The 288358-nt window shown below is 38.6% G+C and overlaps 5 protein-coding genes, 3 long non-coding RNA genes and 3 pseudogenes across 17 annotated transcripts in view; 8 read left to right on the top strand and 3 right to left on the bottom strand.

Moving 5' to 3' along the window:
* LOC100405506 (guanylate-binding protein 4) overlaps positions 1-8578 on the top strand; it is a 22214-nt gene extending 13636 nt beyond the window's left edge. Inside the window, exons 8-12 of one of the 2 annotated variants that reach the window (XM_078332379.1) lie at positions 152-364; positions 3675-3777; positions 4246-4439; positions 5292-5527; positions 7237-8578. In XM_078332379.1, coding sequence (XP_078188505.1) covers positions 152-364; positions 3675-3777; positions 4246-4439; positions 5292-5510 — 729 coding nt within the window. In that variant the 3' untranslated portion in view covers positions 5511-5527; positions 7237-8578. Of the gene's footprint in view, positions 1-151; positions 365-3674; positions 3778-4245; positions 4440-5291 lie in introns of both variants that reach the window. The other variant, XM_054236500.2, reaches the window with a different exon arrangement.
* On the top strand, positions 5463-56950 carry LOC108592654 (guanylate-binding protein 7-like; annotated as a pseudogene). Its single transcript, XR_013520241.1, has 10 exons — positions 5463-5527; positions 25723-25911; positions 37905-37982; positions 38183-38378; positions 40366-40611; positions 41350-41626; positions 45237-45446; positions 48129-48231; positions 55248-55441; positions 56297-56950. The product of XR_013520241.1 is annotated as a guanylate-binding protein 7-like (transcript).
* On the bottom strand, positions 8783-31560 carry LOC118143017 (uncharacterized). The gene is made up of 3 exons (XR_013520249.1): positions 30338-31560; positions 28131-28189; positions 8783-9122 (listed from the first exon to the last, which is right to left on the bottom strand). It is a non-coding gene; the product is annotated as an uncharacterized LOC118143017 (long non-coding RNA).
* A 3482-nt stretch (positions 56951-60432) lies between the features above and the next one.
* LOC100405150 (guanylate-binding protein 2) lies at positions 60433-88727 on the top strand. Its single transcript, XM_035252076.3, has 11 exons — positions 60433-60672; positions 66691-66900; positions 67418-67545; positions 68373-68482; positions 70906-71102; positions 71440-71682; positions 74330-74610; positions 75841-76053; positions 86440-86542; positions 86833-87026; positions 88453-88727. Exons 2-11 carry the CDS (start codon positions 66711-66713, stop codon positions 88567-88569), a joined length of 1776 nt encoding a protein of 591 aa, XP_035107967.3. The 5' UTR covers positions 60433-60672; positions 66691-66710; the 3' UTR covers positions 88570-88727.
* A 24941-nt stretch (positions 88728-113668) lies between these two features.
* Positions 113669-133313, top strand: GBP4 (guanylate binding protein 4). Of its 3 annotated transcripts, none has more exons than XM_009001650.5 (12): positions 113669-113821; positions 115296-115490; positions 117950-118077; positions 120333-120442; positions 120643-120839; positions 122194-122439; positions 123361-123641; positions 124882-125094; positions 128407-128509; positions 128978-129171; positions 130027-130262; positions 131972-133313. In XM_009001650.5, the coding sequence occupies exons 1-11, from the start codon at positions 113692-113694 to the stop codon at positions 130243-130245; spliced, it is 2016 nt and encodes a 671-aa protein (XP_008999898.3). In that variant the 5' UTR covers positions 113669-113691; the 3' UTR covers positions 130246-130262; positions 131972-133313. The 3 variants fall into 3 exon arrangements, with proteins under 3 accessions (XP_008999898.3, XP_078188506.1, XP_054092478.2); XM_078332380.1 differs by having other exon boundaries at positions 117950-118694; XM_054236503.2 differs by having other exon boundaries at positions 130027-133313.
* On the top strand, positions 130171-187058 carry LOC103794561 (guanylate-binding protein 7-like; annotated as a pseudogene). Its single transcript, XR_013520604.1, has 10 exons — positions 130171-130262; positions 154269-154477; positions 164131-164258; positions 169630-169739; positions 169940-170135; positions 172123-172368; positions 173107-173383; positions 176991-177225; positions 185357-185550; positions 186406-187058. The product of XR_013520604.1 is annotated as a guanylate-binding protein 7-like (transcript).
* Positions 187059-190553: 3495 nt separating this feature from the next.
* Positions 190554-217099, top strand: LOC144577040 (guanylate-binding protein 2-like). The gene is made up of 11 exons (XM_078332381.1): positions 190554-190792; positions 196494-196703; positions 197221-197348; positions 198174-198283; positions 199908-200104; positions 200442-200684; positions 203328-203608; positions 204920-205132; positions 214556-214658; positions 214952-215145; positions 216571-217099. The coding sequence occupies exons 2-11, from the start codon at positions 196514-196516 to the stop codon at positions 216700-216702; spliced, it is 1791 nt and encodes a 596-aa protein (XP_078188507.1). The 5' UTR covers positions 190554-190792; positions 196494-196513; the 3' UTR covers positions 216703-217099.
* LOC118143016 (uncharacterized) lies at positions 196492-245624 on the bottom strand. Of its 5 annotated transcripts, XR_013520245.1 has the most exons (8): positions 245449-245624; positions 230888-231070; positions 227318-227413; positions 215803-215905; positions 215620-215715; positions 198692-198768; positions 198172-198318; positions 196492-197330 (listed from the first exon to the last, which is right to left on the bottom strand). It is a non-coding gene; the product is annotated as an uncharacterized LOC118143016 (long non-coding RNA). The 5 variants fall into 5 exon arrangements; XR_013520243.1 differs by having other exon boundaries at positions 198692-215715; XR_013520244.1 differs by having other exon boundaries at positions 198172-198768; positions 215620-215905.
* LOC144577042 (uncharacterized) lies at positions 244640-249528 on the top strand. The gene is made up of 3 exons (XR_013520248.1): positions 244640-245584; positions 247709-247827; positions 248986-249528. It is a non-coding gene; the product is annotated as an uncharacterized LOC144577042 (long non-coding RNA).
* On the top strand, positions 245827-246861 carry LOC118143257 (heterogeneous nuclear ribonucleoprotein A1 pseudogene; annotated as a pseudogene).
* Positions 249529-261218: 11690 nt separating the features above from the next.
* GBP1 (guanylate binding protein 1) lies at positions 261219-287470 on the bottom strand. The gene is made up of 11 exons (XM_078332378.1): positions 287299-287470; positions 278908-279116; positions 269579-269706; positions 268716-268825; positions 268246-268448; positions 267382-267624; positions 266237-266517; positions 265396-265608; positions 264499-264601; positions 264068-264261; positions 261219-262381 (listed from the first exon to the last, which is right to left on the bottom strand). Exons 2-11 carry the CDS (start codon positions 279095-279097, stop codon positions 262253-262255), a joined length of 1794 nt encoding a protein of 597 aa, XP_078188504.1. The 5' UTR covers positions 279098-279116; positions 287299-287470; the 3' UTR covers positions 261219-262252.
* Between the last annotated feature and the right edge of the window lie 888 nt (positions 287471-288358).

Genomic DNA, 288358 nt, shown 5'->3' with positions numbered 1-288358 from the left:
GTTGGGAACAACACAAATCGTCTGACTCTTGGTCTACACCATACTCCAGTTCACTCTGAGGCCTTCAGACTACTCCTTCCAAGAGGATCACATTTGGACCTTCCCTTCTAACACCTTCTTTCTCCTGTTGTTCCCTACCTTTCTCTGGCAGGACACCATAGAGAAAAAGAAGGAAGACTTTGTGCTGCAGAATGAAGAGGCATCTGTCAAATATTGCCAGGCTGAGCTTAAGCGGCTTTCAGAGCACCTGACGGAAAGCATTTTGAGAGGAATTTTCTCTGTTCCTGGAGGGCACAATCTCTACTTAGAAGAAAAGAAACAGGTTGAGCAGAACTATAAGCTAGTGCCCTGCAAAGGAGTTAAGGTGAGGAATAAGGGGAGTGGGCGATGAATAACAGAGGCTAATCAGAGGGTCTTTGTTGCCCCTCCTGAAAATCTAAGAACATAGCACTGCATGTGGAGAGGAAGCAGAACATGATGCTATCTTGGCATTTTTAGTATTCAAATCTGCAATTAGTTAGATACTCTTATAGAAACATTTCTTCTCCAAGAGGATTTAACATCAGGAATCCAGATGAAACAACTCACTTCTTATATTTATTAAGGGGATAGTTTTTGTGCTAAGTACAGAGGATACCTTATGAAGCAAACAACTTTGTTTTCTGAAGCATATTGTCTTACCTGAGATGAACAAATTAATACTCGACTGGCTATGGTACCATTATGGTTATCATATTGGTATGTACTAATATGATGATGATGATGATCAACAGAATGGTTCACACACACTGAGCATTCACTTCCTATGTCACAGGAAGTGATTTTGTTGGATTATCGGTTTGATTCTCAGAATAATGTAAATTAGGTACCACTGTCTTCCACAGAGCCAGTTGAGAAATGAACTGCACAGAGAGGTTAATAAGGTGCCTAAGACAATGCGGCCAGCAAGAGATGGAGCTGACAGGGCTGACCTATGTACTTGACAGCCATTGGAAATTTTGAGGAAATTTTTGTCCTATGTTCCATGAGGACTATACCAACTTACGTTCCTACCAACAGTTTCTAAGAATTCCCTTTTCTCCATATCTTTGCCAACATTTGGTATCTTTTGACTTTTGGATAATGATCATTCTAAAATGTGTGAGATAAAATGTCACTGTGGTTTTGATTTGCATTTCCCTGATGATTAGTGATGCTGCCTATGCTTTCGCATACCTATTGTCCAGGTCTTCTTTTCACAAATGTCTATTTAGGTTCCTTGCTCATTTTTAATAGGTTTATTGGTTTATTTTGCTATTTAGGTATATGACTTCCTATTGCATTTTAGATATTAACCCCTTATCATATTTGCAAGTGTTTTCTTTCATTCTGTATGGAAGAAAATTCTTTTACATTTTATTGTTTTCTTTGCTCTGCAGAAATTTTTAATTTCATGTAGTCCTACTTATTTTTGCACTTGTTGTCTGTGCTTTTGATGTCAGATTCAAAAAACTGCTGCCAAGCTAATATCAAGAAGCATTTTGCCTCTGTTTTCTTCTTGGAGTTTTATGGAATCTGGTCTTAGGGTTAAATCTTTAATCTGTTTTTAGTTGATTTTTCTGTAAAGTGTAAGATAAGGCTCCAGTTTTATTATTTTGAATATCCAGATTTCCATGCACCATTTGTCAAAGAGACTATCCTTTCTTTATGTGTACTCGTGTCACATTTGCTGAAAATTATTTGATCGTATATATGTAAATTTCCTCCCTGGCTGTCTGTTCTGATCGCTTGGTTTGTTTATCTGTTTTTATGCCAATACTATGCTAGTTGATTACTGTAGCTTTGTAACAGATTATGAAATAAGGTAATTCAATACCTCCAACTTTGTTTTGGTCACTCAAGATGGCTGTAACTATTCAGGATATTTTTTGTTTCTATATAAATTTGAGAATTGGTTTTCTTATTTCTTTGAAAAATTCACTGGAAATTTGATAGAGGTTGCATTAAATCTATAGATGATTTGGGGTAGTATGGACATCTCAACAATATTATATTTCTTCCAATTAATGAACATGGGATATCTATTTATTTTATATTTTCTTTAACTTCTTAAACATTTTATAGTTTGCAGTATACACATCTTTCACCTCGTTGGTTAAATTTATTTATAAGTATTTTATATCTTATGTTGTTATAAATGTAATTTTCTTAATTTTCATATAATATTTTATTAGTATATGGAAATGCAACTGATTTTGTATGTTAAATTTGCATCCTGCAACTTTAGTCAACTTAGTTTTAACAGCTTTTGGTGGACTTGTGGTATATTTCCAAAAGAAATAAAATCACAATCCTGAAGAGAGATTTGTACTTCTATTCATTCCAGCATTATTCATAATAGCAAGATATAAAACACCTTTATATTTATATATGTATATATATATTATACATATATATAGATATAATTGCACTTTAGGTTCTGGGGCACATTCGCAGAACATGCAGGATTGTTGCATAGGTACATTCATGGCAATGTGGTTTGCTGCCTCCATCCCCCCGTTGTCTATATCTTGCATTTCTCCCCATGTTATCCCTCCCTAACTTCCCTACCCCCCATTTTCCCTCACCTATTTCTCCATAAAAACAACTTTTGTTTATCCACAGATAAATACATGTAAAACTGTGGCACACACAAACACACATATATAATAAAATATTATTCAGCCTTAAAAAGAAGGAAATCCTGACACTTGTGGAAACATCAATGAACCTGCAGGAATTTAGACTTAGTGAAAGAAGCCAGACTCAGAAAGACAATTATGAAGTGACTCATGTTTATGTGAATGATAAAAAAATGCTGAACTCATGTTAACAGAGAGCTGAATGGAGGTTATCAAGGTCAGAGAGGTGGGGGAAAGAGGACATAATGATTGCAAGTAACGAATACTCGGTTATAATAAACACTTTCTGGATACCTAAGTACAGCATAGTGACTATAGCTAAAAAAAGAATTATACTTGGAATTTGCTAAGAGAGTAGATCTCAAGTGTTCTCAACAAAAGAAAACTCTATGAGATGTTAGATAGGTTAATTGGCTTGGCTGCAGTAATCATTTCACATATATCAAAACATCATGCTGTACAACTTAAATATACACAGTTTCCATTTGTAAATCATTCCTCAATAAAGTAAGAAACAAAACTCAGAATGCACCCTGAAAAAGCTTCCAGGAAGAGTGACTGGGAATGGTAGTTGACGTATCCATAAAGGTTATCCTAGTCATGAAAATGTAGCACAGCTTCCAAACAGAAGAAAAAGATTGTGCAATACTGCAAACAACTGAGAATGTGTGTTTGCAGAACTGCCCATTTATGTTGTCAGGAATTTATGTCTAAATTCCTGCAGGTTCATTGATGTTTCCACAAGTGTCTGTATCCTAGGGTGAGTGGTTAGCAGCATCCCTGGGAAAGGAAGCTGGACAGGTAGGAGGGAGGCTGCTGCACATGGTTTTTATATCTTAAGAAAGAGCTTGGACTTTTTGTTGTGGCTGTGGAAGAAAAGAAATAACTGTGGGATCTTAAGAATTATGTAAAGTTTACAAAGTTAGATTTTTGACTTTATTGAACAATAATTTTGTCATTATAAGTTGAGATCTTTGCTGCCTGACAAGTCTTTGTTTTTTCTTGGCTCCTCAGGCAGACAAGGTCCTCTGGGATTTCCTGCAGTCACAGGTGGTTATAGAGGAATCCATCCTGAAGTCAGACAGAGCCCTCACTGCTGGAGAGAAGGCCATAGCAGGTACAGGGGCAGGGCTCTCAGAGGGGTTGGTAGTTTCCTCCAGTGTCTTCTTGCTGATCATGCTGAAAGATATTCCGGATACAAGGAGCTTCAAAAGTCATAAACACTCAGTTAAAATATTAATAACTTCTGCATACCAAATGTATAGCATAGTTGCTATAGTTAAAAAATTATTGTATACTTGGAATTTGCTTTCTCTTACTATAGTTGAAGGAGCTTCTTCCTACTATGGAACATATACTCTGCTAAATTCCAAAATATCAAGGAGATTGGGGTTGAACCTCCAGGCAGTGTCTTCACATCACATTATTCAACATTCTCTTCCAGACATAGCTAGTGTGGAGAATTCAGAGATTCCCAATCCCTCACTTTTGTGCTTTTCTCTAAGTCAGTTTGATCTGAGCTCGGGAGGGTAAAACTCAGGCATAACTGTTACTTTTTTCCCTCTCTAAAACCTTTGTGGAATAGCGGAGCGGTCCATGAGGGAGGCAGCTGAGAAGGAACAGGAGTTGTTAAGACAAAAACAGGAGGAGCAGCAGCAAATAATGGAGGCTCAACAGAGAAGCTTCCAGGAAAACATAGCCCAACTAGAGAAGAAGATGGAGAGGGAAAGGGAAAACCTCCGCAGAGAGCACGAAAGGATGCTGGAACACAAGCTGAAGGTGAGTCTCAATGAAGCATGGCAGTGCTTGAGGGACAATGCTCTGCTTCTTTAAGAAAGGAAGGACCAAAATTTTAGGCACAGTGATGATCCCAGAAGGAAACACAAAAGTTGCATGTTTTACTAAAATCTCAAATACATCTGAATTGTACTGAAGCCTGAAAGTCTACAAGACTCCAGCATCTTCATGTTAGACTTTGGAGAGTATTCATGACATCCCCCAGGGTATCAGGCTGCTGTATGTGGTGATTATAGGATGGTCTCACTGTCCCCCAATTAAATAGGACCTGAGTCCAACAGTCTTTGGGATTTGGGGCACAACCATCAAATACCTGAAATAGATCAATCTGGATGAAAGTTTCAGATCTGGCTTGATAAGACATGATATTGAAAGATCAGTAATTGCTCCATTTGTTTCTGTATCTGCCTGATTCATCCTATACAACTAGAGTAAAATACATTCCTTGTCCCAACCTGGAGCTTGACAACCAATATATACAGGGTCAGCAGTCCCTATTATTTGCTAGATGAGCATGGCCATGCTACATCAGTGGAAATTAGAATTAATGAGAGTTAAACCTGCATTCCCTCTCAAAGGGCATTCTTTGTGCTGGAACAAAATTTCTTCCCACCTCCAGTGAGATGTTGCTTAAGGAATGTCACAAAGGTATAAACCATGTAGACTCCCACTATTACAGTCCAACCACGTGGAAATGTTAAACTCATCAAAAAGTTTTCTAAGATAACAGAGAAATAGACACATATGCTTAACTGTTGAATTTGTTAAACACAAAACTCTCACTCCCTGCAGAAAATTGGGGATTTTCAAACGTGGACTATTCCCCTTTTATAGGAACAAGAAGAAATGTTAATTGAAGGATTTGAAAAGAAATCTGAGGAGTTAAATAACGAGATTAATCGACTGAAAGAAAAGATTGAAACAGCCAAAAATGAAGAACCCTCAGTGTTTTCAAAGATCTTTGACACAGTTGGCAATGTGATGATTGCAGCTCTACCTGGGGCTGCTAAGCTATTGGGAGTAGGGATGAAATACCTTGGCTCACAGTTTTAAGAGCCTGAATATTCCTGGTAAGAAAATATAACATGAGGTTTATTTTATTTTAATAACATAACACTATTGATCATTTTGTAAGTATATGTGTTATAGAAGTTTCATGCAAGAAAAGTTTAAAATTAAAAAGTGATTATCAAAGAATATCAGGGTCTAACATCCACAAAAACAAACTTAATTTTGATTGAACTAACAATTTTTAAAACTGGGAAACAAAGGCCGAGCGCTGTGGCTCATGCCTGTAATCCCAGCACTTTGGGAGGCCGAGGCGGGTGGATCACGAGGTCAAGAGATCGAGACCATCCTGGTCAACATGGTGAAACCCCGTCTCTACTAAAAATACAAAAAAAATTAGCTGGGCATGGTGGCGCAAGCCTTAATCCCAGCTGCTCAGGGCTGAGGCGGGAGAATTGCCTGAACCCAGGAGGTGGAAGTTGCTGTGAGCCGAGATCGCGCCATTGCACTCCAGCCTGGGTGACAAGAGCAAAACTCCATCTCAAAACAAAAAACAAAAACAAACAAACAAACAAACAAAAAAACAACTGAAAAACAAGTCAGAAGTAGTGGCATTATTGCTAGAAAAGGTTTAAGTAAAGCAAAAAGGCAACCGGTAAGATTAAGAAGCCATTAATAACTTGCAATTTATATTATATTTACAGAAATAATTTCAGTTATAATTAACTCTTGCAAATTAATGAGAAGGGAGCAACAAACACCACAATTTTTAAATTTTGTTTTAACTTTTAGATTCAGGGATACATGTGCAGGTTTGTTACAAAGGTAAACTGCATGTCATAGAGGTTTGGTGTGCAGACAATTTTAAAACACAAGTATTAAGCATAGTACCCAACAGGGTTTTTTTCTGATTCTCTCTCTCCTCCCAACCTTCACCCTCATGTAGATACCGGCGTCTCCTATTCTTCTCTTAGAATTTATGTGTTCTCTTTGTTTGGCTTCCATTTAGGAGTGAGAACATGCAGTATTTGGGATTCTGTTACTGTGTTAGTTCACTTATGATAATGACTTCCATGTTGCTACAAAGGGCATGATCTCATTTTTTATGGCTGCATAGTATTCAATGGTGTTTGTATATACCACATTTTTGTTATCCAGCCTACTGTTAATGGGCATTTAGGTTGATTCCATATCTTTGCTATTGTGAATAGTGCTGGAATGAACATACATATGCATGTGCCTTTACGGTCCAATAATTTATATTTCCATGGGAGTATACATTCCTATGGGAGTAATGGGATTGCTGAGTCAAATGGTAATTATAAGTTCTTTGAGGAATCACCAAGCTGCTTTCCATAGTGGCTGAACTAATTTACACTCCCACCAACAGTGTATATGTTCCATTTTCTCTGCAATCTTACCATCATCTGTTATTTTTTGACTTTTTAATAATAGCCATTCTGACTGGTGTAAGATGGTATCACATTGTGGTTTTTGATTTGCATTTCTATAGAGATTAGTGATGTTGAGCATTTTTATATGCTTCTTAAATGCATATATGTCTTATTTTGAAATCTGTCTGTTCATGTTCTTTGCCCACTTTCTTTTTAATGGGGTTGTTTTTGCTTGTAAATTTGTTGAAATTTCTCATAGACTCTGGGTATTAGATCTTAGTTGGGTGCACAGTTAGGAAGTATTTTCTCCCCTTTTATAGGTTGTTTGTTACTTTGTTGATAGTTTTGTTTTACTTTCTTTTTGTTTTTTGAAATAGGGTTGCACTTTACCACCCAGGCTGGAGTACAGTGGCACAAACATGGTGCATTGCAGTCTTAATCTCCCAGGCTCAAGCAGTTCTCTCACCTCAGCCCCCCAAGTTACTAGGTCAACTACAGGTGCTTACCATCACACAGAGTTAATTTTTTGTACTTTTTTGTAGAAATGTGTTTTGCCATCTTGCCCAAACTGGTCTTGAACTACTGAACTCAAGCAATCTGCTTGCTTCAGCCTCCAAAAGTACTGGAATTTAGGCATGAAGCCACATGTAGCCAATAGTTTCTTTTGATGTGCAGAAGCTCTTTCATTTAATTAGATATCATTTGTCAATTTTTGTTTTTGTTGTAATTGCTTTTGTTGTCTTCCTCATGAAATCTTAGCTAAGTCATATGTCCAGAAGGGTATTTCTTAGGTTATTTTCCAGAATTTTTATAGTTTAATGTTGTATATTTAAGTCTTTAATGCATCTTAAGTTGATTTTTGTATGTGATATAAGCTGGGGGTCCAGTTTCAAATTCTGCATATAGCTAGCCAGTAATCCCAGCACTATCTATTAAATGGGGAGTTCTTTCCCCATTGCTTGTTTTTGTCAGCTTTGTCTACGAATAGATGGTTGTAGCTTTACAACATTATTTCTGGACTTTTGTGTTCCATTTACCTATGTGTCTGTTTTTATACTAATACCATGCTGTTTTGGTTACTGTAGCCATGTAGTATAGTTTGAGGTTTGGTAACTTGATGCTTCCCCCTTCGTTCTTTTTAGTTAGGATTGCTTTGGCTATTAGGGCTCTTTTATGGTTCCATATGAATTTTAAGATAGTTTTTCTCTAATTATGTGAAGAATGTCATTGGTAGTTTGATAGGAATAGCATTGAACTTTTGTTCAACTCAACATTTTAGGAATTTGTTTCAGCTATCTAGTGCTCAAGACTTGCAGCTCGAATGAATTCCTTGTAATTCTACAAGATAGGCATATTCTCTTGACTATAGGCCTTTTCACAAGGGACACAGACTTCTTTAAACAGTTCTGCTTCCTCATTCTGTGTCCTTTATTTACCAAGCTGTGCTCCTATTCATGAGCATGGAATGTGTTTCTATTTGCTAGTGACATCTCTGATTTCTTTCAGGAGTATTTTATAATTCGCATTTAGATAAATTTCACCTACCTGGTTAGCTGTATTTTTAGGTATTTTATTCTTTTTGTGGCAATTGTGAATGGGATTGCATTCCTGATTTGGCTCTTGGCTTGAATGTTATTAATACCATATTTCTTAAATAGACAAAAATATGAGAATAAAAATGTTTAATTTTGCTGACAATAAAAATGTTTCAAAGGAAAACTGTGAGGTTCTTATTTCAACTCTATCATGGGCATGGAAGAACAGGACACTGAGCTGGCACAGATTTGGGAAAACTGTCTCATATTAGCTAGTGAGAGTGCAAACTGTTGGTATTATATATCAAAAGTTTAAATTCATGTACATTTTTCTAGCAGTTCTACATTGGGTATTTGTATTGTACATATCCTCTAGAGGTTTCCACTGTTTACTTTGTGTAAGTCCTGTCATACATAATATTTCCTGTCATAGCTGAATTGTGACTTGGCCTCATGTTTCATTCCTCCAGATCATGTTTTCCTGCCTCATGTTCTCCCTGAGAGATGTAATCCTTATAAATATTTATGGGAGGTGGAGGGACCGAGGATCTTTCTTCTGTAACTGCTTCATGCTGGCTTGGGGCATAGTCCCTACCTATTGGGGATACAGAACTCTTGCCTTTTTCTGTCTAGTGGAGGCAGGGTAGTTTCCTGATGGCCAAGGGTGGTGTCTTCACCAGGAACTGGCTGGAATGTTTGTTACATGATCATCTGAAGCTTGATGGTCTCTAGGTGAGAGGAAGTGAATATGGTTAAAAGATTTAACTTAACCTTCAGGAGGTGGACACCTATGCTGTTAAGAATGTTTGTGACAGAAATTTTCAAGAGGAAAAACAAAACCTGGTTATTCAATTAATTTTTTGTTCCACTTAGGTTAGTAGTTTTATACAAGGAAATTTGCTTATTTCTGTGGTCTACCATAACTTAACATAATAACCACAATTGTAATTGATAGCATACACTTAGACATTTGAATATTATAAATCTCAGATAATTTTGGGACATATATTAGCATTATTCACAAAAGTATAACCTAAGGAAGATCGAACATAATTCTGGCAATCCTATGTACCTAAATATCTTAAATAATGCTGTTTGCCTCTTTTCTGGACGATTCAGGGGTCTCCTGATTCATCCAAAAAGTGAGCCATCAGGAAAGACAATGTTGAAACTGAAGTTTGATTTCGGAAGGCTGTTAAATGTTCGATTTACACAAAAAACATATCTAGCCAATATGTTTACACAGATAATTTTTTTTGAAAGATTAATTTTTAGAGACCTCCCACCACTTGTTTGAACCTTTAGTTTTTCTTATCTAATTTAAAACAATTCTTAACCGTAGGCAAGAATTTACCTTTCCATGCCTCCTTAAAACCTTTAAAACACACACACACACACACACACACACACACACTCTCTCTCTCTCTCTCTCTCTCTCTCTCTCTCTATTTTCTTACACACCTTGCATGTAAAACTATTTTAGTAGTCTCAAGTATGCCTTATAATGGTGACTCTTAGTCATTTTAATTTTAATGTAAAACATGGTAAGTTATGTTAATTATGTACTAGGTGCTGATGAGGTTTGAATATTTCCAGCATAGTTAGGAGCAGCCAACTCCACATGTCCTCAGTCCTTACCTAGTTGCTAAGCAGACAAGTCAGGCAATTTTCAAAAGCCAAAGAAGCAGTTTATGACCTTAAAGCATTTAGCAAACCTAATATTTGAACATAATTTAAAGCACATGTTTACATTTTGGAGACATTTTTATTTTACCAATAATCTTTAAAATCATCTTTCTTTCTCAAAGATTACTCAGGTCACATAAAGTAAATAAAAGGCATTGCACTATTTACTTTTTTGACAAAATATTTGATTTAAGCTTTTATTATTATTAAATCAATTAATTAAAGCTCTTTTTTATTAATCATTACTTAACAGGGGAGATGAACAGTGACTTTTACCTTTCATTTAACCAGTTTGCACAGACAGAAAGAGGCTAGAGTCTGACTGGTAAGAAATTCTTGCCCTTTTGCCAGCATGTCAGGTTTCTGAGTTCTCTCTCCTTGAGCAGCCCTAGCAACCCTGTTCAACTGTATGCAGACAAACACATTGCCATGAATTAAGAATATTCACAAATAGTTTACAAAGTTTGGAGAAATTAGGCAGAGAGAAACAATATGACTCAAATTCTATTTATGAGAATATACTCAGCACACTTAAAAGTATCAGGAAGCCTAAAATGCAAAAAGTTAGTTTAAGGTTAGAAGGCTGGTGTGTTCCATCAATTCCTGTGGGCCCAACAGAGGTAGCCTGGGAATTCCAGATAAATGGAACAAATGGTGACTTGCTAGAAATTCATAGGAAACACAATAAGTATTCACAGAAACAAATAAGAAATTTAACTGTATCTTCAAAAAAGTACCAAACCACTGATACATTTGTTTACAATACTTCTTACTTTAACTTAATCAAGGCTAAGAGCTTTAACTATGAAAATGTTAATTAGCCAAATGTCTACAATTCTCTATCAGGTTTTAAAGAATATTTTATTATTTAAACTTTTCCACATCTTTTTGCCCTACTTAGTGGTGCCTCACTACATTGTTTCATACATAACCTTTTTAAATCCATAATTTGAACTAACGTTTGGATAACTTTTGAATTAGACAAAATAATTTTTTTTTCTCACTAATAGGATAACCTTTTCTGGCACATTTTGTTTAAATAATTATGAGTTAACTAGAATTCTTTTCCTTAGTAACCTAAAACTTTAGTGAAATCCTAAAAAGCAAGAAATGCTGAACTATCATATACAGGCATTTATAGGTGAGAACAATTCCACAATTTTAGAAACAGATTTCCCCATATCACAACCTTAATTGAAAATTACCCATATACTGAATGAGCATCAAAAATAACTTTTAAGATTTTAATTTGCACAAAAAGTTTACCTAAAACATTTATCCTATTCATTGTACTCAATTCTTTCACTTTTAACAAGCCAGACATGAGACATCAATCAACATGTAAAATGAACATTGGTTCAGTCCAGAAAAGTGGGACAACTGAAAGTGGGGAGGAGGCGTAGGGGCTTCCAGATGACAGGTAGGTAGAAGACAAAGAGTTTATTCTTTAGAGTTTCTGATTAGCCTTTCCAAAGAAAGCAATCAGATGTGCATTTATCTTAGTGAGCAGAGGAATGACTTTAAATAGAATAGGAGGAACATTTGTCCCAAGCATTCCCAGCATGAATTTTCCCTTCAGCTTGGTGATTTTGGGGGTCCAAGATATTTTCCTTTCATAAATTACTCTAATTCATCAAAAGAAAGTATACAAACCAAGATCTTCTTGTATTAGCTGTGCTTATAGTTTTATAAGCTTCTATGCCAGACCCTGACATCTCAAAATATTGAGCAAAGACAAACATAAAATCCAGAGAATATGTATGCTGACAATTCTGAAGACATTTCTATTTTTATTCTACAAATAATTTAAAAGCCAGCTTGTTTAGTAAAGTAATATTTAAATCACATGAACTTGAAAATTGCTTAGACTGACTTACTTAATTTATGTTTGCTTTTTTACTCATAAGCCAATTTGCTAGACACAACATACAACAATAAATATACATACAAATAAACATATCTAGACATGTATACGCACACATAAATGAAGATCCAATAGTTGTGAACCTTAGCAATACAAACTTGCTGGTTTCACTTTGTTTTCCCGAATAGATAATCCAATGAAGGCTGTTGTTAAATACACTGAGTTCTAAATTTTTTTCAAAAATCAGTATGTCCACATTTTCAGTTTCCCTGTTCTTTGTTCTTCATTTTAAAGTTTAACTTACTTGTCTCCTTGCCCCTAGTTTCAATCAAAAATCTTCCTGCCAGCTCTAATCAGTAGTTCACAGCTGTTCCCCTGGTTACCAGCACCTATTCCTCTTGCCAAAACTGCACTTTCCCCTCACACATCCCCCTCCTAACCCACATATTTAGAGTTCTCACTCATCCTGGTCACCTGCTCCATCCTGAGTCACCCTTGGTCATCTGACCTGACCTGAGTCACCTTTAGTCACTTGTTCCATAACTGTCTTTCCTGCTGAAACTGCTTTTTCCAGGGGTACTCTAGCTCGTACCCTGCTCTCTTTTAAATAGCCAATCACAATTAGCTTAGACTGTCTAGTCCAAATCTAGCCAATAGGGGAACAACATAGCAGTACAGCTACCGCATCAGAGATAAGAAACCCTTCCCCTCCTTTGTTCAGGTGTGCTCTCATCATTGCTCCATCAATGAGATGCATCCTTCTATAGAAATAAATTCCCTTGCTGAGAAAATTTATATTTGAGTGCTATTTCTTTTACAGCACCGAAAGTTTATTTCTAACAGCTATGAACCAAAATTTTGGGTACAGCAGTTTCCATGGCAGTTTGATTTCTAAAGGCCAAACCTCCCTAGACTCCAAAGATCACTGGGGCCAAACAGCACCAAAAGAGAGTGTCACAGGTTAATCAGATCCCCTGCTTAGAACAGCAGCACAAAGGTTCGGATACATCCAACACCATCTCACTTACCCATTAAACAGTAAATTCCAGACTCCAAACAGTATTGCAAATCCAATAGAAAATTCTAAAGATGTCTTAGTACTAGACCTCAGAACTTCCGTATAGTGCATCCCCTTTGGAGAGGTTGAGGTCTGGGGGAATCCCCAGGGTGTTCCCTGTGGGGTCCAACTTTAGAGTGTCAGATGTCTCTGACCTTAGGCAGGCACCATTGCCATGTACATGTTTTCCCTCCAGATGCAGTGGCCTACTATGAGCTTTATAAGGATAGCCATAGTAATGATAGGAATTAGGGGTTGGGTGGGCTTTTTTTCTTTTTTTTTTTTTTCTTTTTTGTCCTTAGCCAGTAGAGAAGGGGAAGGGAAGAATTTAGCATAAGAAAAAGAGGTTTAAGTCACCTGAAACATGTGCATTTTCTCCAGGCTCTACCACCTGTAGGGATAAGGGACCACAACTGGAAAAGATTAAAAAAAAAAAAGGAGTCCTCCCCCTTCCAGGCAAAGAAATTATCCCCATTGACTCCTTGGCCTTCAGGTAACACTGGGGAGTAACCCCCAGTCAGTTGCCCTCAACATCCAAGGAGCTGCTAGGAAGTAGCCACTGAAAGACTGAAAAAGAAAGACAGGAGAAAAAAAAAAATGGAAGACTCTGGTTCCTTAAGTGAACCCAGCAGTGGTGGTTAAGTGCTTCCACATGGAAACTCCTTAGTTTCACTGGCCACAGCCAGAAACCTGGAGTTGCCTTTGTGTTTGGGTGCTGCCCACCAAGTGTTCTGAGTTGGAAAACAAAAGACATGAAGAGAGAGAGAGAGAGAGAGAGAGAGAGAGAGAGAGAGAGAGAGAGAGAGAGAGAGAGAGAGACCCTTGTATGGAGCAGAAAGAAAAAGGAGAAAATGAATTCCAAACTTTGGGCTTACCTCCTCCTGGGTGACTTGCCAAATGTGTTACTGGTGGAGGGTGTCCAGATTATTGGCATCTCAAGCAAAGAATTGGAAAATCCGGAAAGCCCCATGACTTTGGAGAGGTAAGGTAAAAGTCCAAAGTTCCAGCAAGAAAAAAATGAAGAAAGCAGTGCAGCCAAATTCAGAACTAAAGAGAAGAGAATAGACTTGTAACGTACTCATTGAAGCACTCTCCTTCCCAACTCTAGAAGATCTCTACTCTGGGTAAGACTAGGACTTATAAAGATTTATGAGCATTCATTAGTTTTCTCTAAGTTGTCCATTCCCAAGATAGGCTCCAGTTGAGCCAGCTGCAGGATACAAGTCCTGATGAAATCCTGGCCTTAGGTGGCTGCATGTCATGTCCCTTTGTGCACTCTAATTCCTCCTGGGTTGAGTTAGGCTTCAGTAGAGGTGGAACAGATGCTCAGAGAAACTAATGTTCTAGGATTGTTATTTCTTTTCTGACACCATCTTAAATTACCGTTGTCTTTAAATATCTGCCTAATAGACTCTGTCACTTTCTTTATTGTCAACTTTTATAGCTCTAGGTAAATGAAGGTAGGCAACTTGGGATCTGCAAAAAGAGGCAACACATTATTGTAACTGAGGAGCTTGTAACATCTTTGTGCCACCACATTTTCTGGTTGACTTCTATTTTATGGTAGCATAGTGCATGCTACAGAATTGGACAGACCCTTCCTCTATTCTCACTCAACTTCCATAGTACTCAATCTTTTTAGTTTCTAGTTTACACTTCTTATTTGCCAGCAGATCCTGTAGAGCACTGCTCTAGGAGGAAATGGGTCATGATCACAGAAAAATAAAAGGTGTTTTTGCCATCTTCTGCTGAAGCAATAAGAAGCCAAATAATCAATATAAGCTTCCAGTGGAACAAGTAAGAAGTAACCAACTCTATAGTGGAAGCCAGCCACTCTTTATTATAGGGTGAGAATGAAAACTGAAGTATTTATCATATGCATTTACTAGTATCTTAAAGAGATTATATATTTTGTATCATGATCACATAAGTTACAGGGATTTAGATATTCAACTTGAAAACACAAAATTAAGGCATTACTACAGGAAGGCTTTTCACTCCTTTTAACTTTGCAAAAATTATCAAAATATTCAAAGTATCAAGCTTTGGATAAAGATAGTATGATTACAGTTGTGCATAGGCTACTCTCAATACAGCAGAGATCAGACAAAATACAAGCCATGGTTTTTCAAAGAATGTTTCCTGGTGTGACTTCATTACATGGAATAATTAAAAACAATATGCAGGCTGATATACGTGGAGGTAATGATGAATCAATCTTAAAATGCAGATAGTTCAAAATCTGGTAATATAATTGAGTAAAAAATCAACAGAGTACATTTCAGGTGTGAGCTATTAGGCTTGCATGAATAACATGTGAATGCTGAGGCACAGTGAGAAGAAGCCATTGGGTAACCTGAGTCCCACAGTCTGACCAGACCCTGTCCACAGAGGGTCTTGCAAGAAATCAGGACCAAGAATGGATTAGAGTAATATCTATGTTTCAAAGTATAGAGATGTGTATGACACAATATTCCTCCAGTGAAAATTGCTATTACTGTATACATGAGCTCAGCAGGCTCAGCTTTGCTCAGTCCAAAGATCTAAATGTGAACATGAAAAGCTTCCAAAGAAAATTTTGTAATTAATTCAAAAGAGCAAGAGTGGGACACCTAGAAAAAATTCCATTTTCTGGAAAATGACATAAAAGATGAACTGGTGGGAATGCTAGCTTCTACAACTTTCTGTAGAAGAAATTGGCAATAGCCAAAAAATTATATGCCCTCATCTTTTGACCAAGCAATTCCACTGGTAGGAATCTATCCTAAAATTACTCCTATAACTATATAAAAATACACAAGCACAAAGTTAACAGAATTATTCATTATAGCATTGTTTGTAATTGCAAAATATTTGAAACAATCTAAATGCTCATACATTAAAGAGTGATTGAATAAACTGGGGTATAATCCACATAAAGTAGTCGATACATGTTAAAAGGATTTTAAAAGGTTTCTATGAAGAGATTTGGAGGGATTTCCAAATTTCTGTATGATGTGATCTTCATGTTAGAAAATATGAATAAGAAAATATGTATATTCTCATTTGTGAAAAGAAAATCCAAGGGGTAAACCAGAAACTAACAAGATTGGGTATCTACGGAGGACAGGTGGGAATGTGATAGAGAGAACAGAAGACCAACGCAATGGGAGAAGAGTGCTAAGATGAAGGAAAAGTGACACTTCTCTGACTATAACTTTTTGAAAACCTTTGAATTTCAGAACCATGATATTTCACAAACTCAAAAAATAAATCATACTTAAAATCAACCAAGATACCAAGATGTGAGGGAGGCCACAATGAAACACAAGCAGTAACAAAGGTGACCGTTTTACAAATGAATAACCATACTGAAGAGGGTGGAGAAGTCAAAAAACTAACCCAAACAACTTTGGTATGCAGTGCTTTGAGTGCGTATATAAGGCTAAAGACAAACAGAATGGTACACTAATAATTTTCTGTAGTAAGTAAATTTATTTTTCCACAGACTTAATAACAATTTTGAAACTATCATATGAAAATACTAGGATTGAGCAGGGAAGCAAATGTATTATGTATTAGGAGACCAAAGTCTAGCTTATTTAGAGAAAATAGTTTAAAAGGGAAAGCCAAAAGCTTGAAATAAGCTCACATGTGTTGGATTGGAATTAGAAATAACAACAGAATCTCAAGCTTTATTATAGAAATGTTCAGATAAAAAATAAATATAGATGTGTGTATATATGTGTTAGCATTCATACATATATTTCTTAACTTTGCCCCTGAGTGGGTCTAGAAATAATGAGCACTCCTAGAGTGATATCTTGGTGTCGAGGCACCATTATCCAATGAAAGAAACCAAAAATATTGGGAGAAATGGTGAATTTATTCTAGGGATAAAGCAGGAAAAATACAGATATTTTGCCTAGAATATGTTGTGTGGCCAAAAAGGAAAGAAGCACTAAAAATATAATGGAAGCATTAAAGAAAAAAACAAACCTAGGATCCAGCTTGAAGAAGCTCTCAATGGTGAAATCTAGGACAAGTTGAGTAACAAAATAAATATTGACAGTAAAGTATTGAAACCCTCAGAATAAAACTAATATCTCTGAGTCTGCACTGATACAAACAAATGATTAAATCAGCAAAAATAAAAATAAAGAAGTAACAGCCCTTGCTAATTGTACAACTGCAGTTAAAAAATATAGAAATAATGACTATAGTAGAAAATCCTTTTTAGTCAAACACCACAAAAAGAATCATAAATAAAAACTAAAAGTAGTGGCTGAAAAAAAAAGTATGATAAGATTATATCTGCAGTCTCCAAAGTGCTTCTCAAAGTGGAAACTTTTTCTGTTTTTTTTTTTTTTTGTTGTTGTTCTTTAAGCTCTGGGGTACATGTGCACATCCCACAGGGTTGCTGCATAGGTACAAACATGCCATGGTGGTTTGCAGTCTCCAACACCCTGTCGCCTATATCAGGCATTTCTCCCAGTGTTTTTCTTCTCCAGCCTCCCCAACCCCTCTGGTCCCTCCCCTAGCCTCCAACTCCCCAACCAAACCCAGTGTGTGATGTTTCCCTCCCTGTGCCCACCTGTTCACATTGTTCAGCAACCACCTATGAGTGAGAATATGTGGTGTTTGGTTTTCTGTTTTTGGGTCAGTTTGCTGAGAATGATTGTTTCCAGATTTATCCATGTCCTACAAAGGACACGAGCTCATCATTTTTTATGGCCACATAGTATTCTATGGTGTATATGTGCCACATTTTATTTGTCCAGTCTATCATTGATGGGCATTTGGGTTGGTCAGGTCTTTGCTATTGTAAACAGTGCTGCAATGAACATATGTGTGCATGTGTCTTTATAACAGAACAATTAATAATCTTTTGGGTATATACGCAGTAATGGGATTGCTTTTTCTAAATATTTGAGGAATCGCCACACTGTCTTCCACAATGGTTGAAATAATTTACACTCCCAGCAACAGTGTAAAAGTGTTCCTATTTCTCCACATCCTCTCCAGCATTTGTCTCAAGATTTTTTAATGATCGTCGTTCTAACTGGTGTAAAATGGTATCCCAATGTGGTTTTGATTTGTGTTTCTCTAAGGACCAGAGATGATGATCATTTTTTCATGTTTATTGGCCATATAAATGTCTTCTTTTGAAAAGTCTCTGTTCATATCATTTGCCCACTTTTTGATGGGTTTGTTTGTTTTTTCCTTGTAAATCTGCTTTAGTTTTTTTTTAGAGTCTAGATATTAGCCTTTTGTCAGATGGGTAGATTGTAAAAACTTTTTCCCATTCTGTTGGTTACTGGTTCACTATAATGCTTGTTTCTTTTGATATACAGAAACGTTCAAGTATAATTAGATTTCATTCATCTATTTTGGCTTTTGTTGCCATTGCTTTTGGTGTTTTAGTCATGAAGTCCTTGCCTATGCCTATGTCCTGATTGGTATTTTCTAGGGTTCCTTCTAGGTTTTTTTTTTTTAATTTTTTATTGGATTTTAGGTTTTGGGGTACATGAGCAGAGCATGCAAGACAGTTGCATAGGTACACACATGGCAGTGTGCTTTGCTTTTCTTTTCCCCTTCACCCACGTTTGGCATTTTTCCCCAGGTTATCCCTCCCCACCTCCCCCTCCCACTGGCCCTCCCCTTTTCCCCCAATAGACCCTAGTGTTTAGTACTCCCCTTTCTGTGTCCATGTGTTCTCATTTTTCATCACCCGCCTATGAGTGAGAATATGCGGTGTTTCAATTTCTGTTCTTATGTCAGTTTGCTGAGGATGATGTTCTCCAGATTCATCCATGTCCCTACAAACGACACAAACTCATCATTGCTGATTGCTGCATAACATTCCATGGTGCATATGTGCCACATTTTTCCAATCCAGTCTATTATCAGTGGGCATTTGGGTTGATTCCAGGTCTTTGCTATTGTAAATAGTGCTGCAATGAACATTCGTGTACATGTGTTCTTATAGTAGAACGATTTATAGTCTTTTGGATATATACCCAGTAATGGGATTGCTGGGTCTAATGGAATTTCTATTTCTAAGGCCTTGAGGAATCGCCACACTGTCTTCCACAATGGTTGAACTAATTTACACTCCCACCAACAGTGTAAAAGCGTTCCTATTTCTCCACATCCTCTCCAGCATCTGTTGTCTCCAGATTTTTTAATAATCGCCATTCTAACTGGCGTGAGATGGTATCTCAATGTGGTTTTGATTTGCATCTCTCTGATGACCAGTGACGATGAGCATTTTTTCATATGATTGTTGGCCTCATATATGTCTTCTTTCTTAAAGTGTCTGTTTATATCCTTTGCCCATTTTTGAATGGGCTTGTTTGTTTTTTTCTTGTAAATCTGCTTGAGTTCTTTGTAAATTCTGGATATCAGCCCTTTGTCAGATGGGTAAACTGCAAAAATTTTTTCCCATTCTGTTGGTTGCCGATCCACTCTAGTGACTGTTTCTTTTGCCGTGCAGAAGCTGTGGAGTTTAATTAGGTCCCATTTGTCTATTTTGGCTTTTGTTGCCATTGCTTTTGGTGTTTTGTTCATGAAGCCCTTGCCTACTCCTATGTCCTGGATAGTTTTGCCTAGATTTCCTTCTAGGGTTTTTATGGTGCCAGGTCTTATGTTTAAGTCTTTAATCCATCTGGAGTTAATTTTAGTGTAAGGTGTCAGGAAGGGGTCCAGTTTCTGCTTTCTGCACATGGCTAGCCAGTTTTCCCAACACCATTTGTTAAACATGGAATCCTTTCCCCATTGCTTGTTTTTGTCAGGTTTATCAAAGATTGTATGGTTGTAGATATGTTGTGTTGCCTCCGGTGCCTCTGTTCTGTTCCATTGGTCTATACCTCTGTTTTGGTACCAGTACCATGCTGTTTTGATTACTGTAGCCTTGTAGTATAGTTTGAAATCCGGTAGTGTGATGCCCCCTGCTGTGTTCTTTTTGCTTAGAATTGACTTGGCTATGCGGGCTCTCTTTTGGTTCCATATGAAGTTCATGGTGGTTTTTTCCAGTTCTGTGAAGAAAGTCAATGGTAGCTTGATGGGGATAGTGTTGATTCTGTAAATTACTTTGGGCAGTATAGCCATTTTCACAATATTAATTCTTCCTAACCATGAACATGGAATGTTTCTCCATCTGTTTGTGTCCTCTCTGATTTCGTTGAGCAGTGGTTGGTAGTTCTCCTTGAAGAGGTCCCTTACGTTCCTTGTGAGTTGTATTCCAAGGTATTTTATTCTTTTTGTAGCAATTGTGAATGGCAGTTCGTTCTTGATTTGGCTTTCTTTAAGTCTGTTATTGGTGTAGACGAATGCTTGTGATTTTTGCACATTGATTTTATATCCTGAGACTTTGCTGAAGTTGCTTATCAGTTTCAGGAGTTTTTGGGCTGAGGCGATGGGGTCTTCTAGGTATACTATCATGTCATCTGCAAATAGAGACAGTTTGGCTTCCTCCTTTCCTATTTGAATACCCTTTATTTCTTTTTCTTGCCTGATTGCTCTGGCTAGGACTTCCAGTACTATATTGAATAGGAGTGGTGAAAGAAGGCATCCTTGTCTAGTGCCAGATTTCAAAGGGAATGCTTCCAGTTTTTGCCCATTCAGTATGATATTGGCTGTTGGTTTGTCATAAATAGCTTTTATTACTTTGAGATACGTTCCATCGATACCGAGTTTATTGAGGGTTTTTAGCATAAAGGGCTGTTGAATTTTGTCAAATGCCTTCTCTGCGTCAATTGAGATAATCATGTAGTTTTTGTTTTTGGTTCTGTTTATGTGGTTATTTACATTGATAGACTTGCATATGTTGAACCAGCCTTGCATCCCCGGGATGAATCCTACTTGATCATGATGAATAAGTTTTTTGATTTGCTGTTGCAATCGGCTTGCCAATATTTTATTGAAGATTTTTGCATCTATGTTCATCATGGATATTGGCCTGAAGTTTTCTTTTCTTGTTGGGTCTCTGCCGGGTTTTGGTATCAGGATGATGTTGGTCTCGTAAAATGATTTGGGAAGGCTTCCCTCTTTTTGGATTGTTTGAAATAGTTTTAGAAGGAATGGTACCAGCTCCTCTTTGTGTGTCTGGTAGAGTTCGGCTGTGAACCCGTCTGGACCTGGGCTTTTATTGAGTGGTAGGCTCTTAATTGCTGCCTCGACTTCTGACCTTGTTATTGGTCTATTTATAGTTTCAGCTTCCTCCTGGTTTAGGGTTGGGAGGACACAGGAGTCCAGGAATTTATCCATTTCTTCCAGGTTTACTAGTTTATGTGCATAGAGTTGTTTGTAATATTCTCTGATGATGGTTTGAATTTCTGTGGAATCTGTGGTGATTTCCCCTTTATCATTTTTTATTGCATCTATTTGGTTGTTCTGTCTTATTTTTAATCAATCTGGCTAGTGGTCTGTCTATTTTGTTGATCTTTTCAAATAACCAGCTCTTGGATTTATTGATTTTTTGAAGGGTTTTTCATGCCTCAATCTCCTTCAGTTCAGCTCTGATCTTAGTTATTTCTTGTCTTCTGCTGGCTTTTGAGTTTTTTTGATCTTGCTCCTCTAGCTCTTTCAGTTTTGACGATAGGGTGTCAATTTTGGATCTCTCCATTCTCCTCATATGGGCACTTATTGCTATATACTTTCCTCTAGAGACTGCTTTAAATGTGTCCCAGAGGTTCTGGCACATTGTGTCTTCGTTCTCATTGGTTTCGAAGAACTTCTTTATTTCTGCCTTCATTTCATTGTTTACCCAGTCAACATTCAAGAGCCAGTTGTTCAGTTTCCATGAAGCTGTGCGGTTCTGGCTTGATTTCTGTATTCTGAGTTCTAACTTGATTGCACTATGGTCTGAGAGGCTGTTTGTTATGATTTCAGTTGTTTTGCATTTGTTGAGCAGTACTTTACTTCCACTTATGTGGTCAATTTTAGAGTAGGTGTGATGTGGTGCTGAGAAGAATGTGTATTCTGTGGATTTGGGGTGGAGAGTTCTGTAAATGTCTATCAGGTTTGCTTGCTCCAGGTCTGAGTTCAAGCCCTGGATATCCTTGTTGATTTTCTGTCCGGTTGATCTGTCTAATATTGACAGTGGAGTGTTAAAGTCTCCCACTATTATTGTGTGGGAGTCTAAGTCTCTTTGTAAGTCATTAAGAACTTGCCTTATGTATCTGGGTGCTCCTGCATTGGGTCCATATATGTTCAGGATCGTTATCTCTTCTTGTTGTATCGATCCTTTTACCATTATGTAATGGCCTTCTTTGTCTCTTTTGATCTTTGTTTCTTTAAAGTCTATTTCATCAGAGATGAAAATTGCAACTCCTGCTTTTTTTTTTTTTTGCTCTCCATTTGCTTGGTAAATCTTCCTCCATCCCTTTATTTTGAGCCTTTGTGTATCCTTGCATGTGAGATGGGTTTTCTGGATACAGCACACTGAAGGGTTTTGGATTTTTATCCAATTTGCCAGTCTGTGTCTTTTGATTGGTGCATTTAGTCCATTTACATTTAGGGTTAATATTGTTATGTGTTAATTTAATACTGCCATTTTGATGCTAGCTGGCTGTTTTGCCTGTTAGTTGTTGTAGATTCTTCATTATATTGATGCTCTTTAGCATTTAGTGTGATTTTGGAATGGCTGGTACTGGTTGTTCCTTTCCTTGTGTAGTGCCTCTTTTAGGAGCTCTTGTAAAGCAGGCCTGGTGGTGACAAAATCTCTGAGTACTTGCTTGTTTGCAAAGGATTTTATTTTTCCTTCACTTCTGAAGCTCAGTTTGGCTGGATATGAAATTCTGGGTTGAAAGTTCTTTTCTTTAAGAATGTTGAATATTGGCCCCCCCTCTCTTCTGGCTTGTAGTGTTTCTGCCGAGAGATCTGCTGTGAGTCTGATGGGCTTCCCTTTGTGGGTAACTCGACCTTACTCTCTGGCTGCCCTTAGTATTTTCTCCTTTATTTCAACCTTGTTGAATCTGATGATTATGTGCCTTGGGGTTTCTCTTCTTGTGGAATATCTTTGTGGTGTTCTCTGTATTTCCTGCATTTGAGTGTTGGCCTGTCTTGCTAGGTGGGAGAAATTTTCCTGGATGATGTCCTGAAGAGTATTTTCCAGCTGAGAGTCATTCTCTTCGTCCCCTTCTGGTACACCTATCAAACGTATGTTAGGTCTTTTCACATAGTCCCACATTTCTTGGAGACTTTGTTCATTCCTTTTTGAGCTTTTTTCTCTAATCTTGGTTTCTCGTTTTATTTCATTGAGTTGGTCTTCGACTTCAGATATTCTTTCTTCTGCTTGGTCAATTCGGCTATTGAAACTTGTGCATGCTTTGCGAAGTTCTTGTATTGTGTTTTTCAGCTCCTTTAATTCATTCATATTCCTCTCTAAGTTATCCATTCTTGTTATCATTTCTTCATATCTATTTTCAAGTTCCTTAATTTCTTTGCATTGATTTAATACATGTTCTTTTAGCTCACAAAAGTTTCTCATTATCCACCTTCTGAAGTCTAATTCCGTCATTTTTGTCACAGTCATTCTCCGTCCAGCTTTGTTCCCTTGCTGGTGAGGAGTTTTGGTTTTTTCTAGGAGATGAGGTGTTCTGGTTTAGGGTGTTTTCCTCCTTTTTTCGCTGGTTTCCTCCCATCTTTGTCGATTTATACACTTGTCGTCTGTGTAGTTGCTGACTTTTCGATTGGATCTCTGAGTGGACACCCAGATTGTTGATGATGAAGTATTTCTGTTACATGGTTTTCCTTCTACCAGTCTAGCTCCTTCGCTGTACGACTGCTGAGGTCCACTCCAGGCCCTGCTTGTCTGTGGTGAACCTCTAGCAGCTGTGGCACAGCGAGGGATGGTACCAGTTTCTTTTTCTGCTATCTTTGTCCCAGGATGATGCCTGCCAAATGTCAGTCTTTTGGATATAGAGGGGTCAGGGAGCTGCTTGAGGAGACAGTCTGTACTTTATAGGAGCTCAATTGCTGAGCTGTCAGCTCTGTTGTTCATTCAGGGCTGTTAGGCTGCTATGTTTGATTCTGCTGCAACAGAGCTCATTACAAAAACCCTTTTTTTCTCAAATGCTCTGTGTTGGGGGGTTTGGGCTTTATATTTGGATGTCCGTTGAGGTGTCCTGCCCAGCTAGGAGGTAGACTAGCCACTGTTTGCCTGCCGAGGCTCTGCCCTGCTGTTGTGAGGTTCGACCTATTGCTGCAGGCTCTGCTGTTCTGCTGTGGTCTCTGCCATGCCCTGCGGCGGAGTCTCTCTGTTGTAGTGGGTTGCCTCAGCAACGGCAGGCTGTGGGCGTGTATCTCAGTAGGGACGGGTTGCCTCAGCAACGGCTGGCTGCGTCAGCAGTGGGCGTGTATCTCAGTTGGGGCGGGTTGCCTCGGTAATGGTGGACGACCCCCCCCACAGAGCGTCTTGGACCGTCTGCTCGGGATTGTTTGAAATCGCAGTTTTGTTCGTCCCACTGGGCTATCCCAAACTCTCTGTCCCTGCAATCCCCTGGGCTGGCCCACTGTCGAAGTCCCGTTCAGTCTCAAGTCCAGCCCTCTCAAGTCTCAGGTTGCCAGTTTAACAGGGCACCCGGACAAGCGCGCCCTGTGAAGAGTGCTGGGTAGGGCCGGCCACCGCCACCCCGGCTGCCGGCTTCGCCAGGCAGACCTGGCGTCCTGCGTCTCCTTTATACTTGGGAATTTCCCCATTCTGTGGGCAACAGAGATCAGTCTGGAAATGCAGCTCCGACTTATCTCTTTGCGAATTCAACGAGAGCTCCAATCCTCGTCTGCATTGCTGCATTTCTAAACGTTTCCTCTTTCTGCCATATTTTGGTGCTGGTCCCTTCTAGGGTTTTTATGGTGTTAGGTCTTATGTTTAAGTCTTTAATCCATTTGGAGTTAATTTTACTGTAAGGCATAAGGAAGGGGTCCAGCTTCTGCTTTCTGTGCATGACTAGCCAGGTTTCCCAGCACCATTTATTGAACAGGGAATCCTTTCCCCTTGCTTGTTTTTGTCAGGTTTATCAAAGACTGTATGGTTGTAGATATGTTGTGTTGCCTCCGAGGCCTGCGTTCTGTTTCATTGGTCTATATCTCTGTTTTGGTACCAGTATCATGCTGTTTTGATTATTATAGCCTTGTAGAATAATTTAAAGTCTGGTAGCGTGATGACTCCAGCTTTGTTCTCTTTGCTTAGGATTGTCTTGGCTATGCAGGCTCTCTTTTGGTTCCATATAAAGTTTAAAGTGGTTTTTTATTTCCAGTTCTGTGAAGAGAGTTGATGGTAGCCTGATGGGGGTAGCATTGAATCTGCAAATTACTCTGGGGAGTATGGCCATTTTCATAATGCTGATTCTTGCTAATGATGAGCATGGAATGTTTTTCCATCTGTTTGTGTTCTGTCTTATTTCCTTGATCAGTGGTTTGTAGTTCTCCTTGAAGAGGTGTTTTACATCTTTTGTTAGTTGTATTCCTAGGTATTTTGTTCTCTTTGTAGCTACTGTGAATGGGAGTTTGCTCATTTTTCATGGCTGCATAGTATTTCATGGTGTATATGTGCTCTGAATTTCAGAACCATGTTTGGCTCTCTGTCTGTTATTGTTGTATAGGAAAGCTGTATAGGTCTTCTTAGAAATGCACAAGAAAGAATGTTCAAGAACAGAAAATAAAAATGTATGCCCTATTGTTGAATTCAGCTTAACTAACTGACCAGACATTACTTTCCATTTAATTTTTTTCCTTGCAGACAAGGGGACGCCATGAACATGGCATCAGAGAGCCACATGCCAGGCCCAGTGTGCCTCATTGAGAACACTAAAGGGCATCTGGTGGTGAATCCAGAAGCTCTGGAGAACCTGTCTGCCATCACACAGCCTGTAGTAGTGGTGGCAATTGTGGGCCTCTACCGCACAGGCAAGTTTTACCTGATGAACAAGCTGGCTGGGAAGAACAAAGGTTAGTGACACCAGGAAAGCTTGGATGAGCCCCATCTGTCTAGTTACACAGTCAATATCCAGTAAGAAGATGAGATGAGGCTGGGTGTGATGGCTCAAGCTTGTAATCCCAGCACTTTGAGAGGCTGAGGCGGGTGGATCACGGGGTCAAGAAATAGAGACCATCCTGGTCAACATGGTGAAGCTCCGTCTCTACTAAAAATACAAAAATCAGCTGGGCATGGTGGCACGTGCCTATAATCCCAGCTACTCAAAAGACTGAGGCAGAAGAGTTGCCTGAACCCAGGAGGCAGAGGTTGTAGTGCGCCAAGATCACGCCATTGCACTCCAGCCTGGGTAACAAGAGCGAAACTCCAACTCAAGAAAAAAAAAAAAAAAAAGAGAGAGATGAGAGAAAGTTGGTCTTGGGGATAAATGTTTAAAGCTAACTTTGAATTCATCATTGAACACATTACATTCACTATGGAGGATTTAAGTCAACTGACTCTTTCCACTTTGGCTTTATTTTCACATTTCATATATAAATAAGGTATTAATAAAAATTAACTTAAATAATAATGCATTATTAAATATTTGCTAAAATATTCATGTAGTTATAGCAAGTTCCCACAGATCTTTAAGATAAAATGAATGTTTCAATCCATGTTGGATATTCTAATTTCTGTTTTTCCATTTTTTGTAATTAAGGTCACTATTAGTTATAATTCCTCTTATCTCTTATGCATGAGACTTTTGTTCAGTGTCACACAATCAATGTGGCTTATAAAGCACAAGGCTACCAGTCAGAAGGCTGATGTTAAAGTGTAGTCTGTATGTCTTTCCAACTAAGTCAATCAGTTACTATTTCTACTTTTCAGTGTCATCATTCAGAAAATGAGTGATTTGACTACCATACCTTGAGTTCTTCTGCCAACTCAAAATAACAACAGATAGTCACTCTCCAAAGAAATGAATATATTCAGGAATAAGCAGGGGATTTATAAACTCTGGAAATGCATGCTATAACAAATCATGAGCTCATCCAGAAAGGTTAAGGGAGTGAGAAACTTTTACAGGCAAAAAGGAGAAGTATATGCCAGTTGATGCAAAATAAAAGTTCATTGGTTTACAGGATCATATTGCACACGGTGACATGCACATTCGATCTTGCTCGAGAGAGTTTTATGGATATAACCCTAACTGAAGTTTTATGGTTATAAACCTAACTGATATAACCCTAACTAAAGTTTCATGGATATAAACCTAATTGCAGCAAGTAAGGCTTTTTGCAAGGTTGTGGTTAGGACTGGCTATTACTGGAATTACAGAAGTAGCCTTTATTGTAAGGCTGTAGTTTGTAAATGCTTTTGATGGCAGTTTCCACTACAAAAAGGATACATAAAAGTCCTTCCTTCATGAACTCCTGACTCCATTTTGTTAGCATTTGGCAAAAGTGACTCCATTTTGCTTCTGACAACCTTTGCATTTCTCCCTTTGATCAAGATCTTTCTCTGAAACATCTCTGATCAGTCATCCTGTAGTTATGTAGTTTGTGTTCCTTAGTGCCAGATGCACTTGATTTCGTTGGTTTGGTCCCAATCAGTGGAAAGTGATTGGTGACTGGGAGTCAGTTTCAGAACCCTTTTAGCCACATTTGAGCAACAAGGAGGTTTTGAAGGAGTGAGTTTCAGGCTACTTCTACCTGGAATTCATTATTAAGTCAATTTTGTCGATTACACATTTATGGCATATTCTTTCAGTGCTGAGCCATCATTATTCTGTTAGGAGTCTCATTTCTGCACAAGTTGGACAGATAACAGGTACATAGCTTCAAGAAAATAATACAAAGCAAAACCAACAGGAGCATAAAGAATTCATTTTGGACAATGGTTCTCAACCAAGAGCTCAATTAAACAAATTAAAAACCATGTGGAACTGGGTAAGATTTGTTAGAGGCATTGAGTCTTTTATGAAGTTTGGTTCATGCTTCTATTATTTAGTATCTCAATACAGGGTTAAATCAAAGCTGAGAGTGTTAACTCTATAAAAAAGAGATCACTTGTACAATTTGAACAAAATGTTGTCTCAGGAATATTGCCAAAGTTATTCACTACATGGAAGAATGCACCTCTTAGGTCATGTAAAGATTTGGGATACATGCAGACCAAATAAAATATTAAACCAGGCATGCAGAAGTAGACAAAAACAAAAGAGTACTCACCAGAAGGACAATGTTCTTATCTCATGAAGGGCTTGTCAGAAAAGATAGTCTTTTTTAGGCTAAGAAAAAAAAGGCATTTTATTCAACGCATTTATTGAGGTGACCTTATCCAAATAAGATCCTGAACTAGACAAAAAGAAGAAATTTTAACCCAAGAGGTGAGTCTACATGGCAGAAAGGCTCATCTGTGGAAACGAAGAGATTGAAAGGTTCAACACATGAGTACCACATATGACTTCAGGGGCTGCTGATCATTCTAAGATGAGCTCACTTTGGGTCCTACTTCTGATGTTAGATTACAACCAGATAAATAACAACAGAGAAGTAGATCTCTAAAGAGATGACTTTATTTAAGAATGAGCAGGGAACCATATGCATACTGAATTCAGACTTTGGGTAAGTGGACCTTGATTGGCTACTGGGGAAACAAAGAGAAGGCATTTCTATTGGCGGTTGAGGAGCAGGAAGTACATGGAGTTAAAGTAGAAAGTATATGAAACTAGCTGCCATTGGTAGGTGGGCAGGACCTTGGGTATGGGGGCCTACTGTGGGCGTATGGGGCAGACTGTTGCTGGGCAGGGGACGGTGGGGCTTCTTTTAAAAAAACTTTCTCTGCAGCGTTTTTAACAGTAGGCTGGAGGTTGGATGTATAATTTAGTGCTGAGTGTGGGCTTGGGCACGGTATGCAGAGGCGGGTGCGGGGAAGCTTTGTGGGGAAGCCAGATAATGAGCTTTGGTGATGATGCAGTTATCAGGTGTGGAAAGTGATGAATGTGTCCGTTTGACTCCTGGAAAGGCAACTGGCCTTACATTCCGACCTTTTTGATGATATAGAATGCCGCTTCTCTCTGACTACTTCCTGCTGAATGGGGCAGAGTGGGGGGTCAGTTGGTTGGGGTCTCGGTTGTGAGTCAGACGGAGGGGTGAAGCAGCATTTGATTTACGGCTACTCTGGAAACTTTCTTTATGTGAGTTTGTAAAAACCTGAGAAAGAAAGGGGCTAACATTAAGTAAAAGACAAATAATGATAAGAGGGATGATTTTTTTTGCATTAAGAGGGAGGCCACCGTGTCTGCAGTTTTCCTGGAGAAGGGAAAGGCTTTAATCTATCTAGAAAAGTATTTATAAATGGTAGGAGGTAGTGAATTTTTTTGTGGGTGGGCATATGAGTAAAATTAATTTGCCAGTCTTGAGCCAGCAGGTTGCCATGCATTTGGTGATTAGGACACTGTGGCTTAAGGTTCTTTACTGAGTCCTTGAGAGTGTACTTTAAACAGGGGGATGTCTGTTGAGGGGGGGTTAGGCTGCCCTGTAGGTGATTGTGACAGGTTGAACCTGGTCTGGAGGGGAACTGAGGCAAAGGGGGGTTTGTTGAGGGTGGCACATAAAAAGCAGTTGGTGAAATTTGTGTATTTGTCTAAATTTAACACGTTGATACCTTGTCGGTTTAGGTGAAGGCAAAGAGAAAGTAAGACTCTGGGTGAAGGGGAATAGTAAAGAAGGTGTCTTTGAGGTCCAGACTGTAAAATGAGAGGTAGTGGAAGGAATATTAGATAGTAGGGTGTAAGGGTTGGGGACTGCTGGGTGGAGAGGTACTACTGCCTCATTGATTTGACAGAGGTCTTGAACTAGGTGGTAGTTGCTGGATGGCTGTAAGTTAGGAGTATTACAAGGGGAACTGGTGGGGATAAGGAGTCCCTGGGCTAAAAGTTGAGTGATGATTGGTTTTAGGCCTTGGCGGTGGTTTTTGAGATGGGAAACTGAGGATGGGAGGGAAAGTGGGTAGGGTTTTTGAGAAATATTTTAACTGGTGTGTGATGTGTGGCTACAACAGGCTTGGAGATATCCTATGCTGAGTGGCTAATTATCTCAGGAGGAAGAGGGTGTTGAGGGGAAGGGTTATGACTAGGTGCATTGCCAGTTAGGGTTAGTATTAGAAGATGGGTGGGGGATGAGGTTGGCTGTGAGGGGCTAGTGAGTTGGAGGGTGGACCCTAGAGTTTGGAGGATGTTCTGCCCTAGTAGGGGAACTGGGCATGAAGGCATCATTAGGAAGGAGTAAGAGAATGGGTGCCCCTCAATGTTACAGGCTAGGGGAGGAGTCTGGTTGGGTCAGGAGGGCTTTTCATCAATTTTCATAACTGACACCTGGGAAGGTGTGCTAGAAATAGGTAGCTCCCATGTTTACTAAAAAGGAAATGGACTTACCCACTCCCTGTAGCATTATTCTGGGCTCTGCAAGGGTGACAGGGGTCTCTGAGTCTGGGCCACATCAGTTGTCAAGGAGGCTGAGGAGTTCAAACGAAGGGACTGTATCCTTTGGACCAGCCTGCCCCTCAAATAGAGGTGCGGGGAGTGAGCCTGTAGTCCGGGATGTGCAGTCTACCTTCCAGTGTCCAGTTTATTTGCAGGTATGACAGGGTCCAGGGGCCAGACGCGGATGGGGCACTATTGAGCCCAGTGTCCTCCCTGGCTGCATTTGAAACAGGGCCCGTGTGGGACCTTTGAAGCAGTCTGGGTGTGTCCAGAGGGTTCTGAAGGACCCTTTTGGAGGGGCTTTGATAGGCCCCTTACACCAGATGCTTGGTGAGTTGCCAGCCTTAGAGCGGCTACAAGAGCTTGGGTTTGGAGGCTTACCTGTTGCTGTAGCTGGGCTTGGCGGGCAGCCTCAGCCTTTTCCTCTCAGCCATTAAAAACTTTAAATGCCATATTTACCAGGTCTTGTATGGGAGTTTAGGGGCCCTCCTCAGCCTTCTTTAGTTTTTATCTAATATCTGGTGTTGACTGGGAAATAAAATGGGCCACTAGGAGGGTAGCCCAAGCTAAAGAGTCTGGATCTACTGGGGTATGGAGGACCATACCGTTAGTTAGCCGGTCTAGGAAGGCAGCTATATTTTCAGTAGGACTTTGAGTTATTTCTCACAGTTTGTCATAATTAACTACTTTTGGGGCTGTGTTTTGCATGCCTGCTAAAAGGCACTATAGCATTTGGTCTCAGCAGCGGTGGTCATTTTGGCTAGTTTGATAGTCCTAGTTAGGATCGGCCTCAGGGACCACCACTGCTTCCACTGGCATCTGATCATTAGTGAGATGTACTTGATCAGTGTGTGCTCTAGCTGCCATGAGAATGCCATTACGCTCGTCAGGAGTAAGGGTAGAAGACAGGATTACATAAGTGTCATGCCAGGTTAAGTCATATGCCTGAGTGAGATAACGAAATTCTTTAATGTAAGCAGTAGTGTTGGCAGAGAATGACCCTAAGCGTTTCTCAATAGTGGACAGGTCAGTAAGGGAGAAGGGAACGTGCACTCGGACAACACTTTCTGCCCCGGCCACCTTGCAGAGAGGACAAAGGAGGGAGTTTTTGTCACGGGGAGCACTGCGAGAGCGAGTGTGAGCACTAACAGGAGAGTCTACATCCGAACTTGGAAGAGAAGCAGGAGGAGGAGTTTGGGGCTCCACATATGGCAGGGGATTAGTGGATCGGGTGGGGGTTATGGAGAGTTCTTCAGGCAGATTGGGGTCAGAAAAAGAAGAGGAGGAGGTTGGAAAAGGGGCTGAGGGCAGGGGGGGGACTTTTTTGCCAGGAGTACTTGGGCAGTACTGAAGATGAGCAGAGGCTGGGGTGGGAATGGAGGTGCCAGAAAGCCTGAATATAGGGAACTTCTGCCCACTTGCCATTTCTTTGGCAGAAGTTGTCTAAATCTGTTAGAATGTTAAAGTTGAGGGTGACCCCAGGAGGCCACTTGGACTGGTTGTCTAGAGGATACTGTGGCCAGGCCACAGAGGAGAGGAAGAGTAACCTTTTCTGTTTTATAGAAAGACTCATTTTAGGTAGATTTTCGACTAGGCATCCTAGTGGTGACTTGGGGTCTGGGCAGGAGGTCTGATTACCTGTATTTTATCTTCTTCTGTTTCTTAAGGGCAAGAAATGGACATGAAAAGCAATTATACTTAACATGGGCAGAAAAGCTCCTTTCCTGGAGGGGGAGGCCAAGAGAACTTACAGGCTACAATGATAACAATGAGGAAGAAAATAAATAGGGACAGGGCTAGAGCTATTTGCCACATGGTAGAGTTAGAGGAAGTGAAACTAGTGGAAGTGGGAAGTGGGGTTTCAGTGGTAGAAGGAGAATAGAAGGAAAAAAGAGAACAGAGTTATTTGTAGAGGCAGGAACTCAATGAAGGTCCCCTGAAGCTAGTGGTCTGTTACTCACTGTAGAATATCCCATACCTCCAGGGAGGCAGGCCTGAACCAGTGTATATCAGCAAGTAAGAGCTTAACAAAGCTGGCAAACCTACAATAAAGACAGGACCACATATAAAATTGACGAACAAAGGGTGGGTGCCCCCCCAGATGGGAGAACAGTCTGATGGTCACTTCAGAACTGTTAGTCCTGAGGTGAATTACTGTTATGCCTTATGATGTCCCCGTGGAACCACAGGAGGAGGCTTACAGAAGACCCATAGCCGTTAAGCTGTGGGACTATGTGTAGTCACACATAGACTTACTCACTCACACACTCGCTCAGGAAGAGAGAGAGAGAGAGAGAGAGAGAGAGAGAGAGAGAGAGAGAGAGAGAGAGAGAGAGAAACTAAAAGTTCCTGAGAGAGAGAGAGAGAAAGTAAAAGTGCGTGAGCAGGAGCTAACCTGCCAAAGGGCAAGTTTGAGATTGAGAGCCAGAGGTCTGATTCAGTCCCGGGCAGATCCCGGGCTTGTGAACAGGGCTTCTTATCACCCAAACCTTAGCCGCTGCTGCGGAGATGATCGGAAAGGCTGCTCAGCCCTCTGAGCTGTCCCCCAAACATCGGAGATTGTGAGAGGGTTCAGGAAGGTGGGGACGTTTCCTTCAGATTCCTGGCCCTGAGAGACCCATTACAGGGAGAAGACAAGAGTATAGGGACATCTCCACTATGCTCAGGTCCTCGGGACGAGGCTGGTGCCCTGGGCCCATGGCGAGTAACAAGAAGGAGTCCCTGATGTGGCTGCGTTTATGAGCAGGGAGTCCAGAGAGCAGGCAGCAAAAAAGTTATGGGTAACAGAAGTCTTACCTCGTGGCAGAGTGGCTCCTGGTCCTGCCTCAAGTGGAGGAGTCGGTTTCCCTCCCCAGGAGGGGGATCTTACAACTTGTCCCAGGTTTCGGCACCAAATGTAAGATTTATTGCTGAGGTAAAATAGAAAAACTGAGGCAAGTATAAAAAAAGTGAGAAGCCAATTTATTCAGCGCCCGGGCAACCTCAGTGGTCCAAGAGGGAGGAAAAGTGCCAGATACACCAGGAACATTCATAAAAGTTTTTGCTCAATTTATTGGGCTTGGATATGTAGTCATCACCGACTTTCAGAACAGCGTGAGCTAGACCCACAAAAAATTTGTAAATTGAATAATTCTAGATAATTTTTCTTTATAGTATTAGGTGCAGTCCTTTCCTTTATTTATATTAGTCTGAGTAGAAATTGAAAATAGGCTTGGTCAGAAACGACGAGAGGGATGTTACCACTGACCCAACACAAATACAACATTATGAAAACCTCCATGCACATCAACTAGAAAATCTATGAGAAATGGACAAATTTGTTGAAACATAAACTCTCAAGACTTAAAAAGGAAGAAATTCAATCGCTGAACAGAAAAATAACAAGCTCTGAAATTGAGGAAGTAAAAAATAGCCTACCACCAACAACAAAAAAGCCCAGAATCAGATATATTCATAGCTGAATTTAACACATGTACAGAGAAGTGCTGATATCTACTGTAACTCTTCCAAAAAATTGAGGAGGAGGAACTCTTCCCTAACTCATTCTGTGGAGCCAGCATCATCCTGATACCAAAACCTGGAAGACATACAACAGCAAAAGAAGAAAACTCCAGGCCAATATCCTGGATGAATATCAATGCAAAAAACCTCAACAAAATACAGGCAAACTAACTCCAGCAACACATCAGAAACTTATTCAACATGATAGGTAGGCTTTATCCCTGCAATTCAAGAATGGGTCAAGATATGCAAATCAATAAATGTGATTCATCACATAAACAAAACTAAAGACAAAAACAACACGATTATCTCAATAGATGCAGAAAATGCTTTCAATGAAATTCAAAAACCACCTGTGGTAAAAACGCTCGATAAACTAGGTATTGAAGGAACATAGCTCAAAATGATAAGAGCCATATATGACAGACCCACAGCCAACATCATACTAAATGGGCAAAAGCTGGAAGCATTCCTCTTGAAAACTGGCACAAGACAAGGATGCCCTCTCTCACCATTCCTATTCAACATGCTATTGGAAGTCCTGGCTAGGGCAATCAGAAAAGAGAAAGAAATAAAGAGCATTCGGATAGGAAGAGGGGACGTCAAACTCTCTCTGTTTGCAGACAACATGATTATATGTCTAGAACAGCCCATAGTCTCAGCCGAAAGCCTTCTTAAGCTTATTTTTAAAACTTCAGTAAAATCTCAGGATACAAAATCAATATGCAAAAATCACTAACATTCCTATGCACCAACCACAGAAAAGCTGAGAGCCAAGTAAGGAACAAACTCCCCTTCATAATTGCTACTAAGGAATACAGCTAACTAAGAAAGTGAAAGATCTCTCCAACGAGAACTAAAAGCAACTGCTCAAATAAATCAGAGATGACACAAATAAATGGAAAAACATTCCTTCCTCATGGATAGAAAGAATCAATATTGTTAAAATTACCATACTGCCCAAAGCAATTTATAGATTCAATGCTATTTCTATTAAACTACCATTGAGATTCTTCACAGAATTAGAAAAAAACATTAAAAAAAAATTCATATGGAACCGTAAAAGAGCTCAGGCAAAAAATAGCCAAGACAATTCTAAGCAAAAAGAACAAAGCTGAAGGCATCATGCTACCTGAAGTCAAACTATACCACAGTGCTACAGTAACCAAAACCCATGGAAATGGTACAAAAACAGGCACATAGACCAACAAAACAGAACAGATAACCCAGAATTTAAGACTGCACACCTACAACTATCTGATCTTTGACAAACCCGAAAAAAAAAAAAGGAGTGGGGAAAGGATTCCCTATTCAATAAATGGTGCTGGGATAACAGGCTAGCCATATGCAGAAGATTGAAATTGGACCCCTTCCTTAGACCATATACAAAAATTAACTCAAGATGGATTTAAGACTTAAATGTGCAACCCAAACTATAAAAACCTTAAAAAACAACCTTGGCCATACCATTCAGGACACAGGCACAAGCAAAGATGTCATGATGAAGATGTCAAAAAGCAATTGTAACAAAAGCAAAAATTGACAAATGGGATCTAACTAAACTAAAGAGCTTCTGGACAGCAAAAGAAACCATCAGCAGAGTAAACAGACAACCTACGAATGGGAGAAAATATTTGCAAACAATGCTTCTGACAAAGATCTAATATCCAACATCTACTAAGAACTTAAATTCACACAAGCAAAAAAACATTAAAAAGTGGCCAAAGGACATGAATGAGTGTAAATTAGATTAACCATTGTGGAAGACAGTGTGGCAACTAATCAAAGACCTAAAGACAGAACTACCATTCAACCCAGTAATCCCATTATTGGGTATGTACCCAAAGGGCTCTAAATTGTTCTATTATAAAGACACATGCACACATATGTTCATTATGGCACAATAGCAAAGACATGGAATACACCATGGAATACTATGCAGCCATAAAAGAAGAACAAGATTGTTTGCAGGGCATGGATGGAGCTGGAGGCCATATCCTTAGCAAATTAACATAAGAACAGAAAACTAAATACTGCATGTTCTCACTTACAAATGCAAACTAAATGATGAGAACACATGGACAAATAGAGGGGAACAACACACACTGGAGCCTATTGAAGAGTGGGTGATGGGAGGAGGGAAAAGATCAGGAAAAATAGCTAATGGGGACTTGGCTAAATACCTGGGTGATAAAATAATCTGTATAACAAACCCCCATGACACAAGTTTAGGTATGTAACAAAGCCCGGTGTTGCAGTATAAAAGCCAAAACATACTAATTGTATTTTCTTTTTTTTAACTTTTATTAAGTTTCACGGTATTTCATTAAGTTCAGAGACACCACTAAACTTAAAATATTTCTTAACTTCTTTATTTTATTTTATTAAGTTCTGGGATAAGCCTGAACTTAAAATAAAAGTTTAAAAATATATAATTAGTGTGTAGAGGCTTTCATACTGCAAAAATCATAAATGTGTATGGGGGTCTCATTTAGAAACAGAGAATTTAAAGATACAGTACTAACATTATCAATCATCATTTCAGTATACAACAAAGATGAAATATTGACTTAAAATAGATTGTAACTTGCATAAAATTTTTTATTTGCAAGAGAATAATTGTTCAAGGGACCAGAATATACAAATATATACGTGCTTGATGGAAGCAAAATTACTTGTTGGCCTTGGAATTTGTAGATTTGGTTAAAATTTAATTCTATTTAAGGGATCTTCATGTCTTGCCCTAAATATTATTCTTAGCCTTATCTTCTCCACATACCTATTCACTCACTCAGTTGAATTAAATAACTCTGTAATACCATTATATGATCACACCTTAACAATTGTGACTTGGGTCCTGTTGGGTCTTCCACCTTTTTAATTCTTTCATTTCCACAAGTCCTCATTTTATGTACTCCTTAACGTCCAGCTCTTTTCACCTACTGCCATCTTATTCTAGTTAGACATGGTAACTTCTTGCTTTGAACTCAGAGAGCATTTGTTCCTCTTTATTTCTCTTCCTTCCCACTTCTCATTTTATGGATTTTTTTTAATGTTATGACTTTGGTTCCACTCCTGGCAGAAATTATCATCTTGGTTGTATTTTTATGTTGACAACCCTATCTGCCACTCCTGAAAGTCATCTTGTTGTCATTATGGAACTTTGCATCCACGAAACCAAAGGCGGGGTTTGCATTTTGTACATAGCCAAACAATTTTTGGTAAATTTGATTAACATTTGCATTCCTCACATAGCCATGAATAAGAAAACCTGCAAAGGGATTATTGTTCACTAGTTACTGCATACTTACTATGCTGTAGTCACTGTATTAAATATTTTACACATTGACAGTGTCGATTGCTACTTTTAATACCTAAAGAAAGTGAAGCCCTGAGAAGATCAATATAAGTGGCAAAAATACCGCTTGACATTAACATCATCTTCAAAATTCATATTATATGCCCTACTATTTAGCTTTATATCCTACAGACAAAATAGTGAATGAAAAACCAAATGAATGAATTAATAAGTGAATAAGTTAAAAGACTCCTAAGTCCTAACTGTAATGTGTTTTCTAATGGAAGGAATAATATCAGATCAAGTTTGGAAGAATTTAAGTTTGTCCCAAACAAAAAGTAGAGACTATCATTCAGGAGACTTCAAACCAAGATGCTCTCCTTATAATAGTTAAAGCACAATTTATAAAGCATAAGAGAAGAAAAGTTTTCACTTATCTTATGATTGGCCATTATGCATTAACAATAATTTTAGGGCAAACAGAGATGTTTAGACTGCTTTTCTATAGCTAATTTATTTAATGTGACTGAATCAAGGTGACAAGCATATAAAGCTTACATTTGTGTTTCCTTTAGACAGCAATTTGGGAAATCTGAAATGACTTAAGTTTTAGCTACATGGATACTAGTAGTTGACCTTCAGGTGTATCTAAACTTTCGCCTCCATTTTTATTTTTCTGTAACACTAGAGTGACTCTAAGAATGGCTCGTGGATCTTTACCCTGGCTGTGCTTCTAAGCAGCTGCTTTGTCTACAACAGCATGAGCACCATCAACCACCAGGCTCTGGAACAGCTGCAGTATCCTTCCAGGAAGTGAAGAGCCAGGTTTTATGGAGTTTAGGGAAATGGAAACTGAAACTGTGTCTTCTTTGCTGTGACCCAGTTGTCCTGGTTGAGTAAGAAGAGACACAGTGCAAAAGGGAATGTTTATCAAACTTGTTTCTAAGTGAGATGTTGAAATAATGGTGTAGGGTGTTACTCCTTAGCTAAGATCCCAGCTATGTGATTGAACTAACAGAGTTAATCAGGGCAAAATCCTGCCCCAGGACTGATGAAGTTGAGGACCCAGTGAGTTTGTGAGTTTCTTTCCAGACTTTATTTGGACTGTTCGAGATTTTACCCTGGAGCTGAAGTTAGATGGACACCCCATCACAGAAGACGAGTACCTGGAGAATGCCTTGAAGCTGATTCCAGGTATCGGAGCACGGCCTGGATAAGGAAAGGTTCAGTAGTGGGTGGGTTCAACTAAGACCTGCCATTCAGCACCTGACACAAATTTTTATATTAGACTGGATAGAGGCCCATGCTCATGGTATTCGGTGATCACCAATGTGATTCTTGTGGTTATTTTTACTTGAAATTTCCCAGAGGTTGAAGTTTCAATTCATTGAAGAAGTTCAAAACTCAAAGTTCAATCAAATGATTTTAGACCAATAAGTACCATAAAAAATATATTGAGGATTACAATTAATATTATCACATCCTAAGACTCATATATTTGTGTTACTTATTAACTTCAAGGGTTCTTCCTATTCTATTTGGAGAAAATTAACTAATAATTTGGAAGTTCACAAACACAGAATCACAAGAAGTCAAATGATCTAATTTTGGAAATACATTTCACTCTGTCTATTTTATTAGCCTGGATGGTTATATCCTTTACAGAAAAATAAAAAAGATTTATACAGTAAATGATTCAGGCAATTTAAAAATACACTGACATATGCTTCCAGTAAGACTGTCAAATCCTTCATTTCACTGTTTTCATAACATCACCTACTTCATTCTACAGACTCTTACAATATATTGTCAATCTATTATACATTTGTTAAATGGATTGTATTTAGCAGAGTGGATACCTGTTGGTACCTACAATATCCATCTTTGTTCATTTATTCATCCTTTCAACAAAAGTTTGTTTTGAGTAATCTGTATATGCCCCAGAATCCCTCTGCAAGACAATGTCAGACCTAATATAATCTGACCTGCATATTTTTTGTCTCTATCCAACATTTTCCCCAGCCACATCTTGTCCTCGTTTTTAGCAGTTACTTTATTTTTAAGCCCAACATTTCGTTTCTGACATGGGAAGAGTAAGATTGAGAAAGTGTGTGATGCTACGTAAAATTAGCCAGAAGCAGGAAGAAGAATACTACAATATCTCATTTATATATGGATTCTATTTTAAAATGTGAAATACATAGAAACAGAGAGAAAACAGTGGTTACCAGGGCATGGTGAGGGAGGAAATGAGGACATGTGGGTGAAGGGTACAAACTTGAAGTTATACAGCATGTAAAAGTCTAGGGATCTAATATACTGCATGAGAACTATCATTATCAATATTGTATTTTACATTTAAAATTTATGGAGATTGGATTTTAGGTACTCTTACCAAAAAAAAGAGGTGGGGGATAAAGGAAAGTAAGTTTGGAAAATGTTAGATATATAATTTATAATTTGCTTACTTAATAATAATTTCACTATGTACATGTATATTGAAACATCATATTATAACACTACAAATATATACAATTTTAAAAGAAAAAAAGTACCTTTTTTTTTTCTGATGCAGTTTTGCTCTTGTTACCTTAGCTGGAGTGCAATGGCGTGATCTCAGCTCACCGCAACCTCTGCTTCCTGAGCTCAGGCAATTCTCCTGCCTTAGCCTCCTGAGTAGCTGGGATTACAGGCACATGCCACCATACCCAGCTAATTTTTTGTATTTTTAGTATTGACGGTGTTTCACCATGTTGACCAGGATGGTCGTGATCTCTTGACCTCTTGACCCACTCACCTCGGCCTCCCAAAGTGCTGGGATTACAGGCTTGAGCCACCACGTTCAGCCAAGAAAGTACTTCTTATCATAGTTTAGTTAGTCACAATTCAGCAAACATTTAAAAACCTGTCATTCTACCATATATCATACAGTGGCTGAAAAAACTAACCATAAATTCCTTCACTTAAAGTGGATGCCTTCCCTTCCTTTTGACTGTGCTCTGTGCAGAAATGGACATCCCGTACCTTAAGTAGATTAGCCTAAGTTTGGTTGCATGAGAGGATAAAGTAGATTTGGAGACACAAGAGACTGTAGTGATTAATGCAAGGAACTCTGGATATGAAAATATCAGCCTTGCCTAAAAGCTGTTCTTCAGTAGTCACTTTTTCACTAATTCTGCAGGCAAGAATCCCCAAATCCAAAATTCTAACAAGCCCAGGGAGTGGATCAGGCATTTCTTTCCAAAACGGAAGTGCTTTGTCTTTGACCAGCCAACAAATGACAAAAAGCTCTTACTCCATGTTGAAGAAGTACCGGAAGACCAACTGGATAGTGATTTCCAGGTGCAATCAGAAAACTTCTGTTCTTATATCCTCACGCATGCAAAGACCGAGACCCTGAGAGAGGGAATCCTTGTCACTGGAAACCGTGAGTCTATTTCTCTATATGGGTCTTTATTGAGACCTACTGTATCTCAAAAACTAGTCAACTAAGCTTATGAGCACAAACAACTGGTAAGGAGATAACATCTGTGTTATGAAGTGTGGGATACATGAAGGGTATTTTTCTCAGTGAGGATATAAAAGATGTATTGTGAATTTAGACAAAACAGAAAATAAGTAGCATGTCGTGAGTTTTTGCAAGGCTATTGAGATTTAGAGCTACAAAATTCAGTGTAATCTCATATAGAAAATTGACTTCATGAACATGTTACCTGTGCAGTCTTTTAGTGCTCTGTGCAGAAAAGAGCTTCTCAACGGGTTTAATGTTCTGTCACTGTCTTAAGAGTCTTTATAAAGGCACCTGCATTTACATTCAGAACTATGATCCACAAATGATATAATTTACGTTGCTTAATAGTTGCTTTTAAATTTTTACTTAAGCAGAAAAGTATTATTTCAAGAAACGCTTGAACATACTGTTTGTGATTAATAATTAACTTTGCAATGTGATGAGTTGGAGAGAAAAGAAAGAATAAACAGGAACAGCAGTGATGTTATTGTAAGAAAGTGGATTCATAAAAAGTAGTAGTAGTAAGAGTAGAATTAAAAGAAGGAGAAGGAGGGAAAATTCATGTTAGGTAAAATTTTTTGTGATTTTTAGAATGCTGATGCATACCGCTTGTAAAACAATAAGTGAAAATGTTCTATCCATTCTCTAAATTAGGGCTGGGGATGCTGGTGGAGACCTACCTGGATGCCGTCAACAGTGGAGTGGTTCCTTGTTTGGAGAATGCAGTGACAACTCTGGCCCAGCGAGAAAACTCAGCAGCTGTGCAGAGGGCAGCTGACCATTACAGCAGATGACCCAGCAAGTGAGGTTCCCCATAGACACACTCCAGGAGCTGCTGGATGTGCATGCGGCCTGTGGGAGGGAAGCCATTGCAGTCTTCATGGAGCACTCCTTCAAGGATAAAAACCAGGAATTTCAGAAGAAGCTCGTGGTGATGTGTGTTTGTATTTTTTTCTTGACTCCTGCCTTTCTGGAATGATACTTAGAGTCCAATTTTTTATTGCCATGGTTCGTCTCCTTCTTGTGGCAAAAGGAGCTTGGAGTATTTTACGTGACTCAGTTTAATGGGAAACAGTTTTCTATTTTTCTAAAATATAGGAAATTGATTATTTTCTATCATGCATAAGAAATTATGATTTTAGCCCATTTAACAACACATTTATACAACATACTAACTACAGTTAGTAACAATGGAGTCATTCTTAAAAATTACTAATACTATTTAAGCACTCTTGCCACGAAAGAAGAAAAGTATTTGAGATGATATACATGTCAATTAGCTTGATTTAGTAGTTTCATAATCTGCACAAGTTTAACAGAACTTTTAACTTGTACACACTGTTACATTTCATGCTACATTTCAAAATAACATGATGCAAGCATTATACATATACCATTTTTATTATTTTATTTTAAAAAGGTAAAATAAAGAAACACTTGCCTGACTCTGAGTGTCAAAAGAATGCATAAGCTCACAGCTCTGTAAGTCAGAAGTTCATTTCAGGGCATCTGTGTGCTCTGCTCAGTGTATCACAAGCTGAAAACAAGGTGTTGATTGAGCTTACTTCTCACCCGTATGCTCAGGGGACCCTCTCTCCATCTTCAAGTCAGCAAAGATGCATCAAATGTTTCTCTTATTTCTAATCTCTTTGGCTTCCTCTTCTGCCTCAAGGTAAACAAAAAAGCTCTGCTTCCAAAGAGCTCATGTGATTTGGTAATTCTTTTTTTCTTTTTTTTGTTTTGGTCATTTGACTAGGTAGGTATGCAAGGTATGTAGTGATGCCTTATTGTGGTTTTCATTTTCATTTCTTTCTTTTTTATTATGATACTTTAATTTCTGGAATACATGTGCAGAATATTCAGGTTTGCTACATAAGTATACACATGCCATGGTGGTTTGTTGCATCCAACAACTCATCACCTACATTAGGTATTTCTCCTAATGCTATCCTTCCCCTCGACCCCCATCCCCTGACAGGCCCCGGTGTGTGATGTTTCCCTCCCTGTGTCCATGCGTTCTCATTGTTCAACTCCTACTTTTGAGTGAGAACATGCAGTGTTTGCTTTTCTGTTCCTGTGTCAATTTGCTGAGAATGATAGTTTCCAGCTCCACCCATATCCCTGAAAAGGACATGAACTCATCCTTTTTTATAGCTGCATAGTATTCCATGGGGTATATGTGGCACATTTTCTTTATCCAGTCTATCATTGATGAGTATTTGGGTTGGTTCCAAGTCTTTGCTACTTTGAACAGTGCCACAATAAACATATTTGTATATGTGTCTTTATAGTAGGATGATTTATAATCTTTTGGGTATTTACCCAGTAATAGGATTGCTGGCTCAAATGATATTTCTGGTTCTAGATCCTTGAGGAATCACCACACTGTCTTCCACAATGCTTGAACTAAGTTACACTCCCACCAACGTGTAAAAGCATTCCTATTTCTCCACATCCTCTCCAGCATCTGTTGTTTCCTGACTTTTTAATGATCACCACTCTAACTGGTGTGAGATGGTATCTCATTGTGGTTTTGACTTGCATTCCTTTAATGCCCAGTCACGATGAGCTTTTTTAAATGTTTGTTGGCTGTGTAAATGTCTTCTTTTGAGAAGTGTCTTTTTATGTCATTTGCTCTTTTTTAGATGGGTTATTTTTTTCTTGCAAATTTGCTTAAGTTGCTTATAGACTCTGGATGTCAGCCCTTTGTGAAATAGATAAATCACAAGAATTTTTTCCAATTCTGTAGATTACCTGTTCACTCTAATGACAGTTTCTTTAGCTGTGCAGAAGCTCCTTAGTTTAATTAAATCCCATTCATCAATTTTGGCTTTTGTTACCATTACTCTTGGTATTTTAGTCATGAAGTCTTCACCCATGCCTATGTCCTGAATGGTATTGCCTAGGTTTTCTTCTAAAGTTTTTGTGGTTTTAGACATTCCATTTAAGTCTTTAATCCATCTTGAGTTAATTTTTGTATAAAGTGTAAGGAAGGCATCCAGTTTCAGTTTTCTGCATATGACTAGCCAGTTTTTCCAACACCATTTATTAAATAGGAAATTTTCCACCATCGTTTGTTTTTGTCAAGTTGTCAAGATCAGATGGTTGTAGATGTGTGGCATTATTTCTGATAGGGTTTTCTAAATAGATAATCATGTCATCAGCAAACAGAGACAATTGGACTTCCTCTCTTCCTATTGGAATATCCTTCACTTCTTTCTCTTGCCTGATTGCCCTGCCCAAAACTTCCAATACTATTTTGAATACAAGTGGTAAGAGTGGGCATCCTTGTGTTGTGCTGGTTTTTAAAGGGAATGCTTCCAGCTTTTGCCCATTCAATATGATATTGGATGTGGGTTTGTCATAAATAGCTCTTTTATTTTGAGATATGTTCCATCAATACATAGTTTATTGAGAGTTTTTAGCATGAAGCAGTGTTGAATTTTATCAAAGCCTTTTTCTGCATCTATTGAGATAAATCATGTGGGTTTTGTTATTGGTTCTGTTTATGTAATGGATTATGTTTATTGATTTGCATATGTTGAACCAGCCTTGCATCCCAAGGATGAAGCCAACTTGATTGTGGTGGATAAGCTTTTTGATGTGCTGCCATATATTGAGGATTTTCACATCGATGCTCATCAGGAATATTGGCCTGAAATTTTCTCTTTTTTTGTTGTGTCTCTGGGTAATTCTTAAATACTTTCTTGAGTATACTCAGTACTACTTGAATACTATCCATTTCTGAAAGCCAACAGATATCATATAATGCTACCTAAACACTAGAGTACACTCCATTGTATTAATAAGCCCAGGGACTATGGAAACCTGGGGGCAGGGAGGGGGAATTTTGGGGGATATCTTAAATCTGCAGTTGGCACTGTTAATGAATATTCTTTCAGTCTGTCTTTTACCAGTCCACATGTGACAGAAATCTCTCTAGTACCTACTGAGAAAACCCAGATGCAATCATAATTTACAAATGTAAGCAAAAAAATAATTATGTTCCCATATCTTCTCATGTTAAGATTCTTTTTAGAAGAATTTCAAGAGTTACAAGCTCTGTTCAGAGTAAAATCAAGTCATTAGCGGAAAACGATTGTAATGGAGGGGTTGATTTTCTCTGTACACATTTTATCCATAGCAATCCATGTTCTCTTGTACTGGAGGGGTTGATTTTCTATGTACACATTTTATCCATAGCAATCCATGTTCTCTAAGGACACTACTGCTGCCACAACTGAGCTATCCTTTGCTTATCGTTCATAGTTAGATCACTGTTAATCATCCTTTCCCTTTCTGATCAATTCTCTGCATGACCTGTGTAAAGTTTATGAACTCAAAGATAGAGTTCATAAACTTTACACAGGTCATGCAGAGAATTGATCAGAACTGGGACTAAAACAAGTCTTCTGACTCTTGGTCTACACCAAATCTCAGTCCACTCTGAAGCCATCAGACTACTTCTTCAAAGAGGATCATAGTTGGACCTTTCCTTCTAACAGCTTCTTTTACTGCTGTTCCCTACATTTCTCTGGCAGGACTCCACAGAGAGAAAAAAGGAAGACTTTGTGTTGCAGAATGAAGAGGCATCTGCCAAATATTGCCAGGCTGAGCTTAAGCGGCTTTCAGAACACTTGGTGGAAAGTATTTCAAGAGGAACTTTCTTTGTTCCTGGAGGGCACAATCTCTACTTAGAAGCAAAGAAGATTGAACAGGACTATACACTAGTGCCTGGAAAAGGAGTTAAGGTGAGAAATAAGGGGAGAAGAGGATGAATGGCAGAGGATGGTCAGAGGGTCTTCATTGCTCCTTCTGAAAAATCTAAGAGCACAGTACCATTTATGGACAAAAAGTGAAGCATGGTAATATCTTGATATTTTACATCTTAAAATCCATAATTATTTAGCTACTCTTATAAAACAAAACTATTTTTTTTTTTACCAAAGAAGATTTAGAATCAGAAGTCCAGGTGGTCATTTAAAAGCGTGTGGCACCTCCCCCCACCGCTCTCTTTCTCTGACTTGCTCCTTCTGTTTTTGTCATGTGACAGGCAAGCTACCCCTTCACCTTCCACCAGGAGTAAAAGCTTCCTGAAGCCTTAGCAAAAGCCGTGTTTCCTGTAAAGCCTGAGAACTGTGAGCCTGTCAAACCTCTTTGCTTTATGAATTACCCCTGAACTTAAAAGTTAAATTTAAAAAAATTTAAATGTAGCTTCTAACTCTATACCTAAATCATTATTGTTCACTCATGCTGAAACAGCAGTGTCCAAAAAATTATTTTAAATGCAGATCAGACAAAAATAAATAGCTACTTGTAATCCTTCCTGGAAAGATACATATATCAAATCAGAATTTTTTTTACTTCATAAGTCCCTGACAGTTAAAGAGAAAAAAGTGCTTAATTCTGGACTGCAAAGTCTTTTGCATTCTCAGAACCAAGCCTAGTACTGGTCAGGTGATTTCAACTCTCGGAGTTTCAATTTCCTCACAAAATGAAAAGAAGGTGACTGTCTAATATGTAAAAAGCCAAAATTCTGAGTATTGACAAGAATATGAAGCAATTGGAATTCTCACACATTGCTAATGAGGTATAAATCAGTACATCAATTTGGAAAACTGTTTAGTTTTCATTGCTAAAGTTGAAAAACAAATACCCAGTGACTCAGCAAATCCATTTCTAGATGTGTACATTCACTTAAAACACAGGGACAGAAATGTTCATAACAGCATCATTCACAATAACACCAAACTGAAATTTTACCCTAATGTCCATCAACAATAGAACAAATCAACAAACTAGTATATTCACATAATGGAGTCCTGTATCACAATGAAAATGAATAAGCTCAAATGCCATAATAAGAAAAATAAATACATTACCCAGTCTTAGGTATTTGTAGCAATGCAAGAATGGCCTAACACACCCATGAATCTAAATTTTTTTTGAAAGAAAGGATCAAGGAAAATAACCACCAAAAAATGCCTAGGTCCTTCCTTCTGTGATGTGCCCCACCCGCCCAAATTTCAGTCACTCATCACATATTGTCTAAGGTATTTATGCCTCTTTTTCCTTCCCATGTGTGACTATTAAGTCTATGTGGTGTTGTATTTTCCTTCATTGGTAATTTCCCATATTTGATAGCCATGTTACTCTTTTAAAGTTTGGAATTCTTATAGTTTCTCAGGCCAGGTATAGTGGCTCACACCTGTAATCCCAGTGTTTTGAGAGGCCAAGGCAGGAGGATTGCTTAAGACCAGGAGATTGAAACCATCCTGAGCAACATCATAAGACTTCCATCTCTACAAAAAATAAAAATAAAATTAGCCGGGTGTGGCAGCACACATCTGTGGTCCCAGCTACAAGGGAGGTTGAGGCAGGAGCACTGCTTCCCAGCAGGAGTTCAAGGTTGAAGTGATAGTAACACTGAACTTACACTTGGGTGACGGAGTGAGACTGTCTCAAAGAAGAAAAAAAGTTTCTCAACTGTTTAATTTTCAATTATATTCCCCACTACTCTTGTAAATAGGCTAGTTACCTGTTCAGTCTTTAAGTTTTAACTTTTTAAATTAAATTTGAATACACTGTTTACTTTTAATGAACTATTATCAGCATTCTTAAAAGTTATCAAAGGTTAATAAATAAATAGCCTAGAAAAGCTTTCAGCAAGGTAAGAGCTATTAATAGATGTTATCCTAATTTAAAAATTAAATTAAAATTAAAATTAAATTCTAAATTAAAAAGGGTAGACAGGCATTCAGGCAGAAGGAAAAGAAAGCAAATAATGCAAACTATAGAGGATGTGTGTTTGTAGAACTGCATAGAAATCTGGTTGTCTGTACCCTGGGGTGGGTGGTGAGCAGCATCGCTGTGAGAGGAGGCTGGACAGGCACAAGGGAGGCTGCTGCGCAGGGTTTTCATGTCTAGCAAAGAGCTGGACTTTTTGTTGTGGCTGTGGGAGAAAAGAAATCACAGTGGAATCTTAAGAATAATGTGAAGCTGGGCGGGGCGCGGTGGCTCACGCCTGAAATCCCAGCACTTTGGAAGGCAGAGGCGGGTGGATCACGAGGTCAAGAGATCAAGATCATCCTGGTCAACATGGTGAAACCCCGTCTCTACTAAAAATACAAAAATTAGCTGGGCATGGTGGCACGTGCCTGTAATCCCAGCTACTCAGGAGGCTGAGGCAGGAGAATTGCGTGAACCCAGGAGGCGGAGGTTTCTGTGAGCCTAGATCCCGCCATTGCACTCCAGCCTGGGTAACAAGAGCGAAACTACATCACAAAAAAAAAAAAAAAAGAAAAAAAGAAAAGAAAAAAGAATAATGTGAAGTTTACAACATTAGATTTGTGGCTTTATTGAACAATAATTTCCTCATCACAAGGCAAGATTTCTGCTGCCTGACCGGTCTTTGCTCGTTCTTGGTTCCTCAGGCAAACGAAGTCCTCCAGAGCTTCCTGCAGTCACAGGTGGTTATAGAGGAATCCATCCTGCAGTCAGACAAAGCCCTTACTGCTGGAGAGAAGGCCATAGCAGGTACAGGGGCAGGGCTCAGCTCTCAGAGAAAAGGGTAGGTTTTGGCAACACCCGCTTGATGTTCAGAAAAAAAACCGTTTTTCTTATACCAGGAGCTTTCTTCTCATAGAGGACACATGCTCTGCTAAAACTGAAAATAAGGGGAGTTGGGATTGAACATCCAGCCACTCAGTTCCTTCCCACAACATTCTTAAACATGCTCTAGCTGACATGAATAGTGGGAGAATTCAGAGGTCCCAGTTCCCCACCTTCGTGCTTTTCTTAAAGTCAGTTTGGCCTCTGAACTCAGGAGAGTAGATCTCAGACCAGACTGTTACTTTCTTTTTCTTTTTCTTTCCAACTTTTATTTTAGGTCCAGAGGGTACACAAGTAGGTTTGCTGTATGGGTAAACTGGGCATCATGGGGATTTGTTGTACCGATTATTTCATCACTCAGGTAATGAGCATAGTATTCAATAGGCAGTTTTTCAATCCTCGCCCTCTTCCCATCCTCCACCCTCAAAAAGGTCCTGGTGTCTATTGGTTCCTTTGTGTCCATGTGTACTCAACATTTAGCTCCCATTCATAAATGAGAATATGCAGGATTTGGTTTTCTATTCCTGCATTAGTTTGCTCAGGATACTGGCCTCCAGATGCATCCACAGTGCTGCAAAGGATATGATTTCATTCATTATTGTCTGTGTAATATTCTAAGGCATATATGTACCACATTTTCATTATCCAGTCCACCATTGATAAACATTTAGGTTGATTCCATGTCTTTGCTTGTACAAATAGTAAGCAATGAACAGGTGCATGCATGTGTTTTAATGATATAATGATTTGTTTTCCTTTGGGTATATACCCAGTAATGGGATTGTTGGGTCAAATGGTAGTTCTGTTTTAAGTTCTTTTAGAACTCCAAACTACTTTCCTTAGCAGCTGGACTAATTTACAATCCCAACAGCAATGTATAAGAATTCCCAGGCCAGGCGCAGTTGCTCACGCCTGTAATCCAAACACTTTGCGACCCCAAGGCAGGCTGATCACAAGGTCAGGAGATTGAGACCATCCTGGCCAACATGGTGAAACCTCGTCTCTACTAAAAATAGAAAAATTAGCTGGACATGGTGGTGCAGGCCTGTAGTCCCAGCTACAGGGAGGCTGAGGCAGAAAAATCACTTGAACCAGAAGGCGGAGATTCTGTGAGCCTAGATCACACCACTGCACTGTAGCCTAGGTGTGACTCTCTCTCAAAAAAAAAAAAAAAAAATCCCTTTTCTTGGCAATCTTGCCAGCATCTGTTATTTTTTGACTGTTTAATAACAGCTATTCTGACTGGTGTGAGATGGTATCTCACATGATTTTCTATTTGCGTTTTCCTAATGATTTGTGCTGTTTAGCATTTTTTGATATGCTTGCTGGCCATGTGTATGTCTTCTTTTGATAAATGTCTGTTAATGTCCGTTTCTCATTTTTTTTAATGGGGTGATTTGCTTTTTCTTAATTTCTTTAACTTCCTCATAGATTCTGGATATTAGACTATTGTCAGATGCATAGTTTGCAGATATTTTCTCCTATAATGTAGGTCGTCTGTTTACTCTGTCAATAGTTTCCTTTGTTGTGCATGAGCTCTTTAGTTGAATTAGGTTCCACTTGTTAATTTTTTGTTTGGTTGCAGTGGCATTCAAAGTCCTCATCATGAAATCTTTGCCATTGCCTCTGTCCAGAATGGTATTTACTAGGTTTTCTTTTGGGGGTTTTATAGTTTTAAGTTTTACCTTTACATCTTTAATTCATCTTGAGTTTATTTTTGTACATAGTGAAAAGAAGGGATCCAGTTTAAATCTTCTGCATATGGCTACCCAGTTAACACAGCACCATTTATTGAATAGGGCATCCTTTCTTCATTGCTTACTTTTATCAGCTTTACCAAAGATGAGACAGTTGTAGTTGTGTGGAATTATTTCTTCTCTCTCTAACCTTTTTCATTGGTTTATGTGTCTGTTCTGTTTTGTTTTGCTTTTTGACCAGCACCATGCTATTTTGGTTATTGTAGTCTTGTAATATAGTTTGAAGTCAGGTCATATGGTGTCTCTGGCTTTGTTCTTTTTGGTTAGGAGTGCCTTGGCTACTTGGGTTCTTTTTTGGCTCCATATGGATATCAGAATAGCTTTTACTAATTCTATTTTTTTAAAAGTTATTGACAGTTTGATAGGAATAGCATTAAATATTTAAATTAGTTTGGGCAGTATAGCTCTTTTAATGACATTGATTCTTCCTATCCATATGCATGGAATGTTTTTCCATATGTTTGTATGGTCTCAGATTTCTTTCAGAAGTGTTTTATAATTCTCATTGTAGAGATGGTTCACCTCCCTGATTGGCTATAAACCTGGGTATTTTATTCTTTTTGTGGCTATTGTGAATAGGATTGCGTTCTTGATTTGACTTTCAGCTTGGACATTATTGGCGTGTAGAAATGCTACTGATTTTTGTATGTCGATTTTTTTTTTGTGAATTCTGAAGCTTTGCTGAAGTTTATCAGCTGGAAGAGGCTTTGGGCAGAGACTATGGAGTTTTCTAAGTACAGAACTCTATTGTCTATGATGAGAGATAGTTTAACTTCCTCTCTTTGTATTGGATAACTTTTCTTCCCCCTTGCCTGAGTTCTCTGGCTAAAACTTCTAGTATTATGTTGAATAGGAGTTGTGAATGTGGGCATCCTTGTCCCATTTTGGTTTGAGAGTGAAATGCTTCCAGCTTTTCACATTCAATATGATGTTGGCTGTGGAGTTTTCATAAATACCTCTTATTATTTTGAGGTATATTCCATTGATGCCAGTTTGTTGAGATATTTTAACATGAAAGTTGCTGAATTTTATCAAAGGCCTTTTCTGTGTCCATTGAGATGATCATGTGGTTTTTGTTCTGAGTCCATTTATGTGAGGGATCAATTTATTGATTAGCATATGCTGTATCAACCTTGGATTTCAGGAATAAAGCCTAATTGACAGTGGTGGAGTCACTTTTTAACATGCTGTTGGATTTGGGTTTGCTAGTATTTTGTTGAAGATTTTTTCATCCATGTTCGTCAGGAATATTGTCCTGTAGTTTTGTTGTTGTTATTATGTCTGTACTGAGTTTTTAAAATCAGAATGATGCTGGCCTTATAGGATGTATTAGGGAAGATTCCCTCCTCCTCAGTTTTTGCAATCGTTAAGTAGAATTGGTACCAGCTCTTCTTTACATGTCTGGTGGAATTGGCTATGAATCTGTCTGGTCCAGGGCTTTTTCTGCTTGGTAGGCTTTTTATTACTGACTCAGTTTCAGAACTCGATATTAGTCTGTTTCAGATTTCAGTTTCTCCTGGTTCACTTTTGGGAAGTTGTATGTTTCCAGGAATTGATCCATTTCTTCTAGGTTTTTTAGTTAGCATGCATGGTGGTGCTAATTATAGTTTCTGAGGATTTGTATTTCTGTGGAGTTCGTGGTAATGTTCCTTTTGTTGTTTTTTATTATGTTTATTTGGATCTTGTCTTTTATTGTTCTTTTTTTTAGTCTTACTAGAAATATATCCATCTCATTTATTCTTCCAAAGAACTATTGGTTTCATTGATCTTTTGTATGGTTTTTCTTGTCTCCATTTTGTTCAGTTCAAGTCGATTTTGGTTATTTTTTGTCTTCTGCTACCTTTGTGCTTGGTTCACTCTTGTTTTTCTAGTTCCTTTAGGTGTGATGTTAGGTTGTTAATTTGAAATATTTCTAACTTTTCTGCTGTACTCATTTAGTGCTATTAACATTACTCTTAACACTACTCTAGCTGTGTCTCAGAGATTCTGGTATGTTGTATCCTTGTTTTTATTAATTTCAAATAATTTATTTCTGTCTTAAATTCACTGTTTACCCCAAAATCATTCAGGAGCTTGTTTAATTTCCATGGAGTTGTGTGGTTTCGAGAGATATTCTTTGTATTGATTTCTGTTTTTATTGCACTGTGGTCTGAGAACCTTGGTATGATTTTGGGTTTTTTTAATTTGTTGAATATTTCTTTATGATGGAGCATGGGGTCATATATGTGCCACGTGCAGATGAGATCAATGTATATTCTGTTATTGCTGGGTGGAGTGTTCTGTAGATTTCTGTTAGGCCCATTTTATTCAAGTGTCAAGTTGTGTCCTGAATATCTTTGTTAGTTTTTTCACTCAATTATCTGTCTAATATTGTCAATGGGGTGTTGAAGACTCACACTATTATTGTGTGGTTATCTAAATCTCATCATAGGGCTCTTTGAACTTATTTTATGAATTTAGGATTCTCTAGTATTGGGTGAATATATATTTTGCATAGTTATGTCTTCTCATTGAATTGAAACTTTTATCATTCTGTAATGCCTATTTTTATCCTTTTTGATTATTATTGGTTTGGAGTCTGTTTTGTCTGAAATAAGAATAGCAACCTCTGCTCTTTTTGTTTTCCATTTGCTTGATAGATTTTTCTTCATCCCTTTACTCTGAACCTGTTGGTATAATTGCTTATGAGATTGGTCTCTTGAACATAGAAGACAGTTGGGTCTTATTTCTTTATGCAACTTGCCACTCTATGCCTTTTAATTGGGGTTGTTAGCCCTTTTACATTCAAAGTTAATATTGATGTGTGTGGATCTGATCCACACATATGCTCATGACACGACACGACAACATGTCATCATGTTGACAGCTGATTGCTATGTTGATTTAATTGTGTTGTTGCTTTGTAGTGCCAATGATCCGTGTACTGAAGTGTGCTTTTGTGGTGGCTGATAATGGTTTTTCATTTTCATGTTTAGCACTCTTTTCAGCACCTGGTGTAAGGCAGGTCTGTCTGTTGATGACAAATTCCCTTGGCATTTGCATGTCTAAAAAGAATTTGTTTTTCCATTGAAGCTTAGTTTGTCTGGATAGGAAATTCTTGCTTGGAATTTCTTTTCTTTATGAATGCTGACTATAGGTTTCCAGTCTCTTTTGGCTTGCAGGGTTTCTTCTGAAAGTTCTATTGTTAGCTTGATGGGATTCCCTTTGCAGAACACCTGCCCTATTCTCAAGCTGCCTTTAATATCTTTTTCTTTCACATTGACCTTGGAAAATCTGATAACCATCTCATATGTGTTGGGGTTAGTCATCTTATATAGGATCTCACAGGGGTTCTCTAATTTCCTGAATTTGAATTTCAGCCTCTCTAGTGAGGTTGGGAAAATGTTCATGGACACTATCCTCAAATATTCCAAGTTGCTTGCTATCTCTGCCTCTCTTTCACAGGCGCCAGTGAGTCATAGGTTTGGTCTCTACATAATCTGATATTTCTTTCAGATTTTATTCATTCTTTTTTCTTCATTTTTGTCTGATTAAGTTGTTTTTAAAAATGAGTTTTCAACCTCTGAGATTGTTTTCTCATCTTGGTCTATTCTACATTTAATATTTTTGATTGTATTATGAAATTCTTACAGCGTGTTTTTCAGCTCTATCAAATCAGTTTGGCTCTTCTTTAAAATGGCGATTTCATCTTTTAGTTCTTGAGTCATTTTACTGAATTCCTTCAGTTCCTTGGATTGTATCTCAACTATCTCCTGTGTATTGATAATCTTCATTGCCATCCAGATTCTGAATTCCATGTCTGCTACTTCAACCATTTCAGTTTAACCAAGAACCATTGCTGGGGAGCTAGTGGACTCATTTGGAGGTAAGGAGCACTCTAGATTTTTGAGTTGCCGGAGTTCTTTCTCAATGGTATAGGCTAATATTCCTTTAGTCTTTGAAGTTGCTGTTTCTTTCATGAAGTTTTTGGCTTTTATATTACTTTCTTCCCTTGAAGATTCAACTGGTATAAGTTGTGTTCAGTTGACCAGGCTTTTTTCCCAGATGAATTCAAGGGGCCAAGGCTCAGCTCAGCACCCCTGGGCTGTGGGCTTGAACCTTAGTAGGCTGGGACCAGGCTCAAGGCTTTGTTGTCTGGCCCTTCTAGGTTAAGCACCTGCTGTGTTGCAAAGGCCAACCTCTTCCTGGTTAATTGGCAACAGCATTCTGATGGGGGGTGCTGGCAAAAGCGCTTTCTTAGGGCAGTGGCAGTGTGGTCCATGGTCATGGGTGATTGGCAGCAGCAGGGCAGCAGTGCTGCAGGTTCTGTGCATGCACATTGGTGGTCGCACGTTGACAGAGTCTGCACACTTGTGTGCACCAGGAAAGCAGTGGTGAGAGGCTGCAAGCAACTGTGCACCAGCTAAAGAGTGGGGAGAGGGTGCATTGAGTGCACACTGGTGCGATCCCACCTGCTGAAGCTCTATGATGGTTACATAGGGTATGTCAGCAAAGAAGATATGGTGGTAGCTGCTGGGAAGTTCTTCAGTTTGGAAATTGAAGTTGTACTTGACGTAGATGCAGCCAGGCAAGAACCATGAGAGAGGCTGACAGACTGGGAAGTGCTCAGATCATAGTGGACCCATTCCACAGGCAGGATAGCCCAGTTCTATCCAGGACCAACAGTTGACAAAAGCCAAAGCCACATATTTGGGTGTGGCAAGCTGGGACTTCCTGGTTGTGCTCCACTGGAGCCATTCCTGTGCCAAATATCTAGGCTCCACCCTGGCCAGGGTCCTGTCCCTATCAACTCTCCAAGCAGTTCTCTTTGCCAGCTCAAATATCTATGGTAGTTATGGGGTATCCTAAAGCTGGGATTCCAGAGGCCCATGGTGAGAGTGGGCCACTTTGCACCAATTTCCCTCACCCATTCCCCAGGAGCTGCTCAGGATTAGGGCTGAGTCTTGGTACTTGGCAACCTGTGCAAGTTTCCCAGCTTTCTTTCCCTTCAGCCTCAGGTCTGCATTCTTCTTTCATCTTCTCTCAATACCTTCCTTCTGAAGTCCTGCTTGGAGTGTATCAGTCTTTTTTATGGTCCGATCTCTCAATGGGAGAAGCTCTTCCTGACTGCATCTGCTTAGCCATCATAGTTCTTCTCTCACCTGACTGTTATTTTCTTCCCTCTGTAAAACCTCTGTGAAACAGCTAAGCAGGCTAAGAAGCAGGCAGCTGAGAAGGAACAGGAGCTGCTAAGACAAAAACAGAAGGAACAGCAGCAAATGATGGAGGCTCAAGAGAGAAGCTTCCAGGAAAACATGGCCCAACTCAAGAAGAAGATGGAGTGGGAAAGGGAAAACTATATGAGAGAGCTGAGAAAGATGCTGAGTCACAAGCTGAAGGTGAGTCTGAATGAAGCTTGGCAGTGCTTGAGGCACAATGCCAGTTCCTCAGTTAGGGAAGGGCCAAAATTTTAAGCCCAGTCAAGATTCCAGAAGGAAGCATAAAATGCATATATTTCACTTAAATTTCAAATACATATGAATTCTACCGAAGCCTGTAAGTCTACAAGACTTCAGCATTTTCTGTCATGTTAGACTTTGGAGAGTACACATGACATCCCCCATGGTGCCAGGCTGCTGTTTGTGGTGATTATAGGATGGTCTCACTGTGCCCCAATTAATTAGGACCTTAGTCCACCCGTCCTTAGGATTCTCGGCACAACCATCAAAAGCCCCGAAATAGATCCATCTGGATGAAAGTATCAGATTTGGCTTGATATGAAATGATACTGAATGATCTCAAATTGCTCCATTTGTTTCTGTATCTGCCTGACGCATCCGGTACAACCTGAGTAAAATATATTCCTTGTCCCAACCTGGAGCTTGACAATAAGCCTTTTCTACAGAGTCAGTGGTCCCTATTATTTGCTAGATGAGCATGGCCATGCTACATCAGTGGAAAGGGGAATCCATTAGAATTAAACCTGCATTCCTTCTTAAAGGGGATTCATTGTGCTGAAACGAAATTCCTCCCCACATCCAGTGAGATGGTGCTGAGGAAATATCACAATGGTATAAATTATGGATACTCCCACCATTCAGATCCAGTCATCTGGAAATGTCTAACAAACTCATCAAAGAGTTTCTAAGATGCTAGAAACATGTAAATGTGTTTAACTAATGAAATTGTTAAATACAAAACTCTGACTCTTAAAAATTGGGGATTTTCAAAAGTAGGCTCTTTTACTTTCATAGGTCCGAGAAGAACCACTTTCTGAAGGATTTAAAGAGATATTTGAGTTGTTAAATGAAGAGATTAATCGACTGAAAGAAGAGATTGAAACAGCTGAAAATGAAGAGCCCTCAGTGTTTTCACAGGTGCTGGATGTGGCTGGCAATATATTTATGGCAGTACTACCTGGGGCTGCTAAGCTGGTTGATTTAGGGATGGAAATTCTTAGCTCATTTATGTAATAGGCTAAGAATTCCTGCTAAGAAAATTATAAAATAAGGTTTCTTTTGTTAAAATGGCATAACACTGTTGCTCCTTTTAAAAGTATATGTGTTGCTGCATTTTCATTTAAGAAAAGTTTAAAATTAAAAAGCAAATTTCAAAGAATATGGCCTGAAGTCTATAAAAAAAACCTTAAATTTGACTAAATTAATAATTTATGGAAATGGGAGACAAGTTGGAAGATAAAATTATTCCTAGAAAAGATTTAAGTAAAGCAAAAAGGCAAACAGTAAGATGAAGAAATCATTTTCAATTTTTATTATAGTCATGGAGATAATTTGTTATAATTAGTTCTTGTAAATCAGTGAGAAGAGAGTAACACCACATATCTTAAACAGGCAAAAATGTGATAATAATGTTAATTTCACTGACAATAAAAGTTGTGCAAAGAAAAACTATGAGGTTCTCGCTTCAATTTATGATGGGCAAGAAAGAACAGTTTGACAGGGCACTGAGCTGGCAAGGGTTTGGGGATATTGTCAGTGTCTCATATTTGCTAGTGAGAGTGTGAACTGTTGGAATCATATATGAATTGTTTAAGTTCACATACATTTGATCTAGCATTTCCACATTTAGAAATCTATCAAAGAGATTGATTTACTCAAACTGAAAATGGTGTATATAATAGTATATATGTTGCACCATTGTCGTAATGCCAAAAGACTGAAAAAAACATTAAAATCCCTCTTTCAGGTACTGATAAGGGAAATTTTGGGAAATTCTTGGAATACTCTACAGCCACTAAAATGAAGGGAGAGGCTCTATTTGATCTAAGATGAAAAGTCTACAAAATGCATTATAAGTAAAAAAAAATGATTCAGGAAGCATGTATAATTACTACCACTGAATTTAGAAAATAATGAACTTGTGCGTATATTATTATCTCCTTCTGGAAAAACAGAAAACAATCTAGTATACATGGTCATAGCAGGAATGAACTTGAATAGTTGAGGCAACAAATGAGAAGATAACTGATTTCACATCATATATTCTTCTGTGCCTTTATTTTTTTATAAAAATTTATTGCATTAATGTTATATTTATTGCCTTTGTTGAGTGCTTTAGGTCAAGAAATATGGATTTCATTTGTTTTTTACTACAACCTTGAAGGACAAATGTTATTATCTTCAGTTTGTGGATAATAAAAGCAAGATAGTGAAATTAATCTGTTTGTCCAAGGTCATTGGTTAGGCTACCAAGTTATGACCTCAGCTAGGATTTCATAACTCCAATTCTACTACTTAGACTTTAATATCAAGGAATGGAAGAATAACTCTTAAACTGAGTTGCAAGACATATCAAAAGCAAAACAAACATATAGTTGTCAAGATGAAGACAAATATAATATACCTAATTGAAAAAATAGGATTTATTAAAAAATTTTATACTATTTACAAAGTCTTATTTTCCTGTATTCCAAATAGGGAGCCCTATTTAGTTACAAAGAATTACTGCCACAGCATGGATTTGATCTTTGATCTAGTTTTTTCAACATTTTGTGATCAAGCAAACTCTTATGAAAATCTCTTGTTCTTTCCTCTTCCAAGGCATTATGAAGCCAGAAAAAAAAGCTCCTCTGATTAGTGTACTCCAGAAGTCTTTCACTCTTTTGTCAATATGGTTTTGTCCCTCTCTGAGTCTTCCTATACATTTGTCCTCTTCATGCAGGCAGCATTAACTAGGGTGACTTTAGCACCATAATAAAGTACATTCTATTGTAGCACCTCTACCAACACCACAAGCGCATAGCCTCCACATCCATCCAGTCTCTCAGGGAGCCGAAAACACTTTCATATGCTAACCCACCAAAAAAAAAAAAATTATACTTTGTGATCTTCTGTGTCTTTAATATCTTATATGAACTTATTATTATGTCCTTAAACATGGATAAAACAATGATTAAAATTAAAAAGGAAACAGTAATAAATGAATGGGAGAGTTCCCATGATAGGAAGAAAGTTATTTATACTACTAAAAAGGGCACAAGACATGCATCCTAATTTGTTTTTATTATGACCTTTCAATAAAGATTTCAAAGTTTATTCCAAAGTATATTTTCAGATACAAAGTTCCCTGGGCTGTTGCTTGGAAAGGTCTCTAAATGATGTCTCGTCTCGCATTTATAAAGACGATGAAGTAGAAAGAAATTTTTCATTCAACTCAGCATTTTAGGAATTTGTATTGGCTCTCTAGTGCCCAGTGCTTGAAGAACTTGAATGAACTCCTTGTAGTTCCATAAGCTAGGCCTATTCCTTTGACTGAGAGCCTGTGCACACGGGACACAGGCTTCTTAAAACCTTGTTTCCTCACCCTTTATCTGTTATCTCTCAACCCCTATTCATCCTTAAAGTGTCCTACTTCCTGACTTTCCAAGGCTAAATGAGATGCCCTTCTCAGTGTTGCCATGGCACCATCTTGTCACTCCTACCATTGAAGATGCTATCTAGATGTAATATTAAAAGTGCCTATTTACTTCTGTCTACCACCTTTGGTCTCAGATGCCAGGTCTTCTTCAACTTGTCTTTAGTTCCCAGCACAAAACTCACCACATAAGCTGAGGTGTGGGCCAAATACATAAGCTACCCTCCAATACATCCCCAGTTTGCCATATGTTAACTGTATTCCCAATTTCTAGAGCTCTCAAATAAAGGACACAATCTTAGAACCGGTGCAGAAGGGAGTCACTGAATTAGAAAGAACATGCACACTTGTCTGGATCTACTCTGTTCTCTCTGAGGGACTGGACACCTCATGGCCCTGTGTTCCTCAAGCTTCTCACCTATGATAATCACCCCAGAATGAAGTTACTGCCTTTGGCTCACAGGGCAGTTACAATGTTTAACATAGTGAAGGAAGTACCAGAAACTTAGAAAAAATGGGCTCTTTCAGCTAATAAACAAGTATTCATCTGCATTTACTCTTTTTTTATTATTTTACTTTAGGTGCATACAATATCTGGCATTTCTCCCCATGTTATCCCTCCCCACCCCACCCTCCCTCTCCACCCTCCTCATTTACTCTTAAACTATACATAGTTCACAAAGATTCAGTTGTCCCTGGAGCTATTTTTTGGTTCCCTGATACAAAAGACAGATTTTATTGTTAAGAAGAAAAGAAGCAGCTGATTTCCTAGCATTGCTTCTATTTTGAAGTAACCCTCCTCTACTTTCACTTTCCACACACACACACTGCTCTACTTTCACTTTCCACACACACACACACACACACACACACACACACACACACACACGCTGGCATAATGCCTCACTTGTAGTTTCACCTACTCGGAGCCCGAGGAAAAAGAATCACTGAAGCCCAGAAGTTTGACGTTACAGTGAACGGTGATTATGCCATTGCATTCCAGCTTGGGCAACGGAGCAAGAACTTGTCTCTAAAGAAGATATAAATACAAAATAAAAATACAATGGTATGATCTACATAAAGATGCTAGCACTGTGTCTGTATCAAGTGTGTAATAAATGAGTTACCTTCATCATTATTTATTATTCATTAAATGTTAAGCATCAGGACCTGGGTTAGGTGCTAATAATCCAAAAGTATATAAGACATAGATATTCCCTCAGGGCACTTACAGTGCTCAAGCTAATATCCAAGGTAATTGGACCTAAAAAAAATATGAGGCTTTCTCATCCACATGCTTCTCAAACTGGCCCACAAACATGAGATAAATGGCACTGTTTTAAATGACCCAATGAAGGAATTTAAAAAAATTAATACTGCAAGCAGTCTCTAAGATCTTTTCCAATAACTAAATGGCAACTTCCCAGTTGAGAAATCATGACAAACCCTCTTACTAGCACAGCTGCCAGGAATTCCTTTTACGGCTAATGAGTCACTGCTTTAGTTAATACTTTCTGTTTCATATTAGTTCATTCCTTTGCAGAGGTTGCCTCTTTTTCTTGTCTTCCACCAGGTCTCTGAAGAAAATCTGGGAAGCCCCAGACATTGGAGGAGCAAAGTAAAAGTTCACAGTTACTGAGAGAAAGAAAGACGGAGAAAACAGTGCCACCACACTCAGAAGAAAAGAGAGGAGGATAAGAATCAACTTTCACATTGAAACAACCTTCTTTCCAACTCTAAAGGATTTCTGATTTAGGTAAGACTGGGACGGGTTGGGAATCTATTTACCAGGATTTATCAGTTTTATCCAAACTGACCATTCCCACCATAGGAATGGTCAGACTACTTATGGAGGGAATGGTCCCTCCGTAGATGGGAATGTTTCCAAATTGTTATTTCTTTTTTGACATCATCTTAAGTTGACTTTATCATTATCAGTATCTGCTGAATAAAGTTAGGACTCCATCACATTCACTTTGCCACTTTTATGGCTCTAGGTAAAAGAAGGTAGGCAACTTGGGATCTGCAAAGAGTGGGAACAAGTTTTTGTTACTGTTTTTGTAGGAGACAGAGTAGATGTTACTGTTATTCCTCTTAAATGGTTGAAAGAACATAATGCTTACAAAGCGCTGCATTTTCTACCAGCCAGTTCATCAGCCCTTTATTTCTTTTTTTTTTAATTGTATTTGGGATCTGGGGTACATGTGCACATCCTGCATTCTGCAGGATTGTTGCATAAGTACACACATGCCATGGTGGTTTGCTGTCTCCATCCCTGACCCACCCCCCACTCGTTGCCTACATCAGGCATTTCTCCTTGTATTATCCCTTTTTCTCTTCCCTTCCCACCACCCCGTCTGTCCCCCCACCCCTCCCCTTCACCCCCACCAGCTAGCCCTGTAAGTATTGTTCCTTTCCCTGTCTCCAAGTGTTCTCATTGTTCATCACCTGCCTATGAGTGAAAACATGTGATGTTTGGTTTTCTGTTCTTGTGTCAGTTTGCTGAGAATTACAGTTTCTAGGTTCATCCACGTCTCTACAAAGGACACCAAATCATCGTTTTTTATGGCTGCATAGTATTCCATGGTGTATATGTGCCACATTTTTTTTTGTCCAGTCTATCATCGATGGGCATTTGGGTTGGGTCCAGGCCTTTGCTATCTTAAACAGCGCCTCAATGAACATACGTGTGCATGTGTCTTTATGACAAAATGATTTAGAATCGTTTGGTTATGTACCCAGTAATAGGATTGCTGAGTCAAATGGAATTTCTATTTCTAGATCCTTGAGGAATTGCCAAACTGTCTTCCACAATGGTTGAACTAATTTACACTCCCACCAACAGTGTAAAAGTGGGGAACAAGTTATTATAATTATGGAACTTATACAATCTTTGTACACCTACATTTCTGAGTCAGTCATTGATTTTAAGGTAGTATACATCATGCTACAAAATAAAACAGAAGTCTTTCCAGAGGTCTCTGTGGGCCATTGCTGTAAGAGAAAAGGGGTCCGGATCACAGAAAAATAAATGGCTTTTTTGCCATTGCCCCCTGAAGAGATGGGAAGTAGATAATTAGATATAAGACTTCAGTAGAGCAAGTCAGAAGTAATCAACTCCATATTATAAACAAAGCACTCTTTATTATAGGATAAAAAGGAAAACTGTAATGCTTATAGTCTATGACTATATGTTATAGAAATTAGGCATTTTATATCACGATCTTTTTTTTTTTTTTTTTTTGAGATGGAGTTTCGCTTTTGTTAACCAGGCTGGAGTGCAATGGCACGATCTCGGCTCACTGCAACCTCCGCCTCGTGGGTTCAGACAATTCTCCTGCCTCAGCCTCCTGAGTAGCTGGGACTACAGGCATGTGCCACCATGCCCAGCTAATTTTTGTATTTTTAGTAGAGACGGGGTTTCACCATGTTGACCAGGATGGTCTCGATCCCTTGAGCTCGTGATCCACCCGCCTCGGCCTCCCAAAGTGCTGGGATTACAGGCATGAGCCACCGCGCCCAGCCTATCATGATCATTTTAAATTACAGGAATTGAGATATTCAAGGTAAAAACAAAAATTAAGATGTTACTACAGGAAGGCTTTTCACTCGTTTTTTTTTTTATTTACTTATTTAATTTGTATTGTCAACTCTTGTTTTTATTTTCTTCAAAATTAGATTTTCACATAATTTATAGAATCAAACAATTCTGATACTTATTCCAAAAAGAAATTCTCCTAGTAAACCCCCCACCTTTACCTCTTCTCTTTTTCAATAGCAACCACTTTTAATTATTTTAGCTGTTTCTTTATTTACCTCCACACATAAAAATAACAACCTTGTGTTTCCTACCTTTTGAATTTCCAATTTGAGGTACCATACAGTGAAAATAAGGATTTAAGTCACACTCATCATCTCCAATTCCTTTATCATACACCACCTCACCACTATTACTACCATCCACATTCACACAAACTCTGTCCCATGATCCCCTCGATAGAATTATGTCATACTTCTATTTAGATTAATACTGTCTTTGCATCGGTATGACAATTCCAATGTTATTTAGAGCACTGACACTATAGATATGAATGATATAGATATACTGTCTTTACTTTTCCTTTCTTGAATGATTTTGTTTTTCCTAAAGTAATGCTTTTCTCCTTTTTGTTTAGTTTCTGTTTGTTATTAATTCAGCCTATATTTTCCCCCTAGAAACTTCCATTCTTCTCTGGAATTCATATTATTCAAATGTAGAATCTATTAAGGGAAAAGTAACATAATTATATTGTATTTTCTCTCATTTATTTCATCTTCATTTTAAGGTTTTTTTTGTTTGTTTTGTTTTTGCCTTAAGAAGGATTTCGTTAACTTTATCTTATGAGCTTTCTATTGAATTTTAGTTACATACTGTACTTTCAATTTTCAAAAAATATGTCATGATTTGGATATTCTTGTCCCCTCCAAAATTCATGTTGAAAGTTAATTCCCAACAGTGTAACAGGGTTGGATTATGGGGCCAAGTGGGCAGAGCACTCGTAAATGGATTAATGACTATAAAAAGAGTTTCTGAGAGCGAGTCAGTCTGGAGGATGAAGGCTTCAAGGCACCATCTTGGAAGTAGAGACCAGGCTCTCCCAAGACACCAAACCTGTTAGCACTTTGAGATTCGACTTCCCAGCCACCAGAACTATGAGAGAATATATTTCTATTCCTTAGTAAATTATCAAATTATCAAGGCCTGGTTAAACAGGATATGCCTACAATTGTGTACATACTGCTCTACGTGAAGCAGAAGTCACACAAAAAACAAGCCCTGGTTCATCAGGGAATGTTTCCTGATGCTGGCTTCATTACCTGAAATAATTGAAAGCAATATGCAAACTGATATACATGCAAGTAATAGAGAATCAATCATAAAGCACAGAAAGGTCAAACTCTGGTAACAAAATCTGTTGATTTTCTATATGTCAGATGCCAGATATGAAGCTTGAGTGAGTAACAGGTAAATGCTGATTCACAGCAAATATTAAGAACCAGTGATGGGCTATGGTGACTCAAGGGGCTTTCTGCATAGTGAGAGGAAGAAGCCATTGGGTAACCTGAGTCCCACAGTCTGACTAGAACGGCTGGAAGAAATCCAGACCAAGGCTAGGTGAGAATGGTATCTGTGTTTCAAAGTATGAACATACATACAATACAAGATTCCTCAGGTGAAGGTTCCTATTACTCTATGCAAGAGCTCAGAGAGCTCAGTCCAAAGATCTAAATGTGAATGTGAAAAGTTACCAAAGGAAATTTTGTAATTAAGTCAGAAAATGTGACATACCTAAAAAAAAAATCCATTTTATGAACAATGAGATACAAGAAGATCTGGTGGGAATTCAACCAGATACCTCCCTCTGGAGAAGAGCTTGGCAATATTTAACAGAATAAAATGTGCTTACCTTTTGACCCAGCAATCTCACTTATAGGACACTATCCTAAAGTAGCTCCTATAACAATATAAAAATACGCCCTCACAAGGTTAGAAGAGGTTTTCATTGCAGCATTGTTTGTAATTGCTAAATATCTGAAATGATCTAAATGTCTATACATAAAAGAATGGTTGAATAAACTGTTGTATGTTCACATAAATGGAATAGATGCCTGTAAAAGGAACTGAGAGATCTTCCTATGAACTGGTATGGAGAGATTTCCATATTTCCACATGATGTGATCTTTATGATAGAAAATGTGAATAAGAAAACATACATGTATATGCTCATTAATGAAAAGAATGCCCATGAAAGGTAAACTATAAACTAACAAGACTGAATATCTGTGGAGGATGAGTGGGCATGAGGTGGAAAGAATAGAAAGACAGCTGGAATGGGAATGCAGTGCTAAGATGAAGGAGAAGTGACACTTCTCTGACTACAGCTTGTTGTAAAGCTCTGACTTTCATAACTGTGATATTTCACATACCCAAAATAAATGCATACATACTTAAAATCAACCAACAAACAAACCTAATTATATTACAAATAAATGATTTAACCATGCCAAAGAGAATAGAGAAGGAAAAGGTAGTCTAAGCAACTTTGGAATACAGTATTTTGACTGTATGTGTAAGACCAAAGACAAACAGAACTGTTAAGTAATTGTGCACTCTAGTTAGCAAATTTATGTTACAAAGACTTATGAGTTAGTAACTTTAATTGTATGTAGTAGAATTGAGCAAATAATTTATTATATGTAATGACATACTCAGAGAAAAGTTTTAAAAACAAGGAGGGAAAGTATAAATAAATTTTGTTTTGTTGAATTGCAATTAGAAGTATCAAAAGAAACTTAAGCTTATATATAGAAATGGACAGATAAGAAATAAACGTAGATGTTTGTGTTCATGTGCTAGTATACAAACACAGATTCCTTGATTTTCCCTGTGAGAAAGTAATGACTGGAAGTAATGACTACACCTAGTGTGACATCTTGGTGTCTATGTACCAGTATCCAATGAAAGCAACCAGAGCCTTTAGGAGAAATGGTCGATTCTAAGGCTGAAGCAGATATTAGATAAGCCTGCCACAAGGAAAGAAGCAGTGAAAATATGATGGGAGCATGTCCAAAGAATTTGGGCTCCAGCTTGAAGCAGCTGTCAGTGAACTAATCTGGGGAGTTGAGCAATGAGATAAATAATGATAATACAGTGTTACCCGGATGATAAGATAAATATCTGTAGGTCTACACTGATACAACTAAATGATTAAATAAGTAAATAAAACAAATGAAGGGGAAAGGGCAGTTCTTGCTCACATTAAAACTCTAATAAATGTAGAAGGAATGATGAGAATAGAAAATTACCTTCAGTCCAACACAACACTAAGTTATAAGCAACAATTATCAATGGATGCTAAAAACAGTGACTGAAAAATTAGGAAAGTATGATGAAACTTGATTTGCATGGTCTTCAAAGTGTCTCTCCAAATGGTGTTTTTTAGTGACAAAATGGTACATCACACTTTGTGGTGGAGAAATCTGGCAGAGACTACCTTAACCAAATGATCAAAGTTAAGGTCACAGCATTAGAAAAAGTCATGTGAACATCGTGAATCCCTTAAAGGAGACTCTGAAAATGGCAGAACATCACTTCAGTGACATTTGCAAAATAAAATGCATAACTTCAATCTAGTAATAAAGAAACATCAAAAAAATTGAGGGATGAATATTCTACAAAATCACAGGCTGGTCAACTTCTAAACTGTCAAAGACATGAAAGACAAAGAAAGAATGAGAAACTATCAAAGATGCAAAGAAAATACAGAAACATAAGGACCAAATGCAATGAACAATCCTGGACTGATCATGGAGTGGAAGGACATTAGTTGGAAACAGGTGAAATGACAATAAGGAGTGTAGGTTAGTCATCATTGTTTTAATGTTAAAATCCTAGTTCTATGGTTATGTAAACTTTTAACATTAGAGGAAATGATATATGGGAACTTTTCATACCCATTGTACATCTTTTCTGTAAGTCTATTTCAAACTATCTTGCATGTTCTGCACATGTACCCCAAAACCTAAAATGCAATAAAAATATAAATTAATTAATTCATTAAAAAGAAAGCCAGTGTACCAATTTGTAGGACAGACTTAAAGAGAAACAGGGCTTTAAAAAATGTATATGAAAAAAAGTTCATGCATAGAAATCAAAAATGTAATCCATATTGGTAAGCTCAGCATGGCTAGCTACCTAGAAATTGCTTTCCATTTCATCTTTTTCCTTGCACAGAAGGGAACAACACCCTGGACATGGCTGCAGAGATTCACATGACAGGCCCAGTGAGCCTCATTGACAACACCGAAGGGCAACTGGTGGTGAATCCAGAAGCTCTGAAGATCCTGTCTGCAGTTACGCAGCCTGTGGTGGTGGTGGCGATTGTGGGCCTCTACCGCACAGGCAAATCCTACCTGATGAACAGGCTGGCTGGGAAGAACAAGGGTGAGTGACACCAGCAAAGCTCTGCCAAGTCCCTCCTGTCTGTACACACTGTGAGCATCCAGCCTTGGAATGTGAGAACAGAAAGTTAGAGATGAGAATGAATATTGAAAGCTAACTTTTAATCCATGAATGGGCTCTTTACATTGACTTTGGAGGATTTCAGTCAGCTGACCCTTTCGTCCCACTTTACTTTTATTTTCCCATCTGAGAGTGTAAATGTGCCTTTCTGGAAGGAATATGTTAATAAATAAAGTTAACTTCCATAATAATACTTATACAACATTTTTTAAAATGTTTTTGTAGTGACAGCAAGCTTCCAATGAACTTTAAGGAAAAATGAATGTTTCACTGTGGATTAGATATACAACTTTCCTATTTACTGGTTTATCATTAAGATTTATGCCAGTTGTATTTTCTTTTATCTCTTTTACCTTTGATTATGTTAACTTTTATCTCAATTTCCAGAAACACCTACTAATTAATCTCTTCTCCCTTTTATCCTCTCCTCCTTTTGCAGGCTTCTCTCTGGGATCTACAGTGAAATCCCACACCAAAGGAATCTGGATGTGGTGCGTGCCTCATCCCAAGAAGCCAGGACACACCCTAGTTCTGCTCGACACTGAGGGCCTTGGAGATATAGAGAAGGTAAAAAGATAAATATTTTTAACATTTCACTTAAGTAGATTAAAATCTACATAAACAAGGTCAGATCAATAACCTCGTTGCACTATCACTCCTCCTCCTTGATTTAGGACTCTAGTTAATTGTATTAATATATTCTTTTTTTAATTGATGTGGTATAAGCATTCAGAGTATACAGTAAGTTTGATTAATTAATTTTGGTAAACCTATAAAATCATAGCTAATTTTCAGTCATATTTCTCTCATATTATACGGAAATATTTTGGTAAGGCTGCTGAAGGTGCTTAAAAGCTTCAGTAGACATTTTAAAAACATGTCTGACTTTTTACAGTGGAAACCCATAAAGATGGTAAAAATTTTCACATCTACAGTGGCACCAGTAGAAAGAGAAGCAAAGTGTAAAATCTAATGATAACATCTTTGTTCATTAATGATAATATATTACTACTCATAAATCTTAGACATAGAAAGCTGTTATTGAAGAAGCCTATTTTAACTACTGTGTAAAAAATTTCTTACCATGATGTTCCATGGAAGTAGAATAGAGTCATAAACTAAGTTTAGGAAACCAGTTTGAATTTTAGTATCTGATCAAAATAGCTTCTACTAACAAGTGCTCATGTGTTTTCCACTAACAAATACATTTATATATAATACCTTAAAGTATACATTTGCTCTACAAATGGAAAAATACTGCATAACGAAGTGAGTTACCTAGGTTTTCACAACTAGTAAGAGACAGAGTTGGAGTTCAGTCAGTCTTCAGCTATCTGAATTGATTGTACCTTCTGCTAGTCACTCTTCGGTGTGGCTTCTACCATAACTTACAGGGTGACAATGAGAATGACTCCTGGATCTTCTCCCTGGCCATCCTCCTGAGCAGCACCTTCGTGTACAATAGCATGGGAACCATCAACCAGCAGGCCATGGACCAATTGCAGTATCTTTTTTTGTGGTCCAGAACAGCATTAAACCTAGAAAATAACAGCTTCATTATTATTTCACCAGGTACACAGGCAAACAGGTACTGAAGAATTCATAAGTCCCCTCATTAGTAAATCTCATTATGCTGAAAATCTCATTCTATCTCAATCTCTACCAGAAGTTCAAATCTAATTGAAGGCTGGTTACATATATCCTGGTTACATATATCCTTAGACACTCAGCCACCCAAGACTCTATATATCATCTATCTGACTTTCTCCTATCCCTGTCCAAACCCTCCATGTCCTCAAGAACCCATGGTCTTACTTTTGCAATTCTCTACATTCTTATCATCTGCTCTAAGTTTTGCCTTCTAACTGATACCTAGCTATACATTATAGATACTCTTTCTTCTACAGACCTCTCCAGTGGTCTTATGTGATAATTATTTTTTATACCATACCTTGCATATCATAAGTGTAAGGGATGAGTTAGGTATCCTTCTTTTTCCATGTTAGAGTTATGGACACCTTCTCATTCCTTTACCATTAAAAAGAGAACCTTTTTAAATACATATACGCTTTGACTATGCCACATTCTTTGTTGCAATTATCTAGCAACGTTACAGTAAATACATTCTTCATTTACTAAAGATTTTAGCTCCTAGTGTCCTTTTAGAGAATAGCAACCAATAGACAATTATCTAACACCCTGGTGTCTCAGTTCCATCACCTTATTGGAACTCTCCACCCTTATCGTTATTCTCCCCTCTCATACATTACCTAACCTAGTTCATTATCAATGACCTCACCATTTCCATTAGCTTAGTTTCAAGCATTACACTGAATTACATTTCATCAAAGTCACCATCGTATTTGTATATGTAATGCACAGTTCTCACCTCATTTGATCTTCCAGTCTTCCAGAAGCCTTTTTTCTTCCCTCTAGGAGCATTTGATAAATTCAGTCCCTTCCACCTTTCTGAAATGCTTGTTTCTTTTGGAATTGGTTCCTATTAGAATACCATAGTTTCCTAATTTTTCACCTTTCTTATTGGTGGACTTTTTCAGATTACTTTGCTGCATCCACTTTCTACTTTTACCCTCTAAATATTATAAATCTTAATTTCTTGTGCCTCTTTTCTCTTTCTACTCCCAGTCCCCAGATAATCACATCCAGCCTCAAGGCTTTCAGTAGCACCAATGTGTCAATCACCATCAAATTTATATTTCCAAGTATGAACAAATTCAAACTTTTTTATCTAGCTCCTGATGCAACATCTCCATTCAGATGTGTAAGACATATCTTAAGCCTAAAATGTACAGAACAAAACTTAATTTTTCTGTCCAAAATCATTCCTTCCAAGTCTTTCCAATCACAATAAATTCCCACATGATTCATAGAAGTGCTCAGATCAAAAACTTAGGAATCATCTTGGATGATTCCTTTCCTTATGTCCTGGAAATTATTAATCATCAAATTCTTTCAGCTTCACTATCAAAATTATTTTCCTAGACTGGCTAATTCTCACTACTTCTTCCGTGATAACTCTAAGTTTTCATTGCCTCTCATCTTGGTTATCTTTTCAACTACCTAATTTTTTTTTGTTTTTTTTTTTTTTTTTTTTTTTTTTGCATATGCTTTTGATTCACAGAGGCAATGCCAGCCAGTATGGTTTTTGTCAAAAAATATCATACTATGTCCTCTCTTCACTTAAAACCCACCAGTGACTTTCTATTAATTTTTTATTCAATTTCAAATTTCTTACTTTGGTTTACAGAGCTTACATATCCCAACCTCTATTTATGTTAAGACTTCTGACCTCCCACACTGGACTCAGTGATTTCCTATCTAGGGGATTGCAGGTTCTGTGATCTCTGTCTGCAATGCTCCTCCAGTGGATTTGTATATGACTGGCTCCTTCAATTCATTCAGATCACTGCTTAACTACAATGTCAGAGGTAATTTACCTGGAAGACTACATAAATCAGCACCACATGCAGATACACATGGTTATTCTCTACTTTCCCTATTGGTAGATTTGGGAGGTACCAGAGTGTTAGATAAGTGTCTATTGGTTGCTAGTTTCTAAAAATACACTAGGAGTGAGTTGCCCACTTTATTTTCCTTCAAGACAATTGTTATCAATACCTGATAATTATTATACTTTTATTTACTTGTTCATTGTTTGTTTTCATGATTAGAATGTAAGCTCTCTAATTGTAGAATTGTCTCATTCATTACAGTATTCTTAGTCCCTAGGACAGTGCTTTTTTCATAGTAGGTGCTCAGCAAGTGTTTGTGAGTGAATGAATTCTGTAAATAAATGTTTGTGAATGAATGAGCTAATCAAAAGAAACTGAATTATTTTAGATAAGCATTAGGATAAAATGTATAAAAAGTGGCATTTTCTGTAATTTTCTTAACTTAGCGTCTCAGTTATGTGACAGAGCTGACAGATCGAATCAAGGCAAACTCCTCACCTGATAACAATTATGTAGAAGACTCAGCTGACTTTGTGAGCTTTTTTCCAGCATTTGTGTGGACTCTTAGGGATTTCTCCCTGGAGCTGAAAACAGATGGAGAACCCATCACTCCCGATGACTACCTGGAGCTTTCGCTGAAGCTAAGAAAAGGTTTCTGGGTCTAATGGTTGGTGGGTTAATATGTAGAGAGCAGATAATATCAAAATGACCATTTCTGCATATACAAATTATAATTTTTAACTGTGTTTTCCTGACTGTTCTGCTAAAGGAAATGGAAATACTGCTTGACTATATCAGTTGGAACCAACTTTAAATGTATTGCCTATCCCTTCTTGGAGACTTTCCTTTCTCTACCTTTTTAATTGTATATTCTTCCTTCCTCATTAATTTCCTCCTTACCTGGGCTTTGTGAAAATTACAAAATTGAAAGATTATATTCAAAGTAATTCATCTGAAGTTTTATTACCTCTAATTTTCTCTCCTGTAGGTACTGATAAAAAAAGTAAAAGCTTTAATGATCCTCGTTTGTGCATTCGAAAGTTCTTCCCCAAGAGGAAGTGCTTCGTCTTCGATCGGCCCGCTCGGGGGAAGTACCTTCCCCACTTGGAGCAGTTGAAGGAAGAAGATCTAAACCCTGATTTCATAGAACAAGTTGCAGAATTTTGTTCCTACATCCTCAGCCATTCCAGTGTCAAGAGTCTCTCAGGTGGCATCACAGTCAATGGGCCTCGTGAGTCACTCTCTCTACCGACTTCCTACCACTCATTGTAGAGGATAAAATGGAATGCATAAGGGTCACTTCTGACAAATTCATAGTCTATCAATGGCAAGGAAAACACAACACGAAGGTCATATCATAAATTTTACCTGAAAACGAAAACTATAGTATCATCTCATATTCCTTGCAAGGAGAATAAAGAAAAGAACTAGAATCTAATTCTGCTATGGTCAACTTCTCCAGCAACTTCTCAGCTCCCTCTTAATAAAATAAACTCAGAATATATATACTGAGCAACAAAGAAAAAAAGCAAATACTATATGCAAGTTAGATTTTGCCGCTGACTGCAGTACAATTCTCTTGTTCAGCAATTCAGAAATATTTAGGGAATGCCTGTAATGTAATGTACCAATGTACAATGATGGATAAAAGAAATGTGACTTTCATCCTCATTCTGGCATAATAGGAGCAAAAGAAACTTCTGTAAAAAGTAAAACAAAACTTATAATGATAAATAGTGATTAACATAATGCATAAAATAGTAGACTGCTATGAAAGACTAAAGGGAGGGGCAGGGAGATATAATTTAGACTGTGAGAGAATGCTTGTCTGTGAACATCATATGTAAGATGAGAACTTAAAAATGATTGATTTGGCTGGCTGTGGTGGCCAATGCCTATAATCCCAGCACTTTGGGAGACTGAGGTGAGTGAATCACTTTGAGCTCAGGAATTTGAGACCAGCTGGGCAACTTGATGAAACCCTGTCTCTATTAAAAATACAAAAACTAACCCAGCATTGTGGCTCACACCTGTAATCCCAGCTACTCAGGAGGCTGAGTAGGAAGGATCACTTGAGCCTGGGAGACAGAAGTTGCAGTGAACCGAGACTACACCACTGCACTCCAGCCTGGGAGACAGAGTGAAACCCTGTCTCAAATACATGCATACATATATAAATATATATAAAATAAATGATTAAGAGCTAACCAAAACACATAGAGAAATAGCTTTACAGCAAAAATAATGTCATGTAGAAATGTCCAGGGCAGGAAAGAATTTTGCAGCTTCAAGAAAATAGAAGACAGGGGCTTGACACGGTGATTCAAGCCTGTAATCCCAGCACTTTGGGAGGCCAAAGTGGGAGAATTTCTTGATCTTTGGAACTTAAGACCAGCCTGACCAAAATAGCAAGACACTATTATTATGAAAAAATTAAAAATCAGCCAAATGCATGGTGCATGCGTGGAGTCCTAGCTACTCAGGATGCTGAGGCAGGAGGACCCAGCATGAGCCCAGGAGTTCAAGGCTATGGTGAGCTATGATTATGCCCTGCACTTCAGCTTGGGTGACAGAGCAGAATTTCATTTCAATTTCTTTTAATGAAAATAGAAAAAAGACAGGTGATTGGAACAAGAGTAGATTGAATAAGAGACGTGTCATAATTAGAGAAGTATACAGGGGTTAGGTCCTGAAAGGACTGGCAAAGGATTTTGAGGAGATTAGAGTTTGTCTAAGTTCCAGGGAAGAGTTTTTGGCAGTTAGGTAAAGTTATCTAACTTATGTTTATACATATCTTTCTGAATATTTTGTAGATAATTTGTTGGAGTGGTGAATGGAGAGAATGAGAGGATGGATGCTATTTTCAGTGGCTAAGCGATAAATGGGCATTGAGTTAGTCTCAGATTATGGCAGTAAAATGGTGAAAATGGACAAGATCCAAACATATTTTGGATATTAAATCTAAAAGGCCTGTTGATGGAGGGAATATGAATTTGTGAAAGGAATAAGAAGAAAATGCCAAGCCTATCTGCAGAGTTTTGAGTTTAGCAATTGCTTTAATGGCTGTGTTATTTAATGAGATCAGGAGGAGAAATAGTTTTTCAGAGTGGATGAAGTTTTGATATTTAGATTATTTAATATTGAGTTTCTTCTGCTTTACACAGTAAGGAATATAAAAAGTGCATTAAAAATAAGGTGCAAAACTTATTTTTAATCCAAAGCTCAAAAGAAATGTCAATGCAGGAAGCAAAATATACCAGCCATCCATACAGATGGTACTTAAAACTACAGAGAGATGACAAGGTCCAGGATTTAGTCACAAATAATCACCTCTTGTTCATGACCAACCACTCCAGTTCACCTGAGATGAGGTCTTCCTGGCATGGGAGACTTACGGTGCTACACGTAGCAAAGCCCTGACAAACGCAATGAGTTTATACCCTGCATGTAGCTCTGATGAGAGAATATGTAAGAAGACATGTTTACGTAAGCCAGACACAGGACTAGTGGCCTGCACCACTCAAATTAATGAAAATTAAAAAGGCTAAGTTTTCTCATTGACCTCTTTCCTAAATTAGGAGTGAAGAGAAAAAGGGAATAGAGGGAGAGATGAGAGAAAAGAAAGTTAAGATAACACCTTGACCTAGTATCTCAGCCACAAAATATCCTATTCATTTCAGTATCTTCCTTTTGGGTGAAGGAATTAGGAAAGAGTAACTTTAATTTCCTCTGTGACTAGAGATTAACAAATAATTCCATGACTATTCTTTATCCAAAAATTCTTTAAAACTATTCTTTGTGACACTCACTTGAAAAGCACACAAAATACTCGGTCCCACCAAGTGATAGTCACATTTTTAAAAATTTCCCTTTTGCAGGTCTAGAGAGCCTGGTGCTGACCTATGTCAGTGCCATCAGCAGTGGGGATCTGCCCTGCATGGAGAACGCAGTCCTGGCCTTGGCCCAGTTAGAGAACTCAGCTGCAGTGGAAAAGGCTGTTGCCCACTACAACCAGCAGATGAGCCAGAAGGTGCAGCTGCCCACAGAAACCCTCCAGGAGCTGCTGGACCTACACAGGGACAGTGAGAGAGAGGCCATTGAAGTCTTCATGAAGAACTCTTTCAAGGACGTGGATCACAAGTTCCAGAGGAAATTAGGGGTATATTTGGTGTTGTACGTCATGAGAGGCAGAATAACATGGGCCCTTCGTGGGAGAATAATTCTTTTTAGACCCCAAAATAGTTGCACTCAGTTATGTGTACGTATTTGAAATAATTATTAAAAGACTAGAATATGCATAGCCTTAGACCTTTAAAAATGGCACATAAGTTTTACAGAAACTCAGTTTCATTAGTTTATCCTCTGTGGGTGCCATATTTTAAGAAAGTAAGTAGATTGTACAACAGCATTATTAAATACTATGTTATTTTTTTCTTTTAAATTAAAAAAACGTTGTTTTTATATTCCCTGGTAATTATGAGTGGGGGCTAAATTATTTTTAAATAACTCTAATAATGTGTTGTTTTTTAAATGGAAGCCAATGGCAAAATAAGTATTTTTGCGTGAAGAATGACCACTTGACAAGTGCGAGTTCTCTCTCTAGCTAGGAAGACGGGACCTTATAAGTGATACATTGCTACATTCAGAGGTTCTGGTGAAGCTAGATAGCTGATGTCAGCAATTGCCACCCTCCCGACCTAAGGAGGAAAAAGAAAGTTTCTTAGTTATGTTATCTGAAGTGATTTAATGTAAATAAATGTGTTTTATGAAACTTTCTAAATACTGACAATACCTATGGTGCAATCTTCATTACTTTTATTAGTCGTATGTTGAGAAAATATTCTCATATTGAAGAATGTAGTAAATAATCCTGTACTCCTTACTGAGCACTTCTAAAAAAGTCCGTGGGCCAAACACCTTATATCACCGCATATAACCCTGCAGGGAAATTGATAAGATGGGTATTGCTCCTCTGCTGTACAGACAAGAAATCCTCAGTTCACAAAGGTTGTGTGTCACAAGCCACAGTATAGTGGATCTGGGAACTCTAGGCAGGTTGCCTGACTCCAGTGTTTCTGCTCAGAACTATTCCTCAAATGAGAGACTTGAAAAGATAAGTTTCATATGAAATAGTGTGTGCTTTGAGACTCATTCTCTGAAGCAGGAAAACTGGAAGAAAGGAGCTTTAGGAAATCACAAACGGAGAAGGAGATAAATTTCTGCAATAAGCACAACTTAGGGATATTCTAGGATCTAACAGCAAGGTGAGGAGCACGGCCCTATTTGGAGGCCACAGTTTCTTCAAGGAGAAGCATTTCCCAGTCTCTACATAGTTAACATCCTCCTCATGGCTTCACTGAAACATCTGTGCTGTTTTGCCACTTCACAGGCCCAGCTGGAAGCAAGGCGAGATGACTTTTGTGAGCAGAATTCAAAAGCATCATCAGATTGTTGCATGGCTTTACTTCAGGATATATTTAGCCCTTTAGAAGAAGATGTCAAGCAGGGAACATTTTCTAAACCAGGAGGTTACCGTCTTTTTATTCAGAAGCAGCAGGAGCTGAAGAATAAGTACTACCAGGTGCCAAGGAAGGGGATACAGGTACGACACGGTGGGTACCATTTCTTGGGACGTGCTGAGGGGATACTTTCAAAGCCCACCGGCAAGAAGGTAAATGGCACTGCAACTGGTGCCTAGGGCCTCTGCCTTTCATTTTTCCGTTTACTGATTCAATAAGAGAGCCCACCATGAGAGAGATAGCAACTTCCTCCTCAGAAGCGCAGATGTAGCCCTCGAAAAAGGTTTATCAAATTGACTCATTTATTTATTCATCCAGTCATTCAACAATTATTTGTTTTGGCCTAACTGTATGCCAGGCACTTGTCAAGTTGCTGGGGATACAGCAGTTAAAAAAAAAAGAGAGGAAAAAAAAAGTATCATTTGTTGCAGACATGCTGCTTTAAGTTCAGTAAGCTATATGTTTACTTAGATTGTACATAAGCGAAATATTTAGCTCTCTCAAAATACACACAGGCAATTAGCAAATTATAGCTTATGAACAAATGGTAATAACAGTTAACATTTATGTTGCACTTCCTGTGTTCCAGGAACTGGGCTGAGAGCCTAGTTCATTAATACTAAGAACAATTATATAAAATATGTATTTACTAATAACCCAAATTTGTAGCTTTTTACTTTTTTGCTTTTGTGAGTACATGGTAGATATATATATTTATGGAGTGCATGAGATGTTTTGGTACAACTATGAAATGCATAGTAATCATGTCATGTAAAATGGGGTATTTGGTCACTCAGGCATTTATCCTTTGTGTTACATACAATCCAATTATAATTTTTCAGTTATCCTAACATGTACAATTTAATTATTATTGACTATAGACACCCTTCTGTGTTGTGAACTTTTATGCTATCAAGTATGTTGTGCTATACTTATTTTATTCATTCTTTCTACTCTATCCTGGGAAGGTAGAGCTTTATTTATAAGTCTCTGAGGGGCTACTGCCTTTTTTCAGAGATGCCCTGCCCAACAAGAAGGGAGTCTATTCACAGTCTGCCTACAGAGGACTTGCTGAACTGCCGCAGGCTCCACCCAGCTGCTGTGTAGACTTCCCAGTGACTGTTTACACAGGCAAGGTTAAACCACCTCAGTAATGGTGGACACCCCTCTTCCTACCAAGCTCAACTGGTCCAGGTCAAACTCAGACTGCTGTGCTGGCTGCAAGAATTTCAAGCCAGTGGGTCTTAGCTTCCTGGCCTTTGTAGGGGTGGGACCTGCTGAGCCAGATGACTTGGCTCCCTGGCTCTGGCCCCCTTTTTTTCAGGGTAATGAGCAGTTCTGTGTCACTGGCCCTTCAGGTAGAAGCTAAAATGGCCACCCAGTCTTGTGCTGAAAACCAGGGCACTGGTGTTATAAGCACCATCAAGAATCTCCTGGTCTGCAGGTTGTAAAGACCATGGGAAAAGTGCAGTATCTGAGCCAGAGTGCCAGAGTGTCCAGAAAAGTCCCTAATGGCTTCCCTTGGCTAAGAGGGGAGTTCTCCAGCCCCTTGCAGTGCCCTGTCCTGCTTCAGTTTGTTCTCCTTGGACTATGTCCACCGTCTAACCAATCCCATTGAGATTAACCTGGTGCCTCAGTTGGAAATGCAGAGATCACTCTCATTCTGCATTGCATTTGCTGGAAGCTGCAGTCCAGATCTGTTGCTATTCAGCCATTGTGGTGGAAGTCCCCGGGTCTTGGTTTATTTATTTATTTATTTATTTTTTAATTGCATTTTAGGTTTTGAGGTACATGTGAAGAACATGCAAGATTGTTGCATAGGTATACACATGGCAACTTGATTTGTTCCCTTCCTCCCCTTCACCTATACCTGGAATTTCTCCCCATGCTCTCTCTCCCCTACTCCCCACCACCCGCTGTCCCTCCCCTTTATCCCCCAAACAGACCCCAGTATGTGATACCCCCGGTCCTTGTCCATGGGTTCTCATTGTTCAACACCCACCTACGAGCAAGAACATGTGGTGTCTGATTTTCTGCTCTTGTGTCAGTTTGCTGAGAATGATGGTTTCCAGGTTCATCTATGTCCCTACAAAGGACACAAACTCATCATTTTTGATGGCTGCAAAATATTCCATGGTGTATATGTGCCACATTTTCCCTGTCCAGTCTATCATAAATGAGCATTTGGGTTGGTTCCAGGTTTTTGCTACTGTGAACAGTGCTGCAATGAACATTTGTGTGCATGTGTCCTTATAGTAGAATGATTTATAATCCTTTGGATATATACCCAGTCATGGGATTGCTGGGTCAAATGGAATTTCTATTTCTAGGTCCTTGAAGAATTGCCACACTGTCTTCTGCAATGGTTAAACTAAATTACACTCCCACCAACAGTGCAAAAGTGTTCCTATTTCTCCACATCCTCTCCAGCATCTGTTGTCTCCAGATTTTTCATGATCGCCATTCTAACTGGCGTGAAATGGTATCTCAATGTAGTTTCGATTTGCATTTCTCTAATGACTAGTGATGATGAGCATTTTTTCATATGTTTGTTGGCCTCATGTATGCCTTCTTTTGTAAAGTGTCTGTTCATATCTTTTGCCCACTTTTAGATGGGCTTGTTTGTTTTTTTTTTGTAAATCTGTTTCAGTTCTTTGTAAATTCTGGATATCAGCCATTTGACAGATGGGTAGACTGCAAAAATTTTTTCCCATTCTATTGGTTGCCAATTCATTCTAATGACTGTTTTTTTGTGCTTTACAGAAGCTGTGCAGTTTGATTAGGTCCCATCTGTCTATTTTGGCTTTTGTTGCCAATACTTTTGGTGTTTGGGTCATGAAGTTCTTGCCTATGCCTATGTCCTGAATGGTTTTCCTTAGATTTCTTCTAGGGTCTTTATGATGTTAGGTCTTATGTTTACGTCTTTAATCTGTCTGGAGTTCATTTTAGTGTAAGGTGTCAGGAAGGGGTCCAGTTTCTGCTTTCTGCACATGACTAGCCAGTTTTCCCAACATCATTTATTAAACAGGGAATCCTTTCCCCATTGCTTGTTTTTGTCAGGTTTGTCAAAGATCAGGTGGTTGTAGATATGTTGTGTTGCCTCCAATTCCTCTGTTCTGTTCCATTGGTCTATATCTCTGTTTTGGTACCAGTACCATGCTGTTTTGATTACTGTAGACTTGTAGTATAGTTTGAAGTCCGGGAGTGTGATGTCTCCCGCTTTCTGGTTTTTGCTTAGAATTGACCTGGCTATGTCAGCTCTCTTTTGGTTCCATATGAAGTTTAAGGTGTTTTTTTTCCAGTTCTGTGAAGAAGATCATTGGTAGCTTGATGGGGATAGCATTGAATCTGTAAATTACTTTGGGCAGTATGGCCTTTTTCACGATATTGATTCTTCCTAACCATGAACATGGAATGTTTCTCCATCTGTTTGTGTCCTCTCTTATTTCCTTGAGCAGTGGCTTGTAGTTCTCCTTGAAGTCCTTTACGTTCCTTGTTAGTTGTATTCCTAGGTATTTTATTCTCTTTGTAGCAATTGTGAATGGCAGTTGCTTTTGACTTGGCTGTCTTTAAGTCTGTTCTTGGTGTAGAGGAATGCTTGTGATTATTGCACATTGATTTTGTATCCCAAGACTTTGCTGAAGTTGCTTATCAGTTTCAGGAGATTTTGGGCTGAGACAATGGGATCTTCTAGATGTACTATCATGTCATCTGCAAATAGAGACCATTTGACTTCCTCCTTTCCTATTTGAATACTCTTTATTTCTTTTTCTTGCCTGATTGCTCTGGCTAGAACTTCCAGTACTATATTGAATAGGAGTGGTGAGAAGGGGCATCCTTGTCTAGTGCAAGATTTCAAAGGGATTGCTTCCAGTTTTTGCCCATTCAGTATGATATTGGCTGTTGGTTTGTCATAAATAGCTTTTATTATTTTGAGGTATGTTTCATCAATACCTAGTTTATTGAAGATTTTTTGCATAAAGTGCTGTTGAATTTTGTTAAAAGCTTTCTCTGCATCAATTGAGATAATCATGTGGTTTTTGGTTTTGGTTCTGTTTATGTGGTGAATTATGTTTCTAGACTTGCATATGTTGAACCAGCCTTGCATCCCCGGGATGAATCTTACTTGATCACAGTGGATCAGCTTTTTGATGTGCTGTTGCAATTGGCTTGCCAGTATTTTATTGAATATTTTTGCATCTATGTACATCCTGAATATTGGCCTGAACTTTTCTTTTCTTGCTGAGTCTCTGCGGGGTTTCAGTATCAGGATGATGTTGGTCACATAAGATGATTTGGGAAAAATTCCCTCTTTTTGGATTATTTGGAATAGTTTCAGAAGGAATGGTACCAGTTCTTCTTTGTGTGTCTCGTAGAATTTGGCTGTATACCCATCTAGACCTGGGCTTTTTTTGTGTGGTAGGCTCTTAATTGCTGCCTCAACTTAAGACCTTATTATTGGTCTATTCAGGGTTTTGACTTCTTCCTGGTTTAGGCTTGAAAGGATGGAAGTGTCAAGGAATTTATCAATTTCTTCCAGGTTTTCTAGTTTATATGCATAGAGTTGTTTGTTATAATCTCTGATGATGGTTTGAATTTCTGTGAAATCCGTGGTGATATCCCCTTTATCATTTTTTATTGCATCAATTTGGTTATTCTCTCTTTTCTTTTTTATTAATCTGGCTAGTGGTCTATTTTGTTGATCTTCTGAAAAAACCAGCTCCCGAATTTACTGATTTTTTGAAGGGTTTTTTGTGTCTCTATCTCCTTCAGTCCTGCTCTGATCTTAGTTATTTCTTGTCTTCTGCTAGGTTTTGAGTTTTTTTTATCTTGCTCCTCTAGCTCTTTCAATTTTGTTGATAGGGTTTCAATTTTGGATCTCTCCTTTCTTCTGATGGGGGCATTTATTGTTATATATTTTCCTCTAGAGACTGCTTTAAATGTGTCCCAGAGATTCTGGTATGTTGTGTCTGCATTCTCATTTTTTTTGAAGAACAGCTATATTTCTGCCTTCATTTCACAGTTTATCCAGTCAAAATTCAAGAGCCAGTTGTTCAGTTTTCGTGAAGCTCTGTGGTTCTGAGTTAATTTCTGAATTCTGAGTTCTAGTCTTATTGTGCTGTGGTCTGATAGATTGTTTTTTATGATTTCCATTCTTTTGCGTTTGCTGAGGAGTGATTTACTTCCAATTATGTGGTCAATTTTAGAGTAGGTGTGATGTGGTGCTGAGAAGAATGTATATTCTGCGGATTTGGGGTGGAGAGTTCTGTAAATGCCTATTCAGTTTGTTCGGTCCAGGTCTGAGTTCAAGTCCTGGATATCCTTGTTAATTTTCTGTCTGGTTGATCTGTCTAATATTGACAATGGGGTGTCAAAGTCTTCCACTCTTATTGTGTGGGAGTCAAAGTCTCTTTGTAAGTCATTAAGAACTTGTCTCTTTGTAAGTCATTAAGAACTTGTATCTGGATGCTCCCTTATTGGGTGAGTATATATTTAGGATCATTAGCTCTTCTTGTTGCATTGATCCTTTGGCCATTATATAATATCCTTCATCTCTTTTGATATTTGTTGGTTTAAAGTCTATTTTATCAGAGATGAGAATTGGAACTCCTGCTTTTTTTTTTGCTCTCCATTTGCTTGGTAAATCTTCCTCCATTCCTTTATTTTGAGCCTTTGTGTATACTTGCATGTGAGATGGGTTTTCTGGATACAGCGCAACAATGGGTTTTGGCTTTTTATCCAATTTGGCAGTCTGTGTCCTTTGATTGGGGCATTTAGCCCATTTACATTTAGGGTTAATATTGTTATGTGTAAATACCACCCTGCCATTTTGATGCTAGCTGGCTGTTTTGCCCATTAGTTGATGCAGTTTCTTCATCATCTCAATGCTCTTTACCATTTGGTGTGTTTTTGGAGTGGCTGGTCCTGGTTGTTCCTTTCTATGTATAGTGTCTCTTTCAGCAGCTCTTGTAAAGCAGTCCTGGTGGTGATGAAATCACTGAGTACTTGCTTGTTCAAAAAGGATTTTATTTTTCCTTCACTTATGAAGCTTAGTTTGGCTGGATATGAAATTCTGGGTTGAAAGTTCCTTTCTTTAAGGATGTTGAATATTGGCACCCACTCGCTTCTGGCTTGTAGGGTTTCTGCTGAGAGATCTGCTGTGAGTCTGATAGGCTTCCCTTTGTGGGTAACCCAATCTTTCTCTCTGGCTGCCCTTAACATTTTCTCCTTCATTTCAACCCTGGTGAATCTAATGATTATATGCCTTGGGGTTGCTCTTGTGGAGGGATATCTTTGTGGGGTTCTTTGTATTTCCTGGACTTGAATATTGGCCTGTCTTACAAGGTTGGGGAAGTTTTTCTGGATGATATCCTGAAGAGCATTTTCCAGCTTGGATTCATTCTCTCCATTACATTCAGGTACACCTATCAAACGTAGATTAGGTCTTTTCACAAAGTCCCATATTTCTTGGAGACTTTGTTCATTCCTTTTTACCCTTTTTTCTCTAATCTTGCCTTCTCGTTTTATTTCATTGAGATGATCTTTGACCTCTGATATCCTTTCTTCTGCTTGGGAAATTCGGCTGTTGAAACTTGTGCATGCTTCACGAAGTTCTCATGTTGTGTTTTCAGCTCCATCAATTCACTTATATTCCCCTCTAAGTTGTCTATTCTTGTTAGCATTTCATCAAATCGTTTATCAAGGTTCTTAGTTTCTTTGCATTGGGTTAGAATATGTTCTTTTAGCTCACGGAAGTTTCTTATTACCCACCTTCTGAAGCCTGATTCTGTCAATTCACCACACTCATTCTCCATTCAGCCTTGTTTCCTTGCTGGGGAGGAGTTGTGATCCCCTGTAGGAGGAGAGGCGTTCTGGTTTTGGGTGCTTTCATCCTTTTTGGGCTGGTTTCTTCCCATCTTTGTGGATTTATCCACCTGTCATCTTTGTAGTTGTTGACTTTCAGATTGGGTCTCTGAGTGGACGTCCAGTTTGTTGAGGATGAAGTTATTTCCTTCTGTTTCTTAGCTTTCCTTCTAACGTTCTGGCCCATTTGCTGTTGGACTGCTGAGGTCCACCCCAGGCCCTGCTTGCCTGGGGATAACCTGCAGTGGCTGCAGAACAGTAAGGGTTGCTGCTAGTTTCTTCTTCTGCTACTTTTGTCCCAGATGGATACCCACAAAATGTCAGTCTGATGTCTCCTTTATGAGGTGACTCTGGATGTATGGGGGTCAGAGAGCTGCTTGAGGAGAAAGTCTGTCCTTTATAGGAGCTCAAGTGCTGAGCTCTGATCTCCATTGTTCATTTAGAGCTACTGGGCAGGTAGGTTTAAGTCTGCTGCAACAGAACTCATACCCCCACCCCTTTTTTTCCCCAGGTGCTCCATCCTGGGTAGTTAGGGCTTTATTTATGAGTTTCCTTTGTGCTGCTGCCTTTTTATCAGGGCTGCCCTGCCCAGCGATGAGCCAGCCTAGTCACTGTCTGTCTGCAGAGGCTTTTCTGAGCTGCTGTGGGCTCCGTCCAGCTGCCATGTGAACTTCCCTGCATTTCTGTTTATACTGGCGTAGTTAGAACTGCCTCTGTAATGGTGGACTCTCTCTGTAATGGTGGGTTGCCTCAGCAATGGTGGGCTGCCTCAGCGATGGCAAACTACCTCTGTAGTGCTGGACTGCCTCAGTAATGGCCAACACCCCTCCCCCACGAAGATGGACCTTCCCAGGTTCAGCTGTACTTGCTGTGAAACTCTCAACCCAGAGCATTTCCAATTTCTGTTTTTTTGTGGGGTTGGGACCAGCTGAGCCTGAATAGTAGATTCTTTCCCAGGTGTTCCAGTTTCCTGTTGAAAAGGTGCCAAGATCTGTGTGATTTCCCATGTGGCAACCCGCTGCACAACCTAAAACAGCAGCACTGAGATTCGCGGCATTTTTTTGTCTAGTTAAAAAAACTGGCTCCCTGTTTAAGTCCCCTTTTTAATGAGATGAATGGGTGACTCTGCCTTCCCAGAGCCCCAGTCAACAGCTAAAATGGTGCCCAGACCCGTGTATTTTGTATGGAGAACTGCTGCCCCAGGGCGCCAGCAAAGCAGCCATGCTGGCCAAACCAGCAGCACTGGTGACCTATGGGGCTCCTCCACCTGGGAATCTCCTGGCCTGTGGGCAATAAAAATCCATCTGGAAATGCGGCTTCCACTCACCCTCTGTGCTTTCACTGGGAGCTGCAATCCTGAGCTGCTCCTAATTGGCCATCTTGGATCCAACCTTGAAAATAGTTTTAACTGAATCTGGATCTTGGTATTTTCAATCCATTCAGCCAGTCTGTGTAAGGACTTACTTTTGCCATTTTGTTATTTGTTTTCTGGTTGTTTTGAGGTCTTCTGTTGTTTTTTCTTCCCTGTCTTCCTTTTTGTGAAATTAACTTTCTCTGCTCTGCTGATATGACTTAGTTTCTTGTTTTCATTTTTTATGTGTCTGTTGTATGTGTTTCAGTTTGAGGTCACCAGGAGGCTTGAAAATACCATCTTGTAGCCCAAATAACAATATTTGTATAAACAAACAAGCAAAAAAAGAATAAAAATTCTACACCTTAACTTCATCCCCCCACTTTTTTAACTTTGTTGTTTTTATTTATATTTTATTGCACTGTGCATGTTTTAAAATGTGTTTTAATTACTATTTTTGACAGGTTTATCACTTAGTCTTTTTACTTAGGATAAAAGGAGTTTACATACCAGAGTTACAATGTCATATTATTCTCTTTTTCTGTGTACTTACTATTACCAGTGAGTCTTCACATTCAAGTGTTTTCTTACTGCTCATTAATGTCCTTTTCTTATGACCGAAGCACTCTCTTTAGCATTTCTTGTAGGAGAGGTCTAGTGTCAATGTAATCACTCAGCTTTTCTTTCTATGGAAAAGCCTTTATTCCTCCTTGATGTGTGAAGGATATTTTCACCTGCTATACCATTCTAGAGTAAAAGGATTTTTCCTTCAGCACTTGAAATATGTCAGGCCACTCTGTCCTGGCCTATAAATTTCCCACTGTAAAGCCTGTTGCCAAACATATTAGGGCTCTATTGCATGTGATTTCCACTTTACGTTTCTTTATCCTTGATCTTTGGGTGTTTAATTATTAAATGCCTTGAGGTTAGTCCTTTCTTTGGGTTAAATCTTCTTTGGTTTTATATCCTACTTGGACTTAGATATTGATATCTTTCTCTGTTATTATTTCTTTTAATATCTTTCTACTTCTATCTCTTTCTCCACCTTCTCTTCAAGGCCAATAACTTAGATTAGTCCTTTTGAGGCTGTTTTCTAGATCTTATAGGTGTGCTTCATCATTTATTATTATTTTTCTTTTGTCTCCTCTGTGTATTTTCAAATAGCCTGTCTTCAAGTTCACTGATTCTTTCTTCTGCCCGATGAATTCTGCTATTAAATGACTGATGCATTCTTCACTATGCCAACTGCACTTTTCAGTTCTAAAATTTCTGCTTGATTCTTTCAAAGTATTTTAAGCTCGTTGTTAAATTTATCTGATAGAATCCTAAATTCCTTCTCTGCATTATTTTGAATTTCTTTTAGTTTTTTCAAAACAACTGATATGGTTTGGATGTGTCCCCACCAAATCTCATCTTGAGCCCAATTTTATGTGTATGTTCTTACAAAAGGCCTCTCAGATGAGGTCAAGTTTCAGCAGAATCTTCAAAGAAGTAAAAGAGTGAGGTAAATAGATTCTAGGAAAAGAAAATTTTAAATAACAGAAATGACCATGATACATAAATTTGCTTGTGTGCTAGGAATAGCAAGAAAGCTAATATGCTGGCAGGTGGTGAATCAAGGAGTGATTGGTGAGAGATACATTCAGAGGAGTGGTCAGAGACCAGAGGCCAGACTGGGGAGTATGTTGAAATCCAGTTAAAGAAGTTTGAATTTTATTATTGATGAATTAGAAAGTCAATAGAGGGCTTTGAGTATAAGAGTGGTATGATTTTTCTTTAAATAATATAGTGAAACTCTGGCTGCTCTGAGGAGAATGGACTGTAGGGAAAAAAGAGTGGAAGCAGACCAATTCTGAAGCTTTAACAATGATCCAGCCTAGAGGTCATGCTGTCTTGGACCAGGGTGTTTGTATGAAGCAGGTGACAAGGGGTGGGTTCTGACTTTATTTTGAAGCAAAGTCTAACACAATTTGCAGATGATTGCTTACTGGGTATGTGAGAAAACAAAGATAACCAAGATATAGTTAGATGAACAGAGTTATTAATTACTAAAATTGGGGTGATTGGAAAGGAACAGGTTTGAAGGGAGATCCAGAGTTGCATTTCAGAACTACTAAATTTTCAACACTATTTGAATTATAAAGTGAATTGTTACATGAGTGGTAAAATTAAATTGAATTAGCAGATGTATTGCAGGGTTTTGTGCTAAACCATAATCACCCTTTCTTCATTCTATCTTTCTCTGTATAACCAGGCTGAAGAAGTGCTGAAAAAATACTTGGAGTCCAAGGAGGATGTGGCTGATTCACTTCTACAAACTGATCAGTCACTCTCAGAAAAGGAAAAAGCGATTGAAGGTGAGAACAGCTGAAAACACTGTAGATGGTTGGAAAGTCCTCAAACTGTCAGTTAGCAATATTGCTCCACTTAGAAGTATTATTGTAGAGAAAGAATGGCAAGTATCATTCATAGTTCTACAAGAGTTTTCTTAACTAATGTGTATGATCAGTGGTTTTCTGGTTACGCAGGCAAAATTACAAGAAGTTTTCTCAGTAATGTGAGGATAAGACAAACAAAAAAGAGTGAAAGGAAAAGGGAACACCTGCAATTGAATATTCATTTTTTTCTGCTTATTTTTCTTCCCCAGTGGAACGTATAAAGGCTGAATCTGCAGAAGCTGCAATGAAAATGTTGGAGGAAATACAAAAGAAGAATGAGAAGATGATGGAAGAGAAAGAGAAGAGTTATCAGGAACATGTGAAACAATTGACTGAGAAGATGGAGCGTGATAAGGCCCAGTTAATGGCGGAGCAAGAGAAGACCATCACATGTAAACTTAAGGTATTCAATTGCATCATCTCAATTTTCTTTTCTGGCGCCTCAAATCGAAAACAAAGTGTAAGGGTGAGAACCTAATGCCTCCCAAAAAACTTTCTAGCCCAGACACTACTACATTTTTCATTCCCCGTTTTTATGCTAGTCATCTCTAGTTAGCAAAGATTGTTTACTTTCAGGACAATATCACATGGAATACGTTATTATGCTGTCACTAATAAACAGTACTAGGCACTGCACACGTGTTTTACATTATGTGATCAAATTTTCCTCTAATGGCAGAGGAACTATTATTTTCTCATTTGCTAAATGAAGAAATTATAATTTCATGAGCAATAAGTAACTTTTCTGCATCGGACTACCCGGAGAAATATCTAGTCAGACTTTCCTACTCAGAGAGATCCACAGGGATTTTGTTTCTGTCATGCCTGCTATAACTTTATGTCTAGAAGCACTGTTATAAGTAGAAAGATTTTCTAACTGTGATAGGTATGATGGCTCACATCTGTAATCCCAGCGCTTTGGGAGACTGGGGGTGGGGGGCAAATTGCCTGAGGTCGGGAGTTCAAGACCAGCCTGACCAACATGGAGAAAATGCATCTCTACTTAAAATACAAAATTAGCTGGGTTTGGTGGTGCATGCCTGTAATCCCAGCTACTCAGGAAGCTGAGGCAGAAGAATCACTTGAACCTGGGAGGTGGAGGTTGCACTGAGCCAAGATCACATCATTGCATTCCAGCCTGGGCAACAAAAGTGAAACTGCATCTAAAAAAAAAAAAAGAAAACAAAAGAAAAAAGGAAGAAAGATTTTCTAACCATCTACCCACTTAAACGCACTCGTTAAGTGCCCATGGTGCCAATACTTTCTTGTTCTCTGGGCTCTTTTCCACATTTATGTTTGCCCAGAAATACCCTATGGGCCACTGTAGTCTCTGATCTCCTCAGTTTATTTCTGTTACCTCTGAATTTTGGAGATTCGTACTAAATTCTCCAATCAAACACTTACCTTAGTCTTGAGTTATGTAGTAACCTATCAATTAAAAATGACCTATCTTTCATATCTTCCTAGATATATATTTAAGTCCATACTATACAGATCAGAAATGAACACAAAGAAAAGAACAAAAGTTTTTCCAGAAAGACTGTGTTGCATGTGTGTGAAGGGTAAAGGGACTGAAGAATAAAATGTTGGGTCACTAATATTTTAGAACCTGTAGGACAAGAACATTTTTGAAGCTAAAGAAATCACAGAAAAATTATTGGCAGGTACTGGAGACTCAGAAGAGAGTGCTAGAATGGAAAGTAAGGGAAGAAGCATTTCAAAAACGAGTGTCAAAAATTGTTGAAGGATCAATATAAGTATCAAATGGGGAACTAATGTGGTGAAAGTGTATTAAACTGGATGGGTTTATTCTCCACTTTTGCTTTTAGGAACAGGAACTCCTTCTCAAAGAGGGATTCCAGAATGAGAGCAAGAGACTTCAGAAGGAGATACAAGATATCCAGATGAGAGAAAGATCATCGAACTCAACATGTAACATACTTTAAAAGTCCAAGGAGAAAAGTTTGCCTACCTAGCTCCCTCTCTCCAAGGAACAAGGTGAATGAGCAACTCCAGTGTGTCGAACAACTGCCATTAAACTTAACTCAAAATCATGATGTGAGCATTTTTGTTGAACAATAAAGTTTGCAAAGTGAAGGTTCAATATGAGGTCTATGTTTTACTGACAGAGCAATTAAATTCATGTGTATTTATAGACTAATTTTTAATATGATCTTTAAATCCTATATTTGAAATTATGCAGAAGGACTCAAGAGAGATATTGACAACTGGAATGCATTTTACAATGAGATATTATGCAGTTTCTGTTCAGGGTAGATTTTTTTTTCTCATATAAAACACAGTTCTGTGTTTCTGCCCCGTGCTCTTATTCAGGGATTTACTATAATCCTAGGATAGGGCTGGAGTGTTGTGAGTATGATGAAAATCTGATGAGACCAAACAAACCATGGGGCACAGTCGAGCATCTCTCCTGCCAAGTGGCCTTTGTATGGCACCCTGGCTGCAAATGAAGGACATCTGGGACACTTAGCTAGGCTTTGAAGTACAGACAGTGAACAGTTCTCATTGGGGTGAAGGCTGCATGATCTATGGGCACTGGCAGAGAATGTGGTTGCCTCTGTGCAGAATGCATATATGAGAAGAGGCTCCACATTCTCTGTCCATATAAACCCTCTAGGTAATTACTGCCCAATTCCCAGGCCACCTGGAATTCTCTCCTCTAATCTCCTTTTCTTAGTCTTTTCCATTTCCTGAATTTTAGAGAATGACTTCTAGAACCACAGAAAGGAGAGCTTTAACTCAAACTCTAATTACTTTCCATTTGAGGACCATGGCTGTAACTCTATAAAGCCTAAAACTCAACTGCGTTTTTCTCTCTGCCCCTCTGCTATGACATTATATACTCAAAGCTACTCAGAATAAATGCCTTTCTAGGGAAAAAACAGATGACAGATCAAAAATATCAAGAATAATTCATTAATACAGAACATCCTACTCCAATTGTTTCAGGGTGTGTATTATTCAGAGTTCTTCATGGCAAATAACAATCTGCTCAGCAATTTAATTAAAAAGTGATTTAATTTTTAAGACCATTAAGGTGCACACAGATACTCCAGAATTGTAAGGGAGTCATACTCTGCAGCTAGTCTACCCAGAATAATACTACAATTGTAAAGGCATCTTATGGGAAAACCACAGAGCTACCATGACCCGGCACCATGATCTCTAGATGAAATGCTAGAAGCTTCTCCAGTGTCACCTATGAGTAAATGGATGCCACCACTTTCACATTTGCAGTAAACAAACACACCCCTACCTCATGAAAAGTTGCATCTTGAGTTGCTTACACCTCCAGCTAAGCCTCAGAAAAGTCAGTGTGCAGGGAAGAATCTAAATCAAATGCCTACCCACGGGCAACTCTGAGAATTCGAATTATTTGTCTTCTACTTTTGAAGGTAGAAACTAACATCATGGGAAATTTTCCTCTGGGTTTAAGTCAACCGATTTTTCCAGGTAGATGTCGGGAGATTAATCTTACAGCAGGAATAAAATAAGACTTGTGCTAGTATTTTTGTGTATATCAGATACAATACTCTTCTCATCTTTTACTCTTTGTCATGATTTTTAGATGTTTTCTTTTATTTTTTCCACTGTTGTTTTATGTCATGCACTTTGCTAACATTCTTTAAGTTCTTCTTAGCTTTTAAAAATGATACTTAAGAAAGCCTTAATAGGACTATAGAACAGGTACTCCCTACTCCCCAACCCTCCAACACAATATAACACATTAGTTCATTTGTATTTAAGATTTATCTTGTTTATGCCTCAATTTAGGTATCATTCTTATTTTTTAAACAGCTAATATTTTGTATCTAGTTCTGTGCAAGCAAAAAGCAATCTTATTCTTTCTTATAATTCCCCTTTTACTTAATCAGAACATTTTTTCTGGTTTGTTCATTAGTCACGCTCAAATAAATGAATAGTCTCTCTTTCTAAAGAAAAACAAAATGCCATTTGACCTAAATTTGTAGATGTCTCTCTGAGTTTTGACTTAAAGCTTCTCTCGTTGTATCCTGCATCCCCTCAGGTCCCACTCATTCACACAGCCCAGGCCTGATTCAGCCTTACAGGCGCACAGTGAGAAAGGAGCTGGGCTTTTTTTTTTTTCATTTCCAGCTCTACCTCCCACAGGGTATACTAGCTCATGCTTATGATACCTTCAAGTTGTAACACTAGAGGGCAGGGAATTAAGGAAAAGAAACCTTACATGATACATAAGTGATCTGGTGTTGTCACCTTCTGGTGGTGGCTTAAGTCCTTAAGGATGATTTGGATTCTTTGCTGATTTCCTCTGCCTGGACCTCCCAGTAGCACATCCCTATTGTAGTCCACTTCTGATTCTTTTCCTCAAATTTTCTCTTCTAAGGATCCACTTATTCCATATATGCTTGCTGTTGAGATCAATGAACCTTGACATGTTGACATTTGGTGCAAGATTCCTTCAAGATGATTCAAGTCCAGAACACCCCAGTGATTCTAACCAGGAGAAAAGCTCATGCGCACCTACCTGCCACACACAGCAGGGACAGGAGGCCCCCAAGTCTCTTTTCTTTCCTACTTGGCCACAAACCATTCCACCCTAGACTATCACTTTTAAAAGCTTTTAGGCATGAGTCAGGCACCAGGGCTAGTGTCCCCAGATCCCAAAGAGCACATATCAGCTTTTCAAGAGAATCTTTAAGTGCCCATTGCTACTTCATTTGTACAGGTAGTAAGAAAGCAACGCCTCTCATTGCCGTATGAGTAAAATGAGCAAAAATACAAAGAGGGTGGGGATCAATGCACACCAATAACTCTCTCAAAAGAACTCTCTGCTGCTAATCTACTCTGATCAGTGTCTTCACTTCATCTTATATTCCCTGGATGCAACTTGGTGTAAGACCTACACAATCTCTCAGTACTATTCTTTTAGAAAATGAATAATCGAACTTTCACACTTGGAGGGGAAAGGTAGAGCTAAATACTGCCAGATTGTTCTAGTCCACTTTCATTTTCAGTCTACTTTCAGGAATAAGGAGCAATGACTAAACATAATTTAGCCATTTTTTTAACAAACCAAATTATTTGAACCAAATGCCAGAATCTTGTGGCATTGTGAACTGGCATAAAATGTAGTTTAAAATCTTTGTAGTATATTTGCTGTAAAATGAGGATGATAGTACTTGCATCACAATCTAGTATTGAGGAATAAATTAAATTTAATAAATAATATTTATAAAGAAGTTAACACAAAGTCTGCAATATAATAGGCACTAAATGTAATATGCTGCTGCTGCTTCTTCTTCTTCTTCTTCTTCTTCTTCTTCTTCTTCTTCTTCTTCTTCTTCTTCTTCTTCTTCTTGACAGAGTCTTGCTGTCTCACTCTTATCATCCAGGCTGGAATGGAGTGGAGTGGTGCTATCTCAGCTCACTGCAATCTTTGCCTCGCTGGTTGAAGCGATTCTCCTTCCTCAGCCTCCTGAGTGGCTAGGATTACAGACACACACCACCATGCCTAACTAATTTTTGTATTTTTAGTAGAGATGGCATTTTGCCATGTTGGCCAGCCTGGTCTGGAACTCCTGACCTCAAGTGATCCGCCTGCCTTGGCCTCCCAAATCACTGGGATTACAGGCATGAGCCACTGTACCCAGCTGAATGCAATATACTTTTTATCATAACACTAACCCAGACTTCAATGCTGCAAATATATTTCATTTTGGTAATATTTAAAGACTTCTTATTAAAACAGTATGCCATTTTCCACCTCTCAATTTAGTTAATATTAAAAAGCCTTATTCCACCTCTGAGGGGGTAAGCATGAAGGATTGACAGCAAATTTATTAATATATCTCAAAAAGCCTTTAATAAAAACACGATCTCTGACCTTCATGCTCCACTCCCAGTTTCATTCTTTCAAGCAAAATACATATAAAAGGCTACATCCTTAGTTTGGTGCTAGATACTCGCCAGTATATAAGAAATGTCCTTTACTTCACCTGCTGCATCTCTGAGTGACTAACCTGTTCTGATGTGAGTGTGTCAAATATTTGAAGAAGTTGGACTTTAAAACAATATGATACCTCCTCAACCTTCGCTTTTCAAAATGTCACCCAAACCTGAAATAAGTAAGATGATATTTCACATGATATGATGGGCTTTTAAAAACAACAAGAAATGATATCTAAGATTTCTTCCAAAAATAAAATTTGAAGATGTTAATGCAACCACTAGCACAGCTCCCAGAAAATTATTTACAGTTTTAATCCACTGCTTTGCACTTAGGACTTTGAGGTTCAGTGTGTCTACACTGTTACAGAGGTTGCTTTTTTTCTTTCCTTCTAATTATCTGTTCTCAGAAGGTAACTTGGAAAGCTCCAGGACATTGTAGGGGTGAGATAAAAACACAAAGATCAAGCAACCTCAGCAAAGTCTAAGGATACAAAATCAAAGTGCAAAAATCACAAGCATTCCTATACACCAAGAACAGACTTAAAGAGGGCCAAATCAAGAACAAACTGCCATTCACAATTGCCACAAAGAGAATAAAATACCTAGGAATACAACTTACAAGGAACGTAAGGGACCTGTTCAAGGAGAACTACAAACCACTGCTCAACGAAATAAGAGAGGACCCAAACAGATGGAGAACCATTCCATGATAATGGTTGGGAAGAAACAATATCGTGAAAATGGTCATACTGCCCACATTAGGAATTTTTGTATCTTTATTTGTCTCTTGTAAGATGGCACAATCTTCTTTCCTGTGTCCTGTTAACAATATCCAAACATGACCTTGCATTTCTCTAATGACCAGTGATGATGAGCATTTTTTCATATGTTTGTGGGCCTCATATATGTCTGCTTTTGAAAAGTGTCTGTTCATATCTTTGCCCACTTTTGAATGGGTTTTTTTTTTCTTGTATATGTGTTTTAGTTCTTTGTAGATTCTGGATATTAGCCATTTGTCAGATGGGTAGATTGCAAACTTTTTTCCCGTTCTCTTGGCTACCGGTTCTCTCTAAAGATGGTTTCTTTTGCTGCACAGAGGCTCTGATTTTTAATTACATCGCATTTGTCTATCTTGGCTTTTATTGCCATTACTTTTGGTGTTTTAGTCATGAAGTCCTTGCCTATGCCTATGTCCTAGATGGTTTTTCCTAAGTTTTCTTCTAGTGTTTTCATGGTGTTAGGTTTTATGTTTACATCTTTAATCCATCTGGAGTTAATTTTAGTGAAAGGTGACAAGAAGGGGTCCAGTTTCTGCTTTCTGCACATTACTAGCCAGTTTTCCCAACACCATTTATTAAACATGGAGTCCTTTCCCCATTCTTGTTTTGTCAGGTTTGTAAAAGATCACATGGTTGCGGATGTGTGATGTTGCTTCTGGGACCTCTGTTCTGTTCCATTGGTCTCTGTCTCTGTTTTGGTACCAGCACCATGCTGTTTTGATTACTGTAGCCTTATAGTATAGTTTGAAGTCTGGCAGTGTGATGCCTCTGGCTTTGTTCTTATTGCTTAGGATTGTCTTGGCTATGCAGGCTCTCTTGTGACTGCATATGAAGTTTAAAGTGGTTTTTTCCAGTTCTGTGAAGAAGGTCATTGGTCGTTTGATGGGGATAGTGTTGAATCTATAGATTACTTTGGCCAGTATGCCCATTTTCATGATATTAATTCTTTTTTATCATGAGCACGAAATGTTTTTTCATCTGTTTGTGTCCTCTCTTATTTCGTTGAGCAGCATTTTGTAGTTCTCCTGGAAGAGGTCCTATGTATCCTTTGTTAGTTGTTCCCCTGGGTGTTTTATCCTCTTTGTAGCAATTGTGAATGGGAGTTCACTCTTGATTTGGCTGTCTGTTTGTCTGTTATTGGTATATAGGAATGCTTCCGATTTCTGCATATTGATTTTGTATCCTGAGACTTTGCTGAAGTGGCTTATAAGTTTGAGAAGATTTTGGGCTGAGACAATGGGGTCTTCTAGCTATACAATCATGTCATCTGCAAATAGAGACAATTGGACTTACTCCTTTCCTGATTGAATAGCCTCTATTTTCTTTTCTTGCCTGATTGCTCTGGCTAGAATTTCCAATACTATATTGAATACTAGTGGTGAGAGAGGGCATCCTTGTCTACTGCCTGATTTCAAAGGGAATTCTTCCAGCTTTTGCCTGTTCAGTATGATATTGGCTTCAGGGTTTTCATATATAGCTTTTATCATTTTATGATACTTTCCGTTGATCCCTAGTTTATTGAGAGTTTTTAGCATGAAGTGCTGTTGAATTTTGTCAAAGGCCTTCTCTGCATCTATTGAGATAATCACGTGGTTTTGTCTTTGGCTCCGTTTATGTGATGGATTACGTTTATGGATTTGTATATGTTGAAATAGCCTTGCATCCCAGAATGAAACCTACTTGATCATGATGGATAAGTTTTTCATGTGCTGTTGCAAACTGTTTGCCAGTATTTTATTGAAGATTTTTGCCCTGATGTTCATCATGGATATTGGCCTGAAGTTTTCTTTTTCAGTTGAGTCTCTGCCTCGTTTGGGTATCAGGATGATGTTGGAATCATAAAATGGGTTAGGGAGGATTCTCTCCTTTTGTATTGTTTGGAATAGTTGCAGAAGGAATGGAACCAGCTTCTTTTTGTACATCTGGTATAATTTGGCTGTGAGCCCATCTGGACCTGGACTTTTTTTGGTCAGTAGGCTATTAATGGCTGCCTCTACTTCAGCCCTTGTTATTGGTCTACTCAGAGTTTCAAATTCTTCCTGGTTTAGTCTTCTTAGAGTACAGGTGTCTAGGAATTTATTGATTTCTTCCTGGTTTACTGGTTTACGTGCATAGAGCTGCTTGTAGTAATCTCTGATGGTGGTTTTTATTTCTGTGAAATCAGTGGTGATATCCCCTTTATCACTTTTTGTTGCAGCTATTTGATTCTTATCCCTTTTCTTTTTTATTAATCTGGCTAGAAGTCTGTCTATTTTGTTGATCTTTTCAAAAAAACAACTCCTGGATTTAATGATTTTTTGGAGAGTTTTTTGTGTCTCTATTTCCTTCAGTTCTGCTCTGATCTAAGTTATTTCTTGTCTTCTGTAGCTTTTGAGTTTTGTTGATCTTCCTCCTCCAGCTCTTTCAATTTTGATGATAGGGTGTCAATTTTAGATCTTTCCTTGTTTCTCATGTGGGCATTTATTGCTGTAAATTTCCCTCTAGACACTGCTTTAAAGGTGTCCCAGAGATTCTGGTAAATTTTGTCTTCATTCTGATTGGTTTCAAAGAACATCTTTATTTCTGCCTTCATTTCATTGTTTATCCAGTCGACACCCAGAAGCAAATTGTTCAGTTTCCAAGTGGTTATGCGGGTTTGAGTGTGTTTCTTAATCCTGAGTTCTAGTATGATTGTGCTGTCTGATAGACTGTTTGCTAAGATTTCCTTTCTTTGGCATTTGCTGAGGAGTGATTTGCTTCCCAAGGATGTGGTCAATTTTAGAGTAAGTGCAGTGTGGTGCTGAGAAAAATGTATATTCTGTGGATTTGGGGTGGAGTGTTCTGTATATGTCTATTAGGTCCACTTGGTCCAGCTCTGCATTCAAGTCCTGGATGTCCTTGTTAATTTTCTGTCTCGTTGATCTGTCTAATATTGACAGTGGAGTGTTGAAGTCTCCAACTATTATTGTAGGGAAGTCTAAATCTCCTTTTAGGATGTTAAGAGCTTGCTTTATATATCTGGGTGCTCCTGCATTGGATGCATGTATATTTAGGATAGTTAGCTCTTCTTGTTGGATTGATCCTTTTACCATTATGTAGTGTCCTTCTTTGTCTCTTTTGATCTTTGTTGATTTGAAGTCCATTTTATCAGAGATCAGGATTGCAATCCCTGCTTTTATTTCTTCTCCATTTGCTTGGTAAACCTTCTTCCATCCCTTTATTTTGAGTCTGTGTGTGTCTTTGTATATGAGATGGGATTCCTGAATACAGCACACAAATGGGTCTGGACTTCTTATCCCATTTGCCAGTCTGTGTCTTTTGATTGGGGCAGTTAGGCTGTTTACATTCAATGTTAATATTGTTGTGTGAATTTGATCCTGCCATTTGGTTACTGACTGGTTTTCTTTCCTGTTAGTTGATTCATTTTCTTCATTGCATTTTTGGTCTTTGCAAACTGGTTCTTTTTCTTTCCTGTTAGTTGACTCATTTTCTTCATTGCATTTTGATCTTTGCAAGCTGGTTCTTTTGCTTTGCAGTGACTGGTACTTGTTCCTTTCTGTGCTTAGTGTTTCTTTCAGGAGCTCTTGCAGGGTAGGTCTGGCAGTGATGAAATCTCTCAGGAATTGCTTGTCCATAAAGGATTTAATTTCTCCTTCACTTACAAACCTTAGTTTAGCTGGTATGAGATTCTGGGTTGAAAGTTCTTCTGTTTAAGGATGTTGAACATTGGCCCCCACTCTATTCTGGTTTGTAGGGTTTCTGCCAAGAGATCCGCTGTGAATCTAATTGGTTTCCCTCTGTGGGTGACCTGACCTTTCTCTCTTGCTGCCCTTAGCATTATTTCTTTCATTTCATCCCTGGTGAATCTGATGATTACGTGCCTTGGGGTTGCTCTTCTTGAGGAATATCTTTGTGGAGTTCTCTGTATTTCTTTAATTTGAATGTTAGACTGCAGGCTTGGCAGGTTCTCCTGGATAATATCCTGCAGCATGTTTTCCAGCTTGGATTCATTCTCCCTGTCATATTCAGGTACACCATTCAGGCATAGATTAGGCCTTTTCACATAATCCCATATTTCTTGGAGATTTTGTTCATTTCTTTCACTCTTTTTTCTCTTATCTTGCCTTCTCTTTTTATTTCATTAAGTTGATCTCTAATCTCTGATACCCTTTCTTCTGCTTGATCAATTTGTCTCTTAAAACTTGTTTATGCTTCACATAGTTCTCATGCTGTGTTTTTCAACTCCATCAAGTCGTTTATATTTTTTCTAAGCTGGTTATTCTAGTTAGCATTTCGTCTAATCCTTTTTCAAGGTTTTTGGTTTCATTGAGCAGTGTTTTGTAGTTCTCCTTGAAGAGGTCCTTTACATTCTATGTTAGTTGTAATCCTAGGTATTTTATTCTCTTTGTAGCAATTGTGAATGGCAGTTCATTCTTGATTTTGCTCTCTGTTTGTCTGTTGTTGGTGTATAGAAATGCTTGTGATTTCTGCACATTGATTTTGTATCCTGAGACTTTGCTGAAGTTGCTCATCAGTTTCAGGAGATTTGGAGCTGAGATGATAGGGTCTTCTAAATATACAATCATGTCATCTGCAAATAGAGACAAATTGACTACCTTTTTTCTCATTGAATATGCTTTATTATTTTTTTTTCTTGCCTAATTGCTCTAGCTAGAACTTCCAATACTATATTGAATAGGAGTGGTGAGAGAGGGCATCCTTGTCTAGGGCCCAATTTCAAAGGTAATGCATCCAGATTTTGCCAAATCAGTATAATATTGGCTGTAGATTTTTCATAAATAGCTCTTATTGTATTGAGATATGTTCTTTCAATACCTAGTTTATTGAGAGTTTTTAGCATGAAGCACTGTTGAATTTTATCAAAGGCCTTTTTTGCATCTATTGAGATAATCATGTGGTTTTGTCATTGGTTCTGTTTATGTGATGGATTATGTTTATTGATGATTTGCATATGTTGAACCAGCCTTGCATCCCACAGATGAAGCCAACTTGATCATTGTGGATAAGCTTTTTGATGTGCTGCTGGATTGGTTTTTCAGTATCTTATTGAAGATTTTCACATCTATGTTCATCAGGGGTGTTGGCTTGAATTTTTCATTTTTTTGCTGTGACTCTGTCAAGTGTTGAAATCAGGATGATGCTGGATCTGTAAAATAAGTTAGGGAGGTGTCCCTCTTATTCTATTGTTTGGAATAGTTTCAGAAAAAATGGAATCAGCTCATAACACCATAAAAACTCATGAAGAAAACCTAGGCAACACCATTCAGAACATAGGTGTGGGCAAGGACTTCATGACTAAAACACCAAAACTAATGGCAACAAAAGCCAAAATAGGCAAATGGAATCTAATTAAACTTAAGAGCTTCTGCACAGCAAAAGAAGCTATCAGTAGAGTGAACCAGCAACCAAGAGAATGGGAAAAAATTTTGCGATCTGTCCATCTTGACAAAGGGCTAATATCCAGACTCTACAGAGAACTTCAACAAATTTAAACAAACAAACAAAAAAAAATCAAAAAGTGGGCAAAGGTGTTTTTTTCCAGTTCTGTAAAGAAGGTCAATGGTAGCTTTATGGAGATAGCATTGAATCTATAATTTACTTTGGGCAATATGGCCATTGTCCTGATACTGATTTTTCCTAACCATGAGCATTGAATGTTTTTCCATCTGTTTGTGTCCTCTCTTATTTCCTTGAGCAGTGGTCTGTAGTTCTCCTTGAAGAGGTCTCTCATATCCATTGTTAGTTTTATTCCTAGGTATTTTATTCTCTTTGTAGCAATTTTATGGAAGACCATGTGGCGATTCCCTAAGGATCTAGAAAAAGAAAACACATGGACCATTTGATCCATCAATCCCATTATTTGGTATATACTCAAAGGATTATAAATTGTTCTATTATAAAGACATATACAAATGTATTTTCGTTGTGGCACTGTTTACAATACCAAAGACTTGGAACCAACACAAATGCCATTCAATAATAGACAGGATAAAGAAAATATGGCACATATAAACCGTGGAATACTATGCAGCCATAAAAAAGGATGAGTTCATGTCCTTTGCAGGGACATGGATGAAGCTCAGGAAACTGACACGAGAACAGAAAATCAAACACTGCATGTTCTTCACTAATAAGTGGGTGTTGAACAAGAAAACACATGGACACAGGGAGGGGAATGTGACACACTGGAGCCTCTCAGTGTGAGGGGGATAGAGGAGGGACAGCAGGGCGTACGGGGATTGGGGAGGGATAACAGGAGAAATATCTGATGTAGATGATGAGAGGGATAATTGCAGCAAACAACCATGGCATATATACACCTATGTAACAATCCTGCATGATCTGCACATGTACCCCAGAACTTAAAGTATAATAATAAAAGTAATAAGAATAAATTTTTTGAAAGTGGGCAAAGGGTATAAACAGACACTTTTCAAAAGAAGACATTTATGCAGCCAACAAACATATGAAAGAAAAAGCTCATCATCACTGGTCATTACAAAATGCAAATTAAAACCACAGTGAGATACCATCTCACATCAGTTAGAATGGCCATCATTAAAAAAATCAGGAGACAACAGATGCTGGAGAGGATGTGGAGAAATAGGAAGACTTTTACAGTGTTGGTAGGAGGGCAAATTAATTTAACCATTTTGAAAGACAGTGTGGAGATTCCTCAAGGATCTAGAACCAGAAATACCACTTGACCCAGCTGTATTAATTACTGGGTATATATCCAGTAATGGGTATATACTCAAAGGATTATAAATCATTCTAAATAAAGACACATGCACACATATGTTTATGGCATCACTGTTTACAATAGCAAAGACTTGGAACCAACCCAAATGCCCAACAATGATAGACTGTAAATGTGACACTTATACACTATAGAATACTATGCAGCCATAAAACAGGATGACTTCATGTCCTTTGCAGAGACATGGATGAAATGGGAAACCATCATTCGCAGCAAACTAACACAGGAACAGAAAACCAAACACCATATGTTCTCACTCATAAGTGCGTGTTAATGAGAACACATGGACACAGAGAGGGGAACATCACACACAGGGGTCTGGGGGTAGGGGAGGAATAGCAGGGGGTGGGGAGATTGGGGAGGGATAACATTAGAAGAAATTCCTAACGTAGATGATGAGGCGAGGGAGGTAGCAAACCACCTCCATGGCACATGTATACCTATGTAACAAACCTGCACGATCTGCACATGTACCCCAGAACTTAAAGTATAATAAATAAATTTTTTAAAAAAATAAAAGAAAAGAAAAAGAAATCCATTTACATAACAAAAAATGTTTTCTTTCTTGTTGATTTGTCTAATATTGACAGTGGGTTATTAAAGACTCCCACTATTATTGTGTGGGAGTCTAAGTCTCTTTGTAGGTCTCTAAGAACTTGTTTTATGAATCTGGGTGCTCCTGCATTGGGTGCATATATATTTAGGATAGTTAGCTCTTCTCATTGCATTGATTTCTTTACCATTATATAATGCCCTTCTTTGTCATTTCTGATTTTGTTGGTTTTCTGTTTGTTTTATCAAAGACTAGGATTGCAATCCCTGCTTTTTCTTTGGCTTTCCATTTGCTTGGTAAATATTCCTGCATCCCTTTATTTTGAGCCTATGTATGTCTTTGCATGTGTGATGGGTCTCCTGAATATAGCCCACCAATGGGTCTTGACTCTTATCCAGTTTGCCAGTCTGTATCTTAATTGGGGCATTTACCCCATTTACTCTTCAGATTAATATTGTTATGTGTGAATTTGATCCTCTCATTATGATGATAGCTGGTTATCTTGCACATTTTATGCTTTGAATGCAAATCAGTTTTACCCACTAAAGTAAGTCCAGTTTAGGGCAGTGGCTGTATCTAATTAATATTCATACACTTCTGAGCACCTAGTACAGCACAGTGCATACAGTATATTTGCTCTCTATACACACATGTGCATATGGTTGATTGTTTTTCTGACTTGCAGGTCTTGCTTCCATTTGGTATGAGACTCAGTGACCCCAGCTGAATCACTGAACCCTCCTTGCTATGCACTCTATGGCAGGCTCCATAAAGCCCTTTATGTGAAAATAAACTTATTATCAAAACATTCCACACCTGAAATTCAGTCTGTTCATTGGATGCTAATATTGAGACAGTCTTTGAAACCACTAGGCATATATACATTGATTATTGTATCATGTAATAATACTAAATTCTGAATTGATTTGATCTGTGACTACTAGAAGGGTTCCACAAACTGCAAACCAAGTGAACTGAAAAGTGAGGAAATGATGTCTCCTTATCCCCCTCCATCTAAATGAAAAATTCTCTAGCAAATTTTTCCAGCAGTCTGACAAAAGGCACAGAAACTGTTCCCAACACGTTGCACTAAACAGAAAGGAACTGATTTTTTAACATCTAGTCTATTTCCCAGAAATGAAGAGCTTGTCCTTGCTTTCACTTTCAATGTGATTGTGTCCAAAATAAAAATAGTTTCAAGTTGTCCTGAATTGACATTAGAAATCCTACACTCAAAACAAAAAATGGAGGTGCCTGGGACTTTTCACTTACTAGAGGACTGATTAGTATTCAGAGTTAGGGAAAGTAACAGGAGAGGCATACAGCACCAGAATGTTTCCATCTGCTTTGGCAGAATAAAGAGCCATAGACAAACTCAATCTGATATTCTTTTAACATGATGCTTCATCATTAGAAGACACCTCAAATCAACCAACTGTCAGGGTGCTGTGGCCTGACAAGCTGTTATTAAAAAGCAATTAAACATCTTTAAACTATATTTACTGCTCTGTGAAATGAAGAAAATAATGCTTGCATCATAATATATGCTGAAGAATAAATTCGATAACATCTGTAAAGAATCCAGCACCATGTCTGCCAGCCTGTCATACAGAAGACACCAAAAACATTTTACTTTTTTAAAGATGCTTTTCTTTTTCTTAGAGACAGTACCTCACTCTGGTGCCCAGGCTGAAGTACAGTGGCATGATCAGAGCCTTGAACTCCTGAGCTCAAGCAATCTTTTCACCTAGCCTCCCAAGTAGGACTTTTTATACAAATTAGGTCTTGACGTGTTGCCCAGGCTACATTTTACTTCTTATAACAACATTAACTCAGACTTCCTAACCATGAACATGGAATGTTTCTACATCTGTTTGTGTCCTCTCTTATTTCGCTGAGCAGTGGTTTGTAGTTCTCCTTGAAGAGGTCCTTTACATTCCTTGTTAGTTATATTCCTAGGTATTTTATTTTCTTTGCAGCAATTGTGAATGGTAGTTCGTTCTTGATTTGGCTCTCTTTAAGTCTGTTATTGGTGTATACAAATGCTTGTGATTTTTGCACATTGATTTTGTATCCCGAGACTTTGCTAAAGTTGCTTATCAGTTTCAGGAGACTTTTGGGCTGAGATAATGGAATCTTCTAGATATACAATAATGTTATCTGCAAATAGAGACACTTTGGCTTTCTCCTTTTCTATATGAATACCCGTTATTTCTTTTTCTTGCCTGATCACTCTGGCTAGAACTTCTGGTACTATATTGAATAGGAGTGGTGAGAGAGGGCATCCTTGTCTAGTTCCAGATTTCAAAGGGAATGCTTCCAGTTTTTGCCCATTCAGTATGATATTAGCTGGTTTTTTGTCATAAATAGCTTTTATTATTTTGAGGTACGTTCCATCAACACCTAGTTTATTGAGGGTTTTTAGCATAATGCACTGTTGAATTTTGTCAATGGCCTTATCTGCGTCAATTGAGATAATCATGTGGTTTATGTATTTGGTTCTGTTTATGTGGTGAATTACGTTTATAGACTTGTGTATGTTGAACCAGCCTTGCATCCCTGGGATGAATCCTACTTGATCACAGTGGATAAGCTTTTTAATATGCTGTTGCAATCAGCTTGCCAGTATTTTATTGAAGATTTTCGAGTCTATGTTCATCATGGATATTGGCCTGAAGTTTTCTTTTCTTGTTGAGTCTATGCCGGGTTTTGGGATCAGGATGATGTTGGTCTCATAAAATGATTTGAGAAGAATTCCTTCTTTTTGGATTATTTGAAATAGTTTCAGAAGGAATGGTAACAGTTCCTCTTTGTGTGTCTGGTAGAATTCGGCTGTGAACCCATCTGGACCTGGGCTTTTTTGTGTGTGGTAGACTCTTAATTGCAGCCTCAACTTCAGATCTTCTTATTGGTCTATTCATAGTTTCAACTTCTTCCTGGTTTAGGCTTGGGAGGACACAAGTTTCCAAGAATTTATCCATTTCTTCCTGGTTTACTAGTTTATGTGCATAGAATTTTTTGTAATATTCTCTGGTGATGGTTTGAATTTCTGTGGAATCTGTGGTGATTTCCCCTTTGTCATTTTAATTGCATCTATTTGGTTATTCTCTCTTTTCTTTTTTATTAATCTGGCTAGTGGTCTGTCTATTTTATTGATCTCTTCAAAAAACCAGCTCTTGTATTTATTGATTGTTTGAAGGGCTTTTCGTGTCTCTATCTCCTTCAGTTCTGCTCTGATCTTAGTTATTTCTTGTCTTCTGCTAGGTTTTGAGTTTTTTATCTTGCTTCTCTAGCTCTTTCAATTTTGACAATAGGATGTCAATTTCGGATCTCTCCACTCTTCTCATGTGTGCACTTATTGCTATATATTTTCCTCTGGAGACTGCTTTAAATGTGTCCCAGAGATTCTGGTATGTTGTGTCTGCATTCTCATTTTTTTCAAAGAACAGCTTTATTTCTGCCTTCATTTCACAGTTTATCCAGTCAACATTCAAGAGCCAGTTGTTCAGTTTCCATGAAGCTGTGTGGTTCTGAGTTAGTTTCTGAATTCTGAGTTCTAGTCTGATTATGCTGTGGTCTGATAGATTGTTTGTTATGATTTACATTCTTTTGCATTTGCTGAGGAGTGATTTACTTCCAATTATGTGGTCAATTTTAGAGTAGGTGTGATGTGGTGCTGAATAGAATGTATATTCTGTGGATTTGTGGTGGAGAGTCTGTAAATGTCTATCAGGTTTGCTTGTTCCAGGTGTGAGTTCAAGTCCTGGATATCCTTGTTAATTTTCTGTCTGGTTGATCTGTCCAATATTGACAGTGGAGTGTTAAAGTCTCCCACTATTATTGTGTGGGAGTCTAAGTCTCTTTCTAGGTAAATAAGAAGTGGCCCTATATATCTGGGTGCTCCTGTATTGGGTCCATATATATTTAGGATCGTTAGCTCTTCTTGTTGTATCGATCCTTTTACCATTATGTAATGTACTTCTTTGTCTCTATTGATCTTTGTTGCTTTAAAGTCTATTTTATCAGAGATGAGAATTGCAACTCCTGCTTTTCTTTGCTCTCCATTTGCTTGGTAAATCTTCCTCCATCCCTTTATTTTGAGCCTTTGTGTATCCTTGCCTGTGAGATAGATTTTCTGGATACAGCACACCAATGGGTTTTGGCTTTTTATCCAATTTGCCAGTCTGTGTCTTTTGATTGGTGCATTTAGCCCATTTACAGTTAGGGGTAATATTGTTATGTGTGAGATTGATATGGCCATTTTGATTCTAGTTGGCTGTTTTGCTCGTTAGTTGATGCAGATTTTTCATTTTCTTGATGCTCTTTAGCATTTGGTATGTTTTTGGAATGGCTGGTACTGGTTGTTCTTTTCTATGTGTAGTGTCTCTTTCAGGAGCTCTTTTAAAGCAGGCCTGGTGGTGATAAATTCTTTGAGTACTTGCTTGTTCACAAAAGATTTTATTTTTCCTTCACTTATGAAGCTCAGTTTAGCTGAATATGAAATTCTGGGTTGAAAGTTCTTTTCTTTAAGGATATTGAATATTGGCCCCCAATGTCTTCTGACTTGTAGGGTTTCTGCCAAGTGATCTGCTGTGAGTCTGCTGGGCTTCCCTTTGTGGGTAACCCGACCTTTCTCTCTGGCTGCCTGTAGCATTTTTCTCCTTCATTTCAACCCTGGTGAATCTGACGATTATGTGCCTTGGGATTGCTTTTGTTGAGGAATATCTTCGTGGGGTTCTCTGTATTTCATGGCTTTGAATATTGGCCTGCCTTGCTAGGTTGGGGAAGTTTTCCTGGATAATATCCTGAAGAGTATTTTCCAGCTTGGATTCATTCTCTTTGTCACATTCAGGTACACCTATCAAATGTAGATTAGATCTCTTCACATAGTCCCACATTTCTTGGAGACTTTGTTCATTTCTTTTTGTGCTTTTTTCTCTAATCTTGCCTTCTCATTTTATTTCATTGAGTTGATCTTTGCCCTCTGATATCCTTTGTTCTGCTTGGTCAATTTGGCTGTTGAAGCTTGTGCATGCTTAATGAAGTTCTCATGTTGTGTTTTTCAGCTCCATCAATTCACTCATACTCCTCTCTAAGTTGTCCATTCTTGTTATCATTTCATCCATCTTTTGTTCTAGGTTCTTAGTTTCTTTGCATTGATTTAGAACATGTTCTGTTATCTCATGAAATTTTTTTATTACCCATTTTCTAAAGTCTGATTCCATCATTTCATCACACTCATTCTCCATCCAGCTTTGTTCCCTTGCTGGTTAGGGGTTATGATACCTTGTAGGAGGTGAGGTGTTCTGGTTTCGGTTGTTTTCCTCCTTTTTGCGCTGGTTTCTTCCCATCTTTGTGGATTTATCCACTTGTCGTCTGTGTAGTTGACGATTTTCAGATTGGGTCTCTCAGTGGACGTCCAGATTTTTGATGATGAAGTTATTTCTGTTTCTTAGTTTACCTTCTAACAGTCTGGCCTCTCTGCTTTAGGCCTGCTGAGGTCCACTCCAGGCCCTGCTTGCCTGGGGGTCACCTGCAGCAGCTGCAGAACAGTAAGGGTTGCTACCAGTTTCTTCTTCTGCTATCTTTGTCCCAGAATGATGCCAACCAAATGTCAGTCTGATCAGTCTCTTTGAGGTGACTCTTTGGAAATATGGGGGTCAGGGAGCTGCTTGAGGAGACAGTCTGTTCTTTATAGGAGCTCAAGTGTTGAGCTGTGAGCTCTGTTGTTCATTCAGAGCTGCTGGGCAGGTATGTTTAAGTCTGCTGCAGCAGAACTTATAAACCCCTTTTTATCCCCCCCAGGTGCTCTGTCCCGGGGAGTTAGGGCTTTATTTATGAGTATCCATTGCATTGCTACCTTTTTTTGTTTTTGTTTTTGTTTTGCTTTTCAGGGCTGCCCTGCCCAGCAAGGAGACAGCCTAGTCACTGCCTGCAGAGGCTTTGCTTAGCTGCTGTGAGTTCCGCTCTGCTGCTGGCTCCACCCTGCTGCACTGTGTATTTCCCTGTAGTCCTGTGTATATGGGTGTGGTCAGAACTGCCTGGGCAATGTTGGCCCGCCTCTGAAATGGTGGACTCTCTTTTTGTTATGGTGGGTTGCCTCGGCAATGGCAGGCTGTGTCAGCAATGGCAGACTACCTCTGTAGGGGTGGAGTGCCTCAGTAATGGCGGATGCCCCTCCCCCACAGAGGTGGGCCATCCCCATTTTGGCTGTGCTTCCCGTGAAACTCTCAAACCCGAGCGTTTCCAATTGCTGTTTTGTTTAATTTTGTGTGTGTGGGACCTGCTGAGCCTGATCACCTTGCTCCCTGCCTCAGAGCCCCTTTATTTTAAATTGAACGGTTGACTCTCTCCCAGGTGTACCAGTCACCTGCTGAAAGGGCGTCGAGATCTGTGTGATTTCCCATGTGGTGACCCACTGCGCCAGCTGAAACAACATGGCTGCCTGGGAATCTCCTGGCCTGGCTTAATGTTTCAGTCCCATTTAAACAGATGAATGGGCTAATCTGCCTTCTTGGATCTCCAATTGCCAGTTTAACAGGGCAACCAGACTAGTGTATCTTGTACGGCGACCCATGGGGCTCCTCCACCTGGGAATCTCTTGGTCTGTGGGCAATAAAGATCCATCTGGAAATGTGGCATCCACTCACCCTCTGCCCTTTCACTGGTAGCTGCAATCCTGAGCTGCTCCTACAGCGCCATCTTGAATCAACCTCCACCGTAAGTTCTTCAGATATTATTTGCTACTGTGGAAAAAGGTGACATTGATTTTCCAATATCCATCGTTTTATTGTTCTATTGTGATGAAAAACCTGATTTTTACATGGGTATATGGCAATGCATTAGAGAAAAAAATGCTTCGGACTTCTTTGCATTAGGGTAGCCATCAGATGTATCTCTATGATCAGTATTCAGGATAAGCCCTTTTAAGGGAACTAGCCTCTTCCTTCCATTCTTCTTCCACTGAAAAGAAGGTTTACGTGATGGCAAGCCACCTTGGACCATGAGGTGGCACGTTAAAGGATGGCTGAAGCAGGAAATAGAGGGAAATAGTATTCTAATAACTTTGTGAAACAGAACCTAAGACTCTTCATCTGAGTACTTATATAAGAAAGGGCAATAACTTTTAGCTTTTAAACCACCATTTGCTTAAGTTTTTCTGTTACTCATAGATGAAATAAATCCAGCTGATACAGATTCTAAGGCATTTGAAGGTTGTAACTCTGTGTCATTAGTTCATATTGCCAACAGTGGGCATGGCATTGGGCTCATAAAATATATAATGATCTCTAGGGCAACAGCAAAATAGCACCAGTCCCTTTGTTAAAGCATACCAAGAGTGACTTTTAGTTTAGTTTCCAATAAGTTCCTCATCTCCATCTGAGACCATATTGCCTGGACTTTATTGTTGATATCATTATGAGCATTTTGGTCAAAACCATTCAGTAAGGCTCTAGGAAGTTTCAGTCTTTCCCACATCTTCCTGTCTTCCTCGTCGTCCTCCAAACTCTTCCAACCTCTGCCTGTTACCCAGTTCCAAAGTCACTTCCACATTTTCAGGTATACCCGTGCACCTGTCGGTACCAATTTTCTGTATTAGTCCATTCTCACACTGTTATAAAGAATTACTTGAGAATAGGTAATTTATGAACAAAACAGATTTAATTGACTCATAGTTCCACAGCTTAACAGGAAGCATGACTGGGAGGTCTCAGGAAACTTAAAATCACAGTGGAAGGCAAAGAGGAAGCAAGCACCTTCTTCACGTGGTGGCAAGAGAGAGGGCGAGAGGAAAGGGGGAAGTGCCACACACTTTTAACCCTTCAGATCTCATAATAACTCAAAGACTATCATGAGAATAGCAAGGGGGAAATCTGCCCCTATGATCTAATCACCTCCCGCCAGGCCCCTCTTCCAATTCGACATGAGATTTGGATGAGGACACAATCCAAACCATATCACTTACTATATATGTAAAAGTGTTTATTTTAGAAAGTTGATTCTGACAGGTTCGTTTCTAGCAAGTAATATAATGAGAAAAATAGATCACTGTTCAATTCTTGCTTCAACCACTGACTATGAAGTATGTAACCAATCATTTTGCCTATATCTTTACTGCCATCATTTCATCTACTAGAACAGATGAAATACTTTATGTTTCTTTTAAGGATTAATGCATAATGTACATAAAGCATCTGCAGCAGGCATAGATAAAGAGAGGAATTCATTAGCTAGAATATTATTTATAAAAGAATGAGACTTTAGACACCAATTATGCCCTATTATCATCATCAATTATACCCACAGTAATGAACATAATGGAGAAAGAGCTCTATAATCTGCCAGTGCAAGTCTACATACTTTTCCCTTGGAGGTTGATACATAGACTTTACAAGCAGGAAGCTGATATGCTCATGCCTTGACAACCATTTGAAATGACTTTGGAATCTTATGTTCATTCCACTGAGATACTCTTCTGGATTTGCAGCTTACCATGGCACCTGAACTCATCACGATAACCCTTACTTGTTTAGTGGAAAACCAGAAAAAGCAGCTGATAGTGAATCTGAAACAGTAAAGATCATTTACAGGATATCTCAGCCTGTGGTGATGGCGATTATTGTAGGGCTACAATGCATAGGGAAATCCTACTTGATGAATCATCTTGCAAGTCAGAACTATGGTCAGTGTGGTCTTGACACAGAGACCATTAGTTTGGAATCACAATAATGCACCTAATTACACCAACTCTATGGTGATCATAAGAAAGAGACCAACTCTTCCCTATAAAAAAATTTCGAATTCCTACAACTAAATTTACACCTGGGGCTGCCTGTCTTATCTGCTATCACTGTTTTGTTGCTTTGTCTTCTTCCTTAGCAGGCTTCTGTGTGGGTTCTGCTATGAAGTCTGAATCCCAGGATTCTGGATGTGGGGCTCTCTCCGAGCAGAACCACACTGGGGGTCTGGGTTATGCAAGATGGTTAAGGCAGAGTCATGAAGACCTTTACTCTTGATTCTCAACATTTAATTAACTACCTTGATTCAACTTATCTGATGTATTTCTGCAAAATGAAAATACGGATCATGAAGAATGAGTTTTAGTTCTGTCTCCCTGAACTTTTCTCCTTGGCATGATCAAATACTTTGGAATATTAAAGGTAAGATCTTATTTTAACACTGGGGTGAACAATAGAATTGAGAAATACTTATGAGCAGCTGAATTTCCAGGCTTTGTGCTAAGTACTATAGAAAGGCATTAAACAGTGTAAAAGCCTAAAGCCTAGTTAGGGAGACCACACATACACAGTGTGATCAGTGCAGGGTGCCATAGATGCACAGAAGTAGAGATATAGCTCAGTTGTACAGACCAAATAAAACTTCTTAGAGGAAATAACATCTCGACCATAACTAGGGGAATCACTGGTAGCTATCAGTTAAAGCACAGGGGAGTGATTGATTTGGAAACATAAGCGTTGGAAGTAGGGTTTCAGTAAAGTTATCCTTTAAATAACCTCCAAGAACTTCAGCTACATCAGGAACATCATAAGGGTTTTACTCCAAGTCTAAGGGCTTTGGAAATTAACTCTTCACTGACTTCTCTAAAAGCATGAACTTAGCCTATGTAAAATAGTGTGAGATAATTTTAGATATTCTGTCTTCACAGTATGAAGGGCAATGTCTAATTTTTCCTAATTTTACATTACTCTGAGTCTAAATCAAAATTAGCAACAGATCTTTGACATCTATTATTGTAAATGAAAGAAGGAAAAAAAGGAAGAGAGAAAGGGAAGGAGAGAAAAAAGAAAAAAGTGTTTTTCAGAAAAAAAAAATCTTATGTATAAGTCTATCTGTGTGGATAAGCAAATAATGCAGCCATGTAGTGCAATAGCCTCAGAAAGGTCAGTACTTGATTTGAAATTATTGTATTGAATTTCTTGACGATTTTTTTAATGATCAGCCTCACATTCTCATTTGAATGTTTCAGTTCACCTTTCCAATATACTCTTTTATTTAATTTCAATGAAAATGTGGTGTTCCTGGGCACTACTGAGTACATTGGCTTTGATCAGTAATTAAATAGTAACTTGAAGTGTTACAGAATCATTTTTAAAAGTGTGAACTGCCCCTTGTGGTTAGAACTCAGAGAAGTCATAAGTCCCCATCCTCCAAAACTTGATGCCAGGTTTTTCAGTTACATGACACCAAAAAAGGCCTGGATTAAACTGTGTCAAGCATTTAATAGCAAGTAGCTGCAAATAGTCATGTAATGTGTTTTTAGCCTGTGGATGCTGCTCCTTTGAAGCCAGAGTTCATTCCAAGTTGAATGTGGTGAGGCTCTATGGCCTTGAAGTTAGAACAAGTGGCAAAATTCTCTGTGGAGAGTGAAAGGCAGAGTTATTGAACTGGAACATTGCACAGATGGCATAGGCCTGGAGGCTTGTCTGATTTTATGTATTCTTACTGTCATCTGAATGTTTGCACTTCCCCGCCACCCCAAAGTATATGTTGACATTTAATCACCAATGTAATAGTATTAGACAGTGGGTCATTTAGGAGGTGAGAATAAACTTAGGTCATGAGAATGGAACTGGTGACACTAGTGCCCTTATAAAAGAGGTTCCCGAAAGATGCCTTGCCCTTCACCATGTGAGTACACATCAAGAGGCCACCAACTATGAACCAGAAATCATACCCTTATCAGACCCCCAATCTGCCCATGCTTGTGTTTCTCAGCCTCCAGAAAGGTGAGAAGTAAATTTCTGTTGTGTATGACCAATCCAGCTTATTGTGTTTTATAGAAGACCAGACACTTCTTCATGCTTATTTTTCTAACCAATCACCTCTGTTAAACAACATTGATGTTATTACTTTTACCATCCTTTGTGCCAGTTGACAAGAATTTGGTTTTGACACAGAAGAGAGTACCTCTTCTTGAGGAGATCATTCCAGATTAGGTCATTCATATGCTTATCACTATCTTCAGAATGTATATTGAAGTCAATTTGCAAACACACACACACACACACACACACACACACGCATGCACGACATTGACTATTCTGAACTATACTGAAGTAAGTACATAAAGAAAACATAATCACTTGCCCTGTATGACCTACTAATGTCATAACTTCCTGTCTCCTTGACTGGCTCACTGGGATTAAAAGCATCTGCAACTCTATTATTTCCTTTAGTTTCCTTCTAAAATCAATGAGCCAGTAAAACACCCTCATTTCAAAAAACTATTATTTGATATGTCCTGTAAATGAATTAAAAGTTAAACCACAAAATACAAAAACATGTAGACATTGCACTTTAATTTTTCAAAAAACGTATAAATAAGAAGCTCAAAATCTGATATGGAAAATATTCAAAAAATCTTCAACTAAGATGCTTTGTATCAAAATAAAAGTTATTTCCTTCTTAAGAGTATGTGTGTGCATTTCTGTTATTATTTTAAAAAGTCTTTGAAAATTCATATAATTCAGAAAGACATTTTTTAAAATCACCTGAGCTACAATTACTAATTTTGGGGAGGTAGTGGTTGGTGAATACTTCTAGACGTTTATCTGTGCAACATAGACATATTGCTACATCCATTTTCTATGTGCATAGACATATTGCTATGTGCAATCATTGCTATGTACGCTTGTGAATTAATAACCTTTTTTCGGGGCAGGGGACAGTGTCTCACTCTGTTACCCAGGTTGGAGTGCAGTGGCATCACCAGGGCTCATTGCAGCCTTGACCTCCTGGGCTCAGACTCCCATCTCGGACTCCCGGCTAACTGGGACTATTGTAACAGGCACATGCCATCACACCCAGCTAATTTATTATTATTACTAATTGTAGAGATGGGGTTTCCCCATGTTTCCTGGGCTGGTTTCTAATTCCTGAACTCAAGTGACCTGTTCACCTTGGCCTCCCAAAATGCTTGGATTGCAGGAGTGAGCTACCACACCTAGCCTAAATTTCTTCTTGATTGACATTTCCATAATTATCTGATGTTAGTAACGTTGGATTATCTGGAAAGCAGTGCCACTGGTGAAATTCAGGCATTTCAAACACATTTACCGGGATTTAATCACCTCTGTATTTTTTATTTTCTTTTTTTTTTTTAAAGAGAGGCTTCCTAATATTAAAAAATAATATTAACAAAGGGTCAGAGAAAAAAGTACCTGATTTCGTACTACTGGTCCTATTTAAAACTAGATTTAGCTTTATTTTCACCTTCAATATTGCTTATAGGAAGTAAATGTCAAGTTTTGAATCAAAATCATCACCAGTAATTTTACCTGATTAAGTGCCTAAGATTTTGGACTTAATAATTTGCAAATATTTAATCAGACAGCATTAAACAAATAGGAAGATCTAAGGGATAGGCACAACTGGGAAATCATTACCCATTTATTCCAGATAGTAGATTTCCGAAATTCTGTTGACAAACTGCCTAGTCATTTCAGAAACTGAGTCATTTTTCTGCTAGCCTGGGTAAGACTCTTAATTATAAATTATGCTTTGTATGGTCCAATCATCCTGCTGTCCTTCACAAAAAGTCGAGTTTCAATGAAATGTTTGTGCTTTGAAAGAGAAGTATTTGCTTGCCACCACTGCATCTGGGCAATAATATTGGGCGACACACACACACACACACTCTTTTTATGGTTAACGAAAAAATAACTTTAAAAAGAGACGAGAAACAAAACCAGATGAGCATGTAAAAAAAAGTAAAAGCAAACAAAAACTCAACCTTCTTCCCTGAGAAAATTACCCCTGAAAGACAGGGAGTAGATGAAACAACATTCATGTCTGCTGCTCTATATTCATTTTGGAGGCGAAAGATACCTAAGCCAAACCTGGGTGGAAGAGGGACAAACCCGGTTTTAGGACCCTTGTATGGAGGTACCAGCACTTTCAAGCTTCTTTAGTTTCCTGTCTTGACAAAACAGGAAATACCTCAATGAATGGTTAACTCCCCGCCAAACTCAAGTCCTTTCGATTTTGGTTCTCCTAAACCCTTATGTGGATGTCTGTAAACCCGGCTATACTTTCGGCTTGTAAAAACAGTCCGTTTCCCGAGGAGCCAGACGCAGGACGACAGAGCAAGGGGCGAGCAAGGGCAACTCTTCACGTTGCAGCGTCCGCGCCACGTAAGTTCGCTCCTAAGCTTTACCTTTCAAATATATTGGGCTAAAGAGCAATCGACAACGAATTCCCAAGCGCAGACTCCACACGGGGAGGGTTGAGACTTCACACTGGCGGGGGAACCTCTCGGGGAAGTCGGTTGCTGCTTGAACCCCTGAGTGCTTTGCTCCGGTGGGTGGGGGGGGGGGCGCTCAGCGTCTTCACGTGGTCCTCAGGCGGCGACTGGGCGACGGCGTCTCCAGAATGCCCTGCTCCTCCTCGGGCTTCCTCCCAGAGCTGCGGCGAAGATCCTTACTTGGGTCACGGAGGAGTGGGGTCTGAAGTCCTTGCTCCCCGAATCATGGGGTCGCTTCCTCTCTCTTCCGTTCTGCAGCATTTCCCGGCTGCCCTCTGCCGGGACACTGGGGAAACAGAAGATCCTTGCCACTGACTATTTAAATCCTTAATAGTGATGACTCTATTTTTGTATGAGCCACAGTTAGCATTCCAGCGATGCTACAGAGCATTATGTGGAATTTCAGACTCACTCTCACTCATCAACTGTTTAAAATAAGTTTAAGATTTAATCATGTTTGATTATCATGCTGTTTTTAATACGTAGCCCAGGCAAGAAGTACATCAGAATAACATGAGGTACTGCTTGAAACAGGGTCCCAGGCATTTTTAATCATCACTCCAGATAACTGTCCTGTATTTTGAGAGAGAGCTGCATTCTTTATCTTTCGTTTCTTCTTTCATGATTGTTCCCCTATCCAGCCTGCTTCTGCTTTTACCAATTCACTAAATCTATCTTCATCAATATCAATCAATGATCAGTTTCATTTTGTGTCTTTTCGCAGGCCTTCCCCGACTACCCTTCATATACATTCAAATCTCAAAACACCATATCCCTATTCCTTGCTCATTTTCTCCTGAGAAATACCATCATCTAGGATATATACACATTTTTTTGCTTGTTTTATTAATTCTCTGTCCCCCACTACAATAGAGCTCAAAGAGGCAGGATTCTGTATCAATTCTGTTCCTTGCTTGATACTGAGAACTTAAAATGGTGTTTATTAGCACATGGTAGGTACTCAATACTATTTATTAAATTAATGAGACAGCAAATTCTTCTGGCATGCCTGGAATCTTTTCTAACCACTCATCTCCGTTATGTAACATGCTGCCCCCACTTATTCCAAGAGTTTACTTTACCTGGGGCTCTGTCATCAGTGCCTTGATTTTCCTATTCTATTTTATGCATCACCTTGACAGGGCATTTTTAGCGTTCTTGTAAGAATCATAAATAATGTACATAAAGCATCTGTACTAGTCCTTGACATGCTAAACCAAATATTTTTCCATTAGAAACATACAAAATGTAGAAATTTGATATACCATCCCAAAGCAGAAAACTGATTTGTATGTGCCTTGGGTAGCCCTTAGAGATGACTTCAAGATCTTGTATTTCACTGACTGTTTTTTTCTCGGTTACAGGTTACCCAGAATCTGAATCCATCATGATGGCCCCCATTTGTCTAGTGGAAAACCAGAAAGAGCAGCTGACAGTAAATTCAAAGGCATTACAGATTCTTGACAAGATTTCACAGCCCGTGGTGGTGGTGGCCATTGCAGGGATATACCGTACAGGAAAATCCTATCTCATGAATCGTCTTGCAGGAAAGAACCACGGTGAGTGTGGCCCTGGGACAGGAGCCATTTACTTGGAACCAGTGATAACATAGCTGATCACCTCCTCTAGGGTCATCCTAAAGAAGGGCATGACTTCTCCCAGTGAAGAAAACTTCTAATTCTCTCACCACTAAATTTACAATCTCAACCGTGTGTGTGTGTGTGTGTGTGTGTGTGTATCACTCTTTTGTCCAATAGTAAAGAACCATCTGAACCCTATCAAAAGATCCATTCCATGGCTCTTCTTGATCCCATCTACGCTCACCTCTTCGGGGGCTCAGCTCCAGCAATTATTTCCTTTCTTTCTCATTCATCACTTTTGGGTAGGGTACCTGGCCACTTCAAATAGCACACAAATATAGTGTAATAGACCCTGTTTTAAAAATAAATAAGAAGGACAGGCAGTATAATTCTTGCATATCCTCTATTTAAATTGGGCTACCATCCAATTTCTTGCTTCATTTCATAGCAGAACTTTGATAAATTATACTCCCTTCTATTTAGTCTTTCTAATATGTGAACTATGACACACAGAGAAGAGTATGCACAGCATACTTGTACAGCGAAGTTAATAAAGTGAATACGTGGGTAATCACTCTTCAGATCAAGATGTAAAACGTTCGTAAACATCCAAAAATCACACACTGTCATCCCTTCTTTAGAGCTCACCAATACTTTTGTTTTCAGGGCACATTTCTTTGACTCTTGGTTTTAAAAAACGTTTCTGTGTAATATATATGCATTCTGAAAAATAGTTTAGTTTGGTCTGCTTTTAAACTTTACATAAAGAAATTTATATTGTGTGTATTCTTGGATGTCTTGTTCCTTTGCTCAATAAGAAGTGCATAAGGTTTCTCCAGTTACCATGTGTACCCATTTTTTATACCCTCAGACAGTATGCCACTACCTAAGGACAATATATCTATTTGTTGTTGAACATTGATATTTTTCCAGTTTTTATCTTTAAGACTGTCATTTATACTCTATTATTTATATCCATTAATACTCTGTTACTTATGTTTATATCCTGTTGAACATTGGTATTTTTCCAGTTTTTATCTTTAATGAATAAGGTTGTCGTTAATACTCTATTATTTATATCCTCTATTAATAATAATATTAATAATAGAAGATATATATTATATATATTGTATATTATTAATAATAGAGGATATAAATAATAGAGTATTAATGACAACCATATTCATTGCCATTAATGAATATTAATAGAATATTAATGAATATTGTCATTAATGAATATATAAATAATAGAGTATTATTAATATTATATGTATATTTATTTATCTATATCTATATATCTATATCTCTATATATTTAATATATAGATATAAATATATAATTATATAAATAACAGAATATTATTATAAATACTCTATATAATATAATAATGTAATATAGAAATAATAGAGTATTATTAATACTCTATTTATATATTTATACATTTATATTTATATATTAAAACTTCCCTTGTGTAATATGCTCAGAAGTGGAATTTCTGAATCAAAGAGTAGGTAAAATTTCTAGATAAAGTCAAATAGCTTTAAAAAAAAATTTTTTTTTGAGACAGTCTCGCTCTGTCACCAGGCACTAGGCTGGAGTGCAGTGGCACAATCTTGACTCACTGCAACCTCTGCTCCCAGGTTCAAGCAAGGGAGTGTCCTGCCTCAGCCTTCCGAGTAGCTGGGGTGGGTGCCACCATGCCCAGCTAATTTTTGTATTTTTTAGTAGAGACAGGGTTTCACCATGTTGGCCAGGATGTTCTCGATCTCTTGACCTCGTGATGCACCCGCCTCGGCCTCCCAAAGTGCTGGGATTACAGGCGTAAGCCACTATGCCTGGCCAGCTTTTCAAAATATAAATGCAATTTAGATGCTTATTGGCAGTGATTGAGAATTTTACATCCTGCAAGAAATTCCATAACATAAAGCCTTTTAATTTGTACTGACATGTTGAATGTATTGTTACATGTTATTTATTTCACATGTTATTTCTTTCACTGTGAATAAGGACCTTTTCACATATTAGTTGCAATTTTCATTTCTAATTTTTTGAAGGCTTTAAAAAAATTTTTTTGATACCAGTTTTCTCTTTTGGTTCTTACTGACTTTTAACACCAACTGCCTATGACTCTGTTAGGTGCTCCTGTTTTTAAAGACCATGCAGCTATTTCTTCCCCCTAATGTCCTACTTCCTCTTTGGCTCAGCAGCTCGGCACCATTGGGGACTGAACCTCTGTCTACTAAACAAGTTTAAGAAAGAAAACAAGTTTGAGAAAATTCTTAATACATGTAAAGGTTGGATTAGTTGTCCTGGCTGAGATGGAAACAGCTGTTCCCCCTGCCAGCAACTTAAACATTCCTACAAGTTTAACCAATGTAAGCTTGGGACATCCTGGTCTATCCACTGTTACTGTTTGTTATTTTTCCTCTTCCCCACAGGCTTCCCTCTGGGATCCACTGTGCGGTCTGAAACCAAGGGCATCTGGATGTGGTGTGTGCCCCACCCTTCCAAGCCAGACCACACCCTGGTCCTTCTGGACACTGAGGGCCTGGGCGATGTGGAAAAGGTAAGGTGGAGAATCACTGCTCATGGTTGTTCTCTCGTCTTTTAATTTTTCATCTCCATTCAACTTCTGTACATATTTCTGTAAACTCGAATCTAATCGAATAATGAAGCTAAATTCTGTTTTCTAAAACTTCCTTATTAATTTCAAATACTGAGGCATATATAAGAATAGATCTTATTTAACACTGGGTTGAAAGATATAATTTAAGAAATATATAGTAAAGAGATGAATTCTAGGGCTCTGTACTGAGTTCTACAGGTATGACATTAAACAAGGTAAAGGCCAAGAGCCTAGTTGTGAAGACGAGAAATATGGGGTGTGATCAGTACAGAGTTTCACAGATGCAAAAAGTGAGAAACTAGTTCAGTCATTCAACTAAGAGAGAGCTTCTTGGAGAAAGCTATAACCCATGGGACTGATGGGATCTACTATTTAAGACATGCGGAGTTGGAGGAGGGGACCATGTAAAAATAGGGTTTTACTGAAGGAGTCTATTTCAGTAATTTTCAGAAAAGCATTAATTTTATCCTTAACATTTTGGTCCAACTCCCTGAACTTTGGAGATGAATTCTGCACGGACTTCTTTAACAGCATGAATTAGACCCACAAAGAATATTGTAAGTGAGATAATCTGAATTACTCTCTTAGTATAATACCAAAGTGAAACATTTATTCTTAATATACTGTAGTTTTCATGAACTCCTTTTTATCTAATTGCATTTGTCAAAAGATCAGAACATATCGAAATGTTAACTGATGGCAGCAGCAGAACTACTCACTGACCTTGGAACTTGTGATGTGATTTGGGTACCATCTAATCTAGTTCAACCATTGTGGAAGACACTGTGGCGATTCCTCAAGGATCTAGAAATAGAAATATCATTTGACCCAGCAATCCCATTACTGGGTATACACCCAAAGGGTTATAAATCGTTCTACTATAAAAACACATGCACACATATCTTTATTGTGGCACTGTTCACAATAGCAAAGACTTGGACCCAACCCAAATGCCCATCAATGATAGACTGGATAAAGAAAATGTGGCACATATACACCATGGAATACTATGCAGCCATAAAAAAGGATGAGTTCATGTCCTTTGCAAGGACATGATCATTCTCAGCAAACTGACACAAGAACAGAAAACCAAACACCACATGTTTGAGAACACATGGACACAGGGATGTGAACATCATATACTGGGGTCTGTTGGGTGGTGGGGAGCTAGGGGAGAAATAGCAGGGGGTGGGGATATAGGGGAGGGATAACATTAAGAGAAATAGCTAATGTAGATGAGGGAGTAGTGGGTGCAGCAAATCACCATGGCACCCGTATACCCATCTAACAAACCTGCATGTTCTGTGCATGTACTCCAGAACTTAAAGTGTAATACAAAAAAGAAGTTCACACACACACAAAGTCCTTTCGTGTCTTACCATGAATCTTGTTTCCAGCCCCCTCTTCCACTCCAGCATGCATACTTACTGCTTCAAGCAAGAGAAATAACGTGTAATACCTTTTTATGACCATGCTCTGACAATTCTGACTTGGCTTCTATTGATCTTTCCATCTGTGTTATTCCTTCTTCTTCATAAGTCCACACTCTATCAACTCTTGAAGTGCAGCTATTTTCAAACTGCTGCAAGCATGTGCCTGTCACACATGATCACTTCTCGCTCCTGAATCCACAGAGTAACTTCACATTTATGTACCTCCTCCTCCTTTCTTTCTTTCTTATACTTTATAACTTTGGGTTTTACTCCCCTAGCAGCGATTATTCTTCTGATTGAATTTGTATATTGACACGTATATCTGTTGCTCCAGAAAGTCATCTTCTTGAGGGCAGGGACTGTCATGTTTTATAGCCACAAAACCAAATACGGGTCTGCATTTTGTCAGAAGCACAATGAATAGTTTTTTAACTTAACTGAATAGCATTTGAGACCTTAATATGCCATGAGTGAGAACAAAATGCACTGGAATAATTGCTTGCTGATTGCTTGACGCCTATTATATTCTAGGCACTTTATTGAAATTTTAATCACAATGTCATTCCTTTCTGTTAGTAGCTAAATGAACTTCCAGCTTGAGAAGGATTAATGTAAAATCTAAATATGAAGTTTGAATTTAACATTGCCTTCAAAATTTATTCATCCTAGTTTTCAACTGTTGTACAGCTGAAATAGCTAATGAACAACCAAATGAATGAATGAAGAGAATACTCCAAGTCCTTTGCGCTATATTCTTTCTAGGGTAACCCAAAGAATGACTCGTGGATCTTTACCCTGGCTGTGCTTCTAAGCAGCTGCTTTGTCTACAACAGCATGAGCACCATCAACCACCAGGCTCTGGAGCAGCTGCAGTATCCTTCCGGGAAGTGAAGAGCCAGGTTTTATGGAGTTTAGGGAAATGGAAACTGAAACTGTGTCTTCTTTGCTGTGACCCAGTTGTCCTGGTTGAGTAAGAAGAGACACAGTACAAAAGGGAATGTTTATCAAACTTGTTTCTAAGTGAGATGTTGAAATAATGATGTAGGGTGTTACTCCTTAGCTAAGATCCCAGCTACGTGACTGAATTAACAGAGTTAATCAGGGCAAAATCCTGCCCCAGGACTGATGAAGTTGAGGACTCCAGCGAGTTTGTGAGTTTCTTTCCAGACTTTATTTGGACTGTTCGAGATTTTACCCTGGAGCTGAAGTTAGATGGACACCCCATCACAGAAGACGAGTACCTGGAGAATGCCTTGAAGCTGATTCCAGGTATCAGAGCATGGCCTGGATGGGGGAAGGTCCAGTAGTGGGTGGGATCAACTAAGACCTGCCATTCAGCACCTGACGCAAATGTTCATATTAGACTGGATTGAGGCCCATGCTCATGGTGGTTGGTGATTGACAAGTGATTATGATTCTTGTGGTTATTTTTACTTGAAATTTCCCAGAGGCTGAAGTTTAAATTCATTAAAGAAATTTAAAACTTAAAATTCTGTCAAACGATTTTAGACCAATAAGTACCATGAAAAATACATTGAGGATTATAATTAATATTATCACATCCCAAGACTCATATATTTGTGTTATTTATTAACTTTAAGTGCTCCTTTTATTCTATTTGGAAAAAATTAATAATTTGGAAGTTGTTAAACACAGAATCACAAGAAGTCTAATGATCTAATTTTGGAAATATGTTTCACTCTGTCTATTTTATTAGCCTGAGTAGTTACATACTTTAGAGAAAAATGAGATTTATACAGTAAATGATTCAGGCAATTAGAAAAATACACTGACATATGCTTCCAGTACCGCTTCATTTCACTGTTTTCATAACATCACCTACTTCATTCTACAGACTCACACAATAGATCGTCTATTATACACTTGTTAAACAGGTGGTATTTAGCAGAGTGGATGCCGGTTGGCACCTACAATCAATATCCATCTTTGTTCAGTATTCATCCTTTCATCAAAAGTTTATTTTGAATAATCTATAAATGCCCCAGAATCCCTCTGCAAGACAATGTCAGACCTAATATAATCTGACATTGAAAAGTGCGAGGTCTCCAAGTTACATCTGGCTTAACTTTAGACTGTTCAGATAAAGAAGTGTCTAAACATATTTACGGTGTTTATAATTTGGGGTTCTGATTTTCAAATATTTTTTACTTTTATTACTGTCTTGGTGATCATTCACCTTCTTCATGATGTTTTTCTTAGCAACATCTTATCCTTTTTTCTACCGTTACTTCAATTTAGGGCCCATGTTTCACTTCTGACACAGGACTGCAATATCAGTAAAATATTTCTGAGAGATCTTTTCTTTAGTTAATCATTCAAAAACATTTAATAAATAGTCTACCAGCTACCATACAAAGGCCAAGGAAACCAGTCATAAGTTTCTTCATCTTGCGATAGATGTCTTCCCTTCCTCTCCAGTTCTTTCCTGACTCTCAGTCCTGTACAAAAATGGATTTTCCATGCCTTGGTTGGATTAGCACAAGGCTGTTTTGTGTGATTCCATACAACAAAATTTACAAGGCAGAGGAGCTGTGGGGATGCAGACAGGCCCCTCGACTGCAGGCTGTCTCTTCAATGAGCATTCTTCTTTATAATTCCACAGGCACTAATCCCAAACTTCAAAATTCTAACATGTCTAGAGAGTGTATCAGGCATTTCTTTCCAAAACGGAAGTGCTTTGTCTTTGACCGGCCTACAAATGACAAACGATATTTAATTCATATGGACAAGTTGCCAGAAGAAAATCTGGAACGGCTTTTCCTGAGGCAATCAGAAAACTTCTGTTCTTATATCTTCACCCATGCAAAGCCCAAGACTCTGAGAGAGGGAATCATTGTCACTGGAAACCGTGAGTCTTCTTTGTGGCAAAGCATGTCTGTGGTCCAGGGTGTGTTGAAGCTGTCGTGATTCTGCAAGTTTGTCAATAATATTGTTTACTTCTGTATAGGAATGCAGGCAGACCATGCCACACATAGAAATGAATGTTTCTTAATTAAGGTTTACTCATACAGAATTTCTTGAGGCCTAATATATCTCACAAAATTAATACATTAATGGCATAAACACAAACTTCTGAGGAGAGAAATCTACATGATGAGGAGAAGTCCTATAGGGTTAGTGTTTCTCAGTGAGGATATATAATATATTTTATAAATTTACATTAGTCAGGAAACCAACGTCAGGCCATGAGTTCCATGGAAGCTCATTGAGAGTTAGAGAAACAAATTTAAATGTTATATGAAGTATGGGGCTGGCTTAATGGCATGAAACCTGTGGAGTCATCCACTCCTCATGGTGAGATGGGTCCATGCTTGATTCAATAGTCTATGTTGCTGTCTCCAAATAAAAATGCAAGTTCCCTTGTAAAGAATATCTAATGAAATGAGGGGACTTGCATTTTTATTTGGAAGTAAGACTCACAAATTATATAACTTAGCTTCCCTGCCTAACAAACTCATTTATATGGCATTTAAATAGAAATGTACTTTTCCATAAAACACGAAGACATGTTGCTTGCAATAAGTAATTTAATTTTGTAATGTGAATCCAAGAGCCATATAAAACAGAAAATAGGAAAAATAGGGATGTTATTATGAATTCCTCAAGAAACTCCTAGAGGAAGATGAAAAAGAAGGAGAGAAAGAATAAAGAGGGGGGGAAGAAACAACAAGATAATTAGAATTTTAATAATTTTTAGAATGCTGATTTTTAACACTTGTATAAATGATGAGTGAGAACTATAAATTTTCCTTAAATATATGTGATTCAGGGCTGGGGACTCTGGTGGTGACCTATGTAGACACCATCCACAGTGGAGCAGTGCCTTGTCTGGAGAACGCAGTGACAACTCTGGCCCAGCTTGAGAACTCAGCTGCTGTGCAGAGGGCAGCCGACCACTACAGCCAGCAGATGGCCCAGAGAGTGAGGTTCCCCACAGACACACTCCAGGAGCTGCTGGATGTGCACGCGGCCTGTGAGAGGGAAGCAATTGCAGTATTCCTGGAGCACTCCTTCAAGGATGAAAACCAGGAATTCCAGGGGAAGCTTGTGGTACTTTTAGCATTTATCCTTTCTGATTTCAGCTCTTCTGAAATAATGCGTAAAGTCCACCTTTTTGACCCCATGGTTCATCTCCTTACCATTGTGGAAAGAATATGGTTTCTTGTGAATAATAGGGCTCTATGGGCTAGAGGCCACACTTCTAGAGGATGGTCACTTTATTTTTCTATTCCTGCAAAATAAATTATCATGAGTTTAGCAGTATAAAACAACACACGTTATTAGATCATAGTTCTGTAGGTCAGAAGTCCTTGTCAGGGTGTCTGGGTACTCTGTTCAGTGTGCCACAGGCTGAACACAGTGTTAAATGGGCTTAGATTTCATCTAGCGGCTCTGGGTAAGCCCATCCATCTTCAAGTCCGCAATGATGCATCAAATCCTTCTGTTTCTAATTGCCCTGAATTCCTCTTCTCACACCAGCTAGAGAAAACCACTTTTAAGGGGCTTATGTGATTAGGTCATGCCCAACAGGGCACACTCCATTTCTTAACGTCATCTTTTCCTACATAACATAATCTAATCACAGGGTTATTCACATTTATAGGCCCAGGAACTATGCAGGTGTGGATACCGAGGAGTGAGGAATCTTATGGGACATCTTAAATCTATTTACCATAGTCATGTGTACTGGAAGTTTGTCTTTCGGTCTGTCTCAGACTAACCTAAAAGAAACAATAATCTCTTAATTCATAATGATAAAATCCAACTGGACTGTACCTTACAAATATAAGCAAAAGAAAATTCTCTTCCTGTATCCTCACATATTCAAACTCTTATTGAAGGAAGACACAGCTGGTTCATTTTTCTCATCAGAATATACTTAATTCATTACTGGGGAGTTGATTTGCCATGCCAATATTTTTATATATAGCAACCTATGTTTTCTGGGGAAATTTTTCTTCCAGCCAAAATTCAACTTTTTATTGCTCATGGTCGGGAGGTTTGGTCCCTGTTAATCATACTATAACTGAAAGAACTATAGAGTTTGTGACCTCTAACTACACAAATTTGCAGATATTGTGCCTGAGCCCTGGGGAGTTAAGGGGCTTTCCATAGGTCACACAGATAAATGATCAGATAGTTGGGAACAAAACAAATCGTCTGACTCTTGGTCTACACCATACTCCAGTTCACTCTGAGGCCTTCAGACTACTCCTTCCAAGAGGATCACATTTGGACCTTCCCTTCTAACACCTTCTTTCTCCTGTTGTTCCCTACCTTTCTCTGGCAGGACACCATAGAGAAAAAGAAGGAAGACTTTGTGCTGCAGAATGAAGAGGCATCTGTCAAATATTGCCAGGCTGAGCTTAAGCGGCTTTCAGAGCACCTGACGGAAAGCATTTTGAGAGGAATTTTCTCTGTTCCTGGAGGGCACAATCTCTACTTAGAAGAAAAGAAACAGGTTGAGCAGAACTATAAGCTAGTGCCCTGCAAAGGAGTTAAGGTGAGGAATAAGGGGAGTGGGCGATGAATAACAGAGGCTAATCAGAGGGTCTTTGTTGCCCCTCCTGAAAATCTAAGAACATAGCACTGCATGTGGAGAGGAAGCAGAACATGATGCTATCTTGGCATTTTTAGTATTTAAATCTGCAATTAGTTAGATACTCTTAAAGAAACATTTCTTCTCCAAAAGGATTTAACATCAGGAATCCAGATGAAACAACTCACTTCTTATATTTATTAAGGGGATAGTTTTTGTGCTAAGTACAGAGGATACCTTATGAAGCAAACAACTTTGTTTTCTGAAGCATATTGTCTTACCTGAGATGAACAAATTAATACTCGACTGGCTATGGTACCATTATGGTTATCATATTGGTATGTACTAATATGATGATGATGATGATCAACAGAATGGTTCACACACACTGAGCATTTACTTCCTATGTCAGAGGAAGTGATTTTGTTGGATTATCTGTTTGATTCTCAGAATAATGTAAATTAGGTACCACTGTCTTCCGCAGAGCCAGTTGAGAAATGTACTGCACAGAGAGGTTAATAAGGTGCCTAAGACAATGCGGCCAGCAAGAGATGGAGCTGACAGGGCTGACCTATGTACTTGACAGCCATTGGAAATTTTGAGGAAATTTTTGTCCTATGTTCCATGAGGACTATACCAACTTACGTTCCTACCAACAGTTTCTAAGAATTCCCTTTTCTCCATATCTTTGCCAACATTTGGTATCTTTTGACTTTTGGATAATGATCATTCTAAAATGTGTGAGATAAAATGTCACTGTGGTTTCGATTTGCATTTCCCTGATGATTAGTGATGCTGCCCATGCTTTCGCATACCTATTGTCCAGGTCTTCTTTTCACAAATGTCTATTTAGGTTCCTTGCTCATTTTTAACAGGTTTATTGGTTTATTTTGCTATTTAGTTATATGACTTCCTATTGCATTTTAGATATTAACCCCTTATCAGATTTGCAAGTGTTTTCTTTCATTCTGTATGGAAGAAAATTCTTTTACATTTTATTGTTTTCTTTGCTCTGCAGAAATTTTTAATTTCATGTAGTCCTACTTATTTTTGCACTTGTTGTCTGTGCTTTTGATGTCAGATTCAAAAAGCTGCTGCCAAGCTAATATCAAGAAGCATTTTGCCTCTGTTTTCTTCTTGGAGTTTTATGGAATCTGGTCTTAGGGTTAAATCTTTAATCTGTTTTTAGTTGATTTTTCTGTAAAGTGTAAGATAAGGCTCCAGTTTTATTATTTTGAATATCCAGATTTCCATGCACCATTTGTCAAAGAGATTATCCTTCCTTTATGTGTACTCGTGTCACATTTGCTGAAAATTATTTGATCATATATATGTAAATTTCCTCCCTGGCTGTCTGTTCTGATCACTTGGTTTGTTTATCTGTTTTTATGCCAATTCTATGCTAGTTGATTACTGTAGCTTTGTAGCAGATTATGAAATAAGGTAATTCAATACCTCCAACTTTGTTTTGGTCACTCAAGATGGCTGTAACTATTCAGGATATTTTTTGTTTCTATATAAATTTAAGAATTGGTTTTCTTATTTCTTTGAAAAATTCACTGGAAATTTGATAGAGGTTGCATTAAATCTATAGATAATTTGGGGTAGTATGGACATCTCAACAATATTATATTTCTTCCAATTAATGAACATGGGATATCTATTTATTTTATATTTTATTTAACTTCTTAAACATTTTATAGTTTGCAGTGTACACATCTTTCACCTCGTTGGTTAAATTTATTTATAAGTATTTTATGTCTTACGTTGTTATAAATGTAATTTTCTTAATTTTCATATAATATTTTATTAGTATATGGAAATGCAACTGATTTTGTATGTTAAATTTGCATCCTGCAACTTTAGTCAACTTAGTTTTAACAGCTTTTGGCGGACTTGTGGTATATTTCCAAAAGAAATAAAATCACAATCCTGAAGAGAGATTTGTACTTCTATTCATTCCAGCATTATTCATAATAGCAAGATATAAAACACCTTTATATTTATATGTATATATATATATTATACATATATATATAGATATAATTGCACTTTAGGTTCTGGGGCACATTCGCAGAACATGCAGGATTGTTGCATAGGTACATTCATGGCAATGTGGTTTGCTGCCTCCATCCCCCCGTTGTCTATATCTGGCATTTCTCCCCATGTTATCCCTCCCTAACTTCCCTACCCCACATTTTCCCTCACCTATTTCTCCATAAAAACAACTTTTGTTTATCCACAGATAAATACATGTAAAACTGTGGCACACACAAACACACATATATAATAAAATATTATTCAGCCTTAAAAAGAAGGAAATCCTGACACTTGTGGAAACATCAATGAACCTGCAGGAATTTAGACTTAGTGAAAGAAACCAGACTCAGAAAGACAATTATGAAGTGACTCATGTTTATGTGAATGAGAAAAAAATGCTGAACTCATGTTAACAGAGAGCTGAATGGAGGTTATCAAGGTCAGAGAGGTGGGGGAAAGAGGACATAATGATTGAAAGTAACTAATACTTGGTTATAATAAACACTTTCTGGATACCTAAGTACAGCATAGTGACTATAGCTAAAAAAAGAATTATACTTGGAATTTGCTAAGAGAGTAGATCTCAAGTGTTCTCAACAAAAGAAAACTCTATGAGATGTTAGATAGGTTAATTGGCTTGGCTGCAGTAATCATTTCACATATATCAAAACATCATGCTGTACAACTTAAATATACACAGTTTCCATTTGTAAATCATTCCTCAATAAAGTAAGAAACAAAACTCAGAATGCACCCTGAAAAAGCTTCCAGGAAGAGTGACTGGGAATGGTAGTTGACGTATCCATAAAGGTTATCCTAGTCATGAAAATGTAGCACAGCTTCCAAACAGAAGAAAAAGATTGTGCAATACTGCAAACAACTGAGAATGTGTGTTTGCAGAACTGCCCATTTATGTTGTCAGGAATTTATGTCTAAATTCCTGCAGGTTCATTGATGTTTCCACAAGTGTCTGTATCCTAGGGTGAGTGGTTAGCAGCATCCCTGGGAAAGGAAGCTGGACAGGTAGGAGGGAGGCTGCTGCACATGGTTTTTATGTCTTAAGAAAGAGCTTGGACTTTTTGTTGTGGCTGTGGAAGAAAAGAAATAACTGTGGGATCTTAAGAATTATGTAAAGTTTACAAAGTTAGATTTTTGACTTTATTGAACAATAATTTTGTCATTATAAGTTGAGATCTTTGCTGCCTGACAAGTCTTTGTTTTTTCTTGGCTCCTCAGGCAAACAAGGTCCTCTGGGATTTCCTGCAGTCACAGGTGGTTATAGAGGAATCCATCCTGAAGTCAGACAGAGCCCTCACTGCTGGAGAGAAGGCCATAGCAGGTACAGGGGCAGGGCTCTCAGAGGGGTTGGTAGTTTCCTGCAGTGTCTTCTTGCTGATCATGCTGAAAGATATTCCAGATACAAGGAGCTTCAAAAGTCATAAACATTCAGTTAAAATATTAATAACTTCTGCATACCAAATGTATAGCATAGTTGCTATAGTTAAAAAATTATTGTATACTTGGAATTTGCTTTCTCTTACTATAGTTGAAGGAGCTTCTTCCTACTATGGAACATATACTATGCTAAATTCCAAAATATCAAGGAGATTGGGGTTGAACCTCCAGGCAGTGTCTTCACATCACATTATTCAACATTCTCTTCCAGACATAGCTAGTGTGGAGAATTCAGAGATTCCCAATCCCTCACTTTTGTGCTTTTCTCTAAGTCAGTTTGATCTGAGCTCGGGAGGGTAAAACTCAGGCATAACTGTTACTTTTTTCCCTCTCTAAAACCTTTGTGGAATAGCGGAGCGGTCCATGAGGGAGGCAGCTGAGAAGGAACAGGAGTTGTTAAGACAAAAACAGGAGGAGCAGCAGCAAATAATGGAGGCTCAACAGAGAAGCTTCCAGGAAAACATAGCCCAACTAGAGAAGAAGATGGAGAGGGAAAGGGAAAACCTCCGCAGAGAGCATGAAAGGATGCTGGAACACAAGCTGAAGGTGAGTCTCAATGAAGCATGGCAGTGCTTGAGGGACAATGCTCTGCTTCTTTAAGAAAGGAAGGACCAAAATTTTAGGCACAGTGATGATCCCAGAAGGAAACACAAAAGTTGTATGTTTCACCAAAATCTCAAATACATCTGAATTGTACTGAAGCCTGAAAGTCTACAAGATTCCAGCATCTTCATGTTAGACTTTGGAGAGTATTCATGACATCCCCCAGGGTATCAGGCTGCTGTATGTGGTGATTATAGGATGGTCTCACTGTCCCCCAATTAAATAGGACCTGAGTCCAACAGTCTTTGGGGTTTGGGGCACAACCATCAAATACCTGAAATAGATCAATCTGGATGAAAGTTTCTGATTTGGCTTGATAAGACATGATATTGAAAGATCAGTAATTGCTCCATTTGTTTCTGTATCTGCCTGATTCATCCTATACAGCTAGAGTAAAATACATTCCTTGTCCCAACCTGGAGCTTGACAACCAATACATACAGGGTCAGCAGTCCCTATTATTTGCTAGATGAGCATGGCCATGCTACATCAGTGGAAATTAGAATTAATGAGAGTTAAACCTGCATTCCCTCTCAAAGGGCATTCTTCGTGCTGGAACAAAATTTCTTCCCACCTCCAGCGAGATACTGCTTAAGGAATGTCACAAAGGTATAAACCATGTAGACTCCCACTATTATATATAGTCAACCACGTGGAAATGTTAAACTCATCAAAAAGTTTTCTAAGATAACAGAGAAATAGACACATATGCTTAACTGTTGAATTTGTTAAACACAAAACTCTCACTCCCTGCAGAAAATTGGGGATTTTCAAACGTGGACTATTCCCCTTTTATAGGAACAAGAAGAAATGTTAATTGAAGGATTTGAAAAGAAATCTGAGGAGTTAAATAAAGAGATTAATCGACTGAAAGAAAAGATTGAAACAGCCAAAAATGAAGAACCCTCAGTGTTTTCAAAGATTTTTGACACAGTTGGCAATGTGATGATTGCAGCTCTACCTGGGGCTGCTAAGCTATTGGGAGTAGGGATGAAATACCTTGGCTCACAGTTTTAAGAGCCTGAATATTCCTGGTAAGAAAATATAACATGAGGTTTATTTTATTTTAATAACATAACACTATTGATCATTTTGTAAGTATATGTGTTATAGAAGTTTCATGCAAGAAAAGTTTAAAATTAAAAAGTGATTATCAAAGAATATCAGGGTCTAACATCCACAAAAACAAACTTAATTTTGATTGAACTAACAATTTTTAAAACTGGGAAACAAAGGCCGAGCGCTGTGGCTCATGCCTGTAATCCCAGCACTTTGGGAGGCCGAGGCGGGTGGATCACGAGGTCAAGAGATCGAGACCATCCTGGTCAACATGGTGAAACCCCGTCTCTACTAAAAATACAAAAAAAATTAGCTGGGCATGGTGGCGCAAGCCTTAATCCCAGCTGCTCAGGGCTGAGGCGGGAGAATTGCCTGAACCCAGGAGGTGGAAGTTGCTGTGAGCCGAGATCGCGCCATTGCACTCCAGCCTGGGTGACAAGAGCAAAACTCCATCTCAAAACAAAAAACAAAAACAAACAAACAAACAAACAAAAAAACAACTGAAAAACAAGTCAGAAGTAGTGGCATTATTGCTAGAAAAGGTTTAAGTAAAGCAAAAAGGCAACCGGTAAGATTAAGAAGCCATTAATAACTTGCAATTTATATTATATTTACAGAAATAATTTCAGTTATAATTAACTCTTGCAAATTAATGAGAAGGGAGCAACAAACGCCACAATTTTTAAATTTTGTTTTAACTTTTAGATTCAGGGATACATGTGCAGGTTTGTTACAAAGGTAAACTGCATGTCATAGAGGTTTGGTGTGCAGACAATTTTAAAACACAAGTATTAAGCATAGTACCCAACAGGGTTTTTTTCTGATTCTCTCTCTCCTCCCAACCTTCACCCTCATGTAGATACCGGTGTCTCCTATTCTTCTCTTAGAATTTATGTGTTCTCTTTGTTTGGCTTCCATTTAGGAGTGAGAACATGCAGTATTTGGGATTCTGTTACTGTGTTAGTTCACTTATGATAATGACTTCCATGTTGCTACAAAGGGCATGATCTCATTTTTTATGGCTGCATAGTATTCAATGGTGTTTGTATATACCACATTTTTGTTATCCAGCCTACTGTTAATGGGCATTTAGGTTGATTCCATATCTTTGCTATTGTGAATAGTGCTGGAATGAACATACACATGCATGTGCCTTTACGGTCCAATAATTTATATTTCCATGGGAGTATACATTCCTATGGGAGTAATGGGATTGCTGAGTCAAATGGTAATTATAAGTTCTTTGAGGAATCACCAAGCTGCTTTCCATAGTGGCTGAACTAATTTACACTCCCACCAACAGTGTATATGTTCCATTTTCTCTGCAATCTTACCATCATCTGTTATTTTTTGACTTTTTAATAATAGCCATTCTGACTGGTGTAAGATGGTATCACATTGTGGTTTTTGATTTGCATTTCTATAGAGATTAGTGATGTTGAGCATTTTTATATGCTTCTTAAATGCATATATGTCTTATTTTGAAATCTGTCTGTTCATGTTCTTTGCCCACTTTCTTTATAATGGGGTTGTTTTTGCTTGTAAATTTGTTGAAATTTCTCATAGACTCTGGGTATTAGATCTTAGTTGGATGCACAGTTAGCAAGTATTTTCTCCCCTTTTATAGGTTGTTTGTTACTTTGTTGATAGTTTTGTTTTACTTTCTTTTTGTTTTTTGAAATAGGGTCGCACTTTACCACCCAGGCTGGAGTACAGTGGCACAAACATGGTGCATTGCAGTCTTAATCTCCCAGGCTCAAGCAGTTCTCTCACCTCAGCCCCCCAAGTTACTAGGTCAACTACAGGTGCTTACCATCACACAGAGTTAATTTTTTGTACTTTTTTGTAGAAATGTGTTTTGCCATCTTGCCCAAACTGGTCTTGAACTACTGAACTCAAGCAATCTGCTTGCTTCAGCCTCCAAAAGTACTGGAATTTAGGCATGAAGCCACATGTAGCCAATAGTTTCTTTTGATGTGCAGAAGCTCTTTCATTTAATTAGATATCATTTGTCAATTTTTGTTTTTGTTGTAATTGCTTTTGTTGTCTTCCTCATGAAATCTTAGCTAAGTCATATGTCCAGAAGGGTATTTCTTAGGTTATTTTCCAGAATTTTTATAGTTTAATGTTGTATATTTAAGTCTTTAATGCATATTAAGTTGATTTTTGTATGTGATATAAGCTGGGGATCCAGTTTCAAATTCTGCATATAGCTAGCCAGTAATCCCAGCACTATCTATTAAATGGGGAGTTCTTTCCCCATTGCTTGTTTTTGTCAGCTTTGTCTACGAATAGATGGTTGTAGCTTTACAACATTATTTCTGGACTTTTGTGTTCCATTTACCTATGTGTCTGTTTTTATACTAATACCATGCTGTTTTGGTTACTGTAGCCATGTAGTATAGTTTGAGGTTTGGTAACTTGATGCTTCCCCCTTCGTTCTTTTTAGTTAGGATTGCTTTGGCTATTAGGGCTCTTTTATGGTTCCATATGAATATTAAGATAGTTTTTCTCTAATTATGTGAAGAATGTCATTGGTAGTTTGATAGGAATAGCATTGAACTTTTGTTCAACTCAACATTTTAGGAATTTGTTTCAGCTATCTAGTGCTCAAGACTTGCAGCTCGAATGAACTCCTTGTAATTCTACAAGATAGGCATATTCTCTTGACTATAGGCCTTTTCACAAGGGACACAGACTTCTTTAAACAGTTCTGCTTCCTCATTCTGTGTCCTTTATTTACCAAGCTGTGCTCCTATTCATGAGCATGGAATGTGTTTCTATTTGCTAGTGACATCTCTGATTTCTTTCAGGAGTATTTTATAATTCGCATTTAGATAAATTTCACCTACCTGGTTAGCTGTATTTTTAGGTATTTTATTCTTTTTGTGGCAATTGTGAATGGGATTGCATTCCTGATTTGGCTCTTGGCTTGAATGTTATTAATACCATATTTCTTAAATAGACAAAAATATGAGAATAAAAATGTTTAATTTTACTGACAATAAAAATGTTTCAAAGGAAAACTGTGAGGTTCTTATTTCAACTCTATCATGGGCATGGAAGAACAGGACACTGAGCTGGCACAGATTTGGGAAAACTGTCTCATATTAGCTAGTGAGAGTGCAAACTGTTGGTACTATATATCAAAAGTTTAAATTCATGTACATTTTTCTAGCAGTTCTACATTGGGTATTTGTATTGTACATATAAATATAAATAAATATTTAAATATATATGTACATTTATATATAATATTTGAATATCTATTTATTAGTAAATAAATATTTATATTTAGTAAATATATATTTATATTTGGTAAATACATATATATATATAAATCTGTCACTTACCGATGAGGCAAATTTTGGGACATACTTTCAAAGGAATATTCTATAGTCACTAAAATGAAAAAGGTCTATTTGTACTAGTATGAGAAAATATCCAAGATATACCATTAGTAAAAAAAAAAAAGATGCAGAAAGTATGCTGCTATCACTTACTTTAGGAATTAATGAATATGTATGTACCTTCTTAGCTCCCTCGGAAAAAATAAAAAATATACTAGTTTCCTGGTCATATCAGGAATGAACTTGAATAGTTAAGGTGAGAAATGAGAGGATAACTCTGTATCATATGTCTTTAACATTTTATGTAAATTCATCATGTATTCAAACATGGATAAATACAGGTATAAAAACTGAAATAATAATACATGGATGTGAGAGGTCCCACAACAGGATGAAAGTAATTAATATTACTAGAAATAGCATAAGTTTGCTCAACAGGAAACATCTTCTCACTGGAAAGACAGCTAGAAAGGGCACAAGACATGCCTCCTAATTTTGTTTTTATTATGGCCTTTCAACAAGATTTCAAAGTTTATCCCTAAATATATGGTTAAATACAAAGTTCCCTGGGTTGTCAACTAGTCTCTGAATTCTCCACATTTATAAAAGTGAGTATTTAGAAGAAAACTTTTTCTTCAACTCAACATTTTAGGAATATCTTAAGGCTGTCTAGTGATCAAGACTTGTAGCTTGAATGAACTCCTTATAATTCTATAAGCTGGGCATATTCTGTTGACCAAGGGCCTTTTTGCAAGGGACACAGGCATCTTAAAACAACCCTGCTTCTTTACCTCCTCTCCTTTGTCTACCAAGCCCTGTTCCTCCTTAGGGTGCCCTACTTCCTGACTTTCTGAGGCTAGGTGAGATGCTCTTCTTTGTGTTGACATGGCACCAACTTGTTACTCCTGTCATTGAACTTTTTATATAATTGTGAAATTGAAAATGTTTATTTACTTCTCTCTACCACCTCTTGATCTCAGGTGCTTCATCTTCTTCATCAATTTATCTTTAGTTCCAATTACAAAAGCCAGCACAGAGGCTCAAGTGTGGGTTAAGTACATAGTCCACCCTCCAGTAGGTCCCCAATATATCATATCTTTAAGTGCATTCGCAATCTCTAGAGTTCTCAGTATAAAATACATAATCTTAGGAAGTCATGCAGAAAAGATTCACTGAATCAGAAAGAGCATGCACACTTGTCTGAATCTGCCACCCTGTTCTCTCTGAGGGACTGGACTGCTTTGTGTTCTTCAACCTAGTGGAGGGTGTCCAGGTTCTTGGCATCTTGAACAAAGATTTGGACAAAATGCACAGATAAAGCAAGAAAAATAGGAAGCAACACAGCAAAAATTTACTGAAACTGAAATATATTCCACAGCGTGGGAGTGGGCCCAAGCATAGGGGCTCAGGGTTCTGTTACAGAGTTTTGGGGGTTTAAATATCCTCTAGAGGTTTCCACTGTTTACTTTGTGTAAGTCCTGTCATACATAATATTTCCTGTCATAGCTGAATTGTGACTTGGCCTCATGTTTCATTCCTCCAGATCATGTTTTCCTGCCTCATTTTCTCCCTGAGAGATGTAATCCTTATAAATATTTATGGGAGGTGGAGGGACCGAGGATCTTTCTTCTGTAACTGCTTCATGCTGGCTTGGGGCATAGTCCCTACCTATTGGGGATACAGAACTCTTGCCTTTTTCTGTCTAGTGGAGGCAGGGTAGTTTCCTGATGGCCAAGGGTGGTGTCTTCACCAGGAACTGGCTGGAATGTTTGTTGCATGATCATCTGAAGCTTGATGGTCTCTAGGTGAGAGGAGGTGAATATGGTTAAAAGATTTAACTTAACCTTCAGGAGGTGGACACCTATGCTGTTAAGAATGTTTGTGACAGAAATTTTCAAGAGGAAAAACAAAACCTGGTTATTCAATTAATTTTTTGTTCCACTTAGGTTAGTAGTTTTATACAAGGAAATTTGCTTATTTCTGTGGTCTACCATAACTTAACATAACCACAATTGTAATTGATAGCATACACTTAGACATTTGAATATTATAAATCTCAGATAATTTTGGGACATATATTAGCATTATTCACAAAAGTATAACCTAAGGAAGATCGAACATAATTCTGGCAATCCTATGTACCTAAATATCTTAAATAATGCTGTTTGCCTCTTTTCTGGATGATTCAGGGGTCTCCTGATTCATCCAAAAAGCGAGTCATCAGGAAAGACAATGTTGAAACTGAAGTTTGATTTCGGGAAGGCTGTTAAATGTTCGATTTACACAAAAAACATATCTAGTCAATATGTTTACACGGATAATTTTTTTGAAAGATTAATTTTTAGAGACCTCCCACCACTTGTTTGAACCTTTAGTTTGTCTTATCTAATTTAAAACAATTCTTAACCGTAGGCAAGAATTTACCTTTCCATGCCTCCTTAAAACCTTTAAAACACACACACACACACACACACACACACACACTCTCTCTCTCTCTCTCTCTTGTTCTATTTTCTTACACACCTTGCATGTAAAACTATTTTAGTAGTCTCAAGTATGCCTTATAATGGTGACTCTTAGTCATTTTAATTTTAATGTAAAACATGGTAAGTTATGTTAATTATGTACTAGGTGCTGATAAGGTTTGAATATTTCCAGCATAGTTAGGAGCAGCCAACTCCACATGTCCTCAGTCCTTACCTAGTTGCTAAGCAGACAAGTCAGGCAATTTTCAAAAGCCAAAGAAGCAGTTTATGACCTTAAAGCATTTAGCAAACCTAATATTTGAACATAATTTAAAGCACATGTTTACATTTTGAAGACATTTGTATTTTACCAATAATCTTTAAAATCATCTTTCTTTCTCAAAGATTACTCAGGTCACATAAAGTAAATAAAAGGCATTGCACTATTTACTTTTTTGACAAAATATTTGATTTAAGCTTTTATTATTATTAAATCAATTAATTAAAGCTCTTTTTTATTAATCATTACTTAACAGGGGAGATGAACAGTGACTTTTACCTTTCATTTAACCAGTTTGCACAGACAGAAAGAGGCTAGAGTCTGACTGGTAAGAAATTCTTGCCCTTTTGCCAGCATGTCAGGTTTCTGAGTTCTCTCTCCTTGAGCAGCCCTAGCAACCCTGTTCAACTGTATGCAGACAAACACATTGCCGTGAATTAAGAATATTCACAAATAGTTTACAAAGTTTGGAGAAATTAGGCAGAGAGAAACAATATGACTCAAATTCTATTTATGAGAATATACTCAGCACACTTAAAAGTATCAGGAAGCCTAAAATCCAAAAAGTTAGTTTAAGGTTAGAAGGCTGGTGTGTTCCATCAATTCCTGTGGGCCCAACAGAGGTAGCCTGGGAATTCCAGATAAATGGAACAAATGGTGACTTGCTAGAAATTCATAGGAAACACAATAACTATTCACAGAAACAAATAAGAAATTTAACTGTATCTTCAAAAAAGTACCAAACCACTGATACATTTGTTTATAATACTTCTTACTTTAACTTAATCAAGGCTAAGAGCTTTAACTATGAAAATGTTAATTAGCCAAATGTCTACAATTCTCTATCAGGTTTTAAAGAATATTTTATTATTTAAACTTTTCCACATCTTTTTGCCCTACTTAGTGGTGCCTCACTACATCGTTTCATACATAACCTTTTTAAATCCATAATTTGAACTAACGTTTGGATAACTTTTGAATTAGACAAAATAATTTTTTTTTCTCACTAATAGGATAACCTTTTCTGGCACATTTTGTTTAAAGAATTATGAGTTAACTAGAATTCTTTTCCTTAGTAACCTAAAACTTTAGTGAAATCCTAAAAGCAAGAAATGCTGAACTATCATATACAGGCATTTATAGGTGAGAACAATTCCACAATTTTAGAAACAGATTTCCCCATATCACAACCTTAATTGAAAATTACCCATATACTAAATGAGCATCAAAAATAACTTTTAAGATTTTAATTTGCACAAAAAGTTTACCTAAAACATTTATCCTATTCATTGTACTCAATTCTTTCACTTTTAATAAGCGAGACATGAGACATCAATCAACATGTAAAATGAACATTGGTTCAGTCCAGAAAAGTGGGACAACTGAAAGTGGGGAGGAGGCGTAGGGGCTTCCAGATGACAGGGAGGTAGAAAACAAAGAGTTTATTCTTTAGAGTTTCTGATTAGCCTTTCCAAAGAAAGCAATCAGATGTGCATTTATCTTAGTGAGCAGAGGAATGACTTTAAATAGAATAGGAGGAACATTTGTCCCAAGCATTCCCAGCATGAATTTTCCCTTCAGCTTGGTGATTTTGGGGGCCCAAGATATTTTCCTTTCATAAATTACTCTAATTCATCAAAAGAAAGTATACAAACCAAGATCTTCTTGTATTAGCTGTGCTTATAGTTTTATAAGCTTCTATGCCAGACCCTGACATCTCAAAATATTGAGCAAAGACAAACATAAAATCCAGAGAATATGTATGCTGACAATTCTGAAGATATTTCTATTTTTATTCTACAAATAATTTTAAAGCCAGCTTGTTTAGTAAAGTAATATTTAAATCACATGAACTTGAAAATTGCTTAGACTGACTTACTTAATTTATGTTTGCTTTTTTACTCATAAGCCAATTTGCTAGACACAACATACAACAATAAATATACATACAAATAAACATATCTAGACATGTATACGCACACATAAATGAAGATCCAATAGTTGTGAACCTTAGCAATACAAACTTGCTGGTTTCACTTTGTTTTCCCGAATAGATAATCCAATGAAGGCTGTTGTTAAATACACTGAGTTCTAAATTTTTTTTCAAAAATCAGTATGTCCACATGTCAGTTTCCCTGTTCTTTGTTCTTCATTTTAAAGTTTAACTTACTTGTCTCCTTGCCCCTAGTTTCAATCAACAATCTTCCTGCCAGCTCTAATCAGTAGTTCACAGCTGTTCCCCTGGTTACCTGCACCTATTCCTCTTGCCAAAACCGCACTTCCCCTCACACATCCCCCTCCTAACCCACATATTTAGAGTTCTCACTCATCCTGGTCACCTGCTCCATCCTGAGTCACCCTTGGTCATCTGACCTGACCTGAGTCACCTTTAGTCACTTGTTCCATAACTGTCTTTCCTGCTGAAACTGCTTTTTCCAGGGGTACTCTAGCTCGTACCCTGCTCTCTTTTAAATAGCCAATCACAATTAGCTTAGACTGTCTAGTCCAAATCTAGCCAATAGGGGAACAACATAGCAGTACAGCTACCGCATCAGAGATAAGAAACCCTTCCCCTCCTTTGTTCAGGTGTGCTCTCATCATTGCTCCATCAATGAGATGCATCCTTCTATAGAAATAAATTGCCTTGCTGAGAAAATTTATATTTGAGTGCTATTTCTTTTACAGCACCGAAAGTTTATTTCTAACAGCTATGAACCAAAATTTTGGGTACAGCAGTTTCCATGGCAGTTTGATTTCTAAAGGCCAAACCTCCCTAGACTCCAAAGATCACTGGGGCCAAACAGCACCAAAAGAGAGTGTCACAGGTTAATCAGATCCCCTGCTTAGAACAGCAGCACAAAGGTTCGGATACATCCAACGCCATCTCACTTACCCATTAAACAGTAAAATCCAGACTCCAAACAGTATTGCAAATCCAAGAGAAAATTCTAAAGATGTCTTAGTACTAGACCTCAGAACTTCCGTATAGTGCATCCCCTTTGGAGAGGTTGAGGTCTGGGGGAATCCCCAGGGTGTTCCCTGTGGGGTCCAACTTTAGAGTGTCAGATGTCTCTGACCTTAGGCAGGCACCATTGCCATGTACATGTTTTCCCTCCAGATGCAGTGGCCTACTATGAGCTTTATAAGGATAGCCATAGTAATCATAGGAATTAGAGGTTGGGTGGGCTTTTTTTCTTTCTTTTTTTTTTTTTTTTTTTTTTTTTTTGTCCTTAGCCAGTAGAGAAGGGGAAGGGAAGAATTTAGCATAAGAAAAAGAGGTTTAAGTCACCTGAAACATGTGCATTTTCTCCAGGCTCTACCACCTGTAGGGATAAGGGACCACAACTGGAAAAGATTAAAAAAAAAAAGGAGTCCTCCCCCTTCCAGGCAAAGAAATTATCCCATTGACTCCTTGGCCTTCAGGTAACACTGGGGAGTAACCCCCAGTCAGTTGCCCTCAACATCCAAGGAGCTGCTAGGAAGCAGCCAATGAAAGACTGAAAAAAAAAGACAGGAGAAAAAAAAAAGGAAGACTCTGGTTCCTTAAGTGAACCCAGCAGTGGTGGTTAAGTGCTTCCACATGGAAACTCCTTAGTTTCACTGGCCACAGCCAGAAACCTGGAGTTGCCTTTGTGTTTGGGTGCTGCCCACCAAGTGTTCTGAGTTGGAAAACAAAAGACATGAAGAGAGAGAGAGAGAGAGAGAGAGAGAGAGAGAGAGAGAGAGAGAGAGAGAGAGAGAGAGAGAGAGACCCTTGTACGGAGCAGAAAGAAAAAGGAGAAAATGAATTCCAAACTTTGGGCTTACCTCCTCCTGGGTGACTTGCCAAATGTGTTACTGGTGGAGGGTGTCCAGATTATTGGCATCTCAAGCAAAGAATTGGAAAATCTGGAAAGCCCCATGACTTTGGAGAGGTAAGGTAAAAGTCCAAAGTTCCAGCATAAAAAAATGAAGAAAGCAGTGCAGCCAAATTCAGGACTAAAGAGAAGAGAATAGACTTGTAAATTTCTCATTGAAGCACTCTCCTTCCCAACTTTAGAAGATCTCTACTCTGGGTAAGACTAGGACTTATAAAGATTTATGAGCATTCATTAGTTTTCTCTAAGTTGTCCATTCCCAAGATAGGCTCCAGTTGAGCCAGCTGCAGGATACAAGTCCTGATGAAATCCTGGCCTTAGGTGGCTGCATGTCATGTCCCTTTGTGCACTCTAATTCCTCCTGGGTTGAGTTAGGCTTCAGTAGAGGTGGAACAGATGCTCAGAGAAACTAATGTTCTAGGATTGTTATTTCTTTTCTGACACCATCTTAAATTACCGTTGTCTTTAAATATCTGCCTAATAGACTCTGTCACTTTCTTTATTGTCAACTTTTATAGCTCTAGGTAAATGAAGGTAGGCAACTTGGGATCTGCAAAAAGAGGCAACACATTATTGTAACTGAGGAGCTTGTAACATCTTTGTGCCACCACATTTTCTGGTTGACTTCTATTTTATGGTAGCATAGTGCATGCTACAGAATTGGACAGACCCTTCCTCTATTCTCACTCAACTTCCATAGTACTCAATCTTTTTAGTTTCTAGTTTACACTTCTTATTTGCCAGCAGATCCTGTAGAGCACTGCTCTAGGAGGAAATGGGTCATGATCACAGAAAAATAAAAGGTGTTTTTGCCATCTTCTGCTGAAGCAATAAGAAGCCAAATAATCAATATAAGCTTCCAGTGGAACAAGTAAGAAGTAACCAACTCTATAGTGGAAGCCAGCCACTCTTTATTAAAGGTGAGAATGAAAATGAAGTATTTATCATATGCATTTACTAGTATCTTAAAGAGATTATATATTTTGTATCATGATCACATAAGTTACAGTGATTTAGATATTCAACTTGAAAACACAAAATTAAGGCATTACTACAGGAAGGCTTTTCACTCCTTTTAACTTTGCAAAAATTATCAAAATATTCAAAGTATCAAGCTTTGGATAAAGATAGTATGATTACAGTTGTGCATAGGCTACTCTCAATACAGCAGAGATCAGACAAAATACAAGCCATGGTTTTTCAAAGAATGTTTCCTGGTGTGACTTCATTACATGGAATAATTAAAAACAATATGCAGGCTGATATACATGGAGGTAATGATGAATCAATCTTAAAATGCAGATAGTTCAAAATCTGGTAATATAATTGAGTAAAAAATCAACAGAGTACATTTCAGGTGTGAGCTATTAGGCTTGCATGAATAACGTGTGAATGCTGAGACACAGTGAGAAGAAGCCATTGGGTAACCTGAGTCCCACAGTCTGACGAGACCCTGTCCACAGAGGGTCTTGCAAGAAATCAGGACCAAGAATGGATTAGAGTAATATCTATGTTTCAAAGTATAGAGATGTGTATGACACAATATTCCCCCAGTGAAAATTGCTATTACTGTATACATGAGCTCAGCAGGCTCAGCTTTGCTCAGTCCAAAGATATAAATGTGAACATGAAAAGCTTCCAAAGAAAATTTTGTAATTAATTCAAAAGAGCAAGAGTGGGACACCTAGAAAATTCCATTTTCTGGAAAATGACATACAAGATGAACTGGTGGGAATGCTAGCTTCTACAACTTTCTGTAGAAGCAATTTGCAATAGCCAAAAAATTATATGCTCTCATCTTTTGACCAAGCAATTCCACTGGTAGGAATCTATCCTAAAATTACTCCTATAACTATATAAAAATACACAACCACAAAGTTAACAGAATTATTCATTATAGCATTGTTTGTAATTGCAAAATATTTGAAACAATCTAAATGCTCATACATTAAAGAGTGATTGAATAAACTGGGGTATAATCCACATAAAGTAGTCGATACATGTTAAAAGGATTTTAAAAGGTTTCTATGAACAGATGTGGAGGGATTTCCAAATTTCTGTATGATGTGATCTTCATGTTAGAAAATATGAATAAGAAAATATGTATATTCTCATTTGTGAAAAGAAAATCCAAGGGGTAAACCAGAAACTAACAAGATTGGGTATCTACGGAGGACAGGTGGGAATGTGATAGAGAGAACAGAAGACCAACGCAATGGGAGAAGACTGCTAAGATGAAGGAAAAGTGACACTTCTCTGACTATAACTTTTTGAAAACCTTTGAATTTCAGAACCATGATGTTTCACAAACTCAAAAAATAAATCATACTTAAAATCAACCGAGATACCAAGATGTGAGGGAGGCCACAATGAAACACAAGCAGTAACAAAGGTGACCGTTTTACAAATGAATAACCATACCGAAGAGGGTGGAGAAGTCAAAAAACTAACCCAAACAACTTTGGTATGCAGTGTTTTGAGTGTGTATATAAGGCTAAAGACAAACAGAATGGTACACTAATAATTTTCTGTAGTAAGTAAATTTATTTTGCCACAGACTTAATAACAATTTTGAAACTATCATATGAAAATACTAGGATTGAGCAGGGAAGCAAATGTATTATGTATTAGGAGACCAAAGTCTAGCTTATTTAGAGAAAATAGTTTAAAAGGGAAAGCCAAAAGCTTGAAATAAGCTCACATGTGTTGGATTGGAATTAGAAATAACAACAGAATCTCAAGCTTTATTATAGAAATGTTCAGATAAGATGATCCAAGATGGCCGATCGCTAACATCCCGGGATTGCAGCTCTCAGGGAAGGTGTGGAGAACTAGAGGACGCCACACTTTCAGACAAATTCTGGTCGCTCACTGAGCAGGAGATCCCGCAGTGGAGGAAACACACAGGTGGCCAGCGCGACTCTCATGGCCGGTGCAGCGGTTCCGCCGGCACCTTGGCGCGGCAGCTCTCGGAGCAAGGAGCAAAGTAAACAGGTTCGGAGGACCTGCACGGGTCCCCAGCAGGACACCAGAGCCCGGCAGTGGCTGTGACGGCACCTGGGCGCGGGAGTACTCGGCGCAGAGTAAACAGGACCGGTTTCCCTTCTGACTGAGGTTTGGAGCCCCAGGAAGGCAGAGTCGCCTACTACCGACACAAGAAGGAAGCCAGACAGGAGAATCCTGGGCAGAAAAGCACCATCAGTTTTAATGCCGCTGCTCTGGCCCTGGGAACTAACAACCTGGACGTCCACTCAAGAGACCTAATCTGAAAGTTGGTAATTTCAAAGAGACAGGAGGATAAATTTACAATGACAGGAAGAAACCAGCATAAAAAAGCTGAGAATACTCAAAATCAGAACGCCTCTCCCTCTAAAGATGATCACAGTTACACATCAACAATGGAACAAGGCTTGATGGAGAATGAGCGCATCCCAATGACAGAATCACTCTTCAAGGAATGGATAATAACAAACTTCGGTGAGTTAAAAGAACATGTTGTAGCCCAACGTAAAGAAACTAGGAACTTTGAAAAAAGGTTTGATGAAATCCTATTGAGAATAGACAACTTAGAGCGGAGTATGAGTGAATTAATGGAACTGAAGAATACAATACAGGAACTCCGAGAAGTATGCACAGGTTTAAACACTCGAATTGTTCAAGCAGAAGAAAGAATATCAGAGGTCAAAGTCCAACTTAATGAAATAAAACGTGAAGAAAAGATTAGAGAAAAAAGGATAAAAAGGAATGAGCAAAGTCTCCAAGAAATGTGGGACTATGTGAAAAGACCAAATTTACGTTTGATAGGTGTACCTGAATGCGACGGAGAGAATGAATCCAAGCTGGAAAATACCCTTCAGGATATTATTCAGGAAAATTTTCCTAAACTAGCAAAGCAGGTCAAAATTCAACCCCAGGTAATACAGAGAACACCACAAAGATATTCCTCAAGAAGAGCAACCCCAAGGCACATAATCGTTAGATTCACCAGGGTTGAAACGAAGGAGAAAATACTAAGGGCAGCCAGAGAGAAAGGTCATGTTTCCCACAAAGGCAAGCTTATCAGACTTACAGCAGATCTCTCAGCAGAAACTCTACAAGCCAGAAGAGAGTGGGGGCCAATATTCAACATTCTCAAAGAACAGAACCTTCAGCCCAGAATTTCATATCCAGCCAAACTAAGCTTCACAACTGAAGGAAAAATAAAATCTTTTATGAACAAGCAAGAACTCGGAGATTTTATTACCACCAGGCCTGCTTTACAAGAGCTTCTGAAAGAAGCATTACACACATAAAGAAACAACCAGTATTAGCCTTTCTAAAAATACACCAAAAAGTAAAGAGCACCAACATAAAAAAGAATTTACACCAACGAATGGATAAAACAGCCAGTCAACATCAAATGGCAGTAACCCTAAATTTAAATTGACTAAATCCCCCAATCAAAAGACACAGCCAAAACCCAATGGCATTTTACATCCAGACCTGTTTCACATGCAAGGATACACAAAGACTCAAAACAAAGGGATGGAGAAAGATTTACCAACCAAATGGAGAGCAAAAATAAATAATAAATAAATAAAAAGCAGGAGTTGCAATTCTCGTATCGGATAAAATAGATTTTAAAGCAACAAAGATATAGTGGTAAAAGGATCAATGCAACAACAAGATCTAACAATCCTAACACCCAGATACGAGACTTAGATTCAATGAGGCAGAAAATTTATAAGGATATCAAGGACCCGAACTCAGATCCGGAACAAGTAAACTTAATAAATATTTATAGAGCTCTCCACTTCAAATACACAAAATATACATTCTTGTCAATACCACATCACACCTACCCATAAGTTTAAATGAAACATTCATTGGCCATTATTAATACTCATTTTTTTTTTCAAAATAAAGCAATATTTCCATTTACTCTCCCTCTTTCTCTTCCTCTTTCTTCCTCTCCTTTACTCATTTTTTTCTTCTCTCAAAAAAAAAAAAAGAAATGTTCAGATAAAAAATAAATATAGATGTGTGTATATATGTGTTAGCATTCATACATATATTTCTTAACTTTGCCCCTGAGTGGGTCTAGAAATAATGAGCACTCCTAGAATGATATCTTGGTGTCGAGGCACCATTATCCAATGAAAGAAACCAAAGATATTGGGAGAAATGGTGAATTTATTCTAGGGATAAAGCAGGAAAAATACAGATATTTTGCCTAGAATATGTTGTGTGGCCAAAAAGGAAAGAAGCAATAAAAATATAATGGAAGCATTAAAGAAAAAAACAAACCTAGGATCCAGCTTGAAGAAGCTCTCAATGGTGAAATCTAGGACAAGTTGAGTAACAAAATAAATATTGACAGTAAAGTATTGAAACCCTCAGAATAAAACTAATATCTCTGACTCTGCACTGATACAAACAAATGATTAAATCAGCAAAAAAATAAAAATAAAAATAAAGAAGTAACAGCCCTTGCTAATGGTACAACTGCAGTTAAAAAATATAGAAATAATGACTATAGTAGAAAATCCTTTTTAGTCAAACACCACAAAAAGAATCATAAATAAAAACTAAAAGTAGTGGCTGAAAAAAAAAAGTATCATAAGATTATATCTGCAGTCTCCAAAGTGTTTCTCAAAGTGGAAACTTTTTCTGTTTTTTTTTTGTTGTTGTTGTTCTTTAAGCTCTGGGGTACATGTGCACATCCCACAGGGTTGCTGCATAGGTACAAACATGCCATGGTGGTTTGCAGTCTCCAACACCCTGTCGCCTATATCAGGCATTTCTCCCAGTGTTTTTCTTCTCCAGCCTCCCCAACCCCTCTGGTCCCTCCCCTAGCCTCCAACTCCCCAACCAACCCCAGGGTGTGATGTTTCCCTCCCTGTGCCCACCTGTTCACATTGTTCAGCATCCACCTATGAGTGAGAATATGTGGTGTTTGGTTTTCTGTTTTTGGGTCAGTTTGCTGAGAATGATTGTTTCCAGATTTATCCATGTCCTACAAAGGACACGAGCTCATCATTTTTTATGACCACATAGTATTCCATGGTGTATATGTGCCACATTTTATTTGTCCAGTCTATCATTGATGGGCATTTGGGTTGGTCAGGTCTTTGCTATTGTAAACAGTGCTGCAATGAACATATGTGTGCATGTGTCTTTATAACAGAACAATTAATAATCTTTTGGGTATATACCCAGTAATGGGATTGCTTTTTCTAAATATTTGAGGAATCGCCACACTGTCTTCCACAATGGTTGAACTAACAGTGTAAAAATGTTCCTATTTCTCCACATCCTCTCCAGCATATGTCTCAAGATTTTTTAATGATCGTTATTCTAACTGGTGTAAAATGGTATCCCAATGTGGTTTTGATTTGTGTTTCTCTAACGACCAGAGATGATGATCATTTTTTCATATGTTTCTTGGCCATAAAAATGTCTTCTTTTGAAAAGTCTCTGTTCATATCATTTGCCCACTTTCTGATGGGTTTGTTTGTTTTTTCCTTGTAAATCTGCCTTACTTTATTTTTAGAGTCTAGATATTAGCCTTTTGTCAGATGGGTAGATTGTAAAAACTTTTTCCCATTCTGTTGGTTACTGGTTCACTATAATGCTTGTTTCCTTTGATGTACAGAAACATTCAAGTATAATTAGATTTCATTCACCTATTTTGGCTTTTGTTGCCATTGCTTTTGGTGTTTTAGCCATGAAGTCCTTGCCTATGCCTATGTCCTGATGGGTATTTTCTAGGGTTCCTTCTAGGTTTTTTTTTTTTTAATTTTTTATTGGATTTTAGGTTTTGGGGTACATGAGCAGAGCATGCAAGACAGTTGCGCAGGTACACACATGGCAGTGTGCTTTGCTTTTCTTCTCCCCTTCACCCACGTTTGGCATTTCTCCCCAGGCTATCCCTCCCCACCTCCCCCTCCCACTGGCCCTCCCTTTTTCCCCCCAATAGACCCCAGTGTTTAGTACTCCCCTTTCTGTGTCCATGTGTTCTCATTTTTCATCACCCGCCTATGAGTGAGAATATGCGGTGTTTCATTTTCTGTTCTTGTGTCAGTTTGCTGAGGATGACGTTCTCCAGATTCATCCATGTCCCTACAAACGACACAAACTCATTATTTCTGATTGCTGCATAATATTCCATGGTGTATATGTGCCACATTTTTCCAATCCAGTCTATTATCAGTGGGCATTTGGGTTGATTCCAGGTCTTTGCTATTGTAAACAGTGCTGCAATGAACATTCGTGTACATGTGTCCTTATAGTAGAACGATTTATAGTCTTTTGGATATATACCCAGTAATGGGATTGCTGGGTCAAATGGAATTTCTATTTCTAAGGCCTTGAGGAATCGCCACACTGTCTTCCACAATGGTTGAACTAATTTACACTCCCACCAACAGTGTAAAAGTGTTCCTTTTTCTCCACATCCTCTCCAGCATCTGTTGTCTCCAGATTTTTTAATGATCGCCATTCTAATTGGCGTGAGATAGTATCTCAATGTGGCTTTGATTTGCATCTCTCTGATGATCAGTGACGATGAGCATTTTTTCATATGATTGTTGGCCTCATATATGTCTTCTTTCGTAAAGTGTCTGTTCATATCCTTTGCCCACTTTTGAATGGGCTTGTTTGTTTTTTTCCTGTAAATCCGTTTGAGTTCTTTGTAAATTCTGGATATCAGCCCTTTGTCAGATGGGTAAACTGCAAAAATTTTTTCCCATTCTGTTGGTTGCCGATCCACTCTAGTGACTGTTTCTTTTGCCGTGCAGAAGCTGTGGAGTTTCATTAGGTCCCATTTGTCTATTTTGGCTTTTGTTGCCAATGCTTTTGGTGTTTTGTTCATGAAGTCCTTGCCTACTCCTAGGTCCTGGATAGTTTTGCCTAGATTTCCTTCTAGGGTTTTTATTGTGCCGGGTCTTCTGTTTAAGTCTTTAATCCATCTGGAGTTAATTTTAGTGTAAGGTGTCAGGAAGGGGTCCAGTTTCTGCTTTCTGCACATGGCAAGCCAGTTTTCCCAACACCGTTTGTTAAACAGGGAATCCTTTCCCCATTGCTTGTTTTTGTCAGATTTATCAAAGATTGTATAGTTGTAGATATGTTGTGTTGCCTCCGGTGCCTCTGTTCTGTTCCATTTGTCTATATCTCTGTTTTGGTACCAGTACCATGCTATTTTGATTACTGTAGCCTTGTAGTATAGTTTGAAATCCAGTAGTGTGATGCCCCCTGCTGTGTTCTTTTTGCTTAGAATTGACTTGGCTATGTGGGCTCTCTTTTGGTTCCATATGAAGTTCATGGTGGTTTTTTCCAGTTCTGTGAAGAAAGTCAATGGTAGCTTGATGGGGATAGTGTTGATTCTGTAAATTACTTTGGGCAGTATAGCCATTTTCACAATATTAATTCTTCCTAACCATGAACATGGAATGTTTCTCCATCTGTTTGTGTCCTCTCTGATTTCGTTGAGCAGTGGTTTGTAGTTCTCCTTGAAGAGGTCCCTTACGTTCCTTGTGAGTTGTATTCCAAGGTATTTTATTCCTTTTGTAGCAATTGTAAATGGCAGTTCGTTCTTGATTTGGCTCTCTTTAAGTCTGTTATTGGTGTAGACCAATGCTTGTGATTTTTGCACATTGATTTTATATCCTGAGACTTTGCTGAACTTGCTTATCAGTTTCAGGAGTTTTTGGGCTGAGGCAATGGGGTCTTCTAGGTATACTATCATGTCGTCTGCAAATAGAGACAGTTTGGCTTCCACCTTTCCTATTTGAATACACTTTATTTCTTTTTCTTGCCTGATTGCTCTGGCTAGGACTTCCAGTACTATAGTGAATAGGAGTGGTGAAAGAGGTCATCCTTGTCTAGTGCCAGATTTCAAAGGGAATGCTTCCAGTTTTTGCCCATTCAGTATGATATTGGCTGTTGGTTTGTCATAAATAGCTTTTATTACTTTGAGATACGTTCCATCGATACCGAGTTTATTGAGGGTTTTTAGCATAAAGGGCTGTTGAATTTTATCAAATGCCTTCTCTGCATCAATTGAGATAATCATGTGGTTTTTGTTTTTTGTTCTGTTTATGTGGTGATTTACACTGATAGACTTGCGTATGTTGAACCAGCCTTGCATCCCCGGGATGAATCCTACTTGATCATGATAAATAAGTTTTTTGATTTGCTGTTGCAATCGGCTTGCCAATATTTTATTGAAGATTTTTGCATCTATGTTCATCATGGATATTGGCCTGAAGTTTTCTTTTCTCGTTGGGTCTCTGCCGGGTTTTGGTATCAGAATGATGTTGGTCTTTTAAAATGATTTGGGAAGGATTCCCTCTTTTTGGATTGTTTGAAATAGTTTTAGAAGGAATGGTACCAGCTCCTCTTTGTGTGTCTGGTAGAAATCGGCTGTGAACACGTCTGGACCTGCGCTTTTTTTGTGTGGTAGGCTCTTAATTGCTGCCTCGACTTCTGACCTTGTTAATGGTCTATTCATAGTTTCAGCTTCCTCCTGGTTTAGGCTTGGGAGGACACAGGAGTCCAGGAATTTATCCATTTCTTCCAGGTTTACTAGTTTATGTGCATAGAGTTGTTTGTAATATTCTCTGATGATGGTTTGAATTTCTGTGGAATCTGTGGTGATTTCCCCTTTATCATTTTTTATTGCATCTATTTGGTTGTTCTCTCTTTTCTTTTTAATCAATCTGGCTAGTGGTCTGTCTATTTTGTTGATCTTTTCAAATAACCAGCTCTTGGATTTATTGATTTTTTGAAGGGTTTTTCATGTCTCAATCTCCTTCAGTTCAGCTCTGATCTTAGTTATTTCTTGTCTTCTGCTGGGTTTTGAGTTTTTTTGATCTTGCTCCTCTAGCTCTTTCAGTTTTGACGATAGGGTGTCAATTTTGGATCTCTCCATTCTCCTCATATGGGCACTTATTGCTATATACTTTCCTCTAGAGACTGCTTTAAATGTGTCCCAGATGTCCTGGCATGTTGTGTCTTCGTTCTCATTGGTTTCGAAGAACTTCTTTATTTCTGTCATCATTTCGTTGTTTACCCAGTCAACATTCAAGAGCCAGTTGTTTAGTTTTCATGAAGCTGTGCGGTTCTGGGTTGGTTTCTGTATTCTGAGTTCTAACTTGATTGCACTATGGTCTGAGAGGCTGTTTGTTATGATTTCAATTGTTTTGCATTAGTTGAGCAGTGCTTTACTTCCAATTATGTGGTCAATTTTAGAGTTGGTGTGATGTGGTGCTGAGAAGAATGTGTATTTTGTGGATCTGGGGTGGAGAGTTCTGTAAATGTCTATCAGGTTTGCTTGCTCCAGGTCTGAGTTCAAGCCCTGTATATCCTTGTTGATTTTCTATCTGGTTGATCTGTCTAATATTGACAGTGGAGTGTTAAAGTCTCCCACTATTATTGTGTGGGAGTCTAAGTCTCTTTGTAAGTCATTAAGAACTTGCCTTATATATCTGGGTGCTCCTGCATTGGGTCCATGTATGTTCAGGATCGTTAGCTCTTCTTGTTGTATCGATCTTTTTACCATTATGTAATGGCCTTCTTTGTCTCTTTTGATCTTTGTTGCTTTAAAGTCTATTTTATCAGAGACGAGAATTGCAACTCCTGCTTTTTTTTGGCTCTCCATTTGCTTGGTAAATCTTCCTCCATCCCTTTATTTTGAGCCTTTGTGTATCCTTGCATGTGAGATGGGTTTCCTGGATACAGCACACTGAAGGGTTTTGGATTTTTATCCAATTCGCTAGTCTGTGTCTTTAGATTGGTGCATTTAGTCTATTTACATTTAGGGTTAATATTGTTATGTGTTAATTTGATACTGCCATTTTGGTGCTAGCTGGCTGTTTTGCCTGTTGGTTGTTGTAGATTCTTCATTATGTTGATGCTCTTTAGCAATTAGTGTGATTCTGGAATGGCTGGTACTGGTTGTTCCTTTCTATATGTAGTGCCTCTTTTAGGAGCTCTTGTAAAGCAGGCCTGGTGGTGACAAAATCTCTGAGTACTTGCTTGTTCGCAAAGGATTTTATTTTTTCTTCACTTCTGAAGCTCAGTTTGGCTGGATATGAAATTCTGGGTTGAAAGTTCTTTTCTTTAAGAATGTTGAATATTGGCCCCCACTCTCTTCTGGCTTGTAGTGTTTCTGCCGAGAGATCTGCTGTGAGTCTGATGGGCTTCCCTTTGTGGGTGACCCTACCTTTCTCTCTGGCTGCCCTTAGTATTTTCTCCTTTATTTCAACCTTGTTGAATCTGACGATTATGTGTCTTGGGGTTGCTCTTCTTGTGGAATATCTTTGTGGTGTTCTCTGTATTTCCTGCATTTGAGTGTTGGCCTGTCTTGCTAGGTGGGGGAAATTTTCCTGGATGATGTCCTGAAGAGTATTTTCCAGCTGAGATTCATTCTCTTCTTCCCCTTCTGGTACACCTATCAAACGTAGGTTAGATCTTTTCACATAGTCCCACATTTCTTGGAGACTTTGTTCATTCCTTTTTGTTCTTTTTTCTCTAATCTTGGTTTCTCATTTTATTTCATTGAGTTGGTCTTCGACTTCAGATATTCTTTCTTCTGCTTGGTCAATTCGGCTATTGAAACTTGTGCATGCTTCGGGAAGTTTTCATATTGTGTTTTTCAGCTTTTTTAATTCATTCATATTCCTCTCTAAGTTATCCATTCTTGTTATCATTTCCTCATATCTTTTTTCAAGTTCCTTAGTTTCTTTGCATTGATTTAATACATGTTCTTTTAGCTCACAAAAGTTTCTCATTATCCACCTTCTGAAGTCTAATTCCATCATTTTGTCACAGTCATTCTCTGTCCAGCTTTGTTCCCTTGCTGGTGAGGAGTTTTGCTCCTTTCTAGGAGACAAGGTGTTCTGGTTTAGGGTGTTTTCCTCTTTTCTTCGCTGGTTTCTTCCCATCTTTGTGGATTTATCCGCTTGTCGTCTGCGTAGTTGCTGACTCTTCGATTGGGTCTCTGAGTGGACACCCAGATTGTTGATGATGAAGTATTTCTGTTACTTGGTTTTCCTTCTACCAGTCTAGCTCCTTCGCTGTACAACTGCTGAGGTCCACTCCAGGCCCTGCTTGTCTGGGGTGAACCTCTAGCAGCTGTGGCACAGCGAGGGATGCTACCAGTTTCTTTTTCTGCTATCTTTGTCCCAGGATGATGCCTGCCAAATGTCAGTCTTTTGGATATAGAGGGATCAGGGAGCTGCTTGAGGAGACAGTCTGTACTTTATAGGAGTTCAATTGCTGAGCTGTGAGCTCTGTTGTTCATTCAGGGCTGTTAGGCTGCTATGTTTGATTCTACTGCAACAGAGCTCATTAAAAAAACCCTTTTTTTCTCAAATGCTCTGTGTTGGGGGGTTCGGGCTTTATATTTGGATGTCCGTTGAGGTGTCCTGCCCAGCTAGGAGGTAGACTAGCCACTGTTTGCCTGCCGAGGCTCTGCCCTGCTGTTGTGAGGTTCGCCCTATTGCTGCAGGCTCTGCTGTTCTGCTGTGGTCTCCGCCATGCCCTGCAGCAGAGTCTCTCTGTTGTAGTGGGTTGCCTCGGCAACGGCAGGCTGTGGGCGTGTATCTCAGTAGGGACAGGTTGCCTCAGCAACGGCTGGCTGTGTCAGCAGTGGGCGTGTATCTCAGTTGGGGCCGGTTGCCTCGGTAATAGTGGACGCCCCTCCCCCACCGAGTGTCTCGGACCATCTGCTTGGGATCGTTTGAAATCGCGGTTTTGTTCGTCCCACTGGGCTATCCCAAACGCTCTGTCCCTGCAATCCCCTGGGCTGACCCACTGTCCAAGTCTCGTTCAGTCTCAAGTCCAGCCCTCTCAAATCTCAGGTTGCCGGTTCAACAGGGCACATGGACAAGCGCGCCCTGTGGGGAGTGCTGGGTAGGGCTGGCTGCCGCCACCCTGGCTGCCGGCTTCGCCAGGCAGAGGTACTGCCTGGCGTCCCACGTCTCCTTTATACTTGGAAATTTCCCCATTCTGTGGGCAACAAAGATCAGTCTGGAAATTCAGCTCCGACTTACCTCTTTGCGGATTCAACGAGAGCTCCAATCCTCGTCTGCACTGCTACCTTTCTAAACGTTTCCTCTTTCTGCCATATTTTGGTGCTGGTCCCTTCTAGGGTTTTTATGGTGTTAGGTCTTATGTTTAAGTCTTTAATCCATTTGGAGTTAATTTTACTGTAAGGCATAAGGAAGGGGTCCAGCTTCAGCTTTCTGTGCATGACTAGCCAGGTTTCCCAGCACCATTTATTGAACAGGGAATCCTTTCCCCTTGCTTGTTTTTGTCAGGTTTATCAAAGACTGTATGGTTGTAGATATGTTGTGTTGCCTCCGAGGCCTCTGTTCTGTTTCATTGGTCTATATCTCTGTTTTGGTACCAGTATCATGCTGTTTTGATTATTATAGCCTTGTAGAATAATTTAAAGCCTGGTAGCGTGATGCCTCCAGCTTTGTTCTCTTTGCTTAGGATTGTCTTGGCTATGCAGGCTCTCTTTTGGTTCCATATGAAGTTTAAAGTGTTTTTTTTTTTTCCAGTTCTGTGAAGAGAGTTGATGGTAGCCTGATGGGGGTAGCATTGAATCTGCAAATTACTCTGGGGAGTATGGCCATTTTCACAATGCTGATTCTTGCTAACAATGAGCATGGAATGTTTTTCCATCTGTTTGTGTTCTGTCTTATTTCCTTGATCAGTGGTTTGTAGTTCTCCTTGAAGAGGTGTTTTACATCTTTTGTTAGTTGTATTCCTAGGTATTTTGTTCTCTTTGTAGCTACTGTGAATGGGAGTTTGCTCATTTTTCATGGCTGCATAGTATTTCATGGTGTATATGTGCTCTGAATTTCAGAACCATGTTTGGCTCTCTGTCTGTTATTGTTGTATAGGAAAGCTGTATAGGTCTTCTTAGAAATGCACAAGAAAGAATGTTCAAGAACAGAAAATAAAAATGTATGCCCTATTGTTGAATTCAGCTTAACTAACTGACCAGACATTACTTTCCATTTCATTTTTTTCCTGGCAGACAAGGGGACGCCATGAACATGGCATCAGAGAGCCACATGCCAGGCCCAGTGTGCCTCACTGAGAACACTAAAGGGCATCTGGTGGTGAATCCAGAAGCTCTGGAGAACCTGTCTGCCATCACACAGCCTGTAGTAGTGGTGGCAATTGTGGGCCTCTACCGCACAGGCAAGTTTTACCTGATGAACAAGCTGGCTGGGAAGAACAAAGGTGAGTGACACCAGGAAAGCTTGGATGAGCCCCATCTGTCTAGTTACACAGTCAATATCCAGTAAGAAGATGAGATGAGGCTGGGTGTGATGGCTCAAGCTTGTAATCCCAGCACTTTGGGAGGCTGAGGCGGGTGGATCACGAGGTCAAGAAATAGAGACCATCCTGATCAACATGGTGAAGCTCCGTCTCTACTAAAAATACAAAAAATCAGCTGGGCATGGTGGCACGTGCCTGTAATCCCAGCTACTCAAAAGACTGAGGCAGGAGAGTTGCCTGAACCCAGGAGGCGGAGGTTGTAGTGAGCCAAGATCACGCCATTGCACTCCAGCCTGGGTAACAAGAGCGAAACTCCAACTCAAGAAAAAAAAAAAAGAGAGATGAGAGAAATTTGGTCTTGGGGATAAATGTTTAAAGCTAACTTTGAATTCATCATTGAACACTTTACATTCACTATGGAGGATTTAAGTCAACTGACTCTTTCCACTTTGTCTTTATTTTCACATTTCATATATAAATAAGGTATTAATAAAAATTAACTTAAATAATAATGCATCATTAAATATTTGCTAAAATATTCATGTAGTTATAGAAAGTTCCCACAGATCTTTAAGATAAAAATGAATGTTTCAATCCATGTTGGATATTCTAATTTCTGTATTTCAATTTTTTGTAATTAAGGTCACTATTAGTTATAATTTCTCATATCTCTTATACATGAGACTTTTGTTCAGTGTCACACAATCAATGTGGCTTATAAAGCACCAGGCTACCAGTCAGAAGGCTGATGTTAAAGTGTAGTCTGTGTGTCTTTCCAACTAAGTCAATCAGTTACTATTTCTACTTTTCAGTGTCATCATTCAGAAAATGAGTGATTTGACTACCATACCTTGAGTTCTTCTGCCAACTCAAAATAACAACAGATAGTCACTCTCCAAAGAAATGAATACATTCAGGAATAAGCAGGGGATTTATAAACTCTGGAAATGCATGCTATAACAAATCATGAGCTCATCCAGAAAGGTTAAGGGAGTGAGAAACTTTTACAGGCAAAAAGGAGAAGTATATGCCAGTTGATGCAAAATAAAAGTTCATTGGTTTGCAGGATCATATTGCACACGGTGACATGCACATTGGATCTTGCTTGAGAGAGTTTTATGGATATAACCCTAACTGAAGTTTTACAATTATAAACCTAACTGATATAACCCTAACTAAAGTTTCATGGATATAACCCTAATTGCAGCAAGTAAGGCTTCTTGCAAGGTTGTGGTTAGGACTGGCTATTACTGGAATTACAGAAGTAGCCTTTATTGTAAGGCTGTAGTTTGTAAATGCTTTTGATGGCAGTTTCCACTACAAAAAGGATACATGAAAGTCTTTCCTTCATGAACTCCTGACTCTATTTTATTAGTGTTTGGCAAAAGTGACTCCATTTTGCTTCTGACAACCTTTGCATTTCTCCCTTTGATCAAGATTTTTCTCTGAAACATCTCTGATCAGTCATCCTGTAGTTATGTAGTTTGTGTTCCTTAGTGCCAGATGCACTTGATTTCGTTGGTTTGGTCCCAATCAGTGGAAAGTGATTGGTGACTGGGAGTCAGTTTCAGAACCCTTTTAGCCACATTTGAGCAACAAGGAGGTTTGGAAGGAGTGAGTTTCAGGCTACTTCTACCTGGAATTCATTATTAAGTCAATTTGGTCGATTCCACATTTTTGGCATATTCTTTCAGTGCTGAGCCATCATTATTCTGTTAGGAGTCTCATTTCTGCACAAGTTGGACAGATAACAGGTACATAGCTTCAAGAAAATAATACAAAGCAAAACCAACAGGAGCATAAAGAATTCATTTTGGACAATGGTTCTCAACCAAGAGCTCAATTAAACAAATTAAAAACCATGTGGAACTGGGTAAGATTTGTTAGAGGCATTGAGTCTTTTATGAAGTTTGGTTCATGCTTCTATTATTTAGTATCTCAATACAGGGTTAAATCAAAGCTGAGAGTGTTAACTCTATAAAAAAGAGATCACTTGTACAATTTGAACAAAATGTTGTCTCAGCAATATTGCCAAAGTTATTCACTACATGGAAGAATGCACCTCTTAGGTCATGTAAAGATTTGGGATACATGCAGACCAAATAAAATATTAAACCAGGCATGCAGAAGTAAACAAAAACAAAAGAGTACTCACCAGAAGGACAATGTTCTTATCTCATGAAGGGCTTGCCAGAAAAGATAGTCTTTTTTAGGCTAAGAAAAAAAAGGCATTTTATTCAACGCATTTATTGAGGTGACCTTATCCAAATAAGATCCTGAACTAGACAAAAAGAAGGAATTTTAACCCAAGAGGTGACTCTACATGGCAGAAAAGGTCAGCTGTGGAAACGAAGAGATTGAAAGGCTCAACACATGAGTACCACGTATGGCTTCAGGGGCTGCTGATCATTCTAAGATGAGCTCACTTTGGGTCCTACTTCTGATGTTAGATTACAACCAGATAAATAACAACAGAGAAGTAGATCTCTAAAGAGATGACTTTATTTAAGAATGAGCAGGAAACCATATGCATACTGAATTCAGGTATGAATGCTATAATAAATAACAGGTGCATCCACAGTGGTTGAGACAGTGGGAAACTTTGAAGACAAAAAAGAGAAGTACATGCAGGTTGTTCTGAAACAAAAGTTTATTCATTTACAAGAGCTTACTCACAGGAGTTAACGTGTGTACTAGCTGTTGCTGAAAGAGCCAGTACAGAAGGGACCCTGATTTTAGGACCCTAATTACAAGTTATACCACTTCCAACTTCACAGTTAGGACTGGATGTTATTGGAAAGATGTCCTCATAACATTAGCCTTTGTTGCAAGGTGGTGGAGTGGCAACATCCTCAATGGCAGTTCCCATCACAGGAAAGTGTGCATGAGAGCTTTTCCTTCATGATCTGCCGACTTCATTAAAGTCACTTTGGCATAAGTGACTCCATTTTAATGCTGACAACTTTCACACCTTCTGCCTTTAAAATTCTAGAACCCTTTTACTAGTCCAAGGTATAACTTTTTGATTCTGCTGCATTCTAATACCTCACAGATTTTCTTAAATTTTTGGCTGATTTTTGTCATTGTCCATCTGAAACACTTAAGTGAGTTCTGTTACTAAATCTGGTCTACTTGGCTACATATTCTGGGGTTAAAATCACAGACTCCTCCACTACATTTCAAGATGTTGCTCTCACTACTCCACTCCTGGAAACCATTTCGATAGACTGCACTACAGTGGATGCTTTACAGTGTCCTTTCCATGTCAGACTCTCCTCCATTTGGATGTCTTTCTGTTAACGTGACACCCATCTAAGGAAAAAGAGTCACTACATAAAGATTGTAAGATTTATTGCTGAGGTAAAATAAGGAAACTGAGGCAGGTATAAAAAAAGTGAGAAGCCAATTTATTCAGCTCCCTGGCAACCTCAGTGGTCCAAGAGGAGTTAGAGAAGTTGTACCCGGCTGTTCAGGGTGTCGAGTTTTATGGAGTGTGCAGGCAATTGATTGGTTACTTGGGAAACAAAGAGAAGGCATTTCTATTAGCTGTTGAGGAGTAGGAAGTACATGTAGTTAAAGTAGGAAGTATATGAAACTAGCTGCCATTGGTAGGCGGGCAAGACTTTGGGTAAGTGGACCTTGATTGGCTACTAAGGAAACAAAGAGAAGGCATTTCTATTGGCGGTTGAGGAGCAGGAAGTACATGGAGTTAAAGTAGGAAGTACATTAAACTAGCTGCCATTGGTAAGTGGGCAGGACCTTGGGTATGGGGGCCTACCGGGGGTGTATGGGGCAGACTGTTGCTGGGCAGGGGACAGTGGGGCTTCTTTTAAAAAAACTTTCTCTGCAGGGTTTTTTAACAGCAGGCTGGAGGTTGGATGTATAATTTAGTGCTGAGTGTGGGCTTGGGCACCGTATGCAGAGGCGGGTGTGGGGAAGCTTTGTGGGGAAGCCAGATAATGAGCTTTGGTGATGATGCAGTTATCAGGTGTGGAAAGTGATGAATGTGTCCGTTTGACTCCCGGCAAGGCAACTGGCCTTACATTCCGACCTTTTTGATGATATAGAATGCCGCTTCTCTCTGACTACTTCCTGCTGAATGGGGCAGAGTGGGGGGTCAGTTGGTTGGTGTCTCGGTTGTGAGTCAGACGGAGGGGTGAAGCAGCATTTGATTTACGGCTACTCTGGAAACTTTCTTTATGCGAGTTTGTAAAAACCTGAGAAAGGAAGGGGCTAACATTAAGTAAAAGACAAATAATGATAAGAGGGATGATTTTTTTGCATTAAGAGGGAGGCCACCGTGTCTGCAGTTTTTCTGGAGGTGAAAAAGGCTTTAATCCATCTAGAAAAGTATTTATAGATGTTCGGAGGTAGTGAATTTTTTTGTGGGTGGGCATATGAGTAAAATTAATTTGCCAGTCTTGGGCCAGCAGGTTGCCATGAATTTGGTGATTAGGACACTGTGGCTTAAGGTTCTTTAATGAGTCCTTGAGAGTGTACTTTAAACAGGGGGATGTCTGTTGAGGGGGGGTTAGGCTGCCCTGTAGGTGATTGTGACAGGTTGAACCTGGTCTGGAGGGGAACTGAGGCAAAGGGGGGTTTGTTGAGGTAGGCACATAAAAAGCAGTTGGTGAAATTTGTGTATTTGTCTAAATTTAACACGTTGATACCTTGTCGGTTTAGGTGAAGGCAAAGAGAAAGTAAGACTCTGGGTGAAGGGGAATAGTAAAGAAGGTGTCTTTGAGGTCCAGAAATGTAAAATGAGAGGTAGTGGAAGGAATATTAGATAGTAGGGTGTAAGGGTTGGGGACTACTGGGTGGAGAGGTACTACTGCCTCATTGATTTGACGGAGGTCTTGAACTAGGTGGTAGTTGCTGGATGGCTGTAATTTAGGAGTATTACAAGGGAAACTGGTGGGGATAAGGAGTCCCTGGGCTAAAAGTTGAGTGATGATTCGTTTTAGGTCTTGGCGGTGGTTTTTGAGATGGGAAACTGAGGATGGGAGGGAAAGTGGGTAGGGTTTTTGAGAAATATTTTAACTGGTGTGTGATGTGTGGCTACAACAGGCTTGGAGATATCCTATGCTGAGTGGCTAATTATCTCAGGAGGAAGAGGGTGTTGAGGGGAAGGGTTATGACTAGGTGCATTGCCAGTTAGGGTTAGTATTAGAAGATGGGTGGGGGATGAGGTTGGCTGTGAGGGGCTAGTGAGTTGGAGGGTGGACCTTAGAGTTTGGAGGATGTTCTGCCCTAGTAGGGGAACTGGGCATGAAGGCATCATTAGGAAGGAGTGAGAGAATGGGTGCCCCTCAAGGTTACAGGCTAGGGGAGGAGTCTGGTTGGGTCAGGAGGGCTTTTCATCAATTTTCATAACTGACACCTGGGAAGGTGTGCTAGATCTGGAGTAAAAAGGAAATACAGAATAGGTAGCTCCCATGTTTACTAAAAAGGAAATGGACTTACCCACTCCCTGTAGCATTATTCTGGGCTCGGCAAGGGTGACAGGGGTCTCTGAGTCTGGGCCACATCAGTTGTTCAGGAGGCTGAGGAGTTCAAATGAAGGGACTGTATCCTTTGGACCAGCTTGCCCCTGAAATAGAGGTGCGGGAGGTGAGCCTGTAGTCCGGGATGTGCAGTCTACCTTCCAGTGTCCAGTTTATTTGCAGGTATGACAGGGTCCAGGGGCCGGATGCGGATGGGGCACTGTTGAGCCCAGTGTCCTCCCTGGCTGCATTTGAAACAGGGCCCGGGTGGGACCTTTGAAGCAGTCTGGGTGGGTCCAGAGGGTTCTGAAGGACCCTTTTGGAGGGGCTTTGATAGGCCCCTTACAGCAGATGCTTGGTGAGTTGCCAGCCTTAGAGCTGCTACAAGAGCTTGGGTTTGGAGGCTTACCTGTTGCTGTAGCTGGGCTTGGCGGGCAGCCTCAGCCTTTTCCTCTCAGCCATTAAAAACTTTAAATGCCATATTTACCAGATCTTGTATGGGAGTTTAGGGGCCCTCCTCAGCCTTCTTTAGTTTTTATCTAATATCTGGTGTTGACTGGGAAATAAAATGGGCCGCTAGGAGGGTAGCCCAAGCTAAAGAGTCTGGATCTACTGGGGTATGGAGGACCATACCGTTAGTTAGCTGGTCTAGGAAGGCAGCTATATTTTCAGTAGGAGTTATTTCTCGCTGTTTGTCATAATTAACTACTTTTTGGGCTGTGTTTTGCATGCCCGCTAGGAGGCACTGTAGCATTTGGTCTCAGCAGCGGTGGTCATTTTGGCTAGTTTGATAGTCCTAGTTAGGATCGGCCTCAGGGACTGCCACTGCTCCCACTGGCATCTGATCATTAGTGAGATGTACTTGATCAGTGTGTGCTCTAATTGCCATGAGAATGCCATTACGCTCGTCAGGAGTAAGGGTAGAAGACAGGATTACATAAGTGTCATGCCAGGTTAAGTCATATGCCTGAGTGAGATAACGAAATTCTTTAATGTAAGCAGTAGTGTTGGCAGAGAATGACACTAAGCGTTTCTCAATAGCGGACAGGTCAGTAAGGGAGAAGGGAACGTGCACTCGGACAACACTTTCTGCCCTGGCCACCTTGCAGAGAGGACAAAGGAGGGAGTTTTTCTCGTGGGGAGCGCTGCGAGAGTGAGTGTGAGCACTAACAGGAGAGTCTACATCCAAACTTGGAAGAGAAGCAGGAGGAGGAGTTTGGGGGTCCACGTATGGCAGGAAATTAGTGGATCAGGTGGGGGTTATGGAGAGTTCTTCAGGCAGATTGGGGTCAGAAAAAGAAGAGGAGGAGGTTGGAAAAGGGGCTGAGGGCAGTGGGGGGACTTTTTTGCCAGGAGTACTTGGGCAGAATTGAGGATGAGCAGAGGCTGGGGTGGGAACAGAGGTGCCAGAAAGCCTGAATATAGGGAACCTCTGCCCACTTGCCATTTCTTTGGCAGAAGTTGTCTAAATCTGTTAGAATGTTAAAGTTGAGGGTGCCCCCAGGAGGCCACTTGGACTGGTTGTCTACAGGATACTGTGGCCAGGCCACAGAGGAGAGGAAGAGTAACCTTTTCTGTTTTATAGAAAGACTCAGTTTAGGTATATTTTCGACTAGGCATCCTCGTGGTGACTTGGGGTCTGGGCAGGAGTTCTGATTACCTGTATTTTATCTTTTTCTGTTTCTTAAGGGCAAGAAATGGACATGAAAAGCAATTATACTTAACATGGGCAGAAAAGCTCCTTTCCTGGAGGGGGAGGCCGAGAGAACTTACAGGCTACAATGATAACAATGAGGAAGAAAATAAATAGGGACAGGGCTAGAGCTATTTGCCACATGGTAGAGTTAGAGGAAGTGAAACTAGTGGAAGTGGGAAGTGGGGTTTCAGTGGTAGAAGAAGAATAGAAGGAAAAAAGAGAACAGAGTTATTTGTAGAGGCAGGAACTCAATGAAGGTCCCCTGAAGCTAGTGGTCTGTTACTCACTGTAGAATATCCAGTACCTCCAGGGAGGCAGGCCTGAACCAGTGTATATCAGCAAGTAAGAGCTTAACAAAGCTGGCAAACCTACAATAAAGACAGGGCCACATATAGAATTGATGAACAAAGGGTGGGTGCCCCCCCAGATGGGAGAACAGTCTGATGGTCACTTCACAACTGTTAGTCCTGAGGTGAATTACTGTTATGCCTTATGATGCCCCCGTGGAACCACAGGAGGAGGCTTACAGAAACCCTGTAGCCGTTAAGCTGTGGGACTATGTGTAGTCACGCATAGACTCACTCACTCACACACTCGCTCAGAGAGAGAGAGAGAGAGAAACTAAAAGTGCCCGAGAGAGAGAGAGAGAAAGTAAAAGTGCGTGAGCAGGAGCTAACCTGCCAAAGGGCAAGTTTGAGATTGAGAGCCAGAGGTCTGATTCAGTCCCGGGCAGATCCCGGGCTTGTGAACAGGGCTTCTTATCACCCAAACCTTAGCTGCTGCTGCGGAGATGATCGGAAGGGCGGCTCAGCCCTCTGAGCTGTCCCCCAAACATCGGAGATTGTGAGAGGGTTCAGGAAGGTGGGGACGTTTCCTTCAGATTCCTGGCCCTGAGAGACCCCTTACAGGGAGAAGACAAGAGTATAGGGACATCTCCACTATGCTCAGGTCCTCGGGACGAGGTTGGTGCCCTGGGCCCATGGCGAGTAACAAGAAGGAGTCCCTGATGTGGCTGCGTTTATGAGCAGGGAGTCCAGAGAGCAGGCAGCAAAAAAGTTATGGGTAACAGAAGTCTTACCTCGTGGCAGAGTGGCTACTGGTCCGGCCTCAAGTGGAAGAGTCGGTTTCCCTCCCCAGGAGGGGGATCTTACAACTTGTCCCAGGTTTCGGCACCAAATGTAAGATTTATTGCTGAGGTAAAATAGAAAAACTGAGGCAGCTATAAAAAAAGTGAGAAGCCAATTTATTCAGCGCCCGGGCAACCTCAGTGGTCCAAGAGGGGCCAGAGAAGTCATACCTGGCTGTTCAGGATGTGGGGTTTTATGGTGTGCAGGCAATTGATTGGTTATTGGGAAAACAAAGAGAAGGCATTTCTATTGGCTGTTGAGCAGTAGGAAGTACATGGAGTTAAAGTAGAAAGTACATGAAACTAGCTGCCATTGGTAGGTGGGCAGGACCTTGGGTATGGGGGCCTGCCGGGGCATAAGGGGCAGGCTGTTGCTGGGCAGGGGACGGTGGGGCTTCTTTTAAAAAAACTTTCTCTGCAGGGTTTTTTAACAGTGGGCTGGAGGTTGGATGCAGAATTTAGTGCTGAGTGTGGGCTTGGGCATCGTATGCAGAGGCATGTGTGGGGAAGGTTTGTGGGGAAGCCAGATAATGAACACGGGTGATGATACAGTTATCAGGCGTGGAGAGTGATTAATGTGTTCGTTTGACTCCCGGCAAGGCAACCGGCCTTACAAAGATGAACCCTTGTCTCAGCCCCCTCTCTAATTTCACTTTTGCATGCATGTTTGTACTTCCTTTTCAGTGTCGCATAAAATATGCACAGGTATTTCAGTCTTTGTCTGCCACTATGAAAAAATAATTAGACAGGGTAATTTATAAGTACTAAAAACATATTTCTCACAGATCTGGAGGTTGAGAACTCCAATATTAAAGCACAGGGCGATTCAATGTCTAGTGAGGGCTTGTTACTCACAGAGGTGGTTTCCCACTGTCCCCAAATGGCAGAAGGGGGAGGAGGAACAGTGAACCTCCCTTAAGGTCTTGGATAAGAGTATTAGTTTTTTAACTGAGGGCATGACCCTTTCCGATTTAATTGCTTCTGACTTCTTAATATTATCATTTTGGGATTAAGTTCTAACATATGAATGGGGTATTGGAGGGACTAACAATCAGACCATGGCAACAGGTTAGTAGAGTTTACATTAATTCTGCAATATTTGAGCTTATATAGATATGAGGTGAATAGGGGACCCAAATACTTCTTGAGAAAGTCATTCATATAAATAAAGATTGGATTGGTTCTTTGCTAAAATGGAAGCAACCACTTCCCCTGCCATGCACTTACATTCCTATACATTTAACAATTATAAACTTGGTCTGCCTGGATTCTCCTGTCACTGTATGTTGTTTCTCCTCTTCCCTTGAAGGCTTCCCTCTGGGCTGCACAGTGAAGTCTAAAACCAAAGGCATCTGGATGTGGTGTTTGCCTCACCCCTACAAGCCAAACCTCACCCTGGTCCTTCTGGACACTGAGGGTCTGGGTGATATTGAAAAGGTAAGACAGAGCCATAGAGAAATCTCCTTTACCTTTAATTCTCTGCTTATGTTTTTACACATACCATAAATCCAACTCCTGTGGCCTATTCCTAAATCACAAATCTGACTACGGGGAACAAAGTTAATTTCATTTCCTAGAACTTACTTTCTTGGTAAGCTCAAATATTTTGGACTATTGGTGATAGATCTTCTTATTTTTAACACTTGGATGAATTATAACATTTAATAAATACCTTCTGCATTGCAAGAGTCTAGGGCTGTTTGCTAAATACATTGTCCTGAATTTCAAAGCTATATGCTAATCAGTGCAGCAGGTAAATGCTCAGAACCTAGTGGCGAAGACAACATTGTGATCAGAGTGCTCAGATGCTGGAAGTGAGGGCCTAACCCAATGATACAATTTAGGAGACAGCTTCCTGGAAGAAGCTGTAACCTTCTTCCAGGGAGTGGGATCAATGGGTGCTACTAGTTAAGGTGTGTGGGGTTCATAAAATTGGAGGTAGAAATTAGGAAAATGGAGTTTCACTGAAATAATCTATTTTGAAATGCATAGAAAAGCACCAGCTAGCCAGGCATGGTGGCTCACGGCTCCAATCCCAGCACTTTGGGAGGCCGAGGCAGGTGGATCACCTGAGGTCAGGAGTTTGAGACCACCCTAGCCAACATAATGAAACCCCATCTCTACTAAAAATGCAAAATTAGTCAGGCATGGTGATGGGTGCCTGTAATCCCAGCTACTTGGAGGCTGAGACCGGAGAATTGCTTGAACCTGGGAGATGGAGGTTGCAGTGAGCTGAGATTGTGCTATTGCACTCCAACCTGGTGACACAGTGAGACTCTATCTCAAAAAAAAAAAAAAAAAAAGCACCAGAAAAAGAAAGGAAAAGTGCCAGATACACCAGGAACATTCATAAAAGTTTTTGCTCAATTTATTGGGCTTGGATATGTAGTCATCACCGACTTTCAGAACAGCGTGAGCTAGACCCACAAAAAATTTGTAAATTGAATAATTCTAGATAATTTTGCTTTATAGTATTAGGTGCAGTCTTTTCCTTTACTTATATTAGTCTGAGTAGAAATTGAAAATAGGCTTGGTCAGAAACGACGAGGGGGATGTTACCACTGACCCAACACAAATACAACATTATGAAAACCTCCATGCACATCAACTAGAAAATCTATGAGAAATGGACAAATTTGTTGAAACATAGACTCTCAAGACTTAAACAGGAAGAAATTCAATCACTGAACAGAAAAATAACAAGCTCTGAAATTGAGGAAGTAATAAATAGCCTACCACCAACAACAAAAAAGCCCAGAATCAGATAGATTCATAGCTGAATTTAACACATGTACAGAGAAGAGCTGATAGCTACTGAAACTCTTCCAAAAAATTGAGGAGGAGGAACTCTTCCCTAACTCATTCTGTGGAGCCAGCATCATCCTGACACCAAAACCTGGAAGACATACAACAGCAAAAGAAGAAAACTCCAGGCCAATATCCTGGATGAATATCAATGCCAAACCCTCAACAAAATACAGGCAAACTAAATCCAGCAACACATCAGAAGCTTATTCAACATGATAGGTAGGCTTTATCCCTGCAATCCAAGAATGGGTCAAGATATGCAAATCAATAAATGTGATTCATCACATAAACAAAACTAAAGACAAAAACAACACGATTATCTCAATAGATGCAGAAAATGCTTTCAATGAAATTCAAAAACCACCTGTGGTAAAAACGCTCGATAAACTGGGTATTGAAGGAACATAGCTCAAAATGATAAGAGCCATATATGACAGACCCACAGCCAACATCATACTAAATGGGCAAAAACTGGAAGCATTCCTCTTGAAAACTGGCACGAGACAAGGATGCCCTCTCTCACCATTCCTATTCAACATGCTATTGGAAGTCCTGGCTAGGGCAATCAGAAAAGAGAAAGAAATAAAGAGCATTCGGATAGGAAGAGGGGACGTCAAACTCTCTCTGTTTGCAGACAACATGATTATATGTCTAGAACAGCCCATAGTCTCAGCCGAAAGCCTTCTTAAGCTTATTTTAAAAACTTCAGTAAAATCTCAGGATACAAAATCAATATGCAAAAATCACTAACATTCCTATGCACCAACCACAGAAAAGCTGAGAGCCAAGTAAGGAACAAACTCCCCTTCATAATTGCTACTAAGGAATACAGCTAACTAAGAAAGTGAAAGATCTCTCCAACGAGAACTAAAAGCAACTGCTCAAATAAATCAGAGATGACACAAATAAATGGAAAAACATTCCTTCCTCATGGATAGAAAGAATCAATATTGTTAAAATTACCATACTGCCCAAAGCAATTTATAGATTCAATGCTATTTCTATTAAACTACCATTGAGATTCTTCACAGAATTAGAAAAAAACATTAAAAAAAAATTCATATGGAACCGTAAAAGAGCTCAGGCAAAAAATAGCCAAGACAATTCTAAGCAAAAAGAACAAAGCTGGAGGCATCATGCTACCTGAAGTCAAACTATACCACAGTGCTACAGTAACCAAAACCCATGGAACTGGTACAAAAACAGGCACATAGACCAACAAAACAGAACAGATAACCCAGAATTTAAGACTGCACACCTACAACTATCTGATCTTTGACAAACCCGAAAAAAAAAAAGGAGTGGGGAAAGGATTCCCTATTCAATAAATGGTGCTGGGATAACAGGCTAGCCATATGCAGAAGATTGAAATTGGACCCCTTCCTTAGACCATATACAAAAATTAACTCAAGATGGATTTAAGACTTAAATGTGCAACCCAAACTATAAAAACCTTAAAAAACAACCTTGGCCATACCATTCAGGACACAGGCACAAGCAAAGATGTCATGATGAAGATGTCAAAAAGCAATTGTAACAAAAGCAAAAATTGACAAATGGGATCTAACTAAACTAAAGAGCTTCTGGACAGCAAAAGAAACCATCAGCAGAGTAAACAGACAACCTACGAATGGGAGAAAATATTTGCAAACAATGCTTCTGACAAAGATCTAATATCCAACATCTACTAAGAACTTAAATTCACACAAGCAAAAAAACATTAAAAAGTGGCCAAAGGACATGAATGAGTGTAAATTAGATTAACCATTGTGGAAGACACTGTGGCAACTAATCAAAGACCTAAAGACAGAACTACCATTCAACCCAGTAATCCCATTATTGGGTATGTACCCAAAGGGCTCTAAATTGTTCTATTATAAAGACACATGCACACATATGTTCATTATGGCACAATAGCAAAGACATGGAATACACCATGGAATACTATGCAGCCATAAAAGAAGAACAAGATTGTTTGCAGGGCATGGATGGAGCTAGAGGCCATATCCTTAGCAAATTAAGGTAAGAACAGAAAACTAAATACCACATGTTCTCATTTACAAATGCCAGCTAAATGATGAGAACACATGGACAAATAGAGGGGAACAACACACACTGGAGCCTATTGAAGAGTGGATGATGGGAGGAGGGAAAAGATCAGGAAAAATAGCTAATGGGGACTTGGCTAAATACCTGGGTGATAAAATAATCTGTATAACAAACCCCCATGACACAAGTTTACCTATGTAACAAAGCCCCGTGTTGCAGTATAAAAGCCAAAACATACTAATTGTATTTTCTTTTTTTTTAACTTTTATTAAGTTTTATGGTACTTCATTAAGTTCAGAGACACCACTAAACTTAAAATATTTCTTAACTTCTTTATTTTATTTTATTAAGTTCTGGGATAAGGCTGAACTTAAAATAAAAGTTTAAAAATATATAATTAGTGTGTAGAGGCTTTCATACTGCAAAAATCATAAATGTGTATGGGGGTCTCATTTAGAAACAGTGAATTTAAAGATACAGTACTAACATTATCAATCATCATTTCAGTATACAACAAAGATGAAATATTGACTTAAAATAGATTGTAACTTGCATAAAATTTTTTATTTGCAAGAGAATAATTGTTCAAGGGACCAGAATATACAAATATATACGTGCTTGATGGAAGCAAAATTACTTGTTGGCCTTGGAATTTGTAGATTTGGTTAAAATTTAATTCTATTTAAGGAATCTTCATGTCTTGCCCTAAATATTATTCTTAGCCTTATCTTCTCCACATACCTATTCACTCACTCAGTTGAATTAAATAACTCTGTAATACCATTATATGATCACACCCTAACAATTGTGACTTGAGTCCTGTTGGGTCTTCCACCTTTTTAATTCTTTCATTTCCACAAGTCCTCATTTTATGTACTCCTTAACGTCCAGCTCTTTTCACCTACTGCCATCTTATTCTAGTTAGACATGGTAACTTCTTGCTTTGAACTCAGAGAGCGTTTGTTCCTCTTTATTTCTCTTCCTTCCCACTTCCCATTTTATGGATTTTTTTTAACGTTATGACTTTGGTTCCACGCCTGGCAGAAATTATCATCTTGGTTGTATTTTTATGTTGACAACCCTATCTGCCACTCCTGAAAGTCATCTTGTTGTCATTATGGAACTTTGCATCCGCGAAACCAAAGGCGCGGTTTGCATTTTGTACATAGCCAAACAATTTTTGGTAAATTTGATTAACATTTGCATTCCTCACATAGCCATGAATAAGAAAACCTGCAAAGGGATTATTGTTCACTAGTTACTGCATACTTACTATGCTGTAGTCACTGTATTAAATATTTTACACATTGACAGTGTCGATTGCTACTTTTAATACCTAAAGAAAGCGAAGCCCTGAGAAGATCAATATAAGTGGCAAAAATACCGCTTGACATTAACATCATCTTCAAAATTCATATTATATGCCCTACTATTTAGCTTTATATCCTACAGATAAAATAGTGAATGAAAAACCAAATGAATGAATTAATAAGTGAATAAGTTAAAAGAAGACTCCTAAGTCCGAACTGTAATGTGTTTTCTAATGTAAGGAATAATATCAGATCAAGTTTGGAAGAATTTAAGTTTGTCCCAAACAAAAAGTAGAGACTATCATTCAGGAGACTTCAAACCAAGATGCTCCCCTTATAATAGTTAAAGCACAATTTATAAAGCATAAGAGAAGAAAAGTTTTCACTTATCTTGTGATTGGCCATTATGCATTAACAATAATTTTAGGGCAAATAGAGATGTTTAGACTGCTTTTCTATAGCTAATTTATTTAATGTGACTGAATCAAGGTGACAAGCATATAAAGCTTACATTTGTGTTTCCTTTAGACAGCAATTTGGGAAATCTGAAATGACTTAAGTTTTAGCTACATGGATACTAGTAGTTGACCTTCAGGTGTATCTAAACTTTCGCCTCCATTTTTATTTTTCTGTAACACTAGAGTGACTCTAAGAATGGCTCGTGGATCTTTACCCTGGCTGTGCTTCTAAGCAGCTGCTTTGTCTACAACAGCATGAGCACCATCAACCACCAGGCTCTGGAACAGCTGCAGTATCCTTCCAGGAAGTGAAGAGCCAGGTTTTATGGAGTTTAGGGAAATGGAAACTGAAACTGTGTCTTCTTTGCTGTGACCCAGTTGTCCTGGTTGAGTAAGAAGAGACACAGTGCAAAAGGGAATGTTTATCAAACTTGTTTCTAAGTGAGATGTTGAAATAATGGTGTAGGGTGTTACTCCTTAGCTAAGATCCCAGCTATGTGATTGAACTAACAGAGTTAATCAGGGCAAAATCCTGCCCCAGGACTGATGAAGTTGAGGACCCAGTGAGTTTGTGAGTTTCTTTCCAGACTTTATTTGGACTGTTCGAGATTTTACCCTGGAGCTGAAGTTAGATGGACACCCCATCACAGAAGACGAGTACCTGGAGAATGCCTTGAAGCTGATTCCAGGTATCGGAGCACGGCCTGGATAAGGAAAGGTTCAGTAGTGGGTGGGATCAACTAAGACCTGCCATTCAGCACCTGACACACATTTTTATATTAGACTGGATAGAGGCCCATGCTCATGGTATTCGGTGATCACCAATGTGATTCTTGTGGTTATTTTTACTTGAAATTTCCCAGAGGTTGAAGTTTCAATTCACTGAAGAAGTTCAAAACTCAAAGTTCAATCAAATGATTTTAGACCAATAAGTACCATAAAAAATATATTGAGGATTACAATTAATATTATCACATCCTAAGACTCATATATTTGTGTTACTTATTAACTTCAAGGGTTCTTCCTATTCTATTTGGAGAAAATTAACTAATAATTTGGAAGTTCACAAACACAGAATCACAAGAAGTCAAATGATCTAATTTTGGAAATACATTTCACTCTGTCTATTTTATTAGCCTGGATGGTTATATCCTTTACAGAAAAATAAAAAAGATTTATACAGTAAATGATTCAGGCAATTTAAAAATACACTGACATATGCTTCCAGTAAGACTGTCAAATCCTTCATTTCACTGTTTTCATAACATCACCTACTTCATTCTACAGACTCTTACAATATATTGTCAATCTATTATACATTTGTTAAATGGATTGTATTTAGCAGAGTGGATACCTGTTGGTACCTACAATATCCATCTTTGTTCATTTATTCATCCTTTCAACAAAAGTTTGTTTTGAGTAATCTGTATATGCCCCAGAATCCCTCTGCAAGACAATGTCAGACCTAATATAATCTGACCTGCATATTTTTTGTCTCTATCCAACATTTTCCCCAGCCACATCTTGTCCTCGTTTTTAGCAGTTACTTTATTTTTAAGCCCAACATTTCATTTCTGACATGGGAAGAGTAAGATTGAGAAAGTGTGTGATGCTATGTAAAATTAGCCAGAAGCAGGAAGAAGAATACTACAATATCTCATTTATATATGGATTCTATTTTAAAATGTGAAATACATAGAAACAGAGAGAGAACAGTGGTTACCAGGGCATGGTGAGGGAGGAAATGAGGACATGTGGGTGAAGGGTACAAACTTGAAGTTATACAGCATGTAAAAGTCTAGGGATCTAATATACTGCATGAGAACTATCATTATCAATATTGTATTTTACATTTAAAATTTATGGAGATTGGATTTTAGGTACTCTTACCAAAAAAAAGAGGTGGGGGATAAAGGAAAGTAAGTTTGGAAAATGTTAGATATATAATTTATAATTTGCTTACTTAATAATAATTTCACTATGTACATGTATATTGAAACATCATATTATAACACTACAAATATATACAATTTTAAAAGAAAAAAAGTACCTTTTTTTTTTCTGTTGCAGTTTTGCTCTTGTTACCTTAGCTGGAGTGCAATGGCGTGATCTCAGCTCACCGCAACCTCTGCTTCCTGAGCTCAGGCAATTCTCCTGCCTTAGCCTCCTGAGTAGCTGGGATTACAGGCACATGCCACCATACCCAGCTAATTTTTTGTATTTTTAGTATTGACGGTGTTTCACCATGTTGACCAGGATGGTCGTGATCTCTTGACCTCTTGACCCACTCACCTCGGCCTCCCAAAGTGCTGGGATTACAGGCTTGAGCCACCACGTTCAGCCAAGAAAGTACTTCTTATCATAGTTTAGTTAGTCACAATTCAGCAAACATTTAAAAACCTGTCATTCTACCATATATCATACAGTGGCTGAAAAAACTAACCATAAATTCCTTCACTTAAAGTGGATGCCTTCCCTTCCTTTTGACTGTGCTCTGTGCAGAAATGGACATCCCGTACCTTAAGTAGATTAGCCTAAGTTTGGTTGCATGAGAGGATAAAGTAGATTTGGAGACACAAGAGACTGTAGTGATTAATGCAAGGAACTCTGGATATGAAAATATCAGGCTTGCCTAAAAGCTGTTCTTCAGTAGTCACTTTTTCACTAATTCTGCAGGCAAGAATCCCCAAATCCAAAATTCTAACAAGCCCAGGGAGTGGATCAGGCATTTCTTTCCAAAACGGAAGTGCTTTGTCTGTGACCAGCCAACAAATGACAAAAAGCTCTTACTCCATGTTGAAGAAGTACCGGAAGACCAACTGGATAGTGATTTCCAGGTGCAATCAGAAAACTTCTGTTCTTATATCCTCACGCATGCAAAGACCGAGACCCTGAGAGAGGGAATCCTTGTCACTGGAAACCGTGAGTCTATTTCTCTATATGGGTCTTTATTGAGACCTACTGTATCTCAAAAACTAGTCAACTAAGCTTATGAGCACAAACAACTGGTAAGGAGATAACATCTGTGTTATGAAGTGTGGGATACATGAAGGGTATTTTTCTCAGTGAGGATATAAAAGATGTATTGTGAATTTAGACAAAACAGAAAATAAGTAGCATGTCGTGAGTTTTTGCAAGGCTATTGAGATTTAGAGCTACAAAATTCAGTGTAATCTCATATAGAAAATTGACTTCATGAACATGTTACCTGTGCAGTCTTTTAGTGCTCTGTGCAGAAAAGAGCTTCTCAACGGGTTTAATGTTCTGTCACTGTCTTAAGAGTCTTTATAAAGGCACCTGCATTTACATTCAGAACTATGATCCACAAATGATATAATTTACGTTGCTTAATAGTTGCTTTTAAATTTTTACTTAAGCAGAAAAGTATTATTTCAAGAAACGCTTGAACATACTGTTTGTGATTAATAATTAACTTTGCAATGTGATGAGTTGGAGAGAAAAGAAAGAATAAACAGGAACAGCAGTGATGTTATTGTAAGAAAGTGGATTCATAAAAAGTAGTAGTAGTAAGAGTAGAATTAAAAGAAGGAGAAGGAGGGAAAATTCATGTTAGGTAAAATTTTTTGTGATTTTTAGAATGCTGATGCATACTGCTTGTAAAACAATAAGTGAAAATGTTCTATCCATTCTCTAAATTAGGGCTGGGGATGCTGGTGGAGACCTACCTGGATGCCGTCAACAGTGGAGTGGTTCCTTGTTTGGAGAATGCAGTGACAACTCTGGCCCAGCGAGAAAACTCAGCAGCTGTGCAGAGGGCAGCTGACCATTACAGCAGATGACCCAGCAAGTGAGGTTCCCCATAGACACACTCCAGGAGCTGCTGGATGTGCATGCGGCCTGTGGGAGGGAAGCCATTGCAGTCTTCATGGAGCACTCCTTCAAGGATAAAAACCAGGAATTTCAGAAGAAGCTCGTGGTGATGTGTGTTTGTATTTTTTTCTTGACTCCTGCCTTTCTGGAATGATACTTAGAGTCCAATTTTTTATTGCCATGGTTCGTCTCCTTCTTGTGGCAAAAGGAGCTTGAAGTATTTTACGTGACTCAGTTTAATGGGAAACAGTTTTCTATTTTTCTAAAATATAGGAAATTGATTATTTTCTATCATGCATAAGAAATTATGATTTTAGCCCATTTAACAACACATTTATACAACATACTAACTACAGTTAGTAACAATGGAGTCATTCTTAAAAATTACTAATACTATTTAAGCACTCTTGCCACAAAAGAAGAAAAGTATTTGAGATGATATACATGTTAATTAGCTTGTTTAGTAGTTTCATAATCTGCACAAGTTTAACAGAACTTTTAACTTGTACACACTGTTACATTTCATGCTACATTTCAAAATAACATGATGCAAGCATTATACATATACCATTTTTATTATTTTATTTTAAAAAGGTAAAATAAAGAAACACTTGCCTGACTCTGAGTGTCAAAAGAATGCATAAGCTCACAGCTCTGTAAGTCAGAAGTTCATTTCAGGGCATCTGTGTGCTCTGCTCAGTGTATCACAAGCTGAAAACAAGGTGTTGATTGAGCTTACTTCTCACCCGTATGCTCAGGGGACCCTCTCTCCATCTTCAAGTCAGCAAAGATGCATCAAATGTTTCTCTTATTTCTAATCTCTTTGGCTTCCTCTTCTGCCTCAAGGTAAACAAAAAAGCTCTGCTTCCAAAGAGCTCATGTGATTTGGTAATTCTTTTTTTCTTTTTTTTGTTTTGGTCATTTGACTAGGTAGGTATGCAAGGTATGTAGTGATGCCTTATTGTGGTTTTCATTTTCATTTCTTTCTTTTTTATTATGATACTTTAATTTCTGGAATACATGTGCAGAATATTCAGGTTTGCTACATAAGTATACACATGCCATGGTGGTTTGTTGCATCCAACAACTCATCACCTACATTAGGTATTTCTCCTAATGCTATCCTTCCCCTCGACCCCCATCCCCTGACAGGCCCCGGTGTGTGATGTTTCCCTCCCTGTGTCCATGCGTTCTCATTGTTCAACTCCTACTTTTGAGTGAGAACATGCAGTGTTTGCTTTTCTGTTCCTGTGTCAATTTGCTGAGAATGATAGTTTCCAGCTCCACCCATATCCCTGAAAAGGACATGAACTCATCCTTTTTTATAGCTGCATAGTATTCCATGGGGTATATGTGGCACATTTTCTTTATCCAGTCTATCATTGATGAGTATTTGGGTTGGTTCCAAGTCTTTGCTACTTTGAACAGTGCCACAATAAACATATTTGTATATGTGTCTTTATAGTAGGATGATTTATAATCTTTTGGGTATTTACCCAGTAATAGGATTGCTGGCTCAAATGATATTTCTGGTTCTAGATCCTTGAGGAATCACCACACTGTCTTCCACAATGCTTGAACTGTTACACTCCCACCAACGTGTAAAAGCATTCCTATTTCTCCACATCCTCTCCAGCATCTGTTGTTTCCTGACTTTTTAATGATCACCACTCTAACTGGTGTGAGATGGTATCTCATTGTGGTTTTGACTTGCATTCCTTTAATGCCCAGTCACGATGAGCTTTTTTAAATGTTTGTTGGCTGTGTAAATGTCTTCTTTTGAGAAGTGTCTTTTTATGTCATTTGCTCTTTTTTAGATGGGTTATTTTTTTCTTGCAAATTTGCTTAAGTTGCTTATAGACTCTGGATGTCAGCCCTTTGTGAAATAGATAAATCACAAGAATTTTTTCCAATTCTGTAGATTACCTGTTCACTCTAATGACAGTTTCTTTAGCTGTGCAGAAGCTCCTTAGTTTAATTAAATCCCATTCATCAATTTTGGCTTTTGTTACCATTACTCTTGGTATTTTAGTCATGAAGTCTTCACCCATGCCTATGTCCTGAATGGTATTGCCTAGGTTTTCTTCTAAAGTTTTTGTGGTTTTAGACATTCCATTTAAGTCTTTAATCCATCTTGAGTTAATTTTTGTATAAAGTGTAAGGAAGGCATCCAGTTTCAGTTTTCTGCATATGACTAGCCAGTTTTTCCAACACCATTTATTAAATAGGAAATTTTCCACCATTGTTTGTTTTTGTCAAGTTGTCAAGATCAGATGGTTGTAGAAGTGTGGCATTATTTCTGATAGGGTTTTCTAAATAGATAATCATGTCATCAGCAAACAGAGACAATTGGACTTCCTCTCTTCCTATTGGAATATCCTTCACTTCTTTCTCTTGCCTGATTGCCCTGCCCAAAACTTCCAATACTATTTTGAATACAAGTGGTAAGAGTGGGCATCCTTGTGTTGTGCTGGTTTTTAAAGGGAATGCTTCCAGCTTTTGCCCATTCAATATGATATTGGATGTGGGTTTGTCATAAATAGCTCTTTTATTTTGAGATATGTTCCATCAATACATAGTTTATTGAGAGTTTTTAGCATGAAGCAGTGTTGAATTTTATCAAAGCCTTTTTCTGCATCTATTGAGATAAATCATGTGGGTTTTGTTATTGGTTCTGTTTATGTAATGGATTATGTTTATTGATTTGCATATGTTGAACCAGCCTTGCATCCCAAGGATGAAGCCAACTTGATTGTGGTGGATAAGCTTTTTGATGTGCTGCCATATATTGAGGATTTTCACATCGATGTTCATCAGGAATATTGGCCTGAAATTTTCTCTTTTTTTGTTGTGTCTCTGGGTAATTCTTAAATACTTTCTTGAGTATACTCAGTACTACTTGAATACTATCCATTTCTGAAAGCCAACAGATATCATATAATGCTACCTAAACACTAGAGTACACTCCATTGTATTAATAAGCCCAGGGACTATGGAAACCTGGGGGCAGGGAGGGGGAATTTTGGGGGATATCTTAAATCTGCAGTTGGCACTGTTAATGAATATTCTTTCAGTCTGTCTTTTACCAGTCCACATGTGACAGAAATCTCTCTAGTACCTACTGAGAAAACCCAGATGCAATCATAATTTACAAATGTAAGCAAAAAAATAATTATGTTCCCATATCTTCTCATGTTAAGATTCTTTTTAGAAGAATTTCAAGAGTTACAAGCTCTGTTCAGAGTAAAATCAAGTCATTAGCGGAAAACGATTGTATTGGAGGGGTTGATTTTCTCTGTACACATTTTATCCATAGCAATCCATGTTCTCTTGTACTGGAGGGGTTGATTTTCTATGTACACATTTTATCCATAGCAATCCATGTTCTCTAAGGACACTACTGCTGCCACAACTGAACTATCCTTTGCTTATCGTTCATAGTTAGATCACTGTTAATCATCCTTTCCCTTTCTGATCAATTCTCTGCATGACCTGTGTAAAGTTTATGAACTCAAAGATAGAGTTCATAAACTTTACACAGGTCATGCAGAGAATTGATCAGAACTGGAACTAAAACAAGTCTTCTGACTCTTGGTCTACACCAAATCTCAGTCCACTCTGAAGCCATCAGACTACTTCTTCAAAGAGGATCATAGTTGGACCTTTCCTTCTAACAACTTCTTTTACTGCTGTTCCCTACATTTCTCTGGCAGGACTCCACAGAGAGAAAAAAGGAAGACTTTGTGTTGCAGAATGAAGAGGCATCTGCCAAATATTGCCAGGCTGAGCTTAAGCGGCTTTCAGAACACTTGGTGGAAAGTATTTCAAGAGGAACTTTCTTTGTTCCTGGAGGGCACAATCTCTACTTAGAAGCAAAGAAGATTGAACAGGACTATACACTAGTGCCTGGAAAAGGAGTTAAGGTGAGAAATAAGGGGAGAAGAGGATGAATGGCAGAGGATGGTCAGAGGGTCTTCGTTGCTCCTTCTGAAAAATCTAAGAGCACAGTACCATTTATGGACAAAAAGTGAAGCATGGTAATATCTTGATATTTTACATCTTAAAATCCGTAATTATTTAGCTACTCTTATAAAACAAAACTATTTTTTTTTTTTACCAAAGAAGATTTAGAATCAGAAGTCCAGGTGGTCATTTAAAAGCTTGTGGCACCTCCCCCCACCACTCTCTTTCTCTGACTTGCTCCTGCTGTTTTTGTTATGTGACAGGCAAGCTACCCCTTCACCTTCCACCAGGAGTAAAAGCTTCCTGAAGCCTTAGCAAAAGCCGTGTTTCCTGTGAAGCCTGAGAACTGTGAGCCTGTCAAACCTCTTTGCTTTATGAATTACCCCTGAACTTAAAAGTTAAATTTAAAAAAATTTAAATGTAGCTTCTAACTCTATACCTAAATCATTATTGTTCACTCATGCTGAAACAGCAGTGTCCAAAAAATTATTTTAAATGCAGATCAGACAAAAATAAATAGCTACTTGTAATGCTTCTTAGAAAGATACATATATCAAATCAGAATTTTTTTTACTTCATAAGTCCCTGACAGTTAAAGAGAAAAAAGTGCTTAATTCTGGACTGCAAAGTCTTTTGCATTCTCAGAACCAAGCCTAGTACTGGTCAGGTGATTTCAACTCTCGGAGTTTCAATTTCCTCACAAAATGAAAAGAAGGTGACTGTCTAATATGTAAAAAGCCAAAATTCTGAGTATTGACAAGAATATGAAGCAATTGGAATTCTCACACATTGCTAATGAGGTATAAATCAGTACATCAATTTGGAAAACTGTTTAGTTTTCATTGCTAAAGTTGAAAAACAAATACCCAGTGACTCAGCAAATCCATTTCTAGATGTGTACATTCACTTAAAACACAGGGACAGAAATGTTCATAACAGCATCATTCACAATAACACCAAACTGAAATTTTACCCTAATGTCCATCAACAATAGAACAAATCAACAAACTAGTATATTCACATAATGGAGTCCTGTATCACAATGAAAATGAATAAGCTCAAATGCCATAATAAGAAAAATAAATACATTACCCAGTCTAAGGTATTTGTAGCAATGCAAGAATGGCCTAACACACCCATGAATCTATATTTTTTTTGAAAGAAAGGATCAAGGAAAATAACCACCAAAAAATGCCTAGGTCCTTCCTTCTGTGATGTGCCCCACCCGCCCAAATTTCAGTCACTCATCACATATTGTCTAAGGTATTTATGCCTCTTTTTCCTTCCCATGTGTGACTATTAAGTCTATGTGGTGTTGTATTTTCCTTCATTGGTAATTTCCCATATTTGATAGCCATGTTACTCTTTTAAAGTTTGGAATTCTTATAGTTTCTCAACCAGGTACAGTGGCTCACACCTGTAATCCCAGTGTTTTGGGAGGCCAAGGCAGGAGGATTGCTTAAGACCAGGAGATTGAAACCATCCTGAGCAACATCATAAGACTTCCATCTCTACAAAAATTAAAAATAAAATTAGCCGGGTGTGGCAGCACACATCTGTGGTCCCAGCTACAAGGGAGTTGAGGCAGGAGCACTGCTTCCCAGCAGGAGTTCAAGGTTTAAGTGATAGTACCACTGAACTTACACTTGGGTGACAGAGTGAGACTGTCTCAAAAAAGAAAAAAAGTTTCTCAACTGTTTAATTTTCAATTATATTCCCCACTACTCTTGTAAATAGGCTAGTTACCTGTTCAGTCTTTAAGTTTTAACTTTTTAAATTAAATTTGAATACATTGTTTACTTTTAATGAACTATTATCAGCATTCTTAAAAGTTATCAAAGCTTAATAAATAAATAAATAGCCTAGAAAAGCTTCCAGCAAGGTAAGAGCTATTAATAGATGTTATCCTAATTTAAAAATTAAATTAAAATTAAAATTAAATTCTAAATTAAAAAGGGTAGACAGGCATTCAGGCAGAAGGAAAAGAAAGCAAATAATGCAAACTATAGAGGATGTGTGTTTGTAGAACTGCATAGAAATCTGGTTGTCTGTACCCTGGGGTGGGTGGTGAGCAGCATCGCTGTGAGAGGAGGCTGGACAGGCACAAGGGAGGCTGCTGCGCAGGGTTTTCATGTCTAGCAAAGAGCTGGACTTTTTGTTGTGGCTGTGGGAGAAAAGAAATCACAGTGGAATCTTAAGAATAATGTGAAGCTGGGCGGGGCGCGGTGGCTCACGCCTGAAATCCCAGCACTTTGGGAGGCAGAGGCGGGTGGATCACGAGGTCAGGAGATCAAGATCATCCTGGTCAACATGGTGAAACCCCGTCTCTACTAAAAATACAAAAATTAGCTGGGCATGGTGGCGCGTGCCTGTTATTTTTTGACTGTTTAATAACAGCCATTCTGACTGGTGTGAGATGGTATCTCACATGATTTTCTATTTGCATTTTCCTAATGATTTGTGCTGTTTAGCATTTTTTGATATGCTTGCTGGCCATGTGTATGTCTTCTTTTGATAAATGTCTGTTAATGTCCGTTTCTCATTTTTTTTAATGGGGTGATTTGCTTTTTCTTAATTTCTTTAACTTCCTCATAGATTCTGGATATTAGACTATTGTCAGATGCATAGTTTGCAGATATTTTCTCCTATAATGTAGGTCGTCTGTTTACTCTGTCAATAGTTTCCTTTGTTGTGCATGAGCTCTTTAGTTGAATTAGGTTCCACTTGTTAATTTTTTGTTTGGTTGCAGTGGCATTCAAAGTCCTCATCATGAAATCTTTGCCATTGCCTCTGTCCAGAATGGTATTTACTAGGTTTTCTTTTGGGGGTTTTATAGTTTTAAGTTTTACCTTTACATCTTTAATTCATCTTGAGTTTGTTTTTGTACATAGTGAAAAGAAGGGATCCAGTTTAAATCTTCTGCATATGGCTACCCTGTTAACACAGCACCATTTATTGAATAGGGCATCCTTTCTTCATTGCTTACTTTTATCAGCTTTACCAAAGATGAGACAGTTGTAGTTGTGTGGAATTATTTCTTCTCTCTCTAACCTTTTTCATTGGTTTATGTGTCTGTTTTGTTTTGTTTTGTTTTGTTTTGCTTTTTGACCAGCACCATGCTATTTTGGTTATTGTAGTCTTGTAATATAGTTTGAAGTCAGGTCATATGGTGTCTCTGGCTTTGTTCTTTTTGGTTAGGAGTGCCTTGGCTACTTGGGTTCTTTTTTGGCTCCATATGGATATCAGAGTAGCTTTTACTAATTCTATTTTATTAAAAGTTATTGACAGTTTGATAGGAATAGCATTGAATATTTAAATTAGTTTGGGCAGTATAGCTCTTTTAATGACATTGATTCTTCCTATCCATATGCATGGAATGTTTTTCCATATGTTTGTATGGTCTCAGATTTCTTTCAGAAGTGTTTTATAATTCTCATTGTAGAGATGGTTCACCTCCCTGATTGGCTATAAACCCGGGTATTTTATTCTTTTTGTGGCTATTGTGAATAGGATTGCGTTCTTGATTTGACTTTCAGCTTGGACATTATTGGCGTGTAGAAATGCTACTGATTTTTGTATGTCGATTTTTTTTTTTTTGTGAATTCTGAAGCTTTGCTGAAGTTTATCAGCTGGAAGAGGCTTTGGGCAGAGACTATGGAGTTTTCTAAGTACAGAATTCTATTGTCTATGAGAGATAATTTAACTTCCTCTCTTTGTATTGGATAACTTTTCTTCCCCCTTGCCTGAGTTCTCTGGCTAAAACTTCCAGTATTATGTTGAATAGGAGTTGTGAATGTGGGCATCCTTGTCCCATTTTGGTTTGAGAGTGAAATGCTTCCAGCTTTTCACATTCAATATGATGTTGGCTGTGGAGTTTTCATAAATACCTCTTATTATTTTGAGGTATATTCCTTTGATGCCGGTTTGTTGAGATATCTTAACATGAAAGTTGCTGAATTTTATCAAAGGCCTTTTCTGTGTCCATTGAGATGATCATGTGGTTTTTGTTCTGAGTCCATTTATGTGAGGGATCAATTTATTGATTAGCATATGCTGAATCAACCTTGGATTTCAGGAATAAAGCCTAATTGACAGTGGTGGAGTCACTTTTTAACATGCTGTTGGATTTGGGTTTGCTAGTATTTTGTTGAAGATTTTTTCATCCATGTTCGTCAGCAATATTGCCCTGTAGTTTTGTTGTTATTATGTCTGTACTGAGTTTTTAAAATCAGAATGATGCTGGCCTTGTAGGATGTATTCGGGAAGATTCCCTCCTCCTCAGTTTTTGCAATCGTTAAGTAGAATTGGTACCAGCTCTTCTTTACATGTCTGGTGGAATTGGCTATGAATCTGTCTGGTCCAGGGCTTTTTCTGCTTGGTAGGCTTTTTATTACTGACTCAGTTTCAGAACTCGTTATTAGTCTGTTTCAGATTTCAGTTTCTCCTGGTTCACTTTTGGGAAGTTGTATGTTTCCAGGAATTGATCCATTTCTTCTAGGTTTTTTAGTTAGCATGCATGGTGGTGCTAATTATAGTTTCTGAGGATTTGTATTTCTGTGGAGTTCGTGGTAATGTTCCTTTTGTTGTTTTTTATTATGTTTATTTGGATCTTGTCTTTTATTGTTCTTTTTTTTAGTCTTACTAGAAATTTATCCATCTCATTTATTCTTCCAAAGAACTATTGGTTTCATTGATCTTTTGTATGGTTTTTCTTGTCTCCATTTTGTTAGGTTCAAGTCGATTTTGGTTATTTTTTGTCTTCTGCTACCTTTGTGCTTGGTTCACTCTTGTTTTTCTAGTTCCTTTAGGTGTGATGTTAGGTTGTTAATTTGAAATATTTCTAACTTTTTGCTGTAGTCGTTTAGTGCTATTAACATTACTCTTAACACTACTCTAGCTGTGTCTCACAGATTCTGGTATGTTGTATCTTTGTTTTTATTAATTTCAAATAATTTATTTCTGTCTTAAATTCACTGTTTACCCCAAAATCATTCAGGAGATTATTTAATTTCCATGGAGTTGTGTGGTTTTGAGAGATATTCTTTGTATTGATTTCTGTTTTTATTGCACTGTTGTCTGAGAACCTTGGTATGATTTTGGGTTTTTTTAATTTGTTGAATATTGCTTTATGATGGAGCATGGGGTCAACTTTAGAATATGTGCCATGTGCCGATGAGATCAATGTATATGCTGTTATTGTTGGGTGGAGTGTTCTGTAGATTGCTGTTAGGTCCATTTTATTCAAGTGTCATGTTGAGTCCTGAATATCTTTGTTAGTTTTTTCACTCAATTATCTGTCTAATATTGTCAATGGGGTGTTGAAGACTAACACTATTATTGTGTGGTTATCTAAGTCTCATCATAGGGCTCTTTGAACTTATTTTATGAATTTAGGATTCTCTAGTATTGGGTGAATATATATTTTGCATAGTTAAGTCTTCTCATTGAATTGAAACTTTTATCATTCTGTAATGCCTATTTTTATCCTTTTTGATTATTATTGGTTTGGAGTCTGTTTTGTCTGAAATAAGAATAGCAACCTCTGCTCTTTTTGTTTTCCATTTGCTTGATAGATTTTTCTTCATCCCTTTACTCTGAACCTGTTGGTATAATTGCTTATGAGATTGGTCTCTTGAACATAGAAGACAGTTGGGTCTTATTTCTTTATGCAACTTGCCACTCTGTGCCTTTTAATTGGGGTTGTTAGCCCTTTTACATTCAAAGTTAATATTGATGTGTGTGGATCTGATCCACACATATGCTCATGACACGACACGACAACATGTCATCATGTTGACAGCTGATTGCTATGTTGATTTAATTGTGTTGTTGCTTTGTAGTGCCAATGATCCGTGTACTGAAGTGTGCTTTTGTGGTGGCTGATAATGGATTTTCATTTTCATGTTTAGCACTCTTTTCAGCACCTTGTGTAAGGCAGGTCTGTCTGTTGATGACAAATTCCTTTGACATTTGCATGTCTAAAAAGAATTTGTTTTTCCATTGAAGCTTAGTTTGTCTGGATATGAAGTTCTTGCTTGGAATTTCTTTTCTTTATGAATGCTGACTATAGGTTTCCAGTCTCTTTTGGCTTGCAGGGTTTCTTCTGAAAGTTCTATTGTTAGCTTGATGGGATTCCCTTTGCAGAAGACCTGCCCTTTTCTCAAGCTGCCTTTAATATTTTTTTCTTGCACATTGACCTTGAAAATCTGATAACCATCTCATATGTGTTGGGGTTAGTCATCCTATATAGGATCTCACAGGGTTTCTCTAATTTCCTGAATTTGAATTTCAGCCTCTCTAGTGAGGTTGGGAAAATGTTCATGGACACTATCCTCAAATATTCCAAGTTGCTTGCTATCTCTGCCTCTCTTTCACAGGCGCCAGTGAGTCATAGGTTTGGTCTCTACATAATCTGATATTTCTTTCAGATTTTGTTCATTCTTTTTTCTTCATTTTTGTCTGATTAAGTTGTTTTTAAAAATGAGTTTTCAAGCTCTGAGATTGTTTTCTCATCTTGGTCTATTCTACATTTAATATTTTTGATTGTATTATGAAATTCTTATAGCGTGTTTTTCAGCTCTACCAAATCAGTTTGGCTCTTCTTTAAAATGGCGATTTCATCTTTTAGTTCTTGAGTCATTTTACTGAATTCCTTCAGTTCCTTGGATTGTATCTCAACTATCTCCTGTGTATTGATAATCTTCATTGCCATCCAGATTCTGAATTCCATGTCTGCTACTTCAACCATTTCAGTTTAACCAAGAACCATTGCTGGGGAGCTAGTGGACTCATTTGGAGGTAAGGAGCACTCTAGATTTTTGAGTTGCCGGAGTTCTTTCTCAATGGTATAGGCTAATATTCCTTTAGTCTTTGAAGTTGCTGTTTCTTTCATGAAGTTTTTGGCTTTTATATTACTTTCTTCCCTTGAAGATTCAACTGGTATAAGTTGTGTTCAGTTGACCAGGCTTTTTTCCCAGATGAATTCAAGGGGCCAAGGCTCAGCTCAGCACCCCTGGGCTGTGGGCTTGAACCTTAGTAGGCTGGGACCAGGCTCAAGGCTTTGTTGTCTGGCCCTTCTAGGTTAAGCACCTGCTGTGTTGCAAAGGCCAACCTCTTCGTGGTTAATTGGCAACAGTATTCTGGTGTGGGGTGCTGGCAAAAGCACTTTCTTAGGGCAGTGGCAGTGTGGTCCATGGTCATGGGTGAGTGGCGGCAGCAGGGCAGCAGTGCTGCAGGTTCTGTGCATGTACATTGGTGGTCACACGTTGACAGGGTCTGCACAATTGTGTGCACCAGGAAAGCAGTGGTGAGAGGCTGCAAGCAACTGTGCACCAGCTAAAGAGTGGGGAGAGGGTGCATTGAGTGCACACTGGTGCGATCCCACCTGCTGAAGCTCTATGATGGTTACATAGGGTATGTCAGAAAAGAAGATATGGTGGTAGCTGCTGGGAAGTTCTTCAGTTTGGAAATTGAAGTTGTCCTTGAAGTAGATGCAGCCAGGCAAGAACCATGAGAGAGGCTGACAGACTGGGAGGTGCTCAGATCATAGTGGACCCATTCCACAGGCAGGATAGCCCAGTTCTATCCAGGACCAACAGTTGACAAAAGCTAAATCCACATATTGGGTATGCCAAGCTGGGAGTTCCTGGTTGTGCTCCACTGGAGCCATTCCTGTGCCAAATATCTAGGCTCCACACTAGCCAGGGTCCTGTCCCTATCAACTCTCCAAGCAGTTCTCTTTGCCAGCTCAGATATCTATGGTAGTTATGGGGTATCCTAAAGCTGGGATTCCAGAGGCCCATGGTGAGAGTGGGCCACTTTGCACCAATTTCCCTCACCCCTTCCCCAGGAGCTGCTCAGGATTAGGGCTGAGTCTTGGTACTTGGCAACCTGTGCAAGTTTCCCAGCTTTCTTTCCCTTCAGCCTCAGGTCTGCATCCTTCTTTCATCTTCTCTCAATGACTTCCTTCTGAAGTCCTGCTTAGAGTGTATCAGTCTTTTTCATGGTCCGATCTCTCAATGGGAGAAGCTCTTCCTGACTGCATCTGCTTAGCCATCATAGTTCTTCTCTCACCTGACTGTTATTTTCTTCCCTCTGTGAAACCTCTGTGAAACAGCTAAGCAGGCTAAGAAGCAGGCAGCTGAGAAGGAACAGGAGCTGCTAAGACAAAAACAGAAGGAACAGCAGCAAATGATGGAGGCTCAAGAGAGAAGCTTCCAGGAAAACATGGCCCAACTCAAGAAGAAGATGGAGTGGGAAAGGGAAAACTATATGAGAGAGCTGAGAAAGATGCTGAGTCACAAGCTGAAGGTGAGTCTGAATGAAGCTTGGCAGTGCTTGAGGCACAATGCCAGTTCCTCAGTTAGGGAAGGGCCAAAATTTTAAGCCCAGTCAAGAATCCAGAAGCAAGCACAAAAGGCATATATTTCATTTAAATTTCAAATACACATGAATTCTACCGAAGCCTGTAAGTCTACAAGACTTCAGCATTTTCTGTCAGGTTAGACTTTGGAGAGTACACATGACATCCCCCATGGTGCCAGGCTGCTGTTTGTGGTGATTATAGGATGGTCTCACTGTGCCCCAATTAATTAGGACCTTAGTCCACCCGTCCTTAGGATTCTCGGCACAACCATCAAAAGCCCCGAAATAGATCCATCTGGATGAAAGTATCATATTTGCCTTGATATGAAATGATACTGAATGATCTCAAATTGCTCCATTTGTTTCTGTATCTGCCTGACTCATCCGGTACAACCTAAGTAAAATATATTCCTTGTCCCAACCTGGAGCTTGACAATAAGCCTTTTCTACAGAGTCAGTGGTCCCTATTATTTGCTAGATGAGCATGGCCATGCTACATCAGTGGAAAGGGGAATCCATTAGAATTAAACCTGCATTCCCTCTTAAAGGGGATTCATTGTGCTGAAACGAAATTCCTCCCCACATCCAGTGAGATGGTGTTGAGGAAATGTCACAATGGTATAAATTATGGATACTCCCACCATTCAGATCCAGTCATCTGGAAATGTCTAACAAACTCATCAAAGAGTTTCTAAGATGCTAGAAACATGTAAATGTGTTTAACTAATGAAATTGTTAAATACAAAACTCTGACTCTTTATAATTGGGGATTTTCAAAAGTAGGCTCTTTTACTTTCATAGGTCCGAGAAGAACCACTTACTGAAAGATTTAAAGAGATATTTGAGTTGTTAAATGAAGAGATTAATCGACTGAAAGAAGAGATTGAAACAGCTGAAAATGAAGAGCCCTCAGCGTTTTCACAGATTCTGGATGTGGCTGGCAATATATTTATGGCAGTACTACCTGGGGCTGCTAAGCTGGTTGATTTAGGGATGGAAATTCTTAGCTCATTTGTGTAATAGGCTAAGAATTCCTGCTAAGAAAATTATAAAATAAGGTTTCTTTTGTTAAAATGGCATAACACTGTTGCTCCTTTTGAAAGTATATGTGTTGCTGCATTTTCATTTAAGAAAAGTTTAAAATTTAAAAGCAAATTTCAAAGAATATGGCCTGAAGTCCATAAAAACAAACTTAAATTTGACTGATTAATAATTTATAGAAATGGGGGACAAGTTGGAAGATAAAATTATTCCTAGAAAAGATTTAAGTAAAGCAAAAAGGCAAACAGTAAGATGAAGAAATCATTTTCAATTTTTATTATAGTCACGGAGATAATTTGTTATAATTAGCTCTTGTAAATCAGTGAGAAGAGAGTAACACCACATATCTTAAACAGGCAAAAATGTGATAATAATGCTAATTTCACTGACAATAAAAGTTGTGCAAAGAAAAACTATGAGGTTCTCGCTTCAATTTTTGATGCACAAGAAAGAACAGTTTGACAGGGCACTGAGCTGGCAAGGGTTTGGGGATATTGTCAGTGTCTCATATTTGGTAGTGAGAGTGTGAACTGTTGGAATCATATATGAGTTGTTTAAGTTCACATACATTTGATCTAGCATTTCCACATTTAGAAATCTATCAAAGAGATTGATTTACTCAAACTGAAAATGGTGTATATAATAGTATATATGTTGCACCATTGTCGTAATGCCAAAAGACTGAAAAAAACATTAAATTCCCTCTTTCAAGTACTGATAAGGAAAATCTTGGGAAATTCTTGGAATACTCTACAGCCACTAAAATGAAGGGAGAGGCTCTATTTGAACTAATATGAAAAGTCTACAAAATGCATTATAAGTAAAAAAATGATTCAGGAACCGTGTATAATTACTACCACTGAATTTAGAAAATAATGAACTTGTGCGTATATTATTATCTCCTTCTGGAAAAACAGAAAACAATCTAGTATACATGGTCATAGCAGGAATGAACTTGAATAGTTGAGGCAACAAATGAGAAGATAACTGATTTCACATCATATATTCTTCTGTTCCTCTATTTTTTATAAAGATTTATTGCATTAATGTTATATTTATTGCCCTTGTTGAGTGCTTTAGGTCAACAATTATGGATTTCATTTGGTTTTTACTACAACCTTGAAGGACAAATGTTATTATCTTCAGTTTGTGGATAATAAAAGCAAGATAGTGAAATTAATCTGTTTGTCCAAGGTCATTGGTTAGGCTACCAAGTTATGGCCTCAGCTTGGATTTCATAACTCCAATTCCACTACATAGACTTTAATATCAAGGAATGGAAGAATAACTCTTAAACTGAGTTGCAAGACATATCAAAAGCAAAACAAACATATAGTTGTCAAGATGAAGACAAATATAATATACCTAATTGAAAAAATAGGATCTACTAAAGGATTTTATACTATTTACAAAGTCTTATTTTCTTGTATTCCAAATAGGGAGCCCTATTTAGTTACAAAGAATTACTGCCACAGCATGGATTTGATCTTTGATCTAATTTTTTCAACATTTTGTGATCAAGCAAACTCTTATGAAAATCTCTTGTTCTTTCCTCTTCCAAGGCATTATGAAGCCAGAAAAAAAAGCTCCTCTGATTCGTGCACTCCAGAAGTCTTTCACTCTTTTGTCAATATGGTTTTGTCCCTCTCTAAGTCCTTCTATACATTTGTCCTCTTCATGCAGACAGCATTAACTAGGGTGACTTTAGCACCATAATAAAGTACATTCGATTGTAGCACCTCTACCAACACCACAAGCACATGGCTTCCACCTTTATCCAGTCTCTCAGGGAGCCGAAAACACTTTCATATGCTAACCCACCAAAAAAAAAAAAAATCATACTTTGTGATCTTCTGTGTCTTTAATATTTTATATGAACTTATTATTATGTCTTTAAACATGGATAAAACAATGATTGAAATTAAAAAGGAAACAGTAATAAATGAATGGGAGAGTTCCCATTATAGGAAGAAAGTTATTTATACCACTGGAAATAGCATAAGTCAGCTCAACAGGAAAAGCCGGCTCATCAGAACAAGGAACTAAAAAGGGCACAAGACATGCATCCTAATTTGTTTTTATTATGACCTTTCAATAAAGATTTCAAAGTTTATTCCAAAGTATATTTTCAGATACAAAGACCCCTGGGCTGTTGCTTGGAAAGGTCTCAAAATGCTGTCTCGCATTTATAAAGACGATGAAATAGAAAGAAATTTTTTGTTCAGCTCAGCATTTTAGGAATTCGTATTGGCTCTCTAGTGCCCAGTGCTTGAAGAACTCGAATGAACTCCTTGTAGTTCCATAAGCTGGGCCTATTCCTTTGACTGAGAGCCTGTGCACACGGGACACAGGCTTCTTAAAACCTTGTTTCCTCACCCTTTATCTGTTATCTCTCAACCCCTATTCATCCTTAAAGTGTCCTACTTCCTGACTTTCCAAGGCTAAATGAGATGCCCTTCTCAGTGTTGCCATGTCACCATCTTGTCACTCCTACCATTGAAGATGCCATATAGATGTAATATTAAAAGTGACTATTTACTTCTGTCTACCACCTTTGGTCTCAGATGCCAGGTCTTCTTCAACTTGTCTTTAGTTCCCAGCACAAAACTCACCACATAAGCTGAGGTGTGGGCCAAATACATAAGCTACCCTCCAATACATCCCCAATTTGCCATATGTTAACTGTATTCCCAATTTCTAGAGCTCTCAAATAAAGGACACAATCTTAGAAACCGGTGCAGAAGGGAGTCACTGAATTAGAAAGAACATACACACTTGTCTAGATCTACTCTGTTCTCTCTGAGGGACTGGACACCTCATGGCCCTGTGTTCCTCAAGCTTCTCACCTATGATAATCACCCCAGAATGAAGTTACTGCCTTTGGCTCACAGGGCAGTTACAATGTTTAACATAGTGAAGGAAGTACCAGAAACTAAGAAAAAATGGGCTCTTTCAGCTAATAAACAAGTATTCATCTGCATTTACTCTTTTTTTATTATTTTGCTTTAGGTACATACTATATCTGGCATTTCTCCCCATGTTATCCCTCCCCACCCCACCCTCCCTCTCCACCCTCCTCATTTACTCTTAAACTATACATAATTCACAAAGATTCAGTTGTCCCTGGAGCTATTTTTTGGTTCCCTGATACAAAAGACAGATTTTGTTGTTAAGCAGAAAAGAAGCAGCTGATTTCCTAGCATTGCTTCTATTTTGAAGTAACCCTGCTCTACTTTCACTTTACACACACACACACACACACACACACACACACACGCTGGCATAATGCCTCACTTGTAATTTCACCTACTCGGAGCCCGAGGAAAAAAAATCACTTAAGCCCAGAAGTTTGACGTTACAGTGAACTGTGATTATGCCATTGCATTCCAGCTTGGGCAACAGAGCAAGAACTTGTCTCTAAAAAAGAGATAAATACAAAATAAAAATACAATGGTATGATCTACATAAAGATGTTATCACTGTGTCTGTATCAAGTGTGTAATAAATGAGTTACCTTCATCATTATTTATTATTTATTAAATGTTAAGCATCAGGACCTGGGTTAGGTGCTAATAATCCAAAAGTATATAAGATATAGATATTCCCTCAGGGCACTTACAGTGCTCAAGCTAATATCCAAGGTAATTGGACCTAAAAAATATATTATATGAGGCTTTCTCATCCACATGCTTCTCAAACTGGCCCACAAACATGAGATAAATAGCACTATTTTAAATGACCCAATGAAGGAATTTTAAAAAATTAATACTGCAAGCAGTCTCTAAGATCTTTTCCAATAACTAAATGGCAACTTCCCAGTTGAGAAATCATGACAAACCCTCTTACTAGCACAGCTGCCAGGAATTCCTTTTACGGCTAATGAGTCACTGCTTTAGTTAATACTTTCTGTTTCATATTAGTTCATTCCTTTGCAGAGGTTGCCTCTTTTTCTTGTCTTCCACCAGGTCTCTGAAGAAAATCTGGGAAGCCCCAGACATTGGAGGAGCCAAGTAAAAGTTCACAGTTACTGAGAGAAAAAAAGACGGAGAAAGCAGTGCCACCACACTAGAAGAAAAGAGAGGAGGATAAGAATCAACTTTCACATTGAAACAACCTTCTTTCCAACTCTAAAGGATTTCTGATTTAGGTAAGACTGGGACGGGTTGGGAATCTATTTACCAGGGTTCATCAGTTTTATCCAAACTGACCATTCCCACCATAGGAATGATCAGACTACTTATGGAGGGAATGGTCCCTCCGTAGATGGGAATGTTTCCAAATTGTTATTTCTTTTTTGACATCATCTTATGTTGACTTTATCATTATCAGTATCTGCTGAATAAAGTTAGGACTCCATCACATTCACTTTGCCACTTTTATGGCTCTAGGTAAATGAAGGTAGGCAACTTGGGGTCTGCAAAGAGAGGGAACAAGTTTTTGTTACTGTTTTTGTAGGAGACAGAGTAGATGTTACTGTTATTCCTCTTAAATGGTTGAAAGAACATAATGCTTACAAAGCGCTGCATTTTCCACCAGCTAGTTCATCAGCCCTTTATTTCTTTTTTTTTTTAATTGTATTTGGGATCTGGGGTACATGTGCACATCCTGCATTCTGCAGGATTGTTGCATAAGTACACACATGCCATGGTGGTTTGCTGTCTCCATCCCTGACCCCCCACTCATTGCCTAAATCAGGCATTTCTCCTGGTATTATACCTCTCCCTTCTCCCTGCCCCTGAGCCCCTCGGTCCCCCCTCCCCTCCCCTCCTTTCCACCCCCACCAGCTAGCCCTGTAAACATTGTTCCTGTCCCTGTCTCCAAGTGTTCTCATTGTTCATCACCTGCCTATGAGTGAAAACATGTGATGTTTGGTTTTCTGTTCTTGTGTCAGTTTGCTGAGAATTATGGTTTCTAGGTTCATCCATGTCTCTACAAAGGACACCAACTCATCGTTTTTTATGGCTGCATAGTATTCCATGGTGTATATGTGCCACATTTTTTTTTTGTCCACTCTATCATCAATGGGCATTTGGGTTGGTTCCAGGCCTTTGCTATCCTAAACAGCGCCACAATGAACATACGTGTGCATGTGTCTTTATGACAAAATGATTTAGAATCGTTTGGTTATGTACCCAGTAATAGGATTGCTGAGTCAAATGGAATTTCTATTTCTAGATCCTTGAGGAATTGCCAAACTGTCTTCCAATATGGTTGAACTAATTTACACTCCCACCAACAGTGTAAACGTGGGGAACAAGTTATTATAATTGCGGAACTTATACAATCTTTGTACACCTACTTTTCTGAGTCAGTCATTGATTTTAAGGTAGTATACATCGTGCTACAAAATAAAACAGAAGTCTTTCCAGAGGTCTCTGTGGGCCATTGCTGTAAGAGAAAATGGGTCCTGATCACAGAAAAATAAATGGCTTTTTTTGCCATTGTCCCCTGAAGAGATGGGAAGTAGATAATTAGATATAAGACTTCAGTAGAGCAAGTCAGAAGTAATCAACTCCATATTATAAACAAAGCACTCTTTATTATAGGATAAAAAGGAAAACTGTAATGCTTATAGTCTATGACTATATGTTATAGAAATTAGGCATTTTATATCACAATCATTTTAAATTACAGGGATTGAGATATTCAAGGTAAAAACAAAAATTAAGATGTTACTACAGGAAGGCTTTTCACTCGTTTTATTTTTATTTACTTATTTAATTTTTCTTGTCAACTTTTGTTTTTATTTTCTTCAAAATTAGATTTTCACATAATTTATAGACTCAAACAATTCTGAGACTTATTCCAAAAAGAAATCCTCCTAGTAAACCCCCCACCTTTACCTCTTCTCTTTTTCAATAGCAACCACTTTTAATTATTTTAGCTGTTTCTTTGTTATTTACCTCCACACATAAAAATAACAACCTTGTGTTTCCTAACTTTTGAATTTCCAATTTGAGGTATCATATAGGGAAAATAAGGATTTAAGTCGTACTCATCATCTCCAATTCCTTTATCACACACCACCTCACCACTATTACTACCACCCACATTCACACAAACTCTGTCCCATGATCCCCTCGATAGAATTATGTCATACTTCTATTTAGATTAATGCTCAGTGTTTTCATTAGTATGACAATTCCAATGTTACTTAGAGCATTGACACTATAGATATGAACGATATAGATACACTCTCTTTACTTTTCCTTTCTTGAACAATTTTTTTTTCCTAAAGTAATGCTTTCCTCCTTTTTGTTTAGTTTTCTATTTGTTACTAATTCAGCTTCTATGTTCTTCCTAGTAACTTCCATTCTTCTCTGGAATTCATTTTATTCAAATGTAGAATCTGTTAAGGGGAAGCAACATAATTATATTGTATTTTCTCTCATTTATTTCATCTTGATTTTAAGGTGTTTTTTTTTTTTTTTTTGCTTTCAGAAAGATTTTCTCATCTTTATCTTATGAACTTTCTATTGAATTTTAGTTATATACTGTACTTTTAATTTCCAAAAATATGTCATGGTTTGGATATTTTTGTCCCCTCCAAAACTCATGTTGAAAGTTAATTCCAAACAGTGTAACAGGGTTGGAAGATGGGGCCAAGTGGGCAGAGCACTCATGAACGGATTAATGACTATAAAAAGAGTTTCTGAGAGTGAGTCACTCTGGAGGATGAAGGCTCCAAGGCACCATCTTGGAAGCAGAGACCAGGCTCTCCCAAGACACCAAACCTGTTAGCACTTTGAGATTCGACTTCCCAGCCACCAGAACTATGAGAGAACTCCTTAGTAAATTATCAAATTATCAAGGCCTGGTTAAACAGGATATGCCTACAATTGTGTACATACTGCTCTACGTGAAGCAGAAGTCACACAAAAAACAAGCCCTGGTTCATCAGGGAATGTTTCCTGATGCTGGCTTCATTACCTGAAATAATTGAAAGCAATATGCAAACTGATATACATGCAAGTAATAGAGAATCAATCATAAAGCACAGAAAGGTCAAACTCTGGTAACAAAATCTGTTGATTTTCTATATGTCAGATGCCAGATATGAAGCTTGAGTGAGTAACAGGTAAATGCTGATTCACAGAAAATATTAAGAACCAGTGATGGGCTATGGTGACTCAAGGGGCTTCGTGTATAGTGAGAGGAAGGAGCCATTGGGTAGCCTGAATCTCACAGTCTGACCAGAATGGCTGGAAGAAATCCAGACCAAGGCTAGGTGAGAATAAAATCTTTGTTTCAAAGTATGGAGATGTGTACAATACAAGATTCCTCAGGTGAAGGTTCCTATTACTGTATGCATGAGTTCAGCGAGCTCAGTCCAAAGATCTAAATGTGAATGTGAAAAGTTACCAAAGGAAATTTTGTAATTAAGTCAGAAAATGTGACATACCTAAAAAAAAATTCATTTTCTGAACAATGAGATACAAGAAGATCTGGTGGGAATTCAATCTGATACATCTTTCTGGAGTAAAGCTTGGCAAAATCAAACAGAATAAAATGCTCTTACCTTTTGACCCAGAAATCTCACTTATAGGACACCATCCTAAAGCAACTCCTATAACAGTATAAAAATACACCCTCACAAGGTTAGCAGAGGTTTTCATTGCAGCATTGTTTGTAACTGCTAAATATCTGAAACGATCTAAATGTCTATACATAAAAGAATGGTTGAATAAGCTGTGGTATGTTCACATAAATGGAATAGATGCCTGTAAAAGGAACTGAGAGATCTTCCTATGAACTGGTATGGAGAGATTTCCATATTTCTGCATGATGTGATCTTTATGATAGAAAATGTGAATAAGAAAACATACATTTGTATGCTCATTAATGAAAAGAATGTCCAAGAAAGGTAAACTATAAACTAACAAGACTGAATATCTGTGGAGGATGAGTGGGCCTGAGGTGGAAAGAATAGAAAGACAGCTGGAATGGGAATGCAGTGCTAAGATGAAGGAAAAGTGACACTTCTCTGACTACAGCTTGTTGTAAAGCTCTGACTTTCATAACTGTGATATTTCACATACCCAAAATAAATACATACATACTTAAAATGAACCAACAAACAAACCTAACTATAGTACAAATAAATGATTTAACCATGCCAAAGAGAATAGAGAAGGAAAAGGTAGTCTAAGCAACTTTGGAATACAGTATTTTGACTGTATGTGTAAGACCAAAGACAAACAGAACTGTTAAGTAATAGTGCACTCTAGTTAGCAAATTTATGTTACAAAGACTTATGAGTTAGTAACTTTAATTGTATGTAGTAGAATTGAGCAAATAATTTATTATATGTAATGACATACTCAGAGAAAAAGCTTTAAAAACAAGGAGGGAAAGTATGAATAAATTTTGTTTTGTTGAATTGGAATTAGAAATATCAAAAGAAACTTAAGCTTATATGTAGAAATGGACAGATAAGAAATAAATGTAGATGTTTGTGTTCATGTGCTAGTATACAAACACAGATTCCTTGATTTTCCCTGTGAGAAAGTAATGACTGGAAGTAATGACTACACCTAGTGTGACATCTTGGTGTCTAGGTACCAGTATCCAATGAAAGCAACCAGAGCCTTTAGGAGAAATGGTCGATTCTAAGGCTGAAGCAGATATTAGATAAGCCTGCCACAAGGAAAGAAGCAGTGAAAATATCATGGGAGCATGTCCAAAGAATTTGAGCTCTAGCTTGAAGCAGCTGTCAGTGAACTAATCTGGGGAGTTGAGCAATGAGATAAATAACGATAATACAGTGTTACCCGGATGATAAGATAAATATCTGTAGGTCTACACTGATACAACTAAATGATTAAATAAGTAAATAAAACAAATGAAGGAGAAAGGGCAGTTCTTGCTCACATTAAAACTCTAATAAATGTAGAAGGAATGATGAGAATAAAAAATTACCTTCAGTCCAACACAACACTAAGTTATAAGCAACAATTATCAATGGATGCAAAAAACAGTGACTGAAAAATTAGGAAAGTATGATGAAACTTGATTTGCATGGTCTTCAAAGTGTCTCTCCAAATGGTGTTTTTTAGTGACAAAATGGTACATAACACTTTGTGGTGGAGAAATCTGGCAGAGACTACCTTAACCAAATGATCAAAGTTAAGGTCACAGCATTAGAAAAAGTCATGTGAACATCGTGAATCCCTTAATAGGAGACTCTGAAAATGGTAGAACATCACTTCAGTGACATTTGCAAAATAAAATGCATAACTTCAATCTAGTAATAAAGAAACATCAAAAAAATTGAGGGATGAATATTCTACAAAATCACAGGCTGGTCAACTTCTAAACTGTCAAAGACATGAAAGACAAAGAAAGAATGAGAAACTATCAAAGATGCAAAGAAAATACAGAAACATAAGGACCAAATGCAATGAACAATCCTGGACTGATCATGGAGTGGAAGGACATTAGTTGGAAACAGGTGAAATGACAATAAGGAGTGTAGGTTAGTCATCATTGTTTTAATGTTAAAATCCTAGTTCTATGGTTATGTAAAATTTTAACATTAGAGAAAATGATATACGGGAACTTTTCATACCCATTGTACATCTTTTCTGTAAGTCTGTTTCAAACTATCTTGCATGTTCTGCACATGTACCCCAAAACCTAAAATGCAATAAAAATACAAATAAATTAATTAATTAAAAAGAAAGCCAGTGGACCAATTTGTAGGACAGACTTAAAGAGAAACAGGGCTTTAAAAAATGTATATGAAAAAAAGTTCATGCATAGAAATAAAAAATGTAATCCATATTGTAAAGCTCAGCATGGCTAGCTACCTAGAAATTGCTTTCCATTTCATCTTTTTCCTTGCACAGAAGGGAACAACACCCTGGACATGGCTGCAGAGATTCACATGACAGGCCCAGTGAGCCTCATTGACAACACCGAAGGGCAACTGGTGGTGAATCCAGAAGCTCTGAAGATCCTGTCTGCAGTTACGCAGCCTGTGGTGGTGGTGGCGATTGTGGGCCTCTACCGCACAGGCAAATCCTACCTGATGAACAGGCTGGCTGGGAAGAACAAAGGTGAGTGACACCAGCAAAGCTCTGCCAAGTCCCTCCTGTCTGTACACACTGCGAGCATCCAGACTTGGAAGGTGAGAACAGAAAGTTAGAGATGAGAATGAATATTGAAAGCTAACTTTTAATCCATGAATGGGCTCTTTACATTGACTTTGGAGGATTTCAGTCAGCTGACCCTTTCGTCCCACTTTACTTTTATTTTCCCATCTGAGAGTGTAAATGTGCCTTTCTGGAAGGAATATGTTATTAAATAAAGTTAACTTCCATAATAATACTTATAAAACATTTTTTAAAATGTTTTTGTAGTGACAGCAAGCTTCCAATGAACTTTAAGGAAAAATGAATGTTTCACTGTGGATTAGATATACAACTTTCCTATTTACTGGATTGTCATTAAGATTTATGCCAGTTGTATTTTCTTTTATCTCTTTTACCTTTGATTATGTTAACTTTTATCTCAATTTCCAGAAACACCTACCAATTAATCTCTTCTCCCTTTTATCCTCTCCTCCTTTTGCAGGCTTTTCTCTGGGATCCACAGTGAAATCCCACACCAAAGGAATCTGGATGTGGTGCGTGCCTCATCCCAAGAAGCCAGGACACACCCTAGTTCTGCTCGACACTGAGGGCCTTGGAGATATAGAGAAGGTAAAAAGATAAACATTTTTAACATTTCACTTAGGTAGATTAAAATCTACATAAGCAAGATCAGATCAATAACCTCGTTGCACTATCACTCCTCCTCCTTGATTTAGGACTCTAGTTAATTACATTAATAAATTCTTTTTTAATTGATGTGGAATAAGCATTCAGAGTATACAGTAAGTTCAAATGATTAATTTTTGGTAAACCTATAAAATCATGGCTAATGTTTTCAGTCATTTTTTTTCATATTATAGTGAAATGTTTTGGTAAGGTTGTTGAAGGTACTTATAAACTTCAGTAGACATTTTAAAAACATGTCTGATTTATTACAGTGGGAACCCATAAAGATGGTAAAAATTTTCACATCTACAGTGGCACCAGTAGAAAGAGGAGCAAAGTGTAAAATCTAATGATAACATGTTTGTTCATTAAGGATAATATATTACTACTCTTATAAATCTTAGACATAGAAAGCTGTTATTGAAGGAGCCTATCTTAACTACTGTGTATCTCTTACCATGATGTGCCATGGAAGTGGAATAGAGTCATAAACTAAGTTTAGGAAACCAGTTTGCATTTTAGTAGCTGATCAAAATAGCTTCTACTAACAAGTGCTCATGTGTTTTCCACTAACAAATACATTTATATATAATACCTTAAAGTATACATTTGCTCTACAAATGGAAAAATACTGCATAACGAAGTGAGTTACCTAAGTTTTCACAACTAGTAAGAGACAGAGTTGGAGTTCAGTCAGCCTTCAGCTATCTGAATTGATTGTACCTTCTGCTAGTCACTCTTCGGTGTGGCTTCTACCATAACTTACAGGGTGACAATGAGAATGACTCCTGGATCTTCGCCCTGGCCATCCTCCTGAGCAGCACCTTCGTGTACAATAGCCTGGGAACCATCAACCAGCAGGCCATGGACCAATTGCAGTATCTTTTTTTTGTGGTCCAGAACAGCATTAAACCTAGAAAATAACAGCTTCATTTTTTCACCAGGTACACAGGCAAACAGGTACTGAAGAATTCATAAGTCCCTCTTTAGTAAATCTCATTATGCTGAAAATCTCATATATCCTGGTTACATATATCCTGGTTACATATATCCTTAGACACTCAGCCACCCAAGACTCTATATATCATCTATCTGACTTTCTCCTATCCCTGTCCAAACCCTCAAGGTCCTCAAGAACTCATGGTCTTACTTTTGCAATTCTCTATATTCTTATCAACTGCTCTAAGTTTTGCCTTCTAACTGATACCTAGCTATACATTATAGATACTATTTCTGCTACAGACCTCTCCAGTGGTTTTGTGTGATAATTATTTTTTATATCATACCTTGCATATCGTAAGTGTAAGAGATGAGTTAGGTGTCCTTCTTCCTCCATGTTAGAGTTATGGACTCCTTCTCATTCCTTTACCATTAAAAAGAGAAGCTTCTTTAATACATATACCCTTTGACTATGCCAACCACTATAAATTCCCACATCATTCATAGAAGTGCTCAGATCAAAAATTTAGGAATCATCTTGGATGATTCCTTTCCTTATGTCCTGGAAATTATTAATCATCAAATTCTTTCAGCTTCACTATCAAAATTATTTTCTTAGACTGGCTAATTCTCACTACTTCTTTCGTGATAACTCTAAGTTTTCATTGCCTCTCATCTTGGTTATCTTTTCAACTACCTAATTGGTTTTTGTTTTGTTTTGTTTTGTTTTGCATATGCATTTGACTCACAGAGGCAATGCCAGCCAGTATGATTTGTGTTAAAAAATATCATACTATATCCTCTCTTCACTTAAAACCCACCAATGACTTTCTATTAACTTTCTATTCAATTTCAAACTTCTTACTTTGGTTTACAGAGCTTATATATCCCAAGCTCTATTTATTTTAAGGCTTCTGCCCTACCACACTAGACTTCTTGATATATGTTGGACACACTCAGTGATTTCCTATCTAGGGGCTTGCAGGTTCTGTGATCTCTGTCTGCAATGCTCCTCCAGTGGATTTCTATATGACTGGCTCCTTCAATTCATTCAGATCACTGCTCAACTACAATGTCAGAGGTAATTTACCTGGAAAACTATATAAATCAGCACCACATGCAGATACACATGGTTATTCTCTACTTTCCCTATTGGTAGATTTGGGAGGTACCAGAGTGTTAGATGAGTGTCTATTGGTTGCTAGTTCCAAAAGATACACTAGGAGCTAGTTGCCCAGTTTGTTTTTCTTCAAGACAATTGTTATCAATGCCTGATAATATATTATATTTTTATTTACTTGTTCATTGTTTGTTTCCATGATTAGAATGTAAGCTCTATAATGGTAGCATTGTCTTATTCATTACAGTATTCTTAGTCCCTAGGACAGTGCTTGTTTCATAGTAGGTGCTCAAAAAGTGTTTGTGAGTGAATGAATTCTGTAAATAAAAGTTTGTGAATGAATGAGCTAATCAAAAGACACTGAATTATTTTAGTTAAGCATTAGGATAAAATGTAGTATAAAAAGTGGCATTTTCTGTAATTTTCTTAACTTAGCGTCTCAGTTATGTGACAGAGCTGACAGATCGAATCAAGGCAAGCTCCTCACCTGATAACAATTATGTAGAAGACTCAGCTGACTTTGTGAGCTTTTTTCCAGCATTTGTGTGGGCTCTTAGGGATTTCTCCCTGGAGCTGAAAACCGATGAAGAACCCATCACTCCCGATGACTACCTGGAGCTTTCGCTGAAGCTAAGAAAAGGTTTCTGGGTCTAATGGTTGGTGGGTTAATATGTAGAGAGCAGATAATATCAAAATGGCCATTTCTGTGTATACAAATTATAATTTTTAACTGTGTTTTCCTGACTGTTCTGCTAAAGGAAATGGAAATACTGCTTGACTATATCATTTGGAACCAACTTTAAATGCATTACCTATCTCTTCTTTGAGACTTTCCTTTCTCTGTCTTTTTAATTGTTTATTCTTCCTTCCTCATTAATTTCCTCCTTATGTGGGCTTTGTGAAAATTATGAAATTGAAAGATTATATTCAAAGTAATTAATCTGAAATTTTATTACCTCTAATTTTCACTCCTATAGGTGCTGATATAAAAAGTAAAAGCTTTAATGATCCTCGTTTGTGCATTCGAAAGTTCTTCCCCAAGAGGAAGTGCTTCATCTTTGATCGGCCCGCTTGGAGGAAGAACCTTGCCCATTTGGAGCAGTTGAAGGAGGAAGATCTAAACCCTGATTTCATAGAACAAGTTGCAGAATTTTGTTCCTACATCCTCAGCCATTCTAATGTCAAGACTCTCTCAGGTGGCATCACAGTCAATGGGCCTCGTGAGTCACTCTCTCTACCGACTTCCTACCACTCATTGTAGAGGATAAAATGGAATGCATAAGGGTCACTTCTGACAAACTCATAGTCTATCGATGTCAAGGAAAACACAACACGAAGGTCATATCATAAATTTTACATGAAAACTAAAACTATAGTATGGTCTTATTTCCTTGCAAGGAGAATAAAGAAAAGAACTAGAATCTAATTCTGCTATGGTCAACTTCTCCAGCAACTTCTCAGCTCCCTCTTAATAAAATAAACTCAGAATATATATACTGAGCAACAAAGAAAAAAAGCAAATACTATATGCAAGTTAGATTTTGCCGCTAATTGCAGTACAATTCTCTTGTTCAGCAATTCAGAAATATTTAGGGAATGCCTGTAATGTAATGTACCAACCACTGGGTATAATGATGGATAAAAGAAATGTGACTTTCATCCTCATTCTGGCATAATAGGAGCAAAAGAAACTTCTGTAAAAAGTAAAACAAAACTTATAATGATAAATAGTGATTAACATAATGCATAAAATAGTAGGCTTCTATGAAAGACTAAAGGGAGGGGCAGGGAGATATAATTTAGACTGTGAGAGAATGCTTGTCTGTGAACATCATATGTAAGATGAGAACTTAAAAATGATTGATTTGGTTGACTGTGGTGGCCAATGCCTATAATCCCAGCACTTTGGGAGACTGAGGTGAGTGAATCACTTTGAGCTCAGCAATTTGAGACCAGCTGGGCAACATGGTGAAACCCTGTCTATGTTAAAAATACAAAAACTAACCCAGCATTGTGGCTCACACCTGTAATCCCAGCTACTCAGGAGGCTGGGTAGGAAGGATCACTTGAGCCTGGGAGACAGAAGTTGCAGTGAACCGAGGCTACACCACTGCACTCCACCCTGGGAGACAGAGTGAAACCCTGTCTCAAATACATGCATACATATATAAATATATATAAAATAAATGATTGAGAGCTAACCAAAGCACATAGAGAAATAGCTTTACAGCAAAAATAATGTCATATGGAAATACCCAGGGCAGGAAAGACCTTTGCAGCTTCAAGAAAATAGAAGACAGGGGCATGGCACGATGATTCAAGCCTGTAATCCCAGCACTTTGGGAGGCCAAAGTGGGAGAATTCCTTGAACTTTGCAGTTTCAGACCACCCTGGCCAAGGCAAGACACTATTATCATGAAAAAATTAAAAATCAGCCAAATGCATGGTGCATGCGTGGAGTCCTAGCTACTCAGGAGGCTAAGGCAGGAGGACCTAGCATGAGCCCAGGAGTTCAAAGCTATGGTGAGCTATGATTATGCCCTGCACTTCAGCTTGGGTGACAGCAATATTCCATTTCAATTTCTTTTAATGAAAATAGAAGAAAGACAGCTGATTGGAACAAGAGTAGACTGAATAAGAGAGGTGTCATAATTAGAGAAATATACACGGGCTAGGTCCTGAAAGGACTGGCAAGGAACTTTGAGGAGATTAGAGTTTGTCTAAGTTCTAGGGAAGCATTTTTGGCAGTTAGGTAAAGTTATCTAACTTACGTTTATACATATCTTTCTGAATATTTTGTAGATAATTTGTTGGAGTGGTGAATGGGAGAGAATGAGAGGATGGATGCTATTTGCAGTGGCTGAGCGATAAATGGGCATTGGGTTAGTCTCAGATTATGGCAGTAAATGGTGAAAATGGACAAGATCCAAACATATTTTGGATATTAAATCTAAAAGGCCTGTTGATGGAGGGAATATGAATTTGTGAAAGGAATAAGAAGGAAATGCCAAGCCTATCTGCAGAGTTTTGAGTTTAGCAATTGCTTTAATGGCTGTGTTATTTAATGAGATCAGGAGGAGAAATAGTTTTTCAGAGTGGATGAAGTTTTGATATTTAGATTATTTAATATTGAGTTTCTTCTGCTTTACACAGTAAGGAGTATAAAAAGTGCATTAAAAATAAGGTGCAAAACTTATTTTTAATCCAAAGCTCAAAAGAAATGTCAAGGCAGGAAGCAAAATATACCAGCCATCCATACAGATGGTACTTAAAACTACAGAGAGATGACGAGGTCCAGGATTTAGTCACAAATAATCACCTCTTCTTCATGACCAACCACTCCAGTTCGCCTGAGATGAGGTCTTCCTGGCATGGGAGACTTTCAGTGCAACACCCAGCAAAGCCCTTACAAACACAATGAGTTTATACCCTGCATATAGTTCTGATGAGAGACTATGTAAGAAGACATACTTACCTAAGCCAGACACAGGACTAGTGGCCTGCACCACTAAAATTATTGAAAATTAAAAAGGCTAAGTTTTCTTATTGACCTCTTTCCTAAATTAGGAGTGAAGAGAAAAGGAATAGAGGGAGAGATGAGAGAAAAGAAAGTTAAAAAAACACCTTGACCTAGTATATCAGCCACAAAATACCCTATTCATTTCAGTATCTTCTTTTGGGTGAAGGAATTAGGAAAGAGTAACTTTAATTTCCTCTGTGACTAGAGATTAACAAACTATTCCATGACTATTCTTTATCCAAAAATTATTTAAAACTATTCTTGTGACACTCACTTGAAAAGCACACAAAATACTCGGTCCCACCAAGTGATATTCACATTTTTAAAAATTTCCCTTTTGCAGGTCTAGAGAGCCTGGTGCTGACCTATATTAGTGCTATCAGCAGTGGGGATCTGCCCTGCATGGAGAACGCAGTCCGGGCCTTGGCCCAGTTAGAGAACTCAGCTGCAGTGGAAAAGGCTGTTGCCCACTATAACCAGCAGATGAGCCAGAAGGTGCAGCTGCCCACGGAAACCCTCCAGGAGCTGCTGGACCTGCACAGGGACAGTGAGAGAGAGGCCATTGAAGTCTTCATGAAGAACTCTTTCAAGGATGTGGACCACAAGTTCCAGAGGAAATTAGGGGTATATTTGGTGTTCTACATCATGAGAGGGAGAAATATATGAGCCTTTCTTGGGAGAATAATTCTTTTTAGACCCCAAAATAGTTACACTCAGTTATGTGTACATATTTAAAATAATTATTAAAAGACTAGAATATGCATAGCCTTAGACCTTTAAAAATGGCACCTAAGTTTTGCAGAAACTCAGTTTCATTAGTTTTTCCTCTCTGGGTGCCATATTTTAAGAAAGTAAGTAGATTGTACAACAGCATTATTAAAGACTATGTTATTTTTTTATTTTAAATTAAAAACACATTGTTTTTATGTTCCCTGGTAATTATCAGTGGGAGCTAAATTATTTATAAACAACCCTAATAATGTGTTGTTTTTTAAATGTAAGCCAATGATAAAATATCCAGAAAGCCACAAAAGAGAAATTAATTATATAAATTATTAGAGAATGTTTTAACATCTGCCTCATTCCAAGTGAACGAAGTATTTTTGCATGAAGAAAGACCACTTGATAAGGGAAAGTTCTCTCTCTAGCTAGGAAGGCGGGATCTTATAAGTGATAAGTTGTTACATTCAGAGGTTCTGGTGAAGCTAGATAGCTGATGTCAGCAATTGCCACCTTTTCAACCTAAGGAGGAAAAAGAAAGTTTCTTAGTTATGTTACCTTAAGTAATTTAATGTAGATAAATGTGTTTTATGAAACTTTCTAAATACTGACAATACCTATGGTGCAATCTTCATTACTTTTATTGTCCTATGTTGAGAAAATATTCTCATATTGAAGAATGTACTAAATAATCCTGTACTCCTTACTGAGCACTTCTAAAAAAGTCCCTTGGCCAAACACCTTACATCACCGCATATAACCCTGCAGGGAAATTGATGAGATGGGTATTGCTCCTCTGCCCTACAGACCATGAATCCTCAGTTCACAAAAGTTGTGTGTCACAAGCCACAGTATAGTGGATCTGGGAACTCTAGGCAGGTTGCCTGACTCCAGTGTTTCTGCTCAGAACTATTCCTCAAATGAGAGACATGAAAAGACAAAAGTTTCATATGAAATAGTGTGTGCTTTGAGACTCATTCTCTGAAGCAGGAAAACTGGAAGAAAGGAGCTTTAGGAAATCACAAATGGAGAAGTAGATAAATTTCTGCAATAAGCACAACTTAGGGATATTCTAGGATCTAACAGCAAGGTGAGGAGCACGGCCCTATTTGGAGGCCACAGTTTCTTCAAGGAGAAGCATTTCCCAGTCTCTACATAGTTAACATCCTCCTCATGGCTTCACTGAAACATCTGTGCTGTTTTGCCACTTCACAGGCCCAGCTGGAAGCAAGGCGAGATGACTTTTGTGAGCAGAATTCAAAAGCATCATCAGATTGTTGCATGGCTTTACTTCAGGATATATTTAGCCCTTTAGAAGAAGATGTCAAGCAGGGAACATTTTCTAAACCAGGAGGTTACCGTCTTTTTCTTCAGAAGCAGCAGGAGCTGAAGAATAAGTACTACCAGGTGCCAAGGAAGGGGATACAGGTACGACACACTAGATACCATTTCTTGGGACGTGCTGAGGGGATACTTTCAAAGCCCACTGGCAAGAAGGTAAATGGCACTGCAACTGGTGCCTAGGGCCTCTGCCTTTCATTTTTCCGTTTACTGATTCAATAAGAGAGCCCACCATGAGAGAGATAGCAACTTCCTCCTCAGAAGCGCAGATGTAGCCCTCGAAAAAGGTTTATCAAATTGACTCATTTATTTATTCATCCAGTCATTCAACAAATACTTGTTTTAGCCTAACTGTATGCCAGGGACTTGTCAAGTTGCTGGGGATACAGCAGTTAAAAAAAAGAGAGAAAAAAAGGGGGCCAAGCTCTCTCAAAGTACACACAGGCAATTAGCAAATTATAGCTTATGAACAAATAGTAATAACAGTTAACATTTATGTTACACTTCCTGTGTTCCAGGAACTGGGCTGAGAGCCTAGTTCATTAATACTAAGAACAATTATATAAAATATGTATTAATAACCCAAATTTGTAGCTTTTTACTTTTTTGCTTTTGTGAGTACATGGTAGATATATATATTTATGGAGTGCATGAGATGTTTTGGTACAAGTATGAAATGCATAGTAATCATGTCATGTAAAATGGGGTATTTGGTCACTCAGGCATTTATCCTTTGTGTTGCATACAATCCAATTATACTTTTTCAGTTATCCTAACATGTACAATTTAATTATTATCGACTATAGTCACCCTTCTGTGTTATCAAGTTTTATGCTATCAAGTATGTGGTGCTATACTTATTTTATTCATTCTTTCTACTCTGTCCTGGGAAGGTAGAGCTTTATTTATAAGTCCCTGAGGGGCTACTGCCTTTTTTCAGAGATGCCCTGCCCAGCAAGAAGGGAGTCTATTCACAGTCTGCCTACAGAGAACTTGCTGAACTGCCACAGGCTCCACCCAGCTGCTGTGTAGACTTCCCAGTTTACACAGGCAAGGTTAAACCACCTCAGTAATGGTGGACACCCCTCCCCTACCAAGCTCAACTGTCACAGGTCAAACTCACACTGCTGTGCTGGCTGCAAGAATTTCAAGCCAGTGGGTCTTAGCTTCCTGGCCTTTGTAGGGGTGGGAGCTGCGGAGCCAGATGACTTGGCTCCCTGCCTTTTGCCCCCTTTTTTTCAGGGTAATGAGCAGTTCTGTGTCACTGGCCCTTCAGGTAGAAGCTAAAATGGCCACCCAGTTTTGTGCTGGAAACAAGGGCACTGGTGTTGGAGGCACCAGCAAGAATCTCCTGATCTGCAGGTTGTAAAGACCATGCGAAAAGTGCAGTATCTGAGCCAGAGTGCCAGAGTGTCCAGAAAAGTCCATAATGGCTTCCCTTGGCTAAGAGGGGGAGTTCTCCAGCCCCTTGCAGTGCCCTGTCCTGCTTCGGTTTGTCCTCCTTGTGCTATGCCCACCGTCTACCCAGTCCCATTGAGATTAACCTGGTACCTCAGTTGGAAATGTGGAGATCACTCGCCTTCTGCATTGCATTTGCTGGAAGCTGCAGTCCAGATCTCTTGCTATTCGGCCATCGTGGTGGAAGTCCCCAGGTCTTGGTTTATTTATTTATTTATTTTTTATTGCATTTTAGGTTTTGGGGTACATGTGAAGAACATGCAAGGTTGTTGCATAGGTACACACATGGCAGCTTGATTTGCTCCCTTCCTCCCCTTCACCTATATCTGGCATTTCTCCCCATGCTCTCTCTCCCCAACTCCCCACCACACACTGTCGCTCCCTTTTATCCCCCAAACAGACTCAGTATGTGATACTCCCCTCTCTTGTCCATGAGTTCTCATTGTTCAACACCTGCCTATGAGCAAGAACATGTGGTGTCTGATTTTCTGCTCTTATGTCAGTTTGCTGAGAATGATGGTTTCCAGGTTCATCTATGTCCCTACAAAGAACACAAATCATCGTTTTTGATGGCTGCATAATATTCCATGGTGTATATGTGCCACATTTTCCCTGTCCAGTCTATCATCAATGGGCATTTGGGTTGGTTCTAGGTCTTTGCTATTGTGAACAGTGCTGCAATGAACATTTGTGTGCATGTGTCCTTATAGTAGAACAATTTATAATCCTTTGGATATAGACCCAGTCATGGGATTCTGGGTCAAATGGAATTTCTATTTCTAGGTCCTTGAAGAATCACCACATTGTCTTCCACAATGGTTGAACTAATTTACACTCCCACCAACAGTGCAAAAGTGTTTCTATTTCTCCGCATCCTCTCCAGTATCTTTTGTCTCCAGATTTTTTCATGATCGCCATTCTAACTGGCATGAGATGGTATCTCAATGTAGTTTTGGTTTGCATTTCTCTAATGACCAGTGATGATGAGCATTTTTTCATATGATTGTTGGCCTCAAGTATGTCTTCTTTTGTAAAGTGTCTGTTCATATCTTTCACCCACTTTCGAATGGGCTTGTTTCTTTTTTTCTTGTAAATCTGTTTCCGTCCTTTGTAAATTCTGGATATCAACAATTTGTCAGATGGGTAGAGTGCAAAATTTTTTCCCATTCTGTTGGTTGCCAATTCACTGTAATGACTGTTTTTTGTGCTATGCAGAAGCTGTGCAGTTTGATTAGGTCTCATTTGTCTATTTTGGCTTTTGTTGCCAATGCTTTTGGTGTTTGGGTCATGAAGTCCTTGCCTACGCCTATGTCCTATTCACAGTCTGCCTTCAGAGAACTTGCTGCCTACAGAGAATGGTTTTGCCTAGATTTTTTTCTAGAGTTTTTATGGTGTTAGGTCTTATGTTTAAGTCTTTCATCCATCTGGAGTTCATTTTAGTGTAAGGTGTCAGGAAGAGGTCCATTTTCTACTTTCTGCACATGGCTAGCCAATTTTCCCAACAGCATTTATTAAACAGGGAATCCTTTCCCCATTGCTTGTTTTTGTCAGGTTTGTCAAAGATCAGATGGTTGTAGATATATTGTGTTGCCTCCAGGGCCTGTATTCTGTTCCATTGGTCTATATCTCTGTTTTGGTACAAGTACCATGCTGTTTTGATTGCTGTAGCCTTGTAGTATAGTTTGAAGTCTGGTAGTGTGATGCCTCCTGCTGTGTTCTTTTTGCTTAGAATTGACTTGGCTATGCAAGCTTTCTTTTGGTTTCATATGAAGTTCAAGGTGTTTTTTTCCAGTTCTGTGAAGAAGGTCATTGGTAGCTTGATGGGGATAGCATTGAATCTGTAAATTCCTTTGGGCAGTATGGCCATTTTCATGATATTAATTTTTCTTAAACACGAACATGGAATGTTTCTCCATCTGTTTGTGTCCTCTCTTATTTCCTTGAGCAGTGGCTTGTAGTTCTCCTTGAAGAGGTCCTTTACGTTCCTTGTTAGTTGTATTCCTAGATATTTTATTCTCTTTGTAGCAATTGTGAACAGCAGATTGTTCTTGATTTGGCTCTCTTTAACTCTGTTCTTGGTGCATAGGAATGCTTGTGATTTTTGCACATTGGTCTTGTATTCCGAGACTTTGCTGAAGTTGCTTATCAGTTTCAGGAGATTTGGGGCTTAGATGATGGAGTCTTCTAGATATATAATCACATCATCTGCAAATAAAGACAATTTGACTTTCTCCTTTCCTATTTGAATACTTTTTATTTCTTTTTCTTGCCTGATTGCTCTGACTAGAACTTCCAGTACTATATTGAGTAGGAGTGGTGAGAAGAGGCAGACATCCTTGTCTAGTGCCAGATTTCAAAGGGAATGCTTCCAGTTTTTGTCCATTCACTATGATATTGGCTGTTCATTAGTCATAAATAGATTTTATTATTTTGAGATACGTTCCATCAATACCTAGTTTATTGAAAGTTTTTAGCATGAAGGGCTGTTGAATTTTGTCAAAGGCCTTCTCCGCATCAGTTGAGATAATCATGTGGTTTGTGTGGTAGGCTCTTAATTGCTGCCTCAACTTAAGACCTTGTTATTGGTCTATTCAGGGTTTTGACTTCTTCCTGGTTTAGGCTTGGGAGGATGCAAATGTCTAAAAATTTATCCATTTCTTCCAGGTTTACTAGTTTATATGCATAGAGTTGTTGGGGTGTCAATTTTAGATCTCTCCTTGCTTCTCACGTGGGCATTTATTGCTATATATTTTCCTCTAGAGACTGCTTTAAATGTGTCCCAGAGATTCTGGTATGTTGTGTCTTCATTCTTGTTGGTTTTGAAGAACAGCTTTATTTCTGCCTCCATTTCACAGTTTATCCAGTCAACATTCAAGAGCCAGTTGTTCAGTTTCCATGAAGCTGTGTGGTTCTGAGTTAGTTTCTGAATTCTGAGTTCTAGTCTGATTGTGCTGTGGTCTGATAGATTGTTTGTTATGATTTACATTCTTTCACATTTGCTGAGGAGTGATTTACTTCCAATTATGTGTTCAATTTTAGAGTAGGTGTGATGTGGTGCTGAGAAGAATGTATATTTTGTGGATTTGGGGTGGAGAGTTCTGTAAATGTCTATTAGGTTTGCTTGCTCCAGGTGTGAGTTCAAGTCCTGGATACCCTTGTTAATTTTCTGTCTGGTTGATCTGTCTAATATTGACAAGGGGTATTAAAATCTCCACTCTTATTGTGTGGGAGTCAAAGTCTCTTTGTAAGTCATTAAGAACTTGCCTTATGTATCTGGATGCTTCCTTATTGGGTGAATATATATTTAGGATATTTAGCTCTTCTTGTTTCATTGATCCTTTTGCCATTATATAATATCCTTCATCTCTTTTTAACTTTGTTGGTTTAAAGTCTATTTTATCAGAGACGAGAATCACAACTCCTGCTTTTTTTTTTGCTCTCCATATGCTTGGTAAATCTTCCTCCATCCCTTTATTTTGAGCCTTTGTGTATACTTGAATGTGAGATGGGCTTCTTGGATACAGTGCAACAATGGGTTTTGGCTTTTTATCCAATTTGCCAGTCTGTGTCCTTTGATTGGGGCATTTAGCCCATTTACATTTAGGGTTAATATTGTTATGCATAAATATGACCCTGCCATTTTGATGCTAGCTGGCTGTTTTGCTCATTAGTTGATGCAGTTTCTTCATCATCTCGATGCTCTTTACCATTTGGTGTGTTTTTGGAGTGGCTGGTCCTGGTTGTTCCTTTCTATGTATAATGTCTCTTTCAGCAGCTCTTGTAAAGCAGACCTGTTGGTGATGAAATCACTGAGTACTTGCTTGTTCACAAAGGATTTTATTTTTCCTTCACTTATGAAGCTTAGTTTGGCTGAATATGAAATTCTGGGTTGAAAGTTCCTTTCTTTAAGAATATTGAATATTGGCACCCACTCTCTTTTGGCTTGCAGGGTTTCTGCTGAGAGATCTGCTGTGAGTCTGATGGGCTTCCCTTTGTGGTAACCCAACCTTTCTCTCTGGCTGCCCTTAGCATGTTCTCCTTCATTTCAACCCTGGTGAATCTGAAGATTACATACCTTGGGGTTGCTCTTGTGGAGAAATATCTTTGCGGGATACTCTGTATTTCCTGGACTTGAATATTGGCCTGCCTTGCTAGGTTGAAGAAGTTTTCCAGGATGATAACCTGAAGAGCATTTTCCAACTTGGATTCATTCTCTCCATCACATTCAGGTACACCTATCAACTGTAGATTAGGTCTTTTCACATAGTCCCATATTTCTTAAAGACTTTGTTCATTCCTTTTTACCCTTTTTTCTCTAATCTTGCCTTCTCATTTTATTTCATTGTGATGATCTTTGACCTCTGATATCCTTTCTTCTGCTTGGGAAATTCAGCTGTTGAAACTTGTGCATGCTTCGCGAAGTTCTCATGTTGTGTTTTTCAGCTCTATCAATTCACTTATATTCCTCTCTAAGTTGTCTATTCTTATTAGCATTTCATCAAATCTTTTTTCAAGGTTCTTAGTTTCTTTGCACTGGGTTAGAATATGTTCTCTTAGCTCACAGAGGTTTCTTATTACCCACCTTCTGAAGCCTGATTCTGTCAATTCATCACACTCATTCTCCATCCAGCCTTGTTTTCTTGCTGGGGAGGCATCGTGATCCCTTGAAGGAGAAGCGGCGTTCTGTGTTCAGGTCCTTTCATCCTTTTTGGGCTGGTTTCTTCCCATCTTTGTGGATTTATCCACCTCTCATCTTTGTAGTTGTTGACTTTCAGATTGGGTCTCTGAGTGGACGTCCAGTTTGTTGAGGATGAAGTTATTTCCTTCTGTTTCTTAGCTTTCCTTCTAACGTTCTGACCCCTCTGCTGTAGGACTGCTGAGGTCCACTCCAGGCCTTGCTTGCCTGGGGATCACCTGTAGTGGCTGCAGAACAGTAAGAGTTGCTGGCCAGTTTCTTATTCTGCTATCTTTGTTTCAAAAGGATACCCACCAAATGTCAGTCTGAGCTCTACTTTATGAGGTGACTCTGGATATACAGGGGTCAGAGAGCTGTTTGAGGAGACAGTCTGTCCTTTATAGGAGCTCAAGTGCTGAGCTGTGATCTCCATTGTTCATTTAGAGCTGCTGGGCAGGTACGTTTAAGTCTGCTGCAGCAGAACTCATAAACCCACACCCCCCTTTTTTTCCCCAGGTGCTCCATTCTGGGTAGTTAGGGCTTTATTTATGAGTTTCCATTGTGCTGCTGCCTTTTTATCAGGGCTGCCCTGCCCAGCGATGAGCCAGCCTAGTCACTGTCTGCCTGCAGAGGCTTTCCTGAGCTGCTGTGGGCTCTGCCCAGCTGCCGTGTGAACTTCCCTGCAGTCCTGTTTATACTGGTGTAGTTAGAACTGCCTCTGTAATGGTGGAATATCTCTGTAATGGCGGACTCTCTCTGTAATGGCAGGTTGCCTTGGCAATGATCGGCTGCCTCAGCAATGGCAAACTACCTCTGTAGTGCTGGACTGCCTCAGTAATGGTGGACGCCCCTCCCCCACAGAGCTGGACCTTCCCAGGTTCAGCTGTGCTTGCTGTGAAACTCTCAACCCATTGCGTTTCCAATTGCTGTTTTTTGTGAGAGTGGGAACAGCCGAGTCTGATCACCTGGCTCCCTGCCTCAGAGTCTTTTTTTCTTAGTTGAACAGTCGACTCTCTCCCAGGTATTCCAGTTGCCTTTTGAAAAGGTGCTGGGATCTGTGTGATTTCCCGTGTGGTGACCCACTGCATCAGCTGAAACAGCAGCACTGAGATTCGCAGCATTTTTTTTGTCTAGGAATCTCCTGGCCTGACTCCCTGTTTAAGTCCTTTTTTTAATTAGATGAATTGGTGACTCTGCCTTCCCAGAGCTCTAATCAACAGCTAAAATGGTGCCCAGACCCGTGTATTTTGTATGGAGAACTGCCACCCTGGAGCACCAGCAAAGCAGCCATGCCGGCCAAACCAACTGTGCTGGCGACCTGTGGGGCTCCTCCACCTGGGAATCTCCTGGTCTGTGGGCAATAAAAATCCATCGGGAAATGCGGTTTCCACTCACCCTCTGCGCTTTCACTAGGAGCTGCAATCCTGAGCTGCTCCTAATTGGCCACCTTGGATCCAACCTTGAAAATACTTTTAACTGAATCTGGATCTTGGTTTTTTCAATCCATTCAGCCAGTCTGTGTCTTCTGATTGGAGAGTTTAGTCTCTTTACATTTAACTTCACTGTTGATAAGTAAGGACTTACTTTTGCCATTTTGTTATTTGTTTTCTGGTTGTTTTGTGGTCTTCTGTTGTTTTTTTCTTTCCTGTCTTCCTTTTAGTGAAATTAACTTTCTCTGCTGATATGACTTAGTTTCTTGTTTTCATTTTTTGTGATTCTGTTGTATGTGTTCTGGTTTGAGGTCACCAAGAGGCTTGCAAATATCATCTTGTAGCCCAAATAACAATATTTGCATAAGCAAACAAGCAAAAAATGAATAAAAATTCTACACCTTAACTTCATCCCCCCACTTTTTAACTTTGTTGTTTCTATTTATATTTTATTGTACTGTGCATGTTTTAAAATGTGTTTTAATTATTATTTTGATTGGTTTATCACTTAGCCTTTTTACTTAGGATAAAAAAAGTTTACATACCACAGTTAGAATGTCATATTATTCTGTTTTTCTGTGTACTTACTATTACCAGTGAATCTTGACAATCAAGGGTTGAATCTTCTTTGGTTCTATATCCTACTTGTATTTGGATATTGATATATTTCTCTAGAATAATGATATCTTTCTCTGTTATTATTTTTTTAATATCTTTTTCCTTCTATCTCTTTCTCTCGCTTCTCTTCAAGTCCAATAACTTAGATTAGTCCTTTTGAGGCTGTTTTCTAGATCTTATAGGTGTGCTTCATTATTTATTATTATTTTTCTTTTGTCTCCTCTGTGTATTTTCAAATAGCCTGTCTTCAAGTTCACTGATTCTTTCTTCTGCTGGAAGAATTCTGCTATTAAATGACTGATGCAATCTTCACTATACCAACTGCATTTTTCAGCTCTAGAACTTCTGCTTGATTCTTTTAAAGTATTTTAATCTGTTTGTTAAATTTATCTGATAGAATCCTAAATTCCTTCTCTGTGTTATTTTGAATTTCTTTTAGTTTTCTCAAAACAACTGATATGGTTTGGCTGTATCCCCACCAAATCTCATTTTGAGCCCAATTTTATGTGTCTGTTCTTACAGAAGGCTTCTCAGATGAAGTCAAGTTTCAGCAGAATCTTCAAAGAAGTTAAAGAGTGAGCTAAATGGACTCTAGGAAAAGAAAATTTCAAATAACAGAAATGATCCTGATACATAAATTGGCTTGTCTTTTAGGAATAGCAAGAAAGCTATTATGCTGGTAGGTGATGAATCAAGGAGTGATTGGTGAGAGGTATGTTCAGAGGAGTGGTCAGAGACGAGAGGCCAGACTGGGGAGTATGTTGAAATCCAATGAAAGAAGTTTAATTTTTTTTTTGATAAATTAGAAAGTCAATAGAGGGCTTTGAGTATAAGAGTGGTATGATTTTTCTTTAAATAATATAGTGAAACTCTGGCTTCTTGGAGGACAATTGACTGTAGGGAAAAAAGAATGGAAGCAGACCAACTCTGAAGCTTTAACAATGATCCAGCATAGAGGTCATGCTGTCTTGGACCAGGGTGTTTGTATGAAGCAGGTGACAAGGGGTGGGTTCTGACTTTATTTTGAAGCAAAGTCTAACAGAATTTGCAGATGATTGCTTACTGGGTATGTGAGAAAACAAAGATAACCAAGATATAGTTAGATGAACAGAGTTATTAATTATTAAAATTGCGGTGATTGGAAAGGAACAGGTTTGAAGGGAGATCCAGAGTTGCATTTCAGAACTACTAAATTTTCAATACTATTTGAATTATAAAGTGAATTGTTATATGAGTGGTAAAATTAAATTGAATTAGCAGATGTATTGCAGGGTTTTGTGCTAACCCATAATCACCCTTTCTTCATTCTACCTTACTCCGTATAACCAGGCTGAAGAAGTGCTGAAAAAATACTTGGAGTCCAAGGAGGATGTGGCTGATGCACTTCTACAAACTGATCAGTTGCTCTCAGAAAAGGAAAAAGCGATTGAAGGTGAGAACAGCTGAAAACACTATAGGTGGTTGGAAAGTCCTCAAACTGTTAGTTAGCAATATTGCTCCACTTAGAAGTATTATTGTAGAGAAAGAATGGCAAGTATCATTCATAGTTCTACGAGAGTTTTCTTAACTAATGTGTATGATCAGTGGTTTTCTGGTTACCCAGGGCAATATTACAAGAAGTTTTCTCAGTAATGTGAGAATAAGACAAACGAAAAAGAGTGAAAGGAAAAGGGAACACCTGCAATTGAATACTCATATTTTTTTCTGCTTATTTTTCTTCCCCAGTGCAACGTATAAAGGCTGAATCTGCAGAAGCTGCAAAGAAAAAGTTGAAGAAAATACAAAAGAAGTACAAGCAGATGATGGAACAGAAAGAGAAGAGTTATCAGGAACATGTGAAACAATTGACTGAGAAGATGGAGCGTGATAAGGTCCAGTTAATGGCGGAGCAAGAGGAGACCATCATATGTAAATTAAAGGTATTCAATTGCATCATCTCAATTTTCTTTTCCGGTGCCCCAAATTGAAAACAAAGTGTAAGGGTGAGAACCTAATGGTTCCCAAAAAACTTTCTAGCCCAGACACTACTACATTTTTCATTCCCGGTTTTTATGCTAGTCATCTCTAGTTAATAAAGATTGTTTACTTTCAGGACAATTTCACATGGAATACTTTATTATGCTGTCACAAATAAACATTACTAGGCACTGCACACATGTTTTACATTATGTGATCAAATTTTCCTCTAATGGCAGAGGAACTATTATTTTCTCATTTGCCAAATGAAGAAATTATAATTTCATGAGCAATAAGTAACTTTTCTGCATCGGACTACCTGGAGAAATATCTCGTCAGTCTTTCCTACTAAGAGAGATCCATAGGGATTTTGTTTCTGTCATGCCTGCTATAACTTTATGTCTAGAAGCACTGTTATGAACAGAAAGATTCCCTACCTGGGATAGGCATGATGGCTCACATCTGTAATCCCAGCACTTTGGGAGGCCAGTGGTGTGGAGTGGATCACATGAGGTCGGGAGTTCAAGACCAGCCTGACCAACAGGGAGGAAACACGTCTCTACTTAAAATACAAAACTAGCTGGGTGTGAGGGTGCATGCCTGTAATCCCAGCTACTCACGAGGCTGAGGCAGAAGAATCACTTGAACCTGAGAGACAGTGATTGCAGTGAGCCAAGATCATGTCATTGCATTCCAGCCTGGGTAACAAAAGTGAAACTCCATCTAAAAAAAAAAAGAAAAGAAAAGAAAAGAAGAAAGAAAGATTTTCTAACCATCTACCCACTTAAACACACTGGTTAAGTGCCCATGGTGCCAATACTTTCTTGTTCTCTGGGCTCTTTTCCACATTTATGTTTGCCCAGAAATACCCTATGGGCCACTGTAGGCCCTGATCTCCTCAGTTTATTTCTGTTACCTCTGAATTTTGGAGACTCGTACTAAATTCTCCAATCAAACACTTACCTTAGTCTTGAGTTATGTAGTAACCTATCAATTGAAAATCACCTATCTTTCATATCTTCCTAGATATATATTTGAGTCCATACTATACAGATCAGAAATGAAAAAAGAGAAAAGAACAAGAGTTTTTCCAGAAAGACTGTGTTGCATGTGTGTGAAGGGTAAAGGGACTGAAGAATAAAATGTTGGGTCACTAATATTTTAGAACCTGTAGGACAACAACATTTTTGAAGCTAAAGAAATCATAGAAAAATTATTGGCAGGTACTGGAGACTCAGAAGAGAGTGCTAGAATGGAAAGTAAGGGAAGAAAGCATTTCAAAAAAAGTGTCAAAAATTCTTGAAGAATCAATATAAGTACAAAAAGGGGAACTAATTTGGTGAAAGTGTGTTAAACTGGATGGGTTTATTCTCCACTTTCGCTTTTAGGAACAGGAACTCCTTCTCAAAGAGGGGTTCCAGAATGAGAGCAAGAGACTTCAGAAGGAGATACAAGATATCCAGATGAGGCAGGTGGATCTCAAGGACATGAGATTGACACGATGCCGGTTAATATTGTGAAACCCCGTCTTTACTAAAAACACAAAAAATTAGCTGGGCATGGTGGCACGTGCCTGTAATCCCAGCTACTCAGGAGGCTGAGGAAGGAAAATTTCCTGAACCCAGGAGGCGGAAGTTGTGGTGAGCCAAGATCACACCATTGCACTCCAGCCTGGGTAACAAAAGTGAAACTCGGTCTCAAAAAAAAAGATATCAAGATGAGAGACACATCATCGGACCCAACATTTAACATACTCTAAAAGTCCAAGGAGCAAAATTTGCCTACCCAGCTCCCTCTCCCCAAGGAACAAGGTGAATGAGCAACTCCAGTGTGTCAAACAACTGCCATTAAACTTAACTCAAAATCATGATGTGAGCATTTTTGTTGAACAATAAAGTTTGCAAAGTGAAGGTTCAATATGAGGTCTATGTTTTACTGACAGAGCAATTCAATTCATGTGTATTTATAGACTAACTTTTAATATAATCTTTAAATCCTATATTTGAAATCATGCACAAGGACTCAAGAGAGATATTAACAACTGGAATGCATTTTATGAGATATTATGCAGTTTCCGTTCAGGGTAGATTTTTTCTCTCATATGCACCACCCTTCTGTATATTCAGTCCTGTGCTCTTATTCAGGGATTTACTATGATCCTAGGATAGGGCTGGAGTGTTGTGAATATGATGAAAATCTGATGAGACCAAACAAACCATGGGGTGCAGTCGAGCATCTCTCCTGCCAAGTGTGGCCTTTGTATGGCACCCTGGCTGCAAATGAAGGAGATCTGGGACACTTAGCTATGCTTTGAAGTACAGACAGTGAACAGTTCTCATTGGGGTGAAGGCTGCATGATCTATGGGCACTGGTAGAGAAAGTGGTTGCCTCTGTGCAGAATGCATATATGAGAAGAGGCTCCACATTCTCTGTCCATATAAACCCTCTAGGTAATTACTGCCCAATTCCCAGGCCACCTAGATTTCTCTTCTCTAATCTCCCTTTCTTAGTCTTTTCCATTTTCTGAATTTTAGAGAATGACTTCTAGAATCACAGAAAGGAGAGCTTTAACTCAAACTCCAATTACTTTCCATTTGTCTGAGGACCATGACTATAATTCTATAAAGACTAAAACTCAACTGCATTTTTCTCTCTGCCCCTCTGCTATGACATTATATACTCAAAGCTACTCAGAATAAATGACTTGCTAGGGCAAAAACAGATGACAGATCAAAAATATCAAGAATAATTCATTAATACAGAACATCTTACTCCAATTGTTTCAGGGTGTGTATTATTCAGAGTTCTTCATGGCAAATAACAATCTGCTCAGCAATTTAAGTAAAAAGTAATTTAATTTTTAAGACCATTAAGGTGCACACAGATACTCCAGATTTGTGAGAGAGTCATAGTCTGCCTCTATTCTACCCAGAATAATACTACCATTGTAAAGGCATCTCATGGAAAAACCACACAGCTACCATGACCCGGCACCATGATCTCTAGATGAAATGCTATAAGCTTCTACAGTGTCACCTATGAGTAAATGGATGCCACCACTTTCACATCTTCAGTAAACAAACACACCCCTACCCCATAAAACATTGCATCTTGAGTTGCTTACACCTCCAGCTAAGCCTCAGAATAGTCAGTGTGCAGGGAAGAATCTAAATCATATGCCTACCCACGAGGAAGACTGAGAATTTGAATTTTTTTGTCTTCTACTTTTGAAGGTAGAAACTAATACCATGGGAAATTTTTCTCTGAATTTAAGTCAACCAGTTTTTCCAGGTAGATGTCGGGAGATAAATCTTACAGCATGAATAAAATAAGACTTGCGCTAGTATTTTTGTGTACATCAGATACAATACTCTTCTCATCTTTTTCTCTTTGTCATGATTTTTCAATTTTTTTTTTTATTTTTTCCACTGTTGTTTTATGTCACGCACTTTGCTAACATTCTTTAAGTTATTCTGAGACCAACTCAAGATGGTGCGGTGAGAACAACCCAGGATTGAAGCTCTTGGTAAATGCGTGGAGGGTGAGTCAGGGCCGAATTCCCAGACAGATCTTTGTTGCCCACAGAACGGGGAAATTCCCAGGTATAAAAGAGATGTGGGACGCCAGCAAAGTGGTTTTGGCTGGTGCAGCTGGCGGCCAGCACTGCAGCGGCACTCCACAGCACTCCACAAAGCGCACTTGTCCGGGTGTCCTGTTGAACCGGCAATCTGAGACTTGTGAGGGCAGATTGGCATATCCATCTGATTGAATGGGACTTGGACAGTGAGCCAGGCCAGGAGATTCCAGGGAAACGGCGTTTGGGCCAGGGCAGTGGGACAAACAAAACAGCGATTCCAAATGTTCCGGGTGGAGAGTTTCACTGCAGGCACAGCTGAACCCAGGATGGTGCAGCTCGGTGGGGGAGGGGCGTTTGCAATTACCAAGGCAACCCGCCCCTGCTGAGGTACACTCCCACTGCTGAAGCAGCTTGCCATTGCTGAGGAAACCTGCCACAACAGAGAGACTCTGCCACAAGGTGTAGCTTGTGCAGCAGGGCAGAAACCGCAGCAGCAGGGCAGAGCCTGCAGCAACAGGGCAGACCTCACACCAGCAGGGTGGAGCCTCGGCAGGCAAATAGTGACTAGACTCCCTCCTAGCTGGGCAGGACAGTGCAACGGACACATAAAGGGGTTTTTTATGAGTTCTGCCACAGCAGAATTAAATGTAGCAGCCTAACATCCCTGAATGAACAACAGAGCTCACAGATCAGCACTTGAGATCCTATAAAGTACAGACTGTCACCTCAAGCAGCTCCCTGACCCCTCTATATCCAGAAAACTGACATTTGGCAGGCATCATTCTGAGACAAAGATAGCAGAAAAAGAAACTGGTAGCATCCCTCACTGTTTTGCAGCCACTATAGGTGCACCCCAGAAAAGCAGGGCCTGGGGTGGACCTCAGCAGTCATACAGTGGAGAAGCTAGACTGGTAGAAGAAAAACCAAGTAACAGAAATACTTCATCATCAACAATCTGGGCGTCCACTCAGAGACCCAATCGAAAAGTCAGCAACTACTCAGACGACAGGTGGATAAATCCACAAAATGAGAAGAAATCAGAGCAGAAAGGAGGAAAACACCCGAAACCAGAACACCGCGACTCCTACAAAGGACCAAAACTCCTCACCAGCAAGGGAACAAAGCTGGACGGAGAATGACTGTGATGAAATGATGAAATTAGACTTCAGAAGGTGGATAATGAGAAACTTTTGTGAGCTAAAAGAACATGTTTTAAATCAATACAAAGAAACTAAGAACCTTGAAAAAAGATTCGAGGAAATGATAACAAGAATGCATAACTTTGAGAGGAATATGAATGAATTGAAGGAGCTGAAAAACACAATACGAAAACTTCGCAAAGCATGCATAAGTTTCAACAGCCGAATTGACCAACCAGAAGAAAGAATATCAGAAGTTGAAGATCAACTCAATGAAATAAAATGAGAAACCAAGATTAGAGAAAAAAGTGCAAAAAGGAATGAACAAAGTCTCCAAGAAATGTGGGACTATGTGAAGAGACCTAACCTATGTTTGATAGGTGTACCAGAATGTGATGAAGAGAATGAATCCAAACTGGAAAATATTCTTCAGGATATTATCCAGAAAAATTTCCCCAACCTAGCAAGGCAGGCCAACAATCAAATGCAGGAAATACAGAGAACACCACAAAAATATTCCCAAGAAGAGCAACCCCAAGGCAAATAATCGTCAGATTCAACAAGGTTGAAATAAAGGAGAAAATGCTAAGGGCAGCCAGAGAGAAAGGTCAGGTTACCCACAAAGGGAAGCCCATCAGACTCACAGCAGATCTCTCAGCAGAAACTCTACAAGCCAGAAGAGAGTGGGGGCCAATATTCAACATCCTTAAAGAAAAGAACTTTCAACCCAGAATTTCATATCCAGCCAAACTGAGCTTCATAAGTGAAGGAAAAATAAAATCCTTTGCGAACAAGCAAGTACTCAGAGATTTTGTCACCACCAGGCCTACTTTACAAGAGCTCCTGAAAGAGGCACTACACATAGAAAGGAACAACCAGTACCAGTTCCAATATTGCACTAAATGCTAAAGAGCATCAACATAATGAAGAATCTACATCAACTAATTGGCAAAACAGCCAACTAGCATCAAAATGGCAGTATCAGATTCACACATAACAATATTAATCCTAAATGTAAATGGACTAAATGCACCAATCAAAAGACACAGACTGGCAAATTGGATAAAAAACCAAAACCCATCAGTGTGCTATATCCAGGAAACCCATCTCACATGCAAGGATACACAAAAGCTCAAAATTAAGGGATGGAGGAAGATTTACCAAGCAAATGGAGAGAAAAAAAAAAGCTGGAGTTGCAATTCTTATCTCTGATAAAATAGACTTTAAAGCAACAAAGATCAAAAGAGACAAAGAAGGCCATTACATAATGGTAAAAGGATTGATAAAACAAGAAGAGCTAATGATCCTAAACATATATGGACCCAATACAGGAGCACCCAGATACATAAGGCAGGTTATTAATGACTTACAAAGAGACTTAGACTCCCACACAATAATAGTGGCAGACTTTAAAACCCCACTGTCAATATTAGACAGATCAACCAGACAGAAAATCAACAAGGATATCTAGGGCTTGAACTCAGACCTGGAACAAGCAAACCTGATAGACATTTACAGACCTCCCCACCCCAAATCCACAGAATATACATTCTTCTCAGCACCACATCACACCTACTCTAAAATTGACCACATAATTGGAAGTAAAGCACTCCTCAGCAAATGCAAAACAACTGAAATCATAACAGTCTCTCAGACCATAGTGCAATCAAGTTAGAACTCAGAATTTAGAAACCAACCCAGAACCCCACAGCTTCATGGAAACTAAACAACTGGCTCTTGAATGTTGACTGGATAAACAATGAAATGAAGGCAGAAATAAAGAAGTTCTTTGAAACCAATGAGAACGAAGACACAACATGTCAGAATCTCTGGGACACATTTAAAGCAGTCTCTAGAGGAAAATATATAGCAATAAGTGCCCATATGAGGAGAATGGAGAGATCCAAAATTGACACCCTATCGTCAAAATTGAAAGAGCTAGAGGAGCAAGATCAAAAAAACTCAAAACGTAGCAGAAGAAAAGAAATAACTAAGATCAGAGTAGAACTGAAGGAGATAGAGACACGAAAAACCCTTCAAACAATCAATAAATCCAAGAGCTGGTTTTTGGAAAAGATCAACAAAATAGAAAAACCACTAGCCAGATTGATTAAAAATAAAAGAGAGAACAACCAAATAGATGCAATAAAAAATGATAAAGGGGAAATCACCACAGATTCCACAGAAATTCAAACCATCATCAGAGAATATTACGAACAACTCTATGCACATAAACAGGTAAACCTGGAAGAAATGGATAAATTCCTGGACTCCTGTGTCCTCCCAAGCCTAAACCAGGAGGAAGCTGAAACTATGAATAGATGAATAACAAGGTTAGAAGTCGAGGGAGCAATTAAGCCTACCACACAAAAAAAGCCCAGGTCCAGATGGGTTCACAGCCGAATTCTACCAGACACACAAAGAGGAGCTGGTACCCTTCCTTCTGAAACTATTCCAAATAATCCAGAAAGAAGGAATCCTTCCCAAATCATTTTATGAGACCAACATCATCCTGATACCAAAACCCGGCAGAGACCCAACAAGAAAAGAAAACTTCAGGCCAATATCCATGATGAACATAGATGCAAAAACCTTCAATAAAATATTGGCAAGCCGATTGCAATAGCAAATCAAAAAACTTAACCATCATGATCAAGTGGGATTCATCCCGGGATGCAAGGCTGGTTCAACAGATGCAAGTCTATAAACATAATTCACCACATAAACAGAACCAAAAACAAAAACCACATGATTATCTCAATTGACACAGAGAAGGCATTCGACAAAATTCAACAGCCCTTTATGCTAAAAACCCTCAATAAACTCGGTATCGATGAAACGTATATCAAAGTAATAAAAGCTATTTACGACAAACCAACAGCCAGTAGTATCATCCTGAATGGGCAAAAACTGGAAGCATTCCCTTTGAAATCCGGCACTAGACAAGGATGCCCTCTCTCACCACTCCTATTCAATATAGTACTGGAAGTTCTAGCCAGAGCAATGAGGGAAGAAAAAGAAATAAAGGGCATTCAACTAGGAAAGGTGGAAGCCAAATTGTCTCTATTTGCAGACGACATGATAGTATACCTAGAAGACCCCATCGCCTCAGCCCAAAAACTCCTGAAACTGATAAGCAACTTCAGCAAAGTCTCAGGATATAAAATCAATGTGCAAAAATCACAAGCCTTCCTCTACACCAATAACAGACTTAAAGAAAGCTAAATCAAGAATGAACTGCCTTTCACAATTGCTACAAAAAGAATAAAATACCTAGGAATACAACTCACAGGAATGTAAGGGACCTCTTCAAAAAAAACTAAAAACCACTGCTCAACGAAATAAGAGAGGGCACAAACAGATGGAGAAACATTCCATGTTCATGGTTAGAAAGAATTAATATCATGAAAATGACTATACTGCCCAAAGTAATTTACAGAATAAACACTATTCCCATCAAGCTACTATTGACTTTCTTTACAGAACTGGAAAAAACCACCATGAACTTCATGTGGAACCAAAAGAGAGCCCGCATAGCCAAGTCAATTCTAAGCAAAAAGAACACAGCGGGGGGCATCACACTACCGGATTTCAAACTATACTACAAGGCTACAGTAATCAAAACATCATGGTACTGGTACCAAAACAGAGATATAGACCAATGGAACAGAACAGAGGCATCGGAGGCAACACCACATATCTACAACCATACAATCTTTGATAAACCTGACAAAAACAAGCAATGGGGAAAGGATTCCCTGTTTAATAAGTGGTGTTGGGAAAACAGGCTAGCCATGTGCAGAAAGCAAAAACTGGACCCCTTCCTGACACCTTACATTAAAATTAACTCCAAATGGATTAAAGACTTAAACATAAGACCTGGCACCATAAAAACCCTAGAAAAAAATCTAGGCAAAGCCATCCAGGACATAGGAGTAGGCAAGGACTTCATGAACAAAACACCAAAAGCATTGGCAACAAAAGCCAAAATAGACAAATGGGACCTAATCAAACTCCACAGCTTCTGCACAGCAAAAGAAACAGTCACTAGAGTGAATCGGCAACCAACAGAATGGGAAAAAATTCTTGCATTTTACCCATCTGACAAAGGGCTGATATCCAGAATTTACAAAAAACTCAAACAGATTTACAGAAAAAAAACAAGCAAGCCCATTCAAAAATGGGCAAAGGATATGAACAGACACTTTACAAAAGAAGACATATATGAGGCCAACAATCATATGAAAAAATGCTCATCATCACTGGTCATCAGAGAGATGCAAATCAAAACCACATTGAGATACCATCTCATGCAAGTTAGAATGGTGATCATTAAAACATCTGGAGACAACAGATGCTGGAGAAGATGTGGAGACAAAGGAACACTTTTACACTGTTGGTGGGAGTGTAAATTAGTTCAACCATTGTAAAAGACAGTGTGGTGATTCCTCAAGGCCTTAGAAATAGAAATTCCATTTGACCCAGCAATTCCATTACTGGGTATATATCCAAAGGACTATAAATCGTTCTACTATAAGGACACATGCACACGAATGTTCACTGCAGCACTGTTTACAATAGCAAAGACCTGGAACCAACCCAAATGCCCATTGATGATAGACTGGATTGGGAAAATGTGGCACAGATACACCATGGAATATTATGCAGCAATCAGAAATGATGAGTTCGTGTCGTTTGTAGGGACATGGATGGATCTGGAGAACATCATTCTCAGCACACTGACACAAGAACAGAAAATGAAATACTGCATATTCTCAATCACAGGCGGGTGATGAAAAATGAGAACACATGGACACAGGGAGGGGAGTACTACACACTGGGGTCTATAGGGGGGAAAAGGGGAGGGCCAGCGGAGGGGGGAGCTGGGGAGGGATAGCCTGGGAAGAAATGCCAAATGTGGGTGAAGGGGAGAAAGGAAGCAAAACACACTGCCATGTGTGTACCTATGCAACTGTCTTGCATGTTCTGCACATGTACCCCAAAACCTAAAATGCAATAAAAAAACCCAAAAAACAAAAAACAAAAAAACAAGCAAAAAAAAGTTATTCTTAGCTTTTAAAAATGATACTTAAGAAAGCCTTAATAGGACTATAGAACAGGTACTCCCTACTCCCCAACCCTCCAACACAATATAACACATTAGTTCATTTGTATTTAAGATTTATCTTGTTTATGCCTCAATTTCGGTATCATTCTTACCTTTTAAACAGCTAATATTTTGTATCTAGTTCTGTGCAAGCAAAAAGCAATCTTATTCTTTCTTATAATTCCCCTTTTACTTAATCAGAACATTTTTTTTCCAGTTTGTTCATTAGTCACGCTCAGGTAAAAGAATAGTCTCTCTTTCTAAAGAAAAACAAAATATCATTTGACCTAAATCTGTAGATGTCTCTCTGAGTTTTGACTTAAAGTTTCTCTCGTTGTATCCTGCATCCCCTCAGGTCCCACTCATTCACACAGCCCAGGCCTGATTCAGCCTTACAGGCACACAGTGAGAAAGGAGCAGGGCTTTTCTTTTTTCATTTCCAGCTCTATACCTCCCACAGGGTATACTAGCTCATGCTTATGATACCTTCAAGTTGTAACACTAGAGGGCAGGGAATTAAGGAAAAGAAACCTTACATGATACATAAGTGATCTGGTGTTGTCACCTTCTGGTGGTGGCTTAAGTCCTTAAGGATGATTTGGATTCTTTGCTGATTCCCTCTGTCTGGACCTTGCAGTAGCACATCCCTATTGTAGTCCACTTCTGATTCCTTTCCTCAAATTTTCTCTTCTAAGGATCCACTTATTCCATATATGCTTGCTGTTGAGATCAATGCACCTTGACATGTTGACATCTGGTGCAAGATTCCTTCAAGATGACTCAAGTCCAGAACACCCCAGTGATTCTACCCAGGAGAAAAGCTCATGCGCATCTACCTGCCACACACAGCAGGGACAGGAGGCCCCCAAGTCTCTTTTCTTTCCTACTTGGCCGCAAACCATTCCACCCTAGACTATCACTTTTAAATACTTTTAGGCATGAGTCAGGCACCAGGGCTAGTGTCCCCAAATCCCAAAGAGCACATATCAGCTTTTCAAGAGAATCTTTAAGTGCCCATTGCTACTTCGTTTGTAAAGGTAGTAAGAAAGCAGCGCCTCTCATTGCCGTATGAGGAAAATGAGCAAAGATAAAAAGAGGGTGGGGATCAATTCACACCAATACCTCTCTCAAAAGAACTCTCTGCTGCTAATCTACTCTGATCAGTGTCTTCACCTCATCTTATATTCCCTGGATACAACTTGGTGTAAGACCTACACAATCTCTCAGTACTATTCTTTTAGAAAATGAATAATCGAACTTTCACACTTGGAGGGGAAAGGTAGAGATAAATACTGCCAGATTGTTCTAGTCCACTTTCGTTTCTAGTCTACTTTCAGGAATAAACAGCAGTGATTAAACATAATTTAACCATTTTTTTAACAAACTGAATTATTTGAACCAAGTGCCAGAATCTTGTGGCATTGTGAACTGGCATAAAATGTAGTTTAAAATCTTTGTAGTATATTTGCTGTAAAATGAAGATGATAGTACTTGCCTCACAATCTGGTACTGAGGAATAAATTAAATTTAATAAATAATATCTGGAAAGAAGTTAACACAAAGTCTGCAATATAATAGGCACTAAATGTAATATGCTGCTGCTTCTTCTTCTTCTTCTTCTTCTTCTTCTTCCTCTTCTTCTTCTTTTTTGAGACAGAGTCTTGCTGTCTTACTCTTATCATCCAGGCAGGAATAGAGTGGAGTGGTGCTATCTCAGCTCACTACAACATCTGCCTCCCTGGTTGAATCAATTCTCCTTCCTCAGCCTCCCAAGTGGCTGGGATTACAGGCACACACCACCATGCCTAACTAATTTTTGTGTTTTTAGTAGAGATGGAGTTTTGCCATGTTGGCCAGCCTGGTCTGGAACTCCTGACCTCAAGCGATCCTCCTGCCTTGGCCTCCCAAAGCACTGGGATTACAGGCATGAGCCACTGTGCCCAGCTGAATGCAACATACTTTTCATTATAACACTAACCCAGCCTTCAATGCTGCAAATATATTTGATTTCGGTAATATTTAAAGACTTCTTATTAAAACAGTATGCCATTTTCCACCTCTCAATTTAGTTAATATTAAAAAGCTTTATTCCACCTATGGGGGGTGGGCATGAAGGAATGAAAGCAAATTTATTAATATATCTCAAAAAACCTTTAATAAAAACACCATCTCTTACCTTAATTCTCCACTCCCAGTTTCATTCTTTCAAGCAAAATACATATGGAAGGCTACATCCTTAGTTTGGTGCTAGATACTCACCAGTATATAAGAAATGTCCTTTACTTCACCTGCTGCATCTCTGAGTAACTAACCTGTTTCGATGTGAGTGTGTCAAATATTCGAAGAAGTTGGACTTTAAAACAATATGATGCCTCCTCAACCTTTGCTTTCCACAATGTCACCCAAACCTGAAATAAGTAAGATGATATTTCACATGATATGATGGGCTTTTAAAAACAAGAAGAAATGATATCTAAGATTTCTTCCAAAAATAAAATTTGAAGATGTTATTGCAACCACTAGCATAGCTCCCAGAAAATTCTTTACAGTTTTAACCCACTGCTTTACACTCAGAAGTTTGAGGTTCAGTGTATCTAGTCTGTTACAGAGGTTGCTTTTTTTCTTTCCTTATAATTATCTGTTCTCAGAAGGTAACTTGAAAAGCTCCAGTACATTGTAGAGGTGAGATAAAAACACAAAGATCGGCCAGGCGCGGTGGCTCACGCCTGTAATCCCAGCACTTTGGGAGGCCGAGGCGGGTGGATCACGACCTCAAGAGATCGGGACCATCCTGGTCAACATGGTAAAACCCCGTCTCTACTTAAAAAAATACAAAAAATTAGCTGGGCATGGTGGCGCCTGCCTGTAATCCCAGCTACTCAGGAGGCTGAGGCAGGAGAATTGCCTGAGCCCAGGAGGCAGAGATTGTGGTGGGCCGAGATCACGCCATTGCACTCCAGCCTGGGGAACAAGAGCAAAACTCCATCTCAAAACAAAACAAAAAAAAAAACACAAAGTTCAAGCAACTTCAGCATAGCCTAAAGATACAAAATCAATGTGCAAAAATCACAAGCATTCCTAAACACCAAGAAGACTTAAAGAGAGCCAAATCAAGAACAAACTGCCATTCACAATTGCTACAAAGAGAATAAAATACCTAGGAATACAACTAACAAAGGATGTAAAGGACTTCTTCAAGGAGAACTACAAACCACTGCTCAATGAAATAAGAGAGGATACAAACAGATGGAGAAACATTCCATGCTTATGGTTAGGAAGAATCAATATCATCAAAATGGCCATACTGCCCAAAGTAATTTACAGATTCAATGCTACCCCCATCAAGCTACCAATGACCTTCTTCACAGAACTGGAAAAAAACACCTTAAACTTCATATAGAACCAAAAGAGACCCCGCATAGCCAAGTCAATTCTAAGTAAAAACAGCAAAGCAGGAGGCATCACACTACTGGAATTCAAACTATACTACAAGGCTACAGTAATCAAAACAGCATGGTACAGGTTCCAAAACAGAGATATAGACCAATTGAACAGAACAGAGGCCTCAGAGGCAACACAACACATCTGCAACCATCTGATCTTTGACAAACCAGACAAAAATAAGCAATGGGAAAAAAAGTCCCCATTTAATTAATGGTGTTGGGAAAACTGGCTAGCCATGTGCAGAAAGCAGAAACTGGACCCCTTCCTGACACCTTACACTAAAATTAACTCCAGATGGATGAAAAATTTAAATCATAAGACCTAACACCGTAAAAACCATAGAAGAAAACCTAGACAAAACCATTCAGGACATAGGCATAGGCAAGCATTCATGACCAAAACACCAAAAGCATTGGCAACAAAAGCCAAAATAGACAAATGGGACCTAATCAAACTCCACTACTTCTGCACAGCAAAAGAAACAGTCATTAGAGTGAACTGGCAACCAACACAATGGGAAAAAATTTTTTCAATCTACCCATCTGACAAAGGGCTGATATCTAGAATCTACAAAGAACTAAAACAGATTTACAAGAACAAAACAAACAAGCCCATTCAAAAGTGGGCAAAGGACATGAACAGACACTTTACGAAAGAAGACATACATGAGTCCAACAAACATATGAAAAAATGCTCATCATCACTGGTCATTAGAGAAATGCAAATTGAAACTACATTGAGATACCATCTCACGCCAGTTAGAATGGCGATCATTAAAAAATCTGGAGACAACAGATGCTGGAGAGGATGTGGAGAAATAGGAACACTTCCGCACTGTTGGTGGGAGTGTAAATTAGTTCAACCATTGTGGAAGACAGTGTGATGATTCCTTAAGGACCTAGAAATAGAAATTCCATTTGACCCAGCAATCCCATTACAAGGTATACACCCAAAGGATAATAAATCGTTCTACTATAAGGACACATGCACACGAATGTTCATTGCAGCACTGTTTACAATAGCAAAGACCTGGAACCAACCCAAATGCCCATCGATGATAGACTGAACAGGGAAAATGTGGCACATATACACTATGGACTACTATGCAGCCATCAAAAATGATGAGTTTGTGTCCTTGGTAGGGACACGGATGAACCTGGAAACCATCATTCTCAGCAAACTGACACAAGAAGAGAAAATCAAACACCGCATGTTCTCACTCATAGGTGGATGTTGAACAATGAGGTCACATGGACAATGAGAACTCCCCTCCCCTGTGGAGGGGAGCATCACACACTGGGGTCTGTAGGGAGGAAATAGTGTAGTGACAGTTGCGGGGTGGGGATTTGGGGAGAGATAGCATGGGGAGAAATGCCAGATTAGGTGATGGGGAGGAAGGCAGCACATGACACTGCCATGTGTGTACCTATGCATCAATCTTGCATGTTCTTCATATGTACCCCAAAACCTAAAACACAATTAAAAAAAAAAGATCTAGCCAGATATAATGTCAAGATCCTTATCTGGGATATGTATCAAATATAATGGAGAAGGCAAACTTGCATCTTGAGCAGACACAATTATGAATAGAAGTGTTCTCTGCAACCTTGAAAACTAGTCCTTTTGGAGAACATTTAATATTGTGGTTCCTTTAGTGTTTTGGTTATGAAGTCCTTGCCCATGCCTATGTCCTGAATGGTATTGCCTAGGTTTTCTTCTAGGGTTTTCATGGTGTTAGGTCTTAAGTTTAAATCTTTAATCCATCTGGAGTTAATTTTTGGATAAGGTATAAGGAAGGGATCCAGTTTCAGCTTTCTGCATATGGCTAGCCAGTTTTCCCAACACCATTTATTAAATAAGGTTTGTTCTCACTAATAAATTAGTGTTTAACAATGAGAACACATGAACACAGGGAGGGGAGCATCACACACTGAGGCCTGTCGGGGGTTAGGGGGGTTAGAGGAGGGATAGCATGGGGTGGGAAGATAGGGGAGGGATAGCATTAGGAGATATACCTACTGTAGATGATGGGGTGATGGATGCAGCAAACCACCATGGCATGTGTATACCTATGTAACAAACCTGCGTGTTCTGCACATGTACCCCAGAATATTAAAAATTTTAATAATATAATAAATATTATATCATAATACAATAAAAAAATTTTTTAATTAGAAAAAGAAATAAAAACCAAACAAAAAAGTATTAGAGTTCCATTTGCAAAGTAAATCTCTTCCGATTAAATTTGCAGGGGTGGTATCACAAGATAGAAAGGAATGTTTTTGCAGTCAAAGCCCAATAGTTACAGTTAAGGGCTGAGATACAGGGAAAATCTGTGGGGTATTGGAAATACCGCCTGTGTAATAGGCTTACTCCACAGAAAAAGGTTAAGCGAAGATGGCAGGGTTTAATGAAAAAAGAGTAGCAACCTTATTTACCAGGAATTGATGACGTTGACCATCTATATTAGTATCATATTCACGGTGATTGTTTAGCATAAGACAGAATATTGGATGCTTTTTCCTCTTCTGATTTTTGTGAGAACATAGATTGATCCGAATTAGGAATTTTTGTATCTTTATTTGTTTCTTGTAAGATGGCACAATCTTCTTTCCTGTGTCCTGTTAACAATATCCAAACATGACCTTGTCAACAAGTCACTTGTGATAAAATGGGTAACCTAGCCATTGGATTAGTAGGGCTACAAGTTTATTTTAGAACCAGATTCACTTTTGTTCTAAAGCCCTTTCAAAATGCTATACTAGGTATTGTCCTGCAGATAAAGGGGCTATTTCCATTCTAATTGATTTTTAAATTGGATCTTCAATTGCAGGATTAACTCCATTGGCAAAATGAATATAAAAGAGTAGCTATTACATCAACATCTTCTTTAGCTTCCAAATGTTGGAAAGTATTTTCTAGTCTATTCTGAAAATCTCCTTTAGTTTCATCAGTTTGCATGACTGAATTATGGCCCAATTAATTTTTGCTGGAAATGTTTCAGCTCTGGCTTTTAGGAGACTTCAACCTACACTTACAGCCTTTAAAAAAAAATTTTTTTTTTTTTACCCTCAGATTTATTGTGGGAAGAAGGATTCTATAGCTCCCTTTCCAGGAAAATATAACCAGCTTTTGTCACCCAGGATTTAGCATTTCAGATTTTAACCAACATGACTGCAAGTTGATATAGGTCACACATAGGTCAGTGTGTTACACTGCTAGTGAGACTGCTAGTGAGAAAGAGACTGCTAGTGGGAGGGGGTCCCTGGAGAAACTCCAATCAGCCTGCCCATGGAGGTGGAGCCTGGGGAAATTCAGGACCTTTGCCATAGGGAGGAGCCTGAGCCTGTCCCCTTTTCTTCCTGGGTGGAAACTAAGATTCAAACTGCCTGGCAGGAAGTGCTCTAGCAGATCCCCCCTTTTTTTCCTTTCACCCAATAAAACACTGCTTTGTTCACCCTTCAAACCATTTGCAAGCCTAAATTTTCATGGCCATGGGACTGACAAGAACACCGTCTTTGGCCGAACTAAGGAAACATCCTGCAACACTAGGGTTGTCATAACAAAATGCCACGTACTGGGTGGTTTAAGCAACAGAAATTTATTTTCTCACAGTTCTAGAGGGTGGGAAGTGTTCTTTTCTTGGGTTTTAGATGGCTGCCTACTTACGGTGCCCTCACCTGGCCTTTCCTCTTTGCTTTTCCATAGACAAGAAGAGAAAGATTTCTTCTTCTTCTAATAAGGTCATTAATTCCATCAGGACATCCTCACCCTCATAAGTTAATATAAACCTAATTACATCCCAAAGAGCCCATCTCCAAATACTGTCACACTGGAAGTTAGGGCTTCAACAGCTGAGTTCAGGGAAACAAAAACTTTCCATCTACAACAATCAGGAAACCCTGGGTCATGTTCATCCAAAAGAATTCTAAATTCTTCTATGAATATTTGCCAATCTTAATTGAGTTTAGGGAAATCTTTTATTTAGAGTTCTTAATTCAGCTTAATTCAGTTACAAGATTTAAACTTTGTAATTCCCTTCATACCTGGATCATAAGAAGAAAGAATTTTTGGAAGTATCCACCAAAATAAGGCTGAGACAAATAATTAGATAACAGTTTCTTGGAAAGACAAATTGAGGATAAATTCTGGAAGACAAATCAACAAAGTGTGTCAGTCTGTTACAAGTTGGAAAGTTGGAAGTGTTCCTGAGTCTGTTACAAGTTGAAACGCTTTTATAAGAAAGTTTAGAAGGAAATAGAACTCCTCACACCAGTTATCCTCTTTCATTGGAAGGTACAATACAAAGATTACAATCATCGGATACAGATTGCAACATGCTGACTAAAATGTTTACATGCCAGACAATCATGAAGCTTCATGATTCAGAAATAAATAAGTGTTCTTTTCAATAAAGTAGGTCATACACTAATCAGTAAACAATTTTGAAAATTCAGGTTAATATTTTCTACTCAGGGACTGGATGTTGCCATGAATGACAAGACCTCCCCAACATGAGTACATTTGGAAGCCTGTTTATTTCTAAAGTAAACTGTCAAGTGTGACCTGTCTCAGAGGTCCCTGGAATTTTGGGGTTTCAGGAGAGTTGTTGGGAAAAGCTAGAGGTCTGAGCAAGAGGAAGAAGAAGTATGTGAAGGTATTGAAACAGAGAAATCAGAAAGATGAGGGTGAATAGAGAGAGCTGAATACAGAGAGGCAGCTCTAGGCAAGTAAATTGTTTGATTTGCTTGCATTTGGAGACCTCTACGTATCAGCCAAAACAAATACTACCCATTGGGCCAGAGAAATTTTATCCTCTTTCTTTTTGAAGATGCCTCTTAAATGAAGTTTTATTGAAGACAAATGTTTGTCAGAGTGGCTTCTGAAGGACTGAGTCATCTTTAGTGAAGTCATTGTCGTTTAGAAAGATAGTCGAAAGAATTAAAATTGTAATATGAGTACATACAAGAAACCAGAGTTTTCCTGCAACTGGAAAGGAATTACACTCCAATTGAGACAGTACGTGGAAGCGTCTCAGTCCCAGCAGACGAGACATAATAACCAAGACTCCATGGGTCTCACATGTCCGGGCATATTCCCTCCCCTACCTCCTTGCTTCTCTTAGCAAGCTGACCTAAGTCACACAGCAGAAAGCTGCCCTGCTCCTAACTCAGCTGAACAAGCTGAATCCCTAACCATATTAGAAAAAACCTAACCATTTATGTTCTTGAATTACTTCTCCTAAGGTTGTTGAAGAGGGACTCTGGCATTCCTGTTAAGAACCTGACCAGATCCAGCTGGCTAAAGACAAGATGGACTCCAGCACTAATCTTTCACTGAGTTTTTCCTCATTATAATCTCCTCTAATACTAAAAATCACATCCAGTGGTGGAGATTTTAAATGCTAATGAGACATACAATGCATGAAGAAGCATGTTCTCAAATTTCACAGGTGCTAAAAATTCCCCACCTCTACATGCCTACATGCTTGTGCAGGGCAACTTCTGTTTTTAAAACCAACAGATCTCTGGCAGGGCAAGGTGGCTCACACCTGTAACCTCAACACTTTGGGAGGTCAAGGTGGGTGGATCACCTGAGGTCAGGTATTCAAGACCAGGTTGACCAACATGGTGAAACCCTGTCTCCATTAAAAATACAAAATTAGCCAGGCATGGTGGCACATGCCTGTTATCCTAGCTGCTTGAGTGGCTGAGGCAGGAGAATCACTTGAACCTGGGAGGCGAATGTTGCAGTGAGCTAAGATCGTGCCATTGCATTCCAGTCTGGGCAACAAGAAGGATACTCCATCTCAAAAAAAAAAAAAGACACCATTGCATCTCATGAGACCATTTACTGTCTACTGTCACAAGAACAGCATGGGAATGGCCTGCCCCCACAATTCAATAATGTCCCACTAGGTCCCTCCCACAACATATGGGAATCATGAGAGCTACAAAATGAGATTTGGGTGGGGACACAGAGCCAAACCATAATATAATGTATTAAAAAAAATTATGGTACCAGATAATACAACAAAACTTAAATTATAATCATTTTAAAGTATGGCACTGAGTATAATAAAAATCAGCAGGCAACAGGACTAAATGGATGGTCCAGAAAACATTTCCATACAAATAATAACTGTCTAGCCATTACAAAAAAAATCTATTATACATATCTGACATTAAAATAAGTTCTTTACATTTTTTAATTGAAAAATTTGATCTTATTGTAAACTGACAAAATACAATTGTATATGTTTATAAAATGCTAAGTAATGTTATGTTTATGAATATAATACAGAATAATTAACATATCCATTGCCTCAAATATTTGTCATTTTTGTGGTGAGAACATTTGAAATTTACTCACCTAGCAAGTTTGAAATATGCAATATACCATTATTGACTATACTCACCATTCCATGCAACAGATTAAAAAAAAACCACACACACACACACACACACACACACACACACACAAAAGCTAATGTCTCCTGTGTAAATCAGACTTTGTATCCTTTCATCACCATCTCTTTATTTCTCCCACCCTCACACTCTGGTAACCACCCTTCTACTCTCTGCTTCTATTAATTCAATTGTTTTAAAGTCCACATATAGGTGAGAACATGTGGTATTTGTCATTCTTTGCTTGGCTTATTTCATCAATTTCATCCATGTTGTCTCAAATGGCAGAAATGTCTCCTTTTTAAGGCTAGATAATATTCCATGTATATATACCACATTTTCTTATTTATTTATTTATTTTTATTTTTTAATTGCATTTTAGGTTTTGAGATACATGTGCAGAACACGCAAGATAGTTGCATATGTACACACATGGCAGAGTGATTTGCTGTCTTCCTCCCCTTCACCCACATCTGGCATTTCTCCCCATGCTATCCCTCCCCAGCTCCCTCCTCCCCCACTGTCCCTCCCCTATTTCCCCCAATAGACCCCAGTGTGTAGTGCTCCCCTCCCTGTGTCCATGTGTTCTCATCGTTCATCACCCGCCTATGAGTGAGAATATGCTATACCACATTTTCTTTATTCATCTATCTGTTCATAGCCACTTAGGTTGATTCCTCAACTTGAGTAATGTGAATAAATGCTGCAATGAACGTGGAAGTGCAGACATCTCTTCAATGTACTGATTTCCATTTTTTTAGAAATAGACTCAAAAATGGAATTATTACACTATATAGTAATTCTATTTTTAGATATTTTAAGAAACATCCATATTGTTTTTCATAATGGCTGTACTAATTTACATTCCCATCAACAGTGTATCAGAGTTCTCTTTTCTCTGTATCATCACCAACATTTGTTTTCTTTCATCTTTTTTTGGTAATAGCCATTCTGACAGATGTGAGGTGATATCTTATTGTGGTTTTGATTTGCATTTTTTCTGATCATCAGTGATGGTGAGCATTATTTCATGTATCTGTTGGCCATATGTGTGACTTCTTTTGAGAAATATCTATTGAGGTCCCTTGCCCAATTTCAAAATTGGGTTATCTGTTTTCTTTCTATTGAGTTGTTTGACTGTCTTATATGTTTTGGGTACTAAGCTGTTATCAGGTATATGCATTCCAAATATTTTCTCCCAATCCATAGGTTGCCTGTTTACCCTGTTAATTGTTTCACTTTATGTATAGAAGATTTAGTTTGATGTAGTTTTATTTGTGTATTTTTGTTTTTATCACCTGAATTTTGTGGGTCAAATTTAAAAAAAATCATTGTTCTAATCAATGTCATATCATTTGCCTCATATGTTTTCTTCTAGTCGTTTTTCAATTTCAGATTTTATATTTAAGTCTTTATTCTTTTTTAAGTTCATTGTTATATGGTATGAGATAAGGGTCCAATTTTGTTTCTCTGCATGTGGATATTCAGCTTTCCCAACACTCTATACACTCTTTATTGAAGAGACTGTTCTTTTTCAACTAAGTATTCTTATCACCTTTGTTGAAAATCAAAGGTGTATATGGGTGGGTTCATCTCTGGGTTCTCTCTTCTGTTCCATTGAGCAAAGTGTCCATATTTATTCCAATACCATATTGTGTTAATAAAAATAGCTCTGTAGTATAGTTTGAAATCAGGTAATGTGATGTCTCCAGCTATGTTCCTGATGATCATGATTTCCTTGGCTTTTTGGAGTTTTCTGGTAACTCCATGTAAATTTTAGAATTTCTTTCTATTTTTGTGAAATAAGACATTGGAATTTTTAAATTGTACTTTAGGTTCTGGGGCACATGTGCAGATCATGCAGGGTTGTTGCATAGGTACACACATGGCAATGTGGCTTGCTGCCTCCATCTTCCCGTCACCTACATCTGGCATTTCTCCCAATGTTATCCTTCCCCAATCTCCCCCCTTGCTGTCTCTCCCTTGCCCCCCCAAAGCATATCCCAGTGTGTGATGCTCCCCTCCCTTTGTCCATGTGTTCTCATTGTTCAGCACTCACTTATGAGTGAGAACATGCGGTGTTTGATTTTCTGTTCTTGTGTCAGTTTGCTGAGAATTATGATTGCCAGATTCATCCGTATCCCTACAAAGGACACAAACTCATTATTTTTTATAGCTGCATATTATTCAATGGTGTATATGTGCCACATTTTCCTTGTCCAGTCTATTGTCAATGGACATTTGGGTTGGTTCCACGTCTTTGCTATTGTAAACAGTGCCACCATGAACATATGTGTGCATGTGTCTTTATAATAGAATAATTTATAATCCTTTGGGTATATATCCAATAATGGGATTGCTGGGTCAAATAGAATTTCTATTTCTAGGTCCTTGAGGAAGTGCCACACTGTCTTCCACAATGGTTGAACTTACACTCCCACTAACAGTGTAAAAGTCTTCCTATTTCTCCACATCCTCTCCAACATCTGTTGTGTCCAAATTTTTTTTTATTTTTTATTTCACTTTAGGTGCATACTATATTTGGCATTTCTCCCCATGTTATCCCTCCCCACTGTCCCACCCCCCATTGTCTCTCCCCTACCCCCTCAACTGTCCCCAGTGTGTGACACTCCTCTCCCTGAGTCCATGTATTCTCATTGTTCAACACCCACCTATGAGTGAGAACATGCAGCGTTTGGCTTTCTGTTCTTGTCAGTTTGCTGAGAATTATGGTTTCCAGATTCATCCAAGTCCCTACAAAGGACATGAACTCATCTTTTTTTATGGTTGGATAATATTCCATGGTGTATATGTACCACATTTTCTTTGTCCAGTCTATCATTGATTGGCCTTTGGGTTGGTTCCAGGTCTTTGATATTGAACACAGGGCTGCAGTGAACATATGTGTGCATGTAACTTTATAATAGAACCATTTATAGTTCTTTGGGTATATACCCAGTAATGGGATTGCTGGGTCAAATGAAATTTCTATTTCTATGTCCTTGAGGAATTGCCATACTGTCTTCCACCATGGTTGAAATAATTTACACTCCCACCAACTGTGTAAGAGTGTTCCTATATCTCCACATCCTCTCCAGCATCTATTGTCTTTAGATTTTTAATGATCACCATTCTAACTGGCATGAGATGGTGTCTCAATGTGGTTTTGATTTGCATTTCTCTAATGACCAGTGATGATGAGCATTTTTTCATATGTTTTTGGGCCTCGTATATGTCTGCTTTTGAACAGTGTCTGTTCATATCCTTTGCCCACTTTTGAATGGGTTTTTTTTTCTTGTATATCTGTTTTAGTTCTTTGTAGATTCTGGATATTAGCCCTTTGTCAGATGGGTAGATTGCAAAATCTTTTCCCCATTCTGTTGGTTGCTGGTTCTCTCTAATGATGGTTTCTTTTGCTGCACAGAGGCTCTGATTTTTAATTACATCACATTTGTCTATCTTAGCTTTTATTGCCATTACTTTTGGTGTTTTAGTCATGAAGTCCTTGCCTATGCCTATGTCCTAGATGGTTTTTGCCCACATTTTCTTCTAGTGTTTTCATGGTGTTAGGTTTTATGTTTAAATCTTTAATCCATCTGGAGTTAATTTTAGTGAAAGGTGACAAGAAGGGGTCCAGTTTCTGCTTTCTGCACATTACTAGCCAGTTTTCCCAACACCATTTATTAAACATGGAGTCCTTTCCCCATTGCTTGTTTTTGTAAGGTTTGTCAAAGATCAGATGGTTGCAGATGTGTGATGTTGCTTCTGGGACCTCTGTTCTGTTCTATTGGTCTCTGTCTCTGTTTTGGTACCAGCATGATGCTGTTTTGATTACTGTAGCCTTATAGTATAGTTTGAAGTCCAGCAGTGTGATGCCTCTGGCTTTGTTCTTTTTGCTTAGGGTTGTCTTGGCTATGTAGGCTCTCTTGTGACTGCATATGAAGTTTAAAGTGGTTTTTTCCAGTTCTGTGAAGAAGGTTATTGGTAGTTTGATGGGGATAGTGTGGAATCTATAAATTACTTTGGGTAGTATGCCCATTTTCATGATATTAATTCTTCCTAACCATGAGCACAGAATGTTTTTCTATCTGTTTGTGTCCTCTCTTATTTCGTTGAGCAGCGTTTTGTAGTTCTCCTGGAAGAGATCCTTTACATCCTTTGTTTGTCGTTTCCCTAGGTATTTTACTCTCTTTGTAGCCATTGTGAATGAGAGTTTACTCTTGATTTGGCTGTCTGTTTCTCTGTTATTGGTATATAGGAATGCTTCCGATTTCTGCATATTGATTTTGTATCCTGACATTTGGCTGAAGTTGCTTATCAGTTTGAGAAGATTTTGGGCTGAGACAATGGGGTCTTCTAGCTATACAATCATGACATCTGCAAATAGAGACAATTGGACTTACTCCTTTCCTGATTGAATAGCCTCTATTTCCTTTTCTTGCCTGATTGCTCTGGCTAGAACTTCCTACTATACTGAATACTAGTGGTGAGAGAGGGCATCCTTATCTAGTGCCTGATTTCAAAGGGAATTCTTCCAGCTTTTGCCTGTTCAGTGTGATATTGGCTGCAGGTTTGTCATATATAGCTTTTATCACTTTATGATACTTTCCACTGATGCCTAATTTATTGAGAGTTTTTAGCATGAAGGGCTGTTGAATTTTGTCAAAGGCCTTCTCTGCATCTATTGAGATAATCACATGGCTTTGTCTTTGGCTCCATTTATGTGATGGATTACGTTTATGGATTTGCATATGTTGAACCAGCCTTGCATCCCAGGATGAAACCTACTTGATCGGGATGGATAATCTTTTTCATGTGCTATTGCAATCTGTTTGCCAGTATTTTATTGAAGATTTTTGCACTGATGTTCATCATGGATATTAACCTGAAGTTTTCTTTTTCAGTTGAGTCTCTGCCTGGTGTTAGTATCAGGATGATGTTGGAATCATAAAATGAGTTAGGGAGGATTCTCTCCTTTTGTATTGTTTAGAATAGTTGCAGAAGGAATGAAACCAGCTCCTCTTGGTACATCTGGTAGAATTTAACTGTGAACCCATCAGGACTTGGACTTTTTTTGGTTGGTAGGCTATTAATGGCTGCCTCTACTTCAGCCCTTGTTATTGGTCTATTCAGAATTTCAACTTCCTCCTGTTTAGTCTTTATAGTATACAGGTGTCTAGGAATTTATCCGTTTCTTCCTGGTTTACTGGTTTATGTGCATAGAGCTGTTTGTAGTAATCTCTGATGGTGGTTTTTATTTCTGTGGGATCAGTGGTGATATCCCCTTTATCACTTTTTCTTGCATCTATTTGATTCTTATCCCTTTTCTTTTTTATTAATCTGGCTAGAAGTCTGTCTATTTTGTTAATGTTTTCAAAAAAAACAACTCCTGGATTTTATGATTTTTGAAGGGCTTTTTGTCTCTCTATCTCCTTCAGTTCTGCTCTGATCTTAGTTATTTCTTGTCTTCTGTAGCTTTTGAGTTTTGTTGATCTTCCTCCTCTAGCTCTTTCAATTTTGATGATAGGGTGTCAATTTTAGATCTTTCCTTGTTTCTCATGTGGGCATTTATTGCTGTAAATTTCCCTCTAGACACTGCTTTAAAGGTGTCCCAGAGATTCTGGTAAATTTTGTCTTCATTCTGATTGGTTTCAAAGAACATCTTTATTTCTGCCTTCATTTCATTGTTTATCCAGTCGACACCCAGAAGCAAATTGTTCAGTTTCCAAGTGGTTATGCGGGTTTGAGTGTGTTTCTTAATCCTGAGTTCTAGTATGATTGTGCTGTCTGATAGACTGTTTGCTATGATTTCCTTTCTTTGGCATTTGCTGAGGAGTGATTTGCTTCCCAAGGATGTGGTCAATTTTAGAGTAAGTGCAGTGTGGTGCTGAGAAAAATGTATATTCTGTGGATTTGGGGTGGAGTGTTCTGTATATGTCTATTAGGTCCACTTGGTCCAGCTCTGCATTCAAGTCCTGGATGTCCTTGTTAATTTTCTGTCTCGTTGATCTGTCTAATATTGACAGTGGAGTGTTGAAGCCTCCAACTATTATTGTGTGGGAGTCTAAATCTCCTTTTAGGATGTTAGGAGCTTGCTTTGTGTATCTGGGTGCTCCTGCATTGGGTGCATGTATATTTGGGATAGTTAGCTCTTCTTGTTAGATTGATCCTTTTACCATCATGTAGTGTCCTTCTTTGTCTCTTTTGATCTTTGTTGATTTGAAGTCCATTTTATCAGAGATTAGGATTGCAACCCCTGCTTTTTTTTTCTTCTCCATTTGCTTGGTAAATCTTCCACCCCTTTATTTTGAGTCCGTGTGTGTCTTTGTATTTTGAGTCCGTGTGTGTTGTTGTATATGAGATGGGTTTCCTGAATACAGCACACAAATGGGTCTGGACTTCTTATCCCATTTGCCATTCTGTGTCTTTTGATTGGAGTGTTTAGGCTGTTTACTATCAATGTTAATATTGTTGTGTGAATTTGGTCCTGCCATTTTGTTACTGACTGGTTTTCTTTCCCGTTAGTTGACTCATTTTCTTCATTGCATTTTGGTCTTTTCAAGCTGGTACTTTTGCTTTTGCAGTGACTGGTACTTGTTCCTTTCTGTGCTTACTGTTTCTTTCAGGAGCTCTTGCAGGGTAGGTCTGGTGGTGATGAAATCTCTCAGTAATTGCTTGTCCATAAACGATTTAATTTCTCCTTCAGGTACAAACCTTAGTTTAGCTGGTATGAGATTCTGGATTGAAAGTTCTTCTGTTTAAGGATGTTGAATATTGGTTCACACTCTTTTCTGGTTTGTAGGGTTTCTGCCAAGAGATCTGGTGTGAATCTAATTGGTTTTCCTCTGTGGAGAACCTGACCTTTCTCTCTGGCTGCACTTAGCATTTTTTCCTTCATTTCAACCCTGGTGAATCTGATGATTATGTGCCTTGCAGTTGCTCTTCTTGAGGAATATCTTTGTGGAGTTTTCTGTATTTCTTTAATTTGAATGTTAAACTGCAGGCTTGGCAAGCTCTCCTGAATAATATCCTGGAGCATGTTTTCCAGCTTGGATTCATTCTCCCCATCATATTCAGGTACACCAATCATGTGTAGCTTATGCCTTTTCACATAATCCCATATTTCTTGGAGGTTTTGTTCATTTCTTTTCACTCTTTTTTCTCTTACCTTGCCTTCTCTTTTTATTTCATTGCATTGATCTTTAATCTCTGATATCGTTTCTTCTGCTTGATCAACTCAGCTATTAAAACTTGTATATGCTTCACATAGTTCTCATGCTGTGTTTTCAACTCCATCAAGTCATTTATATTCTTCTCCAAGCTGGTTATTCTAGTTAGCATTTCATCTAATTTTTTTTCAAGGTTTTTGGATTCATTGAGCAGTGTTTTGTAGTTCTCCTTGAAGAGGTCCTTTACAACCTATGTTAGTTGTAATCCTAGGTATTTTATTCTCTTTGTAGCAATTGTGAATGGCAGTTCGTTCTTGATTTTGCTCTCTGCTTGTCTGTTACTGGTGTATAGAAATGCTTGTGATTTCTGCACATTGATTTTTTAACCTGAGACTTTGCTGAAGTTGCTTATCAGTTTCAGGAGATTTGGGACTGAGATGATAGGGTCTTCTAAATGTACAATCATGTCATCTGCAAACAGAGACAAATTGATTTCCTCTTTTCTTAATTGAATATGCTTTATTATTTTTTTCTTGCCTAATTTCTCTGGCTAGAACTTCCATACTATATTGAATAGGAGTGGTAAGAGAGGGCATCCTTGTCTAGTGCCCAATTTCAAAGGTAATGCTTCCAGATTTTGTTCATTCAGTATGATATTGGCTGTAGGTTTGTCATAAATAGCTTTTATTGTTTTGAGATATGTTCTTTCAATACCTAGTTTATTGAGAGTTTTTAGCATGAAGCACTGTTGAATTTTATCAAAGGCCTTTTTTGCATCTATTGAGATAATCATGTGGTTTTGTCACTGGTTCTGTTTATGTGATGGATTATGTTTATTGATGATTTGCATATGTTGAACCAGCCTTGCATCCCACAGATGAAGCCAACTTGATCATTGTGGATAAGCTTTTTGATGTGCTGCTGGATTTGGTTTTTCAGTATCTTTTTGAAGATTTTCACATCTATGTTCATCAGGGGTGTTGGCCTGAATTTTTCATTTTTTTGTTGTTACTATGTCAAGTTTTGAAATCAGGATGATGCTGGCTCCGGAAAATAAGTTAGGGAGGTGTCCCTCTTATTCTATTGTTCGGAATAATTTCAGAAGAAATGGAATCAGCTCCTCTTTATACCTCTGGTAGAATTCCACTGTGAATCTGTCTGGTTCTGGCCTTTTTTTGGTTGGAACGCTGTGAATCACTACCTGAATTTCAGAACTCATTATTGGTCTTGTCAAGAATTCAATTTCTTCCTGGTTTAGTCTTGGGAGGGTGTATGTTTCCAGGAATTTATCTATTTCTTCCAGATTTTTTAGTTTATTTGTGTAAAGGTATTAATAGTGCTCTCTGATGGTAGTTTGTATTTCTGTGGGTTCAGTGGTAATATTCCCTTTTTCATTTTTATTGCATCTATTTGATTCTTCTCTCTTTTATTAGTTTCACTAGTGGTCTATCTATTTTATTAACTTTAAAAAAAGCTAGCTCCTGGATTCATTGATTTTTTTTTGAAGCATTTTATGAGCCTCTATCCCCAACTCTGCTCTGATCTTAAGTTATTTCTTGTCTTCTGCTAGCTTTTGAATTGGTTTGCCCTTGTGTCTCTAGTTCTTTTAATTGTGATGTTAGGGTGTTGATTTTAGGTCTTTCTCTTTTTCTAATGTGGGCATTAATTAATTAATCCGTATCATTTAAAAAAATTATGGAAGTATTGTCATCAAAGTAAATATTGGTATGACAGTAACTTATCAACAGTCAACTACTCTTGTGATCTAGTACTTTCATTTAATTTATTGTGGAAAACCTTCCCTTGGATTCTTATGAAAAATTTTATACTAGACAATAAATGCAAGATAAAATAGGACTTACATAATTTTTTTTTACATCCTGGCTATATGTAAGAAATTCAGTATTGATGTTTATTCATGAATTCCTATGGTGAATAAAGACCCCCATGAATAAATGTTTCATTGTTTGATATATGCCCTTAGGACAATTTCCAGGGATTTTTAAAATGTGTTCCTTCCTCCATCTTCAACTGGTTATGCTTATTTCACTGCAATGAGGATCCACAAAGCTTCTCACAGTGCCGTTCTGGAAGTGGAACCAATGTAATATACTTTTGCAAATTTTATAGAACTACATAACCATGTGAAACACATGGCTAGGGACCTTTCCAAGGGCTTTGAAGGGGCATGTGCAAGAGAAGGGCCCCAAAACTTAAGCTTCATTAGTGTCATGATAAGGTAGCCTCTAACTCAGTGGAGGTATGGATGCAAAACTGCCAATACTGAATTTTGTCAAGAAACACACACACACACACACACACACACACACACACACACACAGCAAAACAAAAAACAAACAAAAAAAATCTCATGAAATAAGAATTAAAAGACCAGGAGGTCCATAAAGAGAGCTACATGGGAAGTTGTTAAAAGAAAATATATTTCCAGCAATACAGCTTTAAGTTTTCTGTTTTTTTTTTTTTTCTGTTTTTTCCATTTTGTAGAGTAGGAGAAAGAGAAATAGGAAGAGGAGAAATAAAAGTGGGGAGGAGGAGAAGAAGGAGAAGGGACTGGAAAGGTGAGAGAGAGAGAGAGCACGCAAGAGTGCACTCCAGTAAGCGCCAGCAAGTGAACTGTCAGACAAGGTGATGAATGAGGCTAGTGTTTTGTCAAGAAAGTCAAGGGAGGAGTTTCCAGAAGGTGGGATCCAAGTTGTCTGAGTGCGTGGGAGAGGTTAAGGTAAGCAAAGATACTGGCTTTAATAGCGATGCAATACAAGACAATTATATAGGAAAATTAGTCTACTGCCCTCTCTTAAAAAAAAAAAAAAGGAGAGGAAGCTCTTTAGTCTGGATTGTTCCTAGAGAAATAACCTGAAACAAAGTTCAAATGTGTAATAAAAAGTATGCTGTTTTCATGAATCTTCCTCTTTCGTGCTGGGTTTCAGTTTCTTTCTTTGTCTTTAACAGTGGCAGCGTGCTGCTTACTCTGCTTCTCATTTACTGCTCTTTCCTTCTCTTGAAAAGAACCTATTTGTAGCTCTTTCCATTTCCTGGCTGCCGTAGGAGTAGGATTCAGCAAGCTCCATCACTGAGGATGGAAATGTAATCATGTCCCTAGTCAACACAATGTCAACAAGGAGAAAGACCATCTTAGTGCATTTCAAACTCTCAGTTCCTGTCTGCTGGTGCCTAATTCAACACAATCACTGTGGCACTTAGAGCCGTGCCGCTCCTGATAGCACCGGAATTTCATCTGACCTGTGTCCCATGTCAGGCTCAACTAGAGCCTTTTGGTCCTGGTCATTTTTAAGGATAACCGACCTTTATAAATTCCTTCTCATCCCTGCCACAACTTTACAGACTCCATGTCCCTGAGCTGAGGTACTTCAGAGCTGGAGAGGAAGCTGTTGGAGTTCTTACCTGTTCTTTTCTCTTTAATCCAGATAAAGTTGTTTCTGTCACTTCTCTTTTCTTTCACTGGATCGCTGGACTTTTATTTCACCCTCCAGTGTTGTGTAGCTTTCTGGATTTTCCTCAGTGATCAAATAATTAGAAGGTAAGCCACCTTTGTAATGGCGTCAGAGCCTAATGAAACTGAAAGTACTTCTTTCACGGCACTGACTCAGTAACCACAAATACAATTTCTGGTCTCTGCTAGTAGGAGGGGTAATTATGAAGTTTGCAGATATGTTAGTCAGCTTGCTTCTTTCTGCTCGAGGATGCCACCAAAGAGGGGAGGGCCAGTGGGAGGGGGAGGTGGGGAGGGATAGCCTGGGGAGAAACGCCAAATGTGGGTGAAGGGGTGAAAGCAAATAGAACACACTGCCATGTGTATACCTATGCAACTGTATTGCATCCTCTGCACATGTACCCCAAAACCTAAAATGCAATAAAAAAAATAAGAAGGAAAAAAAAAAAAAAAAAAAAAGAAGCATCGTTGAAGTCTCTCTTCTCCCTGTGGTCATATCTAAGTCAGAGCCTCCTTAACAGCCCGAACAGGGGAGAAAGCTCTTCATTGGAAGGTTGAGCTTTGAAACAATGGATGAAAGCCTGAGGAGCCATTTTGAGCAATGGGGAATGCTCATGGACTGTGTGGCAACGAGAGATCCAAACACCAAGCACTCCAGGGGCTTTGGGTTTGTCACATACACCACTGTGGAGGAGGTGGATACAGCCATGAATGCAAGGCCACACAAGGTGGATGGAAGATTTGTGGAACCAAAGAGAGCTGTCTCAAGAGAAGAATCTCAAAGACCAGGTGCCCATATAACTGTGATAAAGATACTTACTGGCGACATTAAAGAAGACATTGAAGAACATCATCTAAGAGATTATTTTGAACAGTATGGAAAAACTGAAGTGATTGAAATCATGACTGACCGAGGCAGTGGCAAGAAAAGGGGCTTTGCCTTTGTAACCTTTGATGACCATGACTCTGGGTATAAGATTGTCATTCAGAAATACCATACTGTGAATGGCCACAACTGTGAAGTTAGGAAAGCCCTGTCAAAGCAGGAAATGGCTAGTGCTTCATCCAGCCAAAGAGGTCGAAGTGGTTCTGGAAACTTTGATGGTGGCTGTGGAGGTGATTTAGGTGGAAATGACAACTTGTCATGGAGGAAACTTCAGTGGTCATGGTGGCTTTGGTGGCAGTCATAGTGGTGGTGGATATGGTGGCAGTGGGGATGGCTATAATAGATTTGGTTGTGAAGGAAGCAATTTTGAAGGTGGTGGAAGCTACAATGATTTTGGCAATTACAACTGTCAGTCTTCAAATTTTGGACCCATGAAGGGAGGAAATTTTGGAGGCTGAAGCTGCAGCCCCTATGGTGGTGAAGGCCAATACTTTGCCAAACTAGGAAACGAAAGTGGCTGTGGAAGGTCCAGTAGCAGCAGTAGCTATGGCAGTGACAGAAGATTTTAATTAGGGGGAGGGGAGGGGAGGAGAGGGGAGGGAGGAAGGGAGGGGAGGGGAGGGGAGGGGAGCCAGAGAAGTGATAGGGAAGCTGCAAGTTACAACAGATTTGTGAACCCAGCCAAGCACAGTAATGGCAGGGCCTAGCTGCTACAAAGAAGATGTATTAGACAAATACTTGTGTATGGGCAAAAAACTTGAGGACTGTATTCGTGGCTAATTTTATAACAGGTTATTTTAATTTCTGTTCTGTGAAAAGTGTAAAGCATTCCAACAAAGGGTTTTAATGTAATTTTTTTGCACCCTTGCTGTTGATTGCTAAATGTAATTGCCTGAACGTGATGCTGAATCAATGCCTTTTTTTTAAAATATGAAATTTCAAAGTTTTTTTATTGGAAGAGATCTTAGGGACCATTTATAGTTTTAAAAACATGTCCCTTAGGTATTGAAAAAAATGAAATATATCTCAAGATTGGAAATCTGTTTGAGAATTGTAGAATGAGGAGGCATCATATTAATTTTTAGGTATAAGTTTCTATAACAAGAGATAATTCACAATGGAGCTGCGTATTCCTTTAGAGGTGCAGCAAATGAGGAAAGGGCTTGTTTTACCCACTTGTGAACACCTAGCCCTTGGCTCTTAATGGCCAGCACACAGTCAGGAGGGGGCTCTGTGCATTGTACTCATGTTCCAGGCTCAGTGCTGAGTGCTTTACATGAATTAACTACTTAAATCTCATAACAAATATTTCTATGATTTTATAGAAATGAAGAAGGCACAGGAAGACTTTATCAGTTGTCTAAACTTATAACACTATAACTAATCTGAACCCAGGGAGTTCCCAAACCCTCTTCTTGAACCATCTTACTATGCTGCTTGTTTGGTGAGTGAGTAATTGTAAAATAATTGTAAAAACATTTTATTTATAGATGTCTCTCTTTTTAAATTTAGTATACTATAACTTGATGTTTCACAAATTATTTTCTAAGAGCTTCATATGTTATGTGTCTATTTCATTCATGACTACTTATACACAGAATAGGTGGTATTAGCTCGGTTTTACAATAGAAATAAATTATAGCCCTTATGAGCATTTATTTGTTAATTTATTTATACACATTAAAAATTATATATTAGATATATATGAAATGCAGATATATTGTTCTTTCTTACTCATATTTTATAAAATAATTTCATTCACACTCTTCCTATTCTTCCTGAACACTTTGGCTTCATCATTATTAAAACTACTTTAAAGTATTTTTTATTTATTTATTTTTTGAGACGAAGTCTCACTCCATTGCCCAGGATGGAGGCTGGAGTGCAGTGGCAACATCTTGGCTCACTGAAGCCTCCACCTCTCGGGTTTCAGCAATTCCCCTACCTCAGCCTGTCAGGTAGCTGGGATTACAGGCACACCCCACCACACCCAGCTAGTTTTTAGTAGAGATGAGGTCTCACCATGTTGGCCAGGCTTGTCATTGATCTCAAATGATCCACCTAACTCAGCCTCCCAAAGTGCTGGGATTACAGGTGTAAGCCACCATGCCCAGTCGAAGTCTTTTAACTTACTTTTTCAGAGTATATCGTTGTTACTTTTGTCATAATTGCTTTAACCATTTAAAATCTCTGCAAATTGTCCTAAAAACATGTATGGAACAACAGAACATCTATTCAAGAAGACCCCTACAACTATGGTAACAATAGCAAGAATCCATGGTATTTGTTCCACAACCTGCTTCTTCCTTATCTTCAATTTAGATTGTCAAGTGTTCCACTGCAGGTGGGTATGGCCAAGAAGCCTGTGTTCCCTCTTCTTTCATCTTCCAGGAAGGGATAAAATATCTCATCAGGAGGGGCAGTCCATGAGCACTTCTCATTACCTCCAACACCAAGTTATAGAAATTAAATTCCTGGTGAGTGGGACCAGAAGTTAAGGGCCGTCAACCTCCCCCTAGACCCTTTCACAGAGTGAAAGGTCTAGCCCAGGCTTGTCAGCCTGAGAACACCTCCTGATCCCTTCACTGTGGTTCACTTTTAGGGTGGAGTTTCCATGCTGGGAGAGACAAGCAAAGAAGACCAGAGGCTCCCTGTCCAGTGGAAGGAGCCATGGCTCAGAGGTTTTGCCCAGGAAGAGAGGCAGTCCATAAAATCATAGTGCTTGGAAGCTATTCCCCATGATACCCACTTTGTTTGAAACAACGTGGAGAAATTCAAGTGTAGACATTTGAAGAAAAGTTACTGCTAGCTAATCTACTCTATGAGCAATACTAAAAGAAGATTTTCAAGGAGAAAACAAGTGACCTTTTCAAATCGTAATACAAATCCACCTGGACAAACAGTAAGGGAATTATGTAATTATAAAAGACAGCATAATTGTATTATCTTTCCCTTCTCCTTGTAACTTATTTTAAAAACAATAAGTATTTTATTGTTTAAAAGAGTATGTATTTAATTGTATTTCAAGGCCAATAGCATATATAAATGTATTATACTTAACAAGAATGACACAAAGAGAAAAGGTAGGCACAAAGTTATATGGGAATAAAGAACAATAGTAGATGTTAACTTGAATCTCTAGAAATGAAGAGAACTTATAACTAAGAAAATAAAAATGAAAAGCTCTACAAATTTACACATTTTCCTCCTGCTTTCTTAAAAGGCATAAAATAATATAAGTTGAGGGGAACAATCCAAGATGGCTGATCGCTAACATCTCGGGATTGCAACTCCCAGTTAAAGCGCAGAGAACGAGAGGATGCCACACTTTCAGACAAAATTTGGTCACTCATGGAGCAGAAGATTCCCAGTGGAGGAGTCACACGGGTTGCCAGTGCGACTCTTGTGGCTGGTGCAGTGGTTTTGCCAGCACCTCGGCGTGGCAGCTCTTGGTGCAGAGTAAACGGGACTGGTTCCCCTTCTGACCGAGGTTTGGAGCGCTGGGAAGGCAGAGTCGCCTATTACGGACTCAAGAAGGAAGCCAGACTGGAGATTCCTGGGCAGAAAAGCACCATCAGTCTTAACGCCGCTGTTTTGGCTGGTGCAGTGGGTTGCTCATATTTCAGCCCTGGGAATTAACAACTTGGACGTCCACTCAGAGACCTAATTTGAAAGTTGGTAATTACAAAGATGACAGGTGGATAAATTTACAATGATGGGAAGAAACCAGCATAAAAAGGCTGAGAATACTCAAAATCAGAATGCCTCTCCCTCCAAAGAGGATCACAGTTCTTCACCAACAAGGGAACAAGGCTTGATGGAGAACGAGCACATCCCATTAACAGAATCAGGCTTCAGAAGATGGATAATAAGAAACTTCTGTGAGTTAAAATAACATGTTGTAGCCCAATGTAAAGAAACTAAGAACTTTGAAAAAAGGTTTGACAAAATCCTAATGAGAATAGACAACTTAGAGAGGAATATAAGTGAATTAATGGAACTGAAGAATACAATACAGAAACTCCGAGAAGTATGCACAGGTTTAAACACTCGAATTGTTCAAGCAGAAGAAAGGATATCAGAGGTCGAAGTCCAACTTAATGAAATAAAACGAGAAGACAAGATTAGAGAAAAAAGGATAAAAAGGAATGAGCAAAGTCTCCAAGAAATGTGGGACTATGTGAAAAGACCAAATTTACATTTGATAGGTGTACCTGAATGCGACGGAGAGAATGAATCCAAGCTGGAAAATATCCTTCAGGATATTATTCAGGAAAATTTTCCTAAACTAGCAAAGCAGGTCAACATTCAACCCCAGGTAATACAGAGAACACCACAAAGATATTCCTCAAGAAGAGCAACCGCAAGGCACATAATCGTTAGATTCACCAGGGTTGAAATGAAGGAGAAAATACTAAGGGCAGCCAGAGAGAGAGGTCAGGTTACCCACAAAGGCAAGCCTATCAGACTTACAGCAGATCTCTCAGCAGAAACTCTACAAGCCAGAAGAGAGTGGGGGCCAATATTCAACATCCTCAAAGAACAGAACTTTCAGCCCAGAATTTCATATCCAGCCAAACTAAGCTTCACAACTGAAGGAAAAATAAAATCTTTTATGAACAAGCAAGTACTCAGAGATTTTATTACCACCAGGCCTGCTTTACAAGAGCTTCTGAAAGAAGCATTACACATAGAAACAACCAGTATTAGGCTTTCTAAAAATATACCAAAAAGTAAAGAGCATCAACATAAAGAAGAATTTCCATCAACAAATGGATAAAACAGCCAGTTAACATCAAATGGCAATAATCCTAAATTTAAATCGACTAAATCCCCCAATCAAAAGATACAGCCAAAACCCAATGGTATGCTACATCCAGACCTATTTCACACACAAGGATACACAAAGATTCAAAACAAAGGGATGGAGAAAGATTTACCAACCAAATGGAGAGCAAAATAAATAAATAAATAAATAAATAAAAAGCAGGAGTTGCAGTTCTCGTATCTGATAAAATAGATTTTAAAGCAACAAAGATATAGTGGTAAAAGGATCAATGCAACAACAAGAGCTAACAATCCTAACACCCACATACATAGAGACTTAGACTCAATGAGACCAAAAATTAATAAGGATATCAAGGACTCAAACTCAGATCTGGAACAAGTAAACTTAATAAATATTTATAGAGCTCTCCACTTTAAATACACAAAATATACATTCTTGTCAATACCTCATCACACCTACTCATAGGTTTAAATGAAATATTGATTGGCCATTATTAATACCCATTTTTTTTTTAGAATAAAGCAACATTTCCATTCTCTCTCCCACTTTTTCTTCCTCTTTCATACTCTCCTTCACTCCTTGTTTTTCTTTCCTTCTCTCAAAAAAAGAAAAAAAGAAATCAACTTGTAGACCTCTAGATCCAGGTTGGCAATGTCTCTCTCATTGCCTGATTTCCTTCCTTCCCTTCTCTCCCTTCCTCCCTCCCTCCCTCCCTTTCTCCCTCCCTCCCTTTCTTCCTCCCTCCCTTTCTTCCTCCCTCCCTCCTTTCCTCCTTTTCTCCCTTCCTGCCTTCCTCCCTTCCTACAAAAAAATATTAGTTGGTAATCATAACAGTGTATTATTGAGTTTGTAACATATTTAGATTTAATATATATAATAATAATAGCACCCAAAGAAGGAAGAGCCAGTAGTTATGGAGCTATTAGAGTAATAATTCAGTGTCTCACAGAAATTAATTTAGCATAAATTTCAGGCATCCTTTGGTAAATTATGTATATGATTATGTCTAGAACAGTTAATAAGAAAATAATGGGTCTCAAATCAATAATCTAGTCCTTTACTTTGAGACACTGGTAAAAGAACAAACTAAATCTGAAGGAATCAGAAAGAAGAAAATGAAAAGTTTTGGAAAGTAACAGAGTAGAAACCAATGAAATAGAGAATAGAAGAAAAAAGTGGAAAAAGTCAATAAAACCAAAAGCTACTTTTAGAAATGATCAACAAAGTTGACAAAGCTTTTAGTTAGACTGGCCAAAACAAAACAAAACAATCAAGAAAAACAACAGAGGACTCAACTAAAATCAAGACTGAAACGGGAGGCATCACTACTGGCTTTACAGAGATAAAAAGGATTATAAGGTAATAGTATGAACAACAGTATGCCCACAAATTAAATCATATAAAATAGACAAATTCCTAGAAAGACACAAGCTACTGAAAGTATCTCATGAAGAAATAGATCATCTGAGTAAAAGTAACAAGTAAAGATATTGAATTATGTATTTGTCTGTTTTCATGATGCTATGAAAAAAATACCTGAGACTGGGTAGTTTATAAAGAAAAGAGGTTTAATTGACTTAGAGTTCCACGTGGCTGAGGAGGCCTCAGGAAACTTACAATCATGGCATAAGGCACCTCTTCACAAGGTAGCAGGAGAGAGAATAAGAGCAGAGTGAACGGGGGAGTCCATTATAAAGCCATCAGATCTCAAGAGAACTCAGTATCATGAGAACAGTATGGAGGAAACTGCCCTGTGATTCAGTTATCTCCACCTGGTCCTGCCCTTGACACATGGGAATTATTACAATTTAAGGTGAGATTTTGGGGGGGGACACAGAGCCAAATCATATCAATTATTAATCATAAAATTGCCACAAGGAAAGCACATCCCCAAATGACTTCACTAGCTACTTCTAAACAGCTAGAGAAGAATTTATGCAAGTTTCTTACAAACTTGACCAAAAATAGAAGAGTACAATTTCCCATTCAGTTTGAAGTGGTACTAAAATGCTACCAAACCCAAAGACATCACAATTAAAGTGTAGACCAATATGTCTTTTGAAAAAGAATGCAAAAATCCTCAACAAAATACTAGCAAACCAAATCCCAGAAACATATACCAAAACTTATGCTCATATGAAGTGGAATTCTTTCCTGCGAGAGAAAGTATGGTTTAACATGTGAAAATCAATTAATGTAAAACACCATGTCAACAGAATGAAGGACAAAAACTGTATGATCATCATAATAGACACAGGAAAAGCATTTGATAAAATTTGATACCCCTTCCTGATAAACATAGTCAACACACTGAGAACAGAAGGGAACTTTCTCAGCCTTATAATGTCCTTTGAAGTTTTATTTTTATATAATTTTAGACTTACAGAAAAGTGGCAGAATAGTTCAAAGAGTTTTTTGGGGAAAGAATCTTTCCCCAAATGTTATCATTTTAAATTTATTTTCTTTTGTCTGAACTATGTAAGAGTTAGTGACAAATATAATGGCTCTTTATTCCTAAATAATTCAGTGTGTATTTCTTAAAAAGAGATTATTTTACAGTGCCACAGTATATTTATGTAAAGCCCTTCTTAGGCTATACACTATTTTTTTCTAGTTTTTTGTTTCTTTTTTTAAATATTTCAACTCTTATTATAAGTTCAGGGATACATGTGTAGGACATGTAGTTTTGTTATGTAAGTTAATGTGTGCCATGGTGGTTTGCTGCACAGATCATCCCATCACCTAGGTATTAAGCCCAGCGTAACTTAGCTACTCCTCCTGATGCTCTACCTCCTCCAAACCCCACCCCCAACAGGCCTCAGTGTGTGTTGTTCCCCACCATTGTCCCTGAGGTAATAAACATTATTCACAAATTTTAAAATGTTCACACCATTATGAGATTTTGGTTAGTATATCCCAGAACTAAAAGTCTGCATATGGTGTTTAGTTAGGAAATAATGCTTACAAGGACAGATTTATTTATAAGCCATCATTTTCCAACTGAATGAATATAGAAGGAACTCTTAAAATATGTTAAAGACTCCATGGAGCATATGAAGTCTTAAGTTTCTTTTTAAGTCAATGTAAATAAAATCACTCACCAAAGTCATGAAGAACATTTGTTATCATTTTGAATAAATAGTGGCAATTATTGTATTTTAATTGAGGCTTGCTCTACCTGAGGTCATGATTCAAAGTGAGAGCCCTGGAATAATAGATATTTCTTAAGAATCATGAAACTGTTTACTAAATTTGATTCACTTTTACATGACTACTTGGAAAAAATGTCAAAATCAAAAAAAGATCAATGTGTCATCTGTATCCAAAATAGAGTAATATGAATGAATCAAAACAAAAAATATAAAAATATTTAGAAAAAAAGCCAGCCCCTCAAATACTGATTAGTAATGTAAATTTTTCATGAGCTCAGACCAATACTAATCAATTAATGATTACTATGAGTTGAAGGTATTACAGAAAACCCTGAAAGTCCATAAATGTTTTCATTTTTTTGCCATCTGAAAATAATCTTTCCATGAGAAAGTGGAATATATATGTTCTGGATGTTTGCAACATTCTATTGACCAGTATTTATGGACAGTAGTATAACTATATCATATAACAATACAGCTATTATGAAAAGTAAAGACAAAGGGTTGCATGCACTTTTTAAAATTTTAATTAATTATTTATTTATTTTATTGCATTTTAGGTTTTGGGGTACATGTGAAGAACATGCAAGATAGTTGCATAGGTACACACGTGACAGTGTGATTTGCTTACCTTCCTCCCCATCACCTATATCTGGCATTTCTCCCCATGCTATCTCTCCCCAACTCCCCACCCCCCCACTGTTTCTCCCCTATTCCCCCCAACAGACCCCAGTATGTGATACTCCCCTCCCTTGTCCATGTGTTCTCATTGTTCAACACACGCCTACATGTGGTGTTTGATTTTCTGTTCTTGCATCAGTTTGCTGAGAATGATGGTCTCCAGGTTCATCCATGTCCCTACAAAGGACACAAACTCATTGTTTTTGATTGCTGCATAATATTCCATGGTGTATATGTGCCACATTTTCCCTGTTCAGTCTATCATTGATGGGCATTTTGGTTGGTTCCAGGACTTTGCTATTGTAAACAGTGCTGCAATGAACATTTGTGTGCATGTGTCCTTATAGTAGAACAATTTATAATCCTTTGGATATATACCCAGTAATGGGATTGCTTGGTTGAATGGAATTTCTATTTCTAGGTCCTTGAGGAATCGCCACACTGTCTTCCACAATGGTTGAACTAATTTACACTCCCACCAGCAGTATAAAAGTGTTCCTATTTCTCCACATCCTCTCCAGCATCTGTTGTCTCCAGATTTTTTCATGATTGCCATTCTAACTGGCATGAGATGGTATCTCAATATAGTTTTGATTTGCATCTCTCTAATGACCAGTGATGATGAGCATTTTTTCATATGTTTGTTGGACTCATGTATGTCTTCTTTTGTAAAGTGTCTGCAGCAGAACTCATAAACCCCCTTTTTTCCCCCAGGGGCTCTGTCATAGGGAGTTAGGGCTTTATTTATGAGTTTCTGTTGTGCAGCTTTGCTGAGCTGCTGTGGGCTCTGTCCTGTTGCCGTGTGAACTTCCCTGCAGTCCTGTTTATATGGGTGTAGTTAGAACTGCCTCGGCAATGGTGGCCCACCTCTGTAATGGCGGTCTCTCTTTGTATTGGCAGGTTGCCTTGACAATGGCGGGCTGCCTCAGCAATGGCAGACTACCTCCATAGGGGTGGAGTGCCTCGGTAATGGCAGATGCCCCTCCCCTCCAGAGCTGGACCATCCCGGGTTCACAGCTGTGCTTGCCGTGAAACTCTCAATCCAGAGCGTTTTTAATTGCTGGTTTTTGTGTGTGTGTGTGTGTGGGGGGACCTGCTGAGGCTGATCACCTGTCTCCCTGCCTCAGAGCCTTTTTTTTAAGTTGAACGGTTGACTTTCTCCCAGGTGTTCCAGTCACCTGCTGAAAAAGTGCTGGGATCTGTGTGATTTCCCATGTGGTGACCCACTGTGCAAGCTGAATCAACGGAGCTGAGATTCCTGGCGCTTTTTTGTTTGAGAATCTCCTGGCCTGGCTCTCTGTTTCAGTCCCCTGTTTAATCAGATGAATGGGCGACTCTGCCTTCCTGGAGCTCCAATCGCCAGCTTAAAAGGGCAACAAGACCAGTGTATTTTGTATGGAGAACCACCATGTCAGCCAAAACAGCTCCACTGGTGACCAGTGCGGCTACTCCACCTGGGAATCTCCTGGTCTGTGGGCAATGAAGATCCATCTGGAAATGCAGTGTCCACTCACCCTCTGCACTTTCACTGGGAGCTACAATCCTGAGGTGCTCCTAAACAGCCATTTTGGATCTTCCCCCCATGTACTTTTTATAAGTCATTTATAAGTAAGTAGACTGTTTTTTGTGGTACTCACTACATTTAGCTCTGTCATTTTTTTTTAAATTTCAGATTGTATCTTTTATTAGGGAAATCATTCAATTTTTCACTGGAGAATAAGCTGAGTTTCTTGAAGTTGTTGGATAATTCAGTTTCTTTCAAGTTATGTTTCCTTTTTGTGTTAATCTTGTAGAAGAAGTGCTTTAACCACACAGCTCAACTTAAAAAAAATACTCTAAATGGGATGACTTGTGGCAATGACTAGGAGAGGAAAATCTGGAATGGATGGTAGAGGAAGGAGATGAGAAATATCAATTATGACTTTGAGAAAAGTCGCAGAAGTGAAATCTGGGGCTGTTAACTCCTATGTGTTAAGTCCTTTATAGAATTGCAGTTGCTCACTAACATGAAGAATTGACAGTGGATTGAGTTTAATGTAGGGCACAGTGATCAGAGTGGTGAAGAGATGAACTATATCAGCTGCATCTGATGCACTGACCCATCTTCTTACACTCTCTTCTCATCCCAATTGTGGCAGTGCTGGGCAGTTCAAAAGAGGCCTGGACTCATCTCAGTCTTATAGTATGTTACATTGGGTAATATAAAACCTGTATCTACATGACAGAGTACAGGGTTTATGGGATTGGTATACTCACTTTGTAACCTTTCCCCCAGGGCCTCTCAAACATGCTGGGTATGTTCATGTCTTAGGCCTATATACCTGCTGTTCCTTTTGTTACTTATGCTATTTCTCCAGATATCCAGGCGAACTCCCCTTACTACATGAGGTCTTTCCTGAATTGCCACCTAATTGATGCTATTTCTGATCTCCCATGTCAAATTGCTATATTCTAAATTGCCACTCTTTTGCTCCCTTATCTCTGCTTCACTTTTCTGCATGAAAGTTGTGTTTATTTGATGTTCTATATGGTTTACAGTTTTGCTTATTACTTGCTAGAATGTTATATCCCTTGAAAGCAGATATTTTTGTCTAACTGCTCAGTCTTCTCTACTACCTCAAATCAGTGTCTGACACATAATGAGCCTTTAATAAGCATTCATTAATTGAATAAGTCAAAACTGTGGAAGTGAACAAAAGCATTATGCTCATTTTCAAGATTTTTGAGATACGTTATAGAATTTTCCTCTGGAAGTATTTGCAGTTCCTCTCACTCCTTCAAGTGTTTATCATGCCTTTCAACTCCTTCCAACCATGTGGAATCAGGATTTTTAATCTTAACTCCACTAACAGGTATAAAATGACATGTTTTCTAAATAAGCAATTTTAACATTTCCACTGAAAAAGAATATATATTTAGATAATTATTTTCACCACATTTTATCTCATAGTATGTAGGCTTCCTTGAGCTGATGAAGCCTGAATTAGTGTTACAAGAAGTCAAACAGATTTGGTGTCTACTATATGATAGTCATTGTGCTACAGTCTTTACAGGTGTTATCAGTTAACTCCATTTTTCAGTACATACTTACGATGTAGGTAGTATTATTTTCATTTTAAAGACCAGGAAATACAGTTTAAATATGTTGAGCGGCTTTTTTTTTTTTTTGAGACAGAGTCTAGCTCTGTCGCCCAGGCTGGAGTGCAGTGGCACGATCCTGGTTCACTGCAACCTCCACCTCCCAGGTTCCAGTGATTCTCCTGCCTCAGCCTCCCAAGTAGCTGGGATTACAGGCATATGCCACCATGCCTGGCTATCTTTTGTATTTTTAGTAGAGACTGGTTTTTACCACATTGGCCAGGCTGGTCTCGAACTCTTGACCTCGTGATCTGCCTGCCTCGGCCTCTCAAAGTGATGGGGATTACAGGCGTGAGCCACCATGCCTGGCTGTTTAATGGCTTTTTAATACCAGTTTATTAGGATATAAGGCTCTGACAGTTGATTGATTTGAGGTTTCTTCAAATGTTGAATCAGTGTGTTAGGATCAAATTAGGTTCGTAGGTGGTTCTATATTCTGCCAACGTGGACTGAAACATTGTGGTGCTATAGGTCTTTCCCTTTACTCTTTCTAACCGTAAGTTGAGATGGGGTTTTGGCATGTTGCTGAAGATGGTCTTGAACTTCTGGGTTCTAGTAATGCATCTCTTGTGACCTCCCAAAGTGCTAGGATTATAGGCTTGAGCCACCAACTCAACAAAAAAGGGGGATTTGAAACTGCAGAACCAGTCCAATGTGTTTCAAGTTTGTGAAATAAAATAATGCATTGTTTTACTGTTGTCACGGACTCCTGGTTTCAAGTTTTATTACCTGAGCATTCCCAGATTCACTCAGCATGTAACCACGGTGGAACCTAAGTGCTTGGACCAAGGAGCAGGGCTGAATTAAGAAGCAGACACTTTAGGGCTTAATATGTGATCTGATCAGATCCAGCCCTGACATCACCTCATGACATGAAGCAGTCAGATCACACCTCATTATCCTCTGTCTATAAAACCTGCCCCAACCCCAGCTCTGAGAGACAAATTTGAATATTTTTCCCATTTCTTTGCTAGTTTACTAAAAATAAACCTTTCCTTCTATAAAACCCCTGTGTTTCCTTGTTTGACTTTCCATTGCAATCATGCAAACAGCCTCAGTTGGGTTAGGTAGCAAACATTCCCAAGACTCAAAGAGCTGCAGCGCATCACTGTTTTGAGAGCCCAGCCCCAACCAGACCATATCCTGTTTTGGGGCCTAAAGGCCTTGCGTCTCCACACCCCAGGTGGCCTGCTGACATGTCCTCATTTCCACTCAGAGGGCTGCAACTTTGTCCTATGTGCTAATTCAGTGGTGCAGTAAGGCACAGGCAGTGCACCACACTAAGGAGGCTGCCCCCAGGACAAAGGGAGCCAAAACACACACTCCTCAGTTTCTGAAAGCCACTCACCTGGGGCCACTACCACTGACAGCAACCCTCTCAACCTTCCACACGAAGCAGGGCCACCAAGCATCTACATGTGCCTTCCTCCAGTGGTCCTGGGGCTGGCCTGCCTGGACACTGTTCTCTGTCCTGAGGACAGGCTCTCATACCACTAACCACCCAAGCAAGCTTCCCAGGGCCTGGGGATCATGCTGCCTCAACTGTTGCTGCGGCCATATGCACACAACCTCAGGAAGTCTGACAACAGGCCCAGGTCACCTTCCACTGGCACCCGAGCAAGCCATCCAGGGTCCTGGTGATTGCCCTGCCCTACTCGGCATAGCCTGCACCCTTGCACACCATTGGAGGGCCTAAGGACAGGAAAACAACATGCCTCCCTAGAAAGAGAGCTTTATGGTACTCTGGCATATATTAGAGAAAAGTACTAAACCAAGTCAGATGGTTTGGAATGTGGTCTAAATATTAATGCTACCAAACTGCGGAGGAAGTAACTTAATTTTGCTGATTTTTCAGTTTCTTATACTTTATTGGTTAACAAAGAAACCATTATTTGCTTCTGTAATGTTTCTGTAAAGCAGAGTTCTGCAAACTATGGCTTATGGGTGCCGCCCTGTTATTGAAAATAAAAATTGATGGTAACATAGCCACACCTTTGTTTTATGTGTTTTCTATGGCTGTGTTTGCACTACACGCAGAGCTGAGTACTTGAGACAGAGACTGTAAAACCTGCGAAGTCATAAATCGTTACTAACTGGTATATTACAGAAAAGATTGCCAACCATTGCTATAAAGACTAAAGCCTTATTTTCTGATAAAAAGAACTGCAAAAAATAAAACTTAACCAGAAATAAGAAGCCTAGTAAAATACACTGTATTTTCAGTTCAAAAATAATAAGGCAGAGTTATTCTTTTTTACTGTGAAGTTACTTCAACTCATAACAATTTATTTTATTTATACCTTTGTAGCAATAGATCTTGGGAAAAAATAAAAAGAATATCTACATGTCAACTCATAAAAATTTATTTTATTTATACCTTTGTAGCAATAGATCTTGGGAAAAAATAAAAAGAATATCTACATGAACATTTCATCTAGTATTCTGTCTCACCTGGTCTTCTATGAAGTTTCAGGTCAGGTGAAGCAGCAGTGCTTGGCAGCACCATGCTGTATTGTGAAAGGAGGCACTGGCCATCTGATTGGATCAGAGGTAGTTCAAGGTAATAAGAGGCCTCAAAGCAATTAGGAAAGACAGGATTATTAATGTGGATTTCATGGCATTAGCTGCTTCCCTGCCTTTTCCTTATTGTGTTATTTTGAATAACCACATAGTTTTTTCAAGTTTCTGATATATATAATCTAATCCATATGATTTTGTAAGTGTGAGTAACACAAAAGGTATATAAAACTTTGACCAATGTTTTTGTAAAGCAGAGTTCTGCAAACTATGGCTTATGGGTGCCACCTTGTTATTGAAAATAAAAATTGATTGGAACATAGCCACACCTATTGGTTTATGTATTTTCTATGTCTGTGTTTGCACTACACGCAGAGCAGAGTACTTGAGATAGAGATTGTATGACCTGCAAAGTCATAAATCATTACTATCTGGTATTTTACCACAAAGATTGCCAACCATTGCTATAAAGACTAAACCCTTATTTTCTGAAAAAGAGAACTGCAAAAAAAGAAAACTTAATCAGAAATAAGAAGCCTAGTGAAATACATTGTATTATCAGTTCAAAAATAATTTTTAATTGCTATAAGAAACATCAACCACTTTCCTAGGACTTTTGACACACGAGATAAAGTCTACATATACTAAGTAAACACAACAGCATTATAAAATGGGTCAAAAATGTCAAAAAGCATTCCATATTCTCTTGTGGGGAAACTGAGCAAAATTTCAAGTATGACTGTAAAGAACTAGAAAAGAGTAGCATAAGCTTTAGCATTCTAAATAATAAGTAATTAAATTAGTTCAGTTTCGTTACATATCATCTTTTAAAGTCCATCTTTGCAAATTATACATTGCTATAAATACAGAGTGTGTAATTGACATCATGTGACTTCGCTTAATCCAGTGTCAATTGTTTAATGGTCTAAAGTGTCCCATTAAAGTTATAATCTGGATGAAGTGAACAAGAAGAAAGTTTTCCTCTTTAGACCATTCGTTTATCACTCAATTCCTACTCCTGCTCATGGTTTCTTCCACCTTCCTCTGGAGAACATAAAGAGATTCTAGATCTCTGTATAAGGTGGTTTGCTTTAGCTTGAACTCATCAGTAAGGGCTATACATGGACAATATCCAGAAATCACATTATTGCTCATAGACTGTGTAGCCTTGATATAATGGATAACTGTACATTGTCTTTACTAAGAAGCTAGGGTGGTTGTCCTTGATACTGGGACATTGTAGACTTGGCCAGACCAATGCCCAAATATTTCCCAAGACTTTTGCCTAAGACTTTGCTTGGTATCCATTTGTCTACTGCTGGTTATCTGGAAGAATAAAATTCTCCTGAATGGTACTAGCTCATGAAACTTCCTGAGTTGGTACAGAGGTAAATGCATCTTTAATGCACTATTTACAGTCTTTTTTTGGAAAAAACATGATTTTGATCATTTGCAAATTATATATTGTTTTTGAAAACTTTTGGTGTTATGGTGCAAGATCTAATTATCATAAAATATAGTAATACTAGTTCCAAATTCTAAAATTGTTTCAATTCTGCCTTGGGTAGGAGTGACAGGAAGGCTCTGGTGTTTTAGCTTATGGTGCATCTCCTTGATAAAGGAAAGAAAACGTTCTTCATTGCATTCCGGAGAATCTGTATCTCATTTTGCATTCTTCTGCTTTCATTTTCAAATCCTTCTTTTAGTAGTCGCTCTTGTTCCTAAAAAGGGACAAACAGAGGCTGAATAAAGTGTAGCATTAGGCAAATTGAAATATTCTAACTGATTTCCACATTTAATGATTTATTTAATTTTCTTTTAAAATTTTCTCTAGCTTTAATTTTCATCATATTTTGCTTGGGCATCCAGGCTCAGTAATTTCTTCTCCTGGGAATTCTTTAGTTAAGAAAGAGTTTCAGCTTATACATTTTGCTCTGTATGATGAACCTAAATTACCAGTCTTGATTTCCCACCCCATTAATTGTTTACAGCCTTGGAGGGTAATCTTGATCATATGTTTGGTTTCAACTCTTATCTTTGCATTATACGTTCTTTTATATACCTACCTACACATATACCATTTGTCAGGTTCACATCTATGCCATAGGTCATGTTGAGATCGGGAGGGAGTGGGTGGATAAGCAGAAAGAACACTTGGCAGGGAGGGACGTAGGCAGGTGAATATGGTTTTATTCAGTGGCAGCTCTTATCAACAGCTTTCTCACACTAGCTGTCTACACTGTCTGCCCTGTCTCAGCTGCTTAGCCCGGCAGTGCTGCCACCCTTTCCCCCACACCCACACAGCTGTGCAGCTGGCTCTCCCTTGCCTTAAGGGTCAGCAGCTTAACTCTTCTCTCTCTCTAGGCACAAGTGACCTGAGCCGTGTCCTGGTTCTCCTCTGTCTGCAAAGACAGACAGTTTTGGCTTTCTCTTTGGGCGCCAGCGCTTGCACAGTGTCAACAGGGCAATTATACCTTTTATAGACAGTCGTGGCCAAGTGATGGCCTTCCCTATATTGTGGTTATGGTGGTGAGCTTCTCTATGTTATGTCTGCATGGCTATGATATCAAGTGGAGTTATACTCACTGAGTCACTTAAGATGCAAACATCCTACCTCAGCCCATCTTTGACCAAAACACAGCCATGTTCCTTACACCATTATGTATATAACATACACAGAAAAAAGGATCCTCAAAATCCCGTAAGGTATATGAATCATGGATTAGGAAATTTGATCTAAGCTGCCACACCTTGTTGTCAGGGGTAGTAGAAGATAGGGAAGAAACGCACGTGCCAGACTGACCATATTGAGTTTCTGCACACAACTCGCAACTCAAAACAAACTGGGAGCAGGACATAAAAATGGTCAGAATTCGTGGAGTATCACACAGGTGTGAGGGTTAGGAGCCTTTCTACTCATAAAAGTTTTCTTAAATCTAATTTCATACCAGTTATCACAGAAAAAAAATCATTATGGATTCCACTAAGTGATGAAGACAGCTCAGATATATTTACCAGCTGTGTGACCTTATTCATTTATTTATTTGTCCTTTTTGGAAACTTTGTTTCTTCTCCTAAGTAATAAGGATATAGTTCTTGCTTCATATGGTATTAAGAAAGAGATATAGATAAGATATTTTAATGATGTCTAGCAGATAATAACTGCCTTTAAATGAAGGATATACTGATAAAGGACTAAATGTGACAGAACTGCAAATAAAAAACTTTTAGTGATCAGACTTGGCAGTAGCCAATTCAGCCTGGACAGACAGGAATTGAAAAGTGCAAGTGAGCAAGCAGGGTCCTTCCTCTGGGCCTCATGTTCTCCCTGCCACACTAAGGTTGGGATCAGGGAGAATGGAGAGAAAACAGAAAAACAGAAATCTCAAGGTGATGCAATTAGATACCTGAAGTTTAAGAGCAAGGGTCGTCTCTTGCTCTTGCAGCAACTGGGCCCTGTCCCTCTCCATCTTCTCAGTCAGTTGCTTCACGTGTTCCTGATAACTCCTCTCCTTCTGTTCCATCATTTGCTCATTCTTTCTTTGCATTTCTTCCAACATTTTTGCTGAAGCCTGTGCAGACTCAGCTTTCACACGTTCCACTGTGGAAGAAAAGGAAGAAGAAAAATTTGTGTGGGGTTATTTTTTTGCGTCATTCTTCCTTATACACTTGCCTGTCGTTGTTGTTGACTGCATATGCCCTACTTAGAGATGACCTCCACAAGTAAGACGCATCTTTGTGGATCTTGCTCTAGTTAAAGGGTTCCACGTTTATTCAGTCAAATTATTTAAATTTTTAGAGCTTTGGAGGCCATCTAATCTCTTAACTCCCTCCTCACCTTCAATTTCCTTTTCCTTTGTTGTGAGAGTCTGGTCTGTCTGTAAAATTGCATCAGTCATAGACTCCTTGGATTGCAAGTACATCTGCAGCATCTCTTCAGCCTTAGGACCCAGAGAACACAGAGTGAGCAGTGGGAAATGGCTGTAAGCAGGTGTTCTTGTTTGTCTTCCTGCCATCTTTCCTCTGGGAATTCTTTCTCTTGGTCCTGGTGTGCTTGGTGGTCAAATTCCCTGTCACAGTGACAGGCACATGTTCCTGGCAAGCTGATCAGAGCATCCTACTTAGCAGTCATTTTTAGTAGGCTAATATAGATACTGGGAAAAAGAGATTCTCTATGCTGTTTAGATTAAGGGCTCTAAGTTTGAAACCGTTAATGCTGTGGTCTCGTATGGGCTGAGTCTGCTCGGGAATGAAGCCATCATTAAGAAAGCAAATATCAGAGTGACTCAGAATGAGGGAGGGTAGGAGAGAGAAAACTGTGGAGACGGGGGAACACTGGAGAGAGAGACAGTTCATGATGTTATTTGAAACCTTAGATCCACCTGTCCTGTAAAGCCAGTTTGCAGCCTAAATCAATGAATTACTATTTTTGTTTAAGCAACCATCATTAGGTTTCTGTCTCTTGCAACAGAAAAAGCCCAGCTGTAATGATAATAACAGCTTGGTGCTTCATCTGACAATTGTATTTATAACTCAATAGTTAATAGACTGCACACTTGGATAGGCACCTAGGACATATCTGGTATAATAGCCTCTTTGCATATGTTATTGAATAAAAGTATGAATGTTATGCAAAGAAAAAAAGCACATCTGTGTGCAATGAGTCTTGGTCACCTTGGTGTTTGCAGGAGGCAGGTCATCTGCCTTCCATAATTGACTGATAAGTCTTGGTTACCTGTATTCCCTTGTTTGGTTCCTCATAGAACTTCTTCTTCAGGTCTTGTAGCTTGTGAATAAAGAGACGATAGCCCCCTGGTTTAGAATAAATTCCCTCCTTCACTTCTTCTTCTAGAGGACTGAAAATGTCCTGAAGTAAAGCTGAGCAACGATCAGATGATGCTTTCCGATTCTGTTCACAAAAGTCATCCCGCTTTTTGTCTAGCTGGGCCTTTAATGTGAAAACAGGAAGTAAAAAGAGTAACAGGAAAAGGAGGCTGGCTTGACTTCAGAATTTCTGGAAAGACTTCTGAAAATAAAAAGTCAGTGACTCTGAAGAAACTGACAGGCTTCCCAGCAGGACCACACTCTTCCTCCCTGACCCAACTTTCTACTGAGGTTGCTTTCTCCTTGGAGGTGGGTTTCAGGGCAGAGATTGATAGCTTTATGTCACCTGTTAGAGGAAAATTCTGCTTTTTCATACTGGAGTAATGATGTTATATGGAATAAATGTGGCTGAACAGAAGCCTGCTCAAGATACCTAGGAGGAAAATTTTCTTTGCGTTTGGCTAGAATATCAAATCAGTCTGTGAAGAGTGGGCAGGTAATTCGATTAGAAGCTCTGGTTGTCAGTTATATGAATTTAACTAAATGGAGATTATTCGGGAAAAAATGTTTTAAAACTTGGAGTCTGTAGTAATACAATTGGTCCTTCTGATTGAAGTGATTACAAATCTGTTGTTTTTACCAATATGAAAGCTAGGAAGAATTACTTCTATCCACATAAATACTCATTTTCTTTCGTTGTAGTACTTTGGCTTCCATGACCCTAAACCATATAAATTTGAGACAAAAATTACCGCTAATTCCTTTTGAAATAGATGGTCCACATCTTTGAAGGAACTCCTGATGAAGACTTCAATGGCCTCTCTCTCACTGTCCCTGTGCAGGTCCAGCAGCTCCTGGAGGGTTTCCATGGGCAGCTGCACCTTCTGGCCCATCTGCTGGTCATAGTGGGCAATGGCCTTTTGTACTGCAGCTGAGTTCTCTATCTGGGCCAAGGCCAGGACTGCATTCTCTATGCAGGGCAGATCCCCACTGCTGATGGCACTGACATAGGTCAGCACCAGGCTCTCTAGACCTGCATATGGAGAACAAATGATAATGTTTCTTGTAGTAAGGAAAACCTGTAATTCTAAGCATGTCAAATAACACCTGTTTTCCTTACAGCATCAATGTCCTCAGCATCACCTCGAAGCTTGCTAGAAATACTGAGACCCTGTCCAAGATCTATTGAATTAAACTTTTCTCTTTGGTAAGATCCTCAGAACATATATAGGTGTATGTGTATATATATACATACACATCAACATTTGAGAGGTCTTGTACTAGATTACATAGGCTTGTGTTAATTGAATGTTTGCATCCATTTTAACCCAAGCACCATTAGGACAGGAACCATATCTATTTCATTTATATTGGTATCTTCAGTCTATTCATAGTAAGCCTTTGATCAATATGTATGAAACAAATGATACTATTCCAATAAAAAGGAGTCCTCCCCTTCATTTATTTTATTACAATATTATCCAAAAAAGCTTCCTGTAATGCTGGAAATGTTCTATTTGTGCTGTGTAGTACCCTAGTCACTAAGTACATGAAGATATGAGTCCTGAAAATACAGCCATGTGAATTGACTTTTAAAATTTCTGTATTTAAATTATTGACATTTTACATTTTCATAGACACACTTGTCTAGGGGCTTCTGTATTGCATAGTGCAGTTCCAGTTCACTAGGAAAATTTTAAGCAATAGAACTTTTTTTCCTTTGGCCTTTTTCTAGACTGGAATTTGACTAATGATATATATTAGAAATGTTGGTGCTGTCTAGAATTTAATGCAAATACCGTAGTAGATTAGGACTTCAAAGTTGAAACTAGGTGGAAGTTATTCTATGTTCCTCTAGTCTTAAACAATGAGTGGAAGTACTAGGAAGGGGACTTACGAGGCCCATTGACCTTGATTCCTCCTGAAAGAATTTTAGTTTTGGAATGGGTAAAGATGTAGGAACAGAAGTTTGCTACTTGTAGCACAAATTCAGAGTCCAGCTCTTCATCATGCAGTTTCTCGAGCTGTGTAAGCTTTTTGCGGTGAACAGGCCGATCAAAGACAAAACATTTCTTCTTTGGGAAGAACTTCCGGATACAGAGTCGGGGCAGATTAAAATTTTTATCTTTTTGACTGGTACCTAGAAAAACATAAAAAATCATAGAATTGTCTACTATAAGTATTTCTGTAAAGGGCCAAATGGTAAATATTTTAGGCTCTTCAGGCTGGGTGGTCTCTTCCAAGTACTCAACTCTGTTATTAGAGCATATGACAACAGCTTTAGACAATATGTAAATGAATGGGCATAGCATCATTCCAAGAGAACCTTATTTACAGCTGGCAGGCAGGATTGGCTGTGATTTGTCTTGGGCTGTAGTTTGCCAATGCTTGGACTAGCACACGGTTCATGTTTTAGTCTATGCTTTTTAAATAAATATCAATTTTACTCCATATTCTGTGGCTAAATATAAGATCTGAAACCCCAGGCAGGGAGATAAAATTAACCTAACCATAGCGTCATCACTTTACAATCATCTGTTGATGATCAGTAGAAAGAACAAGAAACTTGTTCTGGAACAAGGACAAATGTAACTTAAAATACAATCTATTAATTCAGACATTCAACAAGCATTAATTTCTAGGAATAGCCAGGTGCAGACATAGAAAACTGCAAATGTGGGAAAACTAGCAATAGTAAACTCAAAAACGAGAATTTCTTGTGTTTGCTCATCCTCATTTATCAAGTGAAGCTCTCTGTTACCTGGCTTCAGCTTCAGGGAGTACTCCAGGTACTCATCTGCTGTGATGGGTTGTCCATTTGCTTCCAAGTCCAGGGAGAAATCTCTCAGTGTCCACACAAAGTCTGGGAAGAAGCTCACAAAGTCAGCTGACTCATCAACTTCATAGTCATTCTCATCAGGTGAGGATTTTGATCGGATTCGATCTGTGAGCTCTGTCACATAGCTGAGTAGCTAACTAAGGAAATGTTGCAAAATGAACAGGGACCTCATTCCCTATTAGCTCAACATATTCCCAAACCTTCCATTTTCCCTTGTTCTTAACCTAAGTGTCAAGTCTAAAGTGGATACATGGGATCTCTTCCCCGTACTTGCATTATTTTTTATGTTTTCTCCTTTTGAGCTTGATTCATCGGGATTCACAACTAGGCAGCTGGTTTGAATACAGGTGTCCCTTCTGACCCAGGTGCTGTTCTGGTTCACAAAAGGATACTGCAGTTGGTCCATGGCCTGCTGGTTGATGGTTCCCATGCTATTGTACACAAAGGTGCTGCTCAGGAGGATGGCCAGGGCAAAGATCCAGGAGTCATTCTGGTTGTCACCCTGGAAATCAAGTCACATTGGAGTCAGCAGCAAGTTTCATTGTTACAGTACTTTCCAGATTAGCAGTAGTAAAACTATGCTCATATGTTAGAGGTTGTTTTTTTTTTTAACACTAATGACCTATTAAAGGAAGCCAATTACAAAAATTATTCTCAGTAGGCTATGGCTTTTGGGTAGTTTTTCTATGAGTATTTTTGGGTTACAATGACTCTTATTAGGTCTTCTAATAATCATCAACAGATAATTGTAAAAATAAAATTCAACTTTTGGTGAGCATTTTAAGGCCTTAAGTACAATTTAAATGTCAAAATTTCTCTTCTTTTTTCAATAACAAGATTCACATATACGATTAATAGTATTAGTTACTATTTTGTTGAATAATTAATATATACCTGAACCATATAATTTATTTTATTAAATATTCAAAATAATACTATGTGGCCAACATAGTTTTTTTTTCATACAGTTTAAAGACTAGAATGCTGAAGCTAAGTATGTCACTTTTCTCAGGCTACTGAACTGGTGACAGAATTTAATTTTAAACACAAAGTCATGGGGCTTTAGTCGCCACATTCTTTAACGAAAGTTCTCTCAAGATAAGACTCACGACACTGGGATTATTTGTGCTCCCTTATGCATCTGTGTTAACCCACACATATTACAGCCTTAGTTAATAGCTAATAAACAATTAAACAGTGCATAAAACAATCAGAAAATGGGGGCTCACTCCACAATTGAATCCTTGAGTCTTACCTTCTCTACATCTCCCAGGCCCTCAGTGTCCAGCAGAACTAGGATGTGGTCAGGTTTCTTGGGATGTGACACACACCACATCCAGATTCCTTTAGTGTGAGACTGTACCGTGGAGCCCAGAGAGAAGCCTGCAAGGGAGAGAGATCAGAGATAGAGATTTAGTAACAGGCAGTTCTGGCAATTGAAGGAAAAGGTAACATATTCAAGGTCAAGAGAGAACCGAAAGAAGAATCAGTATTCACCTTACTTACAATCAAAGAAATAGGAAATTTGAATATCTAATGCAAGGAAAAATTCAGGAGGCTTTCATGATAAAAACAATCAGCAAAATAGAAATAGAAAGACAGTACCTCAACATAGTAAAGGCCATATATTAAAAACCCACAGCTCATTTCCAATTAGTGATGAAGCATCAGGGCTTTTCCTATCATATCAGGAACAAGAAAAGGATACCTACTTTTGCCGGTTGTGTTCCAGAGAACACTGCAAGTCCTATCAAGAGTAATTAGACAGGAAAAGCATAAAGGAGGCATCCTAATTGGTAATGAAAAAGTAAAATTATCTCTGCTGATGATACTATCTAAATCTAATTTGTAGAAAACATTAAATATTCCACAAAAAACTATTAGAACTACTAAAAGAATTCATCAAAGTTGCAGCATGCAAAGTCAATATTGAGAAATCAGTTGTTAATGTATAAAAATAGAATTAGAAAAGAAATTCTAATTTCCTTTCTGAAACAAAACAAAAGGAAATTTCAAAAACAATCCCATTTAATGGCACCTAAAGAATAAACTACCTAAGAATAAACTTAACCAAGCAGGTGAAAGACTTGCAGAGTGAAAACTTCAAACACCCTTTAAATAAATTATAGATGACATAAATTATTAGAAAGACATCCTGTGTTTATGGATTGGAAAACTTAATATTCTTAAGATGTCACTACTACCCAAACTGATGTACAAGTTTGATATAATTCTTACCATTTTCCAATTACTTTGTGTAAATAGAAAAATCCACCAAACTTTCATATTAAATTTCCAGGGATCCCCTAATTATGAAAACAATGTGAAAAAGGAAGAGCAAAGTTGGAGTCTAACAGTTTCTGAGTTCTGAAACCTATTACAATATCATGTGTGGTACTGATATAAAGACTGACATATAAACCAATGGAATAGAATAGAGAGCCCATAAATAAACTCTGACATATATGGTCAAATGATTTCCAATACAGGTGTCAAGATCATTTAATGAAGAAAGGAGAATCTCTTTAACAAATGACATTATCTCCTTAAAAAAAGTTGGGCTGTTACCTTATAACTTACAAATATGAACTCAAGAAGATGGCGCTGTGAGAACAACCCAGGATTGGAGCCCGCGTTGAATTCGCAAACGGTGAGTCAGTGCTGCATTTCCAGACTGATCTTTGTTGCCCACAGAACGGGGAAACTCCCAAGTATAAAAAGACACAGGACGCCAGGCAGTAGGTCTGCCTGGCGAAGCCGGCAGCCGGGGCGGCGGCGGCCGGCCCTACCCAGCAATCCCCACAGGGCGCGCTTGTCCGGGTGCCTTGTTGAACCGGCAACCCGAGACTTGAGAGGGCTGGACTTGAGACTGAACGAGACTTGCACAGTAGCCCAGCCCAGGGGATTGCAGGGACAGATCGCTTGGGATACCCAGTGGGACGAACAAAACCGCCATTTCAAACTATCCCGGGCAGACGGTCCGAGACGCTCTGTGGGGGAGGGGCGTCCACCACTACGGAGGCAACCTGCCCCAACTGATATACACGCCCACTGCTGACGCAGCCAACCGTTGCCGAGGCAACCCGCCCCAACTGAGATACACGCCCACTGCTGACGCAGCCAGCCGTTGCCGAGGCAACCCGTCCCTACTGAGATACACGCCCACTGCTGACGCAGCCTGCCGTTGCTGAGGCAACACACTACAACGAAGAAGAGACTCCGACGCAGGGCGTGGCGGAGACCACAGCAGAGCTGGCAGGAACAGCGCGAATCACACAACAGCAGGGCGGAGCCTCGGCAGCCAAACAGTGGCTAGTCTGCCTTTGAGCTGGGCAGGACACCTGATCGGACATCCAAAAATAAAGCCCAAACCCCTCAACACAGAGCATTTGAGAAAAAAAAAAAAGGGTTGTTTAATGAGCTGTGTTGCAGCAGAATCAAACATAGCAGCCTAACAGCCCTGAATGAACAACAGAGTGCACAGCTCAGAAATTAAACCCCTATAAAGTACAAACTGTCTCCTCAAGCAGCTCCCTGACCCCTCTATATCCAAAAGACTGTCATTAGGCAGGCATCATCCTGGGACAAAGAGAGCAGAAAAAGAAACTGGTAGCATCCCTCGCTGTGCCACGGCTACTAGAGGTGCACCCCAGACAAGCAGGGTCTGGAGCGGACCTCAACAGTCGTACAGCGAAGGGGCTAGACTGGTAGAAGGAAAACCAAGCAACAGAAATACTTCATCATCAACATTCTGGGTGTCCACTCAGAGACCCAAACGAAAAGTCAGCAACTACGCAGACGACCAGCGGACAAATCCACAAAGATGGGAAGAAACCAGCGCAAAAAGGAGGAAAACACCCGAAACCAGAACACATCGCCTCCTAGAAAGGACCAAAACTCCTCACCAGCAAGGGAACAAAGCTGGACGGAGAATGACTGTGACGAAATGACGGAATTAGACTTCAGAAGATGGATAATGAGAAACTTTTGTGAGCTAAAAGATCATGTATTAAATCAATGCAAAGAAACTAAGAACCTTGAAAAAAGATTTGAAAAAAGATTCGAGGAAATGATAACAAGAATGGATACCTTAGAGAGGAATATGAATGAATTAAAGGAGCTGAAAAACACAATACGAGAACTTCGCGAAGCAAACGCAAGTTTCAATAGCCGAATTGACCAAGCAGAAGAAAGAATATCTGAAGTCGAAGACCAACTCAATGAAATAAAACGAGAAACCAAGATCAGAGAAAAAAGCGCAAAAAGGAATGAACAAAGTCTCCAAGAAATGTGGGACTATGTGAAAAGACCTAACCTACGTTTGATAGGTGTACCAGAATGTGACGAAGAGAATGAATCCCAGCTGGAAAATACTCTTCAGGACATCATCCAGGAAAATTTCCCCCACCTAGCAAGACAAGCCAACACTCAATTGCAGGAAATACAGAGAACACCACAAAGATATTCCGCAAGAAGAGCAACCCCAAGGCACATAATCGTCAGATTCAACAGGGTTGAAATAAAGGAGAGAATACTAAGGGCAGCCAGAGAGAAAGGTCGGGTCACCCACAAAGGGAAGCCCATCAGACTCACAGCAGATCTCTCGGCAGAAACACTACAAGCCAGAAGAGAGTGGGGGCCAATATTCAACATTCTTAAAGAAAAGAACTTTCAACCCAGAATTTCATATCCAGCCAAACTGAGCTTCAGAAGTGAAGGAAGAATAAAATCCTTTGCGAACAAGCAAGTACTCAGAGATTTTGTCACCACCAGGCCTGCTTTACAAGAGCTCCTAAAAGAGGCACTACACATAGAAAAGATCAATCAGTACCAGCCATTCCAAAATCACACTGAATGCTAAAGAGCTTCAACATAATGAAGAATCTACAACAACTAACAGGCAAAACAGCCACTTAGAATCAAAACGGCAGTATCAAATTCACACATAACCATATTAACCCTAAATGTAAATGGACTAAATGCACCAATCAAAAGACACAGACTGGCAAATTGGATAAAAATCCAAAACCCATCAGTGTGCTGTATCCAGGAAACCCATCTCACATGCAAGGATACACAAAGGCTCAAAATAAAGGGATGGAGGAAGATTTACCAAGCTAATGGAAAGCAAAAAAAAGCAGGAGTTGCAATTCTCATCTCTGATAAAATAGACTTTAAAGCAACAAAGATCAAAAGAGACAAAGAAGGCCATTACATAATGGTAAAAGGATTGATACAACAAGAAGAGCTAACGATCCTAAACATATATGGACCCAACACAGGAGCACCCAGATACATAAGGCAAGTTCTTAATGACTTACAGAAGGACTTAGACTCCCACACAATAATAGTGGGAGACTTTAACACTCCACTGTCAATACTAGACAGATCAACCAGACAGAAAATCAACAAGGATACCCAGGGCTTGAACTCAGACCTGGAGCAAGCAAACCTGGTGGACATTTACAGAACTCTCCACCCCAAATCCACAGAATACACATTCTTCTCAGCACCACATCACACCTACTCTAAAATTGACCACATAATTGGAAGTAAAGCACTGCTCAACAAATGCAAAACAACTGAAATCATAACAAACAGCCTCTCAGACCATAGTGCAATCAAGTTAGAACTCAGAATTCAGAAACCGACCCAGAACCGACAGCTTCATGGAAACTGAACAACTGGCTCTTGAATGTTGACTGGGTAAACAACGAAATGAAGGCAGAAATAAAGAAGTTCTTCGAAACCAATGAGAATGAAGACACAACGTGCCAGAACCTCTGGGACACATTTAAAGCAGTCTCTAGAGGAAAGTATATAGCAATAAGTGCCCATATGAGGAGAATGGAGAGATCCAAAATTGACACCCTATCGTCAAAATTGAAAGAGCTAGAGGAGCAAGATCAAAAAAACTCAAAACCCAGCAGAAGACAAGAAATTACTAAGATCAGAGCTGAGCTGAAGGAGATTGAGACACGAAAAACCCTTCAAAAAATCAATAAATCCAAGAGCTGGTTTTTTGAAAAGATCAACAAAATAGACAGACCACTAGCCAGATTGATTAAAAACAAAAGAGAGAACAACCAAATAGATGCAATAAAAAATGATAAAGGGGAAATCACCACAGATTCCACAGAAATTCAAACCATCATCAGAGAATATTACAAACAACTCTATGCACATAAACTAGTAAACCTGGAAGAAATGGATAAATTCCTGGACTCCTGTGTCCTCCCAAGCCTAAACCAGGAGGAAGCTGAAACTATGAATAGACCAATAACAAGGTCTGAAGTTGAGGCAGCAATTAAGAGCCTACCTCACAAAAAAAGCCCAGGTCCAGATGGGTTCACAGCCGAATTCTACCAGACACACAAGGAGGAGCTGGTACCATTCCTTCTAAAACTATTTCAAACAATCCAAAAAGAGGGAATCCTTCCCAAATCATTTTATGAGACCAACATCATCCTGATACCAAAACCCGGCAGAGACCCAACGAGAAAAGAAAACTTCAGGCCAATATCCATGATGAACATAGATGCAAAAATCTTCAATAAAATATTGGCAAGCCGATTGCAACAGCAAATCAAAAAACTTATTCATCATGATCAAGTAGGATTCATCCCGGGGATGCAAGGCTGGTTCAACATACGCAAGTCTATCAACGTAATTCACCACATAAACAGAACCAAAAACAAAAACCACATGATTATCTCAATTGACGCAGAGAAGGCATTTGACAAAATTCAACAGCCCTTTATGCTAAAAACCCTCAATAAACTCGGTATCGATGGAACGTATCTCAAAGTAATAAAAGCTATTTATGACAAACCAACAGCCAATATCATACTGAATGGGCAAAAACTGGAAGCATTCCCTTTGAAATCTGGTACTAGACAAGGATGCCCTCTCTCACCACTCCTATTCAATATAGTACTGGAAGTTCTAGCCAGAGCAATCAGGCAAGAAAAAGAAATAAAGGGTATTCAAATAGGAAAGGTGGAAGCCAAATTGTCTCTATTTGCAGACGACATGATAGTATACCTAGAAGACCCCATCGCCTCAGCCCAAAAACTCCTGAAACTGATAAACAACTTCAGCAAAGTCTCAGGATATAAAATCAATGTGCAAAAATCACAAGCATTCGTCTACACCAATAACAGACTTAAAGAAAGCCAAATCAAGAGCGAACTGCCATTCACAATTGCTACAAAAAGAATAAAATACCTTGGAATACAACTCACAAGGAATGTAAGGGACCTCTTCAAGGAGAACTACAAACCACTGCTCAACGAAATAAGAGAGGGCACAAACAGATGGAGAAACATTCCATGTTCATGGTTAGGAAGAATTAATATTGTGAAAATGGCTATACTGCCCAAAGTAATTTACAGAATCAACGCTATCCCCATCAAGCTACCATTGACTTTCTTCACAGAACTGGAAAAAACCACCATGAACTTCATATGGAACCAAAAGAGAGCCCGCATAGCCAAGTCAATTCTAAGCAAAAAGAACACAGTGCGGGGCATCACACTACCGGATTTCAAACTATACTACAAGGCTACAGTAATGAAAACAGCATGGTACTGGTACCAAAACAGAGATATAGACCAATGGAACAAAACAGAGGCACCGGAGGCAACACAACATACATACAACTATACAATCTTTGATAAACCTGACAAAAACAAGCAATGGGGCAAGGATTCCATGTTTAACAAATGGTGTTGGGAAAACAGGCTAGCCATGTGCAGAAAGCAGAAACTGGACCCCTTCCTGACACCTTACACTAAAATTAACTCCAAATGGATTAAAGACTTAAACATAAGACCTGGCACCATAAAAACCCTAGAAGGAAATCTAGGCAAAACTATCCAGGACATAGGAGTAGGCAAGGACTTCATGAACAAAACACCAAGAGCATTGGCAACAAAAGCCAAAATAGACAAATGGGACCTAATGAAACTCCACAGCTTCTGCACGGCAAAAGAAACAGTCACTAGAGTGGATCGGCAACCAACAGAATGGGAAAAAATTTTCGCAGTCTACCCATCTGACAAAGGGCTGATATCCAGAATTTACAAACAACTCAAGCAGATTTACAGGAAAAAAACAAACAAGCCCATTCAAAAGTGGGCAAAGGATATGAACAGATACTTTACGAAAGAAGACATATATGAGGCCAACAATCATATGAAAAAATGCTCATCGTCACTGGTCATCAGAGAGATGCAAATCAAAACCACATTGAGATACCATCTCACGCCAGTTAGAATGGCGATCATTAAAAAATCTGGAGACAACAGATGCTGGAGAGGATGTGGAGAAAAAGGAACACTTTTACACTGTTGGTGGGAGTGTAAATTAGTTCAACCATTGTGGAAGACAGTGTGGCGATTCCTCAAGGCCTTAGAAATAGAAATTCCATTTGACCCAGCAATCCCATTACTGGGTATATATCCAAAAGACTATAAATCGTTCTACTATAAGGACACATGTACACGAATGTTCATTGCAGCACTGTTTACAATAGCAAAGACCTGGAATCAACCCAAATGCCCATTGATAATAGACTGGATTGGAAAAATGTGGCACATATACACCATGGAATATTATGCAGCAATCAGAAATGATGAGTTCGTGTCGTTTGTAGGGACATGGATGAATCTGGAAAACATCATCCTCAGCAAACTGACACAAGAACAGAAAATGAAACACCGCATATTCTCACTCATAGGTGGGTGATGAAAAATGAGAACACATGGACACAGAAAGGGGAGTACTAAACACTGGGGTCTATTGGGGGGAAAAGGGGAGGGCCAGTGGGAGGGGGAGGTGGGGAGGGATAGCCTGGGGAGAAATGCCAAATGTGGGTGAAGGGGAGAAGAAAAGCAAAGCACACTGCCATGTGTGTACCTACGCAACTGTCTTGCATGCTCTGCTCATGTACCCCAAAACCTATAATCCAATAAAAAACTTAAAAAAATAAAAAAATAAAAATTAAAAAAAAAAAAAAAAATATGAACTCAAAATGGATCAAAGAACTGAATATTAGAGTGAAAACTATAAAAGTTGTAGAAGAAAAACAAGGGTAAAAGTTTATAATATTGGATTTGGCAGTGATTTTTGTTTTTGAATAAGAATCCAAAAGTATAGACAACAAAAGAAAAAATAAATTAGTTGGGCTTCATAAAAATTAAACACTTTTGTGTATTAACAGACACTAGCAACAGAGTTAAAAAAGGCAACACATAGAATGTAAGAAAATATTTGCTAAACATGTATATGATAAGGGAGTGATATCTAGAAAATAGAAAGAGAATTTACAAAGCAACACAAACAGTCAGATTAATAAATGAACAAAGGACTTGAACAGACATTTTCCCAAAGAGGATATGCATGAAAAGGTGCTCAATATCACTAGTCATTAGGGAAATGAAAACCAAAACCACAATGTGATACTATTTAACATCCATTCGTATGTCTACTATCAAAAAACCAAAACGGAAAATAAAAAAATGGTAAGGATGTAGAGAAATTAGAACCCTTGTGCATTTCTGTTGGGAATGTAAAATGGTGCAATCACTGTGGAAAATGATATAATGATACCTCAAAAAAAGTGAACATGGTATGAGTGCATGAGCCAGCAATTGCCCTTCTGGTATCTTCCCAAAAGAAGGGAAATTTATATTCCCAAAAGAAGGGAAAGCAGGGACTTGAACAGGTATTCAGACACCCATGTTCCTATTAGTATTATTTATAATAGACAAAAGGTGGAAGCAATCCAAGTGTCCATTGACAGATGAGCATATAAACAAATTATTATATACATACACTTACTCAGCCTTAAAAAGGAAGTTTTTGACACATGCTACCACACTGATGAACCTTGAAGACATATGAATTGAAATAATCCATTCATAAAGAACAAATACTGAATGATTCCACTTATGTGGGGCTTTTGTAGTAGTCAAATTCAGAGATAGAATGTAGAATGATGGCAGGTGACGAGTTGATGTGGAGCTTTTGTTTAATTAGTACAGAGTTTTTGTTAGGCAAGATGAAAAAGTTCTGGATATGGATAGAAGTGACAGTTGCATAACAATGTGAATTAATGTGAATTTAATTAATGCCACAGAGCTGTATACTTAAAAATGGTTATTAGGGTAAATTTTATGTTTTCTTTTTACAACAATAAAAAAGAATATCCAATACAGACTGAAACATTTTTTTAAGGCTTATAAAGACCAGTGTAAACTTGCGGTTATTGCATAAAAATTATAATAAACATTTTATAGTTCATTATAGTTATTATGTACATAAGTTATTTTTATTATTGTCTTACTCTTTTTAGGAAAGGCATAATTTGTGCTTTTGAAAGGGAAACTAAGGTATCATGGGAATAATTAATGAATTGAATCTTATCCCCTAGGACAGCATGAAGATAAGGAGCCTGACTCTGAATGGAAAGTTAGCTTTCCGTATTCATCCTCATCTCTAACTTTCCTCACATCCTTGTAATGGATGCTGACTGTGCAGGGGACAGAAGGGACTTGGCAGAGCTTTGCTGGTGTCACTCACCCTTTTTTTTCCCAGCCAGCTTGTTCATCAGGTAGGATTTGCCTGTGCGGTAGAGGCCCACAATCGCCACCACCACCACAGGCTGCGTAATTGCAGACAGGATCTTCAGAGCTTCTGGATTTGTCATCAGTCGCCCACTAGTGTTCTCAATGAGGCACATCGGGCCTGTCATAAGAATCTTTGACTCCATGGCCGGAGTATTCCCTTGTCTGCAAGAAAAGAAGTGAAATAAATGAGAATTTTTAGTGTTTGGCAATTATAAGGGAGAAATATAAAAATTCCCCAGTATGGCCAATGTTTTGTGTGTGACAGCAAGAGAGATAAGGCAAAATCTGTATCATTTGAGGAAGTTATGGAAGTATTATCAAAGTAGCTCATTATAAAAAATGTTAGCATGACATTGACTTATCAACATTCAACTACTCTCATGACCCAAGTATTTTATTTAATTTATTGTGGGAAACTTTCTTTTTGGATCCTTATTAAATATTTACACTAGCCAATGGAAGATAAAATAGGATTTAGAGGATTTATTTTGCATCCTGGCTATATGTAAGAAATTCAATATGATTTACTTATTAATTCTTACAGTGAATAAATATCCAACACAGTGAATCAGCATTCATACTTTGATGTTTACCCTTAGAACAATTTTCAAAGATTTTAAAAATATGTTCTTCCTCCATCTTCAATGGGTTATGCTTATTTCACCGCAATGAGGACCCACAAAACTTCTCACAGTGCCTTTCTGAAAGTGGAAACAATGTAACATAGGTTTTCAAATTTTATAAAACTGTAAAACCATGTGAATCACATGGCTAGGGAGTCATGATAAGGTAGCCTCTAACTCAGTGAGGGTATGAATGCAAAATTGCAAACACTGAATATTTCCCCCCAAATTTATGAAATAAGGATTAAAAGTTCAAGAGGCAGATAAAGAGATCTACCTAGAAAGTTGTTCAAATAGAATATATTTCCAGTGATACAACTTTAGGATTTGTTTTGTTTTGTTTTCCATTTAGTAGTAAGAGTAGGAGAAAGAGCAATAGAAAGGGGAGGAATAGGTTGGGGGATTCAAGATGGCCAAATAGAGACAGCTCTGGTGTGCAACACCCAGCAAGAGAGTCACAGAAAGTGAGAGATCTCCTAGCTCTAACCGAGGTACCAGGTTTATTTCAACGAGTCTGGTTGGATAGTGAGCAAAGCCCAGGCAGAGCAGACCAAGGTGGGGAGGGGTGCCGCTTCACCCAGAAAGTGCATCTGAGTGGAGAACTGGGGACTCTCCCCTGGCATCCTGGTCCAGATATGATGCTACCTCCGAAGCCTCAAAAGTCCACAGAACAGGGGGTCTTTGCAGGTCAAGCGCTGGAAATTACAAGCACAGAGTGCACAGAGTTGAATAATAACCCCAGCGGTGACGTGGATTGTTGGCAAATGCATAAGCCCATAAGCTGGCCAGGAGAGCCTGCAGACTGAGATACAGCCCCCTCACCCCAGCCCGGAGAGAGAGGGAGCTGAAAGCAGGGAGACAGATGGTGCAGCTGGGCAGGTCCTTCCTCCACTAACCCCAGCATGCTGAAGCACTAAGATCTTGGGGTTTTGCAGCCAGTGCCTCAGTCTGGGCTGAACACTGAATGATTTAGCTCTGTGTAAGAAACGGCACCCGCCATTAATGAGGCAGGCCTAGCCTTCATGTATAAACAAAAAACAAAAGAAGCCTATGTAGCAACTGGATGGAGCCCTTGGCAACCCAGCAGGCCTCCAGGTCAGTAGAAGGAGGGGCACCTGGCATTAAAGAGGTGGGTCTAACCTCCCAGTGTAAACAAACAAAAAAAAGACACAGGAAGCATACCTAGCAACTGGATGGAGTCCCTGGAAACCCAGTAGTGCCTGGTCAGGCAGACAAGTGACCTCATCAAGCAGCTCCCTGAGATCAAAGCTAGATAAATCCATAAAGATGGGAAGAAGCCAGAGCAAAAAGGATGAAATGAGCAAAGACCAGAATGCATCTTCTTCTTCAAGAGATCACAACTTTTCACCAAGAAGGGAACAAAACACAACAGAGAACGAGTTTGATGAACTGACAGAAACAGGATCTGGAAGGTGGGTAATAACAAACTTCTCTTAGCTAAAGGAACACATTCTAACCCAATGCAAAGAAACTAAAAACCTTGATAAAAGGTTTGACAGAATGCTAACAAGAATAACCGGCTTAGAGAAGAACATAAATGACTTGATGGAGCTGAAAAACAGCACAAGAACTACATGAAGCAAATACAAGTTTAAATAGCTGAATCAATCATGCAGAAGAAAAAATATCAAACACTGAAGATCAACTCAATGAAATAAAATGAGATGGCAAGACTAGAGAAAAAAGAGTGAAAAGAAATGAACAAAGCCTCCAGGAAATATGGTATTATGTGAAAAGACCTAATCTACATTTTATCAGTGTACTTGAATGTGACAGGGAGAATAAATTCAAGCTGGAAAACATTCTCCAGGATATTGTCCAGGAGAACTTCCCCAGTCTAGCAAGGTAGGCCAACATTCAAATTCAAGAAATACAGAGAACTCCATAAAGATATTCCTCAAGAAGAGCAACCCAAAGGCACATAATCATCCGATTCACCAGGGTTGAAGTGAAGGAAAATGTTAAGGGCAGCCAGAGAGAAAGGTCAGGTTACCCACAAAGGAAAGTCCATCAGACTCACAGCAGATCTCTCGGCAGAAACCCTGCAAGCCAGAATAGAGTGGGGGACAATATTCAAAATCCTTAAACAAAAGAACTTTCAATCCAGAATCTCGAATCCAGCAAAACTAAGCTTAATAAGGGAAGGAGAAATAAAATCCTTTATGGACAAGCAATTACTGAGAGATTTCATTACCATAAGAATGGCCTTACAAGAGTTCCTGAAAGAAACACTAAACACAGAAAGGAACAACAAGTACCAGCCACTGCAAAAACGTACCAATCGGCAAAGACCAATAATGCAATGAAGAAACCAAGTTAACTAACAGGCAAAAAAAGTGAGCCAGTAACAAGATGACAGGATAAAATTCACACATAACAATATTAATGTTGAATGTAAACAGCCTAAATACCCCAGTCAAAAGACACAGACTGGCAAACTGGATAAAAAGTCAAGTCCCATTGGTGTGCTGTATTCAGGAGACCCATCTCATGTGCAAACACAGCATAGACTCAAAATAAAGGGATAGAAGAAGATTTACCAAGCAAACGGAGAGAAAAAAAAAAAAAGCAGGGGTTGCAATCCTAGTCTCTGATAAAATGGACTTCAAAGCAACAAAGATCAAAAGAGACAAAGAAGGGCATTACATAATGGTAAAAGGAACAATCCAACAAGAAGAGCTAACTATCCTAAATATATACGCACCCAACACAGGAGCACCCAGATACATAAAGCAAGTTCTTAACAACCTACAGAAAGACTTAGACTCCCACACAATAATAATGGGAGACTTAAACACTCCACTGTCAATATTAGACAGATCAACAAGGCAGAAAATTAACAAGGACATACAGGACCTGAATGAAGATCTGGACCAAGCGGACCAAATAGACATCTACAAACACTCCACTCCAAATCCACAGAATATACATTCTTCTCAGCACCACATCACATTTACTTTAAAATTGACCACATAATTGGAAGTAAATCACTCCTCAGCAGATGTGAAAGAATGGAAATGATAACAAACAGTCCATCAGATGACAACGCAATCAAATTAGAACTCGGAATTAAGAAACTCACTAAAAACTGCACAACTACATGGAAACTGAAGAAATTGCTTCTGAGTATCTACTGGATAAACAATGAAATGAAGGCAGAAATAATGATGTTCTTTTAAACCAATCCGAATGAAGACACAATGTACCAGAATCTCTGGGACACATTTAAAGCAGTGTCTAGAGGAAAATTTATAGCCATAAATACCCACATGAGAAACAAGGAAAGATCTAAAATTGACACCCTATCATCAAAATTGAAAGAGCTAGAGGAACAAGATAAAAAAAAAAACTCAAAAGCTATCAGAAGACAAGAAATAACTAAGATCAGAGCAGAACTGAAGGAGATAGAGACACAAAAAACCCTTCAAAAAATCAATAAATCCAGGAGTGGGTTTGTTTTGAAAATATCAACAAAATAGACAGACTGCTAGCCAGACTATTAAAAAAAGAAAAGTAGAAGAATCATATAGATGCAATAAAAAATGATAAAGGGGATATCACCACTGATGCCACAGAAATACAAACTACCATCAGAGATTACTACAAACAACTCTATGCACACAAACCAGTAAATCTGGAAGAAATGGTTAATTCCTGGACACTTGCACTCTCCCAAGACTAAACCAGAAAGAAGTTGAATCCCTGAACAGACCAATAATAAGGGCTGAAGTTCAGGCAGCAATTAATAGCCTACCGACCAAAAAAAAGTCCAGGTCCAGATGGGTTTACAGCCGAATTCTACAAGATGTACGAAGAGGAGCTGTACAAACAATACAAAAAGAGAGAATCCTCCTCAACTCATGTTATGAGACCAACATCATCCTGATACCAAAACCAGGCAGAGACTCAACTAAAAAAGAACACTTCAGGCCATTATCCCTGATGAACATCAATGCAAAAATCTTCAATAAAATACTGAAAACCAAATGTAACAGCTCATCAAAAAGCGTATTTAACATGATCAAGTAGGCTTCATCCCAGGGATGAACATGTGGTTCAACCTATGCAAGTCTATAAATGTAATTTATCACATGAACAGAACCAAAGACAAACACCACACGATTATCTCAATAGATGCAGAGAAGGCCTTTGACAAAATTCAACAGCCCTTCATGCTAAAAACTCTTAATAAATTAGGCATTGTTGGAATGTATCACAAAATATTAAACAGCCAATATCATATTGAATGGGCAAGAAATGGAAGCATTCTCTTTGATATCAGGCACTGGGACGAGGATGCCCTTTCTCACCACTCCTATTCAACATAGTATTATTACTATATTTTCCAGATACATTAGGCAAGAAAAAGAAATAAATGGTATTCAAATAGGAAAGAGGAAGTCAAATTGTCTCTATTTGCAATTGACACGATTGTCTATTTAGAAGACCCCATTGTCTCAGCCCAAAATCTCCTTAAACTGGTAAGCAACTTCAGCAAAGTCTCAGGATACAAAATCAATGTGCAGAAATCACAAGCATTCCTATACACCAATAACAGACAGAGAGCCAAATCAAGAGTGAACTCCCATTCACAACTGCTACAAAGAGAATAAAATACCTAGGAATACAACTAACAAAGGATATAAAGGACCTCTTCAAGGATAAGTACAAACCACTGATCAACAAAATGAGAGAGGACACAAACAGATGAAAAAACATTCCATGCTCATGGTTAGGAAGAATTAACATCGTGAAAATGGCCATACTGCCCAAAGCAATTTATAGAATCAATGCTATTCCTATCAAGCTACTAATGACCTTCTTCAAAGAACTGGAGAAAACCACTTTAAACTTCATATGGAACCAAAAGACTGCATAGCAAAAAGAACAAAGCTGGAGGCATCACGCTGCTGGACTTCAAACTATACTACAAGGCTACAGGAATCAAAACAGCATGATACTGGTATCAAAATTGAGATATAGACCAGTAGAACAGAACAGAGGCCTTGGAAGCAACACCACACATCTACAACCATCTGATCTTTGTTAAACCTGAAAAAAAACAAACAATGGGGTAAGGATTCCCTGTTTAACAAAAGGTGTTGGGAAAAATGGCTAGCAATGTGCAGAAAGCAGAAACTGGACCCCTTCCTGTCACCTTACACTAAAATTAACTCCAGATGGATTATAGATTTAAACTTAAGACCTAATACCATAAAACCCTAGAAGAAAACCTAGGCAAGACCATCCAGGGCATAGACATTGGCAAGGACTTCATGACTAAAACACCAAAAGCAATGGCAACAAAAGCCTTAATAGGCAATTGTGAGCTAATTAAACTTCAGAGGCTGGGCGCGGTGGCTCAAGCCTGTAATCCCAGCACTTTGGGAGGCCGAGGCGGGTGGATCATGAGGTCAAGAGATCAAGACCATCCTGGTCAACATGGTGAAACCCTGTCTCTACTAAAAAAAACAAAAAAAAATTAGCTGGGCATGGTGGCGTGTGCCTGTAATCCCAGCTACTCAGAAGGCTGAAGCAGGAGAATTGCCTGAACCCAGGAAGTGTAGGTTGCGGTGAGCCAAGATCACGCCATTGCACTCCAGCCTGGGTAACAAGAGCGAAACTCCGTCTCAAAAAAAAAAACAACAAAACTTCAGAGCTTTTGTATGGCAAAAGAAACAATCATTAGAGTGAACCAGTAACCAACAGAATGACAAAAAATTGTTGCAATATACCCATCTGACAAAGGGCTAATATCCAGAATCTACAAAGAACTAAAGCAGATATATAAGAAAAAAACAAACTCATTCAAAAGTGGTTGAAGGATATGAACAGACACTTCTCAAAAGAAAACATATATGAGGCCAACAAACATATGAAAAAATGCTCATCATCACTGGTCATTAGAGAAATACAAATGAAAACCACACTGAGATATCATCTCATGCCAGTTAGAATGGCGATCATAAAAAATCTGGAGACAACAGATGCTGGAGAGGATGTGGAGAAATAGGAACATTTTTACACTGTTGGTGTGAGTATAAATTAGTTCAACCATTGTGGAAGACAGTGTGGTGATTCCTCAAGGGTCTAGAAATAGAAATTCCATTCGACCCAGCAATCCCATTACTGGGTATATACCCAAAGGATTATAAATCCTTTCTACTATAAAGACACATGCACATGTATGTTCATTCTGGCACTGTTTACAGTAGCAGAGACCTGGAACCAACCCAAATACCCATCAATGATAGACTGGACAAAGAAAATGTGGCACATATACACCATGGAATGCTATGCAGCCATAAAAAACGGTGTTCGTGTCCTTTGTAGGGACATGGATGAATCTGGAAACCATAATTCGCAGCAAATTGACACAGAACAGGAAATCAAACACCACATGTTCTCACTGATAGGTAGGTGTTGACCAATGAGAACATGTGAACACAGAGAGGGGGGCATCACATGCTGGGGTCTGTTGGGGGGCTAAGGGAGGGACAGTAGGGGGTGGGGATTATGGGGAGGGATAACGTGGGGAGAAAAGCCAAATATAGATGATGGAGGAATGGAGGCAGCAAACCACATTGCCATGTATGTATCTATGCAACAACCCTGCAAGATCTGCACATGTACCCCAGAACCTAAAGTACAATTAAAAAAATAAAAAATAAAAGAAAGGGGAGGAATAGAAGGAGTGGAGAAGAGGAGGATAAGCAGCTAGGAAGGTTACAGAGAGAGCTGTCAGACCAGAAGTTGATGAATGAGGCTAGTGTCTTAAGGAATTCAGGGGAAGACTTTCCAGAAGGCAGGATCAAAGTAGTCTGAGTGCATGGAGAGGTTATAGTAAGCAAAGATATTTTCTCTAGAGATGCATTACAGGAGAATTAAAGAGGAAACACTTTAGGCCCGACTCTCTACTAACAGAAAAGAAAATTGGAAGCGCTTTAGTGAAGTAGTGGGATTGAATTTCACTGCTAAGGGACAGGGAATCAGTGGGCACTAGGAAATTAGTGAGTCTCGAATATTTCTAAAGAAAGTAATCCATTCTGAAACAAAGTTCAAGTGTAATAAAAAGTATGCTGTTTTCATGAATCTTCCTCTTTCATGCTGGGTTTCAGTTTTTTCTTTGTCTTTAACAGTGTCAGCGCGCTGCTTACTCTGCTTCTCATTTACTCCTCTTTCCTTCTCATGAAAAGAACCCATTGGTAGCTCTTTCCATTTCTTAGCTGCATAGGAGCAGGATTCAGCAAGCTCCATCACTGATAATGGAAATGTAATCCTGTCCCTAGTCAACACAGACAATGTCAACAAAGAGAAAAATTATTCTAGCGCATTTCAAACTCTCAGTTTAGCCCCTGTCTACTGGTGCCTAATTAAACACAAGCACTGTAGCGGCACTCAGAGCCGTGCTGCTCCTGATAACACCAGAATTTCTTCTGAGCTGTGTCCCACATCAGGCTCATCTGCAGCCTGATTTGTTCTGGTGATGTTCAAGAAAACAAACCTCACATGTACCCCAGAACTTAAAGTATAATAAAAAAATTAATTAAAAAAGAAAAACAATTAAAAAAAAACAAAAAAACTGACCTTTACAAATTTCTTCTCATCCCTGTCACAACCTTATAGGCTCCATATCCCCGAGCTGAGATCCTTTGGAGCTAGAGAGAAGCTGCTTGATGAAAAATTGTAAAAGTTGTTACCTGTTCTTTTTCTTCTTAGTTCACGAGGAGTGGTTTCTAGCACTTCTGTGTCTCTCACTGGATCCTTGGACTAGTATTTCACTCTTCCAACGTTGTAAGGCGGGGATTTCTTCAGGGATGAAAGGTTTAGAAGTTAAGCAGCTTTGTAATGGATTTAGAGTAACATGAAACTGAAAGTACTTTGTTCAAGTCACAACTCCACGATCATAAGGGAATTACTGGAATGTCCCAGTGGGAGGGTTTAATGATTGCTCAACCAGAAGCTTCAAAGTTTTTTTTTTGTTTTTTGTTAGAAATCTTAGAGACCATGTGTTGCTTAACAAAATGTCCATTAGGTTTTGAATACAATGGAATGTGTCTCATGGATTGAGTCAGTTTGAGAATCCTAGAATGAGAAGGCATCATGTTAATTTTCAGATACAATTTCCTAAAATAATAGACACACTCACAGTGGAGCTGCCTAAGGACAGGGCATGTTTTACACACTCATAAACACTTAGCTCCTGGCACTTAATGCCCAGCACACAGTCAGTAGGGGGCTCCATGTGTTGTATTCATGTTCCAGGCTCAGTACTGACAGCTTTACATGAATCACACAAATGAAAATTTATAACAAATATTTCCTCATAGTTTTATAGAAACCAAGCACAGAAAGACTTCATCTGTTGTCTAAAATCATAGCACTGTAACCAATCTGAACCCAAGCATTCTCGATCCTGTACCCTCTTCTGGAACCACTTCACTATGCAGCTTCTTTGCTAAGTGAAAAATTGTGGACATATTTTATTTATAGGTTTTTTTATTTTTAAATTTATTATAGTGTGATTTTATTTTTATAGATTGTTTTCTAAGAGCTGTATGTGTTTTGTAACAACTTCTAACATACAGAATAAGTGGTATTATTTCTATTTTACAGCAAAAACAAATAAAATAGTAAAAAGTCTGAGTGAACATTTCATATATATATATATATATAGTGACATGGTTTCACCTTGTTGCTCAGGTTGGTCTTGAACTCCTTGCTTCAAATGATCCTACTGCCTTGGCCTCCCAAACTGCT

Source organism: Callithrix jacchus, chromosome 7, assembly GCF_049354715.1.
Source record: "Callithrix jacchus isolate 240 chromosome 7, calJac240_pri, whole genome shotgun sequence".
Taxonomy (NCBI): domain Eukaryota; kingdom Metazoa; phylum Chordata; class Mammalia; order Primates; family Cebidae; genus Callithrix; species Callithrix jacchus.
The sequence above is the reverse complement of the archived record's forward strand: the minus strand, read 5'-3'. Positions and strand labels throughout refer to the sequence as shown.

Coding starts and splice junctions, on each gene's coding strand:
- LOC100405150 (XM_035252076.3), top strand. CDS start 66,711: ATGGCTGCAGAGATTCACATGACAGGCCCAGTGAGCCTCATTGACAAC. Junction 67,546..68,372: donor GCCTTGGAGATATAGAGAAG/GTAAAAAGATAA, acceptor CATAACTTACAG/GGTGACAATGAGAATGACTC. Junction 68,483..70,905: donor CAGGCCATGGACCAATTGCA/GTATCTTTTTTT, acceptor TTAGCGTCTCAG/TTATGTGACAGAGCTGACAG.
- GBP4 (XM_009001650.5), top strand. CDS start 113,692: ATGTGGATGTCTGTAAACCCGGCTATACTTTCGGCTTGTAAAAACAGT. Junction 113,822..115,295: donor CGTTGCAGCGTCCGCGCCAC/GTAAGTTCGCTC, acceptor TCTCGGTTACAG/GTTACCCAGAATCTGAATCC. Junction 125,095..128,406: donor TGCCCTGCAAAGGAGTTAAG/GTGAGGAATAAG, acceptor TTGGCTCCTCAG/GCAAACAAGGTCCTCTGGGA.
- LOC144577040 (XM_078332381.1), top strand. CDS start 196,514: ATGGCTGCAGAGATTCACATGACAGGCCCAGTGAGCCTCATTGACAAC. Junction 198,284..199,907: donor CAGGCCATGGACCAATTGCA/GTATCTTTTTTT, acceptor TTAGCGTCTCAG/TTATGTGACAGAGCTGACAG. Junction 205,133..214,555: donor TGCCAAGGAAGGGGATACAG/GTACGACACACT, acceptor CCGTATAACCAG/GCTGAAGAAGTGCTGAAAAA.
- GBP1 (XM_078332378.1), bottom strand. CDS start 279,097: ATGGAGTCAAAGATTCTTATGACAGGCCCGATGTGCCTCATTGAGAAC. Junction 269,707..278,907: donor GCTGGCTGGGAAAAAAAAGG/GTGAGTGACACC, acceptor TCTCCCTTGCAG/GCTTCTCTCTGGGCTCCACG. Junction 262,382..264,067: donor CCCTTGCTCTTAAACTTCAG/GTATCTAATTGC, acceptor GTCCCTTTTTAG/GAACAAGAGCGACTACTAAA.